This window comes from Phalacrocorax aristotelis, chromosome 1 (assembly GCF_949628215.1).
Source record: "Phalacrocorax aristotelis chromosome 1, bGulAri2.1, whole genome shotgun sequence".
Taxonomy (NCBI): domain Eukaryota; kingdom Metazoa; phylum Chordata; class Aves; order Suliformes; family Phalacrocoracidae; genus Phalacrocorax; species Phalacrocorax aristotelis.
Window position 1 is genome coordinate 209,550,783 of NC_134276.1, and position 288,358 is coordinate 209,839,140.

The 288,358-nt window shown below is 39.5% G+C and overlaps 1 protein-coding gene across 2 annotated transcripts; it reads right to left on the minus strand.

Moving 5' to 3' along the window:
- Nucleotides 1-12,911: 12,911 nt before the first annotated feature.
- SEMA3D (semaphorin 3D) lies at nucleotides 12,912-156,669 on the minus strand. Of its 2 annotated transcripts, XM_075081520.1 has the most exons (19): nucleotides 156,347-156,669; nucleotides 137,397-137,547; nucleotides 110,330-110,520; nucleotides 91,974-92,134; nucleotides 79,064-79,126; nucleotides 77,214-77,333; nucleotides 73,022-73,115; nucleotides 69,626-69,754; nucleotides 63,508-63,650; nucleotides 49,453-49,567; nucleotides 48,950-49,019; nucleotides 47,525-47,669; nucleotides 35,196-35,418; nucleotides 32,107-32,195; nucleotides 30,191-30,232; nucleotides 28,772-28,929; nucleotides 26,576-26,640; nucleotides 24,203-24,342; nucleotides 12,912-14,467 (listed from the first exon to the last, which is right to left on the minus strand). In XM_075081520.1, exons 2-19 carry the CDS (start codon nucleotides 137,426-137,428, stop codon nucleotides 14,054-14,056), a joined length of 2,394 nt encoding a protein of 797 aa, XP_074937621.1. In that variant the 5' UTR covers nucleotides 137,429-137,547; nucleotides 156,347-156,669; the 3' UTR covers nucleotides 12,912-14,053. The 2 variants fall into 2 exon arrangements, with proteins under 2 accessions (XP_074937621.1, XP_074937622.1); XM_075081521.1 differs by lacking the exon at nucleotides 137,397-137,547 and having other exon boundaries at nucleotides 156,347-156,664.
- Nucleotides 156,670-288,358: the final 131,689 nt, after the last annotated feature.

Genomic DNA, 288,358 nt, shown 5'->3' on the forward strand with positions numbered 1-288,358 from the left:
AAAAGGCTCTTCAGAGCTCTGAAACGCCTTTTAAAATTTGGGAGTTTAGGTTATTTACAAGGTTGGACAAGTAGTTGGGAAGAGGGTCAGAGAGTCAATGGTTGTGGAATGAGGTCCATTTATGGGACTTTCAGATAACCTGTGAATCACAGCATGATTAGGAAACTTTCCTACTTCCAGTTTGAGTTCTGGCTGCTTATTATGTCACCTATACCAATGACAGTGCAAAAGACACAATTTTTGGTGCTGACTCCATATTCTCAAGTCAAACTCTTTAAATAAAGTTTCCTTATTTAGCAAATGTTATATACAGGCCTCTTGGAATTTGAAAATAGATCAACCTGCCTACTGAGAAGTAACTTACACTCTTTAGTGACATTCAGATTTGTTTAGTCTGTGAACAACTTCCATGTAGTTGATAAGTCATGGGTTTGGTCTTTAGCGTGCCAGATTTCATAGCTATGGTTCTACAAACTCTGTGATACACTCATTTCAAGGTTTAGCAAAGCTGTCTTTACAGCACAACAGCAAGCTAAAGCACATGGGTCAGATTCAAATGTACCAATGCAGCACTGAAATGGGGCACATATTTAAATAAGTTATTAGGAAAATTAAATAAAGGAAGATGTGATTTTTAGGCATGCCTTGGAAATTTTGGGTGGATCAAACTGAGTTTACCGAAGCTGGAATTCAGTCAATATGCTGGAAACATATCAGCCTGGCCTATATTAAGTTAACTATGAATGATTTAAGGGGATGACCAAGGGCTGGGATTGCACTCCATCGCACTTCTAATACCTTCAGATATAACATTTATGGTAAGCAAGTGGGAATGATGGCTGTTATCCTGCGATCAGTGAGCAGATGGATCCCATATTTCAATAGGAAGTAAAGCTACAAATGACACAGCCAGATAATGACGGCTTTTGCCAATAGCCTTTGATAGAATATCTTCTGTAATAAAATAAGATCCTTGTGTATAGGCTATAAAACAGCATTTCAGAAAATGCTTTGAAAGATTTTTATTTTTTCCTTTTAAATATTGTGCTCCTGCAACAATATCTACAAAGACAAAGGGACAAATACACAACATCTGTGTATCTTTTTTTTTTCAAATAGACACTCAGCACGTTCACAGATGTATTTTTCCCGAAATAATACAAACCAGAAAACACATTATCATTTCCATTAGTTCTTTATCAAGAGAAAGGAAAATTTGCTATTATTTTCATTTCAGCATAAGATTTTTTATTCATTCTGCCTCCTCTGAAACAAAGATGCCTATGACAGTCAGTACAACATAGTCCTAGTCACTCAGCTAGTTTAGGACTTACCTTGTCTTAATACGTTTCAGGATTTGTCATTAGAAGTCATGCATATATCTCTTATTGTTCCCAGAAAGCTATGATCACAATTCCGTATTTTGGATTTCTCTCTCCTACAGGTATCACATACCAAATCACTGCCAAAGAAGGTGGTGTGGCCACTAAAATACTAGTAGCTGCTTCTAGACTAAGATTTCCTTAAACCTTCTCAACTTTCTTAATGCATGTGTTGCTGTTAATGTTTCTTAAACAGTTCCTGTTATTGTAATCATTTATATATATGCCTCAGCCAAAGCTCAGATTTGTGATTAATTTTAAGTCTGCATAACGCAAACAAAAAAGATTAATCTTTGAGAAACCGTGGTGTATGACAAAATACAATATAGTATAAGCCATACAGCAATCTTCCACATATACTTTCCAGGTCTTTGAGTTCCTGTCATTTCATTTAGCCAACTGGTTGCACATTGCATAAAACAAGCTTGCCATATTATGTCTGAAATTTTGGCAGTTTCTTGGTATTATGTTTTCCTCTTTCAAATAACTTCTATCCATAAATGTAATCCTACATTCTGTTATGAATAAAAAAGGTCTCCTTACAGTCTAAACAAAAGCAGAGCATATAATGCAAACAACAAAAGCCAGAAAATAAAACCCAGAAGATTTAGTGTTGTGTATGGAGAAAAAGGACAAGAGCACTCATGATGAAAAAAATTCTTTTAATAGGAACAGAATGGAGTTGCATTAGTGCGTAAAATAGCATGTGCTTCCAACCCCTTATATTCCAGAGCATTTTTATTTATCACAGAGGATTTTCATATACTGCCTTAGTGACATTGAAAAGGACCAAGGAGGGAAGCTGAAGTATGCAACAAGTGAATTGTGAATTCCTGAGATAAAGGCACCTCTACAAAATGGAGTTTAGATTGTATTCATTGAAATAAAAGATTGTTACCCTCTTCACCATGTTTTAAATCCTGTAGTCAGGAATGTGCTTTGAAACATTCTCCATGTGAGAATATGCCATCCCTTCAGGAATAAGAAAGAAAAAAATATAATAGGAAATAATACTCACCAGCTGGAAAGAAAAGGGACAAAAGAAAAAATATACAGATTCAGAAGGGTTGATTGTTGCCTATTCATGTTCCTCTACGATTTTCTTTTCACAAAAGAAAGTAGTTTGAAATGAAAGGTGCAATATCCATAGTTTGTGCAACATAATTTACTCAGAGTCCATTCTATCCAAAATGACAAGAAAGTTATGATTTTCAGACCTGGCAGCATATTCTCTACTGCCACTACCTTCCGTGTGGACAAAAGGTACATCAGAGACTCAGACTCTCTCCTTCTGAAACTGCCTTAATGCTGGGTAAACAGATTCCCATGTTTTTGGCTTTGTCCACAATTTCATTCGGGCAGAAAAATCTGAACATTCTGAAAATTGAAAAATACTATATCGTCTTCCCTGTTTAAAACCTTGGGTTTCAATCTTATTGAAGCAATCCTCCTCCCCCTTACCTAGTGTCGTTCTGCAGATGACACTGCAATGTTCAGATGAAGCTCAAACATATTCAGAATTCGTCGTTGGAATAAAAGACAGATACGTGCAGAAAAAGGTTAACTTTAATTCAACGGCTAGGTTGCTAGCCAATGTCTTAAGGTTTAGAGTTCACTTATTTCTCTGTACCACGAATATTAAATTTTTGATTTAGAGCTAAATCCTTAATATGAATCGCTGCTACTCTGGAACACAGATCCTGAGCATCAGCTGCTTAGTCTCCAGAATTAAATTTTTTGTTCTGGATTTTATGACTGGTCTGCCTACAGAAAGCTGAAAAGGTGTTGGAAAAGAGTGTGTGTGGGGGAAAAACCTGATGGTTAGACTAACAGCAAAGACTGACAATCCGGCTTATTGCCTAAAAAAGCAGCTGGTAAGTTTTCTTGTACCACGCCATGTTGGGTTTACTCTCAGTGCCCCACTGACTCACACAAATCTACAAATCCTTGCCTGTGTCGCAGTCACACAGCCTGTTTGGGCCACTTATGTAATTTTTTCAGGTCAAACAGGTTTTCTGAGCACGTGTCTTGCCTCCAATACATTAGATTTGCTGCCTTACACAAACACGTATATAGAATCATAGAATCATTAAGGTTGGGAAAGACCTCTAGGATCACCAAGTCCAACCATCAGCCCAACACTACCATGTCTCCTAAACCATGGCTTGAAGTGCCACGTCTACACATCTTTTAAATACCTCCCGGGCTGGTGACCCCACCACCTCTCTGGGCAGCCTGTTCCAATGCCTGACAACACTTTCAGTAAATACATTCTTCTTAATATCCAATCTAAACCTCCCCTGGTGCAGCTTGAAGCCATTTCCCCTTGTTCTATCACTAGTGACCTGGGAGAATAGACCAACACCCACCTCGCTACAACCTCCTTTCAGGTAGTTGTAGAGGGCGATAAGGTCTCTCCTCAGCCCCCTCTTCTCCAGGCCAAACAACACCAGCTCCCTCAGCCGCTGCTCATAGACCTGCTCTCCAGACCCTTCACCAGCTTCATTGCCCTTCTCTGGACAAGCTTCAGCAACCCAAAGTCCTTCTTGTACTGAGGGGCCCAAAACTGAACACAATATTCAAGGTGCATATATGGAGAATCAGAAGAAGGATCGGCACCAAATCTACAGTTATCAAGGCCAGATCACTGTTCCCCATGTAACTGGAAGCAGAGATACCTTTTTCATGTAATAATCAGCAATAGGTGCTGCTTCCTGCCTGGTGTTAGCTGAAGCAGCTCTCACAGAGCACAGCCCATGCATACTCTTGGTATACCCTAGGTATACCACGCATGCCCTCCCTTCTTTCCCTTAAAAATATGTTGGAAGACACAAATTAAGACACACTGAACACTGACTTGTATCTGATTGAAAGACAGTGAATTTCTAGTCTTTCCTCCATTAAAAGAGAATTCTCAGTGTTTCCCGGAACTTTCTTATTACTTATCTGGAAACCTGCTTTTCAGAAAGCTTTGGTCCGCTGCTGTGTTTTGGGGAATGGTGCAAACTTTACCTCAGCTGCTGACATCTAAGGGCTTTCCCTTAAGGGGAGCAACAGTTTTATACTGTGATAGGTCTTCCCTGTAATGCAGCATTACCTAAAATGTATATTACTTTGATTCTGTAACAAAACTGTGTGTTTCCTTAAATAATAAACCTTAACGACAATGACTCTCATGTGAGTATTTTTAAGAGGCCTCCTATGTGCCCAAGCTGTCAACTTCCAGAGCTAAAACAACAGTTTCAGTGCTGCACATGCCAACACCTGTGCTCAACTTGAAATCACTGAGAATAATCCCAGCCACGGAGAGAAGCAAGCCTAGCATGTGTTAGCAGATACAGTCCAAACATTGACTGTCTGTGGTTTTTTTTCTTTATGAGGGAAAAAACAACAGCCAACTTTTCCTGGAAGAAAGTTAGGGACCATACCTACCTGTAAGAGAGAAGCAGAAAAGGAGCAGCTTGCTCTTTTGTTGCTGATTTTCTTTCCTGCGTGTGGAAATGCATCTAATACTAGAAGACGTAATTGTAATGCAATGTAATTGTGACACTGGAAGATGTAAAAAATGATAGCCATTAATGCTTTTATTGCAAGGCAGAGAGTCAAACATTGGCCAAAGAGTCAAGGTTTGTCATTTCCTGTCTTAACAACACTTGTTTCATCTAGCAACTCTCAAAAATGCTTGCTAACTTTTTCCGTTATATATTCAGTTACAAATTGTTATAAAGAATTTTAAGCAGAAGCAGGGAGGGAGATAATGTGTGTTAGCATTTCATAAATTTCATCTGTAGACTAGTGCACATTTTTGTCCAGTATTTGATGGGCTTTTCTGCAGAAATGTGCTTGGGAACTGCAGACTCTGTCATTCTGCACCAATATGGTTATTACTCTACACAGTAACTACATGGGCGCAGTGGTGCAAAATATATGAACCTTTAAGTATCCTCTACACTATGTTTTACTTTGCAGAAATATAAATGATTATGAACAGGCTGTTAGCTCCCAGCGCTTGTTTTCACAGTACATATGGACTCTGTGTGTGAACACATCCCAGAACACTTCCCACTATTTGAATCATGAAGGGCTGGATTTTACCTCATACTTCTTACTTTAAGCAGAGACTTCCTCAGCTAACAGCCCTTCTGGTTTCTAAGGGCCTGAAAAGAGGCACCACGCACTGAAAAGAGGGGAGCAGAGAGAGCTCAGGAAGCCAATCCACTCTGGAAATGTTTCTGAACAACTGCAGAAGAGCTTGTGTGCTTCTTCCTGAGACTCATCACTAATTGTCTTGAAGTTTGACCCCGCTAAATCCTTACAGAGAAAATGACAGATTTCAACTTAATTAGCTTTTGTTTCTCTGAGTGCACACGAAACAGTGCTGCGTTTAAGCTCTTACTGAGCGAGTGGTGGCAGAAAAGATTTCTGAAGGATTTGTTCCTTTCTTTCTCTCTGACACCCGCCTCTGCTAACGAACCTGGATAATCAGCCAGCCTGTGCAGATCACCTCTTGTCCTGCAGGAGCTGAAAGTGCTTTACCAGCTGGATGCAGGACCAGATCTGGGACACGCTGGCAGAATTCCCACTTACTTCAATGGGACCAAGACTGATCCTACATGAGACATTATCAAATGCAGCCACCTGTGGGGAGGGAGTGGGGGAACACAGCAGCTGCTTAGCAGCGCATAGTAATACAGAAACAAGAGTTCAGGCTCGGAAATGAAGAATACCATATCCAATTGCAACTGCAGGTGGAATTTAGGTGAGCAGAATGCTATTGCCACAGTTGGGATTTGGCGTCAGCTTTCAGGCCAGCAGTACTCTGGGACCTTTCCCAGAAAAGGGTCAGAAACATCGTAGTCTAATGGACACAGCATGGGACTGGGAATCAGGCATCCTTGAGTGCACCAATGTGGATGTCCTTGGAAATAACATGATGACCGCCTGTTAACAAAATAGCCTCCTTAAACTCCTTAACCCCTGAAACACAGAAGGTTGCGCTGAAGGCTAGAAGAGGGGCTAGACCAGCCAGCCTATTTATTTTCCTGCCTAAAGACTTTTTACATTTTTTTTTTTTCAAAAATTCTCTTACCCTATAACTGTGGACAGAGGCAGCAATACCTGATTAAAAAAAAAAAAAGAACAACGTTTCCTTCTCCCCAGTTATCCTCATCCTGAAAACACTCTGAGGGGCAGGAGACTCACAGTCCCTGAGAGCTGAAGGTGCTCCTGAGGCAGTCCAGGATGGATGGGCTACCAGTTTGGCTTAAGGGTAACAGTAAAACACAATGTCAGTGCAGTCTTTAAGGACAAAAGTAGTTGCTAATCATCTAGAAATGCAAGTGTTAAAAAGCTATTATTGAATTTAAATTAATAAGCATAGAGCTGCCTATTGTGTATTGCTTTGCACATATTAATCTAAGTCACTCTGAGGACCATGGCTTCTCTAAGTTGTTTCTGTAGACTCACTCTGTTGGTCTTAGGCACGCCCTCAGTAGAGAGGTGAATCTCAGACAGTCCTCACTCAGGAAAAACTTCTGAAGTAAGACACTTTAGATTACAGATCCTTGCATTAATATCCTTGCCATTTCTATGACACATTGTAGACTTTCTTTCTCTGAAATCTCCTATTTTACTTTATAGTTTGGCATGGGTTTAAAAAAGAAACAAAACCTCAGAATTTGCTGTTTATTATAGTCAAACGAAATACACATTTGTTTCAGTTACTTTTGCATATAAGATTGAAATATTTAGTAAAACAGCAGGCATGGCAAACACATAGCTTATTTAAGTTATACTTCAGTTATATCAACTCAATGAGCTGCACCATTTACAAATAGATACTCTTATCAAAATGTTTCAGTCTTATTACTCCATAAATAATTATACTACAGAGTGAAAATCAGCCTCACTCACAGAGTCAACCTAAATACCACTCATGCCTTACAAATTAAAAAAGAAGGTATATGGCATAAAATTTCTGTGGTGGGCTTCTGAAGGAGTGGTAAATTTCACCTTAGGAGAAAATGTAGTCTTTACTGGTCAAATGTGAGGTATTAATCATAATCCTTGCAGCCAGTGTACTTACTGTGAGTTTTCATTTTTCAATTTGGAGAATATATGCTTTTGTAATCTCTACCTTTATTCCCGGACAATATACATTCTGAGACAGTCGCTGGGGGAGAGGGGAATGGCGATGCATGCATCATCAGAAATTAAAAATTATGTAAACATTTGGAGATAATATATTTTCATTTTTCATTTGTACTTTCATAGATTCATATGCTTTGCATCCTGTTTTTACAGCCAAGATACATTCACAGGCAGTTTTAAAATGTGATTATTACAATTCATTTCTACACAAAATGTCCTTGAAGAAAGTCACATAAAGTCTCCAAAAGAGGATATGAACAACCTCTGATACTGCTTTTTCTTTGCCTTTTTTGAAAACACATGGAAATGTAAAATACTTTCCACTGCCACTTACAACTTTTCCATTTTTTTCTAATGTGTTTACAGAGACTTGAAAGTGCAGATTTTAAAAATATTTTAAGAGAAAAAAGTTCTTAGTGAAAAACATTTTAATAAACGTATTTTAGAATTAAAATGACATCATTTTTTTAAAATAAAGCATTTTAAAATATGAAAAAAATTCAGAAAATGGAAACCTGTGAAATTCTGTTCATGTATTTCTATATTCCTGGCAAGTATAGATAATAGACCTAATAACAGTTTAGATTTTCTGGATCCGCTATATTGACAATATTTCAGAAATTAAAAAATATACCTTCTGTAAATCTACCCTCAACTTCAGCCTGGGCCAGAGAAATGGCACAATGGTCTTTACATCTCAGTATAGTTGTCTGAGCCATAGGATTTTGCCCCTTGCAAATGCACTATGTCATCTTTGTACCAAAAATATCTGCCCAAGCCTTCTGTTCCTCTTACTGCTTCGTCATATGTTGCACTATTAGAAAACATCTGGCTTTGGGCATGGTTCTTTTTATTAGGAGAAATAACATGAAAAAAATGAGTAGAACACAAAAAGCAAACCAAACACACACATACACACAAAACAAAACAAAAAAACCAAAGTAGAACAGAACAACAGAAACCAAAACCAAACAAAACGAAAACACCAAAACAAACCCCTAAAAAACCCAAACAAAAACAAGGGAAAAAACCCACTCCACCCTCAAAAAACCCCTTCAAAACCCAGCCAAAGCACTTCTATGCCATAAGAGGAAGGGAACAGAATATGAAACACCACCAGAACTGAGATGTGTCTGGGCTCCTTACAAATATCACAACCATCTATGACTGGACATGTGATTTCCTTGGCTTGTTCTGTTTGAAACTATTAACCAGCAGTCCATATCAATCAAAAAAAAAAATCACCTGGAAATGTTCTTCTGTTATTTTACATCACATGGAAAATCTTATGCTTTAAAGCACTAAAGACTTTGATTTTAAATTGGAGAATTATACACAGCAACCACATAAGCAAAAAGAGAAAGGAGAGCTCTAAGCAACACTCCCAAAAATTTCCTTTGTAAATGAAAACCCCATCTGGTCTCCAATTTACCTCACAGAGTTTGGTTTACATCTGTAACTGAATGTGAAAGCTAATGCTTAGGAAAATCATCGTCTGAAGGCAGACTGTGATACTATGACTTTGTAGGGATGTTTATATGTCGAGGAAACACCAGACCCCAAAGTATTCCCCCATATGAAAGTGGAGTTACCTGACAGACCAGAAAGTCTCAAAAGCAGGAGACAATGGGCTTAACTGGTGGAATTAAAAAACAAGCAAGTAAAAACCCAGTCTTGCTACAGATGTCAGACCAGATGTTTCAGGCACACATTGGCAAGTGATAAACTCAGGATTACAATTTGTTATGCATCCTTACCTGACCAAAAAAGGAAAACAAATACTGGTGTTTCTAACACGTTTTAGGATAACCACTATTTTAATATATAGAAATAAAATCATACAAATTGCCTTGTAGTATTTATAATTAAACTCTTTTCCCATGCTTTCTTTTTTGCTGCTGTAATGAACTTATTTTACAAACCTCGAAATCTGGATTACAACTGCAAAGAATGTCACACTTCAGCTAACGACAGAAGCCTAGTTCAGGGTAATATTAACAACACTATGGTAAAATATTACAATAGAGACCATTTAAAGTTTGTAAAATGTAACAGAATATATTAGAGAGACATGTGGGCTTAATTTTCCATTCATGCAGATGTAATTCCTTAGACCTCCATGTCTCATCTACAACTGTGTGCAAGAAGAACCAGGCCAATATACTGTACAGAACACATAGCTTTGGGTGTTTGACTACCAGACTATAAATAGTTTACGGTCTACTTAGGCTACAGTTCACTTCCAGAAGGATTTTAATCTGTGCTGTCAGTGGAAGCTGAGCTGAACCTTGACTCTTGAAATCACATTTGCCTTTTGCAAATTAACCTCTGTTACAAAATGAACAGGAAATAAGGCATTTGTATATGCGCTCCTGTACACATATACACATATGACAAAACATTGACAAACTCAGTTTCCATTAGTTGTTACTAAATATTGAGACATTACTATGAGACACAGGCTCATTACATGAATAATGAGTAATAATAACAAGTAATTATTCATTATCTGAAATGTTAAATGCAGATCAATACTCATAATGGTTAGATTAAAGGGTTCATAGCATTTGAACTGTAGGGATCTTCTGATCTCAAAGCGCATGAACCAGAGGAAATCTGTAGCATTTAACCTAATTACTTCATTATGAGTGACATAAGAACCAGGTCCAAAATCTAGTTATGAACTGGAAAGTATTCAGATTCTTAGATACCTCAAGCAATGTAAATTTAACTGCTTGGACAGAAAAGTATTTGCTTATGGCATGAACACACATTCACACCTGTTGTTGGAACAGTTTCCAGTAACGGAACTAGTTTATCACAGTAAGTGTTAATACTTTATTCCTTTTTCTGCTAATCCCATTTTCTGGTTTATTTTAACTGACTGCAAGATTGCTACAAAGTTTAGGGCCCTGTTGGGCTTTAAAGCTTATGTCAGTTTTCAGCATTTTTATAACTGCAGCTCACATTGTGTTGCTTATTCTAAGAATCTGTTTGAAACCACTTCGGTTCAGTCCAGAACTGACCTTTTGCTGAAGTAGGGTCAATGGAAAGGTTTTGTTGAATGAAAAGATAATGTATTAATAATTGGACTCCTGCTTGAATGAATATGTAAATAAATATCTATGTTGTATCATATGTGCTAAGGGATCTGTTTAAAACCTACAGTTATTAAGGTGGAGGCCACTTTTTTCCACTCTGGACCAAAACGTTGTTTAACTTCATTTTTATGGAGCTCTTGAAGGAGGCAAGGCTCAGTTTCATTTTAACTATGAGCCTGTTGTGGCTCATGGTACAGCTCACAGCGGCCCAGCTGACCCCCAGATCATTGATTTGAAATTTAAGGAGACTTAAAGTTGAGCCTTTAAATCATAGAGACGATGAAATTTTCTGAAAAGAGGGGGATCCTCTCCTCTTCTGGGCTAGCTCATTGTCTGAACCCCAATCTAGAACTGCAGGTTATGGAAAGACCCACTGGTCCTCCTGCGCCTACTCCCAGGTTTGCAAATTGCTGAGTCCCGCCTAACAAAACCCTGTCTTACCTCCTGTAGCGATCCCTGAGCTGTCCCTCTCATTCCCTGGTCTCCAAGGGCCTCTGGCCCCCTTGCACGTGTAATACCTGGCTGTGCCTGAGGAGCTATCCTAGCTCTGCCAGCTCTAGCATACATCTTACCCAGTGTATCAACACACAGACTTTTATCTATGCAGTGTTATTAAATATCCTCCCTGGGGTGGCATGAACCCAATATAGCACACTAGGTTGGAGGATACTGAATTTATTTCCCATGATGGAAGAGGCCTTACATCTCACTTGGGGTTTTATGGTACCACTGTACCCCAGACTGATGAGGTCATTTCTTTAAGAAGAATCTCATTGCAACAACATTTGAAATCAAAGAAATTAAAGTTGTTTTTAAGAGTAATAAAATTTTAATTCAACCATTTAAATCTAATGCTTCCAGCACTGAGACCTTTAGTCACCCCGGACTTCTACTAAAGTCAGTGGGGGGTTCATCTGTAGAATACATACCCTCAATCATATCTCAGCATAAATCAGATGATTTAAAGATATGGAAGAAGAAACTAATTTTCTTTTTTATGAAATAGGCAAGCATGTGAAGAGAGTTGTCTGAAATGCAGTAATTGAACTACACTGTCACCACCGGGGAGAGAGGAGGTTTTTTGTCGGTGCGTGAGAATGCAGACCACCTGTTATTCCATAGCCTTGGTGTGGTTCCACTCATTTACTTAATGTCCAAGTCAGAGAAATGGGACTTTGTGGACCGATAAAAATCTAATAAGGAATAATTGGGCAGGTTGTGTATGATTACAACATAACCTTCCAGCCAAGAATATTGAGTATCCCGGTCTTAGGGTGCTTTATATGTAAAAGTGTAATACCCCCCCATACCTCCTTTAAGTAGACTTAATTGGCCTTAAAATCAAGGTACCCAAAATGATGAGCCTCTTGTGAAATGCCTGGCCTATGTTATTTTGCAGCAAAAATGCCAAAATGTTCTCTGCGTGTTCTCAAAGTACTGTACAACTGGTTAGTATCTTCAGCATCAGTTGCCCTGCTGATTAAAGGTCCCGTCCTTCTCCCCACAGACATATTTTATAATATTTAGCACTCAGTGCTTTACACTATCAAAGCATTGTACGCATGCTATCTAATATCTCCTAATTAACTCATACGTCTCCTATTAAAAAAGCATCTAAAATTAATGACATGGTATCGCTGGCTTTCATACAATACATGCAAACTCAGCTTTCGGGTTTTACAGGAAACATGGCTAAGCTGAGATTCCTTTTTGAAATCTGGCAAACACTTTGCCGTATCTGACTTTCAACAGAGAGGAAATGAACAACGATGCAATTTGGATCTACACAATTATCGATCAGGGACTGAATGCGCACACAAACACCAGCATGGGCAAAGGCAGATCTACAACTTTCAGAGCCAACGTTTTTGGTTCCTTAATGAGGAACCAACCAATTACACAGGTTTCCCACAGATTTTGCTCTCCAGATCTGTAGAATGCATGAGAAACAAGTAAAGCCTGTCGTTTTGGTATCCATCAAAGCTCTCTTCCATGTGAGGAAGTAGCTAATTTGTCATTTCACACTCAAAAAGGCGTGAAAGGCAAACAGAGGGAGGTTAGATGGAAGACATGAACAGGGGGCTGTGATTCATGAGAAGAGACAGTAGGCCTGATTTTGAGCTTGTGTTTGTTGCTGCATATCAGGAATAAAATAAAAGAAATCACATTGATGTAAAATAGACAAGAATGAGGTCAGTGTTTCTTGCTTATATGGAAAAATTTACACTGTTAAGACCAAAATATGAACCCAGAAACAAGGAACACTTTACAAATGAAATTATGGTATAGAGCAAATTTCTAACTTACAAGTTTTATTTACACATGGACATCTTTTGTTTTATTTAATTATAATAAAAGTATTAATTCCAACAATGTAAATTTTCAACTTAAAAATACATAAGATCTCTGGGAGAAAATCCCAAAGAATACACACATCTGAGGAATGTCAGCTCTGTGTCAAGAGCACTGGTCTCAGCCACTAAATATTTTCCCTCATCGTCTTTTATTTTAGCTTTGTTGTTGTCTTTTAGTTTTCTTTTCGTCTGCATAAAACAAAGCTAGCAAAGGGCCAGAGAAACAAGCAAAGTCAAAGCTTTGGAGAGCTAGGAGAGGTGCAGGCAGGAATCCCATTATTTGTTAATAGGATTTGTGCCCGTACCTCCCACAGACCACTTAGGAAATTTAGTCCCAAGCATCTTAGTGGCAGTTTCAATTAAAGTCAACATTTCTTTTCAGCAGATGGACTGTAAACTGGTGGCTACTCAAATTCTAATGAGTAACGCTTGATAATTCCCCTCTCTTAAACTATGATTATGCTTTCTCTGTTTTTTATGGGGAGAATTAAAGTTGTCCTTAAGCCAATACTTAATTTGATTTTTTGCTGTGCCTCTCTGTGCTAGCAAACCCCACCCATGTGCCTGTATACAAGCCTGATGGTTAAATGAGCGGGTATTTTTGCAGATCTGTCACACATTTCTATCATGCTTCTTATTCAGTAAGATGCCAAAGAACTAGAAATACATCTGCCCTCCCCTGAAATGTAGCCACCTCTGGGGTGGAATGCGGCAGCAAATATTAACATGGGAACATTGACACTAAATCCTATGTGAAAGTTATGCAGGAAGTACAGAACACAGCTCACGTAGCCTCAGGCTACCCAGAAATTAGCTAAAAGTGTACATCTTTTCTTTTTAATGGATGCATTTGAAATTATTGCCTGGTGTGTGGTACTCCAGTAAGGAATGTCTCATTTGGTATCGAATCCCATTGTACAGTCTCATACAGATTAATAGTGATGGCGAGTTATCTGATTTCAATAAGAAGCAGTACTAATTCGTAGGCAAGATGCACGAAAACAGAACACAGTAATTTATTTTTTTTTTCATGGAAAATGTCCTTTCTTTAAATAACATTTACAGACTACGTAGACGGTGGCCTGGCTGGCTCATGGTGCCTTCGGTTTCGCTTTTTTTTCATCTCTTGCACATGCTTCCATTTGGCACCACCTTTGTTCCGCTGCCGCCGTTTCTCCCGGTGCCACATCTGTTCACAGTACTCATCCAGGCTAAAGCTGGGGCTGCTGACGAGCTGGATGTAGTCCTTGTACCTCAGCCGGGACTCCGTCAGCAAATCCCTCACCCTGCCCTCCTCGTCCTCAGTTTTCTGAGTGCTTTCCATTTGCCCGTTCTCAATGACGTTTAAGTTCAGCTTCACTATGGTGTGGACAAAGGTGTGTTCCTGGGCTTTGCAGAAATAGGCTCCCGCATCCCTTCTTTGCAAGCTGCGGATGAGCAGCCCATGCTCTGTTTTGATGATCCTTTCGTCAGGCTTCAGCTGTGGAGTTGGAGAAAGAAGAATGCGATACGTGAGTTTCATTGGCAAAACAGCGCCTTGCTGAGGTGGAGAAGAGGTTCGGCCGGTACACGGCATGCCAGCACATGGTGGGGCACGTGCAGCTGGGCCAGATACCAGGAGACCCTTTCAATGTCTGAGTCCTGCTCCTAACTATAGCATCTGTATCACTGACATTTCAGCATGCAGTAGTGAAAGATACATGCTGCCCAGCTGAAAGGACAGACAATGACACTCATCACACACACCACAGTGCAGTAAGTTAGACTACATTCTCCAAGGAAGGGTAGCTATTTAGTGGCACAAATCCCACCCTTTTCTTAAGTGTTTTTCTTGAGGTATCTGTAATGCACCCAGTATACTTGGGTGCTTGTATATATCTGGAGAGCAGAGGTACTGCTACACTGAAAATAAATCCTACTGCTGTTTTTTAAAGTGAAATAGTGTGATTCTGATCTTCTTCAACTGGGTTTCACAAAAGGAAGTCAATCCTGGCTTTGATTCATTGAGAAGTGATTAAAAGCATCCAAAGAGGTTAGACAAATACAACCCAGCACAATTCTTTTATTGTTTTGACTTCAAGATCTGTGAAGAAATTACTGGAAAATAAAAAACCAAAGAAAAGAATGAAATTGCAAGTGAGAGTTGAAGTCTGTCAGAGTATAGCAGCAATTTCCTTACAAATGGAAATATTTTAAAAAATACAGCACAATCTCATGTGTTAAAAACAAGGTGCACCTTAAAGCAATAACACCATCAGAAAAGGCATTACACCCCCCACCCCACCCCCAAATCCAGGATGGGGCACTGGGTGCCTAGTATTTTTGCAGCTGGGGAACATAGAGGAAGGTAAGTGATTTGCCAAAGATCATATAGAAATTAGTATCTTTACTGGAAGTAGATTAATATGTTTAGTTGGAAGTGGAAAGCAGAGCCCTAACTGCCAGTGTCCAACACCAGCATTTCCTTTGACAATGATCCTGGTCTAGTCCAAAGCTGTCACCTCCCAGGCGTGCTATGTTCTGCTGCCACACAGAGGCTGCAGCACACAATGGCACCAAAGGACCTGGAGCGCAGCTTGCTCAGCCGCAGCAAAGCCAGGGCCTTAAACACAGCCTCAGCACTGCTGGTGGCATTGCTCTAATGTAGAAAAACTTCAGCACGAGGCTGAGCCGTGGGTTTAAGAAGGGGGAGTGGAGGCAGAAAGAACCAACACACAATCTGGAAAATTTCCCAGAGTGCACATCTGACCCTCCAGCAAACTTCAGAGGATGAAGATCAGGGAGGCATAAAGATGACTAAATTAGATTTATTCACAGTGGGTAAGCTACACACTGTTTCTTTATGTAAAAAATCTGCACATGATTCCCTCTTCTACTCCATGGGAAAAATGTATACATACATCTGATTCTACATCTGTTATGGTTCTAACTCACTAGTACTTTATCATAACAGGGTCTCTTGGAGCAAAGAGATGGATGAGATGACCTCTCAGGGCTTTTAGCTTTACCCTTTCTAAGTGTCTTTGATAACAACTTTGGAAGGGTTAAATAATTTGAAAGACCATTTAAAGATCACCAGAAAAAACAATCAGCAATCAGCTGTAACAGCCTTCAGTGACATACAGATTAGGTAAGTAGGTAGGTAGGTAAGTAGGTATGTAGGTAGATGCATAGATAGATTTGCAGATGGATGGATATAGGCCTGTGTCCTACCATTGATGTGACTGCAGCAGAGACAAGAAATCAACTGGTACAAAAGCCTGGTCAGAACGTGTCTCCGACTGCCTGGTTCTGTGGCCAAGTACTTTTTGGCTCCTACCACCAGTTGACGGTGGTGGGTCAATCCTGAGCTTTAGTTATCTAGTTTGTAAACTGTATATAAGCATGCCTACTTGGCACCAGCAGGGTGAAATCATACTAATGTCAGGAAATTCCTGGAAAATCGACTGTCCTGACAACAGGTGCTACGTGAGCACAAGCTACTTTTGATTTGCTACACTGATTCTGAACCAGAGAAATCATGGTCAGAGCACAAGCACATACCCAGAAGGTAGCAGGGAGACAGACTGGAAAAGAACATCTTTTCACCTCCAGAACGTACAGCATAGGGCAGTAGTCCTCAAGTTTATCAGCTGTGACACTTCATTCTGAGTAAATGTACCTTTCTTACAGTAAATACAGGAGCATAAAATGTATAAATGAATCACAAATGAGTAGCTGTAGGCAGAAATATATCTAGGGCAGGTGTTTCCTTGTGGTGCTGTACTCCACAGAGAGAAGCAGGAGCAGGGGCCAGGTGGAAGTGCTCAGAGGCTTGACTGCTACAATATGACAAGGAAGCCCCTCTTTTCCACAGGCTTCATGTCAACATGAAGACCCAAGTCTGAGAAACTTAGGGAGAAGGATGGGAAGAAGCAGCTAATTTCCAGACATTTGGGTTTCATAAGGCACTATGCAAAGACCGAGTTCCCACATTGTTTGAGCGAAAAGAGGACTGATCTCTTTGAGCCCAGGGCTTGATGCAATTGCAGCAGTAGCATCTGCCTATCAGTGGCTCTGCCAGTATTGTAGTCTTGAATGCCTTGACAGCTGTGTAGCTCCTACACTTGGAAGATCTCCAGCTGGCGGTTTTGGCTGGCTGGGTGCCAGTCCAAAGAGCCCTCACTAGTGCTTCGCCTATTTTAAGTGAAAGGAAGGCAGAATAATGGCAGATCTAGACTTGAAAAGATCACTGGACCCCCAAGTCCAGCACCCTGCTACTCATAACTACTTACCATTTGTGTAGCAGCTGTCACTTTCTAGTCGTAAACGTGTTAACTGATGGAGGTGCCCCCCCTCTGCCTTGGATACCCCAGAGAAAGCTAACAGAGTCTAAATTGGTTGTGTCCCTTAATCCCAGCCCATCACAACTCCTATTTTTAATGAAGCAGCGTTCTTACAGAATGTCCTGTGTTAACCTTGGATATTGATTTACGGTGACTGTCACCTCCTCCTCTGTACCTTCATCATTCATTCCTTTCTTATCCTCTGGCAGGATGAAATTATGGCTCCGATTTCACACGTATTGAGCAACACTTCATTATTGTTTTCCCCCCTCACTTCTCTTTTTGGTATCCTGTTTATGTTGTTTTACCCATAGGTTCAGAACTCTTCCTGTCTTTCCTCTCTACTTTTCCCCCCACAGGGCTCTGGAGTTTCATAAACACCTGGCATTTCATTACTTGGTAGTAGATCTTTAACCTTTCACTTGAATGCTTAATGTGCTCTTTGGTTCCTGACCTATAGATGTAAAACATATTTTATTAAATGCTGAGGAAAATGAAAAGACTAGGTAGATAAAAGACATCAATTTGTTTAGGTCAATTGTGGATGCACTGCTCCCCTCCCCCCCGATATGTCATAATCAATAACTCTCCTAAAATATTTGCAAATAGGATTTAACAATTCAGAAGCACAAAGGGTTTAATTCATAAAAACTTGTCGACATGTGCTTAAACTTGAGCATACAATAAAAATTAAACATGAGAGACATAATTTTGTTCAATAGGGAACAAATTATAAACCACAAAAATGAAGCAATTGATTGCCATAAACCTTCTTTTCTTAGTGGAGTGGGAGCTGTTTTTTGACAGTTTTTTATCAACAAATTGTACTTTTCATCCTTCATGATAAGCACATAAATTTGCCTAATATTACATTACCCGAATTATGACACATGCCATAGATACTGGCGATATTTGACAAAGCAAAAATATGTCCATGCAAATCAAACACTTGATTTTCACACCTTAATTTAACAATGGAGGAAAAATAGGCTTTGCCAATAATGATGGCAAATCTTTAAACAATCATTAAGTTGGAAAACAACCAAGGATTTGAAAGTGCTGTGGCACCAGGTTAGGTCAATGCCTTTTGTCCTTTGCTAATGATGTGTTTAGATAGCTCCCTCTTTAAAAATAATTCACATGTCAACTCTTTCACAGTTAAAACACTGCACCTGTCTGGGAGAAGAAAGTGGCTTCAAAGCCTGCCTCCCCTCATTAATCAACATGTGAAAAAATGTTAGAGGTAAAGCTGGACTAATAATGGGCTAGCTGCAACCCCTGAACAAACTGAGAGGAGGAGAAAAGAAAATAAGGAACATTTGCTGAGAACTCACATTTGTCTTTCTTTTTCTGTTATTTTCTTCCTCATCCTCATCATTTGACTGGAAATAAACATCACTCTGGGGATTTTTTTTGGCATTATAGTTACACATGATTTTCTTTCTCTTGTACTTGGAAAATACTAATTTAACTCCAGCACAATTGTAGAGTTAATTTCTCTCTTTTCTGTTCTTTTTTTTTTAAACATCTTTTTTATTTACCAAGAAGCCTCAGTAAGAATGAAGAACACGTTGTTGGTACAATGTCATTATGGAGAAGCATGATTCCTATTATTTTTCAAGGTAAAGCTAACTTCTTATTCTGAGACTAAATTTTAAACTCCTATCCCCACAATATATCCACATCAAAGCAGAAATGTCATGTGTTGTATCTCAGTTCAGAGTTAGTTCTTTTATTTTTCCCCTAAGAATCTGTCCAAAATATTAGTCTTACATAAGAATCTCAAGGTATTAAGGAAAGAAAAAAAACCCCAGTGAGCCATATAATAAAAGAGTGAAAGCATGAGAGCTTTAAGTTGTCCCTAGGCTGCAGAATGAATCTCTCCTTATTTTTCCTCCTCTTGACCTCTTTCTGTTTGGCCAAGGAATTCAAACACTGAATTATACCCCTCTCACAGAAGATACTACTGTAAACTCAAACCGTGGCTTATGTCCTCTTCCTTACTCAGCTGTCATCCAACTCTCGTATTTTAGGGCTGGCAATGAATCTCTGAGCTTTTTTCACAAGATGCTGCTGACCAGAAGCTTGTTACAAAGAAAATTGCCATCATGACACAAAAATTTCCAGCCACAAAAAGATATGGGAACTTATGTCTTGGATAGACTGAAAAATGTCTTCTCAGTCTGGCTAAAATGTGGAAAGGAAACAATATCTCTTTGCTCCAACAGGGGAGCCAGGTCACACTCTTGTGCCTAGGAAGATGTTCTGTCCAAGAGTGGGTCACGGTCTCCTATCTACCAAAACATCAAATGCTCGTTAAGCTGGGTCCATCAGAAAAACACAGCCCAGGCAGTGGGGCAGGAATATGGAAATGGTGAGACTTGCTGAAGAAGAAACTGGAACGTCCTCCTGCCTTTCAGTGGATTTATTTTCACCCCTAGGTATGACTAGAGCAGGGAAAAGAGAACTGAAAGAGATCTGCACCTAATCTGTCACTTCAGACCATGTGGCTTGTTGTGTCCCCTGCAAGGGGATGTGGCAGCTTGGCAGACCTGGAGCTGCAGGAGTCTTGGGGAGAAGGGCTGCCTGAAGCGGGGGGGTTAATAGTTTTCAGAGCCATGGGACACCAGAACTAATGGGAGCCATGCATTTGCTTTTTGCAGCCCTGAGACCTATTATATACATAACATAACATATAGGAATTCCTTTGAGAAATAAATAAATATCTCTTTTAATCTTCAGAAAACTTCAGCAGTTTAAGACATTATGAACAGATGATGTCCTCACTTTTTTTATGAACTCTCGCCACCGAAATGCTCTCCCTCATCTCAGTGACTAACCCTGCATGCACAGGAACAAACGTGATCAATTGCGTGAGCAGCACTAAACACAAAAGCACTAGATATTTGACTCCTGACCTTAAAATGGCCCCAAACTACAGGAAAATGTACTCCTACTGGCAGCAAAACGACCTGGTGACAGCTCCTGTGCCACAGGAGATCCTGTCCCTCCCCACAGGTCGCTCTGCCTGGAAGTCACATTCTGAACCATGACCCTAAGGGTGAAATGTCGGGGACATCCTGCTGGGCCAAACGCTTCCCATCTAGTCTGGATTTTGCACTTTTCCTTCCCTCAGGAAGCTGTAGTGCATGTCTGGGACACTGCATAGCCATCTATTTGTAAAACCAGGTTTAAAGACTTGCTGAGACGTTACAGTTCCAGCCCTGGAACTAAAAGTCCGTAACCTAAGTTCCAGGTGCACGGAGTCATTTGCAAAGCATGGTATCGTCATCACAATAAGTTACACCGCTAAGACATGCACTAAAAAAAATGTACACTGTTATTTGAGAAATCTGCTGCGGGAAGGGGGAGAGAGAGCAGAAAACATAATTGTAATGGGAAAAGTTATGGTAAAGCATGGGCTGAGCAAAGATCAAGCTACACATTAAACATGACCACACAATTCTTGTCACATATGGTATTTTTGTCAAACTGAAGTACTTTAAAAAGAGAGTCAATTACTCTGTCGATCTTTGGATTTCCTGAGAAGGCCTCCGATTAGTCTCTAATACCAATGAATTAATTTTCACTGATAAGTTAAATTAGAAAACCTGAAATTCTGAATTTCTGGATCCCCAAATTATCAAGAGATTAACATTTTAACCTGCAAATACCTTTATTCTATCTAATAGGAGGAATGATTGTTCAGCATCTCTACAGACCCAGTCATTTATTTAGGCAGCAATATATGAAATTAGGAATTTAACTTCAGGAAAATGCATTTGAAATAGTTATTTCCAGATTAATAAATTTATCTTAAAAAATATCCAAAAAAGCTTCTTTTCCTTTTCTTCTGCTAAAAATGGTGTCTCCCAATATGATCATTCAAGATGTGCAAGCTGAGTTTGCTCAGAAGCTCAAGCTCTTAGGACCCTTGAATTAACCTCAGTCGAAATACTAGAAATTCTGTTACTATGAGATTTTTCTGGCAGGAATCAAACAAAACTAATAGCTATACTCTGTCTTTAAGTGATCTGATCCTGTAATCATCAATGTGTGCATATGCATTTATATAGACTTATCTTCAAAGACTGCAAAAAAATATATAAAAATAAACTAAGAAAACCACCCCAAGGAGCTGTGGAACATGTGCTCCGACTTCTATTTTATCAAAGCTAGATCACAGAAACACTGCTATGGCTTTAGGGACAATATGTGGTAAAAAGCTATTTGCCTACTCCTAGCATTCATAATGTAGAAAATCTGTCTGCAGATTTCTCCTTCAAATTTTCTTCTAAATTTGCCTCAAAGGTTAATCTAGCCTTTTAGCAAAGCTTTGCTTTTCTCTCACAAACAGATGTCAGACTGTTTACACAGAGCAAGCCCAGTAAACATTGCTGTAGAAGGCTCCTAATGTGCAAAGATGTACGCTGTGTGCTTGCTGGACCTTCAAATGCCATCACACATACACGCACATTCTCCTACTCTCTTTCAGCGCGCACATCTTGCCACCTGGGGCAGTCCTGCAGTACTGGACGTCACCGTGCCTGGGTAGCTGGCATTTGGCCCATAAAATGTAGCAGAGGCCAGGCCACTGCCAGAATGAACCTTATGGAAATATAAAGTGTGGCAAAAAATAACATAGCATTAACTTAAGCTATGCCATATAGGTTAGCCTGCCCTAACTTTGTTCAAAATTTGGTTTGACCTGCAGTTTGTTCTACAATCAAATAAGAAAGCTTGAGCTTGGCTTCCTGACCTTCAGAGGCCTCTCTGAACTTGCGATTTATGAGAAAATCAACTGATAGATTTTTTTCCCTAAATTGACACAGATAAAACTCAAAAGCAGCCCTCCAAAAGAGGCTTTCAAATCTTGAAAGTCTGACTTCTGACAATACAGAAAAATTACATTATCCACAGAGAGCAGGCTGCTTTGCACAAAGCTTGTAGCTTTGGTTGAGCATCTCAGGCACATGCTGTAATTACAATACATTACTTTAAAAAATGATTGAGCCTCCTCAAAAATTGACATAACTTCGTGTTCTGAAAAAAGGGAAAAAAATAAACAAACCAAACAACACACACACACCCCCCCAGCCAAAAAAACTGTTAACTCTCTGCTTAAATTTACTTAAAAGAGCGGTTAGAATTAAGCAAGTACTTTACTTGTTTCCCTGATCAAATATGTAGGTGCATTTACAAACTGCTGCCTTAGGGAGGTAGAACGCAGAGTCTTCTGTACAGGACAGTGAAAGGTAAATCAACTGAAGCACAAAAAACGAATGCCCATAGGTCTTTAAAGGCTGATATACTTCTAGCCGGGTTTTCACTTCAACCACCTGTGGCTGACAGTGCGCTTGGCCAGCTGATCAGAGGACCACTTTTTTTTCCAAGCATGGACTGTCATGGAGGGTAGAGGTGGTATTTCAAACCAATAGCCTCTTTAGTTTGGGTGTTTAGTGCATGTTGTGGGAAGCACTGTGTCTACTTAATAATTAAATTTCTACTCTTGGCAAAGAAGCTTTGCCAATCCAAAGCACGAGTAAGAGAAGGGAAGTAAATTAAAAGTACTGCAGTGTATAGTCCATATACAGCCTTGTGGGCTTTTTTTGTCTCATCTGGTAGAAAATCAGAAGTGCCTTTTATCCTCTTACTCTGGCTTTCTGGCCAAGATGTAACTGGGGTTGTGACACTGGGGCTACTGCCATGAGTTGCACCTCACCCAGAGGTGATGCTTTCATGGGCACCTGCCCTGGCCTGCATCTCCCCACCTTTTGAAAGAACCAGCACATTTTCGGCACTCAGAAAGTCTCATAGGATGAATTATCATTGGGAGTGGAAGACTGGCTGGGTGTTTGATAGTTCCTCTCATTTATTCTAATTTTTGTTTCAGGTGAATATTTAACAGAAAAGCACACCTAACACCTGGGACCAGTTCATTTGAAAGGGCAGCTCTTTTCCCTTCTCCTTCCCCGTTGCCATGGTTGCCATCACAGCAGGACTTGGCCTCAGACACAAAATCACTCATGTAAGAGAAAGGCTGTGAAAACTCCTGAGGTTTGAAACTCAGTCAGACCCAGTCCAAATCAGTCCCAGCACATCGACCTTCTAGGCACATCAGAGGGCCCTTTTGTCACTAGATCAGAGAGGAATCAGCAGGAAATTGTGCAGGGGATATGAGGGGACCTGAGGCTTCTCCAGGGCTTCTCCACCAGTGAGAAACCCAAACCTGCCTCCTGCAGGAATTAAGGGCCATCACAAGTCTCACTGCTTTCTACTCCAGATGCAAGGTGCAATTCTTTAACCTGACAGCTCTGCATCAGCGCAGACTGCCATTTAAGAAAAATTCTCAGACTCCACTAACAAAAAAGAAAGCAAATAAAAAGCTTTTTACTGCACATACCACACCTTCTCTGGGGAGAGATGGAGAGAAGCAGCAAGCCATACACAAATTCTTTGCTACACTGCTTATCATGATAAGGGAATGCAATCAAACAATAAATAGAGGAGAGATTTTATTAAAATAAAGGGTTTTGAACACACTTTTACCTACAGAAGTAGTTGTGTTAATTACTGGACAAAAGGGGTTCTTTTTTTAGTACTTTTTTTTTTTTTACCACTATTTAAACCTTAATTTATCTTTTCTTTTTTTTTTTTTTATAGTAGAATGAGAATGTAAGTCAAAATAAATATCTAACTCTGCTTATGACACCATGCAAATGGCTTCTCTCTTCCCCACTGCATGCCCCAAATGGTGATACCAGAATGCTATGTGATACCTAAGGTGAGGCAAGGAAAAGTAAAACATCAACTAATCCCAATAACTCCTGCCTTTCAATGCTCAGCTGAATTCTCTATAGAGGAAACTTGCCTTGATGACTATAACTTACCTCTTCTCGATGTTCTTCTCCAGAGCGTTGAATATACCACCTAATAGAGGCTTGCTGGGACTTAGGAATACATTCCAGAAAAGTTGAATTAAATTCAATGCCAAAAATCACCTTTTCATCAGCAGTTTCATGACTAATGCCTGGAAAGCAAACATGGTACAGGAGATTAACCCTGACCTGGTTTTTAAAGCACTGGGAAAATAGCCTGATTCAGACCAGATGCTATAAGAGTGAGTGAATTATAAAAATGCAAAAGGAAACTTAACTTTTAGCTTAAACTATAACTATGAGGATTTAGAGGTGGCTGCTAACCTTCCTTCAGTGCAACTGGTTTTTAAGGAGGTCAATAAAATCTATATCACGAGCTTGCTCCATTTTAAAGTAGAGGCTTTCACCTTTGAGGAATTTAAAATGTGACCTGTATTTTTCCTTTAAGTAATGCAACTACTAAACATGAGCTAAGGCTGCTAAAGGTAGATTGTACTGTCTGCTTCGTTCGTCCCACTTTAAAGGAGTCGCAGGACTAAAGTAAACTGAAGTTTACCTTCCTTCAGTATAATTTCAAATGCTCTGTAGTATGTTTCAAAGCAAACATTGAAGGAGCCATGAGCAGATCTGGGATCCCTTCTTGGCCTTCTGTAAACCTGAGCAAGTAATTTCTAATCACTGCATCTCCATTTCCCTTTCCACTCCATCTTATCTGTGCTTACCTGCCTTACCACCAGACTAAAGCTGTTTCTTATGGCCTGCCAATAATAGAAAGGAAGGTGAAAGCAGTGGTGTCTCCTAAACGCAAAGTTAGCTCAACAACAAAATGAATACAATTTTGGATTGTTTTTTTCAATATAATAAGTACCTACATGAGATCTATAGGAATTCAAGCTCTTTGCATTAAATGCTTTTCTTCTATTTCACTGTGCCACTGAGATTTCAGTAGAGCCAAACAACTTCATGCAGCCAATGAAGTCTCTGGGAGGGAATTTCACACAGTGGAGCACTGAATTTAAATAGGTTTTGGGGCCGTAATGTTATTAATTATCACAAATGGCGTAAGTAAGCCAAAAGCCTGGAGTGGCACAAGTCAGCTTCACGGTTTTATGGCACGCAGGGGTCATCCCCAGCTAGATAAAATTTCTCTTGGTGGCACTACATCAGGGCAAAGGATTAATACCAATTTCTGTGCTAAGACATTTTACATTTGTCTAGTAAAGCCAACTCTTTATCCTTCCAGGAAAATGTGACATTGTCAGCCTTTCTGCTAGGGTTTCTATAACCTTGAGCTTTGCACAGTCTCAGATACCACTATTTGGAGAGCCATGGTAAGCAGCAAGGGGGGAAATTCTGGCCCTTGGGAATGAGCAGGAGTTTGGTTGTTGACTTTAATGAAAATGAGATTTTACCCTGACTTTTTAACTGTGTCTGCAAGCACACATGTCCAAAGTCCTCTATACTGTGCAACAGACTTAAGTCTTTGATCCTGTGGCAAGCAGCTCTGATTTCTGCAGTGACTCACGTCGAGATCTGCGGCAGGCATCCAACACCACAGAGGCACGAAAATAACCAGAGATCAATGGAAAGTGGTGGCTCGTCCCAAATCAAATGTTCAGTGCAGCAATACAATCAATACTGTTTTGACTGGGTTGTTCACTTTAATAAGTGGCTAGAAGAGCCCCAGACAAACCCAAGCTTGGCTTTGAATGCTTTTCATTTATTTTACGCTGCCACAGAGATTGCCGCGCAACCACAGGATTTCATACTGACAGTGCTCACTGTAAGAGAAGTGCTGCAGTTGCCAAAGGAGCAAGCCAGACCCTTTGGCATCTGAAAAGAGGGTGTGGGAAAGGGAGGGGGGAGCCGACGGGGAGAGATGGGGTAGGCTTTTGTTAATAACAGGAGTATTTAAGTAGCTGCAGGGAGGGCAAGGGGCTGGTTTGGCAGCTGGAGCTAGGCTTTGGGACTTGTGTCAAGTGTATGCAGCAGAAGGGGAGAAGATGGCATGTTCCCATTCATCCCTGTGGGTTTTCTTGGGGGATTATCTCCCCTGTTTCTGTATGAAAGGAGCTCCTGGTAGCTACCTGTAAGGATGTGTGTGACGTATTTGTGTCACGGGCACACCTTCCTTCCCCTGGTGAGTGGTGGGGAGGGTCACTTGTAAGGGGTGCGAGGATGTTGTCCCATGCTGGCTGCCCCTTATCAGCCCTGCCTCCCCAAATTTAACTGCAGGAGGGGTAATGTATATGAAGTGTGGGAAAGGCAACTGCTTTAACGGTGTTATTCTTTCGGGCTCAGCAGGTTTTCACAGACAGATGAAGACTCTTACAGCAAAGTCTCTGTCAAAGTGACTAAAGAGCAAGGAAGGTGCAAAATACTCACTGTCTTCCACATCCCAGCACTGTGCAACAGGGTCACCGTATTTGACATCTTGCCTTCTGGCTCGCCTATGGGAAGAGCATGCAAACTTGTAACACTTCAGGCATAATTGCTGGAATTCAACAACAAAATACAGAGAAGCTCAGCAGATGTGGACTTGCATTGCTCCCACCCTACTGCTGACAATTATGGTCTTAACTAAAACCAGCCTCACCCTCAAAGCAGCATGTGGCCTAGAGAGATTTGTACAATTGACATCAAGAGAAGGGCCTGTGATTTGGGAAAACCGCTGGGAGGGGAAAGAGAAAAAAGGAGAGAAAAATATCTGCCTAGAATAAAGAACACACAATATAGTGACAGAAAGAGCATCTAAACCTGCTTTAGAAGCACAAGCACAGGTCTCCTGGTGGGGTGGACTGTCTTAGAAACACCTTGATGTTACGCGTCACAGAAAAGATCTAAGGTTCAACAGATAATATTCAAAACTGAACTCAGGATCAGCCCAAGGTAATACTGACTCATAAGCCAACCTTTAATGTTTTAATTTGGTAACAAAAAATTGACAAATCTGATTATCTTTCATCTTTATGGACAGCAAAAAAGCTTAAGACAATGGTCTGAGATGAGCTGCTCCCTTCCACAGCTAACTTGCCTGCTAATCTCTCTGTGTGTTACCTAAACTGAATGCTTTTTAATATCATTTCAGTGTAATAACATTTTTTTAAAAAAAGGCAAACTCTTCCTCTGTGGATGATTGCATTTATCTCCTAAAAGCTACAAACATAAGTTTGTATTTAAATTTTTTAGTAGAAGAATTGGAGACCCAGGAAGGAACTGGTTCCTCTCTCACAGCCACACCGGAGATGACAGGATTGGGAAGTCCAGTGTGCAGAGCAACGCCTCGACGGGAGAGCGTTTCCCAAGGCTGAGCTGTCCACTGTGGTAAATGCTGTAGACATGCTGGAAGCACAAGCTTCTACACAGAAGAAAAATATTCAAGTAACTGATTTACTGGAGGATTCCCAAGGCCATCCCTTGTTTTGGAGCCACAGGGTTTTGGCCTTCCCACAAAACCACACATCTGTTAAAAAGCATGGACCATCAATCTCCATGTCCCAGCCCACCTCAGGCTTCAGCAAGCCTCATGTGTCACTAACTCTGCAGTGAGCCTGAACACTTGCTTTTCTCCTTTCATTTATGCTTCTCTGAATTTAGTTTGCTTTGGCTTTGAGGGAAAACACATAAAGTTCCTTGACACCATGACACGATAACCTATGAGTCATTAACTTCAACGGTTTGTCTAATTGCTCAGGTCCCAGCCCTGCAGCCCCTGAGGTAGAAAGTCTCATTCCAGAGCCTGAGATCAGACTGCAACCTCCGACCCTCACTGCAAGAATTACTGTCAGGAAGGCTTCATCCAAAGGGGAATGAAGACCCTGTGAAGGACTCTTGCTCAACGAGCGAGCTCAGAGTTCTGGATAAACCAGGCAAAAAATCTGAGAGACATATCCAGCAACTTAGGTACTGCACTGCTAGAGCCCACTGTGTGTTCTCCCTCCACACATATTCATGCTGCTGTCCTAGCTGGTGAGTACAGAAAATTCAGATGAAGCCTCTTTCACTGTGGAAAAACTGCTCCTGATGCAGTCAAATCACAGTCCTTAAATCTCTGTCTCCCTCTCATGGCTAGACCACAAATACAGTTAAGAGCGACGCCCTTTGAGCCAAGTTATCTGGGTTAGTTAGGTCAGACAGGAGAAGCTTGTTCATTTAGATCGGGGAGTTAAATGTATTTTATTGTTGGCTACTCTGGGGTACTATGTTAAACTCCGCTTTATAACGACGGTAGTGCCCTTTGCAAAAGGCAGAAGCTTAAGAGGCTCTTGCATCTTGGGCAGAGTCAGCCACAACCTGGACCTCCATCTGAGTGTCTCATGGCTTAAAGCATTTGGCATAAAACAGGCAAGTGATGGATTTATGATGCTAGCTGCAGTAGCCGAGTTACTGTCACACACACTTAAACAAAGTTATGTTGTCTTCACAACTCTTCGAGCAGAAATGTGAAACATGGCCAGAGGATGAAGAAATTTTAAGGCAAATGACATGCTAAGTAAAAAGGTAGCACGTTCTGCCTGGGAATCTCTAAAATTTTTGCAAGCAGCAAGATCTTTTACAGCATGTTTTATTTTTTTTTCTTACCTTTTAGAAGTGGGGACGTATCTGGAACACGAGTTTCCATCCCAGGCACAGTATGGATCTCTGGCAAGGCAGCAGTCTGCACAAGCCTTCCCATACGTGTGACATCTGTGCAGAGAAAGCTGAACCAATCCATCCCTGGAACCAATGTACAATTGTTGCTGCAAATCAGGCAAAGCGAATGAATTAAGAGCGTTCTCCAAGTAGACCATTTAAATAAAGTTCACTTTTCCAGTGCCACACTTGCAGACTTTCAACCTTGTCCCAGATTTCACAAAATGAGGGAGAATTCCTCCTTTACCATAAAATGTTTCTCAGGGCTCAGTGTGAACTGGCCAGTCCCCATCCACCCCTGACAACACGGCAGAGAGGAAAGGGGACTGCAGTCTTGGAAAGACACCAACACTCAACACCCTTACACCTTTAGATTTGTGCTGTAATAAAAACATCAGAAGCAAACCATGGAAAGAATGGTTGAATAACACATTTAAAACCAAGTGGCTGGATAGCTGTGACATTAAGAATCTGGGAACTAGGGATGACCTTGTGTGAATAAAACTTTATCTTCTGCTTCTGATCTTTAGGTAGGATGGGGATACTATTATCTCCCTCTCCACAACGTGTGAGTAGATTGCCTGTAGAGACAAGGGTGGTCCAAGTGCCTGCTGTTGAGCCAGGGCTGGCTCATGCAACACTTCCAGCTGGCCTGCCACCTTTTTTGAGGGGAGATGGGACCCAGCTGTGCTGTGCATGCCTGAAGGGCCAAAATACCTCCTCCCGTGTGAGGGAGGCGTGCTGTGCCAGAGCTGCTCTGTCCACTTCTGCGGGGTAGGGAGAGATGGCTCTCGTGTCACGCTGCCTCCCGAACGTGCGCGTTGCCACCACAGAGCTCGGAGCTGCCATAAAACTGTTTCCCATCGGGAGATTCCCAACAGGAACTGGTCCCTGTGACTGCCAGGTTTGGACCACCCAGATTTAGACTGCAATTTTAGAGGAGGGGGGCTGGTTTTCAGTCTGTGTGCACAAAAATATTAGCACAATGAGGCCCTGATCTCTCTTGACTACTAATAAAAACCCCAACAATAAGAGTAATAATAATTTATTACTGGATTGTAAAGAGACAAGTATTTCTAGTGTCCGGAAAATGAATGTGCATTGCCTTTATTCACAAATCCCGCTACCATATGACCAAAGATTTGTTTCCATTAATAATTACCAGCTTGGGTACACAAATTACTGTTTGTAAGCAAACGTGAATTATGCAGGCAAACAAGTTCAAACATAATCTCCTTCTTTCCAGACACATTTTAAGAATCATCCATGGAAATCTTGGCTAGTAAGTAACAGACACCACCTGAAAATAACAAACTAAGCGTTCACTGTACCATATACTCTACAGTAATTAAACAAGCTTCTGATTACCTGCTTCTGAGAAATCTCCATGGTCGAGATAAATGAAGGGTGCTGAAAAACAAGTTAGTAAAGTGTATTAGTTTACACATTCCCTATTCTTAATGAAAAAGAGCACAGTACTTAGCATGCAAAAAAAAAAGGGTAAAATTACAGATCCATTTGCTTGGTTTAAACAAATATTAAAAACAAAAAACCCAGAAATCACTAAATTCTTGCTTCCAGAAATACCTTCCATAAATTTTCCCTGCTGCTTATGAGGCAACTGAGTTTAATTCTTAGAGTTTGTAATCTATCCCGTCCTGGAGACTGGCAATGAGACTTCACATCAACTTAAGTTCTTATTAGGCACTATTTGAAAGGCTTAGATGGCATTTAAGGGATACATAGGCAGATCCTCTGCACCAGGATGTATTTCACTGCTATCAGAGACTGAAATTTTTGCCAATGACTAATGTAAGGACAGGACAAAGCTCAGAGTATTATCTATGGCCTAATAGAAGATGATTAATCTAAGCCTATCGTTTAATGTTAATGCAGTTTGAGGAAATAAGGGATGTTTTTTCAGCCCTTCCCCCCCACCCCCTTTCATTTTTCTGGATTCAAAAACATAGATGTAACAGTTATAAATGTTACCAATAAAAACATGAAGGAATGTCTGCTGAGCAGGAAAAAAAAAAAACCTTTTTTTTGTTTTAAATATGATATGGTACATTTGCTCTTGACGTTATGTTTTAAGAATGCAGCAAATTGGTGTACATACTGAAACTGCTGATTACTTGGAAGGTCACTGAGTAATCTTGAAATTTTCAGAGTGATATTTATAATTGGTGTCCATACAGTGGGAAGAAAACATGGAGATCCTTTAAGTCAAAGTTTCATCATACATGACATATCAAAAGGCTTATGGAGAAATATACTCCTTGAAAGAATTATTAAAGATCCTATCCTCACACTTGGAAAACACTGTCTCTACGTCCCAAATTCATTTATTTAGTATGGGCAGATATTCTGGCTAAGACCTCGTACAGCACATAGGAGAGAAGATGTGTGAGAAAATAATCAAAATGTCATGGATGCAGGTCAAATTTGATGAAAAAGCAAGGTGAAAACTGAAGAAGAGCTATAGAGAGTGAGAAAAAAGCAAAATGAGAATGCAAAAAATGAAGAAGGAACTACTAAATGAAAAAGAAAATCAGTAGGGAAGACACAGTTCTTCACTTTCCTACTGTAACGGTATGTTGACATCAGCTCCCTCACCAGCAATGAGGTTAGTCAGAAATCGTGCCTGTACAACAGAAAGGAGGTTTGGGCTTTTTACAAGCTGTATTTATGAAGAAGTCATTGGTGTTAGTAGGGCTCCAGTTACTTTTCTTCTTTATCACTCAGCCAGAATAATCATATCAAAATGGTCAAAAATATTGAGTCAGCCTTCACCAGTAAATTAAAACACATTGATAATCAAAACTAGCTATGTTTTATTTTCTTTATGTTTTCAATTCCTAAAGTTGTTATTTTAAAGAATTTCTCTGCATCTGTGGAAATTTTTTTTGTTATTTTGTTGGTTGTTTACTTTAAAAAAATTATAATTGTACTAAGAATAGTCCCAAAACTCAGACAACAGAAAAATTGTCATTAAAAATAAAATATTACTAATAAAAATATTTGGGCTCAGAGAAAGATTTCAAACTAGAACAATGCAGGACAAATGAGACTTTCTATGAGTTTGAAAAATCATGATCTGTTTGGTTCCAGACTCTTTTCAATTAACTTACCCAAAGAATATCAAGGCATTTAAAAATTTACGTAGTGTCCCTCTGGAAACTTGAACCAGTTCTGCTAAACAAACAACCAGACAGACAAAGCCAGTTTGAGCCTTAAAGTCCCCTGAATAATATTTAATTGATGTTATGGCTGTTAATGCTTACCTTGAATATCTGCAGCTCTTCCAAGACCACCTCCTCCTTAGTCCACTTCTCTTTTGTGATACTCACAACTTTCAGGACTGTGCCTATGTCTGAAACAAATGTTCATCATGTAAAACCCACAGTTATGTTTCAGTACGTATGTGGAACTCCATTTCATACCCTGAAGAAGCACCTATCCCTACCTGCATCTATTTCTGTCTACATAGCTCTATACAATACATTTATGGTTTTACTGTATGGCTGAGCCAACACAATTGTAGGCTGCTCCTGGCAGGGATGGTCAGACTCTCCTGCTACACACACAAACACAGACAAGCACGTCCATGCTGCCAGCTAGATGTTTCTGCACATTTTCTTGAGCCAGAATTGGGGCCCATCTGACCGCAAAGCGATCCAGCTTAGGGGACTAAATTGGCAGAAATTTTTCCCTCTTTTTTTATAGGATTAGTTTTCATCTACTATAGCACCTTAATCAGAAGTAGGTTCCACTTTAACGTGGGGAGTTAAGCAATGCACTGTTTTTCATTTACCTTTTCATTTTAGGGAAATTTTTGAACACAATGTCCATTCATCATTAAAATCTTAATTTAATCATTACAGAAATGACATCTTTGCAGTTATCCAGATATTTTTTTAAAGTTAAACCTATTCATCAATTTTAACCTGAATTCCTGCCTTGTGAAAAAAATAGCTGTTCACTTCATCTGAGACCATTACACATTGGTGAATCTTGAATGGCCTTAGAAAGAACCCTTAAAAACAGCTCAGGGGAAGTAGGCTGGGTGCTGGGATGTGCAGCCTGAAAATGACACAGCACAGCTTACTCCTAAGTGCTATAATATTGAAATGATGAAAATAATACATTATAATGGAAAGAATGATATTTTTGTTCTCATTTTGCCAAATTACAGAAGATCATATTACCAATCAAAGCCAAAAATATTTGTTTGCCTTATGTATTAGAGAGTCTTTTTGTTTGTTTGTTTGACATAATTGCCACAGACTGCATATGTACAAGTTGGTTTCATACATTCAAACATAAAATAAGCTTCTGATCTTCTGTTGCTCAAAATCTCCTGGGTTATTTGGTATATCTGTGTTTGGTCTCTCTATATAATATTTGAAATTTTATCTTCAAGTTTATTTTTTTCCATGGGACAAGTTTAGAGGCTAAAATAGAACAAAACCATGTGCTTCTGAAAAAGAAAACTCAGTTTTAATAAAGGCACTGCAGATAAATAAATATCTGCATATTATGGAGTGCCACCTAGTGACTGCATGGTACACGCTGGCCTTGACACCTCTAAACCTGACAATTTACCCTGAAAGAATTAGCTTTGGTGCTGAGTATTCTAGTTGCTGGTCTCTCAATATAATTGTATTCCTATGATGAGTTTTATGGAATTGGATAGCAAACATCTCAAGGCAACCTCTACAGTCACTAAATGAATATTTTGTACATTTTAACTAGTGAACCCATCTTTTCAGGCAGCTAAGTTTTAAATTACTTTTTCTCACTATTATAAGAAAAGTAAGTTTCAGCGAGTACTCCCAAATCCTAGGCATCTCACAGCTTGGGAATGTGTTCCCTTTGCCTTCTCTTTTGACTATATAAAAGATTGCATTCTGAAAGCAACGAGGATTTTCTGTCATTATGGCTAAAGGTTATTCCCAGACTTCTCAGGCACCAGGGGACCAAACAGCACTTTAATGCTCTTTGTTATGGAACTGTGCTTTTCCCTCTGACACTACTGGACTTGACTTGTGGGGTTCATAATGGGCTTCTCACACCCCCTCTTTTTTTAGAAGACAATAGCTGTGAAAGGGATTGAGCTGAAAGACATAAATGATCCAAGAGAGAGGCTATCTCTGGACTCGTGTGTGTGATAACACAGCTGAGAAGTTCTTGAAGGCTGAGACAACCCACACTTTATAAATGGCGATGCTCTGTGACAATTCACTCCTTTCCCCAACTCACTTCAGAATATCCATACCTATCACACGACACTACCTGACACCAAATTGGCCTATAGGCCAGATGAAGTGCCATGCAACCCAACAGCACTGGGGTAGGATTCAAACAGAATCTTACTCTCCCTGCAGCTCATGGCAGTAGCTCGTCCACTTTTCACCTCCATGTACCTTACTTTCCCCTGCTGTGAGATGGGAATAACAGCAATGATGTCCTTATAAAAGCGTTTGGATCTACCAGCGACAAATGCTTTATAAGACCTACTACTAGTGAGAGAATAACAAATTATGGATTAAGAGCAAGAAATTCCAGTGGAGTAAGATGGCAGATTATTATTTCAGAAATGTTATGAATAGGTATGTTAATATTTCTTAGCATACCATGCTGTTGGGTGACTCATCCAGTGATTCTAATTACTACAGTGAAACTAGAGTTCTTCCTTAAGGCATATAACTATCATAAAAATCTAAATCGATACATAATTATTCATAGAAAAAGAGTAAAGCAGGTTTCCTCCTTGACAGTGTAGTTTAACCTCTCTGTTCAATCCTGGTCCTCTTGTTTGGAGCTATTCATGTTGCTAAGTTATATCTTTAAAAGTATTTAAGTGGAATTGTTGCCTTAGGCTTAATTTTAAATCTTTTAAATCTTTCTTAGCTGTTTAGTGTCACATGAGATTTAAAGCTGAAGCGCCATGTCACTACCAATAACAGGAAGTACTCCTTGAAGTTATTAAGGTTAATTTTTTTCTTTTAATTGGTTATTGGTGTGCTGCCAGCAGGAATTGGAGCCAGGCTACATTGTAATGTAGAGATAGGTACTGAATAGTACTTGGAGAGTAGGAAAGTCGTGGTGTTCTGACCCTTAACTGGTTTATCACCTATGAACCAGGAGGCATTAGAATCCCAATAGTAGCAATCTCTTGAGCCAACCAATTAATCTAATCTTAGCAATTGCATGAACAACCAGTACAGAACCAGGAGTATCTAATGCTTCACAAAGCTGCATGCATAGGAAAAAAATGTTAATCAACAACTTTATTCAGGACCTGCTTGAGTAAAAGTGTTCTTACAGGATGTGGTTTGTGCAGAATGACAGTGGAAGTCCTCTCTCATACCTGTTCCTAGGAAAATAACATCATATTGCCCATCCTCTGCCATGACGTGATCCACCACGATCTGAGTCAGACGATAGTCCACATTGATTCGAGTGAATACTGGTCCTCCCGTCACTGGGTAAACGGATTTGTACATCAGCGGATGGCGTTTAATAAAGCTAATGACTTCATCGGGAAAGTCTCTGGTAGACTTTATGAGAGGATCATAGGTTTTGCTTGGACACTGAATGAAAGAGAGAGAACAGGAAGATGAGAGGAATATTAGGAAAGAAGCACAAATAATCTGCAGGTTTCTTTGTGTAGTAGGAAAGCTGCCCAATCCAGATCAGCTCTACCGGTTTGTAAAGCACATTTGCCAGTGGCTGGTTGTTTGATTTACAACTGAAAAAGCTCAGTGCTGATTTGAAAGCATGGGGCATGCTGGCAGTGTGTGCTCCTCAGGGTCTTCAAAGAGTTGTTTTCTCCCTCATTTCTCTACTGTCTCCTCTTCTCATTTTTACCTCTCTTCAAAAGCTCTTCCCCTTCATTTTCCTTTATCCTGTTCCCACCTATTCTCCTTTATCTTTTAAAACAACCCAAGACTTGTTAATTTGTTTCATCTCACTCATTTGTACTACTACTCAGAATTATAAACCTTCCACTCCTGTTAGTTATATGCCCACACCTACAACTACCTCTTGATATATGCAAGCTTTGAAAAAAAATTCTTATAGGCTTTTCTTCATTCTCAGTCAGAGATTTTGATGACCTAAATTAAAACTTAGAAGGGAGATGAATTTCTTTAGCTTCTCTAGGTTACTCAGGAAAAGAAGATAGCATTAGAAAAGAGAAGTTGCCTGTCTGATGTTAGATAAAATGGGAACTAATTCATATTTATTGCGTTACCATATCTGTAAACACCAACTACTAAAAGTTACACAATTATTTTTAGTTTTAGCACCAAATAGTCTTTAAGACCACAACCAAGACCCTTTATGCTTCTTCATCTAGCAGTGTTTCTGGAGTGAGACATACCTTAATTTTCATACCACTATCACCAATAATGAAAATACGTTATTATTATTAGCATTCAAGCCGTACATTCAGTACTGTGATGCACTTTGAAGTTTTTTTAATCATATACTAGGACCAGCAAAATTTAGCCATAAGCAATCTAATAATATAGGAAAATATCTATTTTTTCTTTAAATATCTAGAAACTACTTATATATAATACTATAATAGATTTCATGAGCGTAGGCCACTTTGGAAATTCGGTGTTATGCCTAAGTCACAAATTCGATCCATATTCAAGTAGAAATCAAGTTTTCTATGACAGCGCTTGTGAAGCCAGTAAGAAATCAGGTTGCTCAGTGATTTTTTTTCATCCCAAAGTAGCACTTCAGTACCATTACTTAGGTTTTTGTTTTTGAAAGCATTGCTTTAAACGTGGAGAAATTGTCATGATGGGTTCAGTACATGTGCAACAAATTTCACCTCCTCATTCCCTGCGCCATTCACCAGCCCCTTATCACGTAGGATATTTTACAAACACAAGGAAATAAAGCCTGGAGTGAAGGAGTGTCTAGCTCTCATTTCAAGGCACAGGTACCAACATGCCTGTAAATTTGCTACAGGCAGAACAACCTAGTGCAGGTACCGCTGTAACAGACTTTCAACCGCAAGTCTAGGGTGCCCTCAAGTGGCTACCATGGGCTAAGCGCAAGTATTTAAAGTACAGGATCTCACACATCAAAGGTTTTCTGCTTTTCTTGTATTTCTGCTTCTCGTACCGCGGCAGAGGATCTGCCTTCTTGGTGCGGTGAGCCAGAACTGAGCAAGAGCCTCACCAGCATGCCCAGATGTTAGCCTAACGGCTTGATCCCTCTTGAAAGATTTCCTCAGAGTTACTGTGGCAGAAGGCCTGCAGTAAATGCTTTAACTGAGTTACTTTGTCCAGGCTGAAATACCCACGTTTATCTTTTCTCTGTATATGGCCTGCAGCTGGAGACCATAACCTTTCAGTGACCTGCACCTCCTATGCCTTGTTTTTTTTTTTTTTTTTTTAAAAAAAGGCAGATTCTCCAGATGCCAGATGATCCCTGTAGCTCATTATTTCTCAGAAGTTACTTCCTTACTCATCCACATAGCTGCAACTCTTGCCCAGGCCCATGACTCGGCTGCTGCAGCATCCTTTTCTCTGGCTTTGACCAGCACAGTCTCATCCTCTTCTGGTCCAGACAACTGCTACAGTGATCACTCCCTCAGTCACTTCCTTAGTGTCACTTATTTATTGCTGGGGTTGGCTCCCACCTCTGTTGGACTCATAGCGACAAACTAATCAATTCAGCTGCTTCTTTGGCTTACACAAAGTAAGTTGGTTCTCACACATCTTGCTTGACGATCACCCACAAACCTACCTTTTCAGCCTCCTTCAAATTTTTCCTTTACATGCCTTTTGGGATGAGCCTGGGAACATATCTGCAAGGCCCAGTCATGCTGGTGATCCATCAGCTCTCATGCTCACCTATCTGATTTCCTTCCCATGGCTGTTTGTGTCTCTTTTCCATCCCTCATTTTACATTTAGTCTCTAATCTGAATCTGAGAAAGATTCTTTTTTGAATCTGGAGGTATCTAGATGTGTTAATGGGGTCTACAAAACCTGGGTAATAATAAGATGAACTGGAAACACTCTTCCAGTCAGTGACATCCTTTTGCGTATAAACTATTGAGTGCTTCGTGTTTAACAGTTTTTAACTATGTAATCCCTGTGTTTCCTGCCAGGTGGAGCCATAACACAGCCTGTGAAGAAAGAAACGTGATTAAATAATGCCTTTGTAGTGTGCCAGGACAAAGTTTTTTGCAGTGAAGTTGCTCTACAGTTCTCCTTCATGGCTATTTTTGAGAGAGAAGTCTTTAGCTCACATTTCCAAATCTCCAGTTTGACATGTGTTCAGTCTATGGTGCCAGTTAAAGGGCTTGTGGTTAGGATTTGTTCCACTATGTAGGGTTTGGCATTATCCAAAACATTTGCATTAGGAACAACACACACAGTGCCAAGGGCTGAGCATGTCCCTCCTCCATTGCTGGCAAGCTCCCTTCTCACAGCTACACAACATCGCTACTAGCAGCGAATCCATCCCCGCAGGCTCAGGACCAGCCTGGACCCTTTTCTCTCTTAGGTTTCTACTGTCTGTTCTCTTCCTGGGCTGAGGCATGCACACAGCACGCCTTGTGGTAGTGCTTGCTTTACCTCTGCCCAGTACATACAGGTGTTGTGTGCAAATGCCTAAGGATGAATTCTTCATGCAGTAAACACAGCGAATACAATGCAGAATTATTCTCATCATATAAAGTTCTAAGTGAACATATAAAGGCTCTGAAACTGTTTGCTGAAAATAGGTCTTAGGCCCCGAATCACCTAAGAGATTTTAAAAATTCCTCTACGGACAGGAAACCTGTGCCAATTTGAATTAAGATATATTGCATCACATAGTCAGTCATTTTGTTCGATTATACAATTTAATGTACAGCTGTGAAAGAACTGACAAGAAGAAAAAAAATGGGTTTGTGTTGTTTTCCTGTGATAACTGCTCAAAGGACATTCCTTGAAAATACAGTTTAGTACAAGTAAGAAAGAAGAAGAGGAAAGTCCTGTTAAAAAAAAATCGTTCCATTGAAAACATATATTGCAAGGAGTTATCCGTAGGGGTTTTATACTAGCATTTCTATAGGAACTTCACCCTCTGGCTTGCTGGGTGTGATCTCTTTCATTCTGTTTTCTGCTGTGCTTTAATGACTTCAAGTGATTGCAAGGTTACACCCTTTTGTTGGGCTGTAGTCAGCCTGGTTTTTGAAAATAACAAATTCAGTTAAATAATTTCACAAAGAAATACACACTTTTGTGTTATACAGCAAAAGAGACTGCAGAAAGGCTGTGACAAAAAAAACCCCACAACCCCGCAACAATTTAGATTTTAGACTTTGGGGTAAAAAAGTAAAGTGAACACAGGATAAATTACTCAGACAGCACAATACCTACACAGAAACCACAACACATGCACACTTGCTGCATGAGCAGTACTTCAGGAATGAACATTTCTCATTACCTATAGAACAACCAAAGTCTGTGTCTTTGCCACTTATACCAGAATCGGACCTCAAAAACCCTACTGATTTCAAAAGCATGTTTATCTTTGCAGGGTTTGAACCAAAGTTTGTTGGAGTCCATAGAAAAAACACATGCACTTCAATCACCTTTGGATCAAAATTTTGCACCAGTTTATTCTATATAGTATGAGAACAAAAATCATTTTCCACTTCCCAAACCATGCAACAACTCTCTTCCCCCTCACTGTGTACTAGAGGTTGATTTTCCCTTATATGTGCGTTTTCTGTGGTTCATGTTCTAACTCGCTACTCTCAGTCACTGTCTGCATCTTCTGGAAATTTGCTGATTGCTCACCTGTTCACAGCTCAATCCCAGAACGGTATTTCTATGTGAAAAGTGGGAGTAGCCCCATGGGTCTTAAAGATGTCCTGGATTTTTGCCAAAAATGCATCAACAGAGGAAGATGAGAGCAATGACATCACTTACTAAAAACCACTGGGATAAAACGTCTACCAATATAGGACTATAAAGTTGTTACAGGAGTCCTGAAGGCTCAAATCCTACTGTGCATGATATAGGGAAATCTTTGCCAGCTTGTGCAGCTAATTTAGTAGAAACAAGGACTAAGGGTCTGATCCAAAGATCTGCTAGAGTCAACGGGGCCTTTTCCAATTATTTCAGTGGGCTTTGGATCCCATCCTAAGACAGCATGACCACCAAGAGCAGCTGGGCAGGTGTGACCCTGTTATGTTTGGCCAAGGGAGCTATTTCCAGAAGCATCACTCACTATGGCATGATGGATGGAACAGGGGAATGAAAAATTCATGTTGGCCACCCTTTGGCAAAGTCCTCAGGCAGCTGTTTAAAGCTGTGTCCACCCATCATTGCTGAACAATTCCTGTAGGCTTGTGCTTCCTTTCGTAGCAATTAGTAGGATGTGTGATGGTAAAGGCTGCATGGCCAAGCGGGTGAGTGAAGCAGCCTTTCACCTCTGAAAATATGAGTTCACATCCTGTTGCATGTGTCATGATAATGATATCAGTGTTCTCTGCCGAGTTCACAGAGGACATTTTTTCACGTCATCAGCACCAGATGCTGTCTCAGATATGTAACATCTCCCACTGGAGACAATAAGAGATTTGCATTTATATCAAATATCACAGGAGATGATTGACAGGGTCATTTCATGTGGACTACAAAAGAATCTGGGTCCATAAAAGTTCTTATAACACTGTCACTGCTCTCTCAACATCTGCTTTTGCAGCAGGGTGGGATGCATTTCACCTGACCTAGATTCTTATCTTGGCTATGCATGAACTGCACAGAGGAGGTGCCTATCTCTGATAGAGAAGTCTAAACAACTAGCTCAGATTTGATGTCTGTCTTCTAAATAGGTGACACCAATAAAAATTAATCACATTAAATTAGTGAAATTAATACTGCTGAATAAGAATCTTGCAAGAAACTTATTCACCATATAATTTATTGTTCTGAGCTTGCCTAGGCCTTCACTGCCAGGAATGACAACTTACTACAAATATACATGTTAAGAAATGAAAAGTAAATAATAATTAAAAAAATAAACAAAAAAAAAGAGAAAAAAGAAAAACCCCAACAGGGCTGGAAGTGCTAAGGGCATCTCTATATATGCTGTATAAACTCTGTGGCACAAAACTTTTAAAGAATCAATTCCATAGTTACTTGAAGTTTTTCCAGTGCCTTCTGTGTGAGCTCGATTTGATAGTAATCACGCTGGACTAAGTCCTGATCCCAGATGATCTACAAAGATGCTTTTTATTCCCTCACCTTTTATTTGTGTAATCAGGAGGTGGTAAATTAAGGCTAATCTTTCTCAAATAAAAGCAAATACACACTAGCTTAGCAACACTGCACACATGTAAGCTTTTCTCCTTTCTTCACTTGTCTTATTAAATTTGCAGCTTAGCAGACTGCTGGATGTGTAGATCTCACGCAATACTGAGACATACAGTGTGACTGCGTTAACATTATGTGGGAACCCTGGCCAAGCTTTTCAAAAGCTGGTGCCAGAAGTTAGGCTTCTAACTAAACCTCCAATTCGCCAAAGTGCGTAGTGCATCACACCACCCAGTGAAGTCAGTAAGAGCTGCTGGAACTAACACCTATTAAAATTGTGACAATTATTTGGGAACCTAGCTATAAGGTATGTAACAAAAAAAAATCCCTTTCATTTAATGATGCATCTTTAGATCAACAGTGCTGCTGTCTACTGACAATTTTAAAACAGAATGTTGTTCCCTGTGAGCTTCAAAAGGGTTTCTATTTTAAATGTGTTGAAAATCCTAGTTTAAAAGTGACTTGTCACATTGAGCCTTAGACTCACTTAACAATGAGATATAAACACCCATAGGCTAGATACACAACAGGGACTTGATATTACTGAGTGCAGTGGGCATCTGCTTGGTGGATTTTGAAATGTCCAGGCTGAGAATTCTTCTGCATTTCACAAGGAGAACTAACAACCACACCAGCAAGTTACTCTCTTGGGAGCATCTCAAGTAGCCAGTGTAAAACATTAAGGAGTGAATTATGTCTTACACCTCTCCCATACTGGGGAACTACATGTCTTAGTTAGGGCGTCCGTCCTAGGGGAGGTGTTCCTCTGTTCCAGGTGTGTGGACCGGAGCCATCCTGGGAGCTCCTCGCTGCTTCCTTTTGAAGGTGTTTCACTTTACATGGGATAATTACCTCTCAGCCAAAAGTAGTAAGAAAGTTGCCTAGATATTAACCAGGAAGGGAGAAGACCTGTTTTCCTCAGAAATGCTCTCTATTTTTTGTTATGTGCAGTAGGAACTGAAGCACCAGACCCTCTCTCAGAAGGAAAGAATTAACCACATGGTCCTTCTCTCCCAAGCTCTCAGTGAATGAATATTTAACTAGCAAGGAGATATGGTCTTGCAGTTGGCATTCTCCTATGATGTAAAGTCTTCCAAGCTCTAAATATTTTCACTTATCACTGATCCATCAAGCAAAAAAGCAGACAAACAGAAGGACTACCTTCACCTACATCCTGAGGATTAAGAATTTGAAGAAGTCAGCAAATGAGTGAGTTTAGGAAAGCGAGAGGATGCTAAGGAATTACAGCCAGAATTACAGTGTTATTTAACTAATCACTTCCCTGTTAAAAGGGGACCTCCCACACACCCAACACATTGAACATTATGTGAGGAGTTTATAAAGAAATGCAAAGCCTGAGTCCTGAGGGGTTAAGATGTAACACTGAGGGCCGCTGTGAGCTTCCAAGACGTCCAGAAGTACTTTTAAAAATGGGATACCTATAGGTTTATGATCTTCTGTGGTTTACAGGATGGCTGAGAGATGACTCTCAGGGCATAGGCTCTTATGGGCCTTTGGAGATTCAACCATAAGCCGTCCTGAAGATGAAATTTGGGTTCCTGAGTGGCCTAAATACAATGTGGTTTCTTCTCTGTCGTCTGATGAGAGCTGCACAATATATTTTGCATTTGGACATGCCTGCAAAAAGCCTTAGTGCTTCTTTACAGGAGGGATGGATTGTTCCAGAAGGACTGGACACTCAGCAGGCAGACTTTCATGCTAACCTGGCAGCTACTCAGAGCAAGCCTGGAGAAAGGCAGGGGAGAGAGGAACGAGTCAGGTTCTACAGGAGACAAACAGCGCAAATTTTAAATTGAAACAATTTCACCCCACCACAAAAAAATATAAAAAAGAAGAAAAAAGAAAAAAAATCCCTACAAAAAAATTGATGTCTCTGTTTTTGTTTTTTAAGGTAAAGTTTGCATCCCACTGGATGTGCGAGATTTGTTCTACCCTGTTCCAGTGTTTGTGTTAAGCACTTTGTGTTGCTTCCTTATTTACAGACCTGTGTTGTCGTTAGAAAAGTCTGATATAAGGAAGCATTAATCTGAGGCTAACTGGGCTGAGACCAGCTAGGTGAGTGAACTTGGCTTTGCAGGTGGCATTTTGCAATTCTCTGCCGACCTCTGCCAGTGGGAAAGGTGACTGAGTTCATAGCATTTGGAAGGGCTGCTATGAATTGAAAGGTGATTCATGTTGGGGAAAACAGGTTGGTAAGTAAGAGGAGGTGGAGGAGGCTTTCTCAGGAAAATAAACCCATAAAATGAAACATTTCACTTAATTAAGCAGCCCCATTTACACTAGGGAGATCAAAGGAGAGAGGAATTGGAGAAGCAAAGAATGCAGTCTATCCCATACAAAATCAGGTGAAAGAGGAAGATAAGTCTAAAAATAACAAGGGAAACCTGTACAACCCAAATGTTTTATGTACACTCTTATTAAAACAGCAAAACTAACCAGATGGGAGGACAGGGGGAGGCTCTTTGGCAGACAGGATTTCTCTGTGGTTCAGCCAAGTCCCAGTAGGATAGACATCACATCTCGATCAGCCTATGGACTGGCTTAGCAGAAGAAATAAAGGAAAAGGTTTCACTGAAGAAAGGGAGAAAAAGCAATAGAGAGAGAAAAAGATGAAAAAGGTCACAGAAGAATCTGAGGGCTTGTAAGGGAACTTGTTTTAAAAATGCCCAAAGGAGCTCAGGGCCATATTCAGCTCTGTATTGGAAAAAGCTGAGACATAAAAATCTTCAAATGGACAAAACCAATGTGCTGGCCTGTTTCCTCTTGTAGCTAAGAGGTGACTTAGACTACAAGAATCTTACTTTGCTGATCCAGAGCTTTGTTTTGAACCTTTGGCAAATCAGTTAGTAAAATATCCAGATCTGTCAAACATGTTTGGTGTTGCCTTGGATGGCAGTTAGAGTCCTAGGTTCTGCAGTAGGTCAGACTAAATATTAAATCTGCATCTTTAAACACTGACATTCCTCTAAAAATCTGAGCTCAATGACATTAACTCCCCATCGATGAAATGAGGATGAATCCTTTGTATCCCATCAGAATTTCCAAATGGGCACTGTGAGCTGCCCTGATACCGCAATGGTTACAGCTGAACAGATAGGCTAGAAATGTTTTTTCCTCCCGATTCACTGAAAATATTGATCAAATCCAGTCTGTGGTTACTGAGAGGGTATTATGAAAACTCTGTTTCAGAGTACAGAACACAGTTTAAAGAAAGTCCTTGATGATTTCTTTATCAATGGAGAATTTCCTGGGTGAAACCCTAAGAGACTGGAAGAAAACTGGATTTGCTATCTGGGGACACCTGCAGACATGCAAATCCAATTTTCAAACAGCTAAAGAAGACAGAGCAAAAGCTCCCTTGGTTTTCAAATTGCCCTTTGTGCCGGGGCTGCCTGCTGGGTGTTTTTTCTGTCTCTTTTTTTTTCAGCTTCAAAATTGGAATAGATGTGAAGCCTTGCCTTGGCTCAATTTCCATTGTTTCCATTTGCTCTTTAATACTGCTGGGAGACGTTAGAGTAAAAGAGCTGTACGTTTTGCAGCACCGGTGGTGTGGAGCATGCCCGAGATTCCCCGGTCACCCCGTTCGAGGGCCTTCCAAGGACGCCAGAGGGCAGGCAGACCCCGCCGCAGCACCCGCGCCCGGGCAGGCGGGGGCTCCCGCGGCGCGGCATTGCGAAGGCATGATATCATGGTCATGTTGGGAGTTTATCTCCGGCACAAATTGCCACAGGAAGCGTTTTGTCAAAATTTCAATATCAAAGTGGTCACAGCCTCTATAGTGAACAGCTTTATTTACTTAGGAGATAAAGGCAGCTGAGCAGAAAGTTAAATTAGGGTAAGCAGTCTCCTGCTTCTGTATAAATGCTGAAAGGAAGTCAATGCCTCTCTCAAAGCCAAACATCAAAGGAAACGCATTTCCTAGTATAGCCATTTTTAGACTTCACCAGTAACTTAAAATATAAGAAATATAAAATCAGGGCAGTGCTGGCTATGCTAACTGTAGGCAACACTTAGGTAGAGCTTAAATTTAAAAAATGCTCTAAAAACTTTAAAAGGGACAGATTATCCCTCTTTGGCTTCGTTCTGACCATTCCTGAACCACCCCATTGCTGGCAAGAAATGATGAAATTAATCTTTAAGGAAGAGCATTTCAGCATTCCCACCGCAGTGTTCTGCAGGGGTGTAGCATGCTGCTGCTTTTCCTTGCCTTTGAGCACTGTGCTCTTTTTTCAGATCCCAGCCTAAATCTGTTCATATCCAGAGGCTTGGCATAGCCCAATATAAGATGAGAGCATGGCATGGATCTACTTATTTCAATATCCTATATTAAACTGAGCCTGAAGTATGTTGAAGTCTGAGAGTATCCCAAGTCACTAAGACAAAAGATAAATAACTATGCAGCAATACATTTACCTTATCTACATAGCAAATATTACAGATATTTTTCTTCTGAGAGCTTTCTTCAGTAAAATCCACTTCCCATTTCAGTCTTTGGTCAAAATCCTACAGAAATCCACTGGGTATGAAGGTCCTAAGGATTTTTATGAGACCATTTTCTCACAGCTGTTATCAGGTGCTTAAAGGAAGCAGTTGGAGAGTTAAGGGGCGGCTTACGGAAAATATCTGTTTATCTTTAATCTTTCCAACTTTTAAAATACTTGCAAGCACGGATATTCAAATCAATGATAAAGATCAGCATTGACATGCTTCAGCATGACATGTTTCCTTCCTTGTGAATCCCAGCTCAACCATGTGATGGCTAATACACTCAAAAATGCAATGAGCTTATGACCCGTCTATCTGTGCAGAGTGTTCATCCTTATGGGGCACTCTGAGTTTTTAACAGAGTTATTTTAATCTCTTTAGATGCCATGGGACCAGCTATTGTTCTCACTGGCACCATTTTTGTACTTAAAACTAAATTAATCTGCACTTCTTAACCAGTAATGGAGCTGCACACACTTAAGAAAAAAAAAAAAAGTAATCCTCTTTTCTGGGGGCACACGATATTCTGCATGAGAGGGATGCGCAAGCCTACAGTGTCTAAATTGTCTAAATTAGGAGCGTATTTGCTCCAGCAGCGCAGATTCTAGGCAGGCCAAATCAGTCTCTGGAGCTGCCTTACTCTTTATAGAGAGAGCTGCCCTTTGCGACTCGCCTGCGGTTGAGAAGAGAGGATCAGAGCTCAGGGCCTGACCTGCTGAAGCCTGGGACCACCGAGTGTAGCAAACAGCATGGGCTTGGACTGTGCAGTTGGGTCCATTGGAAGGTGATGAAGAAAACACAGGGATGCAAGAAAATGTGTGAAAAGAAGAGCTAAACAAGCTACATAATCTGGCTCAAAGCAAAGGTTACACTAGTGCTTGATGTCAGAGAAATAGTGCAGAAACATCCAGATGGCTCCTAGGCAAGGTACCAGCTGCAGCCCAACCTCAGTAGCTCAGTGCTTGGCTGGATTTACGCAGCTGCCTCGTACTGGTTCACTGAATACCTGACCAAGATATTGTAAAGCTATCCTGGGTAATGGCTATCTTACTCTTAAATCATTGCTTTTTTATATTCTATGTACCAAGAGTTGTTGAAAGTTGTGATGACTTTTTTGAAGTAGATGCATTTTTTGGAAATATTTTCTTCCTCAGCTGTAATGTAGGTCCATGCTTGCACAAATTTAATACCAAGACAGAAATGGAGAAAGAACTATTTAATAAGCCTCAAAATTTTCCTTTTTGTTTTGGCCCAGCTGTTACATCTGAAGTCTAAGAAACTGGGATTTAGAAGTGTTTCCAGATATTAAACTTATCTTTGTTTCCTATCACTTACCTTTCATCACATAAAATCTCCAGCAATTAACTCCCTTACTTTACTTCAAAACACAAACATGCACAAACACATATAATAGAATTAATGACCATATCTCAAGGAAAAGGATTTTAACAGACACAAAGAAAAAATAAATAGAAGACTTCAGATAAAATACCTCATCACAACTTAATACTCCATAAAGAAATGCCTTTGGCCTTTTATGAATTGTTGATGCCTTAGAGGTGATCCCAACAGATAGAAATACAGCTGTACAGTAGGAGACCACAGTATGAGAGAGACAATCAGGAAACAGACAGTCTGGACACAATGTTATCTCAGAGACATGGAAAAATGTATATTTTTATATATAAACGTATAAAGGGTAGGTAGATGTCTGACTTGTCAACACAAGGGAAAGGGTTGAGAGGATAATTTGAAACATCCTGAGTGGAAAATATAAATTACCAATCTGGGGGGTGGTGTGTGAAGTGTGATTGGTTTCGAGTAAAAATAGAAGCATGTAATTAAGGAGGCACTTACTGTACCAGGCCTGGGATACGGGATACGACCTTCATATTGCACCCACCGATGATCCGCACTCTCTTTGTGAGCATAAGGGCCATTGAAAACAGCTCTGATATCTGCCATGCTGTACACACAAACTGCGGAGCCCTTGAAGACAGAGCTGAAAACAGAAGCCAGACTGAAATGTATACTGTAAACACATCTTCAGTGCATGCCTCATCCAGTGAATTAATTAATTACACACAGTCTGATGGGGTTTGGATCAATCCTACACCTGAGAGTTGATATAAGTGGTGCTAAACAACAGACAATGTGGACAGGTCTGATAACCACAGGTATTTAATATCACTGTCATTACAGTTTAAATCTTTGCTTGATTGAAACCTGGACTTAGCCTTTGGGACCACTTGATAGACTGACATTTTTTCTAGTGGCTGACAGGTTCTAGCTATCATTTATTAGCTATTATGATTGGAATTTTCTGCACATGAAGGACATTCCTTTACATTGTGTTCACATCTGGAAGTCTGTATATTAGTGATATTACCAATGATGTGTCTGACAATTACAAGTTGCACTGGACAGACAATAAAAAGATAAATAAACATTTATTTCTTTTTCTGTGTCTTTTTCCTTTTTTGTATATATTTTTCTCAAAAAAACCTCAAACAGTTCAGTTTTCTGAAGAACAATATGCCATGTTGTTGAGTGGCATGTACATTTAGTTGTTTCATACGTCCTTTCATTCACTGTGCAACATTTCATTCAATTTTAAATATTTGATGTGGTTATGTATTCCATGGAGCCACTGTAGTGGCTACTTCTGGGTTAAGGAGTGCCTTGGCAACTTTTCATTATACTCATACTGTTCAGTGTTTAGCTAGTCCTTATTATTTGCACTTAATTCAAAGGTTCTAGAGACAAAAGAAAGAATTATTTATTTCCTTTCTGAGAATTCTATATAGAGCACCTCACTATTGCAGCAGAGACATTCATCAATCAATTAATCTATTCCCATGAGATAAAGATGGGTTATTCTTCCATCAACTCCTGCCATAAAAACACTAAAATATCACTTTAGAGAATAGTGGGTTTTGTCAAGCTGATGTCAAGTTGTCACTTTCAGAAATAATGCTTTACAACAGTGATTTGTCTTAAATAGTAACTACTGGTTGCTCAATGAATATGACTGAAATTTGTAAATGTAACTAGATGAGGTTCAAATGAACTAACATGCTTTTAATTGCCAAATTTTCATTATTTTTTACTATCATTCTCAAAAGTCAGGCACACAAAGATTTAGGGACATAACAGTCCCAATATTGCAAGCCTTATTCAAGCAGTCTCTCACTGCTCACCCTAATAACAGGAGGGTTTGTTAAGAGGCCTGACTAAGATCTTCCGCATTTGCTTCCAGAGGCAAATGATCCTAACGCATACCTTGTTGTAGTGAAGACTCCATATACAAGCGGATTTCTCTCATCTCTTGTAGAAAGCAAGAATATATCTTCTGCAATGGGAAAAATGTTTGTTGTTTGTTGTTTTTTTTTTTAATCAAACATCCATTGAACATTTCTGCATTTACCATTTACAATTTGGAGATTTGTAAATGTATCACAAAGCTTTATTTTTGTCTGAATTTTAATTTCTGCCATGTGAGTTTGTGTTAATATTCTGAAGTTTGTCCACTTGCAGATAGTCTGGTTTTTATCCAGAATCAGCTTTTCACTTTCCAGCTTTTGGAGTGAAAGTGAAAAAGCCCATATTTCTGACCAGACTAATTCCAGTGATAGTTAGGGACATCTGAAAAAAGACAGAGATATTGCCACCACTGTTTGGAAAATTAATTAAATCAGAACAAGACATAGTACTTCTACTGTGAAAGAAAAAATACCCCGGCAAAACTGATGCCGGAATAAACCATTAAAGATAGCTCCACTTACGCAGCTCATCAAAGTGTGTGTCTGCTCCTTCAGGACCAGGTATCGCGCACACAAGCCTGGCTTTCAGAAAAGTAGTCCACTTGTTTATCAGGCTCCTTTGACCTCCCATATCATTCTAATAAAAATAAAGTGAAACAACTTAAATATTAAACAGATAAGAAGCTTTTGAATGTATGATATTTGATGGAAGCACAGTATTGACTGAACTTCTTCAGTCTTACTCCACAGTTTGATTTTACCACAATTATGACAAATAAAAAGCCTTTTTTTTTTTTTTTTTTAAGAAAAGTGCAGGACAGCCTTTTCATTAGTAGCTCCAGTCACTTCTCAGCTCAGAGAGTGAGCAACTAAAATTTCCTAATTATTCCCAAATCTTACCAGGTCTACAGCTAGAATGCTGTGAAACATATATTTTATGATTTCTTGTTCCCTGTGATGTTAATTTTTTGCAATCAGTTGTTCTTCAAGAATTCTTTACAAACACAATAATAATATAGAACATTTTGGATAGATTTCTCAAAAAATAAAAACTATATTCATCAGCGGTTCTGGTGATGTAAATACTGTGCTGTTTGTTTTGTGCACATAGGACAGAGAGATATGTATTCCAGGGAAAAGCAGTCATATAATTTTAATAATCATTGCTATGGAAATATCAGTCTATCCTCTACAAACGGGATCTTTTTTTCATTTATTTTACTATGGGTTTCCAAGATATGACTATACTTGCTCTAATTTTCTTTAGTCATTGGAGAAAGAAAAAAAATCCATGAAAGGTCACTTGAAATGTGAATTATCCTTCTGGAGGGTAGGTCTCCTTCTACTGACTAGGATTCTATGATCCTACATGCTTCAGTTAAGTAGGTGGAAGGAAGACGGGATACAATAATTACATCTAATTTTATTTAAGAAATTAAGAAATTTCTAAAATATTTGGGGATTTTCAAAAATGTTCCTTTGAAGGAAATGAAATACCATAGCAGAATTGTTTCAAAATATTGATGATTATGAGAAGGAATGTGGCAAAACCAAGAATAAAAGATTTTCAGTAAAGAAAAAAAGAAATAGCGTACGGGGAGGCTGGATCTTAAAGAAGTTTTGCATTTTAAGAAGCTGGAACTAGCAGTTTGCTTAGGAGCTTTCCTCTTTCCATTGAGTATATGAAAAAAAAAAAAATGAATTAAATTTATCTGTACCCTTTGGCCCCAAATAAAAGATATATTTAGGTTCCACAATGTTATTTAGGCCCCAATTTTTTCATATTGAAAAATGTAAGGGCAATGATATTCCAGCAGGAACCAAGAATTCAAACACTTAAGAGAAATGTTATCACCAAGAGTAGTCTCCCAGCTATAGGTTCTGAATTACCCCATGAAGGTGCCTGCTTCTTTTCACTTACAAACTCTGAAGCCTAGGGTTTCTCTGCTGTAAATTTAAGCATCACATTTTTTTTTTTTATAATTGGCTTAGGAACTCTGAAGGTGTAGAACCAACCAGTAGGAAACACTGAGTAATGGGAATTACGTGGTATTTCCATGGATTGCATTTGGCCTTTCAAGGCTATATCATTAATATTACAGGCATTCAGAAAGGTGGTTTTAAGTGCTGAAATTCACTACACAAGGAGTAACACTTCTCTGGTAATGCACTCTAACTGTTTTGCCTTTTCATGTACTTGCTACTTTTAAATAGGTTAGCTCATTTAGAAATGATTCTTGTTAATCTATCGTCTCTGGAACTCCTTTCTTAAAAGAATTGCTACCTCCTCTCCTGATTTCCTGACGTCCTGCCAAACCTGAAGCTTTGCATCTAGCCAGCAGATTTATTACAAAGGTGTCAAAATTAGCAGCCTGAAGCCAATAGGAAAAAGAAGCTCTACATGTGTGTGTTCTGTTCAAAGGCACAGCAGATAAACTTCGTGGTGTAATTAAAACCAAACAATTACAAAGATGCAACAAAGATTCTTGAAAAGCAAGAAATGTTAAGCTTTTCCTTCCTCTGGCAATTTAGATTAGCTAAGCAATTCTCGTGTTGCAGGGCTTCCACTTTGATTTCTGGGGGATGCAGTGCAGCATCACAGGACTCTCAGATGTCTGTAACTGCCTGGTTAGGATTAAAAAGCAGGGAGGAAGCAAGATGTGATGGAAATGGAAAGAATCACCCTTGTCTAGCTTCTGCTCCTGTCATTGCAAGTGTTCAGCTTCTACAAGAGACGGGAAAATACATACTTGTGTTTTACCACCTTTAAGCTGTGATCCAACATGGCATTTTCACAAATGCTTATTTTAAATGGATCAGTAGTTCCACTGAGTTCCTAAAAAGGAGTGTGAACCAAATACTGTGCTCAAAGGAAGCAGTCTTAGCAAGCGCTATGAGCGTTAAAGTATAAGATTCCACTGGATTTAAGACATATCCGTATTTCCTCACTCTCAAGCCAAGACATAGTGTTAACCATGTTACTTGAATTTAAGAGACGTTAGAACAGATATTCACTAGGTGTGCCTTACATATCCAAAAGTTGCCAGTAACACTGTACAGTTTATAAAGAAGCAAGGGAAATTCAATGACCAGCCAGCACTCCATGATCTACCAAGTCCTTATGAAGCCAGAGAGTAAAAAAGTTATGGTGCAGAAATGGGGAGACTGAAAAGGCCTTTCACTGATTTAGACAGCTGTACATATAATACGCTGCCGTATCCTCCAACATGCCTCTTCCCAGTGCCATGGCTGAATGAAACAAAATGTACATTTTATTAGGAGTATTTTTTGTTTGTATTTTTGGGGTTTTTTTTAATGGTTTCTTACTTTCATTAGCAGCCATATAATACTCTTCAACATTTTATGTCATCTCTGAATAAGGCAGCGTCTTTGCTTTCCTAGTATGTGCCCAGGATTCACTGACTGAGAAAGTGCAAGAATTGACAAAGGCCATGGCAGTTTCATCTACAGGTAGAATTAGCTCAGCTCAGACCAAGGAGGTTCAAAAACTATTAATAGTATAAGGATATCTTTGCTCCTGGACTCTGAAGTAGTAACTGTCTTATTAGGGTCTGGAAATCTTAAATTTTTTCAGAAAGTGCACCCCTTCCTTCCTAACACTAATTTTTGGTGCATATTTAGTCAATCTTTGACACGTCTTGAGACTTCAGGTGCTGGAGAACACGCAATTATTCTCCTTTCCTTCAGACCACGTTGGCATGAACTCCTTAGCTTTGCATCATATCTGCCTACCCTGTGGCAGATTCCTTGGACTGTTATAGTTCATGATTATTGGCCTCTGAGAGGTTGGACAAAGGACATATTGGCCCAAAATCTTTTTGAGACTGGGTTGGTACAAAAGAAGACTGGAAATAATTATTTAATAATACCAGTTTGTAATGAATCACTAATGTGCTCAAACGCTGTGTGTAGTGTGACATTGATATAGCAAGGTGTACAGGCTGGGTAGTCAGTGGACAAATAAAAATGGATAAAAGAGAGAAAAACCACCAAAGCAGAGGCAAGTCAGCGCATAGGTGAACAGAAATAAGGATTTAACACAGAATTACAGAATCCTAAGAAAAGTGCCGGACTGATTTACACCAAGCAAGGTTTTGCCTCAACCCTGCTGGAAGTGTGTGGTAAGATGGATGTATTGAAATTATTTTAGTCAACAGATACTGAAGACAAAAAATGTTAAATATCTCAGGGAGATAAGACAAGAAGACAAGATAAATTTAAATGCTGAGAGAAGGGGAAGGCAGCACAAGCAAGCTTTTCATTCCAAAAATACGGCTAATCTACTTGTAACAGACAAGCAGCCACGAGTATCTGAATTCTTATTTCCCAAACTATCACTTCTAAGCGCACTGGATTAACAGTGTTTACTATAAACTTTGTGACGGTACAGATGAAAGCACTTAGGGCTGCAGATTTCTTTCTGAATATAAATAAAGTTTTAGTTAGCACTTACTGCTTCATAATCTCACAGACTGTAACAGACACCAACACTACTGCCTGAAATACCTTCTTTTTAACAGAAAGAAGTGCTGTAAAATCTTGGTTACTTGTGTTTGCCTGAGTTAGAAATTTAGATAATTGCCAACTAGAAGGAGGGCGGTTCAGACTGTCACCTGTTGAGGAAATATTAGCAAAAAATATTACAAAAATTTAAACACAAAAATTATCTGATAAATGGGGAAGTAATCCAATATGATTTTAATAAATCAGACAGACTTTTGTTCTACAGAAATCCTAACATTTCAACCCTTTTCAATGAGGCAGTTCTAAAAAGTAATTTGTTGGAGTGAGAAATGAGGTTTCTACCAAACTACATTAAGAATTCAAATATCTGATGTACAACTTCAGTGATCACAGGTACGTGTATGACTTTCTGACATCCAGGAAGAATGTTGTTTAAATGTAAAATTTTTGAAGTAAATTGAGGTCATACAGTATGCCTTTCTTGGGAAACTTCCATGGAAATATCAGTTTTTCTCATCTGCAATTTTTGTGTAACAGAGCAAAACAACAGGTTTTTCAAACCCTTTAGTTAAAGATAAGTTTAGAATGAAAATAGAAACCATCAAAAAAATATTGCTTTGTGAACAAGTGATTTAAAAATTAACTTATATTAAAGACTTTCTCTTGTATCTATTTTCTATTCTATTGTATCATATATTGTATAAATATAGCTTCATGAAAATGCACAAATGTTAGTCTTGGAATCCAGTAGGCAGGAAAACAGATGGCAACAAAGCCAAAGAACATCTGCATCTTTGGGGTCTTAAATCTCTTATTTGTTTGTAAGTAACAGTGACAAATTGAACATTAGAACAAAAAGTGCAGTTTTCAGAGAATCAATCAACATCAAAGATGTCAAACACTGTGATTCATAAAACTTTAAAGACAGTAATTATCCTGAACAACCTCTTAAATAAAAAAAAAAAAAAAGAGAAGAAAAAAAGACAATGAGTGGAATTTCGAGAAGCAGGTTATTAATTAGAGCCAGTGGCAAGATGTGCAGAAGGACCATCCAAAATGAATTCTGGCCTGAATAAAAGGAAATGCTGGAGAACAGAGGGGAAAAGTGCTGAAACTGAAAAAGGCCCTGGAGCCCTTCTCTCATGTGAAGCCTAGCTACATTACAAAGCCACCAGAAACTAATGGCATCCCCAGCAGAAAAGCTTTACATTATGGGAAAAAAAAAAAAAAAACTTCTAGCAGACTTTATAAATGGAGAAACAGCCAATAACCTGCTTTGGACTTCTGTTTCCAAATTTATAGTTCTTTTTTTTAAATTATTTCATCTTACTTTGCATATTCTGGCCTTGCCCAGCTCTGTTAGGTACTGACCTAACACAGGGAAGTAAGATTTCCTGCTTTAGGAATTCAGATTCAATTTTTTTGTCCAAACCATACTGATGTCAGATGAAAGATTCCTCCCATGATTTCAGCAGGCTATGGGTCAGATCCAAAAATATTAAACACATGAAGTGTGACTTAAGGCAGAATAAAAATACACTTTCAATACAAACCAAAGAGGCACATGCAATTTGACTGCTCTGCTATGGATACCGTGAGCAAAGTCAGTTCACCTCTGTGTCTGCAGTGCCCACCTGACAGTGGGAGCGGTCACTCGGTTTAGTAATCCTGCTGTTTCAATGACATTACAGAACCTTTCATGGGGAAATCTTCTCATTATAGGATTGCATACTGCTTCACATAAGATGGCACCAACTCCTCTGGATACTGCGGATATTGCTAGCATCTACTACGTCCGCTGCTTGAGCTAGCTGATCCAAAGATGAGGATTTGAGTAGGACTCAGCCTCGTGTACCACGTGCTCACTCACAGCAATGTCTCTTATCAAGTCTATCCTGGCAGAATGATGCAATTCTTCAGCCTATGGACTGTGCCTTGCAAGGGCTCTGCCACTGCAGTAGCTTTTGCACATAATTAAACAGAACTAAAGGTACAAACACTCCCAGACCCCTCATGGGAACTGCACAGAGTTGCACTTCACCTCAACAAGAAAACCTGGAATTAACTTGGCCCTCCTGATTTCCAGGGTGATGCATCAGCCTGTTATCTCTATAGTGTTCCTCAGACCATCAGAGTGCAGGCTGCATGCCCTTTATCTCCTCCAAAAGTATAACCAGAAGTTCCTCTAGATTTGTGTGGCTTGGACATTAAGCTTTCCCCTAGGCAAACCTGCTTTCAGAGAATAATTCTACAATCATTTTTCACATGTTTCTTGAGAGCTCAGTGCTGTCACAACTTGAAATAGAAAACTCATAGCCTAGGGTGCAGATGTGCAAAACCCCAGGCTATTTTTTGGACCCCAGGACTTGCATTTCTGAACACATTTCTGGAATCATGGTCCATCACAGTCCAGAGTCTAAAGCACAGTTTGTCCTGGCTTCCTGCTTATTTTCCCTATCTTGAGACAGCCATTGTATCAGGCACTAAGACTAAAGGGTCTTAATCATCAGTGCAATATATTTACTGATCTCATAACCTGTCACTGCTCTCTACTGGCTGGCTTAATTCCCTTAGTGTAAACCACAGTGCTTGTTGCAAAAGGAATTGGAGAGGTTAAGTAGTATCTTCTCAGACTAAGATTATAGGATGCGGATCAAATAATTCATTGAGTTCTCTGCACATCCAAAGTTGATTGCACAGCCAGGGTCAAATATAGATGTAAAAACCAAAACAAACAGAAAAGCTAAACATTTGTCTCAACCCATGCCCTTGCCTAATCTAGACAGCAGGATAAAGCAGGAGGGGCACACATCTCTATAGTCAGCGGCATGCAGGAGCGCCGTTGCTAGTGCTGAGCCTGCTTTTGGCTTCCTTGGCTGAAATGAATAAATGCCCAGCAGGACTGAACCAGGGAAGCCTTTGGCATAAAACCAGAATGAAGCTCAAGTAGCTGAATGTATGGCAAGATGAACCATTCCCCTGACTACACACCCCATGTCATTGGAAAGCTGACATGATACCTATGGGTAAGGATGCCACTCTGGGCATTCACATATTTCTAGGCATTAAAACAATGGGAGAGAGACTTTCCCCTTTCAGTATCGCAGCTGAAAACCATAGCAAAAGCTACAAGGCTGTAGGCCACATCTACTGAGGAAATGCCCTACGTCCGAACTACGAGCAATAGAAACAGTGGTTTAGTTTTGAGTTCCTGCTCCTCAAGCAGATTTCTTGTAACTTCATTCAGAATGGCAATGTGCTCACATTAAGCATGCATGACTGTTTGGTTCACTATGGAAAACATTTTTATTTTGGATTTAAACATCACACCCAGAGGTTTCTACTGAATTATCTTTGGATGGGATCCAAACCAGAAAACCTAACTGTACAGCAAAGAAAAAATTTTGGACTGTTACTAAGTATACCATGAAAAAAGAAAAAAAAAGCCAGAAACTAACAGGCTCAGGTAAAGAGAGGGAGATAACAACAGTAACTCTGAATGAGGTTTGGAACAAATTAAATAGTAAAATTAAGCTTATAAGTGATATTTTACCATTTTACCACAAGGCCATTCAGCAGTTCTGCTAAGGTTACCTCCAACAGGTTTGCTAGTGTTAAGAACATTCCCCAAAACTGTTTAAAGGCTGCCACAAAGTAGGTGTGCTGTACTATATCCGTCATTAGGCTGTTCACTCCAGCTTCAATGGAAGTTTGAAGTGAGTAAAGGGTGATGGCTGAACTAATAAAAAATGTTAAGGAATTCTCAGGAAGATCTACCTTAAATATGGAGTAGAATCTGTCTGTGGTTTATTCCAGAGTGTTTGACTTGCCTTTACCTATCTCTTACCTGAACTTTCATATATACTTAATATAAATTATATTATATAAATATATTAAAAGGTTATAAAAAGACAGAGAAATAAATCAACAAAACCTTCAGGTTATGAAATGTAGCATTCTGGATCATGAAGCTACACGCATGTCAAATGACTAGGTGGATCATGCAATTAATGTCAAATAAGAGACCTGAATTTACACAGTTTGAATGCATTGAGAGTATTTTGGAAGTGAAGCAGTGTAAGATGCAGCATAGGGATAGGCTGTGGTTTTTTCTGAACAAATAGGCCTGAATTTGCCATTCAGAATTTCACATCTTTATTTAAATAAGAACACCTTGAATTTCACATTCCAGGGACCCAGTAGGGCAAAGCTCCCTTTATAATCAGTAGAAAATGTGTCCTTCAGAGAGTGATTTGGGTTGAAGATGGAAGGAGTCTTCCTCTAAAAAATAGCCCTCTGCCTCTACTGATCGATGTGAAATCCTGACAATTGCTTTCCTAGCTTGGATACATCCAAGTGCCTAAGGTCACTTATGTGGGACAGTGTGACCTCAGTATTCACGAGCACAGGTTGAGAGCTGGAAAAGCACGAGACTGAAAAACAAGGGTAGGTCAACATCTTATAGAGTCCTTCAGGATTTAGCATCGTGAAACATCTACATTTACAACAATGTACTCGATCAACAACAGCAAAGCCTGAAATGCAAACTGCAGCACATTTTCCTGTTAAATGTACCAACAGACAAAAAACCAGGAAGCTAATTTAATCACATGAGAAAATTTCTAAAATCACTAAGTCTTCATGTGCTACTCTTAGAGATATTTGAACATCTGAATAAAAGCACTCTGAAGTCAAAAACTTTGGATTAAACATAGGAACTCCGATTAACTCTGCGGGCTTCCCGCTTCCAAGCTGGTGGGTAGCTGTCAATGTCTTCTGCAATGAGTATCTCTAGCAGCTAGGATGATTTCCAGAGTTTGCTTTAGAGGTTGTGCAGCTGCATTTCCATAATCCAGTTTTTAAGGCTCTATCTTGACACTGCAATTTCTTTTTCATTTTCCCTGAGGCTCAGTAAAATTCAGTCACACCTCTTTATATATAAGCATAACTTACATATTTTTGCTTCATCTGCAAATCATGATTTCCCCCCTCAAAAAACCCACCAATTATATTGTTGAAACACACCCATGAGGGACAAAAATATACAAAACTTCCTGTACTCATGCCTGTACTCTTGCCAATGAGAAAAGTTGGACCAAAAGACCTGACAAAGCCTGATGTTATATCTCTTAATTCATCACAGTTAGAAGCCGATACTATGTGGAAGTGGCCTGTCTCCAACACATCAGCCCTTACAATGAAATCATCTTGATGAGCATCTGCTTTTCTACATAATTTGAAAACTTTCAAATGCCACATAATATTAAAATATCAAATTTGGAAGTCCAAGAGCCTGCTGCTGCAAAGATGCTTAATGGGCAAAAAAGGGCCAAAGTTTTTCTAGGGATGACATCTTCGAAGTGGTTTTAATCATTACCATGGAGAAATAAAAAGAAAAAAGAAAAAACCCAGACAAAAACAAACAAACAAACCCATTACCCATGGTTAGCATTGTGGCTAGGCAATATTATGGTGACAAAGAAAGTATGTAAGCATGTAATATGCAGTAAGTTAAAACTCGCCTGGAATGAGCTGCCTCCAGAATTGGAAGCAGAATAGCTGCACGAGCATGGCTCTGAGCCCAGACTAATTAGCCCTGCTGAGAACATGTTAACATGGCTATTTTGCTTCCGGGACCCAAGCTAATACGGCTGAACGGTAAAGCATTATGCTATGTGGACAACTCAAATGGTTTTGGAGATAGATCAATTATCTACACAGTGATGCATTACACAATATAGAAATACAAAGAATGCCAATGACCCAGTTATCCCTAGTCACAGTAAAGGCATGGCTAGACTATTTTGAGGACAAGAAAAACACCTCCTAACTTTCACACACAAGCAGCCCCATGGCAGAGCCCACCAGAGACTCTGGACTCGGAGTTGTGGAGGAATAGCTCCCTCCTGCCATTCCGGGAATACAAATTGCCTTAAAGCACCAGACAGGAGGCAAAGGTCGTAGCCTTGAACTCTGCTCATGTTCATGGCTTTAGAAATAAATCACATTACCCAAAGGTGGAATGCAGGGTGTGTCCTGGGCTCTCAACTCAGGAGCTCTTAAAATGATTACATTCCAGTGTGTTTAGAAAGTACAGTTTAACCAAGAGGGCTGTGCCTAATTGCTACATTCTCGTCCCCAGGTACAGCATGGTATAGATGAGGGTGGAAAGGCATACCAAAAAAAAAAAGACAGACAAAGAGCTCACTTGTTCCCACCAGAACAAAGGCTGTTTCTGGATACTGAACAAAATGGGAAATATGGGAAAACATCAGGGGCTGAAGTCTGATTTTTTGGCGGCTGAGGCCTCGGAAGTCAGTCTCTAAGACTTCATGCCGTAACTTTTGCAATGCATCACCAAAACCATTAAAGAGAAGCTTGTAACACAGCAAATGCAAACTACTGTAATAATAAAGAGGATTTTCATACTGAAGCAGAAATACTACTGCTTTTGGCTAATTTCCACTCCATTCCAACAGAATGAGGTTGCAATTATGAAAAAAAAATGTGTTCCTGTATAGAAAACAAACAAAGACCCCAACAACCTTCCTCTCTCTCCAAAACCTTTCTGTGGACTCCTGTAAGCTAGGATTTTCGTTTCTCATTTTATCTGAGTGGGGAAAACAGAAGGGAAGCCTAGGTCTTTTCTAGGGCTATATTTGTGCTTATGTGAGGATGTCCTTAAATAGAATTACAATTCTGTCATCATTTTGTGGTAGATTTGTGTACAAAAATGTAGCTGACTTGTTACTTGACTGCTGAGGGCACAGTGCATGGATGTTGCAATTTAAAAAAAAAATCTGGCTCAGTGTGTAATGACTGTGTATTGTCATTAGCTGATGTAAACTGGTTCAGCAGTGTGGGCTTGAAGACAATGTAAAAAGTTTATGTATGTTTATAGAAATAGAAATATATGGGTCCATGCTTTTAAGAAATTAAGGTTTGTATGATCATGTAATGTATGTTAGTGTATCCGTATGTATTAAAAAAAAATACCAAAAGCAAATTAAAAAATTGGTGGCTAATTTTTAACAGTATTTGCTCTTTTTACTCATGACCTTACTTGAAAAGAAAGCAGATTACCCAACAGATTACACTTTGTGTAAGTAGGAACATGCCATAAGTAGTATCAGGTACTACAGATAGGCCAATGATACTTTTTCTGCCTCCCTCAAACCAAAAATAGGAAATGCCACTTGCCATGATAAATTACACAACTGGTTCTGAAAGTGACTGTTGAAAGCACTTCCTCCCAACTCATACTGATATGCCCTAGTGATATACAGAATGCAGATGACGTAAATCTAAATTAGCGCTATTTAGTGCTACAGTGGCTGCGTTATTACAACGCATGCTTCGAGACGGTAAGTATGGCCTTATGAACAGGACAAGCGACAGCTGTTTGACTCTGGGCGAAGAGCTGCCAGCACGAGATTGTAACCTTCTGGGTCCGAAAGTAGCTGGGAAAAGGGAATGCTTTCCAGAGAAGATTTTCCCTAAGGGTGAGGATCAGTGAGAGACCATATTGTTGAGCTATTGAAAATTAGCCAAAGAATAGGCTGCATTGACTAACCTCCTTATTCAAAACAAAGCCTATTCTAATTTCAGCATGAGTCTCTGGCATTAATGTACAGGAGCCCTAAGGCACAGTGAGGTAGAGAGCAATTGAGTCCTAGCAGAAAAAAGCTGGGTTTACACCAAACGAATTATTTCAAAAGTTGCTGGGCTCCTCCCATCCACTGTTATTCTTTGCTTGCTAGGGAAATAAGGCAAAGGCTTAACGTTATGCAGTACAGGTCATATTAATGAGACAGTGCAGTAGAAATTGTTATGGTATCAGCTGTTGCAACCAAAGACATTGATCCCATATCAGAGAGAATTAAGCATAGCAGATGTTCCATATCTGAGCACAGATCCAGAGGATCTTAGTCCATAGTGGAGTCTACCTGCATGCTTTAATTTCTATTAAATACCCGTATTAATTCTATTTTCATTATAATTTTCATTATATTTTTTTTTTATTTGCAGGTAATCAGTAAAAATGTACAAAAAACCAGGAGTCTGAACTTTCGAAAGAATTCTGCATCCGTCAGGAAGTGCTCAGGAAATAAAGACAGTGCAAAACCAGCATTAATAGTAATCACCTCACTTATTGTTTTGCTTTGACTATTAAAAACAGAATTCAAGACACTTTTCTCGTTACCGTGATTACTGTATAAATTCAGTCTCGTTTGAGGTGCAATTACACATGGTCATTAGGCTTTCTTTACAATACATTTGCTTTTATTATGATATCTTATCTCCTTTTTTCTCTAGGTAAAGGATGCTGGAGATCTCTAGCTAATATATCTTAGTTTACTATAATCTCTCATGTGCCTTGACGTGAAAATGTTGTCTACCAATTTCCCCTAATGCATTAAGTGCTTTCTCATAATCAGCAAACGCCATGTCTAGCAGCAAATCATATATGTTTGCATTTCCGTTCTGCCATTAATCACACTGCTGTGAAATACCCAACTAAAGATTATCCATTCCTTCGTCTGGCTAGAAACCTATAGAGAACTGATTTGTTAAAGGGTTTTTTGTTTTCATAACATTTCAGGTTAAGAACAGAAGTGTGAAATGGCTGTGGTCACTGAAATCTTGACTGGAGTTAGGAGTTTGCTGGACTGCAAAGCAATTGTAGATTTACACATTCGTACATGTGTCCACTCTTTGTTTTTCAGTGTAAACACTAATGTGTCCATTAGCTGAATGTGTGCTCTTCTCTTAGACGCATTTTATTGCAAATCACAAACTCTTTTGTTTGTTTACTAATTGTCAAGCTTCTTAAGATAATTTTTGCTGCCAGCAGCCACGTTGCTCAGAAAATGCAAGTAAATGAAAGCTTCTGAACAAAATATCACAGAAATGTACCTACTTGTGTGATTGCTGTGATGATATTGCTGATATCTAGCTCACCGCATGAGGTAAACCTTTGCTCAAAGCTTATATTTACTAATATGAAGACAACTTTAAAGTTCCATTTCCCTGAATTTTACCAGTGATTCCTGGGTACCTGGATTCACTGAAGACCTAAGGACAGTTTGGGAGCACTCATACTAACTGCATCTATTCCTACAGAATTAGGGGACAAAGGAGTGGATGGAGAGTACGGCTGAGACAGAAGTCAAAAGACCCTTCTGCTGTAGTGGGAAGAAGACCTTAGCAAAACCAGCAGGTTGTTAAACAGAAAACTACACTGACTGCTGTCTTCATATGCAGGAATTGATTTATTTTCTTATTACCGCTTGAGGAGGCTTCTGCCCTTGACAGAGATGCTTCCTCAAAGAATGCAGCTCATGAGACTCTGAGTCTGCATTATGAGTACCATATGGGCAGAAATCTTTCATAAGGGACAAAATCAAGCATAATGAAAGAGAAAGTGAACAAAGTAATCACTTAAAGGCACCAACCAAATGAAACGTTTTCTACTGCAGCAGACCCGGGGCCTGGCTCCTCCTGGTCAACAGGTCAAGGACTGCACTTCTTCCCAGGGGAGGAAACCTCCTGGCAGATGTGGGCGTAGCTCAGAAACTATATACTTTTTTAGCCTCCCCTCACTCCAGCTGATTATCAGGAATGTGCAGAAACAAATGACTGACCCCAGCTTTCAGTAATGCCCAGGAGTGAGGTGCTGAGATGGGCTGAAGGGGTGGGTTTGTCTATCCCTCCGTTAGTGGGCACTTTCCACAAAAACCCAAATACCTTGCCATTGTGTACACTTTGGCAAGTCAATCCTCACTGAAAGCTTATGAAATAAAGCAGGTCACTGTGGCATATCTGAAGGTCAATACATTATCATTTAGACACAGGATTATAATTTATATCATAATAGCTTTTTAAAAAGAGGTAAACAGTCAATATCAAGTCTATTTTTCAGATGAGTAAATTTCAGACAGCATTAGTAAAATCTGTTCAGAAAAATTACTACAATGGCTCACTGGGCAACAACACTTTTTCCTTCTGGTCTGAAGGGGAAAACAGACTTCTCACAGAAACAAACAAAATTTTTTTTTTTCTTTAAATAAAATTTAAAAATAAAGTCCTTACCTTACAAACCCTCCCAACACGGGAGAGGATTGTCTTGTCAGATGTGCCACTATCTTGTGATATTTCTCGGAAAAAGAAGTAGATTTTGTCATCATCTGGGTTGTAGGTGTCCGGGATGGGAAAAGTTCCAATGAATTTTGCTCCTACAAGTTCACAAAAAAAAGGTTTTAAAAGTCAAAGAAAAGTCTTAAGACTTGCCACTAAATTTCTGCTTCAATATCTATGTTTATGTTGCATCTACCAGTGTAATAAAAATGTCTCTATATAGATATGCAGTGGCAAGTTCCTTACTAACTCTGAGCAAAAACCACCACAGATTCTGAAGTATTTAATCTTAGTGTGATGTTTTTATATCTATATATCTTACTACTGCTTGCGTCTATATGTGGCACTGGCTACCATTCTGTTTGGAAATGTGATAACTCTCAGTACAGAATGCTGCCTGCAAAAGTCTGCCTTACTGCACTTGCCACCAACACCAAGCTAAGTAAATTTTCTGAAATCACATGGTAGATTTTAAATTAATTTAATTACACATTTCAGCAGTTATAAGTACAGAAATACACTACTGTTTACTAGAGATAGCTTGCAAAGGAATGAAAGAATCTTTACTGATCCATAGGATTAAAACTTCAACATACATGATAGCTTTCCCAAGTGACGTTTCCTACGTATCTGTGCTATACGAATGTTACCGACAGCATCTGCCAAATCCGCCACAACACCATGCTGGGAGTCCCAGGTTAGCACGCTGAACTCCACAACGGACCTGTCAGTCTTAAGGATGTAGTTCCTTGTTGTGCATGAAAACAGATTAGCTATATCAATGTAATGGTTTGTTTGAGGTTATTTAAATCTGCTTTTTTACAAGAAATGTTACAGCATGCCTTGCCTTGACATGTTGAGCTGTTATATTACTTTTGGTCTCTTCCAAAGCAAGTTTGGGTTTCTCTGCCTGCATTTTATAGGCATGCTTATTGGGCCAAGAACTTCATACATGTCCTTCACTGTCTTCAGCTCACTCGTCCATGATCTCTAGGCCTGCTCTATCTGCTCACCAGCTGTGGGTTTTGGAGTTTTTTTGGGGGGTTGGTGTTTTTTTCTTTAAATTTTGCACTAAAATCAAATTTAAGCTAGTTTCAGGTGTCCCTGAATGCAGCAAAGCAGGCAACAACACTGTCTTACTGTCTTACCAGGCAACAACACTGTGAACCAGATACCTGGGGAAGTGATTTTTAAGACATTCCCCAATGTGCTACAATAAATGAGCTCTTCTGAGGGCACTTGGATCAATAATGTTTTTCTTTAAACAGAAGAGGCTATACAAATACAGTGCAAAGAGACCCTTGACTCTAAAATACATTCTTTCGGCAATAAAATACACAGTCTTTGTCCCCCAGAAGCAGGCAGGCTGCAGTAGAAAGCAGTAAGGAGGATGATGTAAGACGGAAGAGCAAACAGAGCATGCTAGCGATATGTGGGGAATACTGTTAGCTCAGCTTTTAATGTATCTTCATGCCTTTGTCCTTTTTATAGTGATTGTTACTTTCTATTAGCCTTGAGGAATTTTCACCACGAACTCTACAGTACACACAGGCCTCAAAGAGGGTCCCTGATTCAAAAGTTCACAGACAAAGGCTTGAAACAAAATGGGGTGTGTTTAAATGCTGAATGTGCACCTTCATGATGGAAGGTTAAATTTATGGGTCAAAATAGCCACAGTGCTGCTTCCATTTTAAACCTTTCTGATACTAGAGAGTGGCGTCAGCAGAAAAATGAAATGATGCAGGCATCAAGCTCTATAAATTTAAGTTAGGATTTTAAAATGAGCCTAAAGAAAATATTCAATTACCCCTCAGAGCCTTTAAGGATGCTTTGAAGATTAGATCTCTAAGCGTGAATAAATACATAAATAAGCTTCCAGTGTGGTTTCTTAAATATGCGGTTAGCTAAATAGCCATTTAATAGGAAAACCTGTGAAATACTTCTGTAGCATGCTTTTGAATTTCACATAGGGGTTTTTTTTTAATCCACATTCACAGGACAAAACTCTGAATATATGGGGTTTTTAAATTAAATTCCATTGCTTTACTTGGCAAGCCAAATGCAAAAACAAATGTCTCAATACCAATTCCTGGAACAGATATAGAAGAATCTCTAACAAATTAAAGGAACACAAATATTTAACGATTTTAAATCACAATGGAAAACACTGAAGTTGAAAGTTAAATCCAAACAAAAATACTCTGTAAAAGATATGAAGACAAAGTGACTGAAAACAATTTAATGAAAGAGATCATGATCTGAAAAGCACATTATGTTCTGCAAGTGAGATCTTTGTCTCATCTTTTGTAATCCATCCATACAACATAGAAAAGTGTGTTTAAACAAACTGTGAATTAGGTTTTTGGATTCTTTGCATGGGAAACAAATTATATGATGATGATTTTAAACCACTGTTTGTTTTCCCATACACACAGTTGTCCCCCAGTTCCTTCAATAGAAGGTTTTCCCACATATTATTTTCATGGCTATATTGTATGTAACCAAACAGGGGATTAAAGGCATCACAAGCTCTGACAATAGATTGTACAATAAATTCAGGTGTTGCTTGTAATTTTTTAAACATGCTCTTGTGGCCTAGTGGGAAGAGCTGTCCTTCACTGCTGGGTTCGCTGTTGGTTACCTGCCTGCTATCACACCCTCCCAATGCCACCATTAGGCGTAGACAGAGAAACCATGCATGTAAGACCTACAGAGAAGTAAGATTCATTAGGCTCAGAAAAAGAGGATGACAAATGAGTAGCAAATCCCAGAACATGAAGAAATGAAAAAGCAGCCCAAAACAGTGGGAGGCAGCAGCTCTTTGTGGCTGGGCTGCCAGAAATATGTGGCATGATAAAATGCAAAGCATAGTGTTCACCTCATTTATCTTTAACTGTCTAGAAGTCGAGCTCCTAACCTACACTGATGCAGGTCCTCTCTCAGGGAGGGACACAAGGAAGAAAGTGACAATGAATAATCCTATTTTAAGACAGATTCCTACAATAGGTGGGGTGAGTCACCCTCTGGAAGTGTCACCTCTCTCCGTAAATTACAGACAGAGACAACTGAAATGACTGAGCTCAGACAGGGTGCCTTTTAGAGCTAAGTGAGCTGAATCCCATCCAAAGTTTGCAGTATATAAAGAAGCCACTGCCTGTAAGTCTTTGCCCTGGCAAAGATGACTAAATTGCCATAAAAAAAAAAAATTTAAAAATTTAAAAAAAATAAAAAGATGAAAGCAGTTCAGGGAAGCACTCATTCCAACTGTGGTTTTAGCTTCGTATAAAGGAGGGAGGTATGTGCAGCTGTTTAGTGCATGCCTGTGTAGGGCTCTGGTATCCCACCATGGCACGCCCGCCCTGCCTGCTGGGCTGGAGCAGGGCAGACTCGGCTCCAGTGGGTGGCTTTGCCCTGGCCAGGGTTGAGGCAGCTCCAGTCAGCGGCTGTGGGAGCTCCTCAGAAGGGCGGAAGGCTGAGCAGAGGCAGCATCCCCTCTGTCTTCAGTGCCACCGAGTGCAGGAGTACGAGCCTGTGAGAGTGTGAGTCATGGGAAAGATTAGCTGCCTTCCTCCCTTTCTCCATTGTGGAGCAGCTATTCAGTCACTGAGATTAAGATATGTCTTAATTAGTCAAGATAGAGATGCCCTGCAAGAAACTGGAAAGTATCCTACACATTTTTCCCGTATACTTTGTCTTTCCCTCCCTTCCCTCAGGAAAGGATAATCCCGTTTCCAGAAACAGAATAAGTCTAAACTTCAAAAATATTAAGGTGCATTATAGCAAACCATCCTCAGCCCTCTGGGAAAAAAACAAGTTGTACATTTAATGCTTATCCTAAGTAAAACATGAGTCACTCCTGGAAATAATTTATTTTTAATTGTACAATTACTCAAGTATGTACAACTTTTCCTGGAGGTCCAACATATGCTTGGTAGATGGGTGGTAGATTTAGGGAAGAGGGGATTTAGATGGGAGTTTTAAACCTGAAATCATATAAATATTTTCTTTGTACCAATATCGGCTGAAAGCACAAATATGTGTAATTGGTAATGTTATACAATAAACTAGAAATATATTGGCTACCCTATGGTTTATTGCAGAAATGATCCCATCATTTAGAGTTGCACTCAAAACTTTATCCAACCTTAAAAGGACCATTTCAAAATATTAAAAGCACCTAGTTTATATCTATGCGTCTTAGTATAACACTGCATGGATTGTGTTTATGAAGTCTTAGACAGAGCGTGGTTGTAGTTTTTTATATGGCTGGAAACAAGGTAAACCTGAAGAATACCATGTGGGGTAATTTTCACGCTGCAGTCTAACACACTAAAGCTGTTTGTCAAACCCAGACATATTAATATATTATTCCTCTTAGAAAACTTTCACAAATACAGATGCTTTAAGTGAAAACAGAATAAAAAATAATCAAATCTAAAAGCAAGAAGAAAGGCAGACACCCCCCACCCAGCCTCCAAACTGAAACACTTAAACAGTTCTTAAACCTTTAGTTTATCCTGTGTTCTTGTACTTTTCCCTTGCCTCAAACTGCTCATGAAGAAATGTTAATAGCATAAAGAAATGCTTGGAACTGGATATTTAAGCTATAAGTTCTTTTGGGCTGGGAACTGAACCCTGTAATGCTCATCAAGGTGGATCTATAGTAATGGTAACACCAGATGCTCCTCAGGACCAAAGTGCAGTAAATCTTTCTTTTTAGGATATTATAGCATCCCTTAGGAAAGCGGCTACCCCAACCACATTTCCATGCTGAGCATCAGCAGGCCACCGGCGATAAGACTAGATATTCAGTTGCACGGTTAGTTACAGTTAGAGAACTGCGACCTGGAGGGACCCATCCTGGCCCATATTGCTTACAGTCCATTTCTAGTCTACATTGCACAAGGGATGTGTAGAAAGCAGAGACAGGAGATAGAAAAGGTGGGTCTAGAAAGGTTTTGAGCACAGGAGAAGAAAGTGGGAGAGGCCAGCAGAGTCAGATGTGAGATTTTTCTATCTGTCCAAAGGACTGCTCTTATTCGGAAAGGTAAAATGACTTTAAGTGACTACTCCTTTCCTCCTCGGCTCCCAGCAGAAATCCTGAGGTTATGGAGTTACAACTATACAGAAACATAATGCAACAGCTTAGAAGGAGGGAGAGAAGGAGTACAGAAAAAAATTAATAGAAAAAAGAATACTGCCTCTTGTTGAGGTCTCAAAGAGTTAAGAGGCAAAATTCTCTCTTTCAGAAGTTGTTTGCTGGGAAGACGACTTAGCCCTGTGGTCAGCAGGCCCTGGCTTTACAATACACCCATAATAGTTACACAGGCATCCTGAATCAGGGCCAGTGTTGCCACATCTTTAAAGACAGTTGACGGCTAAAAGGGGGATGCTTTAACTGAGCAGGGTTAGCTTGTGAGCGAAGTTTTCCGTGTTACTCTGTGTGTGGTTTGAGACTGGCTGGGTGTAAATGCTGCAGTTTTCTGGAGGGTTTACTAGCTCAGAATGTTTTTTAACGGGCAAGAAAAAGCAATGTTTTGCTTGGGAAGCTATTTTAGGGTGTCCTTCGTGGTTTTAAAATGATCCTCAGAGCTACAAAGGATATTTTTCCCTCTCAAAAAAGAAAGGAAAAAAAAAGAAAAAAAGACCTCCTACCTAAAAACATGGAATTTCCAGTCTGTCATTTCAATATGTTGTAGGGAACAGCTTTTAACAAGTGATCAGGAAAAAAGGTTTAGAAGAAGTTATTCCAACAAGGCTGGAAATAGAAGCATTTAAGTCATGATATTATTCCAATGACAGGACTATATACAGATGTACAGATCAAAGATGGAAAGAATGATTAGGTCTTACACCCCTACTCTTTCCTTAATTAGCATTTTCACCTCTATGACTTTTCTCAAGGGCATTTTTGTTCCACCCGTCCTAAAAAAAAGCCTACGTAATCCAACGATACCATCATACAATATCTATATTTATAGTTACTGGACATATATTTATATAAGAAAAGGGCTATTAACTTCTGAGAGGCAGGGACAATGCAGATGACAACAGCATATGTTTGGGATCTTACCAGTAAGCCAGTAATGTTCAGAAATGTCAGTTCTGATGTAATGGTGGTCGTGAGAAGGGCCCAGAGAACGTGTCAGAGCAGTGTCTTTGCCAAGGAAATCAGAAGCTGTTCCAGCATAAAGATACTCATCTGCAAATGAAAAATAAATAGGGTTTCTACAGCTGTGAGATAAACAAAATTAAAATTATTTGTGTTTTGTTGGGTGAACCACACCTGTGTTTAATTGGCCTAACTGGTTTTAAAATATTATTGGTTTATAATTTAATGGGATTTTGGGTTGTGTGAAGTTACTTACATTTAAATGAGGGTAATATTTATGATTGTATGCCTGAGAAGTAAAGGATTCTAGGTCTAATCTTCAGATCTTTTGGGCGCTCAGAAAGTAAATCTCCCAGGCTTCAATGGGTGCTGGGCTCTTAAGTGTATAAAGGCGCCTTTGATCTGAGCACCCTTCCCTGTGAGCGCTGACCGTGGACACAGATATTTATCGATTCAAGCTAGCTCTTCTGTCCCAGACTTGCCACAGCTCTGATGTCTCTGCTGCTCCTGGGCTTGAGCTAGTAAACATGATGGATGCTTCACTGCAGGAGCTTCACAGCTTGGCCCTTCCCTGGTGTAGGGATCTCTGGCCAACACTTCATTCATGAAGAGGAATTTAGGCGGTATGGGAATTCTTCTCAATTACGTAAGATATTAATGGTAAGAATGTGGCTACAGACCGAAATCTTGATCATTTTACCATAACAAGTGGTCCCTCTAAAATAGATATCTTGCTTGAATAAGGCAGCCAGCATTTGTCTCACAGGAGACTATATCTGCAACAGAGTACAGTGTGCTTGCTGCAACTGCAGTTACGACTTAGTCTTCTGCCAGCTTTGTGGGTAATGCAAAACTTCACAACCTTAAGAATTGTACAATATTTTCTGTTTTCCTTCAGATCTTGGCACTTTTCTACAAGGAAGCAAAGAAACAGTATCACTGTGATTTTTTTTTACTATATTGTGTATTTTACAATTCTCTTTTTTTCTGCAGAATAACAAGATAGCTTTATTGGTTAAAGAAGTTTGTTTTTTGTTTAATGACTTGCAACAGTAAATCCCTGGAGTTTGTAAAAAGGAAAAATGTTCATGTTCATAAATGAGAATCATATAAAGAGCTATATGACACATAAAAATCCCCTTCCAGGAGTTTCTTCTCCATGTTTTCTGGTATTCTGGGTGGAAAATTTCACAAGACCTTTTAGAGAGAAGTCCTTTGTTGACAGTGAATGCAGAATAAATACCATTCAACATAGTTGTTTTGTGTTTGCATTTGTAAAAGATGTAAATGCACTTAAAAAAATAAGATCAAGGGAAAACCAAAAAACCCTAAAACCGCAACCCACGATCCACAAGCACTTTATTTGGCCAAAAAAGATCTATCAGCCTCCTTTTTTCCTCATGATTATTGTTAGTTATGCATTATTTCCCTGACAGTACTGGAAAGCACATCTTTCAGACAGCATGTCGCCTTTGTAAAGAAACAATAGCACATTCTGAAAGGTATTTGTCATAATGAGGAATGGGCAGGGTAATTGGTATTTGCTAACTGACAAGCACTCAGTGATCAATAAATCTGAGGGGCTAAGAGAAATTCTCCATCCTTGCTTAGACTCTGCTGACAAGGCATTTTCAGCATTTCTCTTGGTTTTTGGGATCTCTCATTCCAAGTTCCAGTTACTTCCAGAATAGTTTTGGTGAGCAGCAATTTGTAAAAGAAGGTGGATGATAAGCAGGTGATTCTTCAGTCAAAAAACCTAACTCTTCCAGTTCATCTGTGGAATCTACTTAGGTCGAAATATCGTGTAGAATTCAAAGTGAGATTACACATTTTTACAAAGAGTGAAAGTTAGTTGTATTAACCTACATATGTGAGTGAAAATTTAATGATATATTATTTAGCTCGTATATGTGTAACTGATTACAAAGTGCTCTCTGAATGGCAAAAGTAATCTTTATCACTATTTAGCAGATAAATAAAACTAGGCAGTGAGAAGTGACATGCCAAAGGTTACTCCTCTTGTCAGTAGCAGAGATGGAAACTGAGCTCCCCCGCATCCCAGTGCAATATCTTATCCATGAGCTATATTGCTCTCCTAGTACTTTTGGGAATAATCATCAAAAGACAGGCCAAGAACACATTCACTGGTCAGGCCTGTAACTCTTTACAGTGCTCCTTGTACATTATTGTGAAGCACTTGACAACAGGCACAGTCAGAAAAGGGATACTAGAATACCCTGACCATTAATTTTATCTAGCCTGAAAACACTTACATAACGAAGTTAATGTTTTAGTTAGCTAAAAGACGGCAGCTTCTTCATTTCACAAGGTTTAATGGAGCAGTCAAAGAACTAGAGTGCTACTGTAATTAGCCAATGCAATAATAAATCATAGAGTTCTAATGCATTATTAAAAAAAAAAAAAGGGAAAAAAGAAGTTACAGTTTCCAGAATCCCATTTTAAAAATAGACTTCATGGTCATTAAACAGTACTAGGGGTCCCTGAGAAGAATAAGCACTGGCTTTAATCTATTGTTTCTAATAAAGGAAGTCCTGCCCCATCTGTTGGGTCAGAATCACAAATCATCTATCTTATTATCTGAGAATAAAGACTGAACATTAGTCATATTCTTTTTATAACACAGAGTGACCGATACTTCAAAGCATTGTCACCACTGCTCTTTGGCTGTAAATGAAAATGTCATGGTGCTTCACTCTTATCTTGTATTCATATGCTTGACAGACAAGTTAAATGAAAATTGTCCAAAGCTATGAACCAAACCATGACAAAAGTAGCTCTTATAGTGATTTGAAATCCAGAGGTCAAGCTGACATTCCTCGGCACCAAATGTCAGACCACACAGTGCTGCGATGCACACAGCAGGCAGATTGCACTATCTTGTTCCTAGGCTTCCAGCTTCAGAAGTGGCTACTCGAGTAAATAGAAACCTCAAAAATGTATTTATGGAAATAGTGGATGTCAGCAGACTTCAAAGGGCAGAACATATTGATAATTGCAGAAAGAGGCCCAGAAGCACTTGAAACATTGTCCATCCGTGTGGTTTTTTTGTCTCCTCCTTAAAGAAGAAATGACTGTGTGAGGATGAAACCGCCTTCCTGCTCAGCCGGCAGAGGCTTCGCAGCCGCTCAGATGTCTCTGTTTGTGTTGCTGCACCTCCAGCTCTTTGGTGTCTGCAGACCGAAGGCTGCCTCAGCTCCAAGAGCACAAAGCAGCATCAGAAACATGGCTGATACCAGAGGAGCTCCAGCATTGGCATCTGCTGGGCCTCTGACCCCAGGCTCGTGTACGAAGCCATTGCACATCTGAGAAGAGCACCTGGCTCTGGCGGTTTCTTACCAGCCATCACTGAAGCAAACGGCTGCTGAGGATCAAAAGGGCATTTCAACCTGCCAGACTCCAAGTTCTGAGTATCCAGCCGGAATACGGTTTCCTGAAAATAAAGACATATTCATTATCCTGGTGTGACTGCAGAGAAAACTCAGACAAACTTTCTGCTAACATATGAAGTGAAGGTGTACTAGGTCACGCAGCTGTCACCTCCACGTTGATGATGACTCTGTTTTATATTTGGATTTTTTTCACTCATTGTTTTAACATATACTGTTCACTCTGTAGTGAAACACAAATCTTAAAAAAAAAATACAATTATTTTCAGAAAAAAAAAAGTATTGTTTACTTCTACTCAAATTAAAATCTGGATTGTACTTAAAAGACACTGCCTTCTATTTGGGAAAGTGCTGATAGAGTGTGTTGCAACAGGAGACCCAGAAGGGATTCTGGCTGACTCCTAAATTTCTCCAGGGACTGCTGAATAATGTTCATGGCAGACATAGATCAGCCCCTTTTAAATGAAAGCAGCATATGCTCTCTCTTGTTATTTTTAACAAGGCTAATGATACAAGAGATATCAGAATAGATCCTTCCTTGCAGTTACAAAATACATTGTGATTAATGCCTCGGTCACAGAACATGGGTACAGAGGAAAGTAAAGACATTTATTTAACAACTATTTCTGATGTTGTCAATGGGCAATCAACAACTCAGTTGTTGTAAGCAGTAGCCTGAAGTTTTACTATAGTTTTGAATTGCCAAAATGGATGCTTTTACTTTCATTAGTTTTCTAAAAGCACTCTTAACCTGAAATCCTCAGTGAATCCTTCTGAAGGCAAACTGGTTGTCAGAGGAGCAAAACTTTGCAGGTCTTTACAAATATAGAGATTTGATTTTCAGAATTCTACTGCTGTTAGAGAAGGGAGGTTGCCTACAGAAGTACTTGTTACCATTCTCTCCTTCCTACAGTGATATTTAAAATCCCACTAGTGTTCAGGAATTAAATAATTGTGGGTTAATGTCTACTGTAGAGACATAACTTATGAAGTTAGTTTAAATAGCACCAAAACACCTCTATGATTTAAAGAATTACTTTAAAAAGGTTGAAGAAACATTAATTATTCTTTTCTATACCTCTGCCTTGAAGGAGGACTGAAGACTACAAATGACAGTTAAGTATGCCCAATGATGGCTGCATAGGATTGGACTTCACAACACATTAATTAATTTCATCCTTAATGTACATCAAACTATAAATTACCAAACCTTTCCCTTTCATTGAGATATTTCCTAAACTCTCTAAGGGTCAGAAGACAAAAGCCCAGGATATTGAATAATTAAGGTCCTTCAGAGAAAAGAAAAATCAATTCCAATCTATGAACATAAATTCCATTTCCTCCAGCCACCCTGGCAGATACAAAACAGAATTTAATCATCAAACGACAATCCTTGTTATCTTCCCAAACTTGTCGGATATCAGGCAAACCAAATTCTCAGGCTGAAGTGGATCAGAGCACACCAAGGGCAAAGCTAAATTAAAAATTAAGCATTAATTTTTTTGCTGACAAAGCTATGTTAGTGTCCCATTCTTCTTTATTCTAAGCTGTGCAATCCTGAGCTGCTCGGAGGACCCTTGCCGTACCACATGCAAAGGGGCCGCCTCCAAGTCCAGCAGTACTCAGGGGACTGAGGGCTTTATAGATCAACATCAAATATTTCAGACTTCACCCAGACAAGCTAATGGACACTACCAGGCATTCACACAGAATTGACCTCCTGCTTTCACTTCAGACAAAGCTTTCAAAGAAAAGAGCATCCCTTGGAGAGCTGTGGCTAACAGCACCAACTGGGCCAAGCCTCTTCTTCACCAGCCAAGAGAAGTTTTGGCAGTGACTTCAGCAATAGCAAGACTGGAACTTTAATCCCCTTTAATTGTGTGATCCCGTAGGGGATTTATACTGCTTCAAAAGCAATGTGTGCTGTGGTTTTGAGTCACCTGATCCACAGTGTTTTCCTCTCTGCTTTCACAGCGCTGTCACTGGCCAGCAAACCACTGGGCAGATCCACCAACAGCTTTCAAAGGTCAGCAGGGCACTGCCTGGTTTCACAGCCTCTGTGAGGCTATCTCAGGCCCTGGCTCTCCCAAGCATCCCACAGCTTCCTGTAGAGGTTGCTAATTACCAAACATCCATTATCTATTCTTATAACCCAGAGATTAAAAAAAAAAAAAGGGGGGGGGGGGGGGGCGAAAAAGAAAAAAAATCTAAAAGAACAGATGTGCAATAAAAGTGCTTTGAGTTACCACGTAGGACTCCTGGCTTCAATTCTTACAACCAGGAGACATTTTCCACTGTCTGTCAGATTCATGTCAATGAGTCTGTCGGCGGCACCATCCTGCCTTGTCACATTTAACTGGAGAGGCAGTGCCAGGACAGTGGCTGTAAGGTGTTTGGGGTCCAAGAAGGACAGGGAAAGTAGCGTGATGCCATTCAAAGCTATTAATTCAGTAAGAGGTTGTAGAAGAGAAGCACCGTCAGAAGAGCCATGAGTAGTAACACTGTCCAATCTACCACCGCAGCTGAGCAACCAGGAGGAATGCAGGAAAGGCAGGACTGGGAGACAGTGAGGGGATTAGGAAATACAATACCAGGATTCTTCTTCCATTTCCTCTCATAAGGTAATTGGTCACATCTAACTGAGACAGGCCCCTTGTCTAGACTCACTGCCAGACTGATCAGACCAAATCCATAATTTCATAATGTCTGATGAAAACAACCTTCACAAATGAAGCAGTTAAAGGCGCAATGGTAGAGTGAATAAGGCATCTTGGTAATGACCAAGAGATAAACCAGAGCCTTACTTATACTCTTGCTAAGAACTGTTCCGTTCAATTCAGCTGTGTATTTGATCATTCAGGCTAAGAAATCAGCATGATACAAGGGATCTAAAATGTCAGTTGTTTCAACTGGAAAATTTAAAGCACTGAAGCAAAGAAGTCTACAGAATTATTTCTTTGCTAGGCTGATTATATAGCATAAACCAAACAATACCAGCAGCAATAATGGCTTATTGGGGAAAGAGCATCAACATACGGATTTCAGGCAGCTTCAGTTTCCTGTAACACAGGCAGCCCCTCAGGGCTGGTCAACCAACCCACAGATTGGATGGAATATAATGATGGGTCTCAGCCTGGGCAAGCATTAATAGCTTTTCCCTTTTTTTCTTTTATATTTTTTTTTCTGTGAGCATTGCCCTTGATTCGGTATGTCAGAATAACTCCAATGTGTACATATTTCAGGTTATCGCATTTAATAGCATATCATTAGACCTCATTTCTTATATTCTAGAATTTCACTGACACCCAAAGCAAAGAGAAAGCTATTTCTATAGCAGCATAGGAAGGCTGCACCACAGGCAAGCTGCCAGACAGGTCACGTCTCAACACCGTCTGAGAATAAAGTCAGTGTTATAAATATATCCAAGGTGTTATACATATAGGAGTTAAAAAGAGACTTGTGGACTAAGTGGCTGCTTGACACAACACCAAAATGCTTCTGTTGTGGGGGTTAGATCTCAAACATTTGCCACTTAGGATAGAGATTTCTTTGTCACCAGCAAATGAAGACCAATCAGCTGCTAACTTCAGTTCAGGGATACCCAACATCTACTTAGTGACAGGGCTGCAAACTGTCTGCAAAGCCCAGAGATGCTGTCCTTGGTCTCGTGCTCAGAGACCATTTACAGTCTTTGTTTTACTGTCAGGCACAAGGAATAGGAAACCATCTCTGTGGATGAAGGGTATATACACATTAAAAAATAGAAGCACGAGTGCCATCTTGAACCCTGCATGTGTGTGTGTGTACGTAAGCAGAAAATATGTGCGGAAATGACTTACTAGAAAGACAGACATCTGGGTTAAGTGTTCCCTTCACTTAGTTAATCATATGAAAGTGTCATTCTGAAGAACTTTGTGTATTAAGCCTTACCGAGGAAAGTGCTTTGTTCAAAAGCGATACGCACGTATCAAATGTGAGAACACAAGTTCCCATCTGACCTGCAAAATCCACCCTGTTATTTATGCAAGCTGCCGTCAGTTCATTTTTTACACACTCTCATAGTATTCTCCAATCTATGATGAATGCTAAAAAAGATGAGGGTTATTCCTTGACATGCCAGAGTAGTGATGAAATTAAATTACCTCTTTGTGAGTTCCAAGTTCAATGTATCCACAGAGAGGGTGAAACGCTCCTGTGCCACAGACATAAACATGGGTTCGGTTGTAGGGCTGAAGAACCCTGATAAAATTGGCACATTCTGTCTATTGGGAAAAGAAAGAGAAAGGTTAATTTTCGTGTTTATTCTTCTTTTCTGCATTACACATTGTACTAGGTTATAGCCATATTCCTGGTGTATTTAAACTCAAAACTACCGTAGCAGAGACTGTTTATTAAACAGTTCAAAGCTGTGAGGGCTACAGTTTCGCAGTGGCTATCTACTAGGCAGTTCATCAATCAGATTTGCAAGCCTGCTATAGTGCTTACAGCCATGAGAAGCTATGTAGTTACAGCAGAGTTTAGAGGAGATCTGCTCAGCCTGTGTTGTAGCAAACAACTATGTGTTGTAGTTGACAACTGGGCAGAGGTCAGAGAGCCACCGGGTTAGTCTGGCTACCAATCCTCCTGCCTTTGCTCCCAGTTCAGGGTTCTGTGCAAGCTTTAACACCAAAGATTACATGATAGAAAACATTGTGGCGAACTGAAGGGCTTCAACATACTTCCAAGGGTATGCTTTGGGTACAAGTGAATTCTCTGCACCAACCACATCCTACTGGTCACTTTTGTTTGGTCATTTCTGAGTCCTGTGGAAGCTTGGGTCAGTTCTGTCTCTAGCTGGGCTTGGTCCTTGCTGGTAAGTAACACAGGCAGCTGCTGCTGCTGCATGCTGCAAGGATGCTACATGGGGTGGTAGGGAAGGCTTGCTGCAGCCTTCCCCAAAATTAAATAAGTACATACGTATATAACAAGGAACGTAGGAGGGAATACACAGGAGCTATTCATATGTTCAAGCTATTAGCCTACACCTAAGTGAGAGGCAAGTTGCAGAGACAATGTAGGAAGCAAAAAGGAGACATTTATGATCTATGTCCAAAATAAATATTCCCCGCTCTGGTCCCTTTCCTTTTGTCTTAGCGTGGAACTAGATCAGCACAAATCTTCCATATAGACCAGTATCAGAATTTTCCCAGTGTTCAGCAGAGGTGTTGTTTAGTTTTTGTCTGCTCTAAAGATAAGGGTAGCAAGAAGTTAGGATAAAAAGTTGAAATTCCTCAGACAGAGAGTTGAGAGAATGTTTTGAGCTGGAGTCCACCTTGGTAGCAGACAAGCTGGATAGAAACCACAAGATTTGTGGAGAGAAAAGGAATAGATTTTATTATACAGATGGGAAATGTTCACATTTACAGTGGGCTCTAGACACATGATGTAATCTATGCTATGCTAAAGAGATATGAAAGTTTTGTTGTATATATGAATGCACCTTAAATACACTTCCTAAAGAAACTTCCTAAAGAAGATTTGTGGTTCCAGGGAAAAGCTAATGAGTCTGAGATTTTGTTTTAACCTTAACTGCAGCTGTCTGCAAATTAAGTTAATTTGTACTCTGCTCTGCTACTCTGTTCTGTTAATGAATTATAATGAAGTTATCTTCAGGATATTCCCAAGAAAAAAGAAGCAGTTTGATGGGAAAGAAAGGATTTCATGAGAGTATTGCCTGGGATATATTTCCAGAGGAAAGTCCATTAATCTCTCAACAGCATTTATTACACACAAGGATGGCTTAGCATGATTGCTGCTTGCAATATTGGATATTTTCTCTTGAAGCATTGACATTTAAAGGAAAAAATGTGTAACATTTTTTAAAATGAAGAAAAACCAGTTCATTAGTTCTGGAAAAAAGTGTAATAACAACTTACCCATTCTGTGCATTTAGAAACAAATACACAGATACACAATATTCTCAGCAATAATAAAAAAATATATACATACTTACATGGGCATCTTTCCCAGCTAATTTGCATAATTCTACCTTTTCTTTTGCTGCAGGCCAGTAAATCTGTAACATAGTTAAAATAAGACAAGGATTGTTAATAATATAAATTGTCCTATGACTGTAGTTTAACTATTTCTTTGAATGAACAGTTAAAACAGATTTATGCATGTTGAAGGAATTTCCATGTAAATCGAAATGAACAGGACTTCTTACACAATGTTCCATTACCAAAAGTGAAGAGGCTTTAAATCAAGACATCTGTTCTTTGTTCATTTTTTCATTGGCCGTATGTACTTTCAAAAAGTCCTTAGTTGATCTGGCTAGTACACCTTGTCACCGTTATGGATTGTGTGTTTTTGTCAAAGATATGATGAGTCAAATCATTTTGAAATTAAACTGACTGCAAAACAAGTTAAATTACGTTTGTGACGAATTTGGTCCAGTGAACTTGGCCAAGTCTTTATAAAAAATACTTAGCTGTTACTGCCAATTTTCAAATGAAAAGAAGTTTTGTTCAAAAAACTAAAGGTGGCTTAAGGGAAATATGTAGAACAAAAAGTACATTCGTTCTTTTTGTCTGACACAAAAATCAATAGCACACAGTTTAAAAATGCCACCCATCAACCATAACTGAATTTACTGAGAAAATGACATAGAAATTTAGAGGGGAATCATGTACCTTAGATAATTGGTAGGATATATTACTGTTTTTCTTCTTTCATCTGTGCTGCACAATTCTATAAACTAGGTTTTGGTGTAGGTGGAGCCAGATGACAAATTACTACTGGTTACTGTAACCCCATTTATGTTAGTGAAGAAATCTCAATGAACAACAGCTCAGATTCTGGCTCATTGATTACAGTTGAACAGCCAAAACTGGATACTATTGAGTATACTTTTGATTCTATTAAAATCAAAATAGCAAATAAATATAAAATCTTCCAGAATCACCATGCTAAGCATAGATCTTTTTTCCTTCTTATTTTGCAGAACAAAGCTATAGCCATTTCTCATGACTAATAATAACAACAACAACAAATCACACTAATGTTTAAGCAAATATTGGTTAGGAAATTGCCTCGAGTCCCAGGATTGCAGATTACAAGTAGTCACGGGTGCTCAGAGTAATGTTGAGTCTCAAATCACACTTTATAAAATCTTTAATAGTGAAATATATAGAAATAAAGAATTATTATAACAAAAAAAAAGCATCATCAAGAAAGGAAGCAGATCTCAAACACTTGCAAGAAGAGTTAACTGCTGTAATATTCCCTTTCTCTCACCCAGCTGTTGGCACCTTGTAGGAAGTGGCTTGCCACGTACACAGCCTCAGTCCCACACTGGTAAGGAAAGTGAAGGGGTGCCCTGTGTAGCTTTATCACTGTCCAAAATCTACAGTGTTCCTCTCTGAAAACAGTCTTTCTATTTTACTTCTTCATTTTCTCTTCCCAGTGAAAATGGATGTATTGCCTTTCCACAAGGAAATTAATTTCCCCTCAAGTGAATTTACAGTTACCCTTCTGATTAGGAGCTCTTAGTAAAGATAATGTAGTTTGAGTTACTTAAACCTTAACCCTTTCTGGCAATATTTACTTAAAGTCAGAGATAAAGCAGTATAATAACATCTCAGCATGGGAGCAAAAATCTACTTTCCCAGAGCATTTTCTCAGAACGATGTCGTGGTAGCATCCAGGTACGAAAACGTAATCTGAAATCGGTCGTGCCAGTGTGTCTGGATTACACCGCACACAAAGCCAGAAAGCACAGAGGAGAGTACTGGGAACATTGCAGGGCCATCGGGAAGAGCTGAGGGTAGCACCAGTGAACTCATCTGGTCTCTGCCTGGGCAGAGTGGGATGGGTCTCGCTTGTAGCCTTCCCTCTGGCCCCAGTGCTGCTGGTTAAGGAGAAAAGCCTGAGGCTTAAGAGGTGCTGGTGAAGAAAAGCTGATGAAAAGGAAGAGCTGGAGGAATATAAGATCATGGATCTCCAAATACATTTGGCTAAGGACACTTAAGCTGATGAAAAAGAAGAGCTGGAGGAATATAAGATCATGGATCTCCAAATACATTTGGCTAAGGACACTTAAGCTGAGATCTGGTCTTCAGATGTTTTGTACAGAAACTTTATGCCCTATTGTGCCCAAGATCCCTATATTAGTAACAGAGAAGGCTATCGGTCTTTGAGGGTTTTGGGAGATTTTTGGTCAAAGTGTAGGCATCCAGTTAGGTAGACAAGATGTGCCTCTGTAGTCTTTTGAAAATGCCCAGCTCTCCCTGCCAACTACACAGAAGAACCGGACCCCTGCTTTGGGAGATCCAGTTACATTTGAAGACACGTGCCTGAAGGCATCACACGTATTAATGGACTCAGTTCTACTCTCAATTCTTCTACAGATTCTTTCATGGGAAATAGTGTTTGTCGTACTAGACTGAGAGAGACGCACACCCCCTTTTCTATGGTAATTGACCACAGTCAATTATCATTTAAAAAAATCAATTGTTTTACTTTCTGGCTACTCAACAGCCTCGGTATTTGCATTATACAAGGCCACATTAGACAATGAAAAGCGAAGCTAAGTGATCCAACTTTAAAATCAATTTGCAATTATATATGGGGGAGTTAAAGTGATATTTATTTGCTTTTCATATGAGAAATGAGAGGTTCCCAGAAACTGTCAGTTCTAAATTGCAATAGGTCAGAAAAACTGCATAATAAATGATGAGCCAATGTGCTGAACAAGAAAGCATAAACTTAATTTTTTATTAGATCACATGCTCCCATGCCGTATAACAGTACCACAGGCCTGGTTCCCTCAAACACTGACACATAAGTAACTTAGCATATGTAAAATAGTCTCACTGAATTTTCACATGAATAAGCTTATTTACATGCATCTGTGTTGACTTTTCCATAGGGGATGAAACTAAGTCTTACTATTTTATTTTATTAAGACAAGTTACTTAGTTTCACAATATACACAAAGTAAGACTAGATGCTCCAGTAGTTTCTTTTATATTTAAAATCTTTGAGCTTATAGATGGTTTGATGCTTTCAAATCAGTCATTTTGTTTCATAATTTTTTTCAGTCCACATGCTGAATTCACAATGGTAACATTTTATTTAACAAAGTCTTTTTCCTAAATTCCTCTAAAAGTAAAACCTCAAAGAAAGAAAGAAAAAAACCAAACAACCAGACAATATATAATAATGGTGACAACACTGACATGTAAAATTTCATGTTATAAACAGCATAAATTATATATGTAATAGATTTCACAGTTATATCTGTATCTGAAATACTGGAGAAATCTTAGAATAGCTAGGTGGGGTTACTGCATTTAAGGGAAGAATGTAACTAGTTGAAATATATGAACCATATACTTAAACAGGATTATTTTCTTCTCTTAATCTTCAGTTTATTTTCCTTGCAAAAAATCTGTATCAAAATTCAAAAGGTCAGCTACTGCCATGATATCCTGATTATTTTCTCCCCAAAAAAATCCTTACCTTTACTTTTAAATCATTCTATAAATATTTTTTTAAAATTTAGCAACAGGAAAGAAATTAAAATCTCCTAATATATGTAAGTTAATATGTTCTCTGCTAGCAGAGTGAAAGAAAACCTCCCAGGAGTACAAAATTAAGTAGTACGTAAGTGTAGGACAGATAAGGTATCAGTTTAAAGGGTAGCTGAAAATTGATTTCTGATTAAAACAAAACATTAAAAACCACAAAGGTCCTTTTCAGATCAGGATCAGAGTAATTTCTAAAGGTAACATTTTTCCTTCCTCCAAACACATAATTTTACTGTAAGAAAGGAATGAAAAGGGAAAAGTGAACTAAAAAAAAAATCATTATATGTATATATAAATAATAGCTGGACTCACTTCTAAGAGTTTCATTTCAATTGCCATCTGTCATGAATTAGCAACACTGTTCCGAGCGAGTACTTTCCTCATCTTTCTGTATCTGTCTTTATCCAATTTTGTTCCTAGGCTACCACTTAGACTACAAATCCTTAGAGGAAGCGATGCCTCAGAAATAAAACAGCGAACACTGACTCCAAAGAAACTATTGTATGAAATTACAGCTTTTCCAAGAATCATTTCTAATGAAGTTACTAAATCTGGGATGAAGCAGGTCTTTACCAAAACAGTGGAAAACACTATATACTGTCACAATACAAAAGAGGAGGAACACAAGATGTCTAAGCAAATTATGGGCATACTGGTCTTATTTCATCTGTTTGTAAGGCTTCAAAACAGAATTTTAGTTAGGGAAGGAATAACTGAAGTTTCCAGTGAAAATGGAGTATGGTACAAAAGACAATATAACTTGGTAAAGAGCCGTTATTCCACCCTCATATTGTACTTTTCTTTAATAACATAGCTGAATTGCATGCTACATCAATGTGGTAGAGCCCCTCTTTGTCAGGGCTCCAATTAAGGATTTCATAAGCTGCCACATGGAAGCTGATCAGCTTAGCTGGCAAAAATAGGCATTATTAAAAGAAAAAATGGTGTGATAAGTAAAGAGCTTGTGGTAGAAAGTCACTCACAGAGTTCCCCAAGAAATAGTGTCAGAGCTTATCCTATCTTGTATACCGTTCAGTAGCCTTGGCAAAACCCCAGCACTCTGCAACATGTGCAGAGAATACAAAGTTCGGAAGCATCACTAGTACAAGTGAAGACTGGTGATGCTATGCAGGATGAATCAAAGGGCTACGAAGACCTGAATTATAAAGTCAGAGGAAATGGGAATAAACTGATCATAAATAAATATAGGTTGTAGATTAAAAATAAATAAATCTGAAACATCAGACTAAGGAGGTTCTGGTCTGTAGCAATGACCTTGCTAAAGAAGATGCATGAAGTATTGCACAGCAGATTTGGACCAGGTTATGAAACGAATAACTGCTACGTGAAGTAGTTGCTGGTGATAGCAGGGAGTGAGACCGATTGACCAGTGTGACTCCTTCCAGCTTCACAGTCCCCAGGATAGTCACGCTCATGCCAGCAGCAAGCACTTGAGAGTCCCATCGAGGCCGACGGCTTTCAGCAGCCCTGGGGGTTTCACTGGAGCCTCTCACGTGCTTGACGCTGCACACGTGCTTCAGCACTTCTCTATCAGTACAGTCTCTGGTACGAGAAACCCCAAAGTGTTTTATTAGTGGTACACGTAGCACCAGCAGGATGTGTCCGTGTCTGGAGTGAAGGACGTCGGCTGATCAGCATGTCTCATAACACCCACTCACTGAATTTGAGACCTGTGAAGAAAAGCATTGCTTTCTTCCTGTTTTGAAGGAATAAGAGGTGGCAGAATCACTTAGAGGAAAATACATTTATTTTAAACACCTACATTATGCAGCAAGAGAAAGTCAGTTTTCTTCCCTTGTCTTATTCTATGTACTAGATGTTAATCATATTGATGCTTGAGAGAAGGCATACAATAAAATTACAGCCTCCTGGGTATCAAAATGTCTCATAAGGCTTTGTGAATCATGTAGATCATAACTCAGAACCTTAAGCTCATCGATATGACTGAATTCCCCATATGACAGTCCCAACTGCAGCTTCCAAAGAACAAAGCCAGATTGAACTATAAACCTATTGTCACGCTGGCATATGCAATATACTCCCCCTGAGAAACTCTCCTACATGAGAAAGCACTCTTCTGAGTGAAGAAAAAAGAAAAAGGATTCATGACTCAGCCGACTTAACGCAATGTGACCACAAAGCGGGTAAAGATGGCAACATGAACCAAAAACACCAAAGTAAACCAGGAGACAGTCTGACCCCAGGTTTGCTATTGCCCTACTATATTCACAGCCAGGTCTCGATATTTCCACCAGTAAAACTACAATAGTGTGATTTGCTTTTTTTTTTTTGCCTTTTTTTTTTCTGAAGAGCTTAGTAATTCATAGCTGAAAAATGAAAAGCAAAGAAAAACAGCAAGATCAAGGAGCACTGAGAAAAGATATGACAGTGATCCAATAAGACTGTCACACTGCTTCATAAGACAATATCATAAATATCACAGCCCAATACCATAAGGGTGGGTGTTCATGGATTACTTCCTGAGAACTAGGACATTTGTCACTTCTGTATAGTGACCCTGGGTCACCGCACTGAAGATTACTGCCAAGTACTAGAAATTTATTCAATTTCTCATCAAACAATGGAAAGAATTTAATGCTTTTTTTAGTATTATTTTGTTGAAAACAAAGAGTATTTTAATTAATGGGCAAATGAGCTGATTTTAGCATAGCATGCACGTATACCAGTTGCTCTCTAAATACCTCACATCTGTTGCATTCATGTGTCCGGTATGGGAAGTCCACAACTTGGGGAACTGGACAGATTGTTCTCATAGACAAATCCTAAGAGGAAGGTTACCGTAAGCAGTTCTTGTAACTGGCTCCCACTGTACTTACTGTACTCTGGAATTCAATATTTTACAGTCATCAGCAAACAAAGTTAATACAGCTAAGTTCCTTATCTGAATTTTTCCCTGTATTTGAAACCTAACCAGACCGTCTTCAGAGTTCGGTTTTTTCACCTAGCTTTCTTTTCAACCATTTTATCTCAGAAACACCTAGAGATCCCTAAAAGGTAGGAATGGATTCTTAAATCTCTTTTATTTTTATATCTGCCACAGACCATCCTTTTTCCAACAGGTATTCTTACATCAGACACACTAATTCCCATGCTCGAAATATATATCCAGGGAGACATTTGACAGGAATTTCCAACTCCAATTATTTCATAGTAGCAGAAAATTGGATCCCTGAAAGATATAATTTGATATGGTGGGCAGGAGGGGAAGAGAGAATCTGAGAATCTATTCAGAGTGATTTACAACACCGCAGGAAGTGCCGGTGCCAGCGTATGGCATTCTTTGTTTTCACAGTGCTGTCAAACTGAATAAAATGCACTGGAAGTCAGAGGGAAATAACAGTTGTGTGTTTGGATGACACATTCACAGACTTTTGGTAGCTTAAATTTGGCAGGTGGCAGTTAGAGCGAAACCTCTTATTAGAACCAAATGGGCTTTTTATATTGCATCTGTCTGAGACAAAGTGAGATCTCCGCAGGCCACAGTTCTCTTAAACTGTGATCCACTCTTGAACATGACTTAAGAAGTAGCCAATGCTTTCAGTACTTAAGGGTTTTCTGAAAAATGCATTTTCATGCATACATTATAAGCATATGTGAAAGATTAAAGAAAATGGACCAGATGCTGATTTCATTTATACTGGATTAAATCTTGAAAGGTTTCAGTGCTTTTACACCTCATTTTCCACAGTGCAACCACAGCAGATTTCTGACTACCGTCTGTTTCTCCTAAAAGGAAACTGTACACCAGGATTTTTAGGGTAAATGACATTGCTCCTGACATGTTCATCACTGCAGACTGAAGACAAGTCCTACTTTTTAAAAAGTCAAAGCCCAATATGAGCAAATGTTTTCAGAAAGCAGGCTACTGGTGGTTCTTTATACCTAAACATATGGGTAAACATAAAAATGACAGCAGATGTTTATGGAAACTTAATTTATGGCAACAACGCAAAAGGAAATAACAGACACACGCTCTTTCACCTAGGATTGCCGTCATCTTGGTTACATACTGCTTTCTTCACACCTTGCTCATGTGTTGTTTTGTGTCTGGAAACACTGTTTAAAAGGTTCCACCTTGTCTATATAGGTGCCTAAATTTAAGTCTATCAAACGATTTTATGGACTCCAAAATGTTTTCAGCCATTCAAAACGAGTTACAAAGCTCAGCTGTGAGAGTCCTCTAAGGGCTAGCAAGCACAAAGTTACCACCTCTGTCTCTGGAAGTCCCTAACCTCAAGCACTGTATAGCTTCTTCTTACATTCTTCCTTCAGTGCCTACTGCTGACTCTCTTTGTGGGCAGGACGCTAAACTATATGAATATCCCATAAAACCAGTCTTGTTTTATTGTTAAGAATAGATAAGATGGTTTCTATTTCTATTAATTTTGGGAGGAAGAGAAATACTCTAAAACAGGTGGAAATCGGTGTCCTCTCAACTGCAACACCCAGAAGAGTTCCCTTTGTTTCAGAAGCAGGGCCACCATCATGCATTTATGCCTGGGAACCAATTCCGCAAGTGCAGAGGGTCAAACCCAAACCCTGTGAAATCTCAACCTCACCTCACTTCTTTTCTTAGGACTGTTTCTATTCACCAAGGCTGAGAACAAACCAACGTGATCCCAGATGGACTCATGATCATCCTCCTCCAGTTCCACTGGCGTTATTCTAGACTTTGCCAGTCCTCATAGCCCCACTTCCAGAAATTTAGATATCTCCAGTGGTTTCCATGTGACTCTCTGTTATTCGCTGATGTCTCCTGGCAAGCCTTTTTTCTTCTGACAGGTCAAGAAAGCTTCACCCTCAGACAGTCTACAGCTTTTGCTAGCCCGCAGAAAGCTGAATTCCTTTGACCAACAGAACAAGCAGCAAGTACTTAGTTAGGAAGGCCCAATCTTGGTGCTACTGTGTTTCAAGGCTGCAATAAACCTCTCGGACTCTGTGTGTATTCCTGAGGCTCTGGCTTGATGGCAAGAACCAAAGCCTCCCTTTGATGCTGGCTATCCCACCAGGTTCATTCCAAATGGAGCCAACACTCGTATAGACTAACAGGAGGTTTCCCAGTGCAATGAAGGTAAAATTTTGCTCCTATATCGTGAGAGTTCTGTTTTACATAAATATAGATATGTATTTGCATATATGTTCCCCTTTCTGCAGAGATGGGTGGGTCACGCTGCAAATATCACCCAGTGATAACAGCGCTGACATATAACCCCACTTGAACTGTTGGTAAGCACTGGCATTATAAAAAGGTGCAGAATTTCTTTACAGCTATGTCGTAAGCATTTACCCAGCTGATCTATATATATATGCATATGTATTTTTTACTGTGAAATACAGATAAAAATCAATGCAAGAGGGCATTAAAGGACAAGTCACAAGACAGCTGCACCTGGTAATGCCAGAAAAACAGTAGCAACTGTAAACTAAGGATGCTCCGGGCAACAATAATTTGTGACCGTGTGCAATACACACTGGGGCGGATGAAAACAACTTGTTCCAAAGCTGCTGTTGGGGATCTGACATGTTTATCTATTTGGCCCACATGTGGCTGTGTCTTCTAGCATTGACAGCTCCTGCGGGTTGGCAGCTTTTCAAAAGCTTGTCAGCCCTTGATAGCATTCCTATTCCTGCAGAGATGGGCGGGTCGCACTGTGGATTACGCAGTGATAATAGTGCTGACATATAACCCCGCTTGCACTGGTCGAGAACACAGGACTTACAGAAAGACGCATCATCTCTTTGCAGCTATTTTATAATTGTTTACCCAGATGACAACATTTTTTATTTAGCATTTATTTAGTTTAAGGAGTTGAATAACAAAGGCTTTAGGTATACTCGCAAGAAAATTCTATGTACCAAAGTAATCTTTCCAGCAGGATCCCAGAGCTTAGGGTTCCTATAGAACTTCTCCAGCTTTCCAGCCTCTCATGCTATTAAAGATGTTTTTGTGTTTTACCCTGCACTTTTACTAGTTGAGGCATAGTTGTCTTCAGATTTATTGTCCACATTTGCAGTGCCTTGATAAATGTAGGTTGCTGCTCTTTTCTGCTTTTTTTTTTTTTTTGCCAAACACCTTGATTTTCCTCATAGGAAGGAACTCCAAATCCCTCAGTTTATAAATAGCTTGCAACACTTGTCAGGCATCTAAAGGTCTTTCAAGAAAAGAATAAGGCACTTGATAATGCTATTCCTGCAATAGGAGCTAGAGGCTTCTATTCAGGACAAGTTCATAGAATTATATCCCTGCTACAGAAGGATGATTATCCTTTGCTATGCTTTAAACATTTGTAGAGTGCAACCATATTAGCCTCCTGCATTTGTCTTTCATTCTGGAGGACTTTTCTATTATCCTATGGTCCTTATTGTTATTTTATAATAACGTTTGGAAGCACTGGAAACTGGATGGATTTTTTCAAGCTGCCAGCTAAGGAAGTTTTCAAGCAATTACACAATAAATTGAATAAAAACTACAATGATTTAAGAAATTGGAACTCTAGAAGAACTATTGATGTATTTCATCAGGAAAAATATACCAGGAAATAAAGCCATAACTTAATATATGTAAGTTAAATTAACTTATTTAGACAAATAATTAGGTTGTAAAAAGGAAGTTATTAAATGATATATATGTGTATGTTAAATAAGATAAAAGGGTACAATTCATTGATGTTTCCTTGAATATTATTCCAGAAATATCTGAATATAGAGCCTCAGACTCTACATTATAATCTTGCCAAGTAATTATATCAGCAGATGAGGGTTTTCTGAGAGTAAATTGTTGAGAATCCTGATTTGGCTCTTTGGTGTGTCAGCACTTCCTAATATAAAAATTATCTGAAGTTGAGAGCTTTTTTAAAGTGATCTGAGTCTACCCAGCATAGAGCATTCTACAGTTCTTGTTCAGTTTTGTGTTAAAGAAAGAAAAGCCCAAACTATGCAGTCTTGCATTCTAGTTTCAAAGCTCTCACACCTCTTACCCCCGTCAACTTGCTGTCTTTAATCCTCCTCCCTCAAAGTCATTAATAAGCACATAATTTATATGCAGAAACTCAATACTCTAATCAATTACTTCTCATTTTAGTGGCTGCTTATAAGCAGATATTTTTTTTTTTCCAGACAACTCTTACTCCAGAGGAGTACAAAGGACACACTTCAGACCCTTGTAGTTCCGACATGTGTGGTTTCCTCACACCGGGAAAGCCTGGAAGCGAGCTGCCTGGCCTGGCGCCAACCCAAACCACGGTCAGCCTAAACACAGCGCCGGCAAACGCTCCTTTCTGACACTTCGCTGCTACTGGAGAGTATCCTTTAGCATCGAAACCTCGTCAGTGACTGGGATTTATACAACCTCTCATGCAACTTCGTTTGTCTCAGCTCTTCCCTCCCCAGACACGTTTCTACCAGCCCAGCACAGAGGAAACAAAGATAAACGCTCGTGTGATATCATCTCATGTAACTTGGGCATTTACTAAAAGGACAAGTTTATAAAGTTGCTGAATGCCCATGGAGATCTTGGAAATCAGCACACCAGGATGCTTTGCAGAGCTTTTCAGTCTGTTTTAGCTATTTAAATATACTTTTCCTCAGTGTTTTGTCTGAAAAGTTAAAGATGACCTGAATGGTTAAACTAAGAATTAGAAGCATTTGAACCTTCAGACAATCATTTCTTTAGTCCAGATATTCAAGTGGCTATGAATTTTATTCCCTTCTTTCAGGTTACCACAGATACGTAGCCATACATTCTCTATTCAGCTTACTAAATGCAAATTTTCATTCCAATATAAAGTGAGTCTTTGCTCTACAATATCTCCATTAAATGGCACTGTCATTGCACACTAATTCTCCTGGCTCAGTCTGTGTTCTGCTCTTCTTGGAAAGCACAACATCCATAACGATCAGTGGTGGTTTGGCTAAAGGGAAAATGTTACTAGCTTGGATGGAGGGGAGGATCATGCAGGGTGCTACCGCCTCCAGAAAGCTCTGAACTAGTCAAGCCCTGATGAACATAATGGGAGGCGACAGCGCTCAGCATCTCTCAGGAGGCAACCAGCATCCCACAGAAACAGAAACCTGTTTTTCACACAAACAAAATTTGTTTTCTCCAGAAAGCCTATGCCAGAAATCAATCTGTAGTCTGGAAATCTCCAATGTGAATAATGCTGTTATTAATGCAATATCCTGAGGAGGTGCTAGTTTTTGAGTAAACTACTGAGACGGCAGATGCAAGTTAAGTGTTTGGTAAAGCATCCCAGGGAAATGCTCAGAATCTGAGTTTTAAAGAAACTGGCATATGGAGCATTGCAGGAGTCAAAATAAGAAATAAGATACTCAGCCTGGTACTGTATCTCTTGTATACAATGACAGCAAGTGTTGAGCTCAAACATGTGGGGCAAAATAGTCTCCTGATACACTTGTTAAGCCACTGCGTTGCTGTTGTATTAATTCAGGGTCAGTTACCTCTTCAGAGCTTACAGCAGAACATAGTAATTTAAAACCTCCTGCTGGTGCTTAAAGAAAATATCTAACACAGCTGAGAATTTAAATTTTCTTTGGTAAGTAGCATATCTGGAACAGGCAGGAAAGCAGTTTTCATGTGCACCCCTGTGCAGGCATCTGGTTTTTACATGTAGTCAATTGTGCTTACAAAAGCTCCAGTTTGTCATGTCTGCTGGAAATACTGAAGCCTAAATTGCCATCTTATTATCTGGAGTTAACACATTGTCACAGGGCATGAGCAAGGGAGTACAGCAGATCCCAGTGGAAGCTTCTGCTATCACTAGTAATTCTAGATATTAATACAAATGTTAATGTTAAAATTGCCACTAACATTTTTACTATAATTTAAACCATCCAAATCACATCAGTTCTGTTTAATATCACAGTAAAGTAATCCCAGTGATGCCAGGAAGCAAGGAGAGAGCTGTCTTCAGTTATCTTCTTTCAAATGCTTTTATTTGAGGAGGGTGACCATGACCAGAGAAACCGAGAAGAAAATATTCTGAGTTGCATTTTTACCTATTAGCTGATATTTTGATGCTACTTTCATGCACTGCAGGGCTACTCGAGGTAGCTGATCTCCTGCAGGACAATCAGTCTCACAGGAAATCATATAGTGTGAGAAATTCAATTGATTGCAGATAACCTTTATAATTATGGGAGGTGAGGTTATCGAATCCTAGTACACAGCATTGCACAATGAATCTGCCAGTTACCCAGTGAAGGGAAAAAATAAAGGAAGATAAAAAGGAACAAAATTGAACTTATGAGGTGAACTCTGGAAAATAAACTGACCTTTTTTACATTTTTGTTTAAATCAACCAAGTTGAGCAGGAAGATGTGGTCTTTAGCCCCGATTAGCAGCCGGCCCCTCTCCTCATCTAGCAGCAGGGTTCGAAAATCAAGCCCCTCTGTTGAGCCCAGGAATGGGATGCAGCTGTTTGAAAGCAGCAAGTCTGTGGGAAAATGAAGAAAATCTTTATAATCAAAATGTTTACATATGACTCATTGATGGCTTTTATAAATATATGCAACCAGCGTGGAGTATGCTGTACAACTGCAGTCTTCGAGCATGTCTTTCAAGGGTCTTTCAATAATAGAATGTCTTTCAATAATAGAATTCCTGTTAACCTTGGTTTTCTTTGTTGGTTTTTTTTTTTTTTTTACTTCCAAATGGGGTAATATTTACTGTCACAAAACATTTTTCTGTATGAGATTTTCTTAATAAATTATCTTTATGACATAAAGGACTCAGAAATTTGACAGAATCTAGAAACAAAACCCCCAAAACTTTGCAAAATATGTGCTATAGATTTCCTTCGTTGGGAGAAAACTAATGTATTTTTATATAATCATATCATGGATACACATGATGAAGAGTCAATATCTCACAAGATTTGGCGCTTTACATGAAAAGCAGCAAAGAAGGTCAATGCCAGCAAATACTTAGGAGCAGGAAACCATGGTTAGATATGGTAGGTATCATAGACTCATCGAATGGTTTGAGTTGGAAGGGACGTTCAACGATCATCCAGTCCAACCCCCCTGCAGGGACATCTTTCACTACATCAGGTTGCTCAAAGCCCCGTCCAGCCTGACCTTGAACACTTCTAGTGATGGAGCATCCACAACTTCTCTGAGCAACCTGTTCCAGTGTCTCACCACCCTCATCATAAAGATTTCTTCCTTATATCCAATTTCAATCTACACTTTTAATGTTTAAAAGCATTGTCCCTTGTCCTGTCACTAAAGGCCCTGGTAAACAGGGTTTATAAGCTCCCTTTACATATTGAAAGGCCAGAATAAGGTCTCCCTGGAGCCTTCTTTTCTCCAGGCTGAACAACCCCAACTCTCTCAGCCTTTCCTCATAGGAGAGGTGTTCCAGCCCTCTGGTCATTTTCACAGCCCTCTTCTGGACCCACACTTAACAGGTCCACATCTTTCTTTTACTGGGGACCCCGGAACAGGATGTAGTACTGTAGGTGGGTTCTCATGAAAGCAGCGTAGAGGGGCCGAATCACCTCCCTGGACCTGCTGGCCATGCTTCTGTTGGTAGAGCCCAGAATATGACTGGCTTTCTGGGTTGCAAGCACACATTGCTGCCTCATATCCAATTTTTCAGCCACCAGTATCCCCAAGTCCTTCTCTGCAGGGCTGCTTTCAATCTGTTCATAACCCAGTCTGTGTTGATATTGAGGATTGCCCTGATCCAGGTGCAGGTTCTTGCACTTGGCCTGGTTGAACTTCACATGGTTTGCATGGGACGACTCCTCCAGCCTGTCAAGAGACCTTCAAAGGTCATTTAGTCCAACTAAATGAGGATTGCATCCCTTCCCTCAAGCTTATCATCTGCACCACTCAGCTTGGTGTCATCCACAAACTCAGTGAGGATGCACTCAATCCCAGTATGTCAATGATGAAGATATTAAATAACCCCAGTCCAGAGTACGGACCCTTGAGGGACCCCACTCGTAACTGATTTCCACTTGGATGTTAAGCTGCATATATAGTTGAGAAGACCTGGAAGGAGGTAACAACCATGAAGTGTATAGAAAGTTTGATATAAGGTTCAATTTGTCCATTGCCTAATATTAAATTCTGGTGGCAGTATAGAGAATAATTACAGCTAGATTTCCAGTTACTATCCTTTCAGTTGAGAATTGAGATCTGAATCAACAGCCATTGAGGAGAAGTGTGTCCCTAGGGCATAGTACTGAAATGAAAGAAGTATAGAGGCATATTAAGGGGAGCATCCAGTAGCAACACCTCTAAGATCCTGAGGTCTTCACTTTCCTTACAGAGGTGGCAAAGGGTGGCTGTTCCTGCATCCTTGCCCTCTCTGCAGAGGAAGTTTTCCCTATTAAAAGCACAAATTTGACACTTATATTTTGCCATGATTTAACAGTGGCTTCCAATCTTTTTCAAAAGGTAATTAAGGAAAACATGTTTCTCTGTGTAACTAATCAAAGAATCTATGCTTCTCTTGTAAGAAAGCTAAAAGGCTGTAAAGTAAAAAGTCTGTAACCTTTTGCTTGATGAATACTCCGCGGACATAATTCTGGATGAGGACACAAGCAACATATAGAAAAGAGCACAACGAGAGTTTAGTCTTGTTGGGTAGTCATTCATTTGGGGGGAACAAAAATAAACATGTGAATCAGTTCTTCCACAAGCAAACTCTCCAAGTTAAACTATTCTGAAATCTTCTGACAGAGTGGCAAATCCTGTATTTAACTGATCATAAAATTAAGGGTATTTCCACCTTCCTGGCACCGGATGGACAATGTAGCCTTCCTGCTAGAGAGGCCAGACTTAGAGTACAACTTATTTACACTTCCTGATCATGATGAAAATCAGGGCCAGTGTTTTGCAGAGTAACTCCTGGACAAAATAAAGACCAAAAAAACCAAACCAAACTTTTTTTCTCCAAGGTCTCTCACAAAACATGTGACAGGCAAAGCAAAGATTAAGTCCTGTTGCTGGCTAATAAACAGCACTGTGGGAGAAGAAATATTTTATCATTATTAATCTGACTACCTGGTATTTAATTATGACAATTATTTTTTGGCTCCGTCAGTTCTATTTAAGATTGTGTGGGTTTGACTGGCTCACTGCTGAATGTTGTTACAGTACACTGTGAAAACAAATCGTCCTGTATTGCAGCTCCTATTCCCCTAGATGAGATTTATTTGGCAGTACTTTGAAAAAAAATCTTACTTCACATTGAAAAATTAAATCCAAAGCTAAGCATTACACTGCCTTACACCAGCATTGTCCTTTCTCACGTATCTTTTGTGAAGACAAAGATGTCAGGTTTTTTTTTTCTAGATTAGTTACAATTTAAAAGACCTGCTCATTAACTGACAGCATTTAGGACACTTAGGAACAACTTATGATTAGCATACTAACTATAAAAACCTAAGTCCCATCCAAACTACTTCTTACACTAGAGACAGCTGATGAATAGCCAAGCCAGTGTAATAAATAAATACAAACTTTAAGAAGGAAAACAAAGAGCCCTCTAAACAGAGAAGTTCTGAAGCTTAGCTCACTTCTCTAGTGTGTTTTCACCCAGTAAGAAATAAAGACATATTCCTTCTGACACTTATCATTACTGGGTTCTCTGTTACAGGGCAGCTGCTTCTAGTGAAACTCTAGTGTTTTTGTGTGTGATGTAGATGTGTCTTTGTTAGACGTCATACTCTGTACAAACCTCCTCCCTTGTTTTTTCTGACGGGAAATTCTTGGTTGTGGATATGATGGAGCTGTTTATTGGGAAAGGGTTCTCCGATGCTGATCACAGCACAGCAGGTGGTTTTAGCTCCCTTGGGCTACTCAAATTCTTCTTGGTTGATCTCTAAAATACTGTTTATCAGCTGAGCATTGCTGGAGCCCATTATTTCTGAGTAATCATCTTTCTCTTCTCCACCCATGACATAAGAGCTGGCTGCATTACTAGATTATCTGATCCACTGTATATAGCAATAAATGCCTTATAAATTCTGCAGTCTAGATTAAATCCCTGTTTAACAGTTCTCTCTCCCGGTTAGTACACAGCATGGAGGGAATAGGAGGAGTACAGGATGACAATATCTAGTAATTAGTCATTCACAGGCATTAACAGGAATAAACAGGAGAGATTAGTGAATTTCACAGGCTTTTGTATTTCAGCAATCCATATCACCCTCTGTTACTTCTAAATGTCTTCTGATGACAAGCCTGCAGTCGTATCACAGTGCTCGCCTGTGGGACATGAGTAACTAAGATGCAGAATATGAGGGAAAATTCATTCTCATCTCCAGCCATAGGAATTTGATATGAGTAAGGTTAAATGATACGTTTGTGCAAATGCTCTAGGGCACTTTCATTGCCTACAGTCATGCAATCCTTGGGCCTTTGCAAGCATGTCACTTGCCAGGATGTGTAGACCTGATTTTCCACATACCTGAAAGGAGATGACTGAGGCTGCTCTCCACTTACCATTTCTTTCTTATCTGAAAGGAATGATCTCTGTAGTGACCATCCCAAAAGGACATTTGTCATCTACTGCTTACCACTTCTAGTATTTCTCAGTAGAGAGCCACCTAGGACAGCTACAACGGGGAGGGAAAAAACTCTCTCATGACTGAAACACCCAAGTGGCAATGAGCCCTGCCTGGTGCCTTGCAGAGTCATTTGTTGCACTGCACCATAAGGAAAACATCTGTAAAATGTTCCAGGGTGAAATGACAGCATTGCGTACTGATTCTTAGTGATGCAAGTGACAACACAAGCTGCAAAGCGGTGAAGAATAAGTTTTGGCCAGTTATTTGCTAACTATTGAAAAGAGGTTGTAAATAAGACTCTGAACATGGCCACTGATAAGATTAAAACTGAAACATGGCCTAATAAAATTTTTCATTAACACAGAATGGATTAAATTACAGCCAAATTAATCACTCCTTAAAAGCAAAACAATCCAATCTTATGGGTTGATATTGCCCTTCACAGTGAGTTATATTTAATATGACCAAGGCTTTTACACTGGAAAAATTTACTATGAAAAGCACATTTGCCCAATGGTTTTCAGGCTTAAGGAAAGCTGTTGATTTGAATCACTGCATCTCTGTAGCCAGGCTAACATAGAAACAGCAACCTCACAACACACAGAAACAGAGTTAGTTACAGGAATGGTCTTGCATGAGTACACGTTCAGCATTCAGTTTATTTGTTTATTCAGTATTTGCTGGTTTACTAAAAATTAAATACTTTTTTCCAGTGTGGCAATTAAATGAATATTCAGCAAACTCCCCTTCTGGGTTAATATTTCCCTCCTGAGTGGCAGAAGCTGGAATAGTGACCATTTTTTATTCATTTAGAAAAGTATCTCGGTGGACTTGGCTCACAACAGCATGATCATTTCTCACTTAAATAACCTCCAGCAGTGGAGCCACAGCATACAGGCTTTGAATGAAAAAAAAATGTCATTCTCTTCTGGTAACATGTATTTGCATTTATACAGAATATTTAGACTTCTTAGCCTTGAATCACATATGTGGTAACCACGCTGCCATTCGTCGGCTCCAGTGTGGTGTAAGCGTGCAGCAATCTGGAACCACTTGGTTGAGACTCAGAAGTGCCTTTGTGGCCAGTCACAGACATTGTTGTAATGATGGGCTAGGCATAAACTGGCAGAAAAGGAACTCCTCAACCTGTTTCAAAACAGCTACATCTAATGACACCTTTGAAGGACTCTGAATTTAAAGGTTTTATGTGTATAATTCTGTAACTTTTATATACAGTAGAAAAGAAATGTCACATCTTTTTCTCTAGATAGAAACAAGTCCTTTCACGTGCTGGGAAATACCCATAACAATTAACATGGGTATTGTGTGAATCCTCAACTAAACTTTTGGGATAAAGAAATGTCAATATAGCATGAATACAGCAATTTACTTATTTCTTAAAGTATTCTGAGTTTAAAAGATCCAATTGATCCCAGATGTATTTGTATGAAGGCAAAGAGAATAGTTCCAGCCTACTACCGATCTCTACTACTTATTGCAAGAAGCAAGTTACATTTTGTTGATCTGCATCTCACCATGGAACCATGGACAATGATGATTTGTTGTGCATGTCATGTGGCTTTCATTGCTATACAATGAATTTTATTTGGCCTGGAGGAAAGCGTCTTAACCATGGCACAGCAGGGCCTTTCCAAAAGGATATGGATTACTGGGAACAGAGAAAAAAAATACTTCTTGGCAAAATATCACGTCAAAAATCTTGGTTCTCATTCTGAGTAGTACTCAAAACCACCGTGTACTCCACTACATATTTTGGGGTTAGGTGCTTCTGTTCACTCCTGTTACAGTCTAGGAAGGTGACACTGGAACGCTAACTTTTTCAAAGTTCGTCCAAAATTCAGTCTACTGCAGGGTTTAGGGCATTTCAGGGCATTTTCACTTTAAGCTTCAGGTACTTCCACAGGCCAGCTCAGCAATCAGCAAACTAAATATTTGCCACATCTCTGTTTGCAAATAATTATTGATAGATGTCAAATCTGTCAGTATTTTAGAACCCAGAAAAATCATAAGTAGTTGAAAGAGCTCATTATGCGCTATGATTCTCAAACCATGCTTACAGACAATGGTAACTAAGCAATAGCTCGCTCTGTGCAGTGCTGCCAAGAGGTTTTTTACATCTTTCATTGGGAAGGGACAGATCATTTTGTCTTCAGACAACCTTCACAATGGCTACTCCACCCATAAAGACAAAAAACAAAAAAGTAACTCATGCTGTGGGACCTGACTTGCTTTTGTCTTAGTAAAGCTCCCTTGAAAGGAGGTGCTTCTGCAAGGTCAGAACTGAGACTACTGCAGATTATTTAGTTAATCTATTTCAGAACCAGGGGTTATAATCAATCTACAGTCATGTCTTTGTTTGACTCAGTGTTTTTTAAATCCACAAAAATGGTAATACTGTAAAACAAAATAGGCAGGTGCTCACCACCGAAAATACACCCACTTAATAAATATGACTAGTGAAACAGGTGCACAAATAACTTGTAAAGTGTTGTTATTGCAAACTTGATTAAAAACTGCTTTGTGACTTCTTGTTATAGGTGAAAAAATGCAAAGGCCCAATTAAAAAACTTCACAGAGCCAAATCAAATAATTAACTTTAGACAGGACAGCTCACAATGTATCTGAGTGAAACATCTGTTCTTCTGAAAAAGACCTAAGACCATGGATTTGCACAGGTTCCCTTTTCCTAAGTCATTTATCTTTCTTGCAAAACTTCCAAAGTAAGTCAACCCACTGTTTTTTCCAATGCAAAATTAAATCACCTATTTTTTAAAATGGTACTCTGGATATCTGAAGAAGATGCACTGCAAATGGGATTCAATATAAATGATTGGCAAGCATATGAGTTTGGTAATGCATAGACAGTTCTTGGCATCTCATCACACAAACCTGTCCATTAAGAATACCTAGCACATCAATGGACCTAAGAAGTACCGAATCTCCTTTCTAAATGTAAGGCAGAACATGCAGCGCCATCACCTCTATTTCCTTATTTTTAATTGTTAGCACTGAACTTAGCTTTTTTCCCTTCACCTCTCACAGATCCTCAGCCTGGCAGCCAGTCTCACGTGTAACAGGTTACGCATCGGAGTTATTTGACTGAAATCTGCTTTATTCCACTTCAGTCTTATTTCAAATTCCCTTTAAAGTATCCCAATGGTGAGGGGATACAAAGAACATAAGACTTTCCTTTTAACTAGCAGAGTAAAATTTTTGGCCATTACTGAAGACAGAGACCAGTTTTCTTCTCAACCTTATGGATGAGGAACTATCACCTTAACTAGAAGTCACACTGTAGCCTTATCTTTTAAAATTATCCTCCAGCAACTTGTGCATCAAGCAGCTGAGAGAAAAACTCGGCCCTGTTCTGAAGGATGGCTTATAAACTCACCTATTCCTAAAGCTATTCTGAAAACCCACCTTACTAGACCCATATTGGCAAATAGCCTATAAATTTACTAACCCTAGGAAAAGGCAGCTTTAAATTAATTCAGCTACTCCCACACTCTGTAGTCAGACTTTCAATTTTTAAATGCCTTGGAACAACTCAAAATAAAGTAATTTCATTCATACCCTGGTTAACCATTTCCCAGCCTCTTTTCCCTCCCAATCTATCAGCCAATCAAATAAATGGAGAGCAAGAGAGCAATGATAGGCTTCAGGTAGAAATAATGGCAAAATCTTGTTTGGATTATTCAAAAAAAACTGAGTTAAACTCACTGATTGTGACTCAGTTTTATTGCTCCAGCTAGTCTGCCATCTCATCTCATAAACCTTCCAGGTACCTTTAGGTGCATAATCATATGACCTATAATCAGAAAGGCATGAATCTTATGAAGGACGTAGCCATGGGGAAGCAAGTGTGGAGATAAGTCCACACTCTGAAGAACAGGCAACACAAACAAAATGCACTCACAATAGGTTGTGCCTAGTAGATGTCTAGCATCAAAACCATCTCAAGGATCTGGGACTTGCAATAACTTGCATGAAGAACACACTCCATGCTGCAGCAGCGGGCTCATGCTGCAGCAGCGAACTCGTTCTTTCCTGCTTGGATGAAGATGTGTATTGCACTATGCAAGTATGTCCAGGTGTTAAAAATGCAACATGGTGATTATATTTAGAGCTTTAAGGCACATAGCTCTTCCTTTGTCAAAGTATGCTTCATAAAATTATATGCAGTGCTATCCCTCCTTTTGAAACAAATTACTGTCATTATATTGCACTAGCCTTCAGAATAGCACCAACCCTTCATTTCAGACTTGACTTTCTTCAGAGTGATGCAAAAACGGCTAGAGTATTTTCAAGCACCTGTACCTGCAATTTTCTACTAACTGAATCTTCAGAGAAACTTCTGAGCACATGATATCCTTTGGAGAAGCACACGGCACTTTGAGGACAGGCGGAGGAGGTCTTTGCTACATCCTACAGCCCACGTGGGCTGGTAAAACAACAGCAGGTTGTGCTATTTCTTCCACCCATACTATCTAGTAGCAGCTGTACAGAACAGGACACATTTTTTAATCCTTACTCAGTTTTTGCTCTGTTGATGAAAATCTAGCCTTAGGAAGTAAGATAAGTGGACTTTGTTTCACACTTAGAGCAAATGAGAATTTTGTTGTGGATTTAAACAATTTAAATATCCAGGATTTAAACCTGCAAGTTTTCTTAAATGAATCCAAGGTATAATTGGCTACAGAAACCTGGCTTTGGCTCAGTAGCTGGTCTGACACTACCAGTAGGTGCTGACAGATCTCTTTGGGAGTCTGACTCACTTTATTCAGACCTGCTTTCTCAGACTGCACATCTGACACCAGGACTTCCTCCACTGAGCCTGCTGTTGACCTACGCTGAGCTGTTGTACACGAAAGACATTGTTTTTAAAATGGGCAGATGTCTTAATAATATGTCCACTTTAACATTTTTCTCACCAGGTTCAAATGTATTTGCCGGCTTCCTAATGAGTGTAATGTTCATAAAAAAGTAGACAAGGCTTTCTTGCTGAAAGATGAGAGACCTTGAACTGCAGTGGCATGAACAACTCTATTGTAATAAAAGTGTCAAACATCATGGGCCTGGAAAATACATTAATATCAGTACTAACAGGCTTAGGAGAGATACAGAGCAGCATGAGCTACTCGTGAAGAAGGTGAGTTGACAGTGCGAAGGACAGTTAATACCAAACAGATTTGCTTGCTCAGTTACTTCATTAGTGCCTCTGTTTTCAAGACTTAAAAAAACCAGCTTACAGACAGAAGAATCCCGATTTGTTGCCTATCATTGCTATTTGCAATTTCCGTACTAGTGCAACTATATACGACGCATGAGTCATAACCAGTGTCTATGAGCAACACAGATTTTATGAAAGCATTCAGTAGCTGTATGTCCCACCCTTCCCCACCCTCTGCATGCTCCACAGACACACACCCCACTTGCGCTTGCATCAAGACTTGGAGCCAGACCCTCAGTTTAACCACTGGGACCTGCAATAATTTTATAAGCTGAGGATCTAGCCCTGAGTGTATAGCAAGAAGCTGTGGGGGCCATTCTTCTCTCCAACCCCAAGCATTGGACTTGAGCCCACACAAGCTGTATGGTCAGGCTGTAAAGCTAAATAAGATACAGAGATAGTCCTAACTACTAATAGCATATGTCCTTGCCAAAGGGACTGATGAGACCTGGCACTGGTGCAAGAGAAAGGGCAGGTCCGTGCATCTGGGAACGGATGAGTGGGGAAAGAAGTGGATATGTGTGTTTGGGGAGAAGGGAGCAGGGAGGGACATGTCCTCCTTCCAGAAACAGCACGCTGTTATGTTGGCTCGGCTGCCATGAAACTACAGTCTGAGAGAGCTTATAAGATCTCTTAAGTGTTGATGGTCCTTCAACGCCCTTCCCACAGTTCCCCTGAGGGCAAGGATATTTCCTCATTACTAGCTTCGAAAAGCTCTTCTGGTTTCTCAGCTTAACCAAGACAGGTCCAGATGGACAAGGAGACAGAGCAGATACAGTAAAGGAGGTGAGACCAGGTCTGGGAAACAATAACCAGCTCACCAGTGTGACTTGCTGCCCAGGGAGCAACGGCAGCTTTTGGCAGGGCTGAAGGGACTGTGGTGGGAGGAGTGCCTGCACAGGAAAGGAGGCGAAGGGCAGGGACCTCTGTGAGCAGATTTACCTGTCAATGGAACAGATATTTCCGCTGTTGGCAGCAAACTTGCATTAGGACGTTCCTGCTTGCTGTCCCCACACGTAACTGTTTGTTCCTGTCCCCGCAGCGGGGTTCCCTCTGTGACATGGGCCAGATAATCTTCCTGTCCCATGCTCTGAATGAGAAATGGGAACTTTTATACCAGCAGTAGGGGCATTAATATTTTAGCTTTTTCTGCCATCATGACCGCTGGTTAAGCTCACAAGACAAAATTAACAGCCCTGCTCTAAATCGCTACAGAAGTGCAGTACAGAGAAGCAATTACTTAATCATTATCTGGGGTGGTTGCACAGGATGGACATTCTCTAAGAAAACATGGTTAAAATGTAGAGAATTACTGGTTTTGGGAAACTTCAAAGATTTTTTTTCCTTATATTCTTTTTCCAGTTTTGCAGATATATTTTGTTTTATTAAAAAGCAAGCAAAAGTAGCAAGATAACCCAACTGGCTAACGTGAAGGAAGGTTTTCAAAATAGTTTTGCACCAGCAATAGCAAAGGACCTCTTCCAGCAATGAAAATAAAACCAACTCACATTATAATAGCCTGGACTAGCATAATGTTCTCCTATGGCAAAGTGAAATATAATTATCAGTTATACTTTCTGATACAGACAGAAGTTAAGTTCTTACGAAGCCATTAAAACTAGAGGTCATTGAATATCTGCATTAATTCCCTTATAAGTTAGTTGTTTGTGTTGGAGTTATGCCTAGCAACCTCTGCCGGATTCAGTCCCACGTGCAGATGTGCAGGTGGACCCAATATCTGCCTTGTAGACTTAGGCAACATTATGATAGGACTGTACTAAAAATTGCAGAGTAAAGGATATCAGAGATTGTGTGTCTGCACAAGGTAACCATGTGCACCATCATATTCCCTGCTGTCAATCATTGGCGTATAGGCATAAGCTGTTACTTAATATTGGAGGAGGGATTGATTTTTTAAATTATTAATATTTACATTTATTTATCAGTTTTGGGGCAGCAGTGGGTGTCATATAGATTGCTGTTGTGTTACATATTTAGTAAGAAATATTTTTCAAAGAAATCCAGGGTGCATGGATAATGCAGAGGGAGATGTAAAGTCATCCCAAAGCTTCCAGGTAAGATAAGCATAAAATTTTCGTGTCTTCAGTAACCTTTTAGCCATCAAACTTTGTGGTACAACACAGCATACTTCTCTGGGGCCGCCCGGATTTGGATCGCAGAGGAGAATGAATGTTTTCGCAAATTAGTGGAAAAAAAAAAGGTACCTTTGTCACTCCCACCCTCGTCTAAATGCCTCTGTTAACCACAGCTAGCCAATGCCTCTGGCTTCTCTGATAGTGCTCTGGCATGATAAAGGAAATTTTGTCTGTTCGTCTTTCTGCTATCTCTTTGTGTATTTATCTCTGAAGGACTTTGACTACAGAACAGACCACCCCTGCACCCCTTGGCCCTTCTTTGAGGAACTTGTCTATAAATGGAACAGCAGAAATGGGGAGGGAGGAAAGGGAAATAGGATGTGACTTGAGGACCTGTGCTGCAACCACAGATGTCCACTGCTAGACACACACTGACGTCAAGAGGATCATGCCCTCAAATTAGTGCATAGAAAGAGAACAAGGTTGGGATCTGTGAAACTACTCTGAATTGAGTTTACTTTACAAATGTCTTTAGTAAAAGTGTAATTAGACAAATATTTTTGAAAGTACCCTCTTCGAAGCTGCTGCTGCTGATCATGTCTCTCCCCCACATTCTTCTTCTAGGGAAGCAGTTTTTGGTGTTGTCTCATCCTCTTTTTTACAAGGGACCAATCGTTCTTCCCAAAGTCTGACTCTTTTGTTTTTTTCCCCTCATCTTCTGAGATTTAATCAAGTGAACAATCAGAAGAATAGTTTGGTATTTTGTGAACACAATTCTTTTTTTATCCAATTGAGGCCCTTTTGTGATCACAAAAAAAAAAAAAGAAAACTGTTGTGAGCTACAGGCTGTTTACACTGTTAAGAGGTTGATACGGGTCAGTTCTCTAAGGTTATTCTTAGTTCAACTGCTATGTAAACTGTTGATGTCACTGACTGGGGGCTGCTCTCCAGGACATTATATATATGATAATTATATGACAGAAAATGCAACATATAGTTGGATCTGACCTCCAAGTTCACTAGTTTAAAAAAGGAAAAAATGTCTCTAAGAAACTTGCTGTTTTCCAGTACTGAAATGTAATATACCCCTTCAAGCTTATACTTAGTCCACAGCATATATGAGTCTTTCCTCACTTGGACAGCAATGCCCATCCATGTTCAGTCCAGCGTACATTTTAAGTCTCAATGTTCACTGTGTCCAGAAAGCGTTTTTGAAACAAACCAGGCAAAATCTATTTCATAACTAGGCAATCATCTGCAACTAGGATCTTAACTCTCACAGAAACATTTTATGTTACTCTACAAAGGAATCTGAGATAGCTTTTTCTGAGAAATCACAAATCATCAAAAACAAATTAAACAACAATCAAGGGATTCAAGAAAAGCAGCACTTTCTCACTCAGCACATTTTCCTTGATCTTCATGGGCATTCAGAGTTACAGCTGCTGCTATTACAACAAAAGCATGTTTTTACCGATTTTTCTTCCTCTACCTCTAGAGCAAGCACAGCTGCTGAAATGCATTCATAGTTGTGCAACACTCCCTTCATGATACTGGGATTACCACAACGTCACAGACAGTTTAAATGATGCTCATGGAGCTGTAGAATTGTAACTATATTTTATATGCATAATTAAATGATGCATGACATGGAAATAAGCCAGCTTTACCGAAACAGAACAACCTAACTCCTCTGATGCAACAGTTAAGCATCTCATCAGTTATAAAGTGGAACAGGTTTAAAGCAAATTAGAAAACAGGATCCTTGACATTGTAAAGGAGCGTGTTCAAAGGATCATTTTTAGAACTTTCAAGGAAATGTACTAATCCAGTCAAATTTTCAAAATTCCTGGCACTAAAATGATATCCTCTGTTTGCTTTTTCACCATGTTGTAGGAATGCATCACTCTTAGGGGAAAGAAAATCATGTATGCAAAACACTGCATGAAGCTAAACAATCCTTAAAAATGGCTAATTTCCCCGTGGCGCTGATGATTTAGCATTGTTGCCCTTCAACAGAGGAGGCAAAACTACATGTCTTTAGTTTACTTATTTAAGATGAAAAAAGTGAGAAATGGAAATTTGATCCTGCTTCAATTTACTTCAGTGGCAACTCTTGCCATGACTTCAGTGGGACTGAGACTGCATCTTAATTCATTCAACGTGAAGAATAAAAATTCAGCCAAGAATAATGTTGTTGTTTACTAGATTTAAATTACTGCCATAGTTGTTTTTAACAGTGTTAAGTAAATCCTTTTTTAAAAGCCGCAGTTTGCCTTCAGTCTTACTTTTTCCTATGTGCTGTATCACAGTGCAGGCTCCTGGTCCTCTGACCAAATCAGCACCGGTCACAGCAGGCATGGCTTGCTTTTGGGGCATGGCCACATTCCCGCATATGAATTATGTATGTTTGTATATGTCAATGTGGATATGTCACTGGTGATAATGTCCAAATCTGGGCTGGGGCATATCCCCAGGGTGTACACTTTCATAACTGGAACAGGCTGCCCAGAGAGGCTGTGGAGTCCATTCCCTGGAGAAATTCACACCCCGCCTGGACGCGTTCCTGTGCCCCCTGCTCTGGGTGTCCCTGCTCAAGCAGGGGGGTTGGGCGAGATGATCTCCAGAGGTCCCTTCCAACCCTGCCATTCTGTGATTCTGTGACAATATAAATGTGTTCTCTGAGTACACAGACTACTTCTAAGATGTCCATGAAAAGCAACAAAGTAAAGCAAATCAATAGGCTTAAATTTGCAATTAGGAGTTTGCATTTCTACAGGAAAATTTTAGGATGGTCACAAATTGAAAAAGGTTGAATTTTTTTTCTTTTTTCCTAGAAGGCAATCAACCTTCTGTCCTGGTTATTCTTTGCCTTTTCCTATAAAGTAAAACCTACACATACAAAAAATCTGTATAAAAGTACCTGTCAATAAATTGGCAAAGCCTACTACCCAAAAGATAGGCAGAAATAAAACTTTCTACACTGTATGAATTAAAAATGTTCATATGTATGAACTGCGACACAGGCCCTTCTGTTTTTCAGTAACAGAACTAATGCTGTCTCGTAAATGACTTTGTTGAATGAGACATATACGAAAACCTTCTGCATTTGCTGTAGAGGTTGGAATGAGGATGTTAAATGAGGTAGCAGACAACGAGGATGTGCTGCTTAGGGAAGCTGAATGTCACTTCTCTGCTTGAGGATTTCTGCAGTTTGGATGATGGTCACAGGGCATTTCCAGCTACATGAAAACGGATGATAAATACACACTGTTGCTCTGAGACTGACTGTAGTTAAAGATCATACTGTATTACATTAACACAAGTGGAGCATACATGAATTTGTTTTTGTATTACAAGACATTTTAATTGACTTGTGTGCATTTTTGGCTTTATATATGTGTGGTTTTTAGAACACATTTTTAGAACTGGGGCAAACAATAAAGGAAATCCATCATATGACATGATGTTGATAGAATCATAAAATCATAGAATCATAGAATGGGTTGGGTGGGAAGGGACCCATTAGAGCCCATCCAGCCCAACCCCCCTGCAGTGAGCAGGGACATCTTCAGCTAGATCAGGTTGCTCAGAGCCCCGTCCAGCCTGACCTTGAATGTTTCCATGGATGGAGCACCAACCACCTCTGTGGGCAACCTGGGCCAGTCTTTCACCACCCTCATAGTAAAATATTTTTTCCTTATACCCAGTCTGAATCTACCCTCCTTTAGCTTAAAACCATTAATCCTTGTCCTGTCACAACAGACCTTGCTAAAGAGGTTGCCCCCATCTTTTCTATAGCCCCCCTTTAAGTACTGAAAGGCCTCAATAAGGTCTCCCTGCAGCCTTCTCTCCTCCAGGCTGAACAACCCCAACTCTCTCAGCCTTTCTTCACAGAAAAGGTGGATCAGTCCCTGGATCATTTCTGTGGCTTTCATTGTACCCACATCATTCATGGAAATATCTGTATCTTAACATTTCCAGCACAGGTTTCTGCCCCTTAAGCTATCTCACAGATAGTTTATATATATATATATATACACACACACAGATATACACACACACATAACTGCCATGCAGATAGCTGTAAATTTTAACTGCTGTCTGAATGCAGAGGACTTGTGATGCACTATGGTTTATTGAAGACTCTTGCAGTTATAGACACTTTTTGCTACCCCACCCTGGTCCTTCTCCCCCTTCCTCTATCCACCACTGACTTCTTTCTTTCTCAATTTTCTCCTTCTCTGTGTTCCTTTAATACCATTCCCTCTTCTTTCTCTTTTCTTGTCCCCTACACTTCTTCACCCTCAGCATTCATCACTTGGTGTTCCCTTTCCTCTCCGTACTGTCAGGGCATGGGAAGAAGCAGTTTCCGAGCCCTCAGCTGAGGTATGCTGGGCTGCAGCTGTGAGGTGAAGTAACTGCAGGGGAAAGTCCTGCTCGCTTCCAGCTCTCCTGCCCAAGCAAATGCTCAGTCGCTCTGGAAAGATGGAGCTATGCCATCCCATAAACACTTCGCACTTGGAAGGGGATGAAACCTTCCCTTGAAAGACAACAACTTTAGCAACCAAATGAACACGGGTGACCAGGTTTTCAGAGCTGCCTGATGTGGCCAACTTTGGTCAGTTTTCCATAAAGAAAGAAAAGGGCCGTGTATTATCCTCCTCATGATATTTCAAGTGTCAGTTCCAAAGAATGGAGATACCAGGACTCGTCAATGACCCGACTGTAACAATTTTATGAGAACGGGCAAGACAGTTCATTTCTCCTACATCTTATTCTCAGAAACCTTAGCGTTTGGCTGGAATACGTGGGGGGAGTAGAGGGGCAGGGAGGAAGGCAAGTTTAATTCTGAAAAATATATTAAATAGTCAGCACATCTGCCATGATGTTTCAACAACAAAATCATGATTTAATCATGACAAGCACTACCTTCACCATTTACAATGCAAAAGTAAGAAAACAAATCAGTAACTATTCTCTTGTTCTGTGTGAAAAAAAAAAAATACACAGGAGGAGGCACAATGAAGTCTGATAATTCTCTTTCCTTTGGCTTTTCAATTCCATCACAGCTCTCTAAATTAAGATTTATGTGCCATTTTGTATCTGTTGTTGCTTTTATTTTTCCCCTGCAGGGACATAGGTGGGTAAGTTTGGATAGGAAACTGTATCCCTCAAGCCAAACTGAAAGGTTTATAAAGTTGGTAATAAAAGTTTGGGTCAGGGCCTAAATATCAATCATCCACTCATTGTCTTTTTAAATGAGTTCAGGCATTTTCCCAACCACTCCCAGTAGGTCTCTGCCACTATTTTAAACTAAGATTTCAGTGATTTTTTTTTCCTGTGTTGACCTCAATAATTTTTCTCTCTCCCCCTCCTTACCTGCCAAATGCATCCATCAGGATTTTGCCAAAGGCTATCTGCTTTTGAAGTTGAGAGGAATTCACTAATCATGAGTGTCAAATCCACAATAAATGCCATCACCTTATGGTATATGTTGCTACTGGGAATTATCTCAAAAGGCCTAGTTGTGAAAATTCTGGCTATATGTTAGGGGGGTTTTATTGCTAACTTTCATAACTCATGTCAGGTCTTTTAGTTTCTGTATTCATTGGCTTAACTGAGTGCAACCGTTTCCTGAATTTATAAAAATGTTGTCAAGATCCCTTGATCTCTCTTCCTCTGTCTCTCTTACACAAACACATTCAAACACATATATACACAGGGGAATACCATACACAGTGGCATACAAATCTAGCAAAAGAAAAGTTTGTAAATAAATAGTATGTCATTGTGCTTACTCAATAAATTCCTCTGTGTGTTAAACTCATGATAAACATATCATAACCACTGACGAAGGCTTTACAGCCTCCTGTCCCATCACACCATCCTCAGTGCAATTCTGTAATGCATAGGAAGACCTAAGTTTGAAAAACTGAGAGCAGAATTAGCCCCCTTAAGGGCAGCAAGCTGACATAACTGAAAAATAACTGACTCGAGAGCATTTGCTTTAGCTAAAGAAGACAATATCTCTGTGCCTTGTAAACCTGTGGAAGTGTACCGTACATTCAAAGCAACAAGAAATCTACCTTCTTTAAGAACTTGTCCGATAAAGAATATAAAATGCATCTGTGTTTAAAATGCTCAACCTGTAACATTCTCAACAAGAAGCACACATGAAGTAAAGAAAGTCCTCAGAAAAACATGCTTTGCTTTTGTGATCCAAAGAGGTGAGAAGAAAGAAGACAACATTTCAAGAGTTTCACATACCACATTAGTGACAGAGGAAAAAAAATTACAAAAATAAAATGTCAGTGCCATTTGAAAAACTTGGGGCAGCTCTCTCGACTTTCCCTGATGCTCTGGGAAGGTGTGAGTGTCCCCTATGGCCCACGCCACCCCAACAGCCACATGGGAATGTCTCCAATGGCCCTCATGGCATTTCAAGTAGCACTAGAAGCCTATGTTTAGGCAATGACTCCCCCTTAATTTTTGTATGGTATAGCAATATCCTCTAGGAACAAACTGAAATAATAATAAAAAAACCCAAACAGTTATATTTCAGAAACTTGTACCCATCCACCCAAAGAAGATAATTTAATACTGTCCCTAGGCAGAATTAATCCATCTTTAAGGTTTCTGTTGACTGTTTCTGGGAACTGTAGGGACAACTGTGTTTTGTTTTCCTGGTTAATAATAGAAATGAACATCACATCAAAATAAAAGTGGCAAAACCAGAAAAACTGCTGAAAGGTTTACCTTTATAGGAAAGCTTAAGTCTTGGGATATTTTGTTTTGATGTTCCAGTGACTGGAAGGAAGAGCATCACTAAAGATAACAGGCTGCAGGCATGTGGTCCTTGGGAAGCTCTCATTCTGCTCTCTTCTTCAGTATCTTCTTCTGCACTATGGTGAAGTATCTCCCCGCTTTTCAAGCAATCCAAATTTAATCTGGAGGCAAAAAGAAAACATCTGTAGATTTTTTGCATTATTATATAAATAATAAGTCTGAAAGCAAGCCAGACCTATCTTTAAAGAGTTGCTTATTTAACACGTTTTCTACAAAAGCATTTTTTTCTCTAGTATAAATAAAAATGTTGTAAATCTGTTTCTTTAATACTAAACTTACACACTTTGTGGCTGGAAAAATATGTAAATTTTTCAAACGCCAATGTCTAGTATAGCTAAAGCTTAAGCACAAATTAAATTAACGCAGTATCCATAAAAAGAACATTTGTCATTCAAAAGTGACCATGTAACTTCTTAGTACATCCCACTCCATTGGATATCTTAATGTTTTATAACTCTCTCTTTATCTCAGTACAACAGCTATTGTATGTTTACGCTATGACTAGAATAAACTGTAATATCTCAGATACCATGGGCGGACAAGCTGAGTTACCAGTGAGTACATACCCATCTCAAACTTTCATAAATAAACAAAGAAAATTGGATAGAGCAAGCAGTTGTTTTTAGTTTTAATAGATGAAAAAGTCAATGCGGCTGATGGTTTTAAATGCGCTTTCAGTATGATATTTCCAGCAGAATAACTACCTCAATTCACCCACCAAAATGTCCTATAAACTTTAATGAGTGGTTCATGCTGAGGTCAATAGGCTGATATGGGACTTTGTTAGTGCAGTGTGCAACTAAGCCAGCTTTGCAACACTTTTCACTTCATAATATATTCCATAAATCATAAAATTTTTTACAAAAGAAAGTAATTATCACTGTCCTCATTCTTGCTATTAAAAAAACATAATAAATAAAACAAATCATAAAACCACAGTGAACCTACTTCCTCAGGATCACACTGCCACCCCAGTAGCTGAACAGAAAACAGCAACAGTTCTCCTGGTATCCTGTTTGTACCCGCTTATAAGGGGTCCCTTTTGCCCAATAGCTCCACTTTTCCATATGAAATTATTTGAAATGGCATCCTGCGCTCTGAAGGCAGAATTTGATGGTAAATAAATCACAGAGGTCAGGGCATGAAAATATCTGTGAGACCAAATCCTTTCCCCTGCAAGTGCATGATACCAGAGGTCAAGGGAGATAGTTAGTGAAATGACAAATGTCAGTGTTTGAGTAATGCTGTAAATCAAGGAGTAAGGAAATGTTATGGTTAGTAATGAGATTAATGGCTCATGACTTGCCATGAAAATTCTTTTCTGAAAGGCACTGAAACCACCTTATTAAAAGAGTAATCCTAGTGCCCACATCAGCCAGCGCTTGCACAGAGGTCAAAGGAAAGCTCCTTGTGAGCCCATGAGAGATGCAGCACAGCTCGTGGCCCTGGAGCCACTCCGCTGCTGTGGCACTCAGGCTCACAGCAGCACTGGTGCCAGAGCAGCTCTGCAAGCTGCAGAAGCATCCAGAATCAATTTAGCACCTCATGATGCAGGCGGTACATCCTTCCTGGCATGAAGGGACTGGAAAGAGGACACCTTCAGTTCTCTCTGCAAGAGAAAACCTCTGTCAAATGAAGCTGGGGCTTTCTGAGCCTCCAGACCTTCTGTCAACAGCAAAGGACACGGGATTGTGCAGGAAAGGCGTGACGGAGAAGGGAGAGAGGGGAACGATTTGTAAAACGCCTGAAGCATCCTTCCTATGGCAGTACATTGAACTTCCTTCTCAATCCCTCCCTCAACACTCACATTCAGTGTCTGAATGCACTACTTTTGACCAAGTTCCATTAAATATTCGTGAGGTGACATGGAAAGAAAACAAAACAAACATGAAATGCCTCTAGTTCATCTTTCCCTTCCCTTTATTATAGGATCTTGAGAGAAGTCCCTTACTTCTTCCATGCCGGTGTATCTATTTGTGGTTGGACTACAAAGGACTGCTGTTAACTAGACTATCACAAGGTTATATCACCCTAAAGTAATCCATTTTGGGGGGAAGAAGGGGAAAAGAAGGGGAGGAAGAAGGGTGAGGTCTATATTAAGACAAGAGACATCAGCCCTGTTCATCTCCAGCAGGATGATAGAGAGAAAATGCACTTTGAAAAGAAGCAATTAAAAGGGAGGCAGTCTCACTGTAAATACGCTGACAAGTCATGGCTTGAGGGTCTGAGTCTCAGTCAATAGGGACCTCACCAAAGGATTTGGGGCTCATTTTCTTGAGGCAAAGTACAGTAAAGGGTCAAGACTATATCTGTCACTTATAGAAAAAAAAAACCAGTTGCCTGAATGCACTGTCATTTGCTTAATTGCAGATTGAGGCCCAGCACCAAACTTGGCCTTTTGGCCATACCTCACAACCCCATTTTTTCATGTAGGGTTCTTTTGCTAATGGAAACCTTCCTTCTTTTATTTCCTTTTTTTCTTTTTTTTTCCCTTCCCCCTTTTATTTGAATAATATCTGTGAAGAACCATTTGCTTTAATTCCTGACACAAGGCGGTTAGTTTACACTGGAGGCAGCTGCTCTGTGAGCTTGAGCCAACCCTGTCTTGTCCTAGATTCATTGCAATCTGGCCAGATTGTCATATATATTTTTAGTTTATGATGCTCTCCTAATAAAATTCCAGCTTCTACACAGAGTCCTTCCAGCAGTCTAATGACTAGCTCAGGTTAATGAACTTCAGACCAACTAACTGGCCATTAATCTTCAGGAAATATCATTCCTCTCTGTAACATATGCAATGTCAATCAGTGTCCTGTGCTTAAAAGAGCCACAGTAAAGCTGCTCAGAAGCAGTCAGAACCATGAACAGAAATAAAATATAAAACCTAAAAGCAAATCTAACTCCCTCATTCTTTCCTCCCCTCAAAAGAAGAGTTTTGTCAAAGGAAGAAAAATTATTGTTTCCTTTAGTTCTTGGACACTTCTGCTAAGCACCAACATGCTCCAAAACTTCCTCATCATGAACAGACCCAAAATAAATGAGGAATAAGAGTTTGAAAAGAAAAATGCTGAGGCTAAAGCTGTTTTCCCACCTTGGCTTCAGCTAGAAAATATCAGCACTGTGTTAATTATCACCTGCAAGCCTGACTGGGGAAGGAAGCTATGCATACACCTTGCTGAAATAAGGGTATTTCCAGTGGAATAAAGGAGCTATTATTTGCCCCACGTGGAGGTGGGAGGCGCAATGTGAATAGGGGCCGAGGAGCCTGGCTCCATCCTGCTAGGACCTCCCTGTAGGGCTCATAAATTCGTATGGGGCCGTAGGTTAAAACTGCCAAAAGACAAAATGTTGATCTGCTGGTGTCCTGCCATCTTGTCAGAGAGGCAGCTGGAAGTAACTGGCACATACGTGATGTCACATCCCTGAAATTAGGTGGCATCTCCCTGCAATTGGTCAGATTTAGTGGAGCCTATAAAACAGATTGCTCTGAAGCTACTGTCTGAAACAGGAAAACCTGGAGCCAATTTACTAAACATAATTTATTCCAGGCCCTTTGTTGCAATAAACAGAGCTCTTCAGCCTTCTCAGACACACAGACAGTAGGGAGCTCTGTGCTTATGGGAGCTTTTTCAGATTGTTCAGCCTAAACCTATCTAAATACAAAATCTTCTATTCACAAATACCATGTAGGTTTCCGACTTCTTCTGGCGTCATAAAGTCCAGAGCTGAAAGGACTGTGACCCAGCTGCAAACACACACTTTTTTAATAGTAGTTAATGTAACTGTCAGTTTAATTCCATGACAAAAAACTTTACTGAATTGGAGGATAATTTAAAACCTGTCTCCAGTACTAGTTTTCCAAGGCCATTTTAATATTCTGAATTTTGTGCTCCAATAAAGAGGACAATGAGAACAGCCTGCAGCAAATACAGAAAAGGCAATTAATCAAATGGTATGGCTTAGTTATACCGAATCTAATAGCAATGTTACAAATTGCAAGTAACTACTGAAAATCTAGAGCAACTTTTGAGTTGGCTTATGTTCATTTTAAAAAGCTAGAATAGAATAGAATAGAATAGAATAGAATAGAATAGAATAGAATAGAATAGAATAGAATAGAATAGAATAGAATAAAGAAAAATGTCTGATAGTCACTATGGAGTTATAAATAGGCTGTTACCTAGGCCAATTAGTCTCAATATGTAAACTATTATCTCTGATGCCTGAGTTTTTCTTCCTCCTCCTCGGCTATCCCTGTCTGAGATCTTGGGCTTTTATTTTATTTTTCCATGGAGTGAGAAGAAAGTAAAAGACACCCCTTGCAAACATCAACCAAAGAACATGTTTGGCCTGTTAAGACGAACAAACTGCTTTAAAGGAATTTAAATTAATTAGGAGCAAAAAAACCAAAAGGTCCCCTGCCTACAATTCAAATGTATTGAAAGGTCTGTTATCTCCTTAGTTGTATTGTACACATGCTTTATATATATGCGTACAAATTTAAAACACATTACTTTAACTGCAAATATACAGATATATGTTTCCAATGCATTTACTTGTAGCTGTCTCATCTATAGTTTATCACCCATATTCCAAGAGGAAAATTACTATGGTTGTCCACTTTGTGGTTCAAAACTGTAATATAATCATGATCTGGATATCAAATATTCTGTGTTAGTAAGAGGGAAAACTACAAGCATACATGAGTCAGATTAATAGCTCATAAAATAAAACAAAATAGACTAAAAATAAATTTATATCTGCAGACCTACTTAACATCCTTAACTTACTTTTTAAATAACAAAGATGACCTTCATCCAGAGCACAATGAAACTATGTTCTTGTACCCCTTAGATAGACAGTCTGTTGATATATTATTTGGCAGAGGAGGCTTTTCTCTTCATTGTGCAATCTCAGTTTAAAGCTAACTCCATCCAAGAACTGGTAAACAGTATTATTCATCACTATTCTCCCATTTATTAAGTAGCTTTTGTACTATTTGTAGTGCAGCAAATGTTCTCTTCCAGGATTCTGAAAAATAATTCTTTTTACAAAAACCCCAGATCAGTATTACATCACTTCCCAACACTAGCAAAAATTAGTGAATAAAAAGATAATGGTACAATCAAAAATATTACATAAGCCTACAGTAGGTGATTTTTTTTATTAATTGGTTTTAGCATATCTGGTGTAGATAAGATTTATCTGTAAAGCAGACCTTGATATTGTTAAATATCCAGATGAATAGTAAAGACTGATATAATGTATACCCCAGCTTATAATGAGCTTTTCAAAGCTTCACAGGCTTTACCTTCACTGAGCTCCTCACAGGATTTAGACCCTATCCATTCAACACTGGTAATCTAGAAGGCAAGAAAAATCCCTGCTCTGATTCTCACTTGAGAAGAGCCAAGCAGAGCAAAGAAAAATGAAGGGACCAAGAAACAAGGAGGATGAAATGAGGGAACAGAGTCAGCAAAAAATCTGTTTTTATTGCAGAGAACCATCTGATAATAAACAAAGCTCTCCAATGGGTAGAAAATATGTTTGACAATTACACTGGATTTTTTTTTTCCATTAAGATAAGGATAAACTCAAGCCAAAGTAAAAATGGAGACAAAGGAAACAAAACATGAGAGAAGAATGAAGGAACTCACTTATTTTATTTTTTGTAGTTTTCCGCGTATTTCTGAGGCTAGTCTACAGATAGAAGCATTTATAAATGGCATGTAGTCTGTTTGGAGATAAATACTGGTAAGAATGGGTAACTTTTCTAGAGTCGTCTGTGTCACACTTCTATGAAAAGCTTATCTGACCGTGAAATCTACTATTAGGCACTTAAAATTACACACATAGGAAATAAGCACTTCATCCTCAAAAGATATTGGGATATTTTTCAGGTCAGTGTCAGTGGGGTCAGGATCACACCCAAAGATTTCACATAGATGTAGAAGAAATCCATTCAGAATGTGACAGATAGACAGCCGTGCACACAGACATGTTATGTATCACTAGAAACAGTGATTCTGAAGTTTCATCTGTCGCATTGTATCTTTTGGACATACAATGCATAAATCCAAGACTGATGATAAAACAAATGCTACTCTGTAACCCTAATTCTTTGTATACTGTGTCTCCTTAAAAAAAAAAAAAAAAAAGAAAATCAGATCTATAATTTTACATTCTATAGCCTGTTTCACAAGCACAATGTCTATTGTCCGAGAAAAAGGCTGGGATGGAAAACAAATTGTCTTCTGATAATGATATTGCAAAGAGGAGATAGGCAGATAAATAAAATGTCCTACCAGTCAGATGTGCAACTGATATCTTCCACACATAAGTATCTAAATGCTTTTCACTCTAAAGTTAGATGCATATGCATCTCAGATGGATTTTTATTATTTTCTTTTTTCTTTTTTTTTTTTTTTTAGTGGAAGAAAATGTGATTTCAGATATTATGTCTGTAATAACAGCTTCCCATAGGCTCCTTATTTAGAATGACATGGGAACATCCTACATGTCTAATCATTAAAAAAAAAAAAACCAAAAAGGAAAGTGAAAGAACACAAGCCAAAGAAGAAAGCAGTGTATGGCACGATTTAGTAACACATAAGAATCAAAAGGAACCTTAAGCCAAACCTCACTGTTACATTATTTTAAGTACAGCATGTTTCCCCAGAAGACCAAAAAAAACTTCTCAAGCTATGAAAAATTATTCTAAGATGGGTTTTGTAACTTTGGTATCCAAGAAAAGAAAAAGGCAGTAGGAAGAAAATTCCTAGAGACGTTAATGAAAAGGTAGACTAGATGAAAACCGCTTCCTGCCGAGTACCGTGACGTCTGACCGTTTTCGAAGGGGGCCAGAGAAGTTTCCTCTAAAACGTCTGTCACCACCTGCAGCACTTGGGGTGGCTTGGCTCAGCTCTGAATAAAGTAGGCAGGGAGAGAATGCATGCAGGAAGCTTTGCCTGTGGAACAGCCTTGGCCTGCCGTTGAGAAAATACTGAAAAGCCAGAAAAATGTCATGATGGCCATCAGAGAAAAGAAATGCTCATTTTGGGGAGACCTGCCTGAACACTCAAACACTAACAGATTGCATTAGTCCTGCTAAAACCTGAATTAACCCCAGGCAGCACTGCCAAACCAGCTAAACCACTGACCCTGCAACTACCATTCTTTTGCTGGAAGAAACATATATCTACAATGGCCAACTCAAAGGAAGGATTATAATCTCTTTTTCAACTCCAGGAATTCTTGCCAGTGTTTTGCTATGGAAAAACTGTTCTCTGTACCTCCTTTCATATGAGACCTTCCAACATCTGCAGGGGGTGGAGCATGAGTCCTCTAGCAGTGACAGTTCTATTACCAAAGGTCTGGACTGGCGGGTATTTCTGGGGTCACCAGTAATTAGTGGCAATAGGGTATTTTACAGATTAGTTACTTGAACAGAGACTTGCCTTACCATGTATTTTGTATGCTCAGCTTGATCAAGAGATAGTGTAGCACTCTGGTGAAATCTGTCATGAATCGGGTCCAGACCTACTCCTAGGCACGATACAGCAGCAAGGTAAATAATAGTACATACTCTAAAAGCATATAGCCAGTGAGCTCCCTGCATGGGATATATCTATAGGTGAAAATAGGTAGGGCTCTTCTGTCCTTGATCCAAGCAATCCAGACCTAAGCCAGCTCCTACTGTTGTATGGATCCCTTAATTGCATACTATACAACAATAAACTACACACTTCAGCTACACCTGCATCAGAGGCACCACCAGCCAGCCAACTCTGTGTGCAGGCAGAAATACCTTGATTCTGCCCGCAGCTACCCAGCCCATCCATACAATCATAACTCAGCAAACCCTACTAAAAAAAAAAATAAAGCCAGAAAAAAATATAAACAAACACATCCCAAAACCAAAAGAAATAAAGGAATGAAGATTTAGATTTGCAAATATATTTATAATGTTAATTTCATTTCACAGAATATTATTAACATAATGTTAATTTCATTTATTGTGCTAAAAATTGTAGCTAGGTCTATCTGATGTAAGTGGGAATGTATTGCCAACTAGTTTGGAATTCTGCTTAAAAGCGTGCAGGTACGGCTGTATCTAAAAGCTGCCTATGGGACTTTCAGGGAAAATTAGACCATTACAAATATTAAGGACAGGTAACTACACATTGTAGTTGGCATCTTAATATAATTAATCATTTTTTCAATTATTTCTATGATACTAATCCTGATAGGACATTTCATTAACTGCCGGTATTACTTAGTTCATTGTCAGCTGTGTAAAAGTCTGATCTTATAGTTTTCAAAAGAATTCAAGATAATACAGTTTAGTGATGGCTGAAAAATGTGCACTTCATATGGCAGCTGGTCTTTGATCAAATACGTTCGCTGTATATCCAATGGCGTATTTTTGTAGAATTCCTTTCATCGGCGTATGGCCTCATTATTTGATGCACTGTCAGTGAACTCTGTACAGCGCAGTCTGTAAGGCTTTACTGTATAAGCTGCAGTATAGGGAGACACATGCCGGAAGGATTTTAATTTACACTTCCAACAAATTCTGACTTAATAATTCATGACTATACACTTGGACTCTGTTGGAGGAGGGTTTTTTATATCCACTGCCCAACTAATTCTGGATCAACATTTTGTGCAGCCAATATGTAGAACGTTATACACATCACGTGTACACTGCAGTGCAGCGATCTGCGTTGGCACACTAACCCAGTTATTATATTGTTAGGCTGAACACATTTGCTTTCTTCCTTGTTTTTTTCAAAGTTTGGTTTCATTTACATTTGGAGGATGTGTGACCGGTAACATGCAGACCCACTATAACACAGCCCATTTGCAAGCTTCCCTAATTCACTGACTTAATGTGGGCCTATTCCTCTTGATGGGTTTCCCTCGGGTACTCATCACCACAGCACCCCAGCGGTTTAAAAGCTTTAATGCCTCTATCCTCTAGCCTTGTCATTATGAGTTAATTGATTTTTTAAATGTTACCCTAGGAGATGACACCGCTTGCGTAAGGTTACACCAGCTGTTAGGAGCAGTACCCACATCCCCTCGATGTCCAGGCAGTGCCTTAGTCACCCGGCCGCCCTTCTCCCCAGGGACTACGCACTGCTGGCTGTGATTCCTGCGGCGAGGTCCGTGACTCACATACCACTTCTTCCAGAGTTTTAGTCTTGATTTAAGCCCTTGTGCAAACTCTAGAAAATTACAAGCAATCAATTTCATTTTCCATGGACAGGAACTTCACAGAGCTGCGTAAGGAGTAACACGCGGCCAGTGTGAGTTCAGACGGCAGGTTATCAAAGTTTTAACAGTCCTGTGTTCGCTGATCACCAGTTTTACCATTTTCAAGGGTTAGCACATTCTGCCATTAGACTCTGAGAGAACTTTCTGCTGGTGTTGCAGCAGAAATCAATTTATATTTGGTGCAATAGAGTTGTTTTTCTGGTCTATTTTTAAGCTGCTTTGTGAAGGGTGCTAGCATGACAGTTCCTGGAATCTGAAACAGCCATACGGAAAAAGAAATAAGAATTCAGGCATCACCACCTCCATTCAACGCAGAACTATTTCCACTTTGGTTTAAAACCACAAGAACTTTCCTTTGTCTCGTGAGGACAAAGTGAGGACACAGAGCGCACAGATGAATCAATATTTCACTGAAAAATAGCAAATCTTTTTAGACAGTTAACCAGCTAGTTACTGGTGAGTTGCCATAACCGGATTAATACAAAAAAGGTAGGATGTGAAACACCACTTCTAATTTCCTTTTCCCCAGTAGATACTTGTCCCCTAAAATGATGAGGCAGTCTCGGTTTTGAGGTAGTTCTGAGGTTTCATTCCCTACAAGGATGGTCAGCACTGGAACAGGCTCAGAGAAGTGGATTCTCTGTCTTCGCAGACATTTGAAACTTGACTGCATATAGCTCTGAGCAGTTTGACCCAAAGCTGAAGTTATCCATCCTTTGAGCAGCAGATGAGACTGTACAACCTCCTCATGTCCCTTCCAACCTAAATTTTTTCTATTAGCTGTTTTAACAACTAATGGACAGAGTAACAACTGAACTGGGTCACACATAGAAGTCTTCAGGAACATCCAACACCTTTCCACTGATCAACTTCAGGTTCCGACTGCCATCAAGTGATCACCCTTATCTTTCCAAGGATGCTTCTGATGAGGGCAATGCCTGCCTGATCTGCTCGCAACTCAACTCCTTTACTACTGAAATCTGAGTGAAATCAGGAATTCTTTCCTTTTATAAAACTGTCCGAAATCTGCAGTAATTCAAGAGCTGACTCACAAGCAGATAATAAATCCTGTATCAGGAACAGCAATGTGTGCATGAGTCAAGTGCAGTACACACAGAATAGGTAGAGACACAGCATGAGCTTTATAACTTAACCCAATATCTCAAGGCTGCCAGATAATGTTCACCCACACAATCCTGGTTTGCTCATTCCATGAGATCTTAACACAGAATGAGTGTCAAACTTATTGACACTGTATTTGAAATAATGGTTTTGTCAGCACTGATGACACAAGAAGGGGATTTCTTACAGGATTCCCCGACTGGAGCTAGAAGAGGAAGCTGTGTGAGAAATACCACTGGATGGACTGCTGACACCCAAACCAAGCCAATGAGTTCTTCTCACCCAGAAGACAAAATATCAGCTGCGTGTTCCAGCCTGACCTCTCGTTTCTGTCCAGATTAGCAACTCCTTCCTACCAGTCTATTATCTCCCAGGTGGATCAAGAAGTGGAAGCCACCATATTTACTACATTAAATGCTACTCAAGGCAGTGGGGAGAAAAATGATGAAAAAGGATTTGGCCTCCAAACCAGCTTAGCTAGAAAAAGGATGTGGTGGAGAAGATTAAGTTGTTTCCATAGCCACAGCTGAGCAGGTGGCAAACATCCACCACAGGCGCTTGTTCTACAGAGGATCCCACTCCCTGGTAAAACAGGCACCCCCCAAAGAAACCAGGGCCCGAAGATATCCAGGCCTTTTCATGTCAGATGAACCCTATGTAAGTTTATGAAATCCCTTTGGGTCATCATGATTAACTATCTATCTATCTTAAGCTATTCTCCACCAGCCTCCAGTGCTTTTAAACCACTGACCCCTTGAGTTAAAGACGTAGACTTCTCTTTTCACAGCTGTGACTCAACACAGGGAGGAATTCAGAGACGTCTGCAAACAAGGCCAAAGAGATTTTAAAACAAAATCCTTCAATGACAGATTTAGAGAGTGATGGCTGCAGCTGGAGCTTACAAGTATAACAACTAACTAAATGAGTATGCATTATTCGAAAGCCTTACATGGACAGATCCTATGAAGTTCTGCAATTTCTTCAGAAGGAACCAGAAATACAGAACTACTTGGAGTAAATAATCAGAAAAACTAGATATTGGCTGTTCAAGAGGAACCTTGGTCCATAGGTCCTTTAGCAAACTAAACAGTAACCATCTCTAAAATGAGGAGATAGGTGATAACCTGTTACTCAAATTAATCCTTGATTTTTAAAATTTTTTTAACCTGCAGCACAAAACTGAAATTCCTGGGCCTGGAGAGGAATAAAACACGAACAAGATGTAGTTTTTAAAACTTATATAATACTTTTCACACATTCAATTTAAAATATGCAGTAACTAAAACATATATTACTGAGTTTTTACAAAGGAAATGTATTCCTACTATTCCAATTTCACAGCTGGGAATGGAATATTAAAATGTATACATAAAATGTTTACATGGAATACTAAAATGTATTTAGTAGCCATCCTAGGCTGGGGCTAAACCACAACAGAGGACTTGAAGTTAATAAGGAGTGGGATCAGGTTATATTAATTAATAGTTATCAATGACACTATCGTAAACATGATATGCTTATTTCTACCCAGCTGAATGGATTACCTGACACAGCACATCAATTTTAAATAAACACACACAAGCGTAAAGATGATGCAGCAAATATCTTGAAGATACTCAAGCATGGAGCATGGTTACAGAGGAATAAACCTATTGAGTATCTTCACACGGTACTGCAAAAGCAAAACAACAATGACTACTGGAAACTCCGCTTCCCTTGTCTTCTCAGCTGGGGTATGTGACTTGCATTAATGGCACAGGGAATAATGTACTTGCACTCAGACCCAGGACTGACTGATGTCAAATGAAGTTCAACCATTCATATTAATGGGGATCAGCATTTGTCTGAGGGAATGGAAGTCTCTTAGGCCTTAGGGTCATGAATTGACAAGCTATCGAACATTTTCTCTGTTGTGCTGACCATCCTCCATCCTCAATGAGATCAGCTGTCTAGACCCTTAGTCTCACTACAGCTGCTTTGTGTTCCTCCTGAGGCACAGAAAGAGCTCATTGCTAATTCTTTTTTCGTAATGTACAATGCAGGGTGAGGTCTCACAACTCCCTTTCTAGGACATACAGAATAGTTGCATTTCTCCAGAACCCAGGAAAAACACAGACATATGTAGACACGCTCACGTAAACCATGAGTTTCATTATTTTGGAGATGTGTGATTGACTATAACAATATGGTGACAGAAGTGCCACTAATGACAAAAAAAAGCCCACTGAAAGCATCAACTAAAAAGAACAAAGATGACTAACGATTTGTACCAAGAAAATGATTGCTAAACTGCTACTGTCTCACACCATTAATTAACTGGGAGGAGGCAAAAAGATGTTTTTCTTTCAGATTCACTTTCTGGAAAAATACCTTCTCACAGCATTTTTTCTTGATGGGTTCCAGAGTATCTATAAGCTCCTGGGTTGTAATCACTCTGCTGATCAGCAAGCAGTTACTTCAGACAGCTGATACAAGACTATGGCTTATATCATCTGCCAAAGTATTAAAATATGCAAAGAAAAACACTGCAGCAGAAATTTTGTTCTTCTTAATATTAAGTAGACAAATTTTGGGAGTAAGGACAGTTATAATTTTCACCATCATCATTATTACTCATCATATTAAGAACAACAATAACACCAATAACCATAACTTTTTTAAACTTTTTTTTGCAACAACGATTCTGCCAGAGGCAAATTTAAATTTTATGGATGATAAGGAAGTAGGCTGTTTCCAGTGACAGTTACAAGTTATAACCCAGCTCTTGGCAGTCAGGACATGCAGAGTGAGTCAATTCAAACCACTCAAACCTTGGCATCTCCATTCCTTTAGAGGCACCTCAGCCATATTCTTGTTTTTCAGAAGTGCTTGTATAAACATTAAAAAACACAAAACAATGAAAAGATATGAATCCAGCATGCAAGGCCAATCCTAACAAAGGGTGAGACAAATGAAAAAAACAAGATCAAAATAAATGCCTTATGTGCACAATAAATTTTATTATTATGAGTCACTGAATTGACTCATGAACTATGAATTGTCCATGCCCCTTTTAATTGTTCCACAGAATTATCTCCTTCCTGAAAAAGAGGAACATCTTTAGGAGACATAGTTGCTACAGCTGGTTGTTTCTTTGTTTATCAATAGTATATGTGTACTGTAGTGCAAGTTATAGTACTTAAGTTTGGCTACAGGTTCAGGAAGCAGCACAAAGGCCATAGGAGATGTCCAGCTAGATTAGCAAATGCCTTCTGTATGTACCTGGAGAATTACCAGGAGAAATCACCAAGAAAACAATACAAATCTATTCCTCGCAATAATATAAGATGAAATGGAAAAGCTAAAAAAGCAAGAATGCAAACCTTTGCAGTCAGTAACTTAGAAAGTAATCGTTTTGAGCTTCTTTCAGCATTGAAGTTGCCTCTCAATTTGCTTTTCTTAGCAATATGTATCACAAAACACCTTACTGATTTTCTACATTTAAGCAGTTCTGGGTTTTCTCCACCTTCAACATTCATTTCCTGTTCCAGAAAAACCCTTTCACAAAAAAAAACTCCTTAGTTATAAGAATTTATAAGAATATAAAAATGTTTGTAATGGCAAGACTGAAGGCTCATCCAGGCTAATAGTCTGTTTTCAAGAGTAAGCGTAAGGCAGAATAAAAATAGAACATTTATATATGATATTTCCCCACCCTTAGTGCTCCCCCTTCTCTCCTTCTATTTTCAGCTCAGGAGATTTCCTAAGCCTATTGTGGCCTGTCTATTTTGTAACCCCCAAGTAGATATCACTTTCAAGTACTTCTCCAGCCTCCCTTTGAGCCCTTCTTGCATCTGCAACACCATCTGGCAAACAATTTTGTATGTCTGCTACTCAATGTGTGAAGAACCACTTCCAATACCAACAATGCAATGTGACAACATTAATTTCCCCTCATACACTATCACCTTCATAATATCAGCCAGAAAGTAGATCCCACTGGGCAATAAAGTAAGAAGATTCTGATTGAGTTGTGATGATCATCCAACTGTTTTGACATGAGAGACATTACACGTGCTACCTTATTATTTTACTTTGTATGATAGACTCACAGAGTGCCTGGGAAATTAAGAGAAAATTGGTCAGAGAAAATTAAGAAGGTGATAAAAGTGGTCAGCTCCAATGAGTGTTTGCTGCCGAAGAAATATATCTTGCTATGGTCACTGCACAAGATGAGGTACAACTTTTCACAACTAAATCTTTGGTCAGAATCCAATACCAGCCTTGAACATTCAACCAAAGAAGTTTTTGCCAAGGTTGGCAAATACATGGGTGGGGCAAAATCACAGCTTAGATCAGCGGAAGAGAAACTCTCCAAGTTTCACAGTGTCTCAACAGCAGTGGCAGAAGGGTTCCCACTCATCATTCTTGGTCAATACCTTCAGGCAGTAGGATGAAAAAAGCATCCCAGTACCCAGCAGTTGGGTGGCTCTGTCGCCTCTCTCCCTGAGAAAGCCCTCTGCCTCTCACCTTGCAACAGAATTCAGCGTTACCGTACTGAAATGGCCAGGTTCTCCAACATCCAGAATTTTTACTTTCATTATAAATGAAATAAAAGCATGGGGAAAAAGGGTTTTACTTTTGCACAAGTTGATAATATAACTTTAAAATCTTCTGTTCTCAAAATTGTTAGGATAAATAATTTAAGATATATATATTAAGATTTACGTGATAAACTGACTATGTGGAAATACAGTTATAAGCTCTATTAATCTTCATGTTTCAAGGTGTGAGTGCTGTAAGAAACAGCATCTTGCAATTCAGAACAGTAAAATTATGAAGATTTATGCCTTCCATTGAAACATCTGTTCTTACCCATTCTTGGTGCCAGAATGGCAGACAGGATGAGCTACTTGTTTATTCCAGTCAGGCGTTTCCTTGACTCCTGGACTTTATGTTAAGACATGATGAATATCTTACTCCCTGTTGTGGTTTAGCCCCAGTCGGCAACTCATCCCCACACAGCCGCTCGCTCACTCCCCCGCCAGAGCGATGGGGGAGAGAATCGGAAGAGCAAAAGTAAGAGAACTTATGGGTTGAGATAAGAATAGTTTAATAATTAAACTAAAACAATAATAATAACAACAACAATAATAATGAGAAGGAAAATAATTAGAGAAAGAGACAAAACCTGGGAGGGAAACAGTGGAATAAACAACCAAAACAACAAACAAGCAATGCAGCCACCCACCAACTCAACACCACCAGTCCCTGAGCCCCAACCAACCTGCCCTGCACCAACTTCACCAGTTAATATACTGGTCATGACATCATATGATAAGGAATATCCCATTGGCCAGTTTGGATCAGCTGTCCTGGCTGTGCCACCTCCCCTCCCAGCTCCTCGTGCACCTGGCAGAGCATGGGAAGCTGGAAAAGCCCTTGACTACTACAGGTGCTACTTAGGACACTTCCCGGCTACTTAACAACTAAAGCATCAACGTGCCATCGGCGCTGCACCAGCCACAGTGAAGAGAATTAACTCTACCCCAGCCAAAACCAACAGGCTCCCACTGGAGAATTTTTACTGTCATGAAGCCAGTAGGTCAGAAATTGGAATTTGCAGCTCACAAAAGGGATTCCTCATTTAAGTTTGTTATATTCTGGTGGACCAGTAGACAAATAAAAATACTAAAAAACAATTGTATTTTATATACTCCATACTTAATACTTCACACATGCATAGTCATTAATTTAAAGGCCTGTCAGAATACAGCTTCTTTAACAACATCCCACATAATGAATGATGAGGGGTAGTAAATGTCCAAATGAGTTACATCTTATAGAAATACTACAGTAAGCCCTATGGAAAAATGTTTCTTTCCTTTTATAACAAAACCAAAGTTTTCAACTCACTATTATAAACTGTAATTATTCCAAATTATTAAATTAGTTATATTTACTTATTTTAAAATGAAAATTCTTTAGTTCTTTTGATTATATCTATCAAAAGTCAAGTTTCAAGTTTATTTAGTATCTGCAGTGGATCGTGATAATGTAATGACATTTCTGTCATTGCCTAGTGAGTTTCAGAACTGGTTCAAAAAATACACATATTCAAAAGTTCTGTGACTTTTTTTATCAAAACCTAACTTTAAAACAATGATGGAAAACATTAAACTTTCTGGAAAAAAAAATCCTCATTAAGTTTTAAATGAGAAAAGTTACACCTCCTTTTTCAATTGCAGCTACTTTTAATATTTTCCAAAGGTAGATGCAATTTGGCTTTGATCCTACTATTACAAAGTGCCAGAAATACCTAATTATAGCAGGAAAAATGTTGTGTGCGCACATATGTATGTGTTTGTCTACAGTCTGCATGAGCAATTGAAAAATATCCAACATACACACACAGCAAACCACATAATTAAAATTACTCTTATGCAGAGTAAATTTGGCTTTAAAGTAGAAAATAATGGAAGGACAGCAGAGACTTCTCAGTACTAAAACATAATGCTTCATTTAATGAGTAATCCCTGGAGCACATGGATGTTTACCTCACTCTGGGCAAGCTCAAGTGCATGGACAGACAATTACAGTGCTTCAGCTGATGTGTGATAACTTGTTAAGCAGCTGTAGCGCAACGACATTCTTTCAAGGGCTTATAGACTGCAATTCCATATTTTCCTCTATGCCAATATGACTTTTGACTCCTAAGTATTAAATAACTAAAAAATATCAGCATGTTCAAAGTTAGAATGTCTGAGTCTAGATCCGCAAAGCACTAGAGACTGGTAAAACTGGAACCTATGTCTGAAGTCTCTCCAAGTTTGGCAGGTACTGTGTCTAAATCCACTCTGCCTTCAGAAAAATAAATGAATAATAATTTTTTAAAAAAGGACAAAAAAAGGACAGAGAAGATTTTGCAATAGGAAAAGCACAATCCAGTTATGCTGCATCATTTTTGGTGAATAATGGCTGGATAGCAGACATTAATATAATCAATTGGTTGAATATGAATCAAAAAAGAATTTTAAACATGTATACATAGGCTGTAGGTTAATAGTAAATGCTGGCAAATGGCTTCAAAGAGTATCCAGGTTTTGCTTTGGGAGAAAGGCAAAAGGAGAAAGGATACTGCTAAAGCTTCACTTCCCATGACTTTTACACCACTGCCTCTTGTCAAAGCGTAGGGCACAAAGTTCTGAGGCTGATATTGGGCAAAAGCACAACTTAAATTACAAAAAAAAATAAAATCTAATAAAAAATCTAATAGATTAATCAGGAGCTAGAATGAAAATGGAACCTCTCAATATAAAAATAGCTTTATTTCAGCTATGTTTTAACATTTCATCACGTACACAGGACACATTGGTGCAGAGGCTATTGAGCACCTTCTTCGGTGTGGTAACTCTTCACTTCTCAGTGAAATCTGTGAAAGCTGAAGGCAGTACTTCAAATGATTCATTAATTTTCTAGGCTTTTAAACTTTGTATAAAATTTTATTTTTGTATAATTTTGTATTACTAAGTAAGGAAATTTAAATACAAACATGGAATATACATGTAATATGTGAACTCTAGAAATGTCCACACTTCTGTATTTCTTTCAGTATATTTGATCCAAACTTCTGGCTGCCAATGTAAAAGCACTTTTAAAGTCATTTGTAATGTTATTTCCCTAATAGCCTAAGGATATAAGTGATGTAAGATTCACAGAAAAGTAAAGTAACTTGTGCATACTCAGATATAGGCATATGAGGTATGTATGTGTGTGGCTTGTTCCATAGGGAACTGTTGTGATTCACAGCACCTGAGTATGAGTTTCCAGGTTCTGATGATCTTATTTCTGACATATTAAAAAGAGAATGCATTTTAGTGGCTCTTTTTTTTTTACTAATGAAGTAGAGAGTAGCAATCAATGGTCATCTATATTTTTGTTGGCATAGTTCTGTATTTCACACAAGAGACCTTTGATATCAAAGCATGGCTGAAATATCAAAAATCCTTCAAATACTTCTCTCTTTTAATGATAACCACAGCTGCACTCAAAAGCTGCTGCCCTTGGTATCACTTACATTCCCACAGGCATATAAATCTCTGAGAGGCAAGTGTTTAAAAAAGGTATTCTTCTCAGGACACTGGAGAAACACACAGCTTTATTCTTTTGATGCTGCATAATAGTACTATAGGGCTAACATGTTGAAATATACATTCTTTCTATTTTTTTTTCCCTGAAGCTTATCTACTCTTACATTATTAATCTGAAAACAGGCCAAAAGAAAAACCAGGAAGAGACATCCACCAAATTCAGAATTCAAATACTGTCATTTGGGCCACTGAACATCTTCAGTGAAAGCAATTTAGTCCAAGGCATGGGAATATTGAAAAAGAAACATTATGAAGAGACACTACTGAAAGCTGGTTTCTATCTCTTTGAGATCAAAGAGGATCAAAGCAAATATTAAACTGTCTTGTAGATGAGGTAATAATGTACCTAGTGAACTTGAAATTAATTGTTTAAATATTCCTATTCCTACATTTCATTTTAAAAAGCGTACAACAATGATAATCACAAAATAGAAATACAAAATTAAATTTTAAAATGAGATTTATTCCATCCTTGAATAAAAATTATTTCTTTCATCAAGGTAATGCCATTTTTTTTAAAACCTAGTGACTATACTTGTTTAATTTAATTCATAAGTCCCTGGTTATTACTGCAATATTACTCATGCATAAGCTATCTAATGTGCACTGCTATAGTAGTTTGATGTATATTTCCAAAACCAGAAAAAAACTAAGACCAGGAGACATATCACCACCTCTTGCAGAACTGTCACTCATGTTATGAATAAAGCATAAGCTTAGAAAAACATCATCACCTAACAAACAAATAGCATTTGCTGAACCAAATACATGTGTCTGGAATTGTGCTCCCGCGCTAATTGGAGGCAGGCTCTGTTGCCGTACCGCAGGACGCCGCAGTTGAGAAATCCCTCAAACTGGTCACGCAGAGTTCAGCACGCTGTGCAACGGCAATTGCTTAACTCTGGGGGCGAGAGGCATGGCGAGAAATCTCAGAAACCAGACTGGGAAACAATGCTGTCATTTGTCATAGACAACCTCGGCGGTGCGAGGAAGCCGGCGGGGATGGGACCTGAACAAAGCTGCTGGTAAGGTAACGATGTGCCGTTGAAAGGGCAAGCCCCGGTCTGGAGCGCAGCTGGGGCTGATCTTCCATGGAAGAGCACCGAGGGAGATGAGGGGCAGGTAAGAGCAAGAAAGGATGAGGCCTCCTGAGCAAACTGGAGGCCAGCACCTGTTCCCGCAAGCGCTGCCCCAAACCACCGTGGCATCTGTGTTTGGCTGTGTCAGGCTGGACTGGGGCAAGCCTATGCCTGGGACACCATGGTGATTGGCATGGGAGGGATCACTGGCTCTTGTCAGTCTTCCTCTCAAAAATGGAGGAACACCTAGATGAAACAGAAATTTTTCGCTATCCAAATAGCAAAAGTTGGAAGGGAACATGCATACCTGCAGCTGGCAAGCTGTCTTACCCAAGGAGATTACCAAACTCAAACACAAGACACCCAAAACCTCTATGCTCATATTGAACACCTAATTCTAAGCTGATATTTCATTTGAAAAGCTACTGCTGCAAGATAGTCAGCCGTGACTCCTTGGTATATCCACAGACAGACAGAGAAACAAACAATCACATACACAGACCCCTCCCCATACCCCCCAAAAGAAAAAAAAAACAAGCCAAAAGGAGCTTGGCCACTCCCAAAAGCCTGTTATAATTTTTAAAATGCAGTAGGTGTGAGGAATGAACTAAAGGACACTTTCACTGGGATCTGGCCCAGTCTGCTATCCCAGTTGGAGGACACAATATTTCAAAACTCTGCAACAACTCGCCTCCTTTCCTGCGTGTCAGACTAACCCTGACCCTGAGCGTATCTTCTAGTTCAGCTTTATTCAACATGTGGTTCCAGGCAGTATGTTCCCTGTAAAACCCTCATTCCCTTTCACTAATTGGGGCATTCAAAATAAAAGCAGAGCTTTCGCAGGGGGACTAAAAGGCAATGTTGCCTTTCCGATGGTAGTACGCTATCAGCCACGGCCAAGGCTGGGAACTCATGCGTTAGTGAAGTATTGAGCTAACAGGTCTTCACAAAAACCATTCGACTCTGTCATCCAAACTATGGACCTTGATTTATCTGTCTGACAGCCCTGTTCAGCCCTGCTGGGCTGGACTTTGCCCAGTGCCACTGCCAGGAAGCTGCAGAGCATCTCTGCGAAAAGCACCTGCAAAAGGAGCAGAGAGGGAGGGAGGAACGCTTCCGACTTTGTAAAATAGGTTTAATAATTTGGAAGGGGGAGAGGGCTGAGGTGATCACCCTGTGTGAACTCACTATAGGAACAATACCCAAGCAAAAGACAATCTAACACAACTGTTACAACAAAGCCAGTTCTGAAAGACAAATCTGACAAAGCAACGTCTTCTTTAAAAAATCCTCAGGATATTAACTGCATATTTGTGTGTTGTATTAAGACTAACGTCATGACAACAGCTCAATTTAGCACAAACAATAGGCCAATAAATACAATACTGGTGCTTTAAAATAATTAAGTAACCATTTGCTCTTGCATTTATATTGCTTCCAAATACTGGCAGAATTCCTTCAAATAAACAAACAGCTTTTTTTTTTTTTTTCCTTCCAAAGATTACATGTTGGCAGTACTTTAGGCAAATCTGGACATTTGTTCCATTCATGTGAGATGAAAAAAAACAAAGACACATCTATCACATTGCATTTTCACTCTTAGAAAGCCAAAACAAGGGTCCTCCAGGGAACAAGAAGTTTAATTACAAACTATCACTGCAAAACAAGATAGATGCTGGGACATATCTCTGGGAACACATGCAATACACTAAGCCAATATAATCTCATATGTAATTTTTTTCTTTTTTTAATGCAGGGCCGTGGCTCTTTTTGGTGTAAAAAGAAAAAGCCAGCAAAATAGTGATCAATTACAGAGGCTCAAAGTTTGGTGCAAAATAATGATCACAATATAGTTAGTGATTCTTCAGAAGCACTCGCAAGAATAGAAAAATCCAAGCAGTGTCACTGATCAGCAGCCTGCCTGGTTTTTAACTGTGCACTAGCTTTGTGCTCTGTGATACTGAAAAAATGTGAAGTATAAAATAAGGATCACAATGCACAAGAACATCACTTTCTCCACACTGCAGTTTTCAGTTTCAGTTCCTACAGAGTTTTTTGTAATTGTTGTATCAATTGTCACAGCAGAAGCATCTGGATGAAAAACAGAATTGCTCCCATATTTTTTTCCTTTTCACACTCCCCACCAAGAAAAAGTAGGAAATTTATTCCAGAATCTTCAATTTGAAATATTTCTAATCACACATGATGAATCAAATTGTTGGTTCATTTCTGTCCACATAAAATTCCTATAATAGGAAAATATGTTTGTTAATACATAAAATTTAAATTTAAAAGAAAAGTTGAAAGAAGTTGTAACCTTCCTACAACTCAATGAGGTTATTTAATAAGGCTGCATTTTAGATTTTTGTTGTGCAATGGAGAAGAAAACGAGTTATGTCAGTAACACTGTCAACAAGGTCAAGCCCCATAGGAATCCCTATGAATTCCTCCTAAAACCCTGTGTAGAACTGTAAGCTATGTCATGATCTTACCCACCACATCGGTGAAGCGTGGAGCTTATTTTAAACAACTGCATACTGACAGCCTAATTCTGTTTTCACAAAGATGAACTGGATCTCCCGAAAGGCATATAGCGCTCTCATAACACAGGAGGTGTCCGTCAGGTAAATTGATTCTCCTGAGCAATTCCTGATTCTGAGCTGTGGAAGTAAACATGAAAGCTTTGCACTGAATCTAATTTAGAGAAATAAATACTGAAGACTCCATCTTCTAAAATCCGTGTACAACATTAAAGATGAATGCTAATTTATATTTTCTAAGAAGATACATTTCTACTTAGATCAAATATATAAATTGGTAAGAATACTATTAACCACAGTAATACTATTGCCCACGTTCAATACTTCTGAAGGTATTCAAGCCTCTTGAGATCATGCAATTTCTGAAGCTGATAATGTGGAAATGGGGGTTTTGCCTAAATCATGATGAATACTTTAGAAAAGCTTACAGCTGCAAGTAGTGATTATCTGATTATTCATTCTCATTTTCCTTCTTCGTTCTTTTCCCAGCAATTAACTCCCTTGTATTTTACTGAATGTCTTCACATTTTTAGTGAAGGTAGCGGAGATTTGTAACAAAGGTTTATAAAAAAATCTCCACGGTGGAGCTGTATCAGAGTAATGCGGACAGCAACCGGTAAGGGACACGTTGGCATGTGCCCACCGACTCCAGTGAAGGTGCACAAATTAGGTAGAAAGGGATCATGACCGCCATGACCAGACAATATTGATGACACTTGTGTTCTCTAGTATGCAGATATTTAATTTATTGTCTTAGTTTCGGTTCTGAATTCTTTTGACAGAATAATGAGTGAGCACATTTATTCAGATAATTTGAGTAAAAGAAGAGTTTGTCTTTAATAAATTTAGAGTAAAAATATTTTATAATATCTGTAAGGCTCAGATTCACCTCCATTCAATTTAGGTACCTCAAAAATAGAAGCTGGCAGCCTGATCACTTGAAGCTACACGCACAACCAATGAAGAGAAACAGTAACCACCAGAAAGTGAAACTACCAACCTGAGCTGCTTAGCGCCTTCTGTTGATTCTAGTTAAGTATCCTATACAGGAGGAAAAAATGTAGGGCTATGCTATCACTTCTTTATCTATTTGACTATACGCATACAAATAAACGCTTCCAAGACCAACAAAAACACTACTAGAAAAATTACTTTTGTTTCTGCTTTTCCAGATCTACATATTGTTACTCCCTTCACTGAGTATCATTCGCTGAACCATCATAAAACCTTGACATGTCTGAGCGTGGTCCTCTGCCGTACGAGGTGAAGGAATGGATCCCTCTGATGCCTGTGTAACAGGCTCTTATCCTGCTACTGAAAAGGTAAAGTGTATTAGCTACATTAGGTGTACAACTCCTTGTTGTGGTAGTATTCTCACTTAAGATGAAATGTCATGCTACACAAAAGGGTTTCCATGATAAGTGAAATTAGATTACAAGGCCAAGGATTGAAAAGTTACAAATGTCAGCATTACAGCTGGAATGTGATGGCAAACAACGTGATCCTGCCTAAGTCTGTGAGGCAGAGGGAAAATAAAGGCAATGTTTTAGGCTCATCTAAAAATAACATGACAACGTTTCTACTGCCTTGGTGTGTTTCTCGTTCAGTGTCCACCCTCTTCAGGAATGACCCAGACATCCTGAGGAGCACATGCTTTCTGACTGCATGGTTAAAAAATGCAGCCTATTGCATATACATTAGAGAATGGGAAGGAATGAAAGTGCAGATGATTGTCCTGTGGGATGCAGACAATGAAAGCACTTGCAAGTTATGTCTCATTGTTTCCAATGGAGGGGCACATGGCTGCAAATCACTGAAAACTGACATATCTATATGTCTGTTAGTGCTTTATTATTATTAATCAAAATGAAAACAGTGTTTTCTTTTATTATCTATGCAGATACCCTTCTGTATTCAAGTAGTTGAAAAGAGGCCTGATTAGTCCCATATACTATTAAGGGTTATACCCCCACCTCCTCCTGTCTTCCAGTGAAGCATGCTCCTCAGTGGTTGTTGAAGAACCAGACTAGATGATAGAATTGCCATGTCAGGTACCAGAAATATTCTGAAAATGTGACGGAATATTGCTGTCCTGGAGCTAGAGGAAATGGGATGGAAAACTTGTCACAGTCCTAGACTAGAAACTGAAGACAAAAAGAAGAAAAACCTATCTTTTCTCTATCCTAAGCTTTTTTATATACAAAGTTTGTAATTCTTTTTTTTTAATATATGCATAAATTTGCACATGTAACTGAAGCAAACTGATTCAAGGAACTGAAAACATACCACTACTCTTTCTTGAGACCCCATTTAGTCAAACCAACCATGACTAGCTTCTGATACTACTTCTGTCACTGAAGTTTGGGTAAAGAGCAGGGCAGCTTTGTCCTGGAAGGTCCCAGGACATTTCATTTAATCTTCCACCTCCCACTTTGGGTTTCACTCATGTATTTCAGTTCCTCTCCCTGTGTGGCCATACTGGGAGTACTCACAAGCTAAACCCACAGGAAAGAAACAGAGAAGAACAGGAACCATGCAAGAGCCTGCCTGGACAGATTGAATAATGCTCCCAATTTTTTAAGCACTAGAAGATGACTGAACTTCCCCGGTGTTATTGTTTTATTATTCTTTTGAAATCATAACTTGATGTTTTTATTCTCTATGAACTAGTGCACTAAACACAGTAACTTAATGGTGAAATATTAGAAAAACACTAATGTAAACATACAATAATAATAATGTAAATGTACGGACATATGCTTATGTTTATTGTTACAAATGCCTTTTGGGAAGGCCATATAGCATCTTTAAAATTTGTCTTTAACTGTGGCCCAAAATTCAGGGTTCTGTTAAATGCATTCAGCCTGAATCTTTCTGAGCCTCCATGTGAAGAAAGTATAGGCTTTCAAAACAGACCGAGTCTGGCAATAGCACACAGGATCAGAGACATATTTCTGCCGCAAGGGAAAGCACTTCAAACATCAGGGTGCCAGTCTGTCAGCACTTATCACTCAGTGGGTTATACTATCTCTCCAGCAGATTCCCCTTCCAAACTTATACTTCATCACACTCCTGACCTTGCTGCATATGGCCCCTTCAGCAGAGTTCAAGTCTGTATCGTGTAAGACATGGAGAGTTTATTCACCGCTTCTCATTATCACCTCAGAGCTTTGGTCATTGTAAGGCAAAATTATTTACTCTGTAGTTTTGGGAGCGTTCATGGAGAAGGAAGGGATGAAGAAAAGCCTAACCAAGAAAATGGTATGCTGCAAAGAAAAAGAGCAAACATCCTTCCATTCATGAGCAAATGATTGCTCTGCGCCTGTTTGGTGTGCAATGTTCCATCCAAAAATGGGATGGAAACTGAGATGGCCAGGCCATATTGCGCTCCAGCTAATAAAGTGTCTCAGATCAAGAAAAACAGGCAAGGCTGCATCACTCTGGCCTGCGTTGTATGCACTTTTTTTTTCTTCTTTTGAAACATTCCATTTGATGTTCAGGCCAAGACAAGAAAATAAACCTTTTTAACCTTAAGGGTATGACATAAGCCTACAAAATTAAATAGCCAGGGCTGAAGTGAGGCAGGTTTTACAGTTCTGAAGTAGCTACCCTTTGCTCCCTCCTTAACGGTGCAGTTATAGTCAGGGAAATCATAGGTAGCTGTGAGCAAACAAGCAAGGGCAGATCCAACTTGCAACTCTCAGTTTGCATTGAAATCTATGCAGGTCAGGGCCACATAGTACTAAATATAAATAAAGAACAAGTGTCAATACCTTCCCTGATGAGCTTACATCTAAGAAGACAAAACAAACAAAAGACAGGTAGAGGAAAATCCTGTGTACAGGAATATGGTACAGTCACCCCCAGCGCAGCTCTGACTTGAGCTTCCATACCCCAAGCCTAAGTCCGTATCGCTAAATAAAATGTGCCAGTCACTATCTGCAGATCCTGAGACAGAGCAGCCCAGCACAGCTTCTGTCCATATAGCTAAACCCTGATTCCCTTCAAAACTGAGTGGTCTCATTCATGTTGCCTCCTGGGAGCCCTCCACATCCCCCCCAGCTTATGATAGGGAAGTTTGGAAATGTGCTAGTTGATGAGCAAAAACCAGGCCAGTGAGGATGCTAACAAACATCAGGGGCTATTGCAGGTCAATACCACCTTGTGGCCTTGTTTAACTTGCAAATACAGATGTGACCCATCTGTCTGTTCTGTGGTCTGCTTGAGAGTCCCTGCACTCACAAGGGAAATGTGCCACTAACACCATCAGCCAAGCAAGATAGGCAATCAGCGACAGAGCCAGTCCATCAGGTTCTAGCACTTAAAAAATACTGCCTTTCATTGTGTAATTTCTATGGAAAACATGAGACGTGGCAAAACCATGCAAAATATTCCGCAGTGTGAAAATAGATGTCCAAATCAGGCTAACATGACCATCAGGTGGAATTAAAAAGGGAAGGAAGGGGGTTCTAGGTTTTGTGAGGGTGTGGGCAGATAAATTACAGGTTACATTTTTTATATTTAACTCTGGTTTTAAAGAAAGCAGTGCTAAGCTAAAACATCAGCTGTTTGTTATGATCATTGAAACTCTCTGTTTTCAGAAAAGCTTTGACAAACTTGGAAGAAAACATGAAACAGCTGATAGCCACTATAGCACACGCAGATGTCCTCCTACAAGACCCTGCTCAGGGACGTGCTTTTAGAGCAGAAGTTCATCGACTTCTCCACATATGTTCTTAATTCTCCTTCTATAAGTTATGGACCTCGAAAAGAAAGACAAGAGGTAAAAGCCATGCAGGCGGCACTGTGACAGGGGGGCACTACTGACCTCCGGTACTTGCCACAGCCTTCGTGCTGCATCTCACCATCTCTTCACTTCTGCCAGAGGACCTGTTCATGCAGCTGCAGTCACATTGGCTGGTTTACTTTAAACACTTTAATTCAGTGCTGCTGTAGTTGCTGGAAATGGATCTGCAGGACTAAGGACAGAAGTCTCATGATGAAATGAGAGTGGAAAGGGGAAATAAACTTTTAAGATGGTAGGATTACAGACAAAGAAGGGTATGTGATGAAACCTGCTTCCACCACATGCTCAGAAGAAGGGATTAATAACTGATCACATTTGAGAAACTAGCAAAATTATTGTTAACATTCTCTCATCAAATTCAGAAGATGAGATGCCTAATTTTTTTTTAATCAAATCAATTCATGAGAAAGAAAAACTAAAACAAATAAATAATCAGCATGGATCTTGGAAGAAAAAGTTTCAGGAAATGTTTTATGGCAAAGAACAGCCCTTCTGCCATCCAGCTGTTTGTTTTGTTTTAACAATTCATGGGAGTTGAGCTTCTGCAACTTCTTTTCTTTTTCCTACTCCAAAAGCCTTGGGGATGTTTCTCTTTTAATTTTGAGCCCACTTTTCAGCTGCGAATTCTTTTCCCAACGTGTGAGTGTGAATGATGTGAATGGAGATTGCGCAACTGCTTACCTCTCCTCTTGCTGCTCAAGTTATTTGCCTAACCCTTCCTGAGAGCAATGAAAGAACCTTTTTCTTCTCATGGGCTTATTTGGATCTGTGGAAACCAAGGACTCTTAGTCTCCCTGCATGCATTTATAAAGTCTTCTGCAAAACTGAAGGACTTTGTTTAGTATGAAGAAACTCTGAAATCAGGAACCACCTGTTTGATGTAGAAAGAATCAGGGGTCTGACTTGCACTGTTCTCAGCACTTACACCTCCAGGGATGCTGGACCTCCAAAAAGCTAAGAAAAATAAATTATATGATGCCACCGAAAAGCCTCCCTCTTCTGAACTGTGTAGAAGAACAGAAGGAAAATGGCCACCATGGCTCCAGCTAAACCATTAAAAACTAACACGGGTGCTACAGAAAACAGATAAGCAGTTTTGTCTTTGTTTTCCTCTATGCATATATTGTGCCTGTAAGCATAATTTTGGATTTAATAGGCTAAATCCAGCTCTTTGAAGTCAAGGGAAATGCCTTAGTCTCTTCAATCACATTTTCTTTGATTTACTTATTAATGTTATTTGTGATGTGACATAAAAGCACCCAGCAAGCTGTTATACTCCCTTCAACAAACAGCCACCCAGATGCTCGACAGCCATGGCAGTGATGATCCTAAATCAAATCCTATGTGGTTTTCCTAAACTAAATATCATACACTCCTGCAGCACCACCAGTGAACAATGGGGGAGATTGGCTCCAGCAGCCACCAGCCACTAACGTGGAAGCCCATCCTGGTGCCCCAGCATAGAAGCCCATCCTGGTTCAGCACAGACACTGGAGATGCTACCTCTGTTCCAAGTTTGCAACAGCATGTTTTTCCAAAGATGAAGGGGAGACCAAAAAAGAAAACAAACAAAAAAAAAAGAAATCTAGCACAGAGATTATTTGACTGAACCTTCTGGTACTGAACCAGGCTCCCTTGTTGACAATTAAGAGATTCACCCCAGCTCACTGTCTCAATGCACTGCAACCTAAGTGAACTAAATATCTTGTACCAGGGTTTGCTGTCAGAGATGTTGCTTCCCAAGCTCTCGCTGTCATTGATATCCCAATGGCTGCAACAGCGTTAAAATGCATTAAATAAATGCTGCAATTCCATTATCCCAAATGTAGTCATCTGAAGACTACGTATTAGTTCATCTAGTTTCCATTTACAGTCACTAGAAAGAAACAGGCACTTCAGGGACTGATTACTCTGAGCCACTTCAGACTTCTTGGATGGGAAGCTGAGGTGTCTCCCTCTTTGCTGATTAGACAGAAAACCTGTATGACCATCTTAGTTGAGATACTTAGAGCTTAGCCCTTGAAGCCCTCGATCAGGGTTACCAAATGGACATGGAGCTCCAACAGGTGGAGTCACAGGTCAAACAGAAAAATATTTGCACAAAAGGATCTTTAAAATGAAAGTGAATTAGGGGCCTGAAAATGATAATTGTAATCAATTTTTCTTAAAAAACATCTGAGAATTGGTGCTACAGGTCCAATGTTTTGCTGTCACAAGAAAAAAATCCTCAGTGGCCATGGCCATTGCCACCTCCTAAACCCCCTCTCAGCAATCCTGTTAAATCAATTGCAAAAAACCATTATCTAAAACTATGCAAGAGCAAATCACTACACCTTCATGACTCCCAGCTGAATGACAATAGTAGTACCTCATTTCTGTGGTACACCTTTGTTCTCTAACTTACTTGTTAACTTTTTTCAAAGGAGTTTTAATTCACGCTCTTTGTATGTAGTGTGTATTCTAGTGAGGCTCTGAGTGCAGAGGAACTTTGCAACAATGGCTGTAATACAGGTGATAATATTAATAATACCCATTTTTATTGTGTATTGCCCTTGCGCACCTCAGAAGCTGTCTGTATGACTCAGTTAAATTGTTTTGCTTAATGTGATCCTACCTGGTACAACATGAACAATCAGTGCTGTGTCAAGAGGGAGGAAGCTGCTGCAAGCCCCTGGGCTATTGCAGCTATTGCTGCAGCTGAAATTTTTTCTGATTGCTTCATTTCAAAATTTTTGGCTGTTTTTTGCTATTAATCTTGGAAAGCCTCCAAAATAAACCTGATAAAGTCCTGAACATCACAAAAGATGCATTCTTCCCCATACTTGTAAATCATCTTTGGCACACTTCCCGATTTTAGTAATTATAGATTTCCCCCAAGCTCCCTGAACATTGCCCATAGATATAAGGCTTTGCATGATCTGTCATCTAATTCAAAAAACTACAGCAAGCTATTACATGAACCCCACATTAGACAGTAGAGCAATTCAATACTAAAGCACTGTTTAGGTCTCTGTATGGTTTTCTTGATGGATGTTATACTGCTGGTCTATTTTTATGTATTATTTATACTGGGATAGTGCCTAGAGGCCCCAGTCAGGGGCAGGACCCCATAGTGCTGCACATACTATGAAGGAGGATACAAGAGTCTCTCCTCCTTGCAGCTTATAGTCTAAGTATATAACGAATGGCACCAGATGGATAAAACAGTCAGAGGGAGCAGAAAGTGAGATAGTTGTTAATAACAGTAACAGGCAGAGCACAACAGCTACTTAGCTATATATAGGCCATGTGTTGTTTCTGTCACTGCTTTCCCTCTGTCCTCTGTATTGTATTTTACAACTTGCAGTGACCTGTGGACAAGCACTCATGCACAGAGCCGTCCTCTGTGTGTCTGAAGCACTGGGCACTTGGAAGTGTCTTTCATTGCCCACATCAGGTATCTAGGTGAGATACCAAGGATATAACCCAGAGGAAAGAGGTAGGTACTTACAGACTATGACTCAGAGCCCCTCAGTCAGGGTATAAAGTGGATGATGTGAATTCACAGGTTTGGAGTCACTCATGGGAGGGATTAGGATGTTGGGGTGTCAAGGGAGTCCAGCAAAAAGCTGGTCTTAGTGCAATTCATATAATCTCTGCCCTTATTCCCTTACACATTGACAGTGCAGAATATGAGTGTCTCAGGCATCTATGTTTCTGCAGCAAGAACAGCCAAGAGTCCTTACAATGTCCAGTAACACTGTGCTAAATCTCACTTAGGTTGAAGATGGGCTTTTAAGATCATAGCTTTGTGACCCAAATACACCCCTTCAATTCAGGAGTTCTTATTTCATGTCCTGATCTGCATCAGGACTGCTCCACACCCAGATAAGATCAGCACCACCTTTAGATCACCTGTGCGAACACTAAGTCCTCCTCTAAGTTCTTAGGACAGTTCAGTTCTGGTTTCCCAATGCAATAGGTGTGGGGTCTGCAAGGTCAAGAAAAAGCAACAAACACAAACTCCTGTAAACACATTTTGCTCTTCTGAATTCAGCATATTTTAGACATTCCCAAGCAAAAGTCTAGTCCAGTATCATATATAGCCGCAGGCTTTCTGACACCAGATCCCTGTCTCTGAAGTGACTCATCTCTGCCTCTTCATCAATAGCTGAGCCAGAAGAGAGTTGAATAGCAGAGGGACTCTGCTTCCCTTCCCAGCAGAGCCAATGAAGTATGCAAGTGACAAGCAGCTGTGAGGGAAATAAGAGTCCAGCTGCATGAAGATGAGCTCTGGTGAGGCTGGAGGTGTGAGCTACCAAAACAAGAGGGACAAAGCCTAAAAGCAGGCCTTTTCTTTGAAGAGTGCAAACCTAAAAGAGTAAACTGGTCACAAAGAGATGTTGCTGTCCCGCAGGGCAACAAATGTAATAATACGAGGGAGGAATCTATCACTAAGTCACACCTACAACAGAATAAGCTAAGCTCATCTTTCTCTGAAGGTCAAACTTGTGTGTTTGCATGGGTTAGCAGGAGCCTCAGGTCATCTCGGTCTTCCTCATGAGTCTGTATTGCTCAGCCTTTCCTCAGATCCTCAGCACCCTACAGCTGCTTTGCACACGGGTCTTCAGCAGCTCCCAGAATTTTTGTAGCTCTTCTCTGGATAAATTTCATTTACCTGCATATTTTCTTTTCTTTAAACTCACAGTGCCCATAATTGCATTTTCTCTGAGGATCGGTCATTTTCAAGGAGGTAGCTACCACCTAGAGGTAACATAGTATTTCCAACTAACATGAGGCTGTTGTATTAACGGGTATTAGGAGTAGATTTCCAAAAGAGCTCAGCTCCCATTTAGTTATTAAGGCCTAGATTTTCAAATGTAGTGTTAGGTAACTTGAGACATGTAGGCCTTACTGAGTATGAGATTCTTTGGTAGCAAATGCACCATAGCACTTTTGAGATGTTGCCGGTCTGCACAAGGACTGCTTCACACAAAGAGAAGTGGGAGCTCTATCATGTAGTTCGTTTTTAATAAAAGACTTCCTGAGTGGTTTATGAGAAATAACAGGAGGAAAACACAAATTGTTTGAGGTGGTTTCTGTAATTCTTTTAGAGCATTTCAGCCAATACACTCATTAAAAACAATTTTTTTACCTTAAAAACAAGCTGAGTTGATTTTATTTAATCCTTTTATTCTTAAGTTAACATTCATATTGCCTAATTTCAACCATCTAAAATTCAGGCATTATCTTGGATCCCTCCCGAGAGGGTGGAGACAGGCATTGCTGGGGTGAATTTGTCCCTCGACTCAGGTACTGTCCCTGAATAGGGTGCATTTTCCTTTGGAGCACCTGAAAACAGTACTGAAAACAGAGAAAATCAGGTGATCACCTTATACTACAGACAAGTGAAATAAATCCTGTCTTAATTAGTTTTTCTACTCAGTATACTTGCATGGCTCCCACTGTTACATCTGAACACCCGTATTTTCCAAACCTATTATTCTCATGCTCTTTTTATGACACAGTGTAGTTTTTACCTATTTACAGATGTATATAGCTGAGGCAGGTAGAGGTCAAGATCCAGACCTGCAAAGGTATTTAGCAAGTTAGTTGCCTGAATTAAGTGGTTTTCAGTCTCAGCTGACTAACACTTAACTACATAGACAAAGAAGTGGCAGTTGGGTGCCTTTAGGAATTTGCTAGGATCTAAGCAGAAATGACTTGCCTAAGGATGTATGTCATGGAATTAACCCCAGGTCTCCTGAGCTGCTATCCTAACCTTTGGAATGTCCTTAACATTAAGCAAATCCTCTGCTGTTTTTGGAATTAAACTTCTGAAGTATTTACAGTCATGTCGTCTTCTTTGTTAAACTCAAACAAGCTATGCACACTCAAATCCTTTAATTTTGCCTCATAAATCAAACCTGACTCAAAGACTCCTTTCTCACATTTATTGCTCTTCTCCAAGATCTCCTTAGATGTTAACTTACTAGTAACAGCACAATAAGGCCAAAATTCCAGGTCAGGTTTTTAGGTTTTACTGTGATACAAGTAAACACATGAACACACTCATGAAGTTGTAAAATATTATATTCACTTCAACGAGCACAGAGCCCTACTCTGCTACGTAGCGTCTGAGCCGTCTCTATCACAGTACAGTGCACTGATATCGTCTGTTGCACTTATAGAAGTAACTGACCAAGACCTTGAAACTGAAATACTTAGGCCTTGTCAACATGAGAATCCAGGCACAGTAAGATGTGAGTTAGCAGAGTACTGACTGCTCTGCGAGCACGTCGCACATAAGTGTGTATTAGAAAGCTTTTAATTAGAAAGTAGCTTCCTTCACTTTAAAAGCAGACTTAGGACATGCACCCTGCAACTGACCACGCAGACAGTTAGTGTGAAGACACCACACTGCACACTGTTATTCTGGTTTAACAGCACGCTGACTTCCGCATGTAGACAAACCTTATCAGACCACAGCAGGCTTCAGTATTGGGTGATATGTGTTTCTTAGAATAATCTTGGGGAGAACTGCAGAATGCTAAGCATGCCCTCTGACTTCCCTAGGACTTGCACCTGGGTCACAGTATGGGTCAATTTATAAAATAGGCTCAATCCATTTCATCTGTGTGGATTTTTTTTGTAACTTATCTCAACAGAAAATCAAGATTCTGTAGGGAGAGAGAGGTGACAGCCTCACACTATTCAAACAAATAACATGATAAAACACTGTTTCTGGTACTACACAAGTATAGTTCTCCCCTTCTAGGACAGCAACCTTGATTTCTAACTAATCAAAGCAATCATATATCTACTCTGAATTATCATCAAAGCCTATCCATGGTTTTTGGGGTTTTTTAGAAGATATAAGCACAGAGTATGGACAGCTTGTGGGAAACATACAGGTAAAGTACCATGCATTGTTCAAAAAAAGGTGTTTATATAATTGTAAAAGGTTTCCCAAACTTCAGATTTTTAGAGGGTCATTTGATCAACTCCTATTTTAAACAGAAAACAGAAACCTTACAGTTACACTTATATTGAATCCAACAGCTTGTTTATGGACTAACATTTATTGTCCAAATAGGATTCCGTTTCTGGGGACATCAGGAAAATGAGATCCTGCAACACCCTTTCCATTGAATTGCCTTGCCCATCTTCTGAAATAGAAAAAGGTAAAACTCCTACACCAAAATAAGAACGTTTTGCCGAATCACCCAGCTTTGGGGCAAGACAACATGTTTGTTCTGTGTCAGGATTTCCAACCTCTGCCTTGTAAACCACAAGAGGAACATGCTACTTCGAAGTTTTACACAAACAAGAGAATCCCACGCACCACCATATCTCTGTAGGGAATGAGGAATAAGTACTTAGGCAGCAAACAGTGCCAAAAACTAAAATGCCTATTTTGGGACTTTCTCCCAGCCTAACAGAAAAGCAGGAGGTGGAAATGACAGCTACACAAGAAAAGACACCCATGGGATTTAGGTCACATCTTCAACTTCAGCATGTCCAAAAAGAGCTCTGAGCAATTGCTGCTGCCTCCACAGTGTTGCTGCGTTTTCTTTTCTGAGTGGTGGCACACACAGGCTAAGGCTGGGAAGCTTTCTGTAACACAATATATTCGTGGCTCAGACCAGATCCCATCACTGGGATCTAATAAAACTAGTTGGAAAAAAACTACTGATCTTCTAAGGGAAAACACTGGAGACACTGAGGGAGGATGCCAAACCCATCTGAACACAGAGCCTTGGTGGCTCTACAGAACAGCCTTTGTTTCCACACTATGTCATTAATTTCTCCGTCCTCCATCAGCACCTTTTCAACTTCTCTAACCACTTGAGCTCACACCTCTTCTCCCATGTGGCTCAAAGAAGGATGAAGACAGACAGCACAATTAAAAAAACGTCATGCCTTCCAAGCATCAAAATGCTATTTTGTTGAGAAAAAATGAAAAACAGAGAGTAGGGATATTACAGTGCCCACTGCAAGGCCTTGTGAGATTCCCCCAGGGTCATCACAAAGAACCATGGTAATCTCTGCTGATGTTTGGACTAAAGATAATAATGCTACTTGTATTCAAAGTCACTGTGTCCCAGTTATTCTGGCCTTAAATACAACTTCAGTTATAGAGGTGAGTGTATCACATTAGAGACAAGATAAACTGAAAGTTTTTCTTGGAGGTGTCAGATCCCACTTTCCATTGCATCATGTGAATTCCTGGATGGAAAACAAAACACAATGAATCCAAATACATTCCAAAATGCTTTTCTCACATCACTTTAGTGGCGTTTACCTTGTTTGCAGGGAAAGGAAGAAAGGAAGGAAATGACAGAAAGGATGAAAGTACTTTTTCTTAAAAAAATACTATTAATTAAGGCAGATTTTATTATCCTTAAAACAGGATGATATCCTAGGATAAAAATAGAAATAAAGCTTGTCTTTACAAAGAAAATTAGTATCCATATTTCAGCACTGACCAACTGCAGAACAGCTGCGCCTGTGGTGGTGTGGCATAAATGCTATCACACACACAGGCGTTTTTACCATTGCCTTGAAAACCTGACACAAGACCTGAAATCTGAGTTCTCTCCCTTTAACAGCTTAACACCCCTCATGCAGGATTGCTACTCAGTAGACTACCCCTAGGGAGGGAAGTTTTTCATCATGTCGGGACCATTTCTGGGAATTGACAGGATACAGGATAACTGCGCCTGGAGTTTTTCCTAAAGCACAAGAGAGAGCTAAACTGTAGGAAGGAGATGAAATTTCAGAAGGGAGGAGAGTTTGGAGGCAGGAGCAGCTTGTCTTGTTCCTTGAAACCACCTGGAGAACTGCTGCAGCAATGAGGTGAGGATGGCAATTCCAGCAAGGACAGACTAAGTCCTTGTGCCACAGGACACGCTGGCAGCCAGCACAGACCCAGCGCAATGGAAAAGCCAGGGGAAAAAGAAGCAGAATCACACCTGGGGTGTTAAACTGAGTATGACAATTTCATTCTGCTTGTCTTATTTTGGGGAGGGGGGGAGGGGGTTTAAGAAAGAAGAACTCCCTGCACTGTTTGCTTCATGTACTGCCTGCTTTTCTGTCAGGCTGTGAAAAGGTAAAGAAATTGGCATTGGAGCTTTCAGCAGTGTTTTGTGCCTAAGTATTTATTCTTCATCCTTATACATCAATGCACAACAAGCAACAAATTGAGAAAAAACCCCAACCCTTCCATCTCTGTAAGAGCCGAAGCACAATAATTTATCTATCACCAAGTAGCCAGGATTTGATTTTAACACCGTTGAGGAGATCAATGTCTGTGTTATGTTTTTCATAATGGTGCTCATGCTGCTATTTAGGAAACCAACGAGTTGTAGCAAAATCTCAGGAAGCAAAGGACACAGAAGTTTCAGGCTTGTGAGGACAGCATAATAACTGATCTGTACTTAAAAGTGTAAATGTCTTTAGAAAAAAGCCAAACCAAACCAGACCAAACACCAGATTTATGAATATTTAGAGGGGTGTTATAAGAATATCAGTCTACCATTTACCTCCTCACATATATTCTATTTTGTGAGTTTAATCAGCCTAAGCAGTCTGTAACAGTCCATCTAAAGGTGGAAAATCTTCTAATGTAAAACTCCCTTAATTTCACTGAAAGGTGTATGGGCTGTCAGGGTGTTATATTGGAAAAGATATTTCTTTGCCATAGATTCATATTTTGTTTTTTTCAGGCTCAGGCAGTTTTATGAGATAATATATGTCTGCTTTTTGTAGATGTCACTAGAGGACTATAAACACTGAGTCATAACTCCAGAACAAATCTGTACATTGCAAATGGTATTACCCAGGACACTCATCTGAAAAAGATGGACAGCACAGAGCAGCAGAGGTAAATGTACCTTTTCTTCTAGAATGAGGACCTAAAAGACACTTAAGCCCAAACAATCTTAGTAACTCTCTTAGATGCATCAATTCTCTCACTTTTTCCTCAGTTAGATGGGACTGATGTTCCAAAAATTACATCCAGTCAGCTTTTCCTTAAAGGCTTTACAATTTTGAGTTCATTTTACAAAAAAAAAATAAATTGAGTCTTAAAAAACCTTGGATTTCATCAGGTCTGAGAAAACCTAAGTTCTGACAACATTGTATTTTGCAGAAGCATCATGATTTTGGCTGGGATAGAGTTAATTTTCTTCCTAGTCGCTGGTATAGTGCTCTGTTTTGGATTTAGGATGAGAATAATGTTGATAACACACTGATGTTTTAGTTGTTGCTAAGTAGTGTTTACACTAGTCAAGGACTTTTCCAGCTTCCCATGCTCTGCCAGGTGCACGAGGAGCTGGGAGGGGAGGGGGCACAGCCAGGACAGCTGATCCAAACTGGCCAAAGGGATATTCCTTATCATATGATGTCATGTCCAGTATATTAACTGGGGGGAGTCGGCCAGGGGAAGCAGCAGTCACAGCCTGGGGACTGGTGGGGCATCGGTGGGTGGGTGGTAGCAGCTGTATCACTTGGGTTTTTTTCCTTTGGTTCTCTGTGTGTGTCTCTCTCTCATTGTTTTCCTTTTCATTATGCTGTTATTGTTGTTTTTATTATTTTATTTTATATTAATTCTTAAACTGTTCTCATCTGAACCCATGATTTTTCTTACTTTTGCTCTTCCAATTCTCCCCCTCGTCCTACTGGGGTGGGGGGAGTGAGCGAGCGGCTGCGTGGGGCTCAGTTGCTGACTGGGGCTAAACCATGACAAGGAGACATCAGATCAACAGACCACAATGATTCAGGCAGAAGTTATGTAAAGCATCCTTGTCTATTAAAATTGTTTTAGCCAAAAGATTAGATTAACAGCAGAGCTTTATGATCTTAACTGCCTCTTCAGTCAGCCAGGTTCAGCATTAGAGACCAGTATAAAACATCTCTCCTGCTGTTAACCAGGGTTTGCATGTAGTGAAACCTGCTTAACAACGGGTCCCCCATGGCACCAGGGCCACTGGGCACACATACAACAAAGTCATGATTATTCCAAACTCTTCAGTGCCTGTGGCGTTCAAAAAGAGGCTTTGCTCTGCCCACCTTACTTGCAAAGCCAGGGTGGGCTCCAAGCGTGCCCAGTTCTCCCACAGACTGAATCCAGATGATCTACCTCTCCCAACACCTTTAATCAGCAGCCCCAAGTTCAGTGCACTCCTTCAGGAGCAGGTAGGATTAGACTCCCAATGGTTAATTCAACAGTGTAGTTCAATATCAAATAGGAAATATCAACACTGATACCAAAGCATTAATTGCAGCAGGTCCAGTAAAAGCAATCTTATCCCTGAAAGATGATGCTCTAACCATGCCAAGCCACAGACCCTTTCTGTTGGGGCCTTGATAACAGAGCACTTGCAACAAAGTGGAACCGCTGCTGGCTGAGAAAGCCACACTCCCAAGCACCAGCAACACCACCACTCAGGTAGGTGCTTGAAAAACTGCACTTCCAGGTCACCTCAGGCAAGAGCAGGCACCTGAACCACAGAAATATATTTATTTCAATTTTATTTTAAATTTTGACACAAAGAAAACACTGACCCTACATAGATGCTTATCTGCTGGGAGAGCTCATGGCTGAGGATCCCAAATGAACTTAGGCGCTTATATCTGCAGCTCGGGGCCTAAGCTGCAGAGTGTTCCTCCTAACCTTCTGCAAGCTGGCTTACACAGCCTTTCCTCATGACTTGTCGCTTTTGGGGATCCCACCACAATCACCCAGTCAGTGCACAAGAAGCGAGAGTACTTGCTTAGTACTTCAGTTTCCGTCTTCTCTTTACAACTCTTCCCACAAATGCTTTCAGTGTATACCACTAACTTAAATCTCTGCTTTCCTCTTTCAGCTTTCAGAGCTGCTCATTTCTTCTAAAGACCTAGGACTGCCCTTAGCTATTACAAATCAATCCACTAATTTCAGTTACGCATCTCTAATTTACACCAGCAGAAGATGCAGCTTGTTATAGAAATACTTTTGGAACATAACAACTGTTGCATGCTACTGTCATTCCCATGGACACTGTCCACGTCCTCAGTGCAGCAGTTTTATCTGCAAACTGTAGCAGAAGTTTGCCCCTCAGCTCCAGAGTACATCACAGTCATTGGACGTGTACAGTGGCTTGTGCCAAATTAACCCACCCATCTGTGGATGGTTTTCCTGTCATTAAAATAATCATTATGAAACCCCTCATCTGGGACTACTTTTGCAGGATCCCATTCATGAAATATACTTTATCAACTTAAAACTCTGAAATGAAGACAGGCAGATTTAAAGATCCACTAGCAAAAAAACTACTTACAAAAACCTGGTATTATAGGAAAGGGATAGAGATAATAAAGACATCTGCTTTTATTAGTTCACCCTTTATACTTGGATTTCTGTTCCTTCCAGTTGACTTGTTCCTACAGATTAATGATTTACAATATTTTGCTCTTAACAAACTGGATGATGCCAACTGTCTCCACTATTAACGTGCTGAGATACATAAAGATCAGGTAAAAACTGGTATGCCTGCTCTCTAGATCAAGAAAAAACTGAATTATCTTTTCTCCTTCTTGGTAAGTTTGTGTTTCTGCATCATATTTGTAACAGATTTTTTTTTCCTTACTTTTGAAGGCGAGAGTTCTGCTCCAGTTGAAACACAAAGGCTTAGTCTTGGACTCAAAGTATTACGTGGCTCAGTGGATCCAAGAATTCCAGATTTGTTCATGTGGAGACTTTGTGCCTCTAGAAAATCCTCTAACTTCCTTATAATATAACTCCCCACAATAAAGTAGATTCTTTGAGGCTGCATTGTTCAGAAATTAATCTGCTAAACTAAGGAGGCCACAGGAACTAAAAGTCAGGTTAATTCAATGTAATTAATTTACTGAGGCATTAGGCCAAATTTGCTATTTATCTTTCACAACAGGGGATCTCATAATGCCATTACAAAGTCAACTTTGCCCTGATGCTTATATCATTCAACAACAGAAAAACAGGTTAAGACCTCTGTGCATTCTATGAAATAAAGTTGGTTTTGTTACTGTCTTCTTGAGGAACACACATCTCTTGGTCTTCTGTGCTTGCTGACTCTTGCCTTACCCTGTGGTTGAAAGCGGGGTTTGGTTTTTTTGTGTAATTGACTATATCACCAGTGCTAAATGCAGGAGGACCTTCATTTCTGACTGGGACCTCCCAATGTTACTGCAATATAGCTAACAAATTAGTAAGAACTTCTCTGAATGAAAAAAGGACAACTGGTTGTAGCTAATGACTATATCAACAGAAGTGATAAATGATGACTATCCATATCATATGCATGCTGCTTACTAAAAATAAGATTTTAAGAAATATGGAAGACAGACACAATCAGATTTGTTCCTGTGTCTCCTCTGATTTCTATTAAGCAACAACAGATCTTCAGAGATGTAACATGCCATCACCCTTGTTAGTAGGACATACTGTAGTGGCTTTGAAGATTTATTTATGTCCTTAATACAGGTTTTCAGAAACCTGCTTAAAGAGAAAATAAGCCATGAAGTTAAGTAAATGATTGGTATTTTATATGCAGGAGGAACCTGTCTTTCAGAAGTCAGAGAGTGGAAATAGGAATGTCACATCTTGCAAAGGTACAGATTATGAAGAAAGTCAGGAAAATAGTGCAGAGAACCTTACAGTCAAGGCTGGTTCTTTCTGTAATCTTGGAGAAAAGGAACTGCATTTGCAGCAGTCTATCACTACTTGTCATTGCCCTTCATTTTATTTCCTTCTTTCAAAGCGTAGCTGTTTAGCTCTTTTGGTACCAAAGGATGTTATGAACAGTTTTCCTTTATTACACTGTTCTAAAGCCTTTTAGTATAAGTCTTCATAAAACCTCACATATGTACATTATAAAATTACAGGGAATAAGTTCCATATGAAAAATTCATCTTTCTTCTTACTATTTTTTAGCAAAGATTCTGACGTTAAGCATGAGAGCAACAGACATTGTTTTAATTCTTCATTGTGGAAGGGGAAAAAAAATCCACTTTTTGCTTTTGGTTGAGAAAGAATTTTTTACATACTCCCTCTTTGCAGTCTTGCTCTTGCAAAACCAAAAAAGGATTTTAGATGGACAAAAAGTAACCACAATTATATGGAGTGTGTCATTGATAAATTCCAGGGGAATATAACAAGCTAGGTAGGCACATACCATTAGATCTAGCTGTTCAGAATGTTAAAATTCTAGCCAAGATTAAACTGGAATATTTGGCCACATCACTCCTCAGGACTGCACTTAACTTTTAAAAGACTTGATCTGACTCTAGATTTAGACTTTAGGAAAGTACTGCTTTCAAGAGGGCATTTTACACAGCAGTCTATCTTTAAACATGTGCTTAAGTCCCTTGAAGTACACTAAGCACAGATAGACTGAGAACAGGCGAACAGGCACAAGCCTTTCATTTCATGACAATCTTACTTTTGTATAACTTTCAGTTAATCCTAGGCTTTCTGTTTCCAGTGCATTTAGTCCTGAGTTATGCTGATGCAAGATGAGATCAGTTGCAATGTCTCCAGTATTTTTGGAAGGGGATATTACAGGAAAATAGGTAACTTCTCTCCTCCCTATCCCCTTGGAAAAAATAAATAAGAAAACAACAGCAACAAAGACTCAACATATCATTGAGTATGCTTAGATGCTACAGAACTTTCTAGCCTCTCTTCTTCTGCATGACATCTGCTTCCTGCAAGTCTCCTGATTCACTGACCAACTACATTGGAAAAGTTTAACTGTAGATATTTGTTTTGCTTTTAAACTGACCACATTAAAAGAAAAAGCACACACAACTCTTCTTTCTGTTTACAATAACCCAGGAAGAAAAATACTCAAAGATGTACAAAAAGGATCCATGTTACTGAAAGCTGAGTAATATATACAGTGTGGAATTCATGCAGTGCCGAAGGTCCTCACGAGTTACAGGCCTCCATGTGCATATGAGCTCTAGAGCATGGATTTGTCTTTAGCCATACATAACCTGCAAATTAAGGCTGCAGATAAATACCTGTAATGTGCTGTGCCTAGTCTGACCAGGGAAGCTGTCTATTAGGTAAAACGTTAGGTGCCAGCAGAGCTCTGAACCTTAATCACATATCCCAGCTATGTTGCAGGGAAGCACAATGATTTAGTTAAGGCCAGAATAATGTTCTAGGTTTAAACACCATACCCATCACCCTGATAGTCAAATTGAGTCAATGATTCAACCCAGATGGGAATCCAGGTTCTTCTTGGCTTACTGTTATCTGTTCTGCCCATTAGGCTATATGACTTCCATAAATTATTTCGGCGTTCCCGTTAAAAGAAAGTAAATCCACATGATGCTAAATGCTCCCTCCCAGCTGTAATGCAAACTGGAATTTTGGACCACACCACTGCTCCCTGACTCATCCTGGACCCCCTCCATGAAATGTTGGATCCGTCTAAGCTGGGAAGAGTGGAATAGAAAGGCTGCTTTTTTTTTTTTCTTTTTGCTTTTTTTTTTATCACCCACTGTCAGATAACACGTGGATGTTCACACAGCATGTCTCTAGGATGTGAAAAATAACAATACCAGAGAGGGGCCCTTCTGAACACACAAGGATAGAAAGGAGAAGATAAAAGAACCAAAGATTTATACAGGGATAATTTAAGCACTGAGTCATTGCCATTGCTAAGTTTATAAAGTATATAAAACCCAGACAGAAATGCTGGGGCGGGGGGTGGTGGTGGGGGAGGGGAGGGCGGAGATTGTGTTAAGAAGTACGACAGAGGTGCAGCACTATAAAAAGATAAAAATAGCACGCCCATGGAGCAAAAGTTTGCTTCACATATAGTTTAAATGCAGCCACCATGCTTCACATCTCATGGGCATGGCTTTACTCTGAGCTTCTCTGTTGCTTGTTTGTAGCCGGAGAAAATCCAGAAAGCAAGGAAAACAAACACATCGCACGTTCACTGTGTCTGTCTGATTTAACGACACTTAGTGTGCACCTTAAGCATTTTCCATGGGTTAAAAAGACAATGGGCCAAATATAGCTCTGGCTATCCCGCAGGCTGCCTTGCCAGGAAAGCGCGGTGGGAAAGCCTGCTTAACCAGCATTGAAGGATTCCCTCATGTAGGAAACCTCAGAGAGTATAGAGGTGGCTCAGTGGCCAATTCCAGCACAGGGTGGGGGTAGTGGGGGTTCGCCAAAGAAATGCCGGCATGTGCTGGGAATTCAGCTGATTCCCAGCTGATGAATCAGCCTCTCCGGAGCCACAGGTAACCCGTATGTCTAAATTGCAGTGGCGCACAGTGAAGAGACACCTGAGATTACAGTTTCTTTGGTTTTAAAGGCAAAAGCATAACAAGAGACAAAGCAAATCAGTGATTCAAAAAGAATCCAGGAATAAATCATTATTTTGACCACCCTAAGGTGACAGCATGCTCACAGAGAGACTCTGAATGACTTTGACCTTCTGCAGATTAAAATGTAAAGACCCTGACCATGTGGGACATTTGCACCTCCACTTGTTCTGTGATAGCGCTTGGAAAGAGATGCTGAGTCTATCCCTTCTGCCGGGACCAAAATAGGGACAGGTTTTGTTGGGAGTGTTTCATTCTTTAGCTTCACTTTTTAATATCTTGGTGTTTACACTGTGGTTTTACTTAACTATCGTTATTTAATCTCTGAGTAATAAAGATGCAGTATCCTCAAACACTTTAAAGGGCTCTTTCCCGAAGAACAACATCTATATCCATTTAATATTCTAGCTTAATTAACACTTTGTTTTTTCCTAGGGCCTTGTTTCTTTTAATTCCATTACAAAATCCCAACAGAATTTCAAGGGTGCAGTGTAATTTGCGTAATGAACACAGTGGTATCTACAGTGAAAACATCACCTCTCAGAAAAACAGAAACAAAAACAACAAAACATTAAGAAGTAGAACGAGATGAGGCCTATTATGAGCAGTGTTTTGGAAGGTCGGCTGCAGGCACCATCAGCAGCCGGAGAGAAGCGGGCGGAGGCTGGTTCTTGAGAGCGTGGGATTCAAAAGAGGTATTGCTCTTCAAGGTAATTTTACAGCAGCTACCCACAAAATCAAAGCTGAGGACGGGAATACAGCTCAAATTATATCTTTCTGAGATTTAGTCACCTTAGCACTACTGGAAAGAAATTCTCTCTTCCTGGGATTGTTGTCCTGGAGCATCTCACACCAGCTTTTGTAACTGCAGTCTTTCTTATATTTTGAGACGCGGCAGACGATACTGGCGCAGATGCTATTTCCATTTCTGGTTAAAGCGCTCCATGGGCAGAGCCCACATACTGGTTGTGGGAGACTTTGGCTCAAAAACATTTCTGCCTGGTTTGGAGCACATCTCTGTGATCCAGCACCGCACCTAATGGGGAATCTGCTCTGAGAATCCCTGAGAATCCCTGTTGGGTTGGTCCAGTGGTAAGGAGAGGGAAAGTAAATTTAGTTCCTGGATCTCAGGCTAGTCTGGATGTCCAAGCCAAAATAAAGTTCAAATAAAAGTGAAGCCAAGCTGCTCAGCCTGATCAAGGCTAAAATTCTTCTATTTATGAAGCACCTCAGAGCAGGACTTGTCATGGAAACTTTAAGAAAAAGAGGTGTGACACCTGCAGAATTTGAGTACCTCTGTTTGACAGTAGGATTACAATTATCAACTAAAATACCCCAATTCCTCTTTAGGAAGCTATTTAGACACCCAGCTTTCACAGATTTAATAAACACCTTGGCCCTTACATACCTTGCAGGAGATGATGAGTGGTGCATTTCTGGATCAGGCATATAACAGGCTAAACAAATTAGTCAAAGGCAAAGGTGGAAAATCACATCAACTAGACTAATAAGGGTTTTAAAAACAGTATTACAACGTTGTGCCATATAGTATTAAACACCTCCTCATGGTAAACGGTGAAATCAAGCCTCTTTACTTGTTCCCTAGATTTGCAAGTAAGTAGTAAAAAGGAAAAAGTGACATGCTAAAATTCTTGCAAAAGTTCCTGCCTGCATCTTCACGGCCCGGATCAGAGCCACAGATGCAGCACTCAGCTGCTGCTTTCTCAGCAAAGTGCTCTCTGCTTATGGTCAGACTGCCCCATTGATCTCTATTGTTCTTGGACAAGTTTTCCCATTTCAAATCAAAGTAAAGCTTCTTTAAGGGAAATGTAGGTGGCTGCTTTGCGCTTCTTCAGTCCACAGTCACCAATTACCTAAGGTGCTCAGGAATGTTTCCTTTCTAGAAGCAACAACTTTCATTTTGTAATATTCACTGCAAAACAAGGAGCTTAGCCACCCTCCGTGTTATTGCACAAAGCAAAGTAGAGGTTGTCAGTGCGAGAAGATGAATAATCTCATCTCGGTGAGCACCCCAGGCCAGCCAGGTGCTCGGCACTTCCCGGGGATGGACGCGCTCGGCACGGTCGCGCTCACGGCAATGCTGGAGGACTGTGTGGAAAGGAAGGAATTTTGCCGTCGCTCCAGCACGCAACAGTTTTGCCGCTAGACACGGGCTGATGTCCGTGCCGCCCTCCCCATCGCCCTGAGACACCTATGCGAAGCAGGAGCGGGCGTAGAGGCGCCGGGGCTGAGGGCAGGAAACACCTTCCCTCCGCCCGCAGCGGTGCCCCCCCCGCCAGCCGGTAACCCCTGGCCCCAAAGCCGTCGCCTCCTCGGCCCTGACCGCCCCCCCCCCCCGCACCTCTGCTGCGCTCCCAGGGCAGAGCCGAGGGGTTTCCCGGCGGCAGCGCACCTCCGCTCCCTGGCGACTGGAGGCGGCGGCCCGGGCACCGCCGCCAGGTGCGGGGCGCCGGCGCCGCCGCCGGAGCGGCCGGGACGGGCAGGGGCACCCCGCGCACTTTTCCACGCACCCCCACTCCCAGGTCCACCCCTCGGCCGCCGCGAGGAAAAGTGCCCCAGCGCGCAGCGGGGCGGCGTAAAGTCCTGCGGGGACGGTCCGGTACCTGCCGGGGAGCCGGAGCGGCGGCGAGGTGCGGGGTGAGGCCGGTGCGGGGCCGGGGCCGGTGGCCGGGTTTTTGGAGGCGTTGCGAGCGAGGCGGGCTCCTCCCCGGCGGCGGCGGAGGGTCTCGCTCCTTCTGCGCCGAGTGTCAGACTTTCCCCTGGCTTCCCTTCCTCCATCCCCGCCACCCCTTTCCACTCCCTCGCACGCACATGCACACCCCTCCAGCAAATGGGCTGCTGCGTGTGCGTGTGCGTGTGCGTGCGTGTGTGGCGTGCCAGCCGGCTCAGACACACACCCGCCGCCGCTGCTGCCGCCGCCGGTCACAGCCCCGGCCACCGCGAAACATTAACTCCGTGAAGAGCAGCGGAGCGCACCCGCAGGCACCCACAGAGGCTGGGGCCGCGATATGCCCACCCTGCTGAGAGCGGGCACCGAGGCACCCTGCGCTCACCCTGGACCACAGACCTGTGAGTGTGCACAGGAGCATCCCACCCTAATATCGTGATCGCCTTGTGCAGGTGCTGGTCCAGATCATAACGTCTAAAAAAGCCTCAGGTCCGCTCATCCCCGTGGCACATTCCCGCTGGGCATGAACTACAGGTCACTGGATGGTAGACTGGGAATGAAAAAAAGAAAGAAAAGCAAGCCCACCACTCTTACTGATAAGGAGAGAGCAGCCGGGCAGTGGCCCATAGCTAGGGGTTGGTGCACATTTAAGAATAGCCCACATGCAAAACTGTAGCTGCCAGGGATACATCTGCCTTTGCGTTTATTTGTTTTGCCCGTGGAATGTGCTACATCGGTGGTTCTCCAGCTTTCGCATGCTGCAGACCACTTCCTAAGAGAGAATTTCTCTCCTGGACCAACCCACTCCCACACCAAACCCTTTTCTCCAACATATTTCCTTCTGTGGCTGCCCGAGGAAGAGCCTTTCTGCCCACAGGCTGAGAGCCATTGAACACATGGCACAGATAATATCAGACACTTCCAGACAAGACACACTGAGGCTCTTTCAAAAACTGTTTCCCTTAGTGAAGAGCTCAGATTGAAAGTCTTCAGCTGGTGGCTCTGTTGCAGAACAGACCCCGACTGTTGCTCCCATGAACAGGAGAACCAAAGAAGTCCAGAGGAATATATTGGAGTTTCCACCATGTTACACCCCTCAGCAGAACTTCATCTTCACCTGCCATTCACACAGAAGTTAGATGGGTGGTCTGCGTATCCAAGACAGGATCTAAACATGGGGGTTTTTTTAAGTTCACCAAAAGCAGGCTTTACATTTTTTTATATAGGCTTTTCAAACAGTTTGTTACTACAGTACCAAGCGGATGTTGTTTTTATAAACTTTGCCCACACAGATACACAGACTCTATTTGTCTATATGTGCCTTACATTCCCACAAAATAAACGGTGGAATTTGAAGACAGGTTGCTTCATAGTAGCCACTGACTACTGCTCTTTTAAGGCCAGCAAAAGGGGATTTTATGCCTGATTTTCCACCTTCATTTAATTATCGTCAATAAAAGCTTCCATTGCTTTAATCCCTGGATGGCACTGTTTAATAAAAATATCATTGTGATATGTACGATGTGGATTAGAGCCCGGTTTGTGTTTTAAGTCCTGTGGAATGATTTTTGCACTTTACCTTGCTCCCAGATACTCACTGAACATCACAGACACTCTGCTGTGTCAGAAGAAACTCAAGAAAAAAAAATTGAGGAGCAGGTTGATGGAGGAAAAATCCCTCATGATTTTTTAAGCATTCATTAGAACTACAGAATTGGGCTTTGAAGTATTCGGAAAAACATGAATACTGGTAAAAAGAAATCATGTTGAAAAGTACTGCTTGCTTTATGTACTGGCAGTGTTTCAGACTCCTTGAAGAAGAAATCAGTGTGAATGTCCCCTTTTCTGATTTGTGGCACCAGCCTGCAGTCTCTGTGAAATATAATAGAAATGGTTTTGGGAAAAGCTTTTATTTTAGTAGCTACTTATTTTTTTTCTTGCAAATCATGAGAACACATATTTTTGGTGGAATAAATAGCAGAAGATTCATCTTTCAAGAATTGTACAAACGAATATTTGAAATAATTAAGCTATTTATTGACGTGGAAGAAACCAAGAAAAAAGATGCCCTCTTGTGGCTGTTTGCTGCATGAAAACCGAGAAGTTCGTTCCATTTCTGCGCGGACAGTGCAGGACCAACATGCCTTCTTATTCCTTGTTGCTAAGGCTGTAAGCAACGTCACACAAGGTCATACCATGGACACAGGCTGAGGAGACGCTACCATCTGCAACGTATCATTTTAAATGATCAGTTGATGCATTCCTTGGCATTGTATTTTAAACCTCTGTTCAGAAAATTCCAGCGTAGGTAAGTATAGCTTCACTGGGCGACATTAGAAGGAATTTTACCTTTCTCGGTGACTGCATTGGTGCTACCTCTTTGAGTGACTTTTTTGGTCAGGTCTGCATTTGCCCTTTACAGGGTGTTCTAAATACCCCAAAGGTTATTGGAATTTTTGCCAAATTTACAGAAATTGCTTAAGTTTATTGGAAGATAGATTCCTGTCAACATTTTGAAGATGTGATGATTATAATGACTGTGATGATGATGTTATTCTTCCTGCAGAAAGGACAGTGACTGTTGGATGGAAGAAATATTCAACAGGTTCTTAAAAACATGAATTTAAAAAGTGTATTTTTTTCTCCCTTTTTTTGTCTTTTATAGTTAATCTGAGGCTCCCTGAAGACTGAATTCCATGCCCGGTGCCCTGGGCTGAGTTCAAATTTCCTGTAAGGCTGAGTGGTTTATAAAAAAGCAGAAGCTGAACATCAAATATCTGCATTTTTCTTTCCTTATGGAAAGTATGAATTAAATCAACAAACAGATCTTTAGCAAATAATTAAAATTAGGAAGGAGGTAAGCTGGTTTTGTTACTTTCTATTCCCTTCCTTTTCTGCTTGATCATAAGTCTGAACACTGTCCAGATACTGTAATGCCAAACTGGCATATTTCAGAGAAAACTATTTTCATGTGAGATAAATTGTCAAAGCAGGTAGATGGTCTCTAGCAAAGGCTGCAGGAGAAACATGAGACAGCAGCATGCTGCCACACTATAGCATTTATCTTTATGCTGAGTGCTATTATTCCTTCTGTAAGTAGTGACAGAAATGCCTGCAGCACTGTGCAATGCAATGACATTGCTTAAATCTCTTAAGGAGAGAAGCTGTATTCCAAATGTAAGGCTAAATTGTTCCTAGTGAATCCCTTCCAATTGAACAACTATGACTTTGGTGTCTTTGAGGTCCTTCAGGAGAAGATCCTGCAACTCCTGTCCATCTCTGAAAATCTTCAGAGGAAGCTCCCACTCTCTACTAACAAGACCCAGAAATTGGGTGTTGCCTTACAAACCTGCGTAGCTTGAAGACTGGCAGTGCTTATTCCCAGCCACCCATCCCTGCCTCTGCTCCCAGCAGCAGGCATGAAAATGTCAAACATGGAGCAGCTTCTGTACCTGGCATATTAAATAAAGCCTTTTCATCTGCTGGACTGTGAGCTGGAACAGTGAAGAAGCTGCTGCGTGTGCAGTTGAGCTCCTCATCCAAAAATGGGGAAGCTTCTGGAAGAATGAGGTGGGAGCAGAAACTACCTCATCCAGTCAACCTCAAGTGCCCAGATTTGTGACTCAGCCACCAAATGTGCCCCCTTGGGGAGGACTGGGTCACTAAGCACCTACAGCTTCTGTGCAATCATATTTGCAGGATGGGTCCCACACTTACAATACAGCCAAATTCAGACTCCAGCACCATCTAAGAATCTGGATAAATATTCTCTGAAGACAGTAGGTGTATTTCCACTGATAATAATGGGACCTGCACACATGGATGATGTAAAGCAGAGAATTACATATGTGTGTGTGTATATATATCACATATATATATGTGTCACATAGTTACTAAAAGTCAGGTGTTTTAAAGAGAATGAGTAAGAAACAGAATACTATTAGAGAGGTGTTGAATTGCCCCCTTGCAGTCCGTTAAAAGGTAAAGGCCCTTTTTCTGCTCTCTTTGTGCAACTTAGATTTTTGCCTTGTCTGAATGAGCTGATTCATCTAGGCTGACCTTTGGTGGTCTCCAGAGCAAGACAAGGGATGCTGCTCACTCCCTCTCCCACCAATTTGAAAAGAAGAATATCTGTTTTACTCCAGCATTGGCAATCACAATGCAGCACCTGCACAGCTGTGCACACTGATTTAATGTCTTCTCCCACTTCAAGAACCCTTAAAGCCAGTGTCAGGATCTGCTCCTTTCTTTTCATTATAATATAGCTTGGAGAGAGCCTTGACATTGCAGTTGTAATCTGATTTATTCATAATGGTGTTCCTCCTTAAATAGCTTTTTGGTTTTTCTTTTTTCCCTTCCTTAGGATAAATGTATGCAGGTCATTACAGGGAACCAGGCATCTGCATGGCATCCTTATTCCCACTACACACTGTACCTGAGGAACATAAAGTTTCAAACACTGACTGACAAAGGTTTCTGTAAGCCCTTTAATTTTATTTTCACCTCATCATGCCAAGTTCTACCTGATCTAAAGCATTGAGAAAAAGAAGCAGACAGAGCAGAGAGAGGTGGTCGAGGATCCTTCAGTCTACCAGTTGGTGAAGAAGCTCAGCATGCACTGTAGATTGCATCAGAATAAATTCTCCTGGGGGTTAAAGTGATAAAGGGAGGCATTTCTAGCCGCTATGTCTCCCATATAAGAGCAGATTTCACTTCATTCACTGCTATAAGATGTAAAAGATAATGTCTTCACTGAGTTGATGTTAAAAAACAGAGAGACAAAGGGAAACTTTTATGAAAGGTGCACAGAAAGTCTAAGATATTACTTCAAAGGGGACAAAACCTTTCTTAAAAGTGTTAGGTGAAAGTCAAATATCCATCCTTGTCTTGCTGCCTGTCATGATTTTAGCTGGCTAATTATAAAAACTTAATCATAAGGGATCTGATCCTGAGTTACTGAACATGTTCAAACTCCATTGGAGTTCACAACTTTTACCTTTGTTCAGGAAGTCAAAGGGTTAGGTACGAATTAAATAATGTCACATCCCAAGTGCCTTCTTGTCACTATTTAGTCTCTGTCCTCTCAAGACTTCAACTGTCTCGTGAAGCATCTATAATTTCCACTGACTTCAGTTCAAGCTTTGGTGCACCGTGCGTGTGGGATCCGGCCCACGTATGGTGGGAAGAATAAAAATTTTGTCTACAGGTCATGGCTGGGATATGAATTCAGTCTCTACTAAATAAATACTATAACAAAAAAGTTTGCTGTATATCTTCAGATGTCCTGGATAGGAAAGGAAAGCAGCTTCTGAGAGCCCACAGTTCCATGTATTTTATGAGTCAGACAATAAATTAGTTTCCATAAGAAATTAATTGAACTAATTTTCCTGCTTTGTAAAAATTATATTTCTGTATTTCTAAGGAAGGGCATTTCTACCTCCTGTTTCTACTTCCAATGAAACCAGTGGTTGAACTAACCAGTTTAAGGCATTATCCTGCCCTCACTTAGTGGCAACAACTGCTGTATTGATGTATTGGCTTCGGCACCAGGCAGGGGAGGGTAAGAATAAAACCAGAGAACTCCAGTTCCACTCAGCAGTGGCTGTAGCAATAATAAAAAAAACACCCTCACTTTAATAAAACATGAGCACTATTACAAGAAACAGTTCCATGTATTTTCTTGTCTCAGAACACAGGATATCTAGTTCTGTTTACCCTTAGCATGAACAAATCTTTGTGAATGCCTGAAAGTCACTTTTTTCTAGTGAAAATATGTACTTGTGGTTAAAAGAAGACAAACATCCAAGCAATGCTTCTAGTAGAAATGTTCTTTCTGGCTCTAAAAGATAGCTTTGTCCAAAACACACCCTATTTATTATTTATTCTTGGATATTTTTGTTTCCGATCCAATTTAGGGCAAACCTTAACTCTAGGTGATCACTTTGCAAGCAAAATAGTGTTAAATGGAACCACATGCCTTAATGATTTACAGCATACATTACATGGGCTTATGTTCACTGTCCTCAATAAATAGCTATTTTGATTGTGTTAAAAGATTGTCTCCCTTAAACGGTAAACATTAAATTTGTTATAGCTTCATCATTGAGAACAGATTGTTGTTAGTAGCTTAAGATAATATACTACTGGCCAAGTCAGTACAAAATTTGCCTGGAAGATGGGAGTTATCAGCACTGTCAGAAGGTTGGAAACAGTAACTTAGTAGAGGACATTTGTTTACACTCTCCCTCTGTTCTGTGCTACTATTTCATTTAAATCCTTTCATTAAATACCTGCACAAGAGGTTTGAAGGAAACTTGAAGATCACCCCATAATTTGTAATGCAGACAGGCATATATTCATGGAAGTTGTGGATTTTGGGAGCTCTGGAGGGAAACTTCAAAGGTTTAAGTCTGGGTTTCTCTGTACAAGAAGCCTGGCCTAGCCAAAAGAGGTTAGTGAGGCATCTAAATCCCAGTGAAGGGAGGCCAAATCCCAAAAGCTTAGCAAAATCCCTGCAGCACACATCATCATATCTGGAGTATCTCGACAATCCACAACAAGCTATGTTTTGAATTAGAAGTGTGTTTTGTGGGGAGCTGTTGGGAAAACACCAGTACTATTTTCTTGTCTTTTTTTGCCTCGCAATTCAATGGCGCTTTTTACAGGAGCACAATTCACTCTTGCCCATGTGGTCAGGTGTAGATTTGTAGCAGATGAACTGGTTTCTGTGCGAGCTGTAGCCCACTCACCCCATTACTGCAGTTCTGGTCCATATGAACCTTCTTGCATACCACTTCCATTTACACCATAACTGCACCCACGTTTGATTGCACTATAGCATCATTATGGCCTTTAGACTACCACCTTTCTAGCCAAAGGAGGCATCAGTCATTAGCAATGTAGGCTTTACACTAAATAAAGTGATGAATATTGCACTGACCGGTTGTCTCCACAACTAGCTCAACTGACTGGGGTACAGACCCCAGACTTTGCTCATTAAAAATGTATGCATTCAAATTTTCAGTAAACTTATTTCATAAAACCTAGGTTTCTGATCATAGGGGCTCCTTATGCAGTCAATAGAGAATGATGTCAATCTTAGTCTATGATGATTCATCTCATAATTAAAAAAATTTTTTGAAATACTTCAGACGGGAACTGCTTCCTTAGTGTTTTCTATATCTCTCCTTTGACTGCAGAGGGAGCCTACATGTCTACTCCTAAATGTCTAATGTTGAGTGAGTGAAACCCACCCTGAAGTAGTGCAGCTGAAGCCAACATAATTACATACAAAGTGTTTTCAGGATCAAGTCCAGAGGTTATTGAGGACTCTGTTATGAAAGGTGCTATTCATCTCAGCGTTACAACCTGGAAACAGAGTGACCACATGTTGCCGTTTCTTGTTGAACAAAATTACCTTCAGAGTCTGACAGAAAGGTATTTTATTCAAACTAAACAAACAGATTTTTAATTAATGTTGTTTATTTCTTCTTTCAGTATAAATCATTTATTCGGTTTTATACTAGATTTAACTCAGTTTACATCAGCAACATTTCTAGATGTGGCTCTGCCTGGCTGCCGTTCAGTCTTCAGGGCTATGGCTTAAAAAATTCAAAAAACAAAAAAGAAAAACAAACTAATAAGTTTAAGTATCATTGAAACCATGTGCATCTATGTAAAATGCTTATATATTCAGTGGCTCTATCAGCTCAGAAACTGTAACTTGAACTCGAATGTGAGGGATCCCAGTGCATTCAGGAGTCAGTGTTTGATACTTTGGTTTGGAGAGATATCTTCTGTCCTAGCAGAAGATATGAAATGCAGCGTATAGATTAGTTTGGTTAGCTAGCTCTTAACTTTTTCTCTTTCAAACTTTCTCCTTTCAAGGAATGAAGGCTTTTGTCATTGATTGCAATGAGGGGAGAACCTGAGGCCGCAGAAAAGAAGCTGCAGTGAGTGAATGCTTTTGAAAACAGACTTGACCACCAATATGTGGAAAGCTGCTGTATCTATCAAGTCAATACATAGCTCCAGGTGCTTTCAGTTTACAAAGAAACATAAGCAAAAGTAATAGAAAAGGAAACCCATGCTTTAGATTAAAAAGGAAGACTGCAATTTTTACAAATCAGGTACTTTTCAACAGTTTTGTTCAGCACAGAAAAAAATGTTCAGTTTATTTTTTCCATAGTTAAATATTGATTAGATTGGCAGCAGAAAAAAAAAGGGAAATTAAGCTTAACTAATAACTTCTCTCATTAATACCAATAGACATATTTCCATAATTTATTAATATTTATGAATTATTGCAGCCTAAGCTACTTAACAGCTACACACCAGTCTCAGTCAGATGAGAAGCCTTAGTTTATATAGAGAAAGACTTTAAGGCTAAAGCTACAATTTGATCACTTATCTCTGACCTGACTCAGGAATTTCAGCAGATGATCTCTGAGCTCAGCTTTCAACCTCGGCCTGAGCTAGTACAGATACATAAGCAAAAATGCCAGTCCTGAGGTAAGTAACTAGAAAGAAGAGAGATACCTGGAGAAATTGTTCCAAAGGCTAATAATCATGATCATTATCAAGGTGACAGATTTTTAAAGTAGTGTTAGAACAAACCCCATTATAGCAATAAGTTTCAACATCTTGATTTTTGGAAGGCAAAGGTACAACAGCAAATTATTTTGGCATGTTAAGGTCTGTGAAGACATGAGTCACTGTGGACCATTTACCAGACGTTAACGTATTGTCGGTGAAATCGAAAAACAGAGCAGATCCAGATGTATGGTGGGGAACTCCAGGTTTGCCTAAGCAGTACTAAAAAACCTGGTATTTTCTGAGTTTGCCTGCGAGAATTTACTCTATCCTATATCTGAGTGTCAAAAGGGATCAAAGAATGACACTGTACTGTTTGTGAAGCTATTTGTTGTGAAAACCAGAAAAAGCATGATTAAAAATCTGGGCTTCAACAGCAAATAATAAAATCAAATAAAACAGAATAAGGGAAACAAATGAAGTGATTGTTCACAATAGAAGCATCTGCAAGGTCATAAAGAGCTCAAATATATATCCAAGCTGAAACTTATGTGACTGACGGACAGAGACTGATCCAGCTTCTTACATTCTTCCAGGATGTATATTGTAACAGCGAGGAGTCCTGCCAGAATCACTCTGTATTAGAGCAATCCTTTTCTAGTGGATACCAAAAAATAAAGGAGGAATATTCTCATTAAATAAGGCATTTTTTAAAAACACTGGTGAAAGTACACTTTTGTTTCCTTACTTCCTATTTTTCAGTTTATGACTTCTTTTTTAACGTTCCTCTCTTTGGGATACTCCTTGGTCATGCAGAAAGCTCAATCATGCAAGTGTGAGCCAAAAGTAAGGCATTAATTATGATCCAGTCACCTGAGACTACCAATTAGTCCAGGAAGGGAAATAGGCACCTCCAAAGAATATGTGATCATGTTCTAGGAAAGTCAGATGACGACTTCTTTGGAGGAGCCCCACAAAGGCAACCTATGGTGACTGCTTCATTGTCAGGACTTTAATTTTCAGATATGTAAAATCAGGTGAGATGACTCTCACCCATAACTAACCTGCAGGTGACCTTTTTATGCATACTGCCATTCTTATAATTTTAGATGGTCAGTTGCTAGTTTCTGATTAAATCAGGTGGAGGCTAGGAAAAGAATTACTTTTCCTGTGCATTTGTGCAACGTGATAAATAGACCTAACTCTTTCTGAAGTCTTTAGTTATGGTATCAGTATTTCTTCTTTCCACACGTAAAAGTAAAAGCAGATAGAACAGGCAACTGCTTTGAAAAACAGGGAGGGAATTTTCACCTGCAATTTTACTGTCATGAGAAAGTTTAAAAGCAGCATGTGCCTTTGCTGATTAATGTTGGGTTCGATTCCTTCATTTACATAAATAAGGGAATATATCTATATATTATTTAAGATGTATACTGGTAAAACTCTAGAGATCAGTGAGGAATTACATTCACGGAGTTGAATTATTAAGTGCTAACTCAAGCATAAATTTTATTATTTTTGCATACATTTCTATAATTTAAATTATGAAGGCAGTCAGTCTGAGTTATAAAAATCTTTCCTCTGGCTTTAATCTGTGAAGAAATCCCAGTCTTCTGCCATCGATGGTAAAAGGGTCCCCCTAAATTCAAATGCCGGAATTCAAGAGGATAGCTCTGGTTCCTGCCAGTCTCAAATAATAAGAATGATACTCATTCAACATAAAACTTTCAGAAACCACAGGCTCATACATTTGTCATCAATGAACAGACCCAGTGTAGCAACATGCTTCAAAAATCTTAGGAAATTTGACTACAAAATGAGGGATCATTCTGCCTCAGGAACATTCAAAAGAACTAAATGCTCAGGTTGGTCCCAATGATATTTGCTTTTATTTTCTATGGAGTGAATTTTAGTACAGTTTTCTTGGCTTGCAGAACCTGTTTGGAACTTTGGATCTTTGATATTTTTATTCATCCCTTACACATAACATCATTTATCTGCCTGGTTTTATAACATGTTGGCTGTCTGAAAGCACAAAAGCTGTTTCTTTTGGCAACATTGTTCAGAGCTAGCTTTCAAAAGAGCACCATAGCTAAGGAATACACACTTTGTGTACGTGTAATATAGTATTTTACTTTTCTAAAACTCCTGCAAATTTATATTGCAGGTGCAAGTTCTCAAAACTTGTGGTTCTTTCAATTCAGCCCAGAGACATAACTGTATCCATATTTTTATGAAACACCAGTTGCAAGTTCTAATTGTAAATTACATAGCCTTTGTTCATTTGATGGCCGTTTCTTTGTGTTTATTGAATCTAGAATTAAACTATAAAGGAAAACAGGCTTGGCAAGGATCTTGGTGGTTTTTGGAGTGATCTGAAGCAACATACTCCTGGGTTTTGTGGTGGTTGTGGCAGAAATGGGTTCTGTGCTCATGGCTTTATGGAATATCTTTGGATGCCTATACAGACATACATTCTCCCTTTTCCAAAACAGTTAGCCTGGAGTTCACTGAAAAAAATCTAAGCCTGGTTTTGTGATGCCACACCACTGACGAGACAAAAAGCAAACTATGCATCAAACTAGTATTTTTGTGATGGACAATACCCATTAGTTTCACTCCTTTCATATGTGGCCATAAGAATCTAGTCCTGTGCATCAAAAGAAGTAGCTCATGCACGTCAGGCTTATTTCTGGGATGGAACAATGAGAGGTTTTGCAAACCCTACACAGAAAAAGCATTAGCAGAGTCATAAAAATAATTTTTCAATGCAAAAATGAACACACACAGAAAAAAAAAAAAGGAAGATCCAACTGGGAACAGAATTTTATATTTTACTCTCATCTAGAGGCAGATTTTCATCCTAATCCACAGGAAACACCAGAAAAACAGAACAGTTACAGAGATTCAATCTTTAGCACTATAGTTTTTCAGTCTAGGACATGTTATTTTCTTAATTTCATTTCTTAATGATCTACCTCACACCAGGGGCTGCAATGCATAAAGTGTCAAATAGTACTGAAGGTGAGGAAGAAGGATGTGTGGAAGAAAACACCATTGCAAAAAGGAGGATACACTGGGGATACACTAACGCCTAAGCCAGATCTAGAAGGACTAACTGAAAGGCACAGCTGTGGGAAGGAGCATGTGTACCACACAGCCAGCCAGAGAGGAAGGTTCGAATTTCTGCCTTGCAGTCACTGCACTATGAGCCCCCTCAAGGCTGTTGCAGAAATTTGCCTTGTATCAAAATTTCTACATAGCACTCTTTCACCATAGACCGCTGCAGCTGAGGGATAAAGGCCCTCAAGTTTTTTTTTAAGCAAGGAGGACCAGAATGTCACGGTTAGTTCTATGCAGTCCGAAGGGGAACATGGGCAGGTTAGAAGTCTGTAAAGTAATTCAGACAAGATAGAAACCTCCAGGCAAAATAGGCAGAAACAGCCAAATTTCACTACTCCCCTGCAAAACAAGGGAAGTGAAGACTTGTGGTGGGCTGACTCTGAGGTCCCATGAGTCACAGGATGAATTCTTCAGCTGTTAACCTCAACTTTTAGGGAGTGACTCTAAAAGTCTTGAGTAGTCACATCTTCACGTTAGTGGAAACAGCAGATGATTATTCTCTCAGAATCAGCCACTTAATTAAACATAGAAAATCCACTCCGTTATAGCCACCTGAACCCATTGACCTCAAATTTTTAGTCTCACAGTATTTCTTTAAAGCGCAGCATCCTGTCCGTGAACACTCAAGAAGAAAAATGTAATAAAATTTACAACTCTCTTATTATATATGTTCTCCAAAAAGCAGATAATCTTCTGGCAGACATACACTCACCAATTTGTGAAGGAAACTATAGTATAAAAACCTCACATATTTTTCTTAACTGATACCCCACAATGGCACTAACATTTTTTATTCATGGTCTGATATATATTTTGAAAGATGATGTGTGAAAGTAGTCTTAAGGTTCAGGTCTACCATTTTTCAGCAAGGGCACCACTCAAAAATGGCCTGTATTTTTCTAAGCAGAGCTTCCCTTCTAGCAGATTATTTTGCATGTGTTCTTTAGAGGTATTCTAGCACCTTCCTCTGAAATTTGAAAAAAGTGTTATCTGCTGGAGCCAGGATGAGGGAAATTCGCTATTGCTTTGAACAGTTGTGTTCTTTTCACATTACTGGAACCAGAAAGAGGGGGTTTTACTTAATTGCTTTAGATTCTTAGATTTGATTGAAGCAAACATATTTTTTTAATTTAAAAAATAGAAGGAAAAGGTTTATAATTTTTCTTGTCATGTCAAACCTTTCTGCCAACATGAACAATAGATTTCTGGGAGGCTGTTTGTTGTATTTGTGGTCTCCCAGGTAGCTCTTGTGATTTCTCTATTTCTGTGTCTCATTACGCCAATTTGCCCCTTTCATGACCCTTAAACTATGTTATTTTCTGTATCTGGTATATAGAAGCAAAATACCCTGAAACAAATATCTAGTGTGGCTTAGTGATGAGTGAATTGTGAGCCACTGAAATCAACAATAACTGTAAAATTTGTTGGTTGTAAGATTCTTTTTTTACTAGGGACTCAGGCCTTTGTTCTTTTTCATTATGAAAAAGGCATTTTTTTGTCTCTCTGTGTTACACACTAAATCTGCAGCTCAGTTCAATAGCAGATCTTTGGCTGATGTAATTTGCTGCAGCAGCACTGACCTTGGTGAAGCTATGCTGAAATGCTGCAGTGGACTGAAAGTATGAACTCTGTTGTGTATTGCACAATATCCTACCACTTACGCCAAGTAATACACTGTGTTTTCTCCAAAAATGCAAGTGGTGAAATGATTTATTAAAAATAAATTATAAATTACTCATTTTCCATTGCAAGAGTGGGTTAAACCTGAAGTATATTAAAAATGTTAGTCTTCTGTGTTACTAGCCATAACTTAAAAGTGATCAGTTTCAATACAGAATGGTTAATTTCTGTTAGCTGTAGGCAGACCCACTTGACATATGAAGTGAAAGCAGTAAAATACCTAAAACGTGTCAACATTTTGCTGTGAGAGGGGTTTCAGTGGGGTTTGTTTTGGGGTTTTTTCAGAAGAAGAGAAAACACAAACTTCAGAAGCATTTTTACCTTGATAAATTTTAACTCCCTTGGGATGATTTTAGCCTTTGGCTTTTCTTCCTCATTAATGAATTGGAGTTTGAACAATCTTCATTCAACACAGATCCTCTTCAAGCTGTGAGCAGAGAGAATCAATTGGGAAATATCGGCTGTGTTTACAATGTATTTATTGTTCATATAAAAGCATTTCTTAAGTGTTCATGGCCATAATGGTTTTTTGTTCCATACCAGTTTGATCCTATCTTTGCTTTATTTTGCTTCTGTTTGTCAGACAAACCCACACTGTCATCTCAGTTTTGCTTTTTGTCATTTTATTTTCCTACAATCACACACTCACATGTGTACAAGACTTAGAATTTCTGCTGTAGACCATTGGAACATAAAAAGATAACACTAATGAGAATAAAACTCCATGTAACACACAAAAGTTTTCTTATGTAAATACTTTATGAAACTTAACATTCTGTCCTGACTGATGATAGCATATATAAAAATTAAACCCAGAAAAAATATTAAATTAAATGTAGCCTGAGGATTCTCATTTTGTTTTGATCATGATAAAAATAAAGCTGTCAGAGTTTGAAAGACTTTTGAAGGAGGTCTGCACGGGCTGAACCCACGGTTTAGTTCCAGTCATGGGTAGCTGCAGTAGGTTTTCATCCGTGGACTCAGCAACCATGAGAAGGAAAGACGTACATACACACTGTACACGTTATTGTCATCACAACCAGGTGTTATCAGCTGCCACTCTGCTATACCACTGACCTGCTTGACTAAAGGAATTTCGCCAAGGACTATTCATAAATATATATTTTTTCCAATCCAATGTCAGTCTCCATTATTTAAAGGGTGAAAGAAAATCTGCATATATTTATCCTGCTGTGCACTACCAAAATGCAAAAATTCAAATAAAGTAGAGACTTGCTGAGAAGCCCTGCAAACTCGTGTCTTTTATTCCAAATAAAATAATGTGTAAATTTATATAAAACAAATTAAATTATATATGGATGGTTTATCATTTTTCAACCAGTGGGAGCCCTCTTTATAACAAAAGATGGGAGTTAATATCTCAACATATATATTTTAAAATGTTCTAAATAGCTTTCCCTAGTGCCTCACTAATTTTAAGATTGTCTTACCCTTTAAGTGACCTGATGGAAGACACTTATACAGCCAACTAATTCCCTGACTTGTTCATTAAGGTTATTATTGAAAACCTTAAAAATTCATTATGTGTGAGCACAATGAGAACAGGACAACTTTTTGGCTCACTACTACTAAGAGATAAGTTTATTTATTACCTTGAAAGGGAAAAAGAAAAGACTATTTCTCAGTCTAAGCCTATAAGAAAGATGATTCTTGAATATCTTAAATTTATGCACATAAAAGACCTCTAGTTTCTCCATATGAAAAGAAATCTGTGAAGGGATTTTACTCTGGGGCATAAGTTAGTGAGTATATCAACTAAGTTTACATAAGTCATACGAAAATAACGGGATAAAAGACAAAGCAAGCTATTCAAACTTTAGGAAACTGAGCATATGGAAGCAGGAAGTTTTGTATATACAAAATTATAAAATACATAGTTTAAATCACTATAATTACAAGACTCCATGCCTTATGGAATAAACCTCTTCAAGAAGATTTTTAAGGACCTAAACCTGATAGAAGATAAATTCAGTTCAAGTTTTTAAGTTTCAAGAAGGGGCTGGAAAAGGTGGAAAACCAGTGGTAGAAGGCTTGTTTATCATTATAAGGAAGCTATGTATCTACCTGTATACATATATTTATCGGGGTAACTATGCACTAAGTGGATTAAAGGGCATTGCTGGACCTGAGTGGAACTTTGAAAGGTCCTGAATACTGTTTCCAGAGTTTTTTTTCATTTTTATTATTACTTTTTACTTGATTACGTATGTGTTAGTTACAAAATAGTGTGAAATGCCATGCCAAAACTAACATGCAAGATGAAAAATCATAGCAGTTTAGTAAGGACGTTTTCTAATCTAGTGATAAATGAAATGTTTGTTTCTCTAGATCAAAGCATCTCCTAATGGAAACAGTGTAACATGTATTTAAATATATCATTGTTGCTGAAACAGCCTTTTCAGATGAAAACATGATGAAAACAGTTTTATAACCATTTCTAGATATGATGAACAGCTCTCGTGCAAGTCATCTCCACCATTGCCTTCTGCCAAGGCGGAGAATTAAAATCCTTGTGCAATGTCTTGCCAGGTGATTTCTTGGATGGGTTTTGTTTGTTCAGTTCATTAAATAAGTAAATTTTTTTCATTTTCAAAGCAAGCAAGGTCTGTGGTGCCCTTGACTTCTCTGGAGACCATCCTGAATGCTGCTTAGTTCTTCTATGGCCAGGTTTGCACTCGGTAACAGCAGAAGCTGACTTGCCTCTGGATGAGTATATTTGAAAATAGGAGAGAAAAGGACCCAGAGAACTCATCCAGTTCACTGCTGCACATCACACAGTTTATTAACAGCTGAGGCTCATCAAACAGTGTGTTTGGTTTACTAAATTTCATTCTTAAAAGCCATTGTTCAGCCTCCCTGCTCCCTGCTGAGCAATAGCCAGCTCACTGCTGAGCACCCTGTCTGCTCAGCTGATGGGGCAAAGCAGGGTCAGCTCACCTCACCGGCTGGGCCACCTCAGCCCAGCAGGAGACAGCTTAGATCTCATAGCAAGGACCCTGGCAGAGGTAGAGTGATGGAAGACCCATCCTGGGTTTGGGAGGGGTTTGAGGGTGGTGGAAATAGCTCTGGCACCTAGGAAATCCTGCGGAAGGGGAGAGGTGGCTGCTGGTTTTGCCCCTTATAACTTTCAAAATTTCAGGAAACTTTCCTTTTTTGGGGGGAAAAGAAAAATAAAGAAAAAAAAATCGTTAAAAAGACCCTAGCTTTTGTTAAAAATAATTTTAGAAAAACATTCTCCATGTTTCCAGCTTGCAGGAAATTTTGAAAAGAAATCTTTTAGTTTGATTTAGATAATAAATTTTCTTTAAGAAAAGCCTTGAGCACATATCCCTCCATGATTTAATTAACCTTATAGCCAATTCTAACAAAGACGCAAACAAAACTGTACAGAAACCTACCTTCCACTTGCCGCTCATATGAATAGTTAAGTATTTAATACAAAATGAGTTTTAATCTCAGGCAGAAGAAGGAAATCTACAACCTAGAATATAGTGGGTGTGTGGGAAGGTACTAACATTGTATTTATTGCTCTGTTTTGGAGTTAGACATGCCGTAAGCAGGTCTGTTGGGTCAGGTCACACAGGTGGGCTAGGCAAGACAGGAGGATGAAGTCGTGCAGGAGGATAAAGGCATGAGTTTAGCACCTTGCTCCTGGACATCCTCAAAATAGACATTTCCTGCCACAGAAATTCAAATGTCCTGGGCTGCTCCTAAACTGACCTTTAGCTCTGCACCACAGAAGACCCTGCAGTGTTTCAAAAAAAAGACCTCTTAAAAGTTCACTGTAGATGACAGCCAGCCTGTGCCTCAGTTATCTTCCCCTGGTAAACAAGATTTGGGAGATGTCTGTGGTGTGCTTAAATCCCACTTTCATGTGGAGTTAGGACAGGCTAAGATTTACACTCAGATCGGGAACATTCTTCTGCTCTGGAGTTTCTCAGTTTAGATGTCACATGGGAAATTATGTGGAATAATCACAAAGGATAACATGAAGGAGACTAATGTCCACCATTCCCTTTTTATTCCCTGCTGAGAAAAAGGATCTGCCCTGCAGGGCATTTCAGAGCAGAAGCCTAATGCGGCCACTTGGAGTCAGCCTGTAGGAGTTATTTTCTGTCCATTAAGAACAGAAAAAGCATCACGATGCTAAATTTCTATGACTAACCCCTTAATCTGTTAAATTAGGCACTTAAGGTACCTACCGGGTTAGGTGGGAATTTGGTGAATGTTAGTGGCACCTAAATGATGGCTTGGGATCTTAACGCAACATTCAGATGCTGCAAGTGCCTTCTAAGACCACCTGTCATCTCTTTGTAGCTGTGAATGGTAACTTCAGGCAAATTCTTTTTCTTTCAGGTAATGCAGGGACTTTCCTGTTACACAGTTTTTGTATCTGAGTATGTGCTTCCTTATAACTTTTAATGATAAAATTACTTGCTCTCAGAATTTTGGTATGAAGTTTTGAAGATTTAATATATGTGTTTCATATATGTGGTTAAAAACAATGCTTGGAAAAAAAAAACAGGGAAAATGTTTAACATCTGAAGTTAAGTCATATTTATCACGGAAAACTTTCTATACAGTTGGATAAGGTCAAGACTGGGACAGCTGTACTCAAGTTTAAGAAGAAGGGAATACTCTTTGTACAAGAATGTGCTCTCTTTTTAGCAAAAGATCAGTTTGAAGCTTTCAAATGTGCTTTACTTCAGAAACATTACATGTGGTTACTTCATAGCTCCAGACACTCAGGACTCTCTTGTTCTTGCCTTCTAAGCCAAATGTACTATTCTAGCACTGAGATTAAAGCACCAGATGAGGTGGTTCATACTGGAGGACTGAACCCTTAAGCTATAATAGTTAAGTGGTCAGACCATGCTATTTGTTCCAGGGATGCAAAAATGGGGCTTTTCAGAAGGGCTACTCCCTTCGACTCTAAACAAGCAAGCACGCTTGGGAAGAAGGGCAGGAGGAAACTTTTCTAAATGGCCAGCTTCCTCCATTGGCATCAGTGCATAGTGGCCATCTGTTCAGGCCGGTTCCCAAGGACATGTCTGGCCTACCAAACAGCCCACATCCAGGCTAGCTGTGTTTTACTTAATTCACAGGTTGGTTTAAATTATGATATGGCTCCAGGGAGTCAGAATTTCCAGTCTACTTCTGACTTTTTCCCTGCTTAAATTCCACCCTTCATACCTAATCTAAACAGGAAGGCCTCTTATGATTTAATACCGTGAATATTATGTCTAATTTAAGAATAAAAATCTCCACACAATCTCAGAAAAACAGCCCTGGAACAGAGCAAAGGTCCATCTGTATTGGTATCTGGTCTCCAACAGTGAGTAGTCACCAGAAAATAGGGAAGCAGGTGGTACTTTTATGCAAGGACACTCTTGAAGAGCCCATGCCAAAGACCTCGTTTGCAGCTAAAATGGCGTCCTCAAGTTTGGCATGGTGTATTCATGTGAGAAAACCTCCCGTGGTTCATTCCTTTCATGAATTGGTCAGTCGTGCTTTTTGAACTGATTGTCCTCAACATTTTGTAAGTTGCATTGTTTAATTATATGTTAATAGTCACCTCCCTTTGACTGAGCGTGCATCTTGCTCAAGTATCTGATGCCCCAGAGCTCATGTGTCATGATAACTTGTGAGCAGTCACTCCCTGTTCACCTTTTCCCGAACTACTTATGGTTTTGCAGAATTTGGTGATAATCTTCCCTGCAGCGTTCTGCTTTTCATGACAAATAGGTGTTATCTGTTCAAACACTTCTCATACAGAAATCAATGATCATCATCTTTCTCCCTCTCTACTTTTTCTAGTATAACTGTATCTTTTTTCACATTACATTCAATATATCCTATACCTTTTGAATGTATAATAGAGCATAGCTTTTAAGTAACTGTACAAGTGGTAATTATGTCTCAGAAAGAAAATTTATTTTTATGGTAACACCCTACAGATATAAAGTATCGTTGCAGCCATTTTCAAGTACATGGTCTATTAGACACTATGAGCAAGTAAGCAGAGATCATGGAATAGGAACATAAAGTAAGATTTTTTGCAGGCTGGTTAGATTTAGAAATAGATCTAGAATGTGCATTTCATCAATGGATTTAAGACAGAGATCTTTTTAAACATTAAAAAAAGACCTCTTTTACTTCCTAATAAAGAAATATATTAGGTTTAGAAAGATTCAGCTGTCTAAACCCAAACCTCATTCTTCTCAGATCAATGAAACTTCTCAGTGATTCTTATTTCTCTTAAAGTCAATGAAACTTGGACCAAACTCCTAATGACATGATTTTTTGGTATAGAATTTAAAAAACAGGTTTTTATCAGATCAAAACTCAGACAGTATTTATTGTCTCAGTATCTATTTTTAAGTAATATAAATTTAATCCAGCAAGTATATACTGAGTCCTTGATTTCTGTGTATTTAATTCACACCCCAGTTATGCTTCTCTTGTGAGACCCCACCTGGAGTACTGCATCCAGCTGTGGGGTCCCCAGTACAAGAAAGGTCTGCCAGGTTGGATGGGGCTTTGAGCAATCTGATCTAGTGAAAGATGTCCCTGCCAATGGACTAGATGGCCTTTAAAGGTCCCTTCTGCCTCAAACCATGCTTTGATTCTTTGATTCTGAAGTCCCTGTTTCCTCCAGTGAAGAGGCAATAGTTTAGAGAAGTGCTAAATGAAGGCCTCCCTTGCACTTATTCTTGTGGAGCTTGACAAAGATAATTGGAAGATTCTAAAAAAATATTCTTATGTTTTAAAGTGTATGGATAGCTACTCCTCCTTCTGACTTACCTATAAATACCTCCTGTTATGTTCCAATCATCAAAATGACCTAGTCAAGCAAATGGCAGTTTTACATAGGGGTTTGAAGGCAGAGTTTTAGCCTTAGCAAAATGTTTATTTTAGGAGTTCCAGAGGAAAGCTAATTTGCTTTTTTCCTAACACTGAATATGCAAAAGTATAAAGGCAGGGAATTAGCCTAGAAATATAGAAGTCTCTGAGAAACAACATCTACTCACTATATTATGCTTCATTACACCCTATGAAAAATTGTTTTGCCTTCACACAATATGTTCTTATAGAACACACTTTGTATACACAGCTTTTGCATGCAGGTGTCTATTAAACCTTCGTAAAACAGGTTTGCTTATGGAGTACTTTTCAATCTATGTTTACCTATAAAGCTTGTCAGCCTCTGTTCTAGCACAGACTTAGCCTCAGGAGTAATGGCGCTATCTCTTATTACGTCAAAACAAGTGCCTATTAGTCTTGTCAAAAACTCATTAACAGCTTTGTTATGTAAAAAATACCTTCTTCCATCAGATAAAGGGAGAATGTGCATAAAGCTACTAAATGCAGAAATCTTGCTGCAGCATGGGAGCTGCTGCAAGTGGATGGCACCAGGTGCAAAGCAGACTGTAACAGAGGCGAACACCACCCATTTCTGCTACAGCATTTCCAAAACCAACATCCTCAGTCCAAGGACACAGGGCGTGCTAACACAGCAAGAGCTGGCTTACTCATCCTTACCAGCCAGCCTGAACTGACGTTTTTGATCACCTGCTTCAGTCTAGGACCCCTTCTGCAGCCTACACCTAAATCACATAGATGAAGAAACACCGAACATGCAGTTTCTTTATGAATTCTGAGCCCATATAATGCTAAAATCATTTTAGACAATTCTTATTTAAGAAATGTCTTATTTAAGTCAGTGAGAATGGTTACTGCAGCCTGAAAGGCCTCATGGTGAGGACTGTATGTATCCAGAGCCCCCTGCCTTTCCAGTTTCACAGATTTACAGGCAACATACTCTGCTGTGCAAAGGTAGCTGGACCTTTTTACTAAAGGAATATATACATATCTTAGCTAACATTTTTCACTCAAAATGTTTGAAGTCTATAAATAACATGTCTGGCAGTACTATAAAATAAACTATCAAAGCAGGAATTAGACAGCATGTTTTCATTTGTTCCACCCAGCGCTTTTGTTTAATGTTCTTAAAATGCTCCAAGAGTTGCTATGTCCCAGTGCGCCATCACGCTGGCACACTTGCATTTTCAGATGCTAAAAGAAGTATCAAAATAATAGGACACAGTGCTCATTTCCTAACATGTTCTTTTAAACTGTATTGCCATCCTGTAAACAAGCTGTAATTCAGGTTTTTTTCATGTTTCCTTCCAAGCTTACTATTCTTTCTCATTTGAACTGACAAGTTTCACAATCATTAGTGTTTAAAATTAAATATAGGCCTCTATCCTAGGACAATCTGAAATGGTTTTTTGTACTCTGGAGCCAATGCAGCTGCTTAAAGGTAGGGATTTATTGTTATCTGAGGTGCCCTAGTATCCATGTGCATGTGCAGCTACAGTGGCAACCTCAGCACATAGTTCCACATGTAGGCATCTGCAGGTAGATATTTAAATTTAGGTTTAGTCCATGAGCTGAATCTCATTCTGAGACAAAGTAATTAGTTTTGCCTAGATTTTATCCACAGTTTTCTAATTTGGAAACATAGCTACCTATACTTTAGATACTAATTATCCTAACTCCTTAAGTATAGGACATTAAGTAAGGATATGGAATAAGCATCCTAATAGTTTAGGTAGCAAGTAAACATCAATAAGCAGCTACATTCTCTATTTATTGCAAAGGATTGACACTGAATCCTTTGCTACAGGAGAGAGTTTCATTTGTACTGGAAGAAATGATGTGGAGTTCTCAGCGCTTAACAAGAACGTGCAACGAGAAACAAGAAGCCTAGGTAACAGATTAGTAATAAATTTGGCTAGAATGCCGATCTAAAACATTTTGTAAGCATTCTCATGGCAAACTGGCATCTTTTCAAGTTTCATAATAATATGGTGGTTTGCTGTCAGAAATGCTACTGTTTTCAAAGCATCGTGAGCAACAGATTAATAAACAGATTGCGAAATATGTGAAGAAAAATTGGTCTTATTAACAGATACATATTGAACATTTCCAGGGAAAGGCAATGCTGCTGTTTATGTACAGCATACGTACAGATTTGTCACAGGTAACCGGTGAGACAGACTCGGCTGAGGAAGTGCAGAGCCATTATGAGGCACACAAAACTCTCGGGAGTCTCTCCCCTGTCTGTAGCCCTCTGCATTGACAGCGACACATGGAACAATCCCAGCAGGGATGAAAATGGTAGGGGAGATGTTTGCTATGAATGAATGCTACTCAGCATTACTAAGTGCTTACATTTTGCCAGGCTGGACAATCTGGAAATGATTCTGAGCGTGCGTTCACAGAAATCAGTGATATGCCTGCCATGCTGACCCAGCTGGCACCGGTCTTTGTGAGCGGAATACCTAGCCCATATCCCTGACAACGTCCAGCCACCACTGCCAAAACATCCATCTGCCTCTTCTCTGCTACACACCTCAAAATAATTTCAAAATGTTCTATAGATCTTTCCTTTCACCTTCTCAGTGTGCAGAAGATCCAAGGATTCCAGCTCTTTAGGCCATTGTGTCGCAGACAATTTCAGAGTGATGATGCTGAAGAACAGACTGTTTCTGACAAGTAAATGTACTGACAGAGTAAAGGAATATGGAGGAGGAGGTCATGAACAGTGCCACAAGATCTCAAATAGCTTGGACAGAGAGTATTTCTGGGTGAGGTTGCTGACATAAAGGTAAACTGAGGCTGTCGATGTTCTTCGCTGGTTACTTTTGAAGCTAGCAGTTGTCCTTTCGGTTCCTTATTGCATCTGCACATCATACAGTTTAGCTGTGCTACGCTTGGGCACAGCGTGTTGGAAATGGCTGTTCGTTCTTTCCTGTGATGCGAGAAACAGTAAGCATCAAAAAAATTACCCAACGTCAGGTCCCAGCTGTCAGGGAAGCACCTGCTCACACAGTGCAAAGTTAAATTGTGGTATATACTGTAGCAGGCTGTAGCGGATGTCAAAAGCCTCCAGGAATTAAAACAGAGATTAGAAAAATGGAAAAAAAAATCATAAAAATTGCCTTTGTATCAGAAAGCCCCTATGTTGCAGGAAATGCTGTAGACAGATTTGTAGTTGTACACAATACTCGTGATACAGTTAGGGCATTTCCCTGGTTTATTCTGCAGTCTATTTCCACAGGCTGAGAATTAAGAAAAAATATTTTGCTGACAGAATGGCTGATATGAAGATACAGGTTTGTCAATGGGATCCCAGTGCTACCTTGTGATTTTTTCTGTATCTATACAAACAACAAATATAGACCTTAAATTCTAATTCACCCTCTTATGACTCTTCTTCCAACAGAAGCTCCAATACAAAACAGACTTTACTGAAATATTTATTGTCTATTCTGTTTTAGTTAAAAAAATCCAAGTCTGAACTGTTGAGTCCCGAGAGAATGATTTTTGCGATGATGAAATTTTCCCATGTGCCTACAAACAAATCCAGTAACTCGCATGTTTCATTTCATGGTTCCCAAAAGTGACAATGCAACAAACGGTTGTGTTAATTCCATTATAAATTAAAATCATGTTAAGCAATCCAAGACACAGTTGCTAAGAATGTTTAAAACAAACCACTGTGTAAAAACCCAGTGGCAGCTTTAATTTTCAAAGAATGCAGTCCTCATCAGGCTTAATAGTTCACTGTTTGACAGTTTTCTTACTGCCTTCAAACACTGGAGTATGAGATGCATTCCCATTTTTAAAATGTATATATTAAGCAATTTTATGTGAAAGTACAGAACTATAAACAGTAGCTCATAATGCATATTAGAGAATCCCCTTTTATGATAGATTTGTAAATCCAAAAGGTGTTTGAGTTACAAAAAAAAGTACATAATTATTTAAGCTAAGATATTAACACTGAATTTTTGCATTTGTTGGTACTTTTTTGACATCGTCATAAAAACTAATAGCTACATTATCACGAGGAATTTCATCACCTTTGAATGTTTTAACCTTTCCCGCTATTTCTAGTGACGGTTTGATATATAAAGAAGCAGTGATGGAGTTCTGGGAAACATTAAATGAATCAATAATTTTAATTCTGTTTTTTTTTTCCTCTGCATAAATTGAGAAAAAGTGTGAAAAAACAATTCTACAATGGTGGGCCATATAAAATATTTGAATGTGCAAGATGTCACTGCAGGAATGTCAGCTACAGTTATCAAGGTTAGGTGCAGAAACCTGGGAGCTCAAATTAGCTTTCAAGCTGGTTCATTTGGAAATTTGAGTCTAATGACTAGGGGTTATAATGTACTTTTAAGCATTTTTCACTATTCGCGGAGGACTGGTTCTCTGCAAGCCTTTTTACTCCCACATAATAACGGAGTCTGCAGAACCACTCACATGTGCAAGTGTTCAGAGCATACATTAAAAAAATGACATATCATGAAGAATAATAATATCCCCTCCCTGCATTATGTGAATGTGAATGTGAATGTGAAAAAATTCAGAGATCACCAAGTGTAGGTGTAAGGGTGGAAGGAGATGCCTAACAAAGGAAATTTTATAGTAGAAAGACTTATTTTAAAAGATAACTTCTGCATGGAATTTCCTCTTATGAGATGTAGAGGCCACCCAAAAGAAATTATAATTACAAGGAAAGCTGAGTTGTGTAAGCAGAATGGGGGGGAAAGAGGTGTAAATAATTAACTGTCAGCTCTCATAAATCTGTTTAGTTCCACTCAGCTCAACTGAACCATGTCAGTGTATGCCAACCAAGGAAAGCATTCTGTGGTTATAAAAAGATTTAGTGAAGAGATAACGGAAGTCAGTGTATTTTGGTATCTAAGACTCTTTGGTACTCTTCAAAAATCCATCTACTACCTTTGTATGATGTCTTACTATAGTGGCTATTACATTTCCTGCATGGCTAATTGATTAGCTCTAATGTAACATCAGTTGCCCTAGAATAGATTCATATCATTCTTTTCTTCTCTTTTCACTGCAGCACAGACTTTGTTAAATTATTCATTCTTCTCTTTGGCACATATAACATTAAATACCACTATATATTCTACCTGGCTGACCTCATACCTGGCATCATACATATGTTGCTAGGGCAGTGAAGATGGGTGATGTCCTCAAACCCTTTCTGGTTTCCACTAAATTGAACCATAATGTTTAGAATCAGAAATGAAGGGTGGGATTGATCTCACCTAGATCTGGGTTCCAAACAACTTAACAGAAGTTAAAATGGCCAAGAGTTTGTTGCAGCTCCTGACTCCCCAGTACAAGAAGACATGCACTCTGCTTTCTACAGCAGAGCAAGAGGTGAGTCTTCATCAGAACAAACTGAATACATCAAGATTACTATTGTGATGGTTTACAAAGTGCCTCCCTGGTCTATGGTTTTATTTATATCTGGCCTCAAGGTTTTGAGTGGGCCAGAAGAACTGAATCAGAAATTTTCTAAGAAACTAGGTTAGGATACTTTGATGAAAAAAATGCCTATCCACTGATACTGAATCTCTGTAAACCTGTATAATTTTCAGTAATGTATTTGTAAGGAGGGTGAAGTATCTGATCAGAAGTATGCAGCTTGTCATAATTAGGGCATTCATGAAGGGTGATTGTCAAAAATAATTCTGTAGTTAAATCAGCAGAGCTCCATCTGTGTAAACCAAAGTAAAAAGATCACAAGTGGGCTTTATACTGTGTATTGTAAAAAGAAGAATATCTGCTGTCTTCTTCTGAATGCAACATTATGCTCATTTTGCATTTTTACCAAAGCTCAGATCTAATTTATGCCATCTTTTGCATCACTGCTGATAGTGACCTAATGACCTCTTTTGTGTTACAGCCGAGTACAAAATCTCCAGTTTCCCATGACTGGAAACCCTTCATCTTCAAACTCAGTAACTGTACTGTCTTGTTTTTGCCAAGTTATAATATCATTTTAGTCTTGCTTGCTGATGCCAGATGAAGATGGGAAATTCAGGGATGCCCTATGACAACAATAAAAATATACACATGAGGCTTACAGAGGAGGCTGGGGTTTAAGTCACAAAAAGAGTTTGCCTGGCATCAAGTTTTGACATAAAAATTTGTTGTATTGATTCCTTCTTAAAACTAATGAGTTAGATCGGACTCCTGTCATTCTCTGCTGTCATCCAGAAGCAGAGCTCAAGGCTTCCAGTTGAATGTCCTCTGTCAGAGAACTGGTGATACAAGTCTGGTTGTATTCATGCTGTAGCTGTTTACCTTAAAGCAGTCCAGAACAGAAGTCTGCCCTAAAGTGGTTAAACAGTTGAACTAAATGTTCATTGTAGGTCCATTCCGACTGAAAATTATTCTATTCTATTCTATTCTATTCTATTCTATTCTATTCTATTCTATTCTATTCTATTCTATTCTAAATAATCCCATAACTTCTAATACTGCACAGGTATAACATTAATTTTCCATACAGATCAGAAAACCATTATTGGTGTTATTGGTATGTTCCAGTTGTTCCAATGAACAGGTGTTTTTAAGAACAGATACTGAGCAAGAGAGAAATAACTGTGATTTTAAAAGCAGCAGGGTCATTTTAGAAGATGTGAGAGAGAAGAAAATGTTACAGACAGTCTATAAAGAATGGGAAAAAGGATCAATCCATGAAGAAGCTACATTGTGGAGGTCAGAATATGTAAGGATGGGGTAAGACCAAATTTAAAAAAAAAAAAAAAACAAAAGAAACAAAGGTATAGCAAAAGCATCAATCTCACAAGGCAGCCCTGCAGCAGAACAAAGAACAGTCTTGGCTGTGCGGGGCAGACTAAGCTGACATTAAAGAAATGGCACCCAAAACCCTATGAATCCTTATGTTTCAGTGACGATAGTGTTCATAAAGATGGAGTCACTAATGGAAGTAAGAGTGAAATCATAGAATCATAGAATCATTTAGGTTGGAAAAGACCCTTAAGATCATTGAGCCCAACCATTGCAATGGGAAATAGTATGTGAAATAGAAAGAAAACTCAAAGTTAGATGTTCTGACCTGAAGGAGCAGTAAAGAGAGAAAGAATAATATACACACAAGATTTCTGGAAAGCCAAAAAAACCCAAACAAAATGCTGATAAAATAACAGCACTGATATGAAGGAGTTCTAATGCATTTACCAGTTTAGGGTGTTATCATATGATGGGAAACTAGAGAGCCTGGTAGCTCTATATTAAAGGGTAAAAAAATTTAAAACAGCGATAAGGCAGTTATAGTCCTAATAGCATTATAGAATCATAGAATTACAGAACATCCTGAGCTGGAAGGGACCCACAAGGATCATCAAGTCCAACTCCTGTCCCTGCACAGGACAGCCCCAAATTCACACCGTGTCTCTGAGGGCCTTGTCCAAGTGCTTCTTGAATATCACCAGGCTGGTGCCGTGATGCCTCCCTGGGGAGCCTGTTCCAGGGCTCCACCACCCTCTGGGGGAAGAACCTTTTCTTAATACCCAACCTAACCCTCCCCTGGCACATCTCCCTGCCATTCCCTTGGGTCCTGTCGTTGGTCACCAGAGAGAAGGGCTCAGCGCTTGCCCCTCCTCCTCCTCCCCTTGTGAGGAAGCTGCAGACCGCCATGAGGTCTGCCCTCAGCCTCCTCTTCTCCAGGCTGAGCAAACCAAGGGACTTTAGGCGCTCCTCGTATAGTTTCCCCTCTAAACCCTTCACCAACCCCGTGGCTTCCTCTGGACTCTCTCTAGCAGCTTTATACCCTCAATCTCCTGTGGTGCCCCAAACTGCGCCCAGCACTCGAGGTGAGGCCGCCCCAGCGCGGAGCAGAGCGGGACAATCCCCTCCCTCGCCCGGCTGCAATGCAGGGCTTGATGCCCCCCAGGGCACGGCTGGCCCTCTTGGCTGCCAGGGCACGCTGTTGGCTCATGTTCAGCCTTCCATCAACCAGAACCCCCAGGTCCCTCTCTGCAGGGCTACACTCCAGCCTCTGCTTCCCCAGTATTACGGTTTTAGTTGGGATAGTGTTAATTTTCTTCATTGTAGCTGCTCTAGTGCTGTGTTTTGGACTTAGTATTAGAATAATATTGATAACACACCAATGTTTTAGTTGTTGCTAAGTAGTGTTTACACTAGTCAAGGACTTTTCCAGCTTCCCATGCTCTGCTGGGTGCACAAGAAGCTGGGAGGGGAGGGGGCACAGCCAAGAGACCTGATCCAAACTGGCGGAAGGGGTATCCCATATCATATGACGTCATGCCCAGTATATCAACTGGGGAGAGTTGGCCAGGGGAAGAAGCGATCGCGACTTGGGGACTGGCGACATCGGTCGGTGGGTGGTGAGCAGTTGCAGCACTTGCTGTTTGGTTTTTTAGCTCCTAAGGTTTCATCTCTCTCTCATTATTTCCTTGCCTTTTCATTATATTAGTGTTAGTATTAGTATTAATATTACGGTTTTATTTTAATTCTTAAACTGTTCATATCTCTACCCACGAGTTTTCTTACATTAGCCCTTCCGATTCTCTCCCCCATCCCACTGGGGTGGGGAGAGTGAGCGAGTGGCTGTGTGGTGTTTTGTTGTTAACTGGGGCTAAACCACAACTCTCAGTGTGTATATCCAGGGCTGCCATTTCCTAGGTATAAAATCTGGCACTTCTGTATCACTCAAGGCTTACAGAAAGTTTTAAAGAAAAGACAAAATAAAATCAAAACAAAATTTAATCCAAAAAATGTCAGTTGAAAATATGATAAAAACACAGATTCTCCAAAATGCCTTATATTAAAGATCTCAATTTTCTTTTGATAAATCACCTCAATTTCTCATGAAGAAAATACAGTAAATATAGTCACATATCTAGACCGGTAAAGCGTTTGAGACTGGGTCACAGGGGAAATTTCTTGGGCTGGCGACGATCAATACAAGAACTGGAACTTGGCTAAAATTTGCTGAAATGGGAGATGACAAGTGAAGCTTTGGATCACAGGTACAGTGCAATGAAATTTCTCAAGGATCAAACTTAGACTAACTTCATGTAATGTTTTCATTATAACTTTGGTGCAGAAACCCAGAAGTGATCTAATAAAACATGACAACACAGAGCTGAAAGTCATTGTCACTGTAGTGAAAGATGGTGTTGCCGTAGAGAAAGAATGGGATGGCCTTTTGTTAGAGAGACAGAAATGGGTGAAAATTCAGTACTATGAAAAGTGAGAACATTTATGCAGTACTAAAACTTTCTGCTGGATGCGTTGGATGCTGTGGGTTTGAAAGTAACAAAGAAGAAGAGAAGGTTGCATTTTAGAGACTCACAGCATGACTATGAGCTGCTGATGTTGTAGAGCTATGTAAAGGCATATGCGATCCAAAGAGAATGCAGGAAAAATTCCTGTGTACAAGGTAATGGGAAGACCTCATCTGGTGCAGTGCAGGCAGTCGGATACTCAAACAATAGAAAGATGGATTCAAATGGGAACAAAGTGTCAGGCACCAAAGTATGGATGTCACCTGAAGATTTCCTAGTACTGGTTATGGTTTGTTTCTTATTGTGAAAGGCAAACTATTCATAGCCTGCCTGTGACAGTGATAACTTTTGTGTTCTAGCCTTTCTGCCTCTGCAGAACCAGGGCCAGGTAAGAGCATGCCCAATAGCACAGCAAGCATAAGGAAGCACTGGTCATTAACGTCTCTTCAAAGATACCATATCGTGCTGAAGAATATGCAGGCAAGGATGAAAATGAATGTTCATGTCTGAATAGTTTTCTGTACAAGCTACTTCACAACCTCATTGTGTCTGCGTGTTTTCCATAACCAGCAGTATGTTCTGGTTTGATTTGAATCCATAAAAAAAAAATAAAGGAATTAATGTGGCAACAGTTCACTCCAGTCTTGCCTGAAATCTCATCTAGTCTCTGAAAGCTCAACCATCTCTATGCTCTTATTAGAATTGCTTTTAGTTCATTCCCAAGTTAGACAGATAAATGCAAGCATCTTACTTATCCTGTAGATTAAAAACACTGGGGTCCACCTTGCCCATCTTAGTTACAAATATTAAAAAAGTTTTGCATTCAAATTGACCTAACTTTCTATAAAATAAGATGTGAAGAATTTTGACTCCAACAGTTAATACACTGTCTGCTCGATCCATAAAACTCTAGTCCCTGGATAAGGAAGCTAAAACAGCCTAGTATTTAAAAAAATATAAATATATATCTATAAAAAATTCAGCTGTGGCTGTAATATAAAACTTACTACAGCCTGTCTGAGAGAAGCCAGTGAACCAGGATAGCATGAAGCTATTTCTTATATCCTTCCTTTCACCAAAGGATACAAAGTCCTTAGTCAGCCTCATTATTAGATTAGGCTATTATGAGGAACTGATCTGTCTACTGAAGTCTCCATTCTTTATATTTCTGTTCTTCTTGGAGTAGAATATTTGCTGCTTCCTTTCCAGTGTTTTCTTTGAGAACATTCTTCATTATATTTGCTACCAAAGTGACTTTCCAGTGCTGTGTGATGATTTTCAGTAAATACCTCTATAGTTGCTTAAAAATAAATAACAACACCCACCCCCCACCCCCCAACTTCAGGGTTACCAAAGTACAAAACAGAATCTGAAAAGTAGTTTCCACTAAAACAAAGAAATGGGGAGGGGGACCCCATCAATTTATCTTTTTGAGGCATAAGTAAATATGTTTCTAATTCCAGTTTGAATTTATATTCTACAGTTCAAAATCTGAATTAAATTTAAAGAAAAAAAAACAGGTTTTGTAAAGGGTTCAAGATCTAAACCAAATCTTCCTGGGTGCCCCACAGCAGAGATTTTTGATCTGGCTATTTTTCCTATTTAACCTAAAGTTCAGATCCTGAACATAGATTTTTCTTCATTTTTACATTTAGCCACTAACATGGAGACCCAGGGTTAGTTTGGCTCCACTGACCTGGAGGCTCTTCAGCTGTGCGCAGTGAGAATCAGTAAATACCTAGGAGTATTTCAGCTGGGGGGATTACAGTCGTGCCAGTGTTTCCCAGAACAGCTGCTGCAAGAAACTTGCTTAATACCTGCTGCCTGTAAAAAGAATTAAGCAGCAAATGAGGGCTTACCACAGGACCTCTGTCCAGGTTTACTGAGCATGCCTGGAGAAGCAAGAGAGTGGGCATTTTTCTTTCTTCAGGGACATATATGCCCCTTAGTTGGAGTTAGCTGTGGTTGTGAAAGTAGGTGTTTAAGGGTTTAGAAGAGGCAAGGAGAAGAAAACCTGCTCACACCACTGGTGTTTCTGTAACCTGTGCATGAACTTTCGAATTAAGTAGCTTTGTTCATAAGCCTTAGTTATCTGGCATAGAACAGCTTCACCACTAATGCCAAAAAACCCCATGTGGTTTAGAAATAGCAGTCAGTCCTCTCAACTCCTCACAGCTCTTAAATACACTAATCCAAGAAATAAATATATAAATGTGCTCTAAAAACTCATATTACCCAAAATTTGTTTTTAAAGGTGCAGTTGCTCAATAGTAAGGCTTGAGGGTCTTTTTCATCAAACTGTTTTGGAGGAATAAAAGAAAAACAGGTTTTATGTGTAGAAAGCAAATACCAAGCAGGGGTGTTTCAAAAAAGCTAAGTAGTTTAGTCTTAATAAAATCCTTTCGTGTTTGTCTTCAACACAGAAAACACAGCGGGTCAGTTTAAAAAGTCAGGCTACTTGCCTGATAGAAATAAAAGGCGGATTAAACTCCTCCTACAACCTTAGTGTCTTCTTTGAGAGGAAGTAAAAGTGCAGTTTAAGCTCCAAGTGTAATTATAAGGAGCTCTATTTTTGTGAGATGGAAACAAAAAGTGAATTCCACCTGGCTGGGTGAGGAAGCAGTGTGTGGTCTGGTGATGGCCCAGGTTCAACTTTTTTGTAGACTTGTCCAAAGTAATCTAATCCCTGTGTCCTGTCTCCCAGTTTACAGGAAGATCTAAAACCAATTCCCTGAAAACTGTTGAGAAGATAAATACATGAAGACTGTGTGATAAGGAAGACATCATGTCGTTACTGTAGATTCCCAGTTCTTACAGTCTAATGAAGCAAGTGCAATGCATTTCATAGATAATGACCTTTTCAAGCATCAGTCTTGCAGTACTCTGCTGCAATACCTCAAACATCCTGGTTTTTACCACTTCTCTTAGGGAGCAAGGGATGTTATTACCTTACCTTGACACAGCACTATATAACAACATGGTTTCTGCTGTCTCCCTCAGCCATAGTCCCCTGAATAATCATGTGTGAAACTGAAGTAAGAAAGCCCACACAATGTAGAAACACCCAGCTCTGACAAAAATATCCCAAGGGATGATTTTTTGGTCTATTCTTTGCCAAACTGTTTTGGTCCTGTCTTTTGAACAAGCCTTTTGTGGAACAACAATTAGGTTTTCCAGTAACACACTGGGGTCATTTGGGAGAGGAACCTCTCAAGCCACTCTGAACCAGAGAAGCAAAATAACATGCTTTTTTTCTACTACCAAATGCCAACCTGATAGATCAGTTATTCACTTGGTCAATAAAAGAGATCTGGGGATGTTTTTAAGAGAGTTGAAAAGTAAATAAAACATCAGCTTAGAGCCTGTGGCAGAGAAAATCTTGGATATTCTAACCATAGCAACTTAAAAAATAGAAAGCAAATAAAAGATGGTCTGAAGACCATGCTTGGAAAACATTGTGCATTTTGAGTCTCTCACATAAGCCAATGACTGATTTTTTCAAGTGTTTGGGAACGGTAATGATTAATTTTGCCTATAGAATTCCTCTGAATATTACTCATTTCATGTTCCTTTGAAACTCCTGAGGGATATCTTCTCATCCTTGGAATTTGTTCCTGTTCATTTTAAACATTTCTTCTTTGTTTCTAAGCCTTGATTGAGCAAAGCAGACATGAAATGAAGACTCTATGAATAAAGCTTTACACAGATGACATTACAACGCCCATCGAATGGAACTAAAATCTTCCAATTATAAACATTTGGAGATATAGGAATATTTGGACAAATTCAACAAGAAGCTGGCAGGGTGGTCCATTTTAATTCTGATATTGTCCATCCCTGACATTTTCTCTTTATTTATTCTAACGAGGACTTTCAAATAGTTCCTTATATTCACATTCAGAAACTAGATTAACTGTTTAATCTTGGCTGCTACTTGAAAGCTATGTCCTAGATTAATATCAGCCGGGAAAACTAACTTGTGACTTCAAAGTAGAAAAACCGAGTAATGGCTGACAATCAACCTGAAACCAGCTGTCACAGGTCTCCAGTAACATAGACAAAGAGAAATCACCGCGGGCAAGTGTTTAGGTAATCAGACCTTTTCTAGGAATGGAGCAACAAGCTCTTTTGGTAGTTCAATTTGCACACAGATCATATAAATCCTGGTATCTGCATTTAGAGTTAACAATGAAGTTTAAGCCTGTTACACCTCAAGGGTGAACAGAACTCAACAGAGAAAACTAAGCTAAAGTCCAGTCTAGGAATGAGCACCCTTTTCTAACACATGTGTTTCCCAGATGGAATACTGTGTCCTCTATCTCCATTCGGTACTTTTGACTGAATTGCTTGCTAAAGCAATCCTTCCTCATGATTAATGATTTTTTCCTCAAATTGTACTCTGTAATTCAATTTGTGGATAGTCAAAAAAATTCTAAGGTTAATGGACTCTATAGACACAAAAGAATTCCATATTTTCTAATCTGAGGAGTCACAGTTCTTTAATGGAGGTATGATAATTGAACTAGATGATCATATGATCCAGAAGCATTTTCATTATGAAAACTGAATTATGAAAATAAAATGTAAAGTCTACCTCTGTACATGACAAATTAGACATAAGCAAATTTATATCTGTTGGATATATTGTTGTGAACAATATAGTATGCTGCTAAATTCTAAAGCTTGGATTTGACTAAGTTTAGGTTATGGTCCCACTGCATTTAAATAATTAATTTTTTACATGTAAAGTGTCTCGATGAGCTTCTCAGATTTGCAGAATGATGGCATTTTGAGTGGATATCCGATCCAGGCTTGTCCATTTAACTTTCCAGACATTTTTATTGTTATAAAGCACTCCATAGTGAAAGACATGGATCAGTTCTTTTGCCATACAAAGTTCCTAAGCTGGAGTAAGGCCTGGAGTTTAAACATTTATTTGCTTTAATGGGACTTTACCATGCTGAAAACTCAACATATTGAGCAACAAGTGAAGAGCTGGAATTTAAATCAAGTATACTGCAACAATTGAACAAGGGTATGTGTGAAGAGGGAAGAAAAGACAGCAAAGGTTAAACATTACTTTGGATATTTGGACTGAAAACACTTTGAGACAGTAAGTTTGTTTTAAAAAGCAAGGATTTTCAGTCTGAGTGGGTTCTATTTCAGTTGCAAACATTTTTACAGTTTTAGAGATATTTTCTAATATTAAATATCTTACTCAGCATGACAACAAGCAAATAAAAGCTCCCTGATGTGCTCAGCAAGAACTTAATCCAGCTGGACTGAATAAAGTACAAATAAAATTAATATCTTTTTACCAGGATATATATGATGTTTTCTAGGTCTTCTTGTCAGAAATTATTCAGATAAATCATCCTGACCAGTATCTAGACTGGAGACAGGATTTTTTAACTGCTAGAAATCCTCTGGGCAATGCAATTTCCATTTTGTAGGCTCAGATATTAAAACTAACTGGAGATTTTTGGTGTCACCTCTTAGATACCTGTGTTGGCAATTGATTTTCCAGGTCAGTGCTCAGCACTCCTTCAAATTAGGAATCCATTAAAGTTACACAAACTGGCTTCAAAAGCTACTTCTTTTAGGATCTTGATTTTATGATTAGCAGCTCTCTCTGCACTAAGACAACTGCACTAAAGACAGCAAGGGTGCTGCTGGCCTTTCTTTTACACTGTTTTGTAAAGAACCCAAGAACTGGTGTGATTTCCACCTCTATGGAAAAAGTAACTACAAAATGCCAAAGGATGCCAAAAATCAGCAGTTCATGAATAGAAGACTACTGCCTACCCTGTCTCTGTGGCCTCTCAAGCATGGGGTTTTTTGTCCGGCCTTTTTCTCTTGTTACTCCTACTTTCTTGGGTGATAAGGTTTAAGTGTACCAAGGGGCTCAAGAAGAAAATTAATGCTGAGAAAGAAAGAACAGGGAAAGATGGTCTCTACTCTTAAACTTTGAGTATGTTCCATTTCTTTCAAAGGGCTGGATGAGACCTTACCTTGGCAAAGTTAAAAGGCTATATAAAAGGGAAAAGGCCGCTTTATATTTGTACTGTTTCTCTGTGTTTTTTAATTCATGTACAGTAGTGACTGGATGAAGAACGACTAGAAGGAGCTTTTGTCTGATCTGTAATGGTAACCTTCACATCCTGATTTGCCAAATTCAACACACTGTCGTTTGATATCTGTGGAGAAGGAGGGCCATTTTTGCCAGTCAGCAGTGAATGGGGTTTTTTTTGTTAAACACTTTTTTAAGAGTGTGCCATATGCTCAGCAGACATCAATGGCATAGTTCGAGAAGCAAATACAACTACAGGAATTATTATCAGCCCAGGACTTAGGCATTTTCCTTTCTCCATCATTTTTCCAGGAAGCACCTAGTCACATGGCTATAAAACTAGGAGCCGGGGTCTCATAAATACTAATTTTCTCTCTTTTCTTCTGTATCTATGGATATTTTGAGGGAAGTAAGCCTCTAAAATCAACAGTAAGTTTCAGATATTATTACTCAGGCACAGAATATCAAAACATGATTTGTAATTCCCATGCTTTTTAGTTTATCAAGCATCAAAGCTGTGATGTATAAATTTTATACCTTCCAGCCCCAACATAATATTCATAAACTACAGATTCCAACCATACATGAGAAAAAATGCATATCCACACATTGTATATTGTATTCTATACACTTTCCATTTTGTCTGCCACTTGAGATAGGGTTTCAAAGTCATGCATAAACCTTCATTCACAGGGCTTATGCAAGCTTGCATTGATGGATGAAACTCATACTCACTATGTATATGGGAAAAAGCACTTTATGTAATCCTCATAAATCCTATAGTGATGTGAGTGCTGTTTCAGCTGAGACATTCCAAGGGAAAGTGAAAGATCAAGCTCCAACTGCATTTGTTAATTAGATAATGTCGCTTTTTGTACCATTGTTATCTCAAGGGACTTATATAAGAATAGACAAATGGCCAGTTGATTGGGGTATTAGCTGATCATCTCTGGAAGCCTAAGTTAAAGCCCTACCAAGAGTCACAGGCATTTAGTTATCACTCCTAATTGTCCATTAGACAAAACCTTGACTTAATGTGGTAAAACTGGTTCTTGCTGTTCAAGGAGAGGTCAAGGGCTGTACTGACAGAGATACTGTATCAGGCCCAAGATGTGCTGGAAGGTTTAGAAGGAGGAATCCAGCAGAGCTTCTTCTCACACTATGCCCTGCTTAAGCAAACGCATCTCCATGGGGTAGTGAGCAGAAAAACTGGAAGAGCACCAGGAGCTATTTACACAACTGGAACCATTCCATCGTCAGTCAATTGAAGCAAATAGCTGTAAAAGTGTTCTCTATTTCAGCTGTCCAAGAACAACACAACAAAGTGGACATCATGAGAAGTCAGTTGCCATAGGCACACAAGTGTCTAACTGAGAGAACACCCACATATACTGAACGTTGGTTCAGCAAATCCTAACTTTAGTTCTTTTTAGTGCAAGCATTGCTGTCACTCAGCTCAAAGTAACCTAGATGCTTCAGGGGAAACATGGAGCCACTGGGTAGGTCCACCTCTGAGATGAGACAGGAAAGAAGCAAACACAACGTCCAGCTTAGACAGAGGTGGGATTTCTTGTTTTCTCACACCAGGCTTCACAGACACTGGTTCCACTCGACTAGCTCTTCAAGTCTGTGTACCTAACCCTTCTAAAAATACAGGCTTCCCAGTGTTCATTTCTCAGAGTTTTTAGATAAATTCTGGTAGGGATGGATAATTCTTGTAAGTAATTCTTGTAAGTACCAGCACCAAAGACTTGTGTGAAAAGGTCTTTGGAGATACTCTGAGCTTTTAAAATCTTACTTAATCATAGTTGTTCAGTTTTGAACATGGATAACAGGTTTCTTCCTCTGATTTTCTAACTATAAAATCCAAGGGCAACCAAACAGAATTTGACCAAAGTAGTTGGACAGTAAAGTCCTGCTTTTATGAATTTTTAAAGCTAGATCAAATGAAAGAGGTCATTTTCCTTTTGGATGCTGCTGCATTTTCTTTTTATTTTAGAAGCTAATTGTTCAGGGTTGTTTTCATTTGAATGAGGCATGAACGTAAATTCCTATAGCAACACAGCCATTCAGTGCCAAATGCAATAAAGTCTCATGACAACAAAAGAAATTATTTTTCATAAGTCTTAATTTAGCTCTGCTGCTTCTCTTCCTCCCAAGCAAGCTTCCTTCTGTCTCTGCAGTGCCTCCAGCCTTCCCTTCCACTCCTCATAAATGAAGGTATTGGAAAAGAGGTTCCTAAGCCATGACCAATGCCTTTCCTCAGGCTTTTTTTGGACTTGCACGTTTCTGAAGAACCCAATCCTTTGCCAACTCCCAAAGCAGAGGTTTCATCTCAGAGTCCAATGATCTAACCTGGAACACGCTCATCTAAAGAACATGCTCCACAATAACCTCCCACAACAATTTACAACCCAGACAAGACAGAACAAGACTGTTACTTTTTGGAAAACATGATCTGCAGCTATGTTAGTTTGGGATGTGATCTCCAAAATGAGCAGTTCAAGTATTTAATTTAGGAACACCTAGTTATTGTAGGTCATTGTTCTAGTTCAGCTGGGGTTAAGCTTCTCTCTAAGAGAGTTCTAAATGTATGTTCAATTTTGGCTTTAGGAAACATTGTACCATGGGAGCTGTATTTCTTCAAATAAAGTATATCACAGAAGATGTAGTGCAGAACACAGTCTTACTGTGATATCAACGGGTAGTAAAAATAAGAGCCTCTACACAATATATACTTTGTCACTCTCTGATTGGTTGCCTTCAGATTTCTCCCTTCTTGCATTCCCAGAAAATCCTAATGCGCCTCCCATCAGGATTTACTGCCTCACTGTATCAGCAAACCCATGCATCAAATACATGGCTACGATATGAATCAGAAGATGCAGAGAATCTTCAGAATAAATAAATGGCAAAATATTGATGTGTGAACACAGTAATGGGATCCTGAACTGCGTAGTACATCTGAAAGAACTGAGAGGCTTGAATTAGGTTAGGTTAGATTAAATCTGGGAACAAGATTTACAGTGAAAGCTGGGTGATTTTTAATTTCTTTTCTTCTTCTTTTTGGACAAACGGTAGCTCCCTCAAGTTCTGTGTCCAGAAAATTTTATGAAGTTGGAAGGAAAAGGGCTAGTTTCTTAAAACTGCCTTAAAGAAAAACAGAAACAATGTGTCCTTTTTCTACCCAGTAATCACAGAATTCATCCAGAGGTGAAAAAACACAGGATCAAATTTTATTCTAGCAAAAAAAGAAGTAATTCAAATCTTCCACCTCCCACAGCAATCCTTTCAACAATTCAATAAACCAGGGTATGATTTCAAGGGAATATGGCAATCTTATAATGTCAGAAATTCTGAAGGTGGCCTCCAGTTTCTTCTTTGAGAACTTTGAGTTAAATATACATTATCCCATATAAAAATATTAGCACTAGTTATTCCACCCACGTGTTTTGAGACACTTACCTGGGCAGTGATTATTATGCTCCACTCTTGTGAATGTTTATTTATAGGAAGTGGAAGAGCTCAACCATGATGCTGCCATGAAGGTGCACTTACTGCATTCTTCTAGGGGGGAGAAAGTAGGTTCAAATGTCCTCAGGCAGAGTGTGATGTATTGAACCTGAACCTAGACCTGACCCTATAAAACCATTCAATGCTGCCCAGGGTTTGATGGCCTATGCTGACAGGTATTGAATCAGAAGTAGGGTCAAGCTGTTTTCCAGTAGTAGCTTTTTTTGGGAAGAATTCTAAGTCTGCCTCTTTTCTTTTAGGTTGGGTTGTTGGACAAAATAACAGGTTTTCAGGTTTTTGCCTGTTCAAATCTGAACCGATTTTTCTCCTGTACCTAGTCACATACCATCTTCTTTTTCTCTCTCCCCTTTAGATTCAGTTGTGGAACTAGAATAAACAAATTACAGCTGTCTTATTTTCACAGCCCCCTCACAGTCTATGCCAGCTGTCTAATCACTATCAAGTCTTTTGTGGGCCTCACAGTTGAGACGACCTCAGGAAAGACGAGGAAGGAGAGGGCAAAGACTAGCTGTGTCCATCAACGCACAAGGATGGCACAGAGCATCTGTCTATGTCACTTAGGACTAGAGTGATTGGCAACAGAAACCCAAACTGAATAGGAATAGAGCTGATGCTTTGACAGCAGGAAAGAGATAACAGACACAGGATGACCCATCTGTGCTCAGTCTTGGTAGGATGAATACAGGCTGCTCCATGGCTGTCAAAGTCCTGACTCTCAGTAGTCAAGTCAGCTTCAAGGTAAGGGGGTGTAGTTTTCTTCTTAATCCCATATAAAACAGGACTTCAGAGAAGCAGTCTAGTACCTCTGAGAAGAGGTACTTCTGAATTGACTGTTCAAGAATAATATGTGATATGTTTTACCAGTCTGGAAGCTTTGGTGTACTTCTGTAACTCAGTTCCTCTCCTGTTTCTATGTACTGGATGTTTTCCCTTTCCCAACACCAGGACGATTCATATAGGAAAGCCAGATAATTTTTCTCCATTAAAAAAAAATCAGTATTGTAAGAAATGTAAAATTATGTAAAATATTCAGCCAAAATGTCTCTGAGTAATCAGTTAAAAATTGTCCCCTCATTAAGAAAAGGTATATCTTCAGTTCAAAGGAGACAATGCACCACCTAGTACTATGCCTTTAAGAGATGCGGAAGTGCTAAATTAGACTAGTTTGTGATGTTAACATAATGTTCACATTACACATTTGTGCTGCAGTAATTCCCACAAGTTGTCCTTTAAATTGCCTCAGCTACTGTAGCAGAACAAAGTAGTGCAGAAACAATGAAGAATTTTCACATACTGCTCTTCCAATGACTGTGGCAGTGGTCTCGTTGCGGTAAACACAGCGAGGGTTACCGACCCGGTCTGAACAAATTTGCCAGTTAATACCATTGCAATTACTATCTCTGTTAGAGACTATTGAATGGCTATTTAATTTCATTTTATTTATTTTACAATTTTATTTTATTTGGAAGTTACTGGGAAGATTGTGACAAGCCCTATCCCATTGTTACACTGTCATTAAGTCACAGAGGTCTAAGCCAACCCAGGGGAATTTTTAAGAGCTTTGCTGATTCTGCATGCCCAGCTGTGTGAACAGAGCTTAAGAACATGCGTCTCATGTGGAAAAGAATGCTTTTCTCCCATAGCTTTGTGGTAACTGACTTTGGGAAAAAGAGGACTTCAATTTTGCAAACTTTAAGTCATTTGAGAAAGCCGCAATAAATATGTTGAATAAAACTATCTGCTTCTGATAGCTGCAATCTTGGCATGTTCTTAAAATATTCACAGTCTGAGTAATTATGCTGGTCATGTATTGAAGCTTCATGGAATCTGCAAGCTATGCTTACATTTTTAATGGTTAAAAAGTCAATATTCACACAGTATATGTTCAAGACAATGAAATCATGCTGCACTTTCTCTACTTCATCATAAAGGTCTCAAGATAGAGTAAAAAAATATTTAGGGTATTATTCTTTTTTCTTGTAAAAAAAATCTCTATGGAGGCCATACTCTATTGTCTTAAGGCCCAGCTTTAGTAAGTGGAAGTTCAGGATGTTTGGGGCCTACTGGGACTGTGCTGTTTGTGATCTTACCCAAGTTGCCTGGTTTGGAGAAGCAGGAGACAGGAAAGGAAATTTACTCCAGGTTCATGTTGGAAAAAAAACCACCAACAACAAAATATAAACCCACAAAAAAACCCCAAAATCAAAACAAACAGGAAAAACCTTATGAATCTACTTATAGTTTTGGGGTCACAAGCCCCTAGCTTGTTTTCCATGTAGAATATTTATGGTGGGACTGTTTCAATCTCTTTGCAGAAGAAAGTTGCAATACTAATGTCAGAAAGAAAGTAACTTTCCTGGAGGTAGATTTATTTTTCATTTTCACATTGCAGGGACCCTTCTCCTTAATGCCTTTGTCATTCAGGTTATTACTCTGCAGAGAGTGCTGGTCCAAATTTAAGTGATATATTTGACTTAATATTTTAGTACACTTTTTTGCTGGTCTTATTCCTTTCGTGGATTTTTTTTCAGAAGTATGTCAAGTACAACTTGCTTGTTCATATTTTCAAACTCTTGTGAGTATATTTCTAAAGTGTCTCACATCCCAAAGGAGATATCAATCTCTACCATAAGGTTATTATATGGTAACGAATTTACCAGTAGTCATCTTTGCAAAATTACCTTTCTGGCATTGTTTGAAGATTTTCCCAACCCATGGCACAAAAATCAACATAATAGAGAGTATTGAACATTTTATGGGGTGTGTGTGAATGAGTGTCTGGGAAAGGTCAGGCTTCCAGGTGAACCAGCCACCAGTGGAACAGGAGAAATGTGCTCCACTCCGTTCTTGTCCCACCTCATCACTCTTTTTTTTTTGTACAAGAGATGAATTAACTTTTTGAGTGTCTTCTTGCCAACAGAAAATGTGAAAGCCATCAGTATGGGCAGTGGATAATAACAATACGGCCAATCATAGTTTCTTTATAATTTTTTAAACTAATGTGCATTTCTGCCTAAAAAGCAAAAACTAATAATCCCACCCTTTTACTTATTCTCAGTATTTAAACCAGGTTTCATTCTTTCTTTCATCTTGACCATCATGTTCTTGAAAAGCTCATTTTAGATACTGTCAGGGCTATGCCAATATAGACAACATTTCTTCAGGTGATGCACCATCTCCCAAATCCTTCTTCCAGTGGGCTGATACTCCACTGCATTCCTCTGTTGCCATTTTTCTTGTGCTTCAGCTGCTGACTCTGGCTGCGTCTCTGTTACAAACAATGGACAAAGACTGTTCTGTTGTCCTGAACTCCAATGACATGGTATGGCCTGTCTTCACACACCTCACCTGGCTTCTCTCCAGTGAAAACCAGGATGAAAATACCCAAACTGCCCATGGGAAACAGACACAGACATGCACTGTCTCCTGAATGGTGCTCAGGTATTGTCTGGACAATGCTAAATGGCACAAGGCAAAACACAGGCAGGGAGCATGGCAGCTGTTAAATAATACAGATACTGGTGTGATCTTGCTCTGACTTGCTCCCTGGTCAAGGTTTTTAGATTATTTATTGGTATAGACATAATCTCTGAGGCTGGGACCAGCTACTGGTTTTGTCGCTGAAACAGTGTTAGCCGAACAGGTTCTTTATTACTGACTAAAGCTCTTTGGAATGATGGAAATACTATCCTATTACTATAGTGCACTTCTGATTTTTCTGGGAAACCTAGCTTGTGAAACTAGAGTAAAATGAAACTGAGTTTGTAGTGATTTTTTTTCCTGCATTTTTAAAAATTATTATCTTTCTTTCTGTAACCTGAAACAAAAAGTTTCTGAGTGAAACTATGAAAAATGTCCATAATATCTTCTGTTCTACTGGAAAACAGAGAATCATTTTTCTTTGTGAGTACCATCGAAAGTGTGGTTGTCCACACAACCCCTGTCAAGAAATAATATGGATGATCTAAGAGAAAGAAAAGCAAATCAGGAAACTGCCTGCAGAGATAAGAGGGAGGAGGATTTAAAAGGATAGTGTTTCCATAAATCAGGGCAACCGGTGACAGCTTTAAAGCAAGGGTCAAAAACATTGCGAGAGGTGTCACTTGGATAAGAAGTTAATCCAAGTTTCCATCTCCCTGCCTTTAGTGCTTGTTCAAGTGGAAGTTAAAGATCCCATGGCATTATTTAAGGATCATAAGAGATTGATATCCTGCCCAAATTCTCTCTTTCAGGATCATCAGAGACCTCTGCACCACTATCAATACACACAGATTTATGTGATTGCTATAAACAAAGGAACACATTTGTCTGCATACCATAGCTACAGTTTATTCATCTTGTTTGTGTAGCAGCACAGAATGTTAAGTCGGCAGAAGAATGGTGGGTAGTGTACATTGCAAAACCCATCAGGGTGGGTTTGCAGTGAGAAAAGAGGAAAAAAAATTATAATAGAACTTTCTTTCACAGAGGATGCCAAACAACCATGCAAACTGAGCATCAGAGCACCACAATACCTACTGACCCAAACAGGAAGTTTTGCCCAAACTTCTCAAAAATTCCCTGAGATACACTCTGTATGGAATTATGTTGCCACATCCTAATAGAAATTAATCCTCCCACCTCAAAAAGAAAATTACATTTATATTATTCTCTTGGCAGCCTGAAACCAAAGAGCTGAAATGCCAACTCTATAATTTAAGGATTCAGATTTTGCATTTCCTCACACAGAGTGGCCTTTACTCACAGGGACATCCTGTAGGATTATTTTCTTGCAAGTCAGTTGGTAGGTTTTGAAATGGAAAGTGTATAAGTTAATATGCCTGAGGAGGAGGGAAATGGTGCTTGTGTTTCAGTGAAGCAGACATTGAAGCGAACAATGAAGCAAACACCTGTGCTACTGCCACAACATCTCATCAACAGCATAGGTAGGAGCTCTGATGTAAAAAATAAAAAAAAAACCCAAAACTCTTGAAACTGATCTGTACAAAGCAAATGTCTAGTTTGGGTATAACCCAAACCTGACTCATTCTTCCTTAATTTTCCTGGAAGTCAGTCGAGTTGCTAAAGTAAGAGTAAGAAACCTATCAAGTGAGTTATTTTTGAAAGTAGACAAAAGCGTTTTGATATTACTTTGTTTTAAAAAAGGGATTCTGGGTTAATATTATTTACATAAATAATTTTAGCATATATACACACTAGCTAGTGAAGCACAGTGCTCAGGAGTGGGAAACAGAAGGCAGTGCTAATGTGGTTTCACTTCTGTAATGTTGCCATATGTCTTACCCTTCTATTTTCATTATCCAAATGGAAAAGGGGGAAGAAAAAGGTCAGAGAAGTGACATTTTTTCAGTATTAATAGCAAAAAAGAAATTAACTTGAAAGCACTTAACAGCTGGAAAAATTGAAAGCTCTGAGTCTGATTTTCCTCTTACACCAGTTTTACACCAGTAGAACTAACGCCATGGGATCAGGCTGTTGGACAGGTCTCAGGGCATGCTTCCCAGAATGATGATAAAGTGGAAAGGAGTTTCCTTAGGTGGCTGAGTTCCTGTCTAAAGGACTATTTGGATGCTAAAGAGATGTTGCTCTAATTGTACTGTAGATAAACTGCAGTCTTGCATAGAAATCTTTATGATTCAAATCTAAATATAATAAATTTTTGGAAGACTCTTTTGGCCTCCATTTAGTTAATTCTGACATATCCCAGTGGAGTGAAAGCAGTTCTTTCTAAAGGGAATAATATTGCAGGTGGAAGGAGGTATTTAAGTGGAACACACAAGCTGGAGAAGTTACAATGGGGGGAAAAAAATGTGTATGCCAATTCACATAATCCCTGGGGTGGTAACAAGAAGATTTGTATCTATGTGAGGTGATTTCAGATTTAAATTGGAACACATGTGTTAGTGAGTTTGAAGCAAACTGACAGTATCTTTTTAATAGAACTGGAAATTATGAGCAACAGGAATGGCATGACCTTATGGAGCACTAGTGTATAATCTATCGAGATAACAATCAAGGAAGAAGCAATAACATAAAAACAGTGGGGTTTCTTCCTAGCTAACAAGTAAATAAAGGGGAAAAAAAGGCTTCCTGATTGATTCTTCAGTGATTCCCCAGATTATGGTAACTGTCTTGTCTTTGATAGCTAATTTTTGGAGGACACAGAGGTTGCTTTTCTGGAAAGATATTGAGGTAGCAGAAAGGCTTAAACATTTGAAAAGTGATCAGCTGCAGCCATGACAACTAAATGCAGACTTAATACTCCAACTAACTGATCTATGGTTTCTTACAGTGATGAAGGCATCAGGATTAATTTAGCAGAAAACTGTCAAAAGGGTCATTACTGATGCACTGTATGTTTGGAGACATTTGAAAGACAAATTAATCTTCTAATGATATTTTAAAATACATTAATCCCTACCATTAATAGCACATTTGAATTGTAATGGAAGATTATTAATTTAGTCAGGAAACCTTTACATTGCACACAGATTGTAACAGTTTGCTGTTACAGTAATATAGTAAATGATCTTTAAAATACTCATGGCCAGCACATCAGGAGACAGTAGGCATCACAGCTCTCTCTTTGGGAATTTGTTTAAGCTCTTATGTTTGCAATGAGAACCAGAGCGGCTATTGCCACCTCCCTGATGAATGCATCACTCTGTGTGAATAAATCCCCTGTAATTTCTGAAGTGCTATTCTGTGTTATCCCAGAGTAGAGTGAAGCAAGAGTGTCAAAATGTCAGTAAGAGGCAAGAAAGAAACTACCACCTGTCCTTTCTAAAGGAATAAATCACTTTCTCTAGAAATACTGTATTAAGAAGCAACTCTTCAGGTAAATAACCTTTATTTTAAAAACTTCATTGAATGTTGATAAGCTGGAAAAGATTTAATAAGATGTTTCATGTGTTTAAATAAGTGTAAATAAATAAAAATAAAAATAAAAATAAAAATTAAAAAATATAAAAATAAAAATAAAAATAAAAATAAAAATAAAAATTATGGTAATCATAATAATAAATAATAATAATAGGTTTTTATTTGGGATGGAGCCAAAAGATGACTTGCTGATCTGAGAAAAAATATTTTGTTTTGAGATGGGTGAAAGAGCTCTTCTGAGCAATGAACAAAGAAATAAATCATTCAGTTAGCAGCAGATCTCAGATCATTTTAAGCAAGAACCATAGTTCCCGTATTGCAGGTAGGGTGGCAAATTCACTTCATTGCAACTGCTCTGCAAGTCCAGGATCAGTGTGGGAAAAGAGCTGGAACGTGTTTGGTCTCCCCAGGAGAGTGAGGCCAAGCTGGCTTAACAAAGCTACTTTCAGTACATCGACCTGTCTGTTTTCTACGACAGGGAGCTCTCTGTGGGTTAGGCTACTCAACCACTGTGATTAAACTGCTTGGCTTTCAGAGATCTCCCCATTACACACTACAGATCAGAGTGCAGACTTCAGGTTTTACCTTGGAAACCTTGGCTCCAAATCACAGCCTGGTGCTGTCAGTTTTCCCAGACTGCTACTTTGTGGTGTCTTGTGCAAACTTGGGTTCATGGTCATGAAGCAGTTACATTGGCAGCTTTACACTTAAATTTCTGCCTCCAAGCCTCTGTGTGCGCCTGTCTCCCATTTGATGGGCACAGATCACTCCTGCTCTCCTGTGCAGGAGGACACAGGTTAGTGTCCCTCATGGGGCTGCTTGCATTTCTGGAAGCTGTTCAAGTTTTGTGATGAGGGAAGGTCACAATTTGCCTCCCTCTTCATCAGGTGGTTGGGAATGGAGGGCAGGCAGCTCTCATCTCTAATAGCCAGCACTAAGCAGAAAATAACGTATTGAGAGCTGGCATCAATCGTTTTCATGCTCTCAGGGAAAACGTGAACCAGAGTTTGAATCCTGCCCTGCCCCAGGAGCAGCTATGCACTGCTGCTTGCTCAGGCTCACTCTAGCTTTACAATTGAGCTCAATTCAAACTTATTTTATTTTTTTGATAACATATTCTGTAAAATCCTATTCTGTTCCTCCAGTTCCTATTTTCCAGGGCAGTTTAAGTATGCTGGCTGCATTACTGAAGTCAGGCTTTAGTCAGCTGGCATTTCTGTCCCTGGAGTGGTTTTCTGGGCTACTCTTCTAGTGCCTGTGCTGCTACACTGTGGGGACTGAAAAGTGCCAGAACAAATGCAGAAAGATGTGCCAACTCTTGGTACACATTGAATAATCCCAAAGAGGCAACAACATTTGGCAGAAACAGAAACATTGTTAATACAGCAAACCACTAAAATCTGTGTTTAATCAAGAGAGCACCATCTCCCCACACTTGCAAGAGAATTTTCAAATGAGAAGGGAAACCAAAAGGCAAAATAGAGAGTCACACAGGGTAGGAACAAAGTATGTGCCTAGAGGTTTAACTCCTTAGAGCAGAACTTCTTTTCTTAAGCAACTTTTGTTTTACAAGTGGGAAAATAGATCATGCTCGGATGTCCGTATTTTTATTAGAATGTGAGTGAAATGATTATATTTCAGTTAAATCCCCAGACACCCACAAGACCATCCTTGTGTTGAAAGCATTAAAAACAAATGGAGGTAGAAGAGACCTATTAACGTTACTTCTGCTGATTGCCGGCACAGAAGTCTTTCCTGCAGACCACTATCTAGTATTTTGGGTGGGATAGTGGAGTCAAAGACAGCTCCTTCGTTTGCTGTGAATAGAGAAATTTTCTCATCCACACTGAGATACCAGCCCAGATTTGTGTGTATTTGTCTATAAGTCTAATTTGTAACTTCCCACCACACACCACTGAAAAGGAAGTTTCATACTCAGAAACTGCTGCATAGGAAAAGCATAGGAATGCAAAATAGTCAGCAAGATATGACAGATACAAAAGGCATACTGGCATCTTTCTAATCTTCCTCTATTTCACAAGACTGTTTTGGGGGTCTTTTGTTCTGTTTTGCTTTATTCTTGCCAGGTTAGGTAAGTCAAGTGTTGATTTTAAGATATGCAAAACACATGGGAACTGGAGATGTGAATGTGCCACTCTAAACAGAAATGTGAACCCTGGTTTTCCATCCCAGATCTGCAATGCTATAAACACAGCTTCCAAGAATACAGTCATGATCCGGGTTCAACCCTTAGTCACATACTCATCCGGGATTAATCAGTGTTGCTCACTGAAAACTGGTGAATTTACAGCAGCTGAGGATGGAGAAGTGGATGCTTTTCACTGAAACGCAGTGGGCAGTTGTGAAACGTTTGCCAGGTAGAGTTGAGAAGACTAAATAAAATGCTGTGTGTGTAATCCTGCAGCCAGGCAGTTACAGAGGCCAGGTTAGGTTTCTAGGGATCATTAATAAAAAATTATAGTGAACTATCTAGGTGCTCAAAGAATTAAACTTCAGTCTTGCAATCAAGGAGACAAATAAGCCATTTTCTTGAAGGAGGTCTTAGAAATGAGCAACAATATAATAAATAAGATGATATATGGTAAGAAATTGGTCTTTGCACAAAGTAGTTCCCAAAACATTTTGAGTCTTCTCTTTTAATTTCTTGGGAGGACAACTGTTTGGGCAACTGGCTGCTTCCCAGACACTCTATATTAATGCTCCATTCACGATTTGCAATTTCCAGGGCTTTGACAACAGTCCTGCACTTTAGTAAAGACAGATCTAAGTTACAGCTGACCCAGAAATGTGAGCTGCCATTCACTGTAGTAAGTTGCTCTTGCTCCACTAATCGTCTTTATTTTCCAGTGATTTCCGCATTTTACTGAGAGTACATGTAGGATGAAGGACCACACACAGTTCTTCCTGCTAGAAGGAGATGTAATAGTCTTCGGGATGTTTCCTTATGGGTTGTGAGTATTACACTTCTAAGCCACAAAATTTTGCCTTAAATGAGGGTAACACCTCAGCCCAGGCATGCCTAAGCATAACCAGTTTGTCCACAGATTACTATTACAGCTATAATTTCTTCCAGGTTACAACAAGCTTACTTAAACAGAAATATTCCCAAACACCTTAGCGCAGAAAGATGTAAATTGAACATGAGTCAAGCTTTCTCCTTGGATCCTTTAATTTAGCTCCTATCTTCACCATTAGATTCAAACACAGAGTTCCTCCATGCTTGGGTTTTCTTTACTCTGAATGTCTTCTGGTTTAGTTTTTCTTTTACTTTTCAGGTTTCAAACACCAGAAGGACACATCTGGAAATATCAGGCACTATTGCAAGGTAGACAAAAAGGCACACAGTAAACTCAAATCACATCAAAGATTCCCAGAAAGCACAATGTCAGACAGAAAATGAACACACCATGTCTATACTGCTCAAAGATGAGCTTTTAGTTCCTAAGTACAACAGAAGTAAGAACAAATCCTTGGCCAAATTTTTTTTTTTTTCCCAAGGATTCTGTGGCCTTGCTGAGTGAAAGCTGAGCTTTTGAGGAACGGAGTAAAAAAAGGAGGGAATCCTGACCCTTATAAATACCTAATGCAGCTGGAAAAATCAGACTGTAAGAGATAAATCTTGTTTCGTTACAAGAACAAGATTGTTCATTGGCTTTATTTAGTTGCCGTGGTATAAAAATAAAAAAAGATCTAACTCAGCCTCGATGTGAACAGTTGTCTCCCAAATATGCACTTTGCTTTCCAAAAGCTGCATTGTGTGCTTTTACATAATGTTAACATTTCTCTTAAATTGGATAAATGCACATGGACAGAAAAGGTTTCATGCAAATGAAACCAAGAACACATGTTTTATTAATGCAAAAATTGTGCTGGCCCATTTTGTTGCCAAAGGGGTCTCTCCGCACCTGCTATTACTTCCATTGAAACTAAGACCAGCCTCCCATCGAGTGGCCTGAACAGATTTCCACTGGGAGCTGCTGTCTAACCAAGTCATTAGGCAGCAAAATGCAACACTTTTGGACTGAGCACACTCAGGAATGTTTTTGACTATGAAGCACAAAGCCAAAATATAAGGGTCAGCTGGTCTCTAGGCTACTAGCATGGAGTGCTATCAGCTACTGTTGTCCACTGCTAACTTATATCAATTCTTTATTCACTTTCAGCTCTGTTTTCTTCAATCTGTGTATTTAAATGTGGTTAGGTGGAAAGACTGTCCCTCTGCAGGGCTATTTAGAACTATCAAAAGGTTGGCATCAATAAAAATTAATGACAGTGCAGATTTAGATTGTTTAAAATGTGTCTAAATTTAGGAATATACATGCAGATTTTAAATAGTCTTTAAGTGTCTAAGAGCTCATAATGATCAACAGAGGTTTTGATAATACAGCACCTGGAAAAGCTACTTATCTCCTTTTAGAGTAGACATCTGTGGTGTCATTCATTTGCCTGAATATAAGCATCTAGTGCCATAAAAGTCATGCTGGCTTATCAGATGATACACAACAATGGGGAGATGCATGCTCATACAGAGTGATAGCTGGAGCCCAGGTAAAATACTGTAAAATATTTCAAATGGACTTAGAACCCCTATGTTTAGGCAACCTGGCATTTGACCAGCTGTGATCCTTAGCTTCTACTGGATTAAATTAACTTGTCTAAATTTAGGTGTCTGACATCAGCTGAAATACCCTAGAGACCCTGACACTGTTGCACAGGACTGGAAAATACAGCAAAGTACTTAGAGCCCAGCCGTGCCTTTCTCAATTGGCAGGTGGAGGCCAGTCAGCTGCCATAAGGTATCTCAAATGCCACCGGACATCTAACATGACTAAATCATGTTCTAGATCTCCACTGACTGCCATGAGAGATTGAACAATGTCTCTCACTCACCTGGAGATATTTATATCATAGACACTTAAATTTAGGTGTCCAAATTCAGACCAGAGTCCTACAAACTACTAACTGCCTAGTTGAAAATGTTTTTTATTTCATCTCACCTTTTAAATGCAAAGTAAAAATTTGCCTTTTTGAGGTTGTACAGCACAACACTATCCTCATTTAGGTCACAGAAGATATTGCAATGATAGGGAAACTTCTGTGATTTCCATTCAGAAAATCTATCCAGTAGTCCCTTTTAAGCTGAATTTCTGCTTACTCTGGTATATGGTTTCCACTCTAGTTTGCCTGCTTGATATAAGTAATACAGAGAAATTGGAAAAACTGTGGACTAATCAGTCATTTGGAAGTGGTGGGTTTTTTTTAAATCAGTCACCAGAACGCTAGAATCGATAGAAAACACAGCACATTTAAATGTACAGAGCATAAAGTACAATGATTTTAAGATGCAAAAGTAGAAAGAGAATAACAAGATAATCATTCAGCATTCTAATTAAAAATGAATGATGGTGAAATGTGGCAGATAACAGCTGCCGGATTGCCCATGAAAAAATGCAAACGCAGTCATGATCACAGACTGTCTACAGTTAAGACGGTGGACCTCATACACAGAGCTTTGAATTAATTTAACAAAAGAACAAGATCTGGAAAGAAATGAAATAGGATGTTGTGTTGCTTGTCTCCAGTGTGATGAAGAAGGCTAATTTAACACAGTTTCCCTCAGTGGGTCATTGCCAGTCGAAAGAGAGATCTAAAAGCATGAACCTTTGCTCAGGGTTTAGTAGTCTCAATAGCCACAAATCAGAAAGGTCTGAAACCATTTTATCTAACTGCAAGAGAGAATGAGTTAAGTTTAAATTATTCTAATATTAGCTATAAACCTACTGTACAGCCAGATGTTTCCCATGAACATTCTTTCCTTTGCTGAAGCCCCATCACTTATACCGTGTTCTGAGTTACAGTCTAGTTACAAATCAAACTTTTCTGCTGAAGAACCGTGTCTAGCAATTGTGCTATGTAACTGCTCTGAGTTCTACTTGCACAAAGTAAGTGTTGTTTATTGCAACAATTTCAGGTTTATTGGAGTAATTTTCTATGTGTTTCAGCTGCAGCTGTTTTTATGTCCATGACATAAAAACGAACATGATATAGATGGGAAGAAAAGGAAAGAAATTGTCTAAAGCCCTCAGCTCTTTAACTGAAATATTAGGCATAGCAAGCCTGAGGATGCTGTACATCCCATGCAATCCTTCTCCAATTCCCATTTGTTTGTTCCCATCTTACTGAGGTATTGTTTTCTTTTGTTTATCTCAGATTGGGTTGCATGGAGTTTTATCCACCTATCAGAAAACAAAACTTAAGCTTGACCGGACAGAAAACAGTTATCTAAATTCTAGTCATCACCACTGAGTGAAAAAAGTCTCCAAGTGAAAAGAGCAGAATGGTTGTTTCAGGCAAGTGAAACATGAAGCTATTAGGTTGGCTTGCTCTGTTAGATTTCAGAGGACCATATGAAACAGTCTTAACTTAAGGAAAACAAGCCCTAGTCAGTAGAATTGCTTATCCAGTGGCTGATGGGGAGTGCTGGTTGACTCTGGGGTTGTATAGTAAGAAGATGATATGAGTTTCCATTGTAATAATTAGTTCTCCAAGTCTTTCAGGTGTCAGTGTTCATTAATCCTGCTCACTTCTCTGTGAAATGAAAATATTTAATATTAAAACAAATTAATTAAAGTTTTCTAGAGCCTCCACACTCAGGGAAACATCATGGAAAAACTGTCTTCCTTGATCTTTTAAAGGCACAGCATTATTCATGTTACAGGAATGCTAATGAATAGCACTATAAACATGCACAATTCTATCTGTAGTTTGACATCTGCATTAAGAGTAGTCAGCCCAAACTCATTTTATATTTAATGGACTGTGCTCAATGGACAATATCGCAATGCAGGACTTGGATGACCTTCTGGACATGTGACTGCACAGAGGGAGTCTAGACTGCTGTATCTATAGAATTGCACTATGTATGTGAGTTGATCAAGGTAAATCTTCTTACCTCCATCCAGGAATTCAGGCTCTCTCAGTTCTAAAGAAAACCCCTCACACTTGTTACTCTCAAAAACCACTATTTTTTTTCATTCATGGTGTAGAATATTAAGTACTGATTTACTGTGGGTGAATCTTTGGGTGAATATCCATTCCTTTAGGACTGTGTATGGAGGCAATGGTCTACTGTGGGTGACTGGGTTGCCAATGCTTTGTATTTTAAACTGGTAACCTAAGTGTATATTAAAATACAGAACTGTAAAAGTCATCAGGACATATTCAAAGTAGGTTTTTCTCTACTTAAAAGAGAAACTGTATCAAAGCTATTGTGTAAAACATTTAGGTAATGATATACGCTAACTGCAGAAAAGGAAGAATCAAGCTGTTACAGTTAAATGGCTTACACATAGATTTCAGTTAATGTGACCTTCATAGGGCTTAATAGTTTGGGCTTTTCTCGTTAACTTGTTTACAATTTGTTCTTGAAACAGCGTATTCAAGCTACTGAGTTACCATTGGCAATACCTGAAGAGTCATTACCATTTTTATTCCAAACATTTAAATAACCTCTGTAATGGGTCACTTGTTAGCTTACTGCTCAGATATCAGCCTGTTCCATGCTCTAGTTATAATGAGCAAGGATTCGTTTTCCAAGCTTTTACTGGACCTTTGCTATGTACAAATTTTGTGATGAACACAGTGTCAGAGACATCCACTTTCCAAACTACCCATGACAAATATACTTGATTACATCACTTGGGAAAAAAGAGATTTTGTTGCTTTTAGATTTTTTTGGGGGCTAAGAGTTTAGCTTTCAGTAAAGGAAGAAAGTATTTTGTCTCTTATTTCTTCTTCTGTTAAGAAAATTTCAGAACATTGAATTTTTCATTTAAGCCTGCTTTTCACATTCTTGAAGAAGTGCCAAATGGACATCTCAGAGCCTGAAATACTATATTTATCCCCAACACATACAAAAGCTTCACAGGCCTCCCCAACCACATGCCTCAGACTTGAGCCCTCCTCCCATTTGGATGTGCCTATGTTGAAACAGAAATGTATGACTACTTTCTGGACTTACCTTAAGTATTTTGGGTGTCAATAGTAGAGTTATCTGTGGTATCTTAACACCAGCCCTCTGAGGATTTACTCACTGTGTTAGGCTAACTTATGTCAATTTTAAGCCAAGTTGGCTACACTGATCCCGTTATTGGAACTATTTAATTCAGGGTGCACATTGTTGTATCTAAATGGGTACTTCAGAGAAAAAAGTTCCATGACCCATTATAACTCTATATGGGACCCGCTATGATTCTGTAATGTCTGCCACAACAGTATTAGACTATCAGATTTTAATTGTTTTTAAACAAAATAAAAACACAAAGAGAGAGTGGGGTGCCTATGTTACTAAACCTTTAACCTGAAATATCAGCTGCTAGGTAGGTCACGATTACTTTATAATTAGACAGAAGAGATTAAGTTCCTTGAATCTCCTCAGCCTCAGAGACCTTTTATCCAAATCCATTAGTTCCTATATATGGAGCTGTGAAAGTCTTCCTGAAGTCCCTGAGTGGCTAAAGGTTTTATTAATTCTGAAGAAGACGAAACAGCCTCATCAGATAGATCCAAATTCCTGACTATTGCTCCAAGTTCCACCCATGTTCTAAAATCATTTGTCGTGGTTTAACCGCAGCTGGCAACTAAGCCCCACACAGCTGGTCGCTTACTCCCCACCAGCGAGAGGGGGGAGAGAATTAGAAGTGTAAAAGTGGGAAAACTTGTGGGTTGAGATAAGAACAGTTTAAAAACTGAAATAAATTATTATAGTAAGAAGAACAACAACAACAACAAAAGAGAGAGAGGGGAACACAACCCAGGAAAAACAAGTGATGCAACCTGTCACCTCCCAGCCAGTCCCTGAGCAGCGACCACTGCCTCCCCCAGGCAAACTCCCCCTAGTTTATATACTGAGCATGACATTCTATGGTATGGATATCTCTTCGGCCAGTTTGGGTCAGCTGTCCTGGTTATACTCCCTCCCAGCTTCCTGTGCACCTCCTCTCTGGCAGAGTATGGGAAGCTGAAAAGTCCTTGGCTGAGCGCAGACACTGCTTAGCAAAGTGTGTTATCATATTATCCTCATGCTAAAACCAAAACAGAGCACTATATCAGCTACTAGGAAGAAAATTAACTCTATCCCAGCCAAAACCAAGACACCACTGTAGAAAAAATTTTCTGTTGGCCAACTTGATGAAAGAAAAAGATTGTAAAACTCCTCCACATGGATGGTGTGAAGAGATAGGAATATTTCTAAATGATTCTATAAATGCAAAGTATTATCAATGACCTTAATGGTCACTTCTGCTCGTTACAGTAAAAGCACATCTAGTTACATACATTAAGCAGAAAAAAGTCTTTAGCCTGTAAATAATATTGTTTAGTCACCGAACCTTCCCTGTGAGGCTTTTAAAGTGCTTGGGGCATATTAAGACCCTTAACCTATTCCATTGATGGTTATATGAGCATTGTCCTAAGTGATTAAGGCTCACAATGATGCAGGGAAATGTCAAAATAGCATCTGACTGAAGAAGTCTGGGTTGGAGGAAGTTTCATGTCACCCAGCTGACAGTCCTTGTCTGAACATAGACGTTGCATGCCGTGAACCATATTCTAAAAGAGGTCCGCTCTAGAAGTATCCAAGTAATGCATTGTGTTTTTTGTTTTTTTCTTTTCCATTTGCAAGTGGTTATTACACACTTGATACTCAATCTGGTTTATGGAGGAAGACAAAGCAAGATCAAATGAAGTAAGAAAGAAACTTCCTTCAGTTTGCCCTGCTTTCAGACACAGGTAACCCGAAAGGGACGTTACCTTGCAGAGCAGATCTGCATTTGCAAGGAAATACACTGAGATAACAGGTATAACACGCTTTTTTATTTATGCAAGGCATCTTTATTCCCACATTGTACTAGGCAACCTACTGAACCTATTGAATATTAGACATCATAGGCATTCACAACCTATTTCTCCTGCAGTATTTGAAATTTTGCTTTGTACCACACCAGTGTAAACAGGATCTTTGCCACAATTTATAGCAAGGTAACAAAGGACAAAATTGTTTGTGTTGATTAGAAGTCCTGTTAGTGGCTGAAAGAACATCTAGAAATAAAAATGCTTCTTGATTCATAAAGCAACCCAGTAGTGATGTGTTAGACACTCAGATATATTATAACTGCAATCCAACTAGAGAATTTAGGTTGGGTTTTTTTTTCAGAAAACTCTTGTATTCTGTTTTAATATTTCCCACCAGAGCTTTTGTGAGAAAGCAGAACATGCAAACTGTGTATCTGAACATGCCTGAGTGATAGAACAGGTTCTACTCAAGAATTCTTTTTTGGAAAACATTTTAATACATTGGACTTCAAACTCATTTAAATGGATGTGTGGAATTCTGTTCATTCTTTTGTGGGTAATAAAAACAGAGGTGGATGGTGATTTCAGACCTAGGAATTTAAAGCAGTTGTCTTCTGCGTGAATTCTCTGAGAGAAGGAAATAACCACCAAAGCCAAGTCTTTGGGGCTAGGTTGAGTAAGGTGGGGATCAAGCCCTCTTCCCCCATCTGTGAATCTTTGGGGTAATTTCAGCAAAGATGAGAGGACTTAAAAAGTTTACCTGCAGGCCCACCTTAACAACATAAAAGATAGAACAGAATCAGTTTCCATTAATAAAAATTGGTTATTTCAAATATCAGGCAAGTGTGATCAAATATATGCTGTAGACTGTTTAGAAAACAGAGCGAGCATTAATGTTATGTGAGCACTGTCTGAGTATTTGGCAGCAACGTGGGAAACAGTCATGTGTGTCTATCATCAGTTCGATTACAATTCTGTTGTTGTACCAAAATTAAGGTTCAATTCATAAACTATGGAAATCAGTTTAAACAGAGTCATTTAAACTCTGTGGTTTAAATCCTATTCAACATTTATATTTAGAAATTCTCAGTTATGGCATTTTTGTTTCTGAATGTACATTTCATGACTACACATCACAGTATTCACATGGCTTCTTGGGAATCAGGCATCAAAAACAGATTGCTCCATCCCCATCGCCTTGCATGGCTATCCCAGGTTGGGGCTGGCTCTGGTGCTTCTCCCTGATTTGAATCCTGACCCCCACCCTCAGGACAATGTTCCATGCTGGCCTCACCCTGTCCCCATCCCCTTGGAGGTGTCCAAAGCCCAGGGCTGGGGCTGCCCCAGCTGCCCCCCAGCCTGCCCTGCTCCTGATTGAGGGGGACTGCCCCTGGCTGAGAGGTTCTACCCTGCCACCCTCAGTGTTTCCTCTGTCCCATAGGAAGCAGCTGGCCCACAGTACTCCATGACACACCCAGTTTCCTTGGTAACACTTTCCAGATCTTTGCAATGTTTTGTTCACTATGGTTTTGCTGTATTTCTTTTCACAGAAATATTTGTGGACCACTTTTTGAAAAATTTTTCTCATCGTCTGTGAACAGGTGATAAGAAGTAATAAGTAATTCTGATGCTTTCACTACTGTCATAGATCATCAGGATTGTACCTTCTGGAGAGAACACAACAGACCAAGTCACTTCTATAATGCAGAGTCGTTTTTACTGCCTCCTTTTTTACTCCAAGGTAATTGCAGGAGTTTTATAAAACTGCATTGATGAGATACTCTGCTCTCCAAGTGCCCTAAATCCACCTCAGCAAAAGTCTTCTAAGACGCAAACCTGCATGGTAACAAATTGTTTCTTTTCTCTTTGCACTTAAGTGAAGGGTCTATAACAATGATACCTGCTTGCAGGTGATAATCTTTTTCATCGCAATCCCTAGACATTTCTTACTCTACAGTATATGCTGGTTTTGGCTGGGATAGAGTTAATTTTCTTCACAGTAACTAGCATGGGGCTATGTTTTGGATTTGTGCTGGAAACAGTGTTGATAACACAGGGGTATTTTAGTTACTGCTGAGCTGGGCTTACGCAGAGCCAAGGTCTTTTCTGCTCCTCACCCTACCCCCACCAGCGAGCGGCTGGGGGTGCACCAGGGGCTGGGAGGGGACCCAGCCGGGACAGCTGACCCAAACTGACCCAAGGGATACCCCACACCATATGGCCTCATGCTCAGCATGTAAAGCTGGGGAAGAAGAAGGAAGGGGCGGACGTTTGGAGTGATGGCATTTGTCTTCCCAAGTAACCATCACGTGTGATGGAGCCCAGCTTTCCTGGAGATGGCTGAACACCTGCCTGCCCATGGGAAGGGGTGAGTGTATTCCTTGTTCTGCTTTGCTTGCATGTGTGGCTTTTACTTTATCTGTTAAACTGTCTTTACCTCAACCCGTGAGTTTTCTCACTCTTACCCTTCCGATTCTCTCCCCCAACCTCCTGAGGGGGAGTGAGCGAGCAGCTGTGTGGTGCTTAGCTGCCTGCTGGGGTTAAACCATGGCAATGTACTACTCTCTCACGTGGCATCCCCACATTCGAGTCACACTCCTGCTTTTTGGTTCTCCAACCAGAGTTCCTCCATGCTCTGAGCTCCTCCAGCCTCTGCCTCCATTTTCATGGGGTGGACTTCACCCTGTTGAATTCATCTCCTGCCCATCTTCATCACCTATTGTCATCTCTTCAGCTCCAGATGTCTGTCTTTATTTCCATTCTAGTCTTCCTGCTTCAATGATTTTAAATACAAAGAGCAGTTCAAGACTTATTTCCCTGAGACAGCGTAGTTCAAAGTCATGAATTACCTAATACCATCTAGGAACAATTCCTGTTTCATTCAGACCCTTAACCAAGCACTGGAACTTAGCAAGAAGCATACCATCTCTCTTGATCCCCTAGTTCCTCTCAAACTATAGACCTTGCAATGACCTTACTTGCAGCACTGATTTATTTGGATTTTTTGCTTGAACATGTGTTGTGTACTCCCCCAGGTTTATCTAATCAGTCTGAATTCTGGGCTTAATATGAAGACAAGTTGTATTCCAGCTAAGCAAAAGAGTAAGGTTCTTAATTATAAAATTGGAAACACCTACAAAGGAACTTGATAAAAATAAGGAAACAATCTTAAAATGTGTCTTATCCTAGCTGTCACATGGGAGGGTATTTCTCAACTAGTGAACTGAGGGGCTGCTGAATGAATTTCTTCTTCTGGAGTCAAGTATTTCCACCTTTCACTTACATTTGAGGATTTTCTTCTGAATGATGACAAAGTTTCAACCCATGTCTTAGGAATCCTGTTATTTCTCTACTGTTTGAGAGGCCTGGGAATATCATGGCCTTACTTCTAGCTGCTTGCTGTCTATCAAAATGCAAAAGGAATGCTCTCAAGCTTATTTGAGAATAAATCTCTTTAGGTACAGAGGAATCATGGAGTGTTGATTCTTCTATCCTGTTTACCTTTTCTCTCAGGAAATCAGCTGAATTGCAGTGATAAAAATGAATTACAGTAGTAAACCTACAATGTACTATTCCTTAGGCTACATATCATGAGACGTTTTTGGCACAAGCAGCCATTTTATTTCTGGTTTGCTGGCATATTATAGAGAGTGCATATAATACATTAATACAGTTTTGGGGCTGGGTCACTGTGTCACAGTCCTATTCAGGGAAGCACTTAAGCATCTGTATAATATGAATCATGTGCTTAGGTCCCATAGGTGCCAATGGAAATTAAGCAACTACTCCATGGCTGTCTTAAACAGAGATCTATTCTTAAACCATGTTCCTAAAATAAAATATTATCCTTCACTCTAGTCAAAGCTGGAATAAAGTAAAAAGAAACACTTGTCATACAGGGTTTTGGTTGGGTTTTTTGTTGTTTATTTGAGTTTGGTTTTTTTAAGATGCATTTTTAGAATACCTCGAAGTTTCCTATTCATTAAATGCCTTTGCAATTGTGCAAATATTAAAATTTACTTAAAGCCTCTGAGGTAGATAACTGTAGCAATTTATACAGAGATGGGTCTGATAAGCTTTCACTGAAATATTGCCACCTTCATTTATGAAGAACATTGATTATCAATACATAGCAAAGGCACTTCAATTAGTGTCACCCAGTGAAGACAAAACAGAGGTATACCTATGTTTGACACTCTTTAACAACTTGCACAACCTCTAACCACTCCTTTTTGTTTTTAAAAAACCAAGGGTTTTGTAGTTCACCCACAGCCTGCACTCAAGCCTGTCTCTAACCTTCTCCCATCTTCACCGTAAAATTGACTCGCTGCAGCAGCCCAGCCAATCTGCAGTGAGAGGTTAGGCCAGAGAGTATTTCTGCCTCTACTTGCCTTTCCAAACTTGCTTCTTTCATAGAGTGCAGGATGCACTCAGTGCTGCAGGACATGAGCTCAGCAAAAACAAAATCCTGGAAGCAGCAACCCAATAATTGTCTTGTCTTCACTTTATAGTTTTCTGTTTTCAGCTTCCTCTTTCTACTAATCTCCCTCTTTCTTCCCCTCTTCTCCCTTCTTCCTCCCTCCTTCTCCCCCTCTCTCCTCTGAAATGTACACCTTTTCCTATGAGGCCTCCATTAGGGGACCAGTTTTCTTGTTCTCAAGAAACCAGCAGTACAAAGTTGATATTCTCCTGTCACATCATCTCCCAGTTATAATCAAAAATCTTTCAAGAACATAAAAAATTAAGGGAAATGAATTATGTTTCCAACCAGAAGCCAGAATTAATTCAAGATCTGTATTGGAGGAATAGTTGGTTCTTATTTCATTTCCAGGCTAACCAGGAACCTGGGTCTCATTTCAGAGCTGGTAATTTCTAATGCTGTTGAAAAAAACAGACAGCCTGCTGTTCCCAGCCATCTTTATAATATTTTCCAGCACTGGAAATTGTTGACTAGCACAGCCTTTGAACAAAAGCATTCACTATGCTAAATTTAGACCACGGTCCTGTAGCAAGTGTGTTTTAAAAGAACAATTACTAGATCAATACCAGTTTAACCACCAGCTGGATCAGAATAAGTCTTCTTTAGTAGTCTTTCAGAAAGTGTTCTCTTCTGGAAGGAAAGATACGGCAACTTGTCCAGCTGGTACCTTTTATCTATACATGGGGTCAGTGGTTTAACTAGGAGGATATTCAGAGGAACAGCAAAAGCATCCACAGGAATATCTGTTCTAATGTATTAATTAGCTCAGTTTCAGGAGATCAGACATCCCAGTTCTGCACAGTCTGTATGATGTGAGCATTGGGTGCCTTAGGTAAAAGCACAGGGAACAGAGAACAGTCAAAAACACAGATGTAGGACCTAGTCTATGGAACTCAACCACAGGCTGAGGATTTTAGAAGGAAATAGTTCTGAGCATTGTAGGCCTTGTCTTTCCACTTGGCCTTGGGGTCAGATATTACTCACTGGAGTTGAATGGGTTTAGAAATATAGAGGTTGCCAGACTATGGACCACCAAAAGAACAGATATGCCTTCCGTATAATCCCAAGGAGGTATCTCTAGAAAAGAAGAAATGTGGATATACACCTAAACTAAACTAATTTTTAATTAGCCCCACGTAGCTCATCAGTCATACCAACTTCCCAAATTGTCTGCCAGAGATACCTTGGCACTCTCTATTAAAGGCAGAAGAAAGTTAAATAATCTAGACTACCCTCTACGTGCCAAATGTGGAATTCAGTTTCAGACTAAGGATGTAATTTAGATCTCCAGTGTCATTTGAAATGGCCTAAAGTGTTGCTTCAGAAGATCATTGGTAGCTTGTCATATCTGACAGTTCTCTCATTTTATCTTGAGTAGTGTAAAGCACATCAAACGGCTTTAGATGCCTAAGGCTAGGATACTGAACTGAACTTTATGTGTCTCTTTAAAAGTGAATTGAATTGCTCAGTAAATTCTATTGATGGTGCTGACTATATTGTCACTAAATATAAAAGGAAACTCAATACCTATCTTACACGTAAGTGCCTTTCATATAGGTATATTGATCTTGATCTGAATACGATGCCAAGTCTATTTTTTGGAAGTGCCATGGTGTCGACATTGTATGAAGAAAGGAGGTACACTGGATCCTGAACCCACAGCATCAAAGGCTAAGAAATAAATCTATGGGTGAAACATATATACATAGGCAGCCAAGGGCTTTTAAGGAAATGAGATAATATTGGTCAATCTGGTGATCACTAATAGAGGTCAATCATCTTAACTTCATGTTAGCTCGCTTATTTGTGAGCAGCCCAGGGAACAATTTTAAGGAATGATTTGAAAGTTAAAGAGATGTCCTTGTGTATGTGGCATGAGAGGCAGCATGCAAAGGAATATGAATATGGTCTTTCTGAAGTTGAACAAGTGACCATGTTTTGACAGGTTGGGAAGGAAAGTATTTCCGTACTTGTAAGGTTGAGGTTTGGATCAATTCCACTAAATAGAGTTACAAAAAGAAGTCTTAAAAAAATCATAGTTTTCTAAAATGCACTCATTCCAGTCAGGCCTTTTCCATGGGATTTCTGGTATAAAACTGGTGATTATACTGGAATTTCAGAAAGAACTTGTAGGGCTCCCAAAACACAGGGAGGAGTCTCTCCCAGGGCTGGAAGAGTTGTTGGCTTTACAAAACATCCAGGACCATATTGTGATCGTAATGAGATTTTCTTACATATTTTTAAAGATCTACATGAGAGCTCTGCAGGGATATGGGCCACTTATCAGACAACTCACAGAAAAATAACTTGTTCAGTTTGACAGGCTTTCTCTGAGGCTGCCAGATATATTCCATGAGCACACGTAGTCTGACTTTTAAAAATACAATCTCTTAAAACATCATTAGCAGCTGATAACGATGTAAAATGTCATTGCATTATGGAAAATATACATTTATTAGAATAATTTATTTGTACTCAGATCTATGTTTAAAACACAAAGAATCAAGTTTCATTTAATGCATTCACTGCAATCATCAAGCTCTATGGAAAGAATAAAAAGTGAAACTAATTCTGACAAGTCAGTGTAATAGAATGAACTCTTATCTAGAGTATACTTTATTCCAATTCAGCTGTTACCGTCCCTACCCTGCAGCCTCAGGTGTGAATTTTAATACCATGGTGAATCTTTGTGGGAAGAGAGACTCTTTGACACTGAAGTTGTTTATACGCTTTCAGGATGTTAATGCTTCAGGTATGGATACAACACCTCCACAGTTCTGAATTAAGAAATAATCATTGCAGATTACTGTAACTGTAACACATTGCATCTTTTCATGTAGATTCTTCTACAGGTTGCCAAGCAGGCTCACCTTTAACTGCAATAGATTTAAAGGAAAAAAAACATAGCGTGCTGGTAATTGCATATAGGAAGATGTTTCCTTAGTAAAACCCCGTCTTTCATGAGTACCCAACACCAACAACAGAATTTACTTGAAACAGATCATTTTTTGCTTTCCGTTTAGACACAAGAGTGGTGTGTCAGCACCAAAGAGGCTCTGCTGGGAGAAGATAAGTCTGTTGGCTGTTGAACAATCAAAACTCCTTTTCATTTCTCTTTCTAAAGGGACCCTTGTGTATACTTTAACCTGGTTAATTTACATTGGAAAGAAATTTATGAATGTATTTTCCTTCCAGTCACTATGATTTGAAAGGCCCAGAAACTGAGATATTTCAGGTTTTTCTTGAAAACTTGTTGGAAAGTTAACAGCATTAATTCAGGAGTAGTTTATTGAGCTTAGATTGTTTTGAAGCATTGCCAATTCGATGACCATTTTGTTAACTCCAGGAAAGGGTTAAGTGCATTTTTTTCAAAGGCTCCCTCTCCTTGTGAAAAATAGCCAGGCCACAGCTTCCATACTGTCCCGTGGAAGAGGGATTCATGTGGTGGCTGCAACCCCCGGATCTGTGAAGTCACAGACCTTTAGGTGGGCTAAACTCTTAGATTACAGTGAGGAGTCCAGTGGCCCTGAACATCAGTTTTCAGGACCAGAGTATGCATATACTCAGTCTTTCATGATCTTTCATGATTTTATTGTCTTCAGGAATGGTCTTCCTTGAAGACCTTGAAGAGAAGTGCAGCTGTTCAGTGAAATACTTACTCAGTTTCAGCCAATTACACCACTATTAGTGCTAATGAAACTTCCAAGATGTGTTTCTCTGTATATCAGGGTTTTGTGAATAAGGAGAAAAAACAAAACCCAGAAACGAACACTGCAAAATTTCTGATCCATGCAATACTTTGGAATGGTGTGATTTTAATCAGATTGGACTAAATTTGTTTTTGCAGGAAAATATAACTCCCCAGAAACTGGACTCTCTGCCTTTTGTCAATGCGAGTTTTCTTAGTTTCCATCTTCAAAAATCGAGTTGACTTGGAATGGGAAAGTTGTCCCATTCCCCCCAGTTTATAAAGTTGTTGCTGGGGGTAATAAAGATTAATTTTTCCATCTTCATGGAAGAAGTCCTCCAAACTCCTGAATGTATCTGGATGCACGTAGATCTAATGGCTCAATGACTTGAGTACACAGTCTAATTAGGACTTAGGCAGGTTAAGTTGTTGCACATTCACAATAAAGTCTACATATTTGCTCTTATCCTGTTTCAGATGTGAGGCAATGCAGATCAGTTTAGAGATCTTCACAACTAATTTATGACCTCACAGCTGGGGGTGGGATAATAATAACCATTATTGTCCAGACAACAATTTGAGTTTGGTGGCAGACAGTAATTACTAAACTATGATAATCATGTATCCCATGTCCTGATACTATTATTTTGAGTGTTGGATAAACAACATATATGTATTTTCATTTTTACTCTTTTTCTTTCTTTCTTACTCATGTAGTTGAATAAATTTAAATTTTTCATTATCCTGGTTTACACACCCGAAAATATGCAGTGTTCCAGAGGCAGTGGTTTAATTGCTACTGGATCTAATCTCCGTACATCCATAGGCTCCTCTCAAAACAACACATGTTTTGTATTACATCCTCAGTGGAGAGTGACAGTAGTTCTGTTTTAAGGTTTCATTCCCTTGTTTGTTTTTTTTGTTTGTTTGGTTGATTGGTTTTTTGGTGTCTTCTGTTGTTGTTGTTGTTTTTGCTGTTGTTGTTGTTCAGGTTTTCCAAAGCTTTTGGGCATATAAATTAAAGCTTGCTGTCAGGCACACTTTCTAAACCAAAGACTACCTTATATTCTTATCACATTCAGAAATGAGTCATTTTTCCACATCTTATTTCTCCTCTAGTCTACAGAAATGAACTTGTTATCACTTAAAAATCATATTGTTTTTATGAGGTGAGGTAAGTATTCCCAGACACATTAATGACACTCCCTTCAAGGTACTGGGGTTATCTCTAGATCAAATATATAAAAATTTTTTGGTCTGATTCCAAGAACTGTCAATTATCACCAACCCTGAAAGACCCAGAAAGAACCACTTGGTCTTTGCTCGTCGTGATTTCTCTTCATTCATCCTATTATGTACTCCACTAGAACAATTAGTTTCTTTTCCTCTCTAACCAACACTCTCTCTTCAGTTTAACTGTTCTAAATATGATTTTCTTCTTTTAGCACTTTCAGGAATTCAGTCCTCTTTGAACCCTGCTCTTGCTTTATTTTTTTCCTGACTACATCAGGCAGAATACTTGTCATCATTTGTTTCATTGCTGAGTCCAGCCTGTACTACTGACAAAATGTAACTTCTTCCTCAACCGCATACGTGCCAGGCTTCATTGCCCACTCAGCAAGTTTGCAATCAGCACACATAAACCTGTGCCCTTGCATGTGCAACTGGAATCCCTAGTCAGAGAAGATAAAATTATCATTACAACCCTAAACTGATTCTTTTGAAACTCCCATTGTGAAATAAACAGAGCTCTTCAATAGCTGGACAGATTTGGAGTAGAGGCCTCAGGAATGTTTCTTTAATCACTTTAGTGCTGTGTGTAAGTTCTTAATCACATCTGACAATGAAAGTATAAACACTTGTGCAAGGATTTCTGCAATGGACATCAATAGCTGAGTTTGCAAAAGTCAATAGACAGAAATAAGCACTTCCAGGGTGTGATACACTTGACCTGTTTTTGACATCTCTTTTAATATACGATGAAATACACCTCTGCTAACTAACACTGCTGTCTGCAAAGAGAGTCTCAGGTGACCAGCCACAGATTTTGTTGTCTAGATTTTGTCAGTTGTATCATATACTTACTTCTACTCTGCGTTAATAATTTGAATTTTTAAAGCATATTAAGGCAATATCAAATAAACTATCATTTTAAGCCATATTGAGAAGAGATCAAAACATTAAAATTTACCAAGATCATATAGGTATCAATAATATTAATGAATGTAACTAGTGGTATCAGCCCAGTGTAAGATCCAGAGCTTAAACACAAAGCCTCAGAACGGTCAGCCAAAGCGTTAGAAAGTTAGTAATTTTTCAACCAGAACAATATTTCCTGGATTTTTCAGGAAAAACTATTGTATTAAACCCTTGAATAAGATCTAATAAACACAGTATTCTTTTATTACATCAAAGAAAAAACTATTTCTTCCCTACAAGTCTGTTTTCATTTGACATATAGAAGATTCCTTTCAGAATTCTATTGACAGTCTAACAGTAAAAAATTAATGGTTTGGATGAACAATTCCTTTCTTCTACTCCTAAACAATGATTTATTTATTTGTGCACAAGTGAAATTATAAGGTCTGAGATTAATATTTATATGGGAGTAAGGCTTTTACAAATATCTTCTTGGCAGTTAGGATTCACACAAAACATTTATTTGAAATAAGCCATCAGACTAGACACTGGCCATATTTAAATTACATATTAAGCATAGTTCATTGTCATTTCTCTAGATCTGATACTGGTAATATAAAACTAATGGACTGTAGGAGATGAACATTTTTTTATTTGCTTCCTTCTGATCAAACACGCTTTTCTAATTACAATTGCCACCAAAGCTTGCATTTTAATATATCCACCTTCAGCCATATGAACTATAAAATATTTTGTTAGCTTTAAAAATAAGTTTAAAAGTGCTTGTACACTTCAATTTAACATAAATCTAGAAGTGTTGCATGAGATGGAATGGATGTCACAGCTTATTAACTTGGGCTGGTAACACTTACAGAGCTAGAAAGTTTTCTCTTAACCAATAAACAAGTACTTCAATTTGTTAGACTTCCAGGATAATCATGAACTTTCTATGCAGATTTTTATTTGCTGTTTAATGTGAGACTAGATATCCCATTTCCACTAGCAAGGTCTTTAACATTTCCACCGGGACATGCTCTTAGAATTTAAGGCCTTAGCTTGCCAATATGTGAGAGTATGAATAAAGCCTGGTCAACGTTTGAAGTGTTGGACTGGTTTTGTATCCAACACTTTTTAAAACAATGACACACAAAAAATGATTCTTTACAGTGATAAAAGCCAAAGATTTATTCCCACAAGTTAAATGAGGGTTAAACTGGGTTAAGTGCATTTGTATTAGGCATTTCCTCCTTTTGTCTGCAAAGGTTTGAAGCTGGGAGTGTTTTAATGAGCTTGATTTAGTCATATAAGCACTTTCAGTCATGTAGAGAATGTCAGAATCCCTGTATTGCATATAATGATTGACAGTGCACTTGTGCAGTATTAGACACAGAAGGTGAAGTTGAGGCTTGGTGATTTTTATGGCTGGTAAGAATTATCATACCAAAGGAGTATTTTTATAGCAAAGCTTATGATTGTGTCTCAATATTTCAGCATTCACAATAAAGTTTATAATCTCTAATATCTTCCAGTGGTTTCTTCTGGAAAGGTCAGCACAAAAACATTATGCTGTTTAAAGACACAAAAAAAGACTTTGTGGATGAAGTTATTAATTTGCCTAATAGAGCGAGCCTAAGAATTTAAACAGAGCTAGCAATACTATGTAATGACATCAAGATTTATAGTTCTATTGCACTTCCTAGTACTTCAATTTCAGGGAATATTGTTACTCAGCATATGAATTTTAACTGAACACCCTTTTCATGAAATGGGAACCGTCTACCTTAAAAAAAATAAGTGGGAACCAAGGAATAATTTCAGAAGCAAGGTGATTTTATCTAAATTTCAAAATATGGACATGAGCATTCAAATGTTACCTTCTGGTTCGGCTAGTTCTATTCTCTACCGAAGCAAAGCCAACAGAACAGAGCTTCAGTTCAAAAGAGTTTACTTGGTCCTTACCAAGTGCTGAAGCTAATCTTGCCTCTAATGACAGCTAATTAATGTCAGAGAATTTTCCTCTTCTACAGAATTCCTGTTCATCATCCTTCTCTGTAGGCGAAGGCTTTCTGGCCAGGCACTGTAGTAGGCAAGCCAGTGTTTTATGACATATATGAAATACATGGAAATACATGGAAAATCTTGAACATCTCATAAATGCAGGATAATATTTATTTCCTCAAACTTTTTACGATATTTATCCTGCAGCACTTTTCAGTTGCTTGTCCTTCTTGACAATACTTGATCACCTTCTACTAATATTTTAAAATTTTGTGGTTATTTGGTGATGGACTTCAATTGAGTCTCCATCCCTGGAGGTATTTAAAAGAAGGGTAGACATGGTGCTTGAGAATAGGGTTTAGTGGTGGGCTTGGCAGTGATAGGTTAGCTGTTGGACTCGATGATCTTAAGGGTCTTTTCCAACCTTAACGATTCTATGATTCTGTGATTCTATACTGTCTGTATAGGATCTGGCTAGGACTGCATTAACCTTTGTCACAGAAGCCGGTATGGTGTGGTGCTTTGCATTTGTGGCTAAAAGAGTGTTGACACACCAGTGTTTCAGCACCCTCCACCAAGGCCAGCACACTGGTGGTGGGCAAGAGGTTGGGAGGGGACATAGCTGGGACACTTGACCCAAACTAACCAACGGGATGTTCCGTACCATATAACATCATGCTCAGCAACAAAAGCTGAGGGAAAGGGGAGGATGCAGGGATATTTGTGGTTATGGCACTTATCTTCCCAAGCAACTGCTACATGTACTGAGGCCTTGCTTTCCAGGAAGTGGTTGGACATCTGCCTGCTGATGGGAAGTAGTGAATAAATGCCTCTTTTTGCTTTGTTTCTACACACTGATTTTGCTTTTCTTATTAAACTGTCTTTATCTCAACCCACAACCTTTTATGCCTTATTTTCTTCCCTGTCCTGTCGAGGAGGGGAAGTGAGAGAGTGTCTGCGTGGGAGTCTAGCAGACAGCGATGGTCAACTCACCACACTGTCAATTATGGGGAGCAAAGTAACACTCAGTTAAGTGGAGGATTCATCCAATGAAATGACTTTGTGACAGCATCACAGTCATAGGCAGGGTTCCCTGTGACTGCCCGGTTTAACTGTCTGATAATTGTGTTTTTCAGGACAGAATAAAAACCATATTACCTCTAGTAAGGTTGTCCCCTTTCTCTTTAAGGTCTTATTTTAAACCTTTCATAAACATTTCTATTTAATTCCAGAAGGTCCTTTCCACTTTGCCAGTGTATATTCCCTCTTAGGTAAGATGGCAGCTAAGCCATAGCCTCCACCTCAGAAACATATTCCTTTAATACTTTTGGAATGGCTTTCTGTGATGTATGAAACCTTTTAATGTGTAACTGCCATTTTAGTCACTTGTTTTGTGATGAAAGCTGAAGGTTTTACTTATCATCAGTAGAGTCAAAAAACATGCATAGTAGAGGAGCAGAAAAATAATTCTAAATTTTTTGTTTATCCAAAATTTTATTTGCTTGTTAAGTGCAATGTGTACAGTATATGGATGAGAAAGAATGCTTATGAATATGTGCACAAAAATACGATCACTGACTAAAAGTGTAAAGGTCTAGTCACCACCCTGTGAATAAAGCTACTGTACTAACATCAGGCAAAAATCAGTAACCTATGTGAAGTTCAATATTTAATATCTAATATTGATGTTCTGTATTCAGGTTAAAAATGTGTCTTTGTTCATAAATACTTATAAGCCTTATTGGCCACACCAGCTTAATATCATCTATGTATTCTTGATATTACCTCACCACTCTTCAGCAATATAACTGACTCAGTCCTGATTTTTTTGAGAGAATTCCACAAAACTGGTAGAACATAATGAATTTCAGAGGAAAGGGTACTGAAAAGAAAACAAGAAAATAGGGACCACTTCTAGGTGTGTTTAGAACACCTGACGGTTTCAGCAAGGGCTGTAGCCATTTATGTGCCCATAAGTGATTTCCCAGCAAATAGAGATGCCTTTCAGCAGCAGCAGGGTACTTTTCAGAACTCTGAATCTGTTCCAATGAATGAAAATGACAACACCCTAATGGCTCCTTTTACTGTTAAAACAAGAGTAGTAGTGGTAAAACAGAGAAATGAGAGAATAGGTTTTACTCCTTTCCTCCCCCATCCCCCACTCATGTCACTCCAGCATCATGAAGATGAAGGAGGAGAAGTTGGAAGACCAAGAGAGAAGGGAGAAATAAAGAAGATACTAGCAAGGCAGAAAGCCTGAAATGCTTCCCCAGATCAACTCCAAATTCCTTGAGGAAGTTACAGGCTTCAGGGGACCAATTAATTTCAAGTAAAAAAACAAAACAAAACAAAACAAAACAAAAAAAAACAGAAAAAAACCCAGCAAAACCTGTGTTAAGATCACAATTCTCAAACTAGGATGGAGAGAAAAGAGGAGGGGGCACATTGCCAGGCAGATTCCCATGAGAAGCAGTGTCAGTTAGCGTCAAGGGGAAGAGTCTGTTGTAGGAGTCATTTTGGTCAGGGGTAGAGATGGACCGCACAAACAGAAGCAGCAGACAGAGTCTATAGTTCCTGGGAGCTATAGAGCCAGATCATTATTACTGTGTCCTATCTCAAGGCCTCCCGCTGAGAATCAAAGAAAAGTTAGTTTGAGAACCACTGACCTATCTGGAAAAAAATTTGTGTTGTTGCTGTCTGAAGAATAATCCCGCCAGTACCCCCCGCTGCTGCTTACAGGGAACTTGTTGGGTGGTGAAACTGGGTGGCCCAGAGCCTAATAGATTACTAAAAGACTAGAGAAGAGGGCTTTTTCCTTTGAGCTGTGCCAAAACTATTAAACACGATGTGAACAAGTCACCTCAGCTATCAGGCGTCATTCTCATCCCAGCCAGAACTACACCATCAAACAAAAATTTTCTCTTCTTGTCATAATTAGCTATCAGACTTAGTACACACATTTCCTAACCTCATGGTTTTGCCCCAAGCTCAGGATTTCCTTATTCACCTGTGATAAATCCAGTCTTCTTGTCTTCTGACATTCTCTCCTCCTCCAGCTGTGTATTTCTGGGTGTTTCCTTAAGCCACATGTCACACTGTAAATAAACTTAGTAGTCACTCTCTACGGTGCTCTTATTCATGGCAGAAGCAGTACTAAGCTGAGGCTTTGAACACCTTGAGGTCAAAAACATTTCCACAGAAGCATATTAATGTGTCTGTAACTACTTTGCATAGTGACAGAGTGTATCACATTCAGTGATTCATTCAAGCTTCTTGTTCCCCTTCCATCCTTATCCAGGGCTTAAAAGATAGGCAAAGCTTTGACAATTTCCGCTACTGGGTGAGTGTTATCCAAAGTGTACAACATAAATCAGGGCAGGGGATGAATAGTTGACTGTCTCTGTTCTAAATATTATCCTTTCAGCAGTACAGAAGAGGACTCCAAGCCCTGGGGGACTCCTCAGCTACGATTGTTGCAAAGAGACACAGTTCTTTTGATGAAACCAGAATGCTTCCATTAACTAGCCAATCTCTGAGGCTGAATCTTTATCAAATTTCCAAAGTTACATAATATCCCTTTCTGCTACTAAAATAAAGAATTGTGAATGAAGTTTTTGTACTTTTCTTGGTGGTTAGGCCGATATCCCAGGAAACACAAAGGTTGAGTGTATTTACCACCGAAATGTGTTCAGGAAACCATCAGCATTTAAGGCCATACTTTTCTCAAGTTAGTCAGGACCCTTCTACTGCCATTAGTGAGAGGAAAACTGGATGAGGGCTGGTTATGAAGTGGTATAAAGCACAATGAGTTAGATTGTGTATTTTGTAGCTCCTCATATAAATGAGGGGAAAACAAAAGTGGCTTTAAGTTAATTTGATGCTTTTTATATCCTAGACTCTGCCAGAAAGCTGACTAGTGAGTGAGTTAGAACCAAGAAGAAGTTGTATGCAAGGGTAAAGTTAATCCAGGGGGTTCTTGTCTGGAGCTGCTCTCAGTTTCAGTCAAAGGAAGTAACACAGTTGTGTTAATGCCATGTGTGTACATAGAGGGGAGGTTTTAATTTAAAATGTTGCAGAGGAATTCATTTAAGGTATTTTTTCAGATATTTGTTTCTGAATTTGGTGGCTGAAAACACTTTAGAGATTTCATGGAAAGTTAATAAAACCTATCAGTGCACTGAGGTTTGCGGTAAGGTGTAAAGAAAGTAAATTTAAAGTATTCATTATAGTATTCATAAAGTGTGTTTTATACTCAGTTTTCAGAACTCTTAATATGACTCCCTCTCCCATCCTGGGACAATGTCAGTGACTGTTGGCTTGTATGAAGAACTACAGGAGACACCCGGTAGGTATATCACCTCTGAAGGCAGGAGAAATCCAGAGGAGAAAACATGCAGCTGAAAGAAACAGAGCTTCAAAGAGGAGACTAATTTTCAATCTGGGGCAGAAAATTCAGTTCAGATATACAGTTTTTAAAAGTTAATCTTGGATAATATATAAATTATAAGACCAAGTAGATTACTGTTAGGATAGCAGCATTTTATATGTCTGTAATTTCCCACTGAATCAGTCAGTAGGTTTTAGCATAGGAGACCTCCCAAGTGTGGCATGTTAGGAAAAAGTAAGCTTGATGCTCTAGATCTGTATCTACCCTGCAAGTCCTAAACCTGCTGGGCTCCCTAACACTAGCTAGGACAATCCAGAGTACTGATCAGAGATTAAAACACTAGAACAAAATACAAATTAGAGTAGGATTTTGTGCCTTTCCTTTCAGTTCTTGAAGAAGCAAATGCATACAGCAAACATAGCAATAACACAAAATCAGACAGGCAAAAATACCACATCACAAAGAAACAAGAAGAAAAATGGAAATGTAATTGCTGATGTTAATGGTTTTTAACTGTTGTTTGGAGCTCACGTTTTCTAGTCTGTCATCACTGGTGCTGTAAGCCATGGAGATTTGCTCTATCTTCCCTGAGATATAGGACACTTTCCTCCCTTTATCATTTTGCTTTCAACAGAACAGGTTTTGAAACCCACAGCTTCAAAATTGTAAAGATAAAGCATTAGGTACAGTGATAAGAGTGTAAAATGATAATAAACAAGGAGAAAACTTTGTCAATAAAGGCAGCCCTAACTATACGGAAACTAAATTACACCTATAGCTGACAGTATCTAAGCGCCTGGGTTTCTCTCCATTTCCTGCAGAGAGGGAAGACTGGGAAAAACAGAGCGCTTTATATGGCCATGCAGCTGGAAGTATTACATTTCATATTGTCAAATGTATAAATGTAGATTATTAGCCTCTTAAAGTAGTTGTTACAGTCAGTGCAAAGAAAAAGGAAGAAAAATGAGAGAGCAAAAATTACCACTGCCCGAGCATCACCATGCTTATTCTCTTCTTGGTGAATGATCATAACTCTGAAGGTTTACAAGCCTCAGATTTTTTACCAAAGTAAATCATGTCAGCTTCTCTAGCTCCAGAAGAAGGCGACCGATTGTCCTGCTCTTGATAAGAGATTAGGTAATTTCCTGGATTTGTTCTAGGTCTCATTAAATAACAAGGGAGAACACAGTCTTCCTCAGTTATATGATTTCAGAGAATACATGTTTTTCTAGTTGATGAAAATGGGGATTTGTGGTAGTTATAGCTTGCCCCTGCACACTAGTTCCTGAACGTTATAAATTGAGAAACCGATTAGTCTTTTTTCTGTTTGTTTTCCAGACAATGTTTAATTTTGAGTGTGGGAAAGATTTGATTGCAAAAGGTAAAAAACACCTGAAAATTGAAGTAGTTTGAAGGTCAACTTCCAATAAACAGTGTAAAAATGGTGGAGCTGAATCATGGTGAAAAAGGATACATACATACATACATACATACATGTTGCATATGCACAAATATATCTTCCAAGATGCGCCCAAGAAGTCTTGTAGAAACTCTGGATTTGAAGGGAGTGCTAAACTTCCTCTTACCAACCGGAAACAGGCTGTAAAAAAGAATGGAAAGGTCACTAAAAAAGTTCATTCAATTTCCAGGCATATACTGCAGCAACAGCAAAGCAAGCTGAGGTGAAGCAAATGTGTCCTGCTGGCAGAGGTCTAACTTATTTGTGCGCTGCTCCTGCAACCTCCTTTGGCAGAAACAGAGTGATCACAGGTCAAACAGAGAGCTTCTGCCTTCCAGGCAGAGGTCTTCAGTTTATGGCCTGCCCAATAACCTAACTATTGAAAAAGTTAAAAAAACCCAAGAGGGACAGCTGAACCCCTCTAGGCATAAGAGAACAGTTTTATGGGTTGGTTGTCCATGAAACCAGCAAGTTTATAGATCTTAAGGGTGACACATCTTTTAAGCTTTCAGAATAGACCTGTAATGTTTCTCTAAACTAGACTGAATTTCACTTTGTCTTCCTGATGCCTATCACCACACACATAGATTTTGCTTCCAGCTATTAATACTTTGTCCCTTTCAAGTCAGAAGCACTGACACACAGTATGTCTAATAGCTGGAGGTTATAATAGTTATTTGACAACTGATCTTCTGCAAAATATTCCCAAAGACTGACCTGAACCACAGCATATTGCAATCATCTGTTCCCCCTCAAATTCCTCCTTCAGACACTTCTGCTATTAATTGTTGGGAAATTAACAGGCAGCAATGGGCTTTAGTGATTATGTGAGTAGGATTATGTATATCTCTTTTTATAAATATTGATCTTCTCAAAACTGTTTATTTGGCTGAACATGTAACTAATATACAGACCATACATGTGATTATGTCCTCTAATTTCAGCTGTTTGAAAGTTTAAGCTAGTTAGAAATCTAAGCTCTTTCTAGCCCAGGAAGAACAAAATGTACATCCCAAGGACTGATTCACCTTGACATAGGACAGGAATATGAGACGGGTGGGAATGAACGTCTGGAAGTAGCTTTAGCTTTTCCTCTGTTGTCTATAAAGGTAGACTAAATACAACAGCGCTGAAAGACTGAGCACAGAGGCAAAGTTTTTTGGGATGAATCTCATTTCACCCGTACATGTCAAGTTAATACTTCAGGTACTAGCAATTTTATCATCACTATCTATTGATAAGGAAGGAAAATATGACTCCTTAAACTGAAGTAGAAGGAAACTGAAGCAGAGAAAGTGGTTTCCAAGGATAATATAGAAAACCTCTGAACCAGGAACAGGATGTCTCATTTCTTAAGACCTTGGGTAATATATTGGTGTTTGCCCTATCATTCCTAATCTCACGATTTACTATATCTTATATATATGTCATATGTTACATATTTTCCAATTATATATTAAAATTATATCTTATATATTTTTTCAGCTATAACCACAGAAGAATTTTATACCAAAGAATAAAAGACAAATATCAGTGTAACTGTAGATTCCCAAAATGAGTAACTGAAACACCATTCTGACTGGGATTGCTCTGCCTTGCAAATGAACTCAATTGATACATTCCTTGTTCCTATTATGTCTTCCTGGAAAATATTCGTTCTAATTTAATTAATTAATCAAAAGGCATTAATAGCCTCAAAAAGAGGTCGAGAAAATTACAGGACAAAATCAGAAGTATGGAGGAAGAATGGAATAGAGAATTTTTCCAACACAGAAGGCACTAAATGAAACATTTGAAACTTTTTCAGTAAAAACTTCAGCTGAGGATCTAGGCCAGAATTAACTGGCATAACTCCACTGAAATCAGGGTAGCTAAGCCAATTCGCATCAGCTGAGGACCTGACCCAGTATCCTTCTCTGAAGTAATATTCTTTCTGTCTTCCAGAAAAAATTACTATGAGTGTGTGAGATTTTGCAGGTGGATCAGTCTTCTAGTGTACAGCACTAGTCACATGATACAAATCTGAATTATCCTTACTATATTTACTTGGTGTTGGTCAATCTTGAGTTCTATTTCACCTAAAGCAGCAAAGCTGAGCAGTTGCTGATTAATTTTTTAATTTATTTTTTAGGTTTTTCTAATGTCTTTTGTTGCTTAGTCTCATAATTTTTGCACATATCTGAGTGCTATAATTTAATTTACTTTTGAAACTGTTTGAATTAATTTCCATCTGTCTAACCACCCAGGAGTGGTTCCAGCTTCCCTTTATTATCTTCTGCTGCTACTTTTACCCTTTCTTCTAATCCAAAAACTGGCTGCTTCTCTATGCTGTTCATCCTACACCTAACATTGGCTGTTGCCAAAAGGAGAACCTCCACCAATTTAGCAACTAAATACCTGTCCATAAGTATGTGCCTGGCAGTACATAGCTGTTCTGTGAAATGTTTTCACCAAAGATAAGTCGGCACTATAATCATATGAGATCTTTGTTTACACTTTGGAATACATGTTCTTTCTTGCTTCTACTCCCAGGAAAACAGATTGCATCTGCACTGAGTGAAAGTTTAATGAATGATAAACCTTGGCACTTTTACCCTGAGTCATGTGTTAAAAAAAACCCAACCAGCTATTGACATTTTATTTTGAAGAGTTAAGGCACCCAAAAATTTTACTGGCAATGACTAAGTTGTTGAATATTCCACTTGGAACAAGAAAATAAGACCTGTATTTTGGACAAGAAAAAGGATCAGAGGAGACATGTCCACACACACAAACACATACATACACTGTCAAAGTTTCTGTTTACCTTCATCTCTCTGCAGGGAGTAGTCTTAAAACACATCCCAGGACCGTTCAGTAAATACAGTTAATTAAACCTTTTTTTGGAGCCAAGGTTTCAGACTATGCTAATTTGTAGTAATATTTATCACACTGGGCTCCCTTCAGGGATGCCAGATGGATATGCTTTAGCACACATGGAACCGCTCAGACAAAATATCTTCTCCAAAAGGTAAGAATTTGACTGTATTCTTAGGCTGATGAGACAATAGAAGACTCAGGCTGTCTTGGAGATTACTGAACTGGTCTGGAAATATGCTTCTGAAACAGCACAATAAAGAGTAAAGAACACATATGATACAAGGCTGACTAATGAACATCTGCTCTCGGATTGTACAGTTTGTGCTTTCACTCAAATATCTCAAAGTACCATATTAAATCTGAATTTTTACAATGTATTTCAGCGTGCTGTGTCTGCAATATGTCACAAGTACAGATACTAAACCGCTCTGGGATTTGTTTGTCAGAGAGACCTTGGAGCTGGATTACAATGATGAAATGGAAGTAAAATTGCAATGGGAAAGTGTAGGCAGATCATGAAAGTGTAGTTGGATAGTAAGAAAAGGCTTCCTCAAGCCAGATACAGGAGTAGAGGGCCACCACAAAGTCACTTGAAAGGTGATGGAAAAACAGACATTCCTGAGGAGCAACTCATCTCATCCTATATACATATAGGATACATACAGCTAGGGTATGTACAGGCTAAATCATTATCTTACGGTGATAATCTCTCTCCACTGACAGTGAAAGGAGACTCAGATGGTCAGATCTGCTATAGACATCTACACAAGGTACATCTAACAACTTTAGATGAGACCCACAACAATCACTCCATTTCATTACTTGCAACAAGATCAATGCCAACTATAGCACTGATTGTGTATTTATGGCTGCAACACTTTTTAATGAGTTGCCTTCAGAGACAAAAAGCCTTCCTGCTGTCATCCACTGACAGCGGTTTTCTTTAGCTCAAATAAATTCATTAGGAAGGCCCATTGTGAAAACTTGACTTCAAAGCAGCTGACAAAATTTTTACCCTACACAACGAGAGCAAGATTTCAGTCCTATGTTCTAGCCCTGAAATCATGGTACAAATGATGAAGTCTGAAAGGGGGGATGCTTTGTCTACATTTAATCTAAGTCATTCAGTATTTGTTTGTCCACTTTGCCCTTTCAAAAGCAGAAATTGTTTTTCTCCTGCGGGTGATTTTGCAGGTTTTTGGATGTTGATATTCATACTTCAGGAACACTTCCAGAAAATAGCTAAAATGTGACTGTGCTGTAACCTTGTTCTAGAGCTTCATTCCAAAGATATCACTTGTCCTGTAAATCTTGAATTTAAATAGCAATAATAGTTAATACTAGAGGAACCCTGTGCAAAGTAGTGTGGATAATGAAATACCATCTATTTTCCCAGGATCTGGAGGAGCAGAATGAAACATCTTTATACTTTTCAATTATATTGGGAGCAAAATGTCATGCTCTACATAATCATTTAAACAAAAACTTTAGAACGGTTAGATGTTGTAACTACAGACAAGGATCTGAAGGGGGCCAGATCCAGACAACAGATCCTCAACTCCTGAAGTCATGATGTGTTTGGATAAAACCTGTCCTCCAGAAGAGGTTGGAAAAGATTTTTCTCCCAATGAAAACCACAAAAAATTTACCCTTATTCACACAAAGTGTTTTGCACCGGAAGCACTTAATCCATTTCTAAAATGTAGATGACAGTAATTAAGAAGTGAAAAATTGATTACAAAGTTTGAGGTACCTGATAATTGTTAGATGGACCTAAAAAATCACAGCAGGTTCTGATTCAAATAGGCATTACCCTTAGTACCTAACACTAAATCTGAAGCGATTGTGCCTTCTTGTAAGAGCATACTGGTGTATTTAATGACCCCTGTGCTCTAAGCATAACACTGTCTCTGGCAGAATAAATTCCTGAGCAGCCAACTCTGCTTTTGGCTTGGTTCAGAGTAAATAATTAAGTAATTTTTTGCCCTTTTTTTACTAGCAAGAAAACTAAAATAATTTTAAGAGAGCTCTTCTGAAGTCTAGTGTTGCATTTTATGTCCAATATGTATGCAATGACCTTCTGGGAGAAAACAATATATTCTTAAACATTGCACAAGACAGGGCACATGGTCATCGCCCAGCTGAGAATCAGAAACACCCTGCACTTGCTGCTGTACTTTGTGCAGTCAGTGACACAATGTATTTAGCACAGGCTCTAGCGCAAGGGACGGAGCGGAGGTCACTTGCCTGAAAATCATTCCTCTGTTTTGAGAGCCTGGTACACAGGGAACCTGCTATAAGTGCTTCAGTTTTGCTTTCCATAGCAATGTCACTATTGAAATGGCTGGAGAGATAGGAGCGGCTACAGCGAGCAGGCAACTAATTTATCCAGCTGTAGCACGTGCTCTGGAGACACCTTGCTTCTGGAGACCCAGAAAGCTGAAGGAGAGGAGGTAAAAAGAGGGTCATGGAACAGGCAGTGAGCAGCAAGACTGATGGAGTCGATGAATCACCAAGCACAAGGAGGAAATCTTCATGATAAACGGAGATGAGCTTTGTCACTTAAGGATCTTCAGAACAGGACTTCTCTGGAGTCCTTTTTCTTTTATTAAGTAGAGTCTCATAAAAAAACTTTGGTCAGAAAAATCTTCCATGTAGGAGCCAATTTTTTTGTGACAGTCTCCCAGATCATAACTGAAGACATCTTTCAATGAGAGCAGAAACAGCAATATTAAAAAGAGATAAAAATGAAGGTGGAAACAACTTTCAGACTGAGAGATTTTTCATTCTCTGATATTTTGAAAGAAAGGAAATCAGAAGATGTGAGTGTACTTCTTGTTAGACAAACTCAGAAAGCATTAGAATAATTCTATTTAGCCTGACAAAAGTACTGGAAAAAGAGGGATCAGATTTTGTTTACCACAGAGTGGTATCTACAGCAAAAAGTATGCAATAATACATCTCTCTATTAAAATGCAATTGGAACACATAGAAACAGAAAACTGAGTGAAGCCAGAAAATGAAAGGAAACAAATTTTATAAGTTGTTTTCAAAGACTAGCCTGATTTCCATTTTCTAATTTTCTTTTTTTCATTTAATGCTTGCCACAACGTCTATTTTTCTCTTTTAAAAGAGAGGCTTTTAACCACTTAAGAAAACTGATTATACTGACCTGCTGATGCTAAGGTTTCTTTTAGGCAGGCTGGCCTAAAAACAAAGCTTCCTTTTTTTTTCACAGATTTTTAGATTATAAAAATGTTTCTGTTCTGATGGAGAAGGAAAGCAAGTTAAATCTGGTAAAACTTTTTCAGAGGTGGGGGAAGGGAGGCAAGGATAGTGGGAGGCAGAGGAAAAAGAGATGCCCAGAGAAGGGCTGCCAGCAACGTGGAGTATAAGGTTCTCATCTGGCATGAGAAGAACTGAGCCTCATGTTCCTCTTCTGAATCAGGCAGATTGCCCTGAGTGTTGGCCTATTTGGGTTTGGCATTCTTACCTTAAAATTAAATCGTGAAACCGAGAAATTTGTTCAACAAAAGCTTTGTTGCTTCAGAGTAAAAGACAAATCAAATTATTTACTGCCAGAATTTCTGGTTTGGGGATAATAATTTTTGTTTCAAGCTGTGTTGAAAATCAAGGTATTAGCCTTTAAATGCTAAGGATATTCAGTACCTTTGTTTCATACCTGGAATAGGTAGAGGACAGGAAAGAAACAGGTATTCAAACATTAGGAATATAACATGAGACTTCTTCAAAGGAGAGGTTTACTTAATTTCAGCTGTATAAATTCTCTTTATGGCTGCTTGCAAAAACATGCAATTTCTGTGAGAAATGTATATTTTTGCACTCTGAAGTGCTTCTTTCTCCCCTCTGAGCCTAGATTACTAGCTCAGGGGAAGACATGCATCTATCAGGCATCGAAACCTGGTGAAGTGCGTCCCACACTTAATCACCTTCTACTCCCTGCATGGTAGGTGATGACTCTTCTAAAGGTCAGTTAAAAAGGAAAACCTAGTTTAGATATTCAGAATGACCCTTTGGAGGAAGATAGTCTTCTCTGTAAGTAATACAGATAACCCAAGAAGACCTTTGCTAAGTTAAATTTAGCCTTTCAGTAGATTAAATTTAGCTTTAAACTCCCCCCAAAAAAACAAAACAAAACAAAACAAAAAAACCCAAAGATTACAAAATCCTGCCCATGGTCAAAAGAGTACATTTAAATAATTATTAATGACACCACTTCTACTGTCTGGCTAAAGCTTGTAACTATCTGAAATCTTTTTAGCTAAATGGTTGAGAATTATGCTAAAGGTGGATGGTGAATACTTTTGTCAGTGTCTCAAATGACAATTCAGCAACTTGTACTGTTCACCCAAAATAAGCCTCCATGACAAAACTTAGCAGTTCAGCACCTCCAAGAGGTATGTAAGTACTACATTAATCTGACAAGTAGTTATTCAGGGGGAGAGAGGAACTGAACAAATGGTTTTTTTCAATGCATAGTCCAGGGCAAATCCAGGTCCGAAATCCATACACCCTGACACCCAGTACTTTGTTTTTACCATACAACTATCCTTTCACTCTATATTATTTTACAACATGCATATCTGAGCTCCCAGCTGGAGTTAAAGCTGCAATGAAATGCGTGTCTGTTATAGTCAGAATGTAAAGCAATCCCTGTCACTAAGCTACAAAAAGAATTCTGTGAGACCTCTTTCAGTTCCCTGTACTTCTCTGTTTTAATTTTTCCATCTGGAAGAACTTGTTTCTTCTCAGTCCAAGTGGCAGTCCCAAATGACTTTTTTCCTAGCAAATCCAACCTTCAAAAATGAGGGATGAATGAAAAATTGTGTATTTTGCATTAATAGAAAAGCTTACCACTGAATTTCAAATACATCATGATTGCAGGGGTTGGACGGTAGACACTTGAAATGCAATAGGAAGGTCAGAGACTTGCTGGAAAACAAGTGCTAAGTGAATAATATGTCAAAGTTTTAAGGACATATATAATACCTTTTGTACGAATGTAGTAGATTTTGTAGAGTAGTTTTTAGACTGTAGAATCACAGAATCACAGCATAATTTGTGTTGGAATGGATCTTTGAGGATCATCTAGTCCAAATCCCCTGCCATGGGCAGGGACATCTTTCACTAGATCAGGTTGCTCAAAGGCCCATCCAACCTGGCCTTGAACACTTCCAGGGATGGGGCATCCACAGCTTCTCTGGGCAGCCTGTGCCAGTGTCTCACCACCCTCATTATAAAACAATTTCTTCTTTATGTCCAATCTAAACCTATCCTCTTTCAGTTTAAAACCATTGCCTCTTGTTCTGTCACTACAAGCCCTGGTAAAAAGTCTTTCCATCTTTCTTATGAGCCTTCTTTGTAAATTGAAAGGCTGCATTAAGGTGTCCCTGGAACCTTCTCTTCTTCAGGCTGAACAATACCAACTCTCCCAGCCTGTCCTCCCAGGAGAGGTGTCCCAGCCCTCAGATCATTTTTGTGGCCTCCTCTGGACCCGCTCCAACAGCTCCATGTCTTTCCTGTGCTGAGGACCCCAGAGCTGGACGCAGCGCTGCAGGTGGGGTCTCACCAGAGTGGAGCAGAGGGGCAGAATCACCTGCCTCGACCTGCTGGCCACGCTGCTTGTGATGCAGCCCAGGATATGGTTGGCCTTCTGGGCTGCAAGCACACGTTGCTGGCTCGTGTCCAAATTTTATCCACCAGTATCTCCAAGTCCTCCTTTGCAGGGCTGCTTCCCCCTTCATCCCTTCATCCCCCAGCCTGTATTGATGCTGGGGATCGCTCCAGCCCAGCTGCAGGACCTGGCACTTGGCCTCGTTGAACTTCACATGGTTCACATGGGCCCACTACTCAAGCCTGTCAAGGTCAAACGATAGCAATGAGTCATACTGGGGGATTTCAGATACTACAGAGCAGTTTCTTCATAACCAAGCTGCAGGAAAGTAAACATCTTTTTTCCTTGTAGGAAACTTAGATTTTCTGCAAGAAGAAACAGCTTGTAGAAATTTTGCATTACCTGTAAGAGGAAAAGGCCTCCCCATTCTCCCCTATGAATCAGAGTGGCAGTGGAAATGGATCAAATAGAGCACTGTGAGGATGGAGCAACATTAGGGGCAAAAGTTAGGGGCAGCTCTTCTGCCCTACTCCAGTGCTAGGAGTCAGCAAACATCAGAAGTGGTAAAGCTCCATTCTTCCCAAAGATCTGTCTCCCTCCATGTAGGATGGAAGCACTGGATCCTTTGGCTGTGGAAGGCAGTTTCTGATACCGCAAGAGGGCACTTCTACCTATTTTGTCACTGTCTCAGTGTTGAATCATAAAGTCACTTCTATTATTCCAGAGCTGCCCTTTGTCCAGATTGTTGTCCAATATTTACCCAGGAAATATAGCTACAAAGTAGAATTGGTCTTTTCCTCTACCACTGCAAAATCCAATAAAATCAGTGTGAGTCTGACTCAGTGACACACTTGGCTGTGAAAGAGCAGTTAAAACCCAAAGTGATCTTAGCCCTGCTGCTGGGGTTTTGCTAGAAGAGCCCGTACTGTTTGTTCCACAATGCTCACATGCAGCTTGCTTGCTGAGCAGGGAAAGCTGAATTTAGCACTGTCCTGCAGTGCGTTGCCCCCTGATAGTGTGTGTTAGTCTTAGTACTCTCACATTCATTGCAGAGAGAGCATGATGTAGAGTGATTTAAGCCACCACGCACACAAGAGACTCATTGCTCTATGAATTAGGGCACTGGAGTGCAATTTGAGAGAGCTGGATACTTTTCAAGCCTTTGGTGCTTGCTCCCTATATTGTACAGAGAAAGTGACTTAATCTCTTCTGTAGTCTCTGTTAAATGTGGATAATACTCTTTTGTTCCAAACTGGGAGCTAAGGAGGGGTGTGTTCTTGTTGAAGATGTGCTCAAATACTGTTGCAGCAAGAATCAGAGAAGCACCAACAAAGAAGATTCCTCTGTGCAGGCTTCAGCTAGCATCGACTAAATGAGGCATAATGTTATACTGAAGGGTAACAAATGAAAAAATTTCCCAGTGGCCTCACTCATAAAATACTGCTCATCTTGTACTCTGATGGATGCATTTGTACTGCAGGAAATAGAGGCTCACACAATTAAATAGGATTGCAATACACTTGTGCAAGGGGGCATGTAATGATCTGGCTTTTTAAGTAAGTGCTTCCTGTTTATTTTATTCTCCTTGGCAACATTTGTGCATGTTCTTGCTTCTTGTCAAGTTGTGGAAGGTGTCTGACTGGAGGTGCTGAACTTTTCAGCCAGCAGTAAAACCCAAAAATGAATAAAAACTTATTGTCTAATAGGCAAGCAAATGAGGTAGAGGATGAACTCTGGATAGAGAGGAAAAGATGTAAATTTCCACATTGATCCTAAGTCTGTTTGAAAAAGGATACCCCATATCGAGAACCATTGCAATGCCCACAACTATGTGACATTCTTCTGCATGAAGAGCAGTCAGATTCCCATGTTTCAGGCTGCTGGCTCTTCAAACTCCTTATAAATATTTTTTATAAATATCTTGAAGAAAGTATACTTTAACTATGATATCATCCTAATTATTCACATTTAGGGTCTCCTGGTGAGGTGGAATCACATGGACATAAGTTCCCCAGTATAGGCTTTCATGTTCAGTGCTGGGTCTTCTAATCTGGAGGAGTGTAACTCAATCAATCCAAGAGGCAAGCCCATTATTATGTAGTTTCTGGAAACAGAAATAGGGCCCTAACAATAAAAACGTACCATGAGGGAGGAGAGGACTGAAACCCAAAACCAAACAGTGTTTGTCTAAAGATTTGCATGAAGTTGGTTTATTCATTGAAGTAATTCCCTTTTAAGGCACACAAAGGTACACAAAAAATGTAAGCAGTTAAGAAGGAAATAATTCTAACAGTGTGCATATTAGGAAGTATGAAAATGCATTTGATTCAGAGTCCTGTTGACATGTTAAAGCAGGGACTTGAGATGAATGGAGCTATTTCATCCTTTTACCCTCTCTGGTCATGCCTACAACTCAGATCAGCTTAGTGCTTGCATTACTATTTTTGCTCTCAGCCCATCTAAGGGTTTTGCAATTTTTTCTATTTGTCTTCCAAAGAGTGTCCATTTGCAGATAATTATCTGTAGTTCTCTGAATGTAGTATATACCTTCAGATGGAGGTGTTTTCTTAGAGTGATTATTTCATACCACTTATAACCACATTTTACTCTGTCTTACTCTATGCAGAAATGAGGTCAAATACAGCATTCTTCTTACATATGTATTCATTGGTATGAATGAGAGTTTTAGATACACAGGTAGATCAGGAGCCAGACCTTGCAAAAATAAGACCAAGATTACAAGAAACACAGCCATTTGCAATGCAGTTTAGGCATTTGCTTCCTGGTTCGTTGGTGAAGTGGAAAACAAGAGTACCAGCTAGGTGCTGGCTAAGGATTACACGTCCTGTCACAAGCCCTATTTCTAAATTGCTGGAGTGGTCAATGAGTCTGAAATACTGTACAGAACATATTTGCTTCTTTTTTGTGCCAGATGCAAGTTTCCAGACTATATTGGTTTGTTGGGTTTTTTTTTTCTTAAGTTTATGTCTTCATTAAAATACTTGTAATATTTTTGGTTTGTTACATTTATTTTCATTCTGTAACTATGATTCTTGCTCTAGCATGACTTTTGAGTCTGGTCAAGCTTCTGCAGCTGTTATGTTTTATTCAAAGGCAGTTGACCAATGCCAGAATTCTTTTATAAGAAAAAGATCAAACTCAATTTATGTTTTGTTTACAATTTTCTCACAAATATAAGAAAACTAAAGCATCAGCTTCATCCTTCTGTCCTTTTCTAAGTCAAATATGGAAAAATTGAGAAAAAAGGGTGTAAAACATTAAAAAAAATAAAATTATTCAGTTGCACAAAATAATTGCAGATACATGCTCCAAAATTCTCAGTGAATTCAATATTTTTGAATTAGCTCTGCTTTTCCTGTAATGCAGGAAAAAAGGCTTAATGCCAGGTTATACTTATATTTTAATTCAGTTCAAGATATTACCTAGAAATACAAGCCAAGTGTGATTATTAATAGTCTCAGCATGCGTAGTGGAAGGCAGCTGAGTGATAATAGTTTTGTATATATTATGGTATCTCATCAAGTAGTATGGTACCTCATCAAGTATTATATGTATTTGTGCATCATGTTACTTATCTCTGGCATGTCAAAAAAACCATCTTGAGTGCTTTAGGATGTGAAGCGTGATGTGTGTATTTCCTCTTCAGAAAGCATGCTTTCTTCATTAACATGAGGAGCAGATGGGCATGCGTGGGGAAGGAGTCTAGTGATCTAGACCAGGTGGAACTACATAGTTTTACAGATTAACACTTACTATACTGCACCATTCACGTTATCTGCAGCAAAAAGATTGCACTTCTCAAGAGACAAACTGCACAGATGAGAAGAAAGCACTACAAAGCAGTGTTAAAAGTAATAGCTTCAAAGTATTAAAATCTTATCCCTTTGTAAATTAAGAGATTAAATGATCTATGGACTAATACAACACCTTCACCTGCAGCAAGACATGTAAGGACTGAGTTCAAACACTTACTTATCCATGTGCACTGAAACACCGCAGGCAACATGGGGTGTGCAGTCCTGCCATGGGGGTATTGCTCCAAATGCCTTAACAGTTCAATCAGTGCAGTGGGGATATTCATGTGTGTGACAAAATTCAGATCTGTCTTTCAGATCAGATCTCTGAGACTTTCAATATCTGTCATCACAGTGGCTATTGCATACCCAAGATGCAAGAACATCACTGGAATCTTAGGCCCTTCATGCAGGAAGACAGCACTGCAAAGGGCTTTTCATCCTCAGTCAGATCAGTATGAATGCCCTGAAAAGCCCCATGATAATGTCATGGCAGATGTGCTGTTCTGGAGATCAACATGTGGCTTCTTGAAGCTTGAAGAAACAGAACGCTGTGATCAGTTGAAATCTATCTCTCTTGGAGTATTACAGAGGTTACAAAGAATACGTTGGAAGAGCGAGAATCTGAAGGATGAAAAGTTTTGGGGAAGGAATCCCAGGTTTAATTGCCGTGTTAGTGGAGTCCATGAGACTCCGGAAAGCTCAGGGTGTTGGCCCTGTGTCAAGCTCTCAGCAGCAGGTGTGTAACCTCTGGCTTCCCATTCACATACCATCACCTCTTTCCCCCAAGCAACGACTGTCCACAATATATCCTCCCCCTCCTTTACACTAGAATAACTTTGTTTCACTGGGATGAAAATGGGCATCCAATATTTACGCTCCTATGTCTGTAAATTCCTGTGGCAAATACTGTGAACAGAGGAACAACAAAATGCTGCCACCAGCACATCAGTGTTAGCTGCTTACCAGCTGATGGGGTAACTGCTTGTGGACAGCATTGCCTAAACCACAGTGCTGGTAGGAAGATGAAGATTGGAGGTAGCACGTGGGACTGTAGTTGGGAATCTTCAGTTTAAAGGGTATTGGATGGGATATATAGGCTGTTCCTATTCAGAATTGACCCAGCATCATGAAAGTGTAGCTACTCTGAAAAGAGTGGATAGTTCTATCTCTATTCCTTGTTCACTAGACTATAACATAGAACATCTCTCTATATATTTGCTAATGTTATAGGGGTCAACATCGCAAATATAACAGCTATAAAACTTTCCTGTTTTGACGTAGGTCTGAGAAATGTTAGTACAGACAGCAAAGGAAATGACTCCTAGTTGTGAAGTGGGAAGAGATTCCTATGTTCCTTTTTTACTATCTTACATATAGGGGAGTATAAATTTTGATCTTTTGACTGATGACTTCCCAGGAGCTTATACTGATTAAAAACAATGCTTACAGAAAAAAAAAAATCCAGAAGTCTGGAAACATTTGTGTCCCAGTCAAAGCCACAGAAAGATGAGTATAAAACAAACACACAAGCAATATAAAAGCCAAGTACAATGGCTGGCAAGTGAGGCAGACTGAATTCCATACTGCACACAACCCCACCACGAGGCCTTTGCTGTAGAAAAAGGTGATGTAACAGAAGTCTTCTGGAGAGAAACCCAAAGGAAGAAGAAGCCTTCTTGTCTTCTGCGTGCACAAAACCCTCTAGTTTGTGCCTTTTCTGCCTTCTCTGGATGGAAGAGAAGCCTCCCTGTGCCAAAGGTTCAATCAGAACCGAGCTACCAGTGCAGAGGGTAAGTGCCATTCCCAGGGTGCTTTCTCTGTTTTGCTGCAGCACTGAAATATTTGGTGTTTTACCTGATACAAATAAACCTATTTTAAAGGTAATTCAGTCTTGGGAAAGGAAACAGTTACTACTGGCTTTCCACAGATATTTCTCACTCATTTTCCTCTGATCAGGGCAACATTCTGCTTTCTCTCCTCTTCCACTGAAAGAAGAGACTGGAAGGGACGCAGCTTGCTCAAGTGGTTGTAAATTTCATTGACACAAAGTCTTTAATGTTGTACTCTACCTGCGTATAAACCTTAAAAGGATTACAGCTAACTTTCAATGTTCAGGGACAGGCCAAGGACACAGCAACATAGCCCTGAGGCAGGCACTTCCAATGGACATTTAAACTCTACTAATGACTTATGGTGCTCAGAAATAGGAATAAAATTTCATGGTTTTGTATAAATGGCTGGTTTTGCCTTCCTGAAGACACAGAACAATTGTCATAATTGCTCCACATTAGCTAGGCCTGGGAAAAACCTGCCTTAAGAGGTATACTCAAAACTGATTTATGTGACATGATGTATGTGTCAGGAGATTTCTGTAAATTAAATTTTAAAAAAGATAGATTATTCCTAATACGTACAGGCTATGTAGAGGTGGGAAAAAGTAAAATCTTCCTTAGAAAAAAAGAAATTATCATAACAATGTTAAAAATATTAATGTGCTATGTGACCAACCCAGTGTAAAGTCACCCACACGATGTATCTTATATATACCATTTGTTGTAATATGTAGTTACACAAATACAAAACATATTTTGTATTCCATACAGTTTGAAATAGAAGCACATTTCAAAATATACTAGGTACAGACTGTTTTTCAGACATTTCTCAACAATAGAACAGCACTAATCAGCCTAGCTCAAAGGATGCTTTAAAAAAGCTGCTGTGGATCTCATGTTGTGACTAGAAAGGAATTCCCATCCCCTGTGACTTCATTAGTCATGGCAGTCTGAGACTCTCACACCGTATGCAAGCCTGTGTTACAGAGAGATTTCCTTCAACCTAAACAGAAGATTCAGAAAGAAGAAACAGAAGAGGCTCTAAGTTTTCTCATTAAGAAATACACATAGGAAAGATCTCAGACACCACATTGGTTTTGCATTCCTAGGCCCTATTCCCAACTCCCTCACTTGTGAATATTTTCAGGGAAGCACTATGGCACCCTAAAACTTCAGCAAGAAGAGAAATACTCATCCTGAGCAACTATAAACCCAGAAGCCTTTCACTGGAATGCACTGGAAGTCAAGGAACCAAGGGCTATGTGTTCAGGAAGATTGATGGGCTGAGAAAAGTAAGACTGGATGCAGATATATCAAAACTACATCGGAAGAAGAAGAAACTAAGCAGCTGTGTGGGCAGTCCTTGTCACAGACCTGCCATACCTGCCACAACAGGCAGTGCTGCTGAGACAGGCTGCAGACGCGTGTCCTCCCCTGCTCCTAAACACAAGCTAAAGGATAACTGACAAACCTTCTCTATGCCTAAAGGAACAAAGCATCCTTCACTCTGAGCTGAATGATACAGAGAGGGCCCCCAGAATAATGGTGGTTGAAGATACACTAGTATTTGGACATGTATAACTGAATGACGTACGGACGCTAATTGTATCATAACTTGAAGACATGATATTGTGCTGTATAATTATCCCATTTTTACCTGAAGGGCCCTCGAGTCTCATCTCATAATTCAGCAAATCTCTGCTTTTGTGTGTCTTTTACAGTCCATTTCTTCCCCCTCATTGCTTCTTTTCATAAATGAGGAAGGAGAAAGGGAGGGGGAGGGAAACAAAGAAAGCATATCTGGAAAATGTGTTCACTTATCAATCAAATCTGAGCAGGAAGCCTTCAGGAAGAGGGACAGACTGGAAAGTGAGGATCACCTCTTATGAATCACAGGTCACATTTCATAAAGAACAGGCAGATAAGGGCTGTATCTTCTCCATTGTAGTTATGTTTCATGGTGGTAAACGCAGAGAAAAAGTTCAGGCTGGCTTGGAAAGCTCAGTCACGATCCTCTACAGAAAAAATCACTGAGAAAGAGACATTGTAGTAAAGTGAATACCCATCCTTCATAACTTTTAGTGACATAAAGGCAAGATAGCCATGCTGAAGATATCGAGTCATTTAAGCCCATTTTTGATTGTCATGGAAAGCATGACAGCAACTCCCTATTACATCTGCCATTTGTCCTCCCTCACCTGCCCTCATGCTCATCATTGTACATTTTATCCCAGTAAGGAAGATAGAAGAAGTCAAGCACAAATAGTTGATTTGGCTGCCTCTGGGTGCACAGATATTTGTTGAAGATTTGAAAGAACTGACTATAAAGAATACAGCAGATTTCTTCTGTTTCCCTATTGTACCTCAGTCTTTTCATTCCCATCTCCAGGATGGCCTGGAAGTTTCCTAGATCTCCTCTCAGAGAAGAATCTTCACTCATGAGAACAAGGTGAGAACATAAGAAACAGAAAAACAAAAGCCCATCCTATTCAAGTTTAGAAAAGGCTATTTTAGATCCTGTTAGAGCAGGATTCTATCTCAAGAACTGGAATTCTGTGAGCAGAGTAGCAAGGTTGCTTTTCTCAGACTGTGTAGAAGGAAACATGTTGCAGTTAGTTTAAAATAATGTCTCAGGCCAGAACTTTTTTAAGCCTTGTCCATGCAATTCTTCCATCAGTAAATGAAACCTTTTTTTATCACTTTACCCCTCCTGGTAACTGTTTACATGCAGCATACAACGTTATTCATAAAAAAATGAAACAGTTCCTGGAATAAAAATTTTCAGTGCATGCTCTCCTGAAAGCCCCAATGTATTGATGGCCCTTACACTCAGCAGGGAGGAATCATGCTGCAGAAGAATGAGCTGTTCATGCAATGCTTCTCCTTAACGTTTTATTTACTAGAACGGAATTCCTCATTTTTCCTTCTCCTTTCCTCATCACTCAACACAGCTTCTTAGGAGCCAAACCACTCAGTCCAGCAAACTCATACCATCCCTAACACCTCCTCCTTTCTCTTCACACACTTAAACCTCCACCTTCTTATCACGTAGTAAGAACAATGTTTTAAATTTTCCTATAGGTTTTGAGACTGATGAAACAAACTCACCATTGGATTTTGTTCCTACAGACTCTTAAATCTTCCAAATCTTTTCATTTTGTATACTGATTTTATATTCTGGATTTACAAGTATTTTATCTTAGCTTTCCCGTTACTATCACGTATTACAAGGCACAGACTCAAGGAGACCTTCACTGGCTCCGTTGCAGTTCTGTAGCTGTTTGTATTAACCATTGATGAAGTCAGATTTCAGGGTCAGAGACTTCAAAAACAGTTGGGGCAGGAACCTGCATAATGGTTTCCATGGAAGATTTTTCTACCATCTTCTTGCTTCTCAAGGAGCAAAAGATGGATGTTCAACTGAAATACAAGTTTTCTGCATTTCAGGAAAGCCCTTAGAGTGCACTTTGTGCCTTCCTGAGTAATTAGGAGATAAGACAGTCTTGTAATATCTGCTGAACAACTGGTGACTCAGACTTGTTAAGATGGTTTTTATCTTTGTTTCCAGGCCTACCATACTAAGCAAACTGTTTCAGTTGTGATGAGGATGAGGGAAAGGGGAAAGAAGAGAATGGTGGCTGAGTAAAATAATGGGTTTTTTCACTTAAAATTTGTTTGCTGCTCATAACTTTGTAAGACCTAAATGAAGATGAAAGGTGTTCCCATGAAAAGTTAGTATGAGTGGCTTTCTTGGCAGAAACAAAGGAAAGAAGCATTCATACGCTGGCCAGTAAGACATCTCTAGATATTAGTCATATAAAAATAAACTGCATTAGCCGAAACAATAATAGATGTGGATAGAAAGAGCAAGCCATGCTTTTGATCACCCTCCTCAGCTGAGACCATACCGTCCTTCATCGTATAGATGGTTAATGAATCTAATTTGGGAGTAACAACGGTTACAAAGTAAGTGTAAATTCATGAGAAAAGAAATATAAAGCAATGGATTTAATTTTCATATAGGGAAAAATTCACAAAGTTGAATTTTACCCACTATGAATCTGACACAAGAAAGAATCTCAGGAGCTGGTTTTAAATAGTGTGTGACTACAATAAAAGAAAACCATTCTTAACAGGCTATTATCTGCATCTCCAACAGAGTGGCGCCTGTTATCGCTCTTGTAAGGTGGTGTCTGGAAGCATTTCCTTTAGAAACCCATGTTTCAGATGCATGCAACCCCACTGTTAAACTAAATCAGAGCCCACAATGGTTTTTAACATATTTTCATCTGTGAGAAATACATTCTCTGATTCTTTTTTCATTTTATTCTGGGAATATGAAATGTCATGGAATCTTATTGGTTTAGAAATATTAATTTTCAGGTTCATAATTACTGTTCCCTATTTTTTGAAGCAAAACTTCATAGGATCCCACTGTTATGATTTATATCACACCTGCAAATCCACTGACTTGAAGAGAAGGTTAGGAAGACTCAGCCTAGGAGGGAAAAGAGGGTAACACTTGGTTATGAAACTGAAGTCTAGTAAAAATCTTCCTGAATGATAAGGGCACATCCAGCCCTTTGTGAATCCAAGCTGAAGAGGCTTTGATGCACTGAGTCTCAGATGTAATTGCATATGAAAATATGAATCAGAACTATAACTTGTAGCATCCAAACCATCATTTCTAATAACCAATGTGACAAAACATTAAATTCACTCAATAGAAGAGGGAATTTATCTTTGTATCCATCACTAAATTTTATATCCATCATTAAGTTTTGCATCCACCACTGGGATCTCTATCATAAAGAATGCAACAGACTCTCCCTAAGGGATCAGTAGAATCATATAATGACCTTTGCTAATAGCCTTGTATAACAAACATTCTGCATTTTTACCTTACAGGAAAGCTCCACGAAATGTTCATTCTTTCTTTTTTATTCCCAACACCCCACTGCACCCTTCCTGGCCTAACCACAAACATATCTTGCACTCATCTTGCATAACGCCAGAAAAATATTACATGCATTATTCCTGATCACTAATTCTTCTCAAGCAACTTTGGAGTAGTCAGAGTCAAAAGGCTTTTAAGACAATCTACATCTGAGTCGATTTTACCAAGCATTATGCAGGAATTGCACAAGCAGGCTAACAATGGGAAAAACAGAGAGGTAGCTCACCAGTAGATTACGTGTATCTGCACACTTGAACAGCTAGAAGCTTTAACTGTGTTCCAGACAATTCAAAAGTGCTGAAGGGCACAGCTCATGACATGTACAGCTGTTAAAAACCGTGAGTCTCTGAACTCAGTATTTCTCTTCTTCGGGCTACTTACACGACCAAGGTGCAGATCTAATTACATTCTTATGAATGACACCAAGAATCTGTGAAAGGAAATTCATTTCATGGCATGTGGCATTGTGTCAGTGAAGTGAAAGGCATTTTTAACTGGGGCATAGCAAAGACAAAGAGCCAGCTGGTGACAGGCTTTTCGTTGGTTCGAGTGGAATGTCACATGCTCTGAAATGCTGAAGCCCTAATAAAGAAAAAAAAAAAAGTAATTCAATACCAGAATTTGTAATGGCAAAAGTCACAGTAAGGCCTGAAAATTAGATTTTGAAGTTACAGAATACATGGGTTTTCTTTTGACATGTATTTTCAGGCTAAACTTCAGGAAGGTGTTAATTTCTCACTAATGAAATCACTCAGTAGAGCCAGGAATGACAGATCTGTTATCATCTCTACCAGTGTTGTTCTTCTGGTCTTCTAACTTTGCCTCCTTAGCCAATGTGTACTACCTTTTCTTTGCATTCTTTTTAATAACTAGCCAAAGCTCTTAAGTGACCTAAAAAATATTTTGGATTGCACAGGAGTTTCCAGAAAAAAAATACTCACCCTTCTCCACTAGAAAACCAGACTGGATCAGAAATCAATCGCTAATTCAGATGGCTATTCCATAAATAGTATAGATAAAGTTTTCAGCCAGTTGTAGTGATAATTGTATTCTTTGGACACTTACTTGTCCCTGACAAAAAAAGACCAGGAATTAACTGCACGTTAATGTACAATTCTATTTCTTGTAAGGTGCAAAAAGAGATTTGTGCCCCTACTCGCTTACAGCAGGGAGAGGTTTGTTTTATCAGATGTAGAGGTCTCCAGCTCATTACTACAAACAGTCAGAAAAATATCTATCATCCTTTACACAAATACGTTTTAAAAATCAGTGCGAAAAACACTGCCACATTCTAATTCTCAAGTCCTGCTTAATACCACCTGAGCAAGTGAGATGGTGCCTTTGAATTATTTCTTTACCCTATCTGCCTTTGTATACATTCTATGTGATCCTAAAGTTAACAACTTTTACTTATTTTCAGCAGCAGAGGAAAAACTGAAAAATTCGTAACTTCAGTTCCAAAGGTTTGTTCTCAGACAGGAAGAATCAAGGAAACAAAAGAAGAGAAAAGTTCTGAAAAAGAAAACTTTCAGTAGAACCTGTTCGTTTGGATTCCAGCAGAGGCTTTTCCTTCCCAGTAGATCATACTGATTTCTATGGATCTATATCTATCTATATAATATTAATCTATCTATCTCTATAAAATTTTTCTTTGAAATATATTTGTCACAGGGGATTTGGATCAGAAAGGTGGATGACATAAAAACTGATCCTAAGTGTATCCCACTTGCCTGATACTTTCCCAGTAGAATATTTTCCTGGTCCCAAGACTGCTTGCTGAGGTATTTCTTGGGTTCACAAGACCTTATACCCTGGAACAACCTTGCTGCACAGAAAGACTGAAAACTTTCCAGGTCTGTGTCATAGATTTATAATCATGGGAGAGCTCTCTGGCTGTCTTAGGCTTCTGGACTTCCTATCTAGATGCAGAGAAATCTTTCTTCCCCATGCTAGCAAAGCTTACTTCCTTCAGCGCTATCAGGGTCTTCCTGAGTTCGGGTTGCAGCTAAACCCCTACTGGCAGAATCTTTGATAGAATTTTTAGCAGTTTTGTTTTCCAAGAGAAACTTCAGACTTACTGCTTTTTGTTCAGCTTTAGAACAAAACTTCTCCTGAAGTACTGAATTTTTCCATAGAACAGCCTTTTCAATTTGGGACTTCTTCAGTATACTCATACATCTGTATTGGATCTCATTTGTAGTTAAATCTTCTTTTAATGTTATAAAAATCAAATAACCAGTTTTGCTACTTTACTGCAACCATAGCTATATTTCTACCAGTTAGGAAAAACTGCTGAGTGTTCATATTGTAACCAAAGGTTGTATGATATAAAGCTTGGAAAACATGGCTCCAGCTTCCTTTAAAATGGTTTACCTCTGCGTATGTTTTATCCTCTAAGACAAAATATTTTTTACTACTCTTTCAGAACTGCGGGATTAGTTCACCAGTAGCGAAGTAGTCACGGTGTTTGCTGTTGTTAAAATGTAGATCAGTAAGGACTTCATCTCATCAGTAGTGTGACATACTATCAATTATTCTGTCGGCATGGATTTGCAACTGTGTTGCCAGAAGTAGTTTGAACCTAACTTATAACTCAACAGCAATTTCTTAACATTTAAAGTAAATTTTTCATAGCTATTCAAGGTAAGAACACACGGTCTTGTGTTATATGTTAATTGAAAAGTACTCCATGAAAATTTGAACTATGTTTCTGAGCCAGGGATGATTTTGTGACGGATAAGTATAGACCAGCATACCAGAATTTGTTCCATCTGTCAGCCGAGTTACGATTCTATCACCCTATATATTAGTCCGTTCAACATTTCTGGAACTTCTTGCCAAAATTAGCCTGGTTTTTGCATTCAGCAGTTAGTCAAACCAATGTAAAGACAAATTAATGTGAAAAAATATCAAGTAAGGTTAGGATAAAGGGAATCTTTTTGGCAACCTTACTAAACCTCTTTAAGGCATTTGATCACAAGGAGCATACTCACTATTTTATGGCACTTGCTATCTATAGCCTAAAGGAATATTTAGCTTTACCTTTTGATGTGCCTTCTTTAGGCAATAAGTATATAAAGGGTGCTGTTTTAAGTTAACAATTACCTTATTATATTTATTGTTAGCCATAGTTATCTACACATCTTCAGCAAAGTTCCCCCTCTAGATAAGGTACATTATTAAACAAAGTATTTACTATTTGTATTATTTTTTTCCAATCCTTCAATTCAATTTAAAAATTAGATAAATTATATCTGAGGTGAATAATTTCACACATATACAAAGGGAAATGAGAGAAAGAGTAAGACTCTGAAGATATATCAGCATGTTTGTCTTTAATTAATTTGTTTAATTCTAATCCTTATGCTTGCAACTAACCTGAATCTTCAAGAGAAACCAAATTAATCTTTACTGTATCTTTCAATGCTGAGCCTAACCATTTGTTAGTTAAAACCGAAATAGCTGCAGATTCTATTTAACAGGGGCACAGTCTTCCCCCAGCACCATCATCTAAAATTTGTGCTCCATTAAGTTCTGTAAGGCTTTTCTACAAAGGATACATATGTGAGCTAAATTTCCCTACAGCTGAGTGGGGCGGGCATTTGGAAGTCCGTTCCCCCACATAGTACAGCTGCTGCACAATGTCAGCCAGAGCTTACAACTTCACAATTGTTGCATGCAGCCACAGCACAGAGCATCACTTGTGGGGTGGAAAAATGGGATGAACATGACACATGGCTTCAGTACTGCCTTTTTTGGAAGTAACATGTGGGCTCATATTCAGCACATCTTTCTGAGTTTGCTTAAAAATGTTCCATATGACTCAGTCTTCTATTTGAATATTAATGCCATTTTCCAACCATTTCATCTCCTGAGCATGACAAAAAATATCAATCACCAAATACAGCCATGAATATTTGCAAAAATAGGCTTCATAAAATGAAACAGCTGTTGCAACTTTAAAGATAAATCATTAATCTTTTGCCTCCAAAAATAACATCAGTCTCCCAATAGTGTTTAGCACATCTGATAAAGAGTCAAGCACTTGGTCCAGGAGCTGGAATGTGTAAGCAATCTTCATCCCATCTGTGGATAAATGCCACAGATATGTTGGCCAAAGTTACAGATGTGATTGACTTGCTACCTAAATTACTCTCCTTCAGAAACTGGTGATTATGGGATGTAGAGCTGAATGTTGAGAAAGTCCAGATTGGCTAATAGCAATTTCCTGCTGTGCCTTTGACACTGCTTGACTCTAAGTCAACAAAAGGTTCCTTCTATATAGTGAATGTCTACATTTTCATTTGACAATACTAATTGAACACTTCCTCCTCAAAATTTGAACACTGACATAGAAGATGTAATTGTGTGTTGACTTCCAATAGTGAAGAGATAATTAGCATGCAATAGTTCGGGGCAGGATCAAGTTTCATGTGCACAAAAGCTGAAACAACCTTTTTCAACATCCTATTCATTTAGCATTAATTTCAGAAAATAACAAGAGGCCATGTAATAGACCAAGGTGTTATTGTCTTTCAGGTCGGGTTTGTTTGCTGAGGAAGAAAGGTTTAATTTGAGTTGATCAGCTAAAACAGTGTCAGCTGTGTTTATTAGTGAATGATGCAAACACCTAGACAACGAACTCATAGATACTCTGATTAGACTGTTTCCACAATACTGGTTGGAAATAAGAAACCTTTCATTAGAAATAATCACAGAATGAAAAGAAAAGGAAAAAATAATCAAGCTATGAATGATGGTAGAAAACACATATTCTTTTCATGTGCAAATTAGTTCAGTGTTTAAACAACACTGGTCTTGGTGTATTCCTTGTGTTTAGTTATATACTAAACCTGCTACATCCTTCAAAAGCCACAGCTTTCCCTGGACAGGGAATTCTTTTTGTGCCAAACCATGTGGTGGTTTTGTGCTGCGAACAAACGAGAACTGGTGAGATCAAGAGCTCATTTTGGGTTATGATCTAAGACAGTATGAACGGTGTTCTCCAGAGATTCACAGCTGAAGTTCCTTCCCATTGCACTGTGTATTAAAGTCTTAACAAGTGGCTGTGACTACAGTCGGTGGAAAATAAATGCTCATCATGCTAGAAGGTAGAATTGAAAGGATAACCTTTTCCACCTACTCATCACAATTAATATTTCAAATAAAAGTCTAAGTACAGCAGAACTCCTTCCTTAGGGCAATTAGAGCTCTCTAGTATTGGCCATATTAGAGACCAAGTTCCAATGAGGACACATTTTTCTAAATCCTTGAAAATAAAGAACCTTAGGCTTTTTGCATAGTTTTTGTCATGCTGGAAGCAGAATTTAAATTCATGGTTGCTGGTTTTGGCCAGTTTCTTCATATTTATAAGCAACAAATGTAGGCCCTTTTTTTTCTTTTATTTTTTCTCCCCCCTCCTCCCCCCAGTTATTCCATTTAAATAATGTTGCTCAAGCAGAGGAAGAAAACAAATTAAAACAAACTAAAAAACCAATCTCTTCAAAATCTCCAGCAACACGATGAAAAATGCCAATTACACCATTAAATATTCTTCCTCTAGTTCTTTTAGATTGACGTAGACCAGTGTAAGCTATTACATATAAAAGAGTCACCAAAGTCAGATTGCACCTCAGCCATGAAACCCCAGTCACACTGGATAGAATTACCTAGGTGAGTTCCAAAAAACAATTTGCTATAGATAGCAAGTTTGATCACTCCAAAAGTATGGCCAAATTTAGCAAAAAGTTGATAAGATCATCATTCTTATGTGTTAACTATTCATCTTAACATTTCTAGAGCAAGTGGTTCCCTATAACTCAATGGTTAGGGTAACGTGAACTGTGGTTTAGACTAACAATCCTGTCTATCTGACTTATAGAGGGAGATTAAACTAAGGAAGAGAAAGTACCCTGTTACCTAATTGTTTGGATAGCCAGATCCTTATTTCTTGCTATCTTAAGTACTCAAGCATTTTGAAGAGTAGACCAGGTTACACAGGAGTTATTAACATTAAGGAGTCATAGCCTGAAGAGTTTACGGAAGAATATTCTCAAACTAGAGGTAGAGGTAAGAAATAATGTTCTGAATCCCTTGTTCTGTTTCAGGCATTTAGTATTTGACTCAGGATATTTCAAATCCTGGGCTATTTAGCAAAAGAACATGTAGCATCATCTTTTCTCTCCTCAGTCTGGAATCAGCATTTTGCATATACTGTTAATACCCATGTGGAAAAACACTGGGAGAGGGAGAGCTTAAGAAGAGAATTACCATCAGGTCATTCTTTAAGACTTTTTTGTTCAGAAAGAGAAATTAGAAAATAAATTGGAAAAAAAACCCCTGACAGTAACTGACATTCTAATAGTAAAAGATATTTTGATCCCTCACCAGGCACTGTAAGAAAGGTATGTACAAATGTAATAGCTACAAATTCAGAAAAAGCTGAAAAGCTAAAGCCTAGGTTAATTAAGGCAAGATATAACCCAAGTGTGGGTGTGATTACAGCAGAACAACACAAGTTTAAAGAAAGAGAGAAATTTGACAGTATTGAAGATGATAGGAATTATTGGAAGACAGAAGCGTGTGAGACAAGAATTCCAACTCTGATTACTTCAAGAATGCGAACATGGAGAATTGAAGCTTCCAACAGTTGTGGAAAAAAGCCAGCAGAAGAGGTTCGTTTTAGCATATTGCACACCAGGTGAGCAACCCTGCTTTTGGGAAAACAGTACCAAAAAGAATTGGTTCTTATATCTCTTTAGAAACATTGAAGTCTGTACTGGCACTAGAATGTCAAAGAGGCATATCAGAAAAATAACTTCATACCAATGATCTGATCTGGAACTGCTGAGGTAAAAGGGTAAATATAAATAATCCACTTTAAAGCAGTCATTCATATCCTGAGGTAATTGAAGGGAGAGGTAAACAAAGCAAGAGAAAAAGGGCTGGACTGTACAGGATTTTTAGGAAGTAGAAAGAGAAGGCAAGGCTGGGTAAACAATGATCAGATTTGGTAGAAATTAAAAATATAAACAAGAATAAGACAAGGGGAAGGCTGAAGACTGGCTGTGTCAGAGACTGCAGTGAGGCAGGGAATAGTTTATTTACATACCATGAGAAATAAATATGCAGAATATTGCTTAGGCAGTTTGGGCAAAGCAGGGAGAATGAAAACTAGCTGGGAATAAATGAGGGTCAGCTGAAAGAGAGAAAATGGTATTGCTGAGGTCAGATGCACAAAGTTTTGGAGCTGGTTGATAAAATGTCCTTTCAGGCTTAACTTGCTGGGTTAGGTGTAGTAGATGTAGCTATGACAGCAGAGATACTTTGAATGAAAGACATGAGTGCAAAGGTAACATATTTAATATGGACAGGTTATTAAATGCAAAGCCAACAGAATAAGGAAAGGGCCAGACACACTCTCTTTTTGAATGTTTAAAATGTAAACCTCATTATTTCATTATAGTCCATGTCTGGTCCTTGATAGTCCAAGCCAGAAAACAATGCTACCTTTTAACTTCTTCTGGGCACAGGAAGATTTTCCTTTAATCCATGCTCACAGGGGCAAAGTCAACAAAAATGCTCCGGTGCTGTTCCCCACTACTTTCTTTGTCAGGCGGTTACTGTGAAAGGGGTAATATAATAGAAAGGACAAAACAACTACTGTCTCTGGCTTGAAGAAAACAGTAACTCCAGCTCCTTTAGCTGCTTAAAACATTTCCTAGGCACCCATGCTGTGAGTAAGCCTTGAGCTGGCTGGGCTGACAACCCTGGACTTCTTCAATGCAATACGACCGTAGCTTTTCAAAGCCACAACCAGGATTTCTTTATTTAGTTGTGTTTACTCCTGCTACCATGTTTTGGATCAGTTTGGATGTCAGAGTAATTTCATGCACTAAACCTGCAATATATTGAACAGTGAAGTGAGGTAACAGCTGTGTTGTATGGTTAGCCAGAAATGTAAACCCATTATATTACTGTTGATGTTAATGTTTTTGGACAGCAAGCTTCCCTTTGAAGTATGTGAATATCCATGAAGCCTCCTTATTTCTTTCCTAAACACTGTCCCCTTCTCCCCCCTTCTCTCTGCATCCACTTCTTTAGAAAAAAGCTTCAAATAGCTCTGGTCCGTGCCAAAGCCCTAAGGAACTTAATTTGGACCAGGATTTAAGCCTATGCATCAACTCTTACACTAACTAGCTCCTTATCAATCAAATTATTAAACTTTCATTCCAAATATGAAATTCCATGGGGAGTCTAAAGCAGACTCTCATTTTAGGGTTTTATCCAGCAATATTTGACAGTGTTTTTCTCATTCACTTAGTAAGAAGTGATCTAAAAATCCTAAGACTTGGAAATCTGGGCCAATTTCCATTCAGCCCCTATTCAACACCCACTCAAGCACTTTCAAAAGGTGAGACACTTGTTTTCAAACTCCTCTTCAAATAGAATCTTTCCAGAATATACCCAGGCCTCAATGTGTAAGAGGAGCTCTGTAATTATTACCAGTCGACTGACCGGTATCCTTCAATTGCTTCCTTTGAACTCTCCTCTGCCAACAAACTACTTGACAACTGCTAGAAACCCTTGGTGAGCTGTGAGGATTGCTATGGCAGTTGACTGAGCCTGTTGAAGGTCTTTCAACCCTTTAAAAAAAGCTGAATGTTGCTACTTCGAGGATGAGAGCTAAGAGGATGACAGGATAAGAGGCACAGTCAAGGTGGCAAGAACCAGAGGGTGTTTGTGGAAGACGCTCCTGAAGAGTGCTTCTTCCCAGGGGGCTGGAAGGGCCATAGCTGTAGTTACTGGTGGTTCGGGGAGAGGCTGTTTTCTCTACTAATCAGTAATCACAGCCCTCGAACCCCTATCTTCCCCCTGGGAACCACAACAAGGTTTGCTTTCCCAAGTTGGGCAGAGAGGTCATGGCCTTCCCGGTGCCCCCAGCACCTTCTCCCGCTCTGTGCCTGGAGTCTGAGCCGGCCACCGCTCTCCCAGCATCACCACTGCACTGCATGCCAGGCTTTAAGTGATAAGCGATGCCATAAACAGATGTGTTTTGTGAAGATTTTTCATATATTCTATCATCCTCTAAGTTCCCAGGATATTTCTGATGTTTTAAAAACACGTGGTGAATAGCTATCCAAGGGGTCCTGCGCTGTGCACGGAGGAGTGTCAGAAACACTGCTTCGGGTTAGCTAGCTGGTGTTCATTGCAATAGAGTGGAGGTACTGCTGTTTGTTTTTAAATATTAGAGGAGACACTTTGACTCTCATCTCACCAGATAAACATTTGGCCTTGTTTTGTACTGATAGAAGAGTTTCCTTGATGCAAAAGCAGATTATGTAGCACTACTCAAAGGCCCAGGAGGTGATAATGATTTAAAGTATCTGCCATAAACAATCACTTAGCCACAGCCAGGGGCAAGGGAGAAGAAAACATTAGCAAAGTGAGAAGTGTCAGATTCCATCCTGGCAGGGGGTGGGAAAGCGATAACATCCTCTAGGCCTCAGTGTCTGCCCATAAACACCCCCTTTGAATCGGTCAAGCAAGCACAGAGTTGTGGTGTCCACCTTTGGCATGGCTTCAATAAATCAGAACTACAGAAAGATGCCTGACAAGCTTTTAAAGTCGATGGGGAGCGCTGTGATGAGGGAGAAGATGTTTTCCCCAGACTGTAAGATTTGGACTTTCCAAAAAAGATAAACAAATAAATCAAAGAGAGGGTTGAAAAATTGAAATCTCCAACTTTTAGTGCCAGTAACTAAGTACAAGTTAGGACACTGAAAATGTTCTGAAACTGTCAGAAGTATGTATTTTGATTGCAGTGTTAACTTTCACCTTCTGCTTTACTTAAAAGCTGAATTTCTCGCCCAAAAGTAATCTGATCTAAAAAACATCTTTTTGTTTGTTTGTTTAATTTTTCATTTACAGAATGTTAAAAGAACATTTTATGAGAGCTATTCCCCCAAATACATATTTGGGCACATTTCTGAAAAATTACATTTTCCCTTTATATGTTCTCCATTTGTAAGAAAAGGCCAAAACTGTCCACTAAAAGACCTTGACCAGATTCACTGCCCCTCTGTGCAGAGAGCTGCCACCGTAATGCCCTGGCTCTGGCTGGCGCAATAATCTGCAGGACACACGAGACAAGACAAGGGCCTACAATCACAGAGCAGCTAATTCGGCTTTTACACCGGCAGCAAGAGCAGAGGTGATGGCTGACCTCCTGGCGCAAAGTTAGCCAGTCACATTTTTGGAACAAGCTTACACTAACTAAGTGACCAGCACAGTGAGTAAACCAGAAACATAGTCTGTATCAGTGGTTTGCCTCACAGGGTTGCAGCATTTTTGATCACATATTAAGAGTGTTATAAATAAATGTATTGTCTCATGAATGCATAGGCCATGTCCTTTGAACTGAACAGCTTTGCCCCATTTACAGAACAAATAGAATTAAATATGTTTATTATGCCATCTGATTGTAACTACTTCAGTTATTTACAATTGGACTAAACATGTTTGATGGGAAATATTCTGTAGAAATTTAATTTCTCAGGCAGATTAATGAGTCAATGGATTTAATGTAGCTTCGAGGTTCTTCTCCACTGAAAGCAGGAAAAGGAAAGTGCTCCCACGTAAATTAATAGGCAGGAAGTTGCTGTATGTATATCTGCTTTGATTATCAATGCAGAAGACTAGCATGAAAGCTAGATGGGATTGTGTCTTTCTGCAGGGATTCCCATACATAGAGATTTCCCCAGGACTCATCGCAGATTATTCAGTAATTGTATGACTATAAATTTCCTGCCTGTCATCTGCAAAGAATCATATGGCTGCAGGCCTGTATGAAGAAATTCAAAACTGCACCACACCTGCCCCGGTTTTACCCATAAGTAGCTGTAGATTGTTTAGATAACGACAAGTGCGTTCCCCTCCTTTACTAACAAGATTTATAGGGGAAGGGCTAGGCCCAGTAAAAGGCTTCATTGTCTGCAAGTTAAATACGAAAGTACTTAGCTTTTAGACATCTTGAGCCCCTGGAGTGGAAATCAGAACTATGTATAAGTACAGCAGAAATTAAGTTTTCCAACGGAAAGTTTGGGGAAAAGGAAGTACCTTAAAAAACATTGTGTGCCAGGTGGTCATTTACAACCCATTATAGAAATTGGAGCACAGGGCTGTATTCAGAGAAGTCTGATACTTGATTGAAGGCTGAAATTGAATTGAAGGCTGAAAGGAGTCACCTTCTACATCTTGGCAGTCCAAAGCTCAAGACCTTCTCCTGAGAATAGGTGTCTATCATGTTAACCCAGAAGACTGAGCTGCAACCTTGCCTGTCCAGCAAGACAGTTAACTTTGAATATGAAAGTTAAAGACAAATTTCAAAAAGTCGATAGGAATGGAATGATTCCGGTAAGAAAAGTCCCACAACTCCAGTATGTACTAAGCTGAAGGGTGTCAAGGATGATTTAGTGAGAGTAACATAAACAGCAGTATCTCATTTGTTTGCTCCTGTATTTTTATGTTATCCAGCAGCACTGCCATTATCAAGAAGCCCCTGTTGCTAGTAGGGTGTTGCAAATACATCATGGAGATCTCATGTGAACAGCTCAAGATTCAGAGCCTGGCCACCCCTCTATTTACGTAAGCAGTCAACAGGAGGTGTTATTGTTACCAGGGCTAACACAGCTGTCCTGGGTGATGGAACGAGTTTTGTCTGTGTGTTGAATGAACTTTGAGAAGTAAGCCTTTCAGAGGAGACTTGTGGAAGGGTATGCATAGCTGCAAGGTGATGCTTTGTCTTAGGAAGAAGCGCTAAGGTATGAGGCTTGCGTGGATTGGGTGGCTTAGGATGTGAAGGGCCTGCATATGAGAATCTTTAAACTCTATGAACAAGCAAAGGGGTTTTTAGATAGTTCAAGGTGCCTGTATCATTCTCCAAACACCTAAGTCCTTCTTAGATCTAGTTTTGAAGCTGTATGAGGCATATAGTAGAAAATCCTCCAGTACTTTGTATTTTAGTTTGTGGAATTAATACTGTTTTGGGCTCAACAAGAGTCTTGATCCCAGTTATCCATTCCCATGACTGCATGAAGCACTGGTAAACCTCTGTTACATGTATTTCCATGTCCTGAAATACTTTAAAAGACTGACATTTCAGAGCAACAGTGTAACATGTCATTTCTCTCATCCTTCTAAGGAATTTTTGTTAGACACGTTCTAGTTCTGCTCTCAGAAAAGACATTGTCCAAAGCTAATGGAGAAACTCATGCAAAGGCAGTCCAATGCATTAAGTATAAAATATTAATGTGTTTTTCTTATCAGAAGGAGAGAAAACAGCTTGATTAAAAAAAAAAATCCATTGTGTATATTCTTCAGAAACCAGTTTGTTGTGTCAGGTCACACAGCAGTACAATCATGTCTCATCTTCTGATAAAGCCACAGATTCATCTCCTTTAATGTCAGCTGTCTAAAGGTTAGGCATCTGGCCTCAGCTCATCATCTGGGCTCCCCCAGTAGTCTGTGATGAAAGACAGACTTCCCCTTCATCCCTCATATGCATCTGTTCCTGGGGAAGATGAATTATCCTTTGTAGATGCCTGACTCTTCATAAACTCCAGAGTACTGACATGACTAGCTTAGACTCAATGCCTAGCCCTTAGATAGCTGAAATGAAGTGAGATGTATCTCGCCTCCACACATAGGACATGATATTCTACCCTGTTTCTGTTCTCCCAACCTTTTGTAAGCATGTCAAGAATTTTTATTCTTCTCTGAATGCCCACTGATAACACAGCATAAACATCTGTCTTGCAGGGATGTTGTTCATTTCAGTTGGACAATCCCAATTCAAGCACATCAACCCAAGCTCAAGAAACTGCCTCTCATTATGTGCAGCTCCTTCAGGTTTGGCAAGCTTCAGAGTCTCTGCAAATTTATTAATTTTTGGCACTGACAGAAAATCTTATTAACCCCACGTATAATGAAAAACATCAACAACAAAACCCCCAATAGAAAAGAAGATTGCTTTAAATTGATGGCAAACTTTGAGATAATCCTGTGAAAAGGGTCCTGCTGCATTCTGTCAGCTCTCCTACCTTTCTATTCCCTTTGATAAAGGGAGTGTGGATATTCATGTATCCCATGTCGAGGAATCTGCCATTCAAATATGCATGGCACTACCCCCTCAGGGACAGTCTCAGGCAACCCCCCTTCCTGAGCTAAAGGGGGATTTGAGGGTTTTTTTAGTAAGAACAGCCTCGAGGGTCTGGAGAGCAGAAGAAAGAATTCAGAAACCTCCACATTTTCTTCCATTAACACCTGGACTTTTCTGCATGTCTGGTAAGTAAGGCAAATTTAAAAATCTAGAATCTCTTTCAACAGTATGGATGAGATCTTCAGCAGGTGTAAATGAATGCCATTTTTCTGTGAGCCTCCATATTATTTCTTCAGTTTGTTGTTTTACTACTTTTAACAGCCTACTATGCCTACTATAGTTTATATTTCACTGATAAATGTGAACTATTTTTTTTTAAGTTATAGTCTAATGATCTGTATAAATTGGGGGTGTGTGGGTTTGGGTTTTTTCCTCTTTTTCAAGCAGAGTGACAAGTGTTGGTTCTGATCGGGTTTTGTGTTTGATTTTCAAATTTCAACAGCACTAAAAGGTGCTCTGCGCTTTTAATGAGCCAGCCACATATTTATTTTAGATGTTTAACTTCTGGCATCCAGCTTTGAATGCCTTGTTCAAGGATCAAAGTCACTGAATTTGACAGATCTAGCTCAGTTCTTTTTTTTTACTAGAGTTTTTATGCCATTACAAGTTTTGTGCACTATATATCAAAGCTATGTTGGTGGCACAGGTAATAACATGCTCTTATAAAGAAAATTTAGCAGAATAAAACTTTGGTTGCTGGGGAGGAAGGAAGAGATTTGAGATTCTGTGTTCTAGATTCAAGCCCGATCTGGTAGCTCCTTCTGCTGCTCCTCTGACCCACCTCGCAGAGGGAAGAGGTGTTTCCTGGCTGCTCCTGATCTCACTCCCTGCTCCCAGCACTTGTATCACCACCATTATATGAGGTCATGAATACAATGTCATGCAGTTATGGGGTTAGCTGCCCAGATTCTCTCCCTGTATTTGTGTTTTTGTAGGTCTTGAAGCAGAGTCGTAACTGCAAAAGTAGTATGGAATAGATGTATAGGGCTCGCCTGATGAGAATGTCCCACAAGGCCACTCCAGACACAAGAAGTTGAAGATGATGAAAAATGGGAATAGCTCCAGGAGAAACAAAACATGAGATAAGCATGGAGTTAGTTGCTGATGGCTCCTACCTCTGAGGAAAATTAGTTCTAAGAAGATCAGGGAGTTGGGAAAAGGTGAGTGAGCAAAGTAACACACGAGAAAGAGAGATTGTTATGGGGGAACTTCAGAAGGGAGAGGAGGAAGAGGGACAGAGGATTTGTGCCTGGCAGCAAACAATATTTCGGTCAAAATTCTCCCCTTGTTACACACCAGAAATTTCAACAGAAGAAAACCCAGCCATTTTTCATTTTTTCCATTGCTCACATCATTCCTTAGTCAAGCATTTCATACAGCAGGATAAAAGCTCTGCTCAGTGGAAGCCTGTAAGGCAGTAGCAAGCCCTAGTAAACTGAAATGAAGAAAGCTTTGATCACAGTGTCTGTTGGTATTGCCTTCTGCGCATTCAATTTCTCTGCCCATGTAGTTCAACCATAATGACATAATTTCATGTTTGAGATAACAGAAACCTTGCTGAAAGGCAGGCATCAGCTCAAACAAATTTCTGGATTATTATTGTTATCTGACTTTTGCTCTGAGGCTGCCTCTGTCAGCTCAAAGGACAGGTAGAGCCAGATCCCAACAAACTACACCCCTCTCTAGATACACTATTGCTTACTTCACATAAACGTCTTATCTGTACTATTGCACCTGCACTATGGTGAGATTTATTACTAAATAAATCTGTTTTCTTATTGAGGATTCCTTTGCAGCTGGAGTTTCTAGGGTGAACCTTGACCGAAGTTCCCCCTTTAATGCACATCTCATAATGTCTCACCCTTTCTGGTGAATCCAAGCCCCAATAAAGTCTTTCACTCAGTAGAAAACAGATATGGTTCCTCCCTTCAGTCAGCTGTCTATTGTCTCAGCACGTGAAGGAACAAAATATCTCGGACAACTCCAGATGTCTGTCAAATTGCCCTGAATGTGGCACAGATTCAAAGGGTATTGTGGGGAAGGGAATGAGACAAAAATGTGTATATATATATAAGTGATCCCATAAACTCACTTTTCCGAAGAGACTAAGCTAAACCATCAGTTTGTTACTAGCTGAAGCTTTCTTCTCTCTAGCCCAGGGATCTTCTTTGTAGTCAAGAGAATAACCTTCTGACCTCAGGCCACCTCCCTAACTAACAGCTGTCCCGTACAGTTAATCCTTCAATTTCATGAGTGGACCAAAATAAAGCCATAATTATGCTATTTGTATTTCTCCATTCTACAATTTTAGTCTGTCCCTAAAAGACATTCACCAGATGTTTGAGAAACATGCAATGTGCTTATGGACAGAATAGTTTTCTGAAAGGTGAGAAGCAAAAGGAGAGAGAATTCACTGTTCTAAAGTGAACATTTTCACCTACAAAAGAGTATATTATTTAACATATTCCTGTATTTCCAAGGACTCCAAGCTTTTTCCTTCTATTAGATTTAATTTTATATTCAATGTGTGGTTACAGTGTTGTGCTAGAAGCTGTGTAAACACAAACACAAAAACAGGGGTCTTACTGTCTTAGCACACAAACAGTTACAAAGGTAATTTCCCTGCACATCCTACAGAAAGCCAGGAGCATAATCCAAATATTAATTTCCATCTGACCAGCTAGATAATATCTCCCAACGTTACATTCAAAACAGGAGAGCGAAAGGCAAGTCATAAGATCTCTTCATGCTTTCCAGTAATGACTCCTTGGTCTTTGAAGTTGGATGCAACTGGTAAAATCTGCACAGAAACTCTCCTTCCAAGAGGGAAGGGCTGCATGCTAGACTTCTTTCCAAGAAAACCTGTTCATCTGCAGCCCACACTATGGCACACTATCCTATCCTTCCCAACTATGCAAAATGGCCTCAGAAGGAGGAAACGGATGTTGCACATTTTGAACACAAGTGCAGGGATCCTCGCAAACAGGACTAGATTGTTTTGTGCGAACCCAAACAAGTTTTTGCATGGTCTGAGCTGTTGGAGACTGCCACTTTCTGACAAACAGTATGGGGACCGCTGCTAAGCTGTCCTTTGTACATTAGCGTGTGATTAAGGTAAACAAACTGGCATTTTAGGGGCCCTGATACATTATTCATTACACATCTAAATGCTTCACACATTTAGCTCAGAGGGATAGTAAATAAATTGTTAATTTGGTCATGGCACACCACGGCTGTAAATGTTGTGTGCCAACACTTAACAGATTAGAAATGTCACTGAAATTTCAGCTGTGAAGAGAAGCAGTTTCCTCCCAACAATATAGATGACTTTTATACCCTGGAGAAGAAAGGAGTAGTTGTCCCACTGTTACAGAATAGCCATGGGAGGAGGGGGAGCAAGCATGATGGGGAAAAATAAGGTTAAGGGACATAGAACTAGCCGAGGGGAATGCTAACATCCATTTTATTGTGATTTGCTATGAAAGCTTTCTGTCTTTTGTCATTCCTCCCTTTTTGTGAGGAGTAACCCCTCCATTTCATTGTTTTTGCAGAAAATCTGTTCCCTCAGAGCTTGCTCTTGTAACACACTGGCAGGTTATCTCTGAGGTAACCAGAAGTACAGAAAAGAAAAATTTTGCCTTGTAATTATAAATTCTAACTTACAACTATGGTTACAATAACATGTTTGTGGACATTTCCATTTTGTATTTCTCTCTGTGTCCCAGAAAACGGAAATGTATAGCGCCCTTGCTGAAGATAATGATGTTTCGATTTTTGTCCCATTAATGTCAGTGGTGGTTTTTCTTCGGCATCTATGAGAACAAAGGCATAAAATTGTACGTTTTCCTAAATGTCTCTAAATGTTTCTTAATGGATTTTTAACTTATCAAAAAGGACAAAAGCTACAAATAGGAAAACTCCAAATTCAAATAGTTATTTCTTCTCCTGTCACTCTAGAGTCATGTATTTCCAATGTTTTGTCTAGCTTAAAACACAAATACCTTTCTAGTTTCAAGCCAGTTTCCAGCAGAAACCCAAAATAAGCAATGTAGATGGCAGAACACAGGAGCAATTGTAGACTGAGCAGATGGGAAGAGAAAACGCCTAAAAGACAGAGGTGAAGGAAATGCCTAAGATAGTCTCCTATTTCAGTTTTCAGAGAATTTTCCAAGCTTCCCCACAGCGTTAGTCAGCACCCCATATTTTCCCTCCTACATATGGTAACAGTGAGTGAGTTAACTCTGAAAAACGTGTTTTCTCCACTAGTTACTAAAAGGCAGCTCCACCAGACCATCACAGTGACACAAACTGTCAAACGCCTTCACTCCTATATGGTCCGCCCAGCCTTACAGGAACATAAGGAGTGTGCACACGTCATGCAAGTGTGAGGTTTGTTTTAGCACATATGTGGAAAGTACAAACAATGCAGTTTTTTTCAGGAGCTTCCCTACTGCTTTTCATCCTCAGGGAAACAAAACCTTCCCAAAGAGTTGCTATTCACAGGGCAACCTCTGCTATTCACAGAGGGCCGTGACTGTTATTTGGACCTCCAGCAAGCTAGTAAGAAGGATGTCAGAGTCTTACTGGGTTTGTTAGGCTTGACCTAATCACGTTTGAACTACCTTGGTCAGCTTTGACATTTCTGTCAGAGCTATGGCATATTATAATTAATTATACTTCAAAGGCATCAGCTGTTAAGATGAACTGGAGTTCACACCAGCTACTGCAATCATGTTGATTTTCCCTGCAGTGATGAAGTTTCATTAAGAGAGTAATTTCCAGTTTCTGAGGCAACTTAAACAAAAAGATAGCCACATGGCTGGGGAAGAGAGGACTGCCCTGCCCCCTTGCCTGTGTGACAGGCTCACTGCCAGAAAGCTGGGGAGGTACTTTGGGCTTAATTTTCTCACCTGTAAAATGCTGCTATTTGGTTCCCTCCCACATGAGGTGCAGGCTAGTTTCCCATACCTGGAAAGCTCTGAGGGAAGGGCCCATGTGTCTGGGATCTTCCCTGAACCATAGGGCTGCAACCCACTCTGTTCTTGAAAAGGCTTGGGCAATCTCAAGTTCATCTTGCTTGAAACTCACCTGCCGCGTGACAGCCTGGAGGGCTCAGCCTTGACTCTGCTGCTGCTATTAATGGTACAAAGCACATGCTCAGGGCTTTGTGCAGAGCAACATACACAAGTAAATACCTGCCTCAGACCTAGTCCTGACCTCTAGTCACAGAGGGCAGAAGCAGGAAGAAGAGCAAAGAGAAATGGAACAGAGCATCTATTCATGCAAGGACTACAACTCGGGTTTATTCGCTTTCGGTCCTGTGTCTTCTACCATATGCTCTTGATAACTCCAGATAGACAGTAGTGTTAAATGGGAGTTAGATGTCTTCAAGGGCTTGATGACTTAGAAACTGCTCACTGATAATTAAAAAATTGCTTTCTTTTTTTTTTTCTTTTTTTCCTCTGGAGGAGTTAGCTAAGAGGTGAGAGGTCTGTTGTCCCAGATAAGAGAAAAGTATGGAATTGGAAATTTCTTGATGAAATACTGTCTACAGAGAATGAATGGTATCACAGAGCGCAAAGGTAATACTGCAAAAGTATTTTTGCTTATAACTCAAAATACCCCTTTCAGCAAGCCATAAATCTCAAACTCTCAGCTTCTACAAATCATGCATGGCAGTTTTGTACCTTCCTTGTATTTTCCTTCAGCTTCCAATTCTTTGATTGCCTTTTTATTTATTTAATAATTTATTTTTGCTTCAGTTCACAGGCAGAATTATTCCTAACAAAGAAGACAACAGAATTCTTTTACTCATTTGTGTCTTTCAGTTGGATGGAGACTGCTATTGTCTCATTTTCTTAATTTCAAAATCTGCTGCTTGTAATCACTTGTAGAGATAGCTAGCATGCAAGGCCAGCTTGTGACTGCATACATCAGCGTGACAGGGATCACCGCTGAAATTTTTTCAGTTCATTTTGAGTAGGTATAATGAATAAAGAGTTATTTCTATTTGAAAAGCTTCTGTAGAAAATTTCACATAACCGGGCCTGTACCATACCCACTCACATATGCAACACCTCTACAAACTCTAGAGCTATACAGTGTTGTAACCTACATGCAACTTTCACACACTACTTCTGAGGATAGATATAAAACATGTGTACCCTTAAATGTTATATTATACTGTACTGAGAGGCAGGCTATATATGTTTGACCAATTAGTGATGCTTTAGTCAGCTGTGCTTAGTTAACATGTCATTAAATGGCCAACAACAACCACATAAGTGCAGATTGTCAGGCTTTGATTATACTTCTCTTTTGTCAAATAAAGTTTTGTCAGGCCTTTGATGTATCCCTAACTTTCTGATGGTTTCCATATTTACACCAGCAGGCACAGCAATTCTCAAGCTGCTGCTCAGTTCCATGAAGGTACCACATCTTGCCTCTTAGGTCACCTGCAATGCTCTGTAATAGGTTTATCCGTTCTCCATCTACCGACTGTAAGTGAAACTACAGGACTGTGGATTGAATTTAACATGAACATGTACTAAGAAAGGTATATCAAGAGATAATATTCATGCTATTGTAACCTAATCAAAGGCAGGAGGTTTTCCCTACTTTAGGGAAACAGCATCGAAAGAATATAGGAAAGTCCAAATTTATTCTTTCCCTGGTGGCTGAAGCATAGATTATCTTTTAGAGCAAATGAAACAGCTTCTTGCAAGAGAATAGGATTTAAACAACTAGTATTTGACAGGTATTTAGTATAATTCTGTGCATCATATCATTTTTCAGTCACGTCAGTCAAAATATATCCCTTTTATGTCTTCTTGTCTTTTGCCAGCTGCAAAGTTCAGATTTTCATGGGGTGATAAATTTTTTACTTTTTCTTTTGCACCAGCACTATTAAAAAAATCCAGCAAAACCAAATCATCCAGAAAATCAGAGATGAAACCTACAAATACCAACACTGCATTCCTTATCTGAAATCCAACCCAAGATGGGTGTATCTGTAGGATAAAACTTCAAACTAGTTGTAATCCACCAGGAAACCCCTCAGCATTAGTGCATTCCCAGACCATATCTTCTGGTTTAGCAAAACAGTTGTGGCTTAGTGAAATAGTTTGTGTGCCTTGGGACTGCTCCTCTAAGCAAACCAAAAGCACAATATGTAAGGACAATAGTAAGTTGCTTCAAATTCACACTCCTGATGTGAAATAAAGCACTAATGAAGATGTACCTGGAGTGGTCACAAGGCTGTGCAGTAGAGTTTCTGCGACAAAAAATCCCCCAAGTCGGTTGCTGATGTAAAAAGTACAGCACTGTTTGTTGTGTAGTATTTTAAAATAAAATAACAGCAATTTTGGTTTGCCTTAATCTGCTGCTCTGTAAATTGTGGTCGCTGAAGAGCTGTTTCATGAGCAGCCCCTCTGCCTGTGTGCCCACTGCTCCAGGGCAGGGTGGACAGGCCTGGGCAATCCTCAGCTCTGTGGTCCCCATCCATGAGTCAGAACCCAAAGGCAAAAATACTCTAGCCACTTGCTCCCATTTTCATGGTGAACCAAAATGTTTCCAGGCTGGGAGATAAGAGGTGGGATGGACTGTGAAGGGTGTCGGGAGCTGAGGGAAGGAGAGCGTTGGCTCCCATGCTCTGTGATTCTGAGCACTTTCTGTGACAGGCAAAGCGAGCAAAGTGGCAGCAATCTCTCTCCCCCTGCCTTTTTGCCCATGCAGATAATTTGTTTAATGTAAATTACTTTTTGCACATTTTTTTAAGAGATCCCACCATAGCGGCAATTCCATATGTGTACTTTCATTTCAACTCCTAGATTTACACAGCTGAATCTTGTATGTTTGAAAAGTGAATTTTTTACTGGAAATACTGTCATAACCTTTACCATAGCAGCATGAATGATGCTTCTATAGCACTGAGGTAATTTTTATAAGGTAAATAAATTCCAGTTATTGATGCATGTTACACAGGGTGCCTTACACAAGGGTTGCAATTACCTTGGAGATATTTTGGCTTCTTCTGTTCGAAATGGCAACTTTTACTGTAAATGAAGAAAAGTGTATATTTATTCTCTTTGTGCCTCTTTCCACATTACTCATATTCCTGACAGGGGATGACAGTAATAAGTTGTTTTGTTAATGTTACAGATATATGATAGCTGGCTTCCAGAGAGCACTTAGCCAGTGACTCACACATCATCCCAGCAGGTACACTACAAAACACACATTTTCCCCACTGTTTTAGAGGCCGTTGTATTAAAACACTGAAATGAGCTGGAACAACAGAACTGACTTACTCATACTTCCCTGTGTTTCAGCTGCAGTTCTGTACTGGGATATTAAAAGGTTGCAGTCATGTGAATTTCTTGAATAAAACCTTTTTATTACTGCTATAGTACAAAATGGATTGGTTTTCACTACAATATTCAGAGGAAATACAAATTAAATATTTTTCTGTGTGCTTCTGTACAGAAAAAGCCTGCAAAACCTTGCAGTTTAGCAACATTAAGAATTTAGTTTCCAAGTAATAAGTTCCCAAGTGGTCTGAATACAAAAATAAATAAATACTGCCTGAGGATGTTTATTAATCCAGTTTAATATGAGCTATAGACAGGCTCCGATATCATCTCACAGCTTGCTCATAAATTGTTTGCAAGTATGCAGCTTGCCTCATTAAATTGCTAGATGACATGTCTACTCTTTCTTAAGAAAAATATAGACCACATGGAAAACAATGTACTTTAAATGAAGGCCAGATTGAACTATGTGTCTGTAAATGAGGGCAGCTCAAAATATTCTTGTTTCATAACTGCACTTTTTTGTCTACACTGTGTATTTGGCATAAAATTGGACTGGGTCTTATACCTTAACTTGTTTACAGCTCACAGTTTGAGAGACTTCTGCCTGGGTTATGCTGATCTCTGGTTAAGGTTTGGAAAGATCTGCTGGCTCCGGAATCAAAGGTGTGCTGGTCCATGTTGGCATGGGCAATACAGCTATCATAGCTCTTTAGCTGCTGCCTTCCTCCTCATCAAGTAGCTAGGTGGCAAGCATGTTCCTGCTCCCTAAGTTTTGGGAGATTTAAGGACCAGGCAGCAGAGAGGACAAGGAACCGGCCCTCATATGATCGTACTCAAGCCTCAGGGGGACAGTGCTGGAGAGTCCTCAGAACTGCTGATGAGAAAGAAAAAATCTGGGAGAGATCCTCATCAATGCTTTGGTGTTGGCAGCACTCTTGAAAAACGTATATAAATTAAGCACTTCCAAATGGGCCACTAAGCAAGAAGGCGATGGGACACAAATAAGGAGTGACTGTGTGCAGTAGCTAGTAACACATGCAACAAGACCAGCACGCTTGAGAGACAAGACCTTTTGCATATCAATATATACTGCACATAGATACAATAATTGTTAAGTAAGTCCCATGCAAAGGAAAGATCGCAGCATATAGCCCTTCCTGGCCAACAGAATATGTCATGTGGCCTGTCCACAAAGGCTGAGCCTCACGATTCATAGCTAGGACTCCCCTTTCTCCATCAAGTATCCTAACCAAGCTATCAACAAAGTTCCTTTCTTACCACATAAAATTTTCACTTCCTTTTGAACAGTGTCCCAGACCCTCCAGGTAAGATGTAGATTGTCATGGCTGAGTCATCTATTCAAGGCCTGCCAGCAAAGCAACAGGAATTGCTGTGAATCCCCTGAGACTGGTCAGAAAACTGAACCCAGATTTCTCATTAGAGGTGAGAACTTGACCCTATATTTTACATGAAAAGCAGCCACTCCTAAACACACATATGAAAATAAAGCTGCAGACGCCTACAAAACTTTCAGATCAAAAGAGAACTGCAGTTCCAAGTGAAGCATTTTGGAATCAGATTTTTGAATTTCAGTGCTTAGCATCCACTTTTGTCCTGTTTAGATATGCAAGTTGTATCTGATCTAGCCTATAGGTTAGTTTTATAGCTAAGACAGAACCACTCATTAGCGCAACTGAAGAGAAGCATGCAGAAATGAAGTTGACCCAGGATGCTTTCTTATTTTAGGACGTTATATGATAAACTCAAACTGCATTTGAACATTTTTCTTCTTTATTAGCAGAAAAGTCTGGACTCTCCATTTCAGGAATCACCTTTGTCTTTTTGTCCTGGTAATATACTCCTGGTTTTTTTTAAAGAAAGATTTGATGACAGATTACACTTGTTAACACCGTACTAGTTGCTTCAAGCTCACACAGCTCCCGAAAAATGTGATATACATTTTTAACAGAGACCTCCTAAAGAGCTGATGTATATATAAGGCTGATTGACTGCATTTGCTTTGCTCTGGTCATCTTGTCCACAGTACTGCTTATGTAGTTGTTATCTCTCAACTTTTTCTGGAAAAAATATGTTTACTGACACAGGGACCACCTTTGCCACGTGTTTGCACAGCACATGCATCACACCTCATAATAAACTCTTCCTGCCTGTGCTGTACGCCAAGAGGATCACCCTTAATTCCACACCGTGTTAGCAGAATACTCAGCTAGTTTTGAAGATCTTTGCACCTCCAGAGCAGATATATGTGTGATTTTTACCTACACCTCAGGTATAACTGTGTGCCTGAGCCAATGTACACACAAAATACATAAAAATTAATGTGTACTTGATCCTGGTGTTGGCAGCAAAGAGGCAGCTCCTCTTGGCTCTTATTTGGAAACTTTCAGCTAGGCATCAATGTATGTTCCAATGTAAGCTTCCCAGAGTTACTGTAAGAATTTTTTTAACCACAAAATGGTCTTTGGTTCACTATTCATAGCTCCTTCTGGTCTCAACTACTCATACAGGCAGGACCATTCATTGGATTTATTCATGACAGTACTGGCAGGATCGTGACACTGGGTTGTGAACTCCTAAACGCATGGACTGTGTATTATTCCGTGGATCCCACCCCTATAATAGACCCGGTGCCAGTGAGCATGTATGCACGCCCCACAGACTTCACTTCAGTTTTCCATAGCGCCATTTCACTCTACTGATTATCTGGTCATGCTGTGACACTTTTTAGAATGAAACAGATATTTGGGATGGGATTCAGCTGCCTAAATATGGGTGTCTTTTACCACACGAGGTGCTAGATGGTGTCCAAGACAGGAGCAGAGAAGACATGGGCCCCTAAGGGACACCCGCAGTCTCCTGCAGGGGCAGCGGGAGACCAGGCAGGATACCCTGGAGCATCACAGGTGACGCTGGCTCTCTGCGAATAGCCAGCTGAACCAAGCCAAGATTCTAATGGCTTAGTGGTGCTGATAGAGCTCATCGGCTGACCAGAGAAGGCGCATGCTTTAAGGAGAGCTGTGTAACTCCTTGGACAATGTGTACTAGATCACTAGCGGTGAGAGGGGAAGGTTGGACACATGCCTTCAGACAACGATATTTAGTATCTTGATCTGTGAGGTGAACCAGTTTCCTAAAGCTTCTTCTCTTTATAATCTGTACCTGCATTAGACAAACATGACACATCCTACAGGAATGAAGTTAGTGATGCAGTATAACACTGATTATGGGTCCTCTTCATGATTTCCAAGTGTCCAGCATGACTTTTAAAAAGAGGGCCAAAGTATTATATGAGATCTTGGGTTTATATTGTGTATGTGGATGTCTCTCAACTCCAGTGTTTAGAGTACTTTATATTTTATTTTCCAGGCAAAGTAAGGTCCTGCCATTTTGTCCCAGTTTAGAGGCATGCTGAGATATCCTTTGGTAGATCTAGCAAAGACACTGAAGGAGACACAACCTAGAGCTGTCCGTGACTGTCCACGACCTATTTCATCATCTCTGTAACTGAGATGTAGTAAAAGATCAGGTAGGAGCAAAATGGGCTGAGTGGTTTTGACAGTTGTAATAAGTTGGGTAAGGGATGCTTGTGTGGCATTTACTGATGTGGGAAGGATAGCCAACTTGATGAGAGAGTTTGTAAAAAACAGCAAGAGGCAGTGGTATCTTAAACTATGTTGCAACATCCAAAAAAGCAAGACTGATTATAGTCTGCAGTTCTAACCAGATCAGGGCATGAACTAGCTTTTTCACAGTCAGTTTGTGCAACAGCTAACGCAAAGACATACTGGCCTCTTACTGGGAATACCAGTGCCTCCCAATACACCAATGCAATACACAAGGTTTTGGAGTGCTTAAAAGACTAGGCTATCTAGACTGATGTTCTGCAATTTTCCTTCACTGCCCCCATGACTTAAGTACCTGCCACCCTTTTTCGGAGACTGCTCCTGTCCCTTCATTTTCTCAGGTACCTGTTTCAGTGGGTGGATTGTGAAATAGAGGTAGGAACATACCCAGGTTAAAAGGAAGGTACTTTTTTATTATTATTTATTTTTCAGAAATGACAGAAAAAGGGATGGCAAAGGTCTGGGAGCAAATTATGGACAGGAAAGGAGGTAAAAAGAGAAGAAGCAGAATTGCATCAAGACCCATGCAACCACCACTGCTGTGCTCACAGGCTGTTCTCCCTGAAGCTGTAAGCTCCATCAGCCAGTGTCCCTGCTTTTTTGTGGCTCATCTCATGATTTAAAATCTGGGTTTCCATATCTGTCTGCACTTGCCAACAAGAGGTGGATTGTAAACAAGCTGGAAAAACCCTGCACACTAGAGGGTTTACAATTTGTAATAGCTCTGGTATGTTTGTGTTTGGAGATTAATTTTACAAAGCAAACTAGAGCATGCTTTGTGTGTTTGTGCTTACTACTCCCTTGGCATGCATTTTTCCCCACAGTAAGTGCCTGAAGTAAACTAATGCATCTATATTCCTACCAGTAATTTCTGCCCTCCTCATGTGTGTCACACAGAGGGTTTGTGCTGACCGGAGAAGTTTGCCTCTGTGGTTTCAGCTGGGTCCCCTTCTTTCAGCTTTTTGCTGAGACTCAGCATTACAGGGAGGTGTAAGCCCATGCTGTCAGACGCGCCAGGCCACAAGCTGCTGCTGGATGCGACTCCTGACTCAGCAGCGTGGCTGGGCGGACACGGGGCTCTGTGGTCCACCACCCTGTCCCAGTGACTCAGGCAGAGATAAAAAGTCATTCTCTGCCTGAACTCCGGTGTTTACAGCCTGCCAAGCTCTAGCTGGGAGCACGCAGTAAATCTCAGAGAGCAGACCATAAACAAAAATAATGCAGTCTAATATTGGTCCAAACAGGCCTCCTAATATTATAATGCTGTGTTTCAGAGCATGGAGTATTTGGTGAGTAATAAAAACAGCCTACACTGATCATATTATCCATCTCTCAGCTATAAATCTTTTTCCTATAGTAGCCAACACCACAGCCTTAAAGTATTGCAAGTAAACTGGATTTGCAGGGCAATGCTGTCACTGGGCTTTGTCAATTATTCCAGTTTCCCATCTGCAGTCTCTAAGCACAGAAGCAAACTTATTGTCTTTTCATTTGGGAAAGTTGTGGTTGTTTTGTTTTTGTCACCATTTGAATTTTTTTGATTGCTACTAGCATGAAAATAGCATCGAAGGTCTCATTATATTAGGAAATATCTGCATACTAGAAATGAGAGTCCATTATGCCAAGCACGTAATAAAGAGACTAGAAGTTCAGGAGCACTAATTATCTAAATATAACAGACAACTGGTAAATGAAATAAAAAAGGATAGCGAATCAACAAAATAAAAGCATGAAAAGAGTAAAGCCTAAATTCACAGCCTAAATTCTGAGTTACTGTAGAAAAAGTTTATCTGACCAACACGGTACCCACAATACTACTGAATTAGGTTGCTTCAAGGGGAATTGCCTGACTGTGGCACAATAATTTGTTTGAAAGCAGGGCCACGCTCCTCTCCCGCCCTCTAAAAATTATTCATTCACTCAGTATGTGGATTTAGGGAACTAATGCAGTCTGTAAATTGGACTTTCTTCAGACAAGAAATAGTAATAAATTTGGAGATGCTGAAATAAAATACTTCATTTCATGCTAGACACAAAAGAGCATTTCAGAAAGTCAAGGAAGGGGAAGAGATTTTATCCCCATGTAGTTGAACACAATAGTCCAGTAATCAGGACGCTCACCTAAAATGCAGGACATTTTATCTTGGATGAGAACAAAATCCAGATGTCTGGCTCCTGCATAGATACTTTATCATCAGTTAATAGGTACCTTCAGGATGTGATCCAGTGAGAAGGGAATTCTCTACAAAGAATTCACCTGCATCTTTGAGACCTCTGTGGGACCTTTGGTCCATAATACTCTGCAGCCCACTGATTCACACTGCTGCCTCTCAGAATACTGTCTTACAGTGAAGTTTTCATTTTAAAAATGGCAAAGCACCTATGACAGCTTTTCTGTAACTTGGTCAAGCATGGCTATGGCTGATGCGTTGCCCTGAGATCCCAGCAGGCCTTCAGATTTTAAATTGTTTGCAGGTGGTGGCAATAGCCAGATTCACTCTAGCTATGGCCTGGCTCCATCCAGTGTTTGGCTTGCTTCTCCAAGCCTTTGGAATCAAGAACTTCCTTTCAGTTACCCTCTATTCTCTGAACTCCACCCTGCCTGGACATCGCTGGTCATTCTCAAGCACACAGTGCTTCACTGAATGCTAATCTTGTAGAGATCCTTTAGAAGACAGCCAGGGTCAATTTTTTTTTTGTTGTTCTAAGAAATATAGAAAGACACATTGAGATACTAACAAACTCTCCCTCAAAATGCCAACAGAGAGCCCCTCACCACATCTAGTGTTGACCATGTGCAACACTGAAAACTGTGCTCGTAATAAGGCTGCTGCCCTATTTTTCTCCTAAATCTTTTACTTTCCACTATAAACATAATGAGGTCACTGCCTGGTTTTGTGGCTCGTGTCGGGTCCCCTTCCTTCCGTTGCTATATTAGACTCCTTCGGGCTGTAGGCGCACATCTGGACCCTCAGCCTGCCAGTGCCAATGCCTCCCTTTCATTTAGCCAGCCACGCGTGGGCACACATCCCTCAGTGGCTGTGGTCAGCCTTCACAATGCCGTGGGTTCACCCTGTGATGCTATTGTTCAGCTGAATCACGGGCCTCTGACTGCTGTATGGACCTGAACAGATATAGGCTGGAAAGTTAAGTGAACCCTAGTAATGGTGAATTATTCATGGATTGCTCAGTTATGCTGCAGTCAGAAATCTCTGGGTTCCCACGGACCTCCCTAGTGCATGTACAATACTGGCTTTTTGAAATGTTGCAGCAGCCAGCCAGAAAGCAAGGGTTTTAGGCGTGCTGGACCGGTTCCCTATATTTTCAGTTGAGAGTGCCAATCACTGTGGTATCTAAGTACTAGATGTCCCTTTGAACAGCCTGTGTCATGTAAAGAGGGATCCATCTCACTTATATTCAGCTTTCTAAAAGCTGCCTAGCCTCCCTAGCTCACCAGGCTCCCTCTGCAGGTAAGGTGGAGAGACAAACGTGTCCAGAGGGATAATTTTTATGTCTATTTTTTTGCCCCTGTCTTGCAGTGGAATTCAGGGGAGGCATGAGGCTCATGAGAGCTGTTGTTCATGGACAGCTTTGGCTGGAGAGCTTTCAGACTGCTGAGTGAAGATAGGAGTAAAAAATCAGACTCAGAGTGCAAGATACCTGTACCACAAACAGTTAAAGAGCCCTTTTCCTTTGATATGTTGCTGTCTTGAGATCCAGTATTGCAAGGTGCTATGGAGGAAGAGATTTCTGACAGCACGTACTTAACAGATCAGAAACAGCATGTGTGAGATCTAATAGCCAGAAGCAAATCCTAGGCAAATTCAGACTAGAAATTCAGAGGCATGCATTTTTAGCAGTATAAGTAATTAACCATTGCAACAGCTCGCTAAAAGATGTGGCAAATTATCTAACACATGAAATCTTCAACATATGAACAATGTGTAAAAGATATGTATGCTGTAGCTAATATAGAAATTGCGATGCAGGAGTGACTGGGGGAGGCTTACTGCTGTATACAATACAGAGACTTACATTTGAAAGAACGGTGGTCCTTTGTAAACCCCTCTTATAAAATACTTGAAGCTACAGTGCCCAGTGATGGTACTCATAGTGGGAGTATGGAGAGCTTCAAAGAATTTGGAATTCAAGCCTTCTGAAGTCGAAAGGTGCTTGGTATGCCTTTTCTATCAAGTTGTGCATTTATGGCATTGCATACTTTGTTGTCTATAATTCTTTCACAATTTTACCCTCACTCTAACTGGAAGAAAATGCATGGTTGCAGCAGTGACGGAAAAACTCACTCAGGTTACAGGCAGAGCAGAGCCAGTGAATTTTCTGCTCTTTTCTCCCTTTTTTAACTCCCAACAACTCTGACCATGTTGGAGGATCAGGGTCTGTCTCTTGAGGAGGATGGCTGTATCAATAGCTGCAACACAAACTAGTGTTACACTTGATGGCCTTGAACCAGAAGCAGTTGAAAGATGTTTAGCGGTGACTGAATGACAGATAAGCCCCTTAGTCTGAACAGAATCCTGCTAAAAATACAAAGATTTACATGCACACAAAGTACAAGCCAAACAGAAAAGGGTACACAAACTTCAGCCTAGCTGTGATCTTACTTACACCCACTCCCCAGCAGTCTAGAGGGAAAAACCCACAAACCCCGCTGTGGGTTCTTGGGTTTCCCTTGGAGCTGATGATGTTATCCCCTTATTCTGATGCCTTTGCCAACTCTCTATAGTTGCCTATGCCTAAACGTCCCCTACTTGATGTGTCCCAGTCACTGGAGTCCCTTTTGTCCCTAACATTTCCCATGACATATTGCTGCAGACCCAGAGATGAAATACATCCAGTGACCAATCCCCTGGTGAAGGCTTCCATGTCTGGAGCTCTGTCAGACACTGGATGGAGCAGATGGCCAGAATTCAAGACACTGCATTTGGTGGAAGATGTTCACCAAATGCTGTGACCAGAAGATTTCAGATTTAGCTTTCTAAAGGAACAGAGTCGTACCACAACATTTCCGAACAGCTCCAGTTACAACTGTGTAACACCAGCCAGTATTCAGAAGCTGTGCCAGGAAGCTCTCCACTTTGCTACACTCCTTTATTAATAGCATTTTGCCAAGCTGCCCTCTGGGACAAAATTATTATATAGTGGTTAAATGTCTGCTAGTGGAGGAATGCTTTATTTTGCCTTTTAACCACAGTCTGACTTGAATTCCCACACACAAGCTAGGAGGTACCTGGGGTGCATTATAGCTGCATCTGGCTGGCTTTTCTGGCCCTACAGAAGAAGACCACAGACAAAAGTGAGATTGATTTACTCATCTCTTCTCCCTCCCACAGTTTACACAAGCAGCAGCAACAAGATACTCCTACACACATACCTGCATCTCGATTTCCAGCAGCCTCTTCCCAATGAAAGCACAATTTCTTTTTTTCTTCTCACATAAATGTTACCTGATGTACATCAACTAACACTTAGATCACACCCATCTTTTATTTAGCCTTCCAGGGCTCATAGAAAAAACAGCAGTAGCAATCCTCTGACAAGAAAACCCTAATATGAAGTATGCCTATTGAAGCAGAATAGGGAATATCTAGAAGAGAAGCCCATTTTGTTGTATACTGTGCGTGGGTGAGTGGCCCGAGTTTGTCCCATTGCTGATCTCTTTTGTGCAATTATGTCCTTTTATAAAGTAGGTCTGAAACTGCTTTATATGTTTCTGGATAAATATTTAGTCGTCATTACCGTGAGAAGGGAAAAATAAACAATACCAAAACTGACACAGAGTGAAATACCAGCCAGCAAAGAGTTTCTCCTAGTGGCACAAACTAGAATGAACAATAAAGCTCAGGCTGTCTGCATGTTACAAAAGCAAAGGGACCTAATACACATCCCATGTGTGTTTTAATGTGAAGGATAAAAACCACTTCATTTCCCTCCTGTATTGAAATATTAGATTATAAAAAGTAATGACTAAAGCAACAAGATGTTGCTAGAGGGAAGTTCTAGGAGAGGTTTCTGTTGAAATGAGACAGCTCATGCAATGCACAGTCGTTGTCTGAACCTTTTAAAACATTATTTTCAGCTTGTTCACACTCACAGACTACTGGACAAATGAATTGGACTAATTAAAAACTACTATCCTTTGGTGTTTGGCTGTTCTACAAATGTAGCAATATTTTTAAGCCAAAAAAATCTCATGACTTATGCTTGGTGAATTCCAGGCCTTTGTGGTTTTTATTTCAATTATATGAAAGCAAGGAGCACCTTACATATGAGGAAAAGCTGAGAAAGCTGGGATTGTTTAGCATGCAGAAGGGAAGGCTCAGGGTGATTGTATCAAGGTGTATAAATACCTAAACGGAGGGTGCAAAGAGGCTGTTTTTAGTGGTGCCCGGTGACAGGACCAGAGGCAATGGGCACAAACTGAAATGCAGGAGATGATGTCCGAACATCAGGAAGGAAACACTTTTTTCATTGAGAGGGTGAATAAGCACTGGCACAAGTTGCCCAGGGAGGCTGTGGAACGTCCATCCTTGGAGATATTAAAAAAAACATCTGGACACAGTCTGGGGCAACTGGCTTTAGATGGCCCTGCTTGAGCAGGGGGGTTGGAGAAGATGACCTCCAGAGGTCCCTTCCAGCCTCAACCATTCTGTGGTTCTGTGATTCTGTGAAGGCGTTTATGATGTATCAGGTAATTTTCACTACTCTAGTGCTGCAAAAGGGGAGACTAAAGATGCATCTACACTGTTAAGTGATTCATGCCTTTTCACCCTCAGTCCTTGTCTTAGCATCCACACGCACCATATGAGCACGCAAACAGCCCCTATGTTGGACTGAATCTAGTTTTCTTAGTAAGGAAACCTAGACAAGGTATAAAGGATGATCAGTCTATGCCAGGGTCCATACTCCATGTATTCCACCTGCACCAGATGTGACTTTCAGCATGCTCTGGTCATGTGAGGGACTGCCTTGTGCTCTCCCGGGTCAGTCAGGAGAGTGAAATGTGCTAAAATTTCTTATGTTTTGGTAAAAGAGAACCAGATGTTTCTTGCACTATCATTGTCATTGGTTGTTCATTGCATTGCTTCTGATAAAACATTACAGCTGCAATCTTACTTACTTACATAGCCCCAAAGGACTATGACACAGAAATAGATGTGCAGAAGCGGGTTTCCAGCAGCAGCTGCCAAAGCTCTTTGATATAGCAGCCAGTTTGGACATAAGGTAAGAGAAAGTGACCTTTAAAGTTTCTTTTTTTCACATGTAAAGCTATGTCACACACTTTTTCTTGTAGGGAATGAATGTGGAAATGAAGAATGACTGCTACATTAGATCCATATTCCTACCACTCTCCTGCTCCTCATCCAGAACATCAAGGATGCAGTAGTCTGAGAAATGAAAAACGCTAAAAAACCTCGGCATCTAACATATAGGCTTACAGAGGAGTATTGCCATCAGTATGCTCTGCACTAATGCATGATATCTTCCTATGAATGTGGGACTGTGACATTATGTGGATCTCACATGCAAAGTAGGAAACACAAGTCCATACAAAAGGTTTGAGTTCAGGTTTTTTGTTCTGTTTTTCTGAAGGAGGTTAATTGATTATGAGTCTTAGCTCTACTTTTCCCTTTCACTTCCACTCTTCATTTTGTTTTCCCAAGTCCTAACTTACCTACTAACTGTTAAACAGAACCAAAGTAAAGGAAATCAGGCAAGAGAATATATATGAAAAATATGGTAGGATGTGTCACCAATATGGTGGAGGATAGACTAGGACACTACTGGATCTCCTCTGTTTCCGGGAATTCCCCCGTTTGCTTTTAGATGCACTGAGCTCATGTTTCCTAGTTAAGCTGCAGTTTCAAATAACTAATACAATGGGTGCAAAAGGTGCAAAAAGTTCTTGTGATTTGCTCACGCAGGCTTACGGAAACCTAAACAGTGATCAGCCAAACACTGTTACAAGTAATAGGAGGGTTATCACTACAGCAAGCTCCACACGAGCTAAAGGACAGGAAAAGGAGAGGAGAGCAGTGCTCGGCATGACTGGGTGTATGTTCTGTATATTGGAATCTTAATCATTACCAATTTTATCTCGGCCAAATTGGATTTTAAGGATGACCAAAGGAAAATGAGGTAATTTCTGGACTTTGATATTGCTCAGTCTGGCGTAGATGTGACCATGCTACTTAAAAAAATATCAGGAAGGGACAGAGAAGAGTTTGGCTTAATTTTACTTGTCAGGATTTCTGTTAATTAGAATATAATTGTCAATATACATCTCTAAACTGTTTGAAATGAAAATCAGAGTAATGCATGCGCACCCATGTAACACTGACTACATAGCACATTCGGGGTAGAGAGTTAAAGATTATTCTAAAATAAACAACATTATGGAATTGTAGAAAAAAAGAAGACTTGAAGAGTGAGGTTTTCCTTTTTTTTTTGTCTCATTTCTCTCTATAAAACAGACACACATTGGCAAAATTTCAGGATTTCATTTCTCGTGTTTTGTTTTTGCATGACTTAATTCTGAGCACCTAGAATACTTCAGAAACCGCAATAAATAATGTAATCTTTACACCAGGTGAAACAAGATTATGTACATATCCACTGCAAATAAAAGGAAAACTTATTGGACATGACAGTGGTTTGGCCCCATAGAGCACTAACAAGAACCTAAATTAACATATACCAAGCCACAATTCCCAGACAAAATTTTCTTAGGGAGTAGGATTTGCAGAAGCTTAAAATGAGGTAGATAGGAGGGAATAGTCATATTTCCCAATGATATCAGATTAAAATGGCACTTGGAATAGGTGCTACTATCTGTCTTCGCAGCATACATTCTGTATACAAAATGTAAAGCCATTGAAAAATATTTTTTATATATATATGAAATGCATGAATTAAAATGAAATGGTTATTTTTTTTCTGCAATTTTAATAGAACTGGAATCTTAATACCTGGATTCCCACATGCACCAGATGCTGTGCCACATTACCGCAGACAACCACGAGAACTCAAGAAAATAATTTCCCAGAAGACAATTCAATTGTAACCTTTAACTATTAAAATTGTTTCTGTTGGCTTTTTCAGACCAACAGAACAATTTCCATGAAAGTAATTTAGGAGAAATTAAATCATTGAATACCACTGTAGCAAATAATTTCAGTCACAAGAAAGGATGAAATAAATATTTAATTTGATCCTTTCTGAAGCTGAGGCCTTTTTTTTCCCCAAAAAAAGATCTTTTAAGCTTGATTTCTTCTTTGAAAAAACAGTGGGCTTATCCTTTTCCCTCCATCCTCCCCAACTTGGCAGCAGACAAGAAAAAAATCCAGAGAAAAACAGCCTCAGACTATGTTTTTTATTGAACTAACTGGTTTTCCCTGCCCTCAAAATATAAGTCATTTGAAAGGTCAATTTGTGTGTATGTTAAAGGGGTTTTTTTTTGGGTCATGCAACTAAAAAGGGTACATCGCTGCCTTGGTCTGTCAAGGCGCACCTATGGTAGCAACTGAACAGGTTCAAGCACTGTGCTTTCACTACACATAGTTTTATTTTTCACATCCTTGATAAGCATTTGGTTTGTGTCAATTGGCACTCTTTCAAAAAATTCTTGACATGATTGAAATGCGGCAGGAATTGGGACTGCTCCTGATAGATAGCATGAGTAAAGTAAAACGTCTTTGTATGGGGGGAGAGCCACATCTGTTTGTACAAGGCCTACTGCAGTGTAGCCCAGAACCTGACAGCATCCCTCCAGATAGCACTTGTGAGAGATGTAGGCCAGCATCATAGGACCTTAAGGTCCTGATCTTCTCACAGCTCCGACTCCTCAGCCCAGCTCCTCTCTGTAGAGCTACCTCAGCATTGCAATGCTGAGAAAGAATAACAACAGAGGGCTAATAAAGCAGCAGGAAAACCAGAACAGAGAGGAAAGTGGTAGCGGTAGCTAGGGTGGTGCTGCTATCTTCATGTGTTGGTACCCCCGATTTGCTGCAAAACTGTCTTTGCCTTGCTTCGCTATTGGCAAGAGGTCTGAGGCAGGAGATAGCAGAGAAAGGGAGCAAAGATGCATGAAATATTTTGGTGAAGCCAACCTAATAAAAGTTGGGATAAAGACGATATCTAAGTGATAAGAATATATTACATGTCTTAATAGGGAAATCTAGGACCAGTGGAGAACTGTGGCACCTAACATAGTACTTATTTTCCACTCATTTCTCAATGCAGTCTCTTTTCAAACATGCAGGTTATAACCCCAGGAGTTCTCAAAGACAAAGCAGTCCAGTGTCTTCTCCATCTCGATTCTATGGAGGGGGGAAGAAAAGGAATGAAAACAAGCAAAAGCTGTTAAATGAACATGCTGCATCAGACAGTGTGTCCGGTTTACTCTAAGTCTGTGTTTGTTTATGCTATTTTTCCCTTTAACAATATTCACAGGCCTTTTTGATAGCCAAAGCACAGAGCACTGAGCAAGAAGGCAGCTTCAACGATCACCTAATAGGACCTGATGTCCACATGCAACTGTCCCAACGACAGAGATACCATGATCTCATCAGCCTTTCCCACATGAATGAGCTGTCCTTGTGGTCGAATGATTTCTTAGTGTCCAACCTAAATCTTTCTCACTGCAATTTAAACTGCTATTACTTCTCAGCAGATGAATAGAGATGGAGAATAATCCATTGCTTGTTTCTTTGCAGCAGGTTTTTACTGGCCAAGTGGTGGCTTTTAATAGCTTATGTCAGTGATGTGCTGTGTTTTGACAGCATCTTTTTTCTGCACTAGGAAAAATCCAGATACTATATCCCTTTAGTAGTTTCATAATGGACCTACTACAGATATTCAGTAAATTTGGTGTTCCCAGGAATACAGTTACCTTCCTGCTCTAGTTCAGCAACATCACTCAGCACGCTGGCAACTCTAGATGGTGTTGGAGAGAAGGCAAGGGAGGTCAGGCAGCTCCACTACTCTCACCAGGAGAACTCATACGGCTGCCACCAACTGCTGTGTTATTCACTCAACACAATAAATGACTGTTCTCACAGGCAGCAAATAGCCCCTTGACCACTTATTGACCATCCCCAGCCTTTGTGACACTCCTGTAACAAATGGAACCTTTGCTGTTAGTGCTCAAAGCATATTTTTATGGTCTTGCAAACTTCAGGGCTTCAGTTGTCTAAGTATATGGATTCAGGTATGACTCTGGCTGGTATGATGTACTTCTTGCAGGTACTGATGCATTCATCTGGAGAGGCAGCTGGAAGTCAGGTAGAACAACTGACAACTTATAAAATAACCAATATTTAGGCAACTGGGTCTTGCCCTAGGAATGAACCATATAAGGCTCACTTCAGCTGCAGGCACATACATCTAATGTCATTAGACATGCTCTAAGGTTAACCCATCTAACTTCCAGGCAGCTCTGGAAAGGTGAAGGGTTGCCAATAAATCATGTGTCATAACTCCAGCCCTATCATGAGCATATCTTAGGATATGTCAAATGACACGACATACCTATGGCTATGCAATCAAACTGAGCCCAAGAGATGGAATTCACCTCCAGATTTTTCAGATTCCTTAATTTAGCTTCCTTCATACACTCTAGGTATCTACACTCCTATCAGAGTCAGTTCAACTCTAAGGAGAGATTCACCTGCCTAAACACAGACAGTGCCATTTTAATTACTTTAGGGTTTCGCTCCTGACCTCCAGCTGCCACTCAAGAAGGACATTGACCTCCTTGATATTTGGCTGAAGAAAGAAAGAGAAAGAAAGTGTTTCTCTTCGCTAGGTGTTTCCTTTGAACAACTCTAACTGTGATCACAGTACTTATCATTGTAGTTGGAGGATTGTCATGCACATATACACGTATATACACACAGCTACATGATCAGAAGCAAACTACAAAATCACCTGGTGATACTAGAGCAGGAAGATGTGTACCCAGGAAGAAGACAAAAAATGAAAATGGACAACGGATCCAACCATAGGTACTCCAATTCATAAGGAGGGGGATATTTTCAACTTCATAATAGTATAGTACTAGCAAGCCTTTATGACGGTAAACTAGGATTCAGCTTGTGGTCAGCAAAAGAACCTCAGGATATTTTTATTTCAGTAATTGATATAGAATATGGAAATGCCATATTAAGCAGAGTTGGAGTAATGGTTTTAAGGAATTTAAATACTATAGTTATAAAGAAAGGGAGGAGAAGAAAAAAGTGTGTGTGTCTGTGTATGTATATCCCAACGTTTCTTTGGTTTGAAGTTGCAGCACAAATCAGATCTTTCAAATAACTTTGCTATGGCAAGAAAATGACATTTAGAAAACCATTACTAGAAGAAATTTATTATTTTATTTCAGTAAACCTCTCCATAGTATGGATTGCTAAAGTACGTGTGTCTTATAACAGGTTATCCAGAGCTTTCTATAGCAACACCAGGAGCTATGCACGCAAGCATGAGCACAAAGCTCTGTGCCAATGCATATTAATTTGTCCCATGTAACATCTAATCTTCCAGTCCTTGGCCCATGTCCATCCAATTTAAATGTCAAATACGGAAGGGAAAATTATAAACCTTTGTTCTTACACACTGTATCACTTTGGTTTTTTTTCCTTTCACTGCATTTTTGCTCAGGGAAGGACAGATCAGAGTTATATGCTTCATACAGTCTTCTTGATATGCACTTTTTAAAGGCTTTAGTTTAATCCAGTGCACCTGGTATTGCTGTGGGTTCAAACAGTTTTATATTTCTTCCCTACCAGCTCTCCTGTAACTTTACAAGAACAAAGCTAATAAATTCCTCGGCACCAAACACAGAAGCAATTGGAAGCTGTTTTCTAATCCAGACCTACAGAACCTTGTGTCTTTCCCCATAGTCCACATCCCTAATGACTGGATTCTCTCTCTGCATGGATATAAAACAGTCTATCATTTGTATTTGAATCCCTTTCTTTAATATTATTAGGCTACATAGGCACATATTTTAAAGAGGTCAAATGGCTTGTTAATACAGTATATAGGGTATTGTGTAGTTCTCAGCAAGCAGATTTGGAAGAACAGATTTTGACTATAACATGAGAACTTACAAAGTTAAAGGGAAAAATAAAATGTTACTTTCTATTCTTAATAAAGTCAATCTACCTTATGAAATAACTTCATTTGAGGGAGAACTAGCTAGTGCTTTGCCGTGCCCCACCATCATTACTGGATTACCGCTTTTTTACTCACCTACCCCTTTGTCCTGAAGTAGCAGCAATATGACATGCAACCTTTTCTGCACATAGCTTTCCTTTCTTGCTTGTTTTATAACACTTAACTGATCCTGAAAAAGGGAAATACACCTTCATTCCTCAGAGTAGGACCCTACATATCTTCACAAGGGCTAAATTTATTGAAGAACCTTAGTCCCAAGATAACTTGACAGGGAAAAACTTAAAGTTGACTCTCTTCTGCTCCTTAGAGAAGCCTTTGCCTCATCCAGGGAAACTGAGAAGTCTATAATCTTTGAACCAAATCTAGTTTTTGGTACCCCATATAACTGAGGGTAACATTGGGCTCATTGCCCTGCTACTGTTTCTGACGGTGAGGCTGGGATACCGGT

Coding starts and splice junctions, on each gene's coding strand:
- SEMA3D (XM_075081520.1), bottom strand. CDS start 137,428: ATGCAGCACGAAGGCTGTGGCAAGTACCGGAG. Junction 30,233..32,106: donor AAGAGCTGCAGATATTCAAG/GTAAGCATTAAC, acceptor CTTGTTTTTCAG/CACCCTTCATTTATCTCGAC. Junction 14,468..24,202: donor GAGAAGAACATCGAGAAGAG/GTAAGTTATAGT, acceptor CCAACTCCACAG/CTGAAGCCTGACGAAAGGAT.